This window comes from Cavia porcellus, unplaced genomic scaffold (genome assembly GCF_034190915.1).
Source record: "Cavia porcellus strain 051 isolate PalLab524CR breed Dunkin Hartley unplaced genomic scaffold, mCavPor4.1 scaffold_9, whole genome shotgun sequence".
NCBI lineage: Eukaryota > Metazoa > Chordata > Mammalia > Rodentia > Caviidae > Cavia > Cavia porcellus.
In genome coordinates this window covers 40,662,524-40,950,881 of record NW_026947492.1, presented here as the reverse complement: position 1 = coordinate 40,950,881, position 288,358 = coordinate 40,662,524, and the positions used below count along the sequence as shown (strand labels likewise).

The following is a 288,358-nucleotide window of genomic DNA, read 5'->3' as shown; positions in this document are numbered from 1 at the left end:
TTGTTCCCAGACTACGTTTATGTGGCTGCCTGAAAAAGAAGTGCCATGCCCCCTTCCAATCTCCCCCACCTCCACCTCCACAGAAGTGACTAATTCCTTAGGGGTTTCTTAAAGTTTTAACTATTGAAGGACCCAGATTTGCAGATTATTCTGGGTCTCAGGATAGTGTCTGTTAGAGCAAATCGTTTTCCTAGCCCCAGAAGGAAAGATGAATTGAATGCACTCAAAAGGCACACTGTTTATGCCAACACCACCCGTTATTTCCCTTTTCCTTTATTCCCTTTGTTCTGCTCACATCCATACTCTGAAACCAAGCCAAAATACAAGTGATGGTGCCTGAATCCCTCCCTGCAGCATGCTCTGAATAAGCAGCCCTGCTTGCTCTTGTTTGGGAGCGTTCCTTTATTTCCACCCCTGGTAGCAGCATCTAGTTAATCCCTCCCCTCATCCCCGGAGCCCTCCATCAGAAACCACTTTTGGTGGTGCTTTGCCACAAATGAATGGAATAGAAAAACAGAAGGAGGAGGGCTTCCTGGGGAGGTGGGACTGAGGGGAGCTTTGAGATGCTGGTGAGATAGCAGCATGGGGATCTTGATGACAGTTGAGCTGCAGTGCAGGAGAAAGGGCTAGGCCAGAGATTGGGCCCACTCTTCCTAGAAGTGTTATTTGGTGCTGAGGAACTTAGTAATCCTCTAAGGGAAATGTGAAGAGAAAAATGAAAAGCATATGGGGAGTCCCCTTACTTACTTGCAGCTGGTAAAGATATATGGAAAGAAACCAAGAGTAAAAAGGCAGGTAGAAAGATGTCTTTCAAGAAACACAAAAACAAATTCTGGTTCCCTGGTGAGCAGCTGTGGATCGGGCAAGCTGAGGCCGCTCCAGGGAAATAGACCACCCAGCGTCTTCCGAGATCCAAGATCTGCACCATGGTGGAACTTAGGGTGTTGAGAAACAAAGCAACCCACTCACCTCCCTAGTAAGCCGCAGTGAGCCTACTGGTACATGGGCTGAGAATCCCATCCCCTGTCCCCATTAGCAAATGGGAGCCAGAGGTCTGAGCATCTCTTGGGAAGTTGACATGCAATACAGCAAATAAGAAAGATTTCTTTCCACCATCTCTTTGAAGGCAAATATTGTTATCACTGTTTTGCTTTGTTCTGATTAACTGTATTGCTCTATTCAATATTCTGTTTTTGATAAGTTCTATAATAATCTGTATTTCATTTTATTTTGCTATACCTGATTGAAAGAAAAACTATTGTGAAGATAATGAGACATACTATGGTACCTACTATTATTATCCTGGTAACCTGCTGTGATATTCTATACCAATTTCACTGCACTATCTCAATTGGCTTTGTTCTGTCTTATTCTGTTGTATTTTACTACCTTCAAAATAATAAACAAAATTTTAAAAATTCTGTGTTGCCATCCACATATCAATCACAGAGATAATTTGGTCCATGAACTTAATTCTTTTCATGATTCTGGTGGCAAACCCAATTGGACAAAAACCAAATCAAGCTCTCCCATAAGGTCAACATTGCACCAACATTTAATTTGATTCAGTTCTTGTCTAGCTCCCTTGCAACCATGAATTGTGGAAAGAATTGAGTTCATGAACCAAAGCACCACTGTAATTTAAATTAATAAATAGTATTTTTTATTAATGCATGTTGTTGGTATGTAAGATTACATTTATGAGGGGCTGGGGATTTAGCTCAGCAGCATAAGCGCCTGCCTTGCAAGCAGGCAGTCGTGAGTTCGATCCCCGATACCGATAAAAAAGAAAAAGACCAAAAAAAAATTACATTTATGATAGGGAGTTGGTACATGTACAAAACTCATCTTAATTCTTTCTCATTCTCTTCCTGTTCTCTCCCTTTCTGCTCCTTGCAAGTTAAATAGTTACTGAGTTCTTATACTATAAGTAAAATATGTGGATACTGGATATTGGGCTGGTACTGGAGATTGAAACACTGATATATAAACAATAGCCAGGCTTTGTATAAATCCACAGCTAGGCCAGGCAGGTACTCCATTATCTATAGCAAATAGTCCAGGAAGCCAAAGAATAATCCCTATAATAATTGATACAAAATGGTCATCAATTGATCAATAACTGCAGGCTGACATATTTTAAACTCCTGCACCCAAACTAACACCAATTTAGAAAAGCCAAATCTGGAATGTCCAGCCTCAGCAAGCCCACTTCTAGTTTCCCCTGCCAACAGCCTCCATTAAGAACAAACTAGAAGCCTTCCCTATCCTGTCTTCCACTCTGAAGCTCTACCAAAATGCAAGAAATAGTCCATAATTCCCTCATTAGAGCATGCCGTTAATGGAGTCTTTGCTCCTTCTCATTTGAATTATCTTCTGTTTTTCTCTACAAGGTATAATAATGAATGAGAAAAGCATGATTTCTGTCCTATGGACAATGACACTGTAATGTGTAATCCAGCAAAAATCTAAGTAAACAAAAATTATAAAGACTATAAGATGATTGTTAAAAAACACAGGAAACTCAGTGGGTTAAAGAGGCAGCTAGAGTAAGTGAGATAGATATATTAAAGAAGTAAATAAATCGAGGGATTATTTTGAAGTGGAGGAGTGTGTTTGCAGGACAAATGGAAGATGTTAGTGGAGATGAAGTTAAAGGAAGACAGAAAAATAAGTTCAGGGGCACGTGATCCAGGGCTGAGCACAAAGATCAGTGGATATGGGATACATTTTCCATTGAAACAGGAGGAGAAGAAACAAAATGCTGAAAAACCAATTTCAGAATTAAGTTGTTTGAAACATAAACTCTTGATTTAGTTAACATCAGGGCTGGGAGTTTAGAGTGCAAAACTGTGTCCAGTAGAGCATTTTGGCTGTAATTAGAGTCCTGGGCATCTCACAGCCACAGCCATCTCCAAGCTCATGTCCCAGACAGCCTGTTTATCCCTAGCCATATGGCAAGTATAAACTTTCCAGAGGACTAAAATCCCCTCAAAGATGAGACTTAAAAGCTGAGACACAGTTATTTTCAGGGTCAGGATATATTATAAATAGAGAGACTAAAAGTTGGCACTAGAAGTGAAAAAGGAAACAAAACTTAAATCATTTCAGCCTTTTCTGAACTCTGCATCTGTCTACAGAAAGAGCTCTGGATCCTACAACAGCCACTGACTGTGACGCTGATGGGCTCAGGGCTCCAGGCCGCTTCACTGCTTACCAGGCTGTGATTATGCCACTCAAAGGCAGCTCTGGGAGGAGAAGCAATTTCCCCTGGGGTGGAATCTGGGCTTTAGGAAACGAAGCCAGAACAAAGAAGCAAGCTGAAGGGACCCATTTCTCACTAATAGCTAGGTGTAGTTTATCCTCTGTGGATATAAGTCATGTGGTTACTCACACCCACTCCCTACCACTCTCCAGGAGCATCAAAATAGCCACCGCAAAACATTAAACACTGTAGGTCCTTATGGTTTCATTACTCAGTAATTACCCAGTTCTTAAGCCATTTCCTAGCTCAGGAAGGCTCAGGGGTTAGAAGATAGACTGCTTCCCAGCATATTTTTAATTTACCAGTTTTAATCGTATTTTTCATCTGATATATTGCATGCAACATGAATGATTATCTAGAGAACAGAGCTCTGAAAGAACACAGAGAAGTTGGATCTGATGAAGTAAAAAAATGGCAGTAGGTGCCAGGCAAAGGGACTCATGGCTACACGAAAGAAGAGGAAGGCTGGGAAGGAAAGACTCTTTCCACCTATCCTTAACACCAGCAGCAAGGAATATTTCTAAACTTCACTGAAACTGCACTAATATTTTCAGAGCACTGCTGAAGGAAGTGGTGTAGCCAATAACAATTTTCCATTCTGCATCTTGTCATGGATTCTAGATCCTGAGTCTACTACAGTTTACTGAGGGTCTCCTGTGTCCTCAGTTCTATACTTGGAATTTCCATACATGACATTTTTTTTCCATCTGTATAATCACTGTCTTAGTTACTTTTTACTCATCTCTGAGACAAAATACCTGAAGCCCAAAGTTGGGAAAGGAAAGGTTTGTTTCTTACAGTTTTTGGAGGTTTCAGTCCACACACAGTTGGCTCCAAGGCAGGCGGGAATGGCTGGGCCTCAGTTCATGGCAGCTGCAAACAGCAAGCAGGAACCAGCAAGAGAGCAAGACACATCTTCTTCCTGCCATTACATCACATCGTGCTCCACCCCTATGTGGGTGGAGCACTGACACCATCAATCCAAGCACTAGACAATGAACCAATCACAAATGCACAAACTCATGAGGCCTGGGGGCCACAGACATAAACCATGACAATCACCCTGTGTTTTAAGAAACACATCAATTCCAGTGCATATTTTTCTGAGCCCCATGTTTCTTTCATAGGCCAGGTGAGGATAGAAAATGAGATAAGAGGGGAAGAACAAACCAGAATGAGATTCGGGTCAGATTTACTCACTAGTATAATCCATGTGGTAAGCGCCTTCTTCTTTACTGTTTCAACTGATGCCTCTAATCACATACTAGAAGAAAAACAGGTAAGACATGTGTGTGAGGCAGCAGAGTGTGTGTGTTGAGGGTGGGGCGCACATCTTACTATTTCCCCAACTAGACCACTGTTCCAAGGACATGTCCTCAGCATCTGCAGCCTACAATGACTTAGTTTCCTCTGCCTAGTGGATAAGCTCTGGTAGACACTTTAGTCTTGTTTTCTCACCTTCCTATACTGGATTCTGACAGAATTTATGCCCATCCTTACTGCCGAAGGCCACTTGAGGTCAGAACAGAGTGATGGAACAAAATTGAATGCTTCACCCTTGATGCTGCTTTTGTTTTCTGAATAATAGAATAAAGCCTTATTGCCTGAATCTTCAAGATACGCAAATCCATGCAGGTTCCCACAGGAAAAACAAGAAGCCTTCCTGTGAGCCAATCAGAGTGCAGGTTGGGAGACAAGGACCCCTCCACCCCGCCCCAAACAACTGGCTAATTCAGAGGAACACAGGATGAATTGTTAGCCACTAAGGTATGAAAACAACTTGATACTTATATTGTCTGATTGACTTTGCAGGTCTAAAGCCAGTAGGGTGAGCATCTATTAAGAAGATAATATGCAAGAAGCAAATATAAGTGATTTCCTTCTGTCTTGTTTTTGAAATCCAATATTGTTCTCACTGTTTTGTTTTGTCCTGCTTTACTGCTTTGTTTTATTCAATGTTCTGTCTTGATTGCTTTTATTCTGCTCTATTTCATTTGATTTTATTATGTCTGATGATAGGGGCAGGATTCTGAAAATAACAAGAGGTATTATAGTAACCACTGTTGATTACCTATTATTCTATTTTGAAGTTCTGTATCACTTCCACTGTTGTGTTTTTATTGGCTTTATTCTGTTTTGTTCTGTTTAGTTTTATTCTCTTTAAAATCAAATTTTAAAAAAGATATGCCAATCCTTAACTTCCTTTTCCATTCTTCTCTTCATCTTCTCATTTTAAGGTCTCAAATATCTCAATTTGATCTTCGCCTCAGAAGACTATCTTTTATACACTTATTGGAATTAAAGTGCTATTGCTTTAGGCATATTATGACTGTGGATGGCTTCTTCTCCCTCAGAAAAACTGGTTTTATCATCTCCGACTCTGCCAGGAATTATGGAGTAATGAGGAGGACCTTTGGGACAGTCAACTACTAGGAGGGAAGGAGGAAGGGGGTGAGTTTTCTACTCCGAGGTACCCATGATGCCTGTTAATGGTTTAGTTCTAAAATATCTCTAAGGTGTCTCATGTGTTTGAAAGGTGATTGCATTGAGAGCACACTACACCTATCAGTGGACTAGCCCCAACCCCTGGAAACGTTAGTTAACAGTTAAACACCCTAATCAACTAGTTTTAATCTACTCCTGCCCTGAAAAAAAGAGAATCCCTGGCAGGATTGAAGCTGCTCCTTTGAATTTGCAATTCAATATGATTAATCATTTCCGAGCTATGGTAAAAGAGGAAATCTAACCTCTACCTTTAGATTTACACTCTAATGTTTACTCAGCTATTTTACCTATTTATGTTAATTAACTACTAACTTTTCTCTACAAATCATAAAGACATTGGCATACTGTGTCTTTTATTTGGTGCATAAGCTGGAATAATAGGAACTGCGCTTAGTTTACTGACCCAAATAGAACTAGAACAACCAGGAGCACTACTACTAGGTGACAATCAAATTTATAATGTAGTTGTAACTGCCCATGCATTTGTTATACTTTTCTTTACAGTTATGCCCATTATAATTGGTGGCTTTGGAAACTGATTAGTCCCACTAATAACTGTTGCATCAGATCTAGCTTTTCCTGGATAAACACCATGAGCTTCGGACTCCTTCTTCTATCATTTCTTCTTCTACTTTCATCATCAATAGTTGAAGCAGGAGCAGGGACTAGATAAACACTTTATCCCCTTTAGCTAGAAATCTAGCATATGCAGGAGCTTCTGTAGACTTCTCTATATTTTCTCTTCACCTAACAGGAGTATTTTCAGTTCTAGGAGCAATTAATTTTATTACAACAATTATCAATATAACCCTCCCACAATAACACAGTATCAAACCCCATTATTTGTTTGATCTGTACTAACTGCAACCATTCTCCTACTCCTATCTCTACCTGTCCTAGCTGCCAATATCACAATACTACCTACAGACTGAAACTTAAATACAGCCTTTTTTGGTCGTGCCAGAAGGGAAAACCTTTCTTATTTCAATCTTACTTCAACACTTATTCTGGTTCTTTGGTCATCCAGAAGTTTATATTCTTATTTTACCTGGATTTGGCATAATCTCACATATCATCACATATTATTCTGGTAAAAAAAAGAACCCTTTGGTTACATGGGTATAGTATAAGCTATAATATCAACTGGCTTCTTAGGATTTATTGTATGAACCGATTACTTATCTACTCTAGGCACAGATGTGGATACGCGAGCATACTTCACATCCACTACAATAATCATTGCAGTCCCCACTAAAGCAAAGGTATTTAGCTGTCTAGCAACATTACACAGAGGAAATATGAAATGATCCCCCCGCAATGTTATGAGATAATAACTGAATGTGCTACTACAAAGTGGGGCATCGTCAGAAAAGGTAGGTCCCTGGGTAGGGGTGTGAGTGGCATGAATGGGCATATTCTTTTCCTTGGTGTTCTCTCTCTTTCTCTCTCTCTCTCTCTCTCTCTCTCTCTCTCTCTCTTTCTCTCTCTCTCTCTCTCTTCACAGCCATGTGTTCCACAATGCTATTTCTGCCTTGAAGTTAATCAACTATGGATTAAGCCCTCTGAAACCATGAGCCAAAATAAACCTGTCTTCTAAGTTGAGAATGTTGAATATTTTGTCCCAACAACAGGAAAGTAACTAACACAGTTCTCCCATCCCCTCCTCCCCAGTGGTATCTGAAATAAAACACATTTTAGCACCATTAAGATCCATTTCCTTCTTCAGACTTTTCTATCTCCAATATGGGCAATATGAGAGGTTCAAATTCCTTCTTTTGCCCTATTTCTTAGAAAACAGTAACCCATCTTATATGATTGATTTGGGGAGCACACTGTATGTAGCTTTCTGTGTTTGGGCCTCAGTTGGAGGTGGGGGCAAAAAATGAGGCAGCTGCCAGTCACTGATCAGTTTCTTACCATTCTGGGACAATTACTGTAAAGGCTGTGGCTGAGCTTCTTGGCCTGGCTGCAGCAGAGCTGTTTTAACAAATGGTCAGACCACTGTCTATTTATATTTAGTCCCTCTGGGCTTAAACACTGTGCTTGGTCTGCCCTACTTACAGCTATCCAGGGGCTGCCTGCAGGAAACAGACTTTGTGTCCCCAGTTCTTAAACCTCCTATGGAAGACTTGATCATCAACTCTGTGTTACTTATGATTGCCATGTCTGATTTGTGCTGCTGCAATAGAATACTTGAGGTTGAATAATTTATAATAAACAGAAATTTGTTGGCTCATAGTTTTGGAGGCTGGGAAGTTTAATATCAAAGTGTCAAACACCTGGCAAGAAGCTTCTCACTGTGTGAGGTGAGTGGGCAAGAGAACACAAGAAGGGTAAAGGCAAAAGGGAGTGAGAGTAAAAGTGGACTGAACTCCCCCTATGATGAGGAACCTACTTCCTTGATAAGGGTATTTATCCATTCACTCTGCCCTCATGCCCCAATTACTCTCATTGGGCCCCACTTCCCAATACTGCTATATTAAGGATTAAGTTTGCATAACATGTCTTTGGGGATCATATTCAAACCATAGCACAGGGTAAAAAATTACTCCAAAAGTTCATGATTTAAAACATGCATTATCAAACCTTTTCTGTAGACCAGAAATATGAGCAGTTTAGTTGTCATCTGGCTCAGGGCCACTGATAAGGATGCAGGTTTTTCTGCAGTCATCTCCAGGATCCCCTGGGAAGGGTTCTGTTATGGCTTGTGTCCAGATGTCCCCAGCCACCAAAGCCTCATGCAGTCATACATATGGCTTTTTCAGAAATAGCTGGATCTAGAGAGGGTGATGCTGGAATTGATTCATGGTACAATGCTAGGATCAAGGGCACTAGGCTTAAGGGTGTGAGTTCTGCCTCCCCCTAAGTATCCTGGATAAGGTAGAAGGAATAAAAGGAGCTATCATGGTTCCTTGTTGCTTTGCTAATTTCTGCTCACCATGAACTCTTTCTCCTCTGTGCTGTCTGTCTGTCATGCCACTCTGTCTTGGAGCCAGCTGATTTTGGACTGAAATCTCTAGAAACTGTGAACTAAATAAGCCTTTCCTCCCTTAACTTATAGGTGTTGGGTATTTTGTCTCAGCAAGGAGAAAGGTAACTAATACAAGCTCACACATAGTTATTCTGCTTATGTGATTATTGTTAAGATTCAGTTTCTAATAGGAGAGGGCCCAGATGAAACAAAAAGCCTAAGAAAGAAGAAACATAGCTGCTAGTACAAGCTCAAATCATCTTGAGCAAGTATGTTTTCTTGCTGTAGCCAATGCCAGCAGACATCAGACTCCAGCTTCTTATGCCTTTCCATATGACACAGAACAGTGACTCTCCAATCAGTTTCCAAGCCCTTCATCTTTGGAGCAGGGTTGTGTAGTGGATCAGCTAATTGTCAGTTTGTAACACCCAGCCAAACTGAGTCAGCATGATGCTGGGTGTTAAAAGCCCACCTGAGGACTGTTGCCATCAGCATGAAAAAAGAACTGGAAGGGGAGATGGGGTGCTGTTGATTCTCTAGGAAAAACTTGTCATGCTGTTTTCCTCAACTCAGTTGTTCTCATCACTGGAGGACCTAGGGACCTTGGTGTTGCTGATGGTGGCTGTGGTTCTCTTTAGGGGAGCTCTGATCCTTACCTTGAGCATCACTTCCTGACTCCAGTGCAGATATCACAGATTGCTGGCACAGATCCTTCATCCTGATATAGACTTTCTAGCCATCACTACTGACCTTTGGGCCTTCCCAGTGCAGGTCCTTGATACAGACTTGCATGAGACATTACTGTAGGCTCTAGGTCTTCAGGTGGACTCAAGCAGGACATTGCTGTGGGATCCAGGCCCTCAGCTAGATTTTTTGGGTGTCTATTGTGTGGACAGATCTCCCATATTCTTTGGCATTTGACTATTGGAGTAAATATTATAAAATAATCCTATAAATTATGTGTCCTGTATTAAATCTTTTCCCTTGTAAACCTGACTACAACAGATTGCATCATTAGTACTTTTGTTATGAGGCTTTCAACTTCTTGGACTGAGTAACTATTGGTTTCCCTGGCTCTCCAGCTTGCATACCGCCATTGGGGAACTATGCAGTCTCTGTGTAAGCCAATCTTACAATCCCTTTTATAATTATACATATATTTTATTGGTTCTGTTCCACTGGAGAACCCTGGCTAATACAGTAAGAGACTATTAAAGAAAGTGATTATTGTAAGAGGGAGAAGAGACTATTTTAATAGAAAGAAAGGGAATATTGCAATAGGTACAACACAAGATCAGTAAGAGAGAGGAACATAAAAGGCTAGAGAGAATTCACTGTGGGGACCAGGAGTGAAGGGGCAGCCTGAGAATATTAGTTCAGAGAATACTTATCCTGATACTCTCTTATTTTCCAGAAAGGATCCTTAAGTGAGACTGTCCTGTCTTATACCTGAGCTTGGAAAAGTCTCAAGGGCTTAGAAGGAGAGAATTTTTCAAAAAGTCTTGATGGAATATTTCATTTCCTTTGATTAGTGGAGACAAAGCAGTTCAGTAATCATTTATGAAGCCAAGCATGGGAAGTTGAAGAGTCTCTGTCTGTCCTCCTCCTACGTAACCAAAAGGGCCATCCAGGAGTTTCATCTAAGTCACATAGGGAAGGGTGGTTCTTTGCAGTAAAATATTTCTAAAACACGAATAGTAATTTCTTAATATTCTCTATTTTCTAGGATCTGGTAAAATTCAACAGTATCACTTCCACTACCATCCATCCCTACTTCTGGCTTGTGGCTACTCCACAGAAGTCACTGTCTTATTTTGCTTTAGACTCCAGGTTTTTTTATACTGTGGACTGCCACAGGCAGGATGAAGAAGATGATAATAAGGATAGAAATTGTTGAGTATTTATATGTGTCCGAGTTGTATTAAATGCTTTATCTTAACTTACTTCTATGCCTACTGGGCTAGTGAACCCATACTCAGGACTCAGCAGCCAGAGTTCTGTGGAGTCCTGTGGGCAGTGCTTGGTTGAATTATTCACATGCATCACCGTGTTATTATTTGCCTCAATCTGTTTAGACTGCTATGCTAAAATACCTTAGACTGGATAATTTACAAGTAATAAAGTTTATTTTATCAATTCCAGAGGCTAGGAAGTCCATGATTAAGGTACCAGCAGATTCACTGCCTGGTGATGGCCACTCTCTGCTTCATAAGTGGCCATCTTCAGTCTTGCTGCACTTCGTGGGGCAGAAGGGGTAAGGCAGCTTCCCCAACCTCTTTTGTAAAGGTACTGCCCTACTCATGAAGAGTCCTCAAGACCTAAATGACCTATCTCTTAATACTGTTAGGTTCGCACTGTGACCTGTGCATCCAGCAGAGTCCTGAGAGAGAGCGAGGGAGGTTAAGAATATACCAAACACAGACTAAAAGGAAAACTGGACTGAGTGGGATCTGATCTCACTGATGGAAAGGAACCCAGTGTGGTCTGCGTCTTTTTTTATGCATATAGAAAAGGGGGAAACATGCAATTGTGTCAAAAGTACAAGGTCTCAGTGTTTTGCTGAGAACACAGAAAGTGAAACATCATCAGAGCTGTCTGTGTGGCAGCACCAAGGCCAGATATCTGCTGGACTGGCCTTGCTCTAGTCCTCAAACTTGTTTACATGCTTTGCCACAACATCAATACACATTAGCAAACACAGTGTCTCTCTTGCTCCTCCCCACAGCTCTTCACAGGTCAAGAGTATTGTCCCCAGCTTGTCCCCATGTCTCACTCAGCCATGACTCAGCAGCTCCCCACAGGTTCCAACATATGAACTGGAGGGACACCGATATTCAGAGCATAACGTTCATTCATAAATTATTTATAGATTGTGGACTGAACAATCCATCTACTGTTGCCAGTTCTTTCTCTTTTTTGTAAAAACAGAGAGTGGAAAAGTAAACATTATGTTGGATTAATAGAAACTTAAAGTAAGCTCTCCTCAGGCAACCACAGAAAACTTTTGGGGAAAAAACCATGAAAGTTTCATGTGTGTTTTAGAGAAGGGAACTTTCACAAAAATTTGAGAATGAGGCCAGCTCATTCTGGTATCATTCTTATTAGTGCATATTAACTATACAAGGCAATGAGTTTCCTTGTGGCATTGCATACATGTGTATAACATGTTTTGATCATATCTATCTACCTGATTACCCTCCTTCATACTAACGTGTCCTTGGTATTTCCTTCATCTTCTATAATAGTATTCTTTCTGCATTCATATTATATTTTCCTGCCTAGAGTCCACATGTGAGAGACAGTGTGATACTTCGGTTTGCGTCTGGCCTATTTCTTTTAACGTGATGATCTCCAGGTCTATCATTATAATAGTATCCTCTGCAACATTCTACCAATGCCAGCCCTCCCCTGATCGTACCACTAATACAACTTGCAGTCCATAACAAAAACAAGAAGCAATTAGGGAGACTTCTGATATTTAGCTGCCTGGGAGATTTCTCATCTCTCTTCTGCAGTTTTCTAGAATTTCTTGACAATAAATTACCTCCCTCACTTCTCAAATCATTTCTGACTTCCTGCTACCTAATTATACTTAAAATTCAGCTTATCCAACAGGAGAAACAATTTCCTATCAGGGAGACCATAAAACACTACCAATAAAGGGAAGTAAGGAGCATAACAAAGGAAGGTAATTGCATAAACAACATGAAGAGCTGTTTGGCCTTGAGGAAAATGTGACTCATTTGCTCTGAAAAATCATCTGTTAGGACACAGAACAGAGAAGAGAGTAAGCATATTCTAAATTCTTTTATTTTTTCAGGACAGTGCAAAGCTACTGTGCTCAGAAATAGACTTCCACAAAGATTAGCCTTTAGCTTCCACAACATCAACACACATTAGCAAACACAGTGTCTCTCTTGCTCCTCCCCACAGCTCTTGACAGGTCAAGAGTATTGTCCCCAGCTTGTGAATGAGGTTACCAAGTCTGGAAGCAGTTGCCTGGCTCAAGGTTACACAATCCATAAGTGGCAGAGCCTTTATTCAAACCAACTTGAGTTCAAAGAAGATACAAGGTGCCTGTGCACTTCTCTTTCCCAAGTGGCATGCATTTCTGAATGCGTGACTGTATTTAACAATTATCTGTGCAGCTCACGTAGTGCTTTATACATTATCAGCCTTCAGTAAGTGGTTAGAATTCTAGACCTATAGAAATTTCATATCAGATGAATTCAAATATATGCAGCCCATTCAATGGTGGTTCTAGTAAATTGCAGCTCTTTTGCACATGGATATAGGTAGCTGGATTTGGTTCCACAGTTGAAGCCAACCTCTCTGGAGTTCTCTCTAGGTTTGTGCTTTATTGTCTGAGGCAGTGTTGGCCAAGGCTTTAAGACAGTACCTGGCCCCGGACCAAGTGTGTTGATGCATGCTTGCAATCTCAGCACTCAGGAGGCTGAGGTAAGAGTATCATGAATTCAGAGTATGTCTGAACTATTTAGTGAGACCTTGTCTCAGAAAGAAAATTACTTGGTCTCAAACCTTCAATAAATAACACAGAGCTATCATAGACTGATCAGGCCAACAACTGCCAAATGAGTGGATGAGTGGATGAGTGGATGGTGAAGGCTTCAATAAAAGAGACAAGGGATATGATTTTAGGGCTCCAAGAGGATGAAAACCTTTTAACTGTATCTGAGATTCTCTGGGGGCTGAGATGAACAGTTTCTCTGGGTGATCCATATTTATTTGATTTTGAAACAAAGGAAGGAGACACTGAGGAAAGCAAGAACATAGCAGGACCTCAGGACTTTGTTCAAAGATTTTCCCATAGTAAATTATGCTAATTAAGAGAACTATCTTATATCCAGATTGACATTCACTGCAGGCATGAGACACCCGCAGCTAATCTCTGTTTAGTTAATTGGGGTTGGAGCCATACGTTCTTAGCTGTGGCTTTATCTTGTCCTTTGAAGCATCATGGGATCACAGGCCACCATAGCCTTCAAGTAGGGCCAGTGATTCATGGAGGTTCACTTACTATGAATCTGCTGCCCACCTCCAGGCACACACACTCACAAGTAAACACAGTCAATTGATTAATTTTAAATACTGCTCAGAGCTGCTTCATAGTGGTCTCCATCAGAGAAGAGCCCAGAAAGTATAAATGACTTGGCAAAGATCTTACAGGTAAGTAACTAGCTGAGCTTTGAAACAAAAGTTTGGCATAAACTATGGCTTTTTCTGCTCCTAACATATTTTCCTCCTGCAATCCAACTCTTCACCTAACCTGATAATTGATTTTAATGAGATTTGAGGACTCACCGCACAACGTGAAGAGGTTTCTTTCCAGCATAACCTGTATTGTTAGTGGTCATAATAGAGGAAATTACAGTTCCTGCATGGGGCAGAGTAAGAAGAGGTGATTCAGATCAGAGTTGCCAGAACCTCACATTGAGTGAAGTCACATAGGAAGATAGGGATTCACTTGGGATGTCTGTCTACTGAACTTCTTGTCAACCTTTTAAAACCCAGCTTGGCTGTAGTAAAAAGTTAATAGATTCTTGTCATGGCTCTCCTCAAACCCTTGCAATTTCCCAAGCAACTGAAGTGTTTACCTAATGAAGTGATTCTCTGTGGGTACCTAGATAGCAACTGTATGTTCTGAATGTTCTGAAGACAGAACATTCATGTCTTCAGCTGCTTTGAGCTTTGAGGAAAGAAGCATGAGTGCAGAGTATTCTAAGGAATTAAATTCTTCTTTGCTTTGAGTATTATAAATAAGAGTCGTGGGAAAGGGGCCTCTACGGAGTCACTGAAAGTACCCAGAAGAAAACTATCTAACAAATCAGAGAGGATGATTTTTCCCATAAAGTAACAACCCATATTTTTCCTCCCTCTCTTTAAGTCATCCCCAGTTGGAAATCCAAGTGAGAGTTAAGAGTGAAGAGCGTGATGAAAAAGTTATAGGAACAGTCAAGTCTACCTGGGATCTCTAGACTAAGAGGTTACACAGAGGTGTTAGCTAGGGCAGAGGTACACAAATTGAACTTATGAAAAAAGAACAAATCACTTATGAATATAAATCGATAAAAATTACAGCAAACTTCTCAACACAGACCAAAAAACTTGAAGTGTCTCAAAGCCTAAAAGAAAACAGCTTCCAACCCAGATGAATATGTCCTGGAAAACTGTCTTTCAAAATTGATAGAGAAATAAAATCTTTACATGACAAATAAATTCATATCCCTAAGAAACTTATGTCTTCCAAGCTAGTACTTCAAAAATTTCTAAAAGATACCCTAAAATAAAAAGGTAATGAAGTAAAAAATGTATAATAAAATGAATGCACCAGGCAGGGTAAGCCAATAGACAAAGGGGGGGAAAAGGAATCAGCAACAGCAAAATAATGCAATGACCAGGAATGGTAGTACCTTTAAGTAATAACTCTCAGTGTCAATGGCTTTCAATTTCACAGTCAAAGACAGATTGGTATGCTGGACCAAAAAGCAAGCCACAGCCGTATGTTGTATATAAGAAACATATTTAATCTAAAAAATAAGTTATAGAGTAAAAGCAAAGGATGAAAAACAATATTCCAAGCAACAGCAGCCCAAAATCAAGCAGGAGTAGCTAGCCCATTTTTCTTTTATTAAGGAGAAAAAGAAAAAAAAAACCAGAAATAGAGTACAAGTTATACAGAATTTCAGAAAAAATAAACAATAGGAAATCACTAGTTAATAGATTACATATTATCTTAGAAATAGTTGTTCAAGTTACAAAATTAAAGAATATAAAGTGGACTTTCAAACAGTGGGACTGGAAGCAGTTGTGTTCAATGATCCAACAAAACTCAGTAATATGGTTATCTATCTTATACACTTAAATATATATGCGGTTATATTCTTTAGAGCACTTTCTTTTCCTTTCTTTTGTACAATGACAATTACACATTTTGGGCTTTATTACTCCCACAGTTCTTACTACTTTTTTTTTTGAAGAGAGGAAAACCAAATGTGACATAACAGAACAGAGTCAGTCAAATCAAAAGGATGAACATAATAGATAATGTAAAAACAAATACTAGGTGATCAACAATGGTTACCATACTGCCTCTTGCTATCTTAAAAAGAATTGCCTATTTCATCAATTATAATAAAATTGAACAAAACAGTAAAGAATAAAACCAAAACATTGGAGACATTATAGGGCTTTAGAAGAAGATAATAGTCAACCAGAATGGGCGTCATAATGAATCTTACTGTCTTTACAGTTTTGCCTATACTTTCAAACTTGGTACTATCAAGCATAGCAGAATAGAGGGAAATCAGTCAAAGCAAAATGGTGAGGGCTACACAGGGTTTCAAATCAAGTTAATAGGAAATCAAAGTGGGTTACTATAATGTATCCTGCTTTTTTATTTTTCTCTTAATTAAAAAAAAAAGAAAAAAGTAAATAATTATAAAAAGGAGACTAAGATAAAAGAGGGCATAACAATGAAACAGCACAGGTCAAAGCATAACCATTTAAGCAAAATAGTGTTTCACCACAAGACATCCCGACATAAAAGTAGTTACCATAATGTCTCTTTCCTTGAAATCTTTGAGTATAACTTCGTATACCGTAGCACCAAACATATCGAGACAATGTAAAACCATTCAAGAGAATGACAGTATTACAGGGTATTTAGAACCAACTACCAGAAAATGAACAACAGTTTCTGTATAATCTCCTTGTCTATAAAAGTTTTTGCTTATATTATCACATATAATAAAATCCAATAAGATACAACCTGTTAAGACTGATGGAGACAGAAGAATAAAAGCTTGATGGGACTTCAAAGCAAGACGATACTAAATCAGTACTAGCTATTATGATGTCTTGTTTTTTCCAAAATAGCTGTTCCTACCATCCAATATTCTCTGCCTCATTTCTGTTGAGCTCTTTTTCTGTGGTTTGTTGTCAGTCTGTCTTCTTCATTTCGCTTTCTGCTCCATTCATTGTGGCCTCTCTGCCACTGTTTCTGAAGTCTTGGTATTTCCTTTTTTAGAATATCCTGCAGTATTCTCTGTAGAGTTGAATTGGTGGTTGCAAATTCCCCTAGTTCCTCTTTATCCTGGAAGCACCTTGTTTTTCCATCAATTTCTAGGGACAGTTGTGCAGGATATATCAATCTTGGCTGGAGGTTATTATCTTTCAAAGTTTGAATTATTTCCCCCCACACTCTTCGTGATTTGGTTTGTGCTGAGAAGTCTGCTGTAATTCTGATGGGTGTTCCCTTGTAAGTGATCTGTTTCTTGTCTCTGATGGCTTTTAGTATTCTGTTCTTATATTGGATTTCTGGAATTTTGATTATTATATGCCTGGGTGTAGGTCTGTTTGGGTTGTAGGTGGCTGGGGACCTGTATGCCTCATATATTTGAGTATCTTTACCTTTTGCTAAATTAGGGAAATTCTCTTGGATTATTTCTGTGAATAGCTTTTGTAGTCCATTTGTTTGTGTCCCTACTTCTTCTTTTATGTTCTTAATTCTTAGGTTGTAGATCCTCTTATCATCTTCTAGCCTTTGTATTATTGCTGTTTGTTTTCTTGTTATTTATAAGAAGTTTTTCATTTCATGCTCCCATATTACAAGTCTGCCCTCCAGTTCAGATAGTCTATCCTTAGTTTCTTTCAAGCTGTTATGCCAGCTTTCGATAGCGTTTTTAAGTTTCCTGGTAATCTCTTTGAACCTGCTTCATGTATTCTATATTTTCTCTATTTTCTCCATCAAACAATTCTCCCTTTTTTTCTGTTCTTCCATTCCACCATCTGTTTTTTCTTGGGTATTGCTTAGCATTTCTCTAACTATTCTACTTATATCTTGCTTTATTTCATTAAATACTTCATTTTTAAACTCGTCTATGAGGCTCTGGAGATATCGCTTTATGTCTATTGTTGCCGTGTCTGATATTGCATGTTTTCTGTCTTCCTTTGCATTTCCCTTTCCTGGATCAGTGTTCTCAGGATTGGGGATTGAGGACACTTTCTTGTTCCTTCCTCTTCCCATACTTTTTGTTCCTTCCATACAAACGAATGTAGGAGGCCCAATTTTTTTTCTCTTTTTTGGTTACAGTTTGTTTGAATTGCGCCGGCTAGGTGTTCCCGCCCACTGCAGTGTACTAGGGAGACACAGACCTGGGCAGCCTCTGCTGGGCCCGCCCCTCCACGTCAACCTACCGAAGGCTTCACCATTAGGGTGCACCTCCAGGTGCTGGGACCTGGTTTGGGCTAGCCTACTGGGTCTTAGTCAGCAGCCTCATGCAGGCCAGGCACTCCCCACCAATCCCGCTTGAGAGGGGAATATGTGACTGAAGTCACTGCAGTGCCCTGTTCTGGCAAGTCTGCCGGGTCCCAATACGTCCTTTGCTGGAGCCTCCTACTCTATTAAAGGGTCCCCGTTCTGCTCACTCACCGCAAATCGATGTAGGGCTCCCTGCTAGTCCCACTCTCAACTCCATCCACAGATTCCTGGTCTTAGAGCTTTTGCGTGTCTCTCTCCCTGCCCTGCAGATTTGGACGCAGCAGCAGCAGCAGCAGGAAATTCAAATCACGGCTTCCAGTGGCGCGGGTTCTAGCTTCTGTGCTGAGATTTTATCTGTTCCTGTTACAGCACCAGGATTGGATTTCCAGCTGGTTTCTCTTAGCTTAGTTCTTTCCTGGGTCAGCAGGGTGTATTTCCCCTTGGTTAGGACTGCTCGTACCGCAGCATTCCTGGATTCTAAGCAGGGTATCTCAGAGAGCCTCTGTAGCTGCTGCTATCTATCTGCTGTGTTCTTCCAAAAGTCTGCTATCCCATTTTTAAATAAACTGGATTTCAAACCAAAACTTATCAGAAGAGGCAAAGGAGGTCACTATGATAGAACAATTCAACACAAAAAGTAACAATCATAAATATATATGCATTGAATACTGGTGTGCCCAACTTCATAAAACAAAACTACCAGACATAAACAATCAGTTAAACGGGTATTAATTAAAGTGGGGAGCCTCAATACCTCGCTGTCACAAATAGACAAAACAAACAAACAAACAAAAAAAAAACAACTACAAAGAAATATCAGAGTGGAAACAAATCTTAGAATGGATGGACTTAACAGATTTCTACCCTAACAACAACAGAATACACATTTTTTTAACAGCACAGAGAACTTTCTCCAAAATAGACCATATAATAATTCATAAAGTATGCTTAAGTAAATACAAAAGAATGAAAATTATCCCACACAAATTGTCAGATTATAGTGTGATGAAACTAGATATCTACAGCAAAAGAAACCACAAAAATTATGTAAATACATGCAGATTAATCAGTATTATGCTTTTGAGTAATCAATAGATTATATAAGAAATCAAGTAAAAAATGAAGACAGTCCCTAGAATCAAACAATAATCCCAGTATAACATACCAGAATCTATAGTACATAAAGAACATGGTGCTAAGAGGAAAGATTAAAGCTTTGAAAGTCCACATCAGGAAAACAGAGCACAAATACATTACAACCTAGTAATGCACCACAAGGCCCAGAAAAGCAACAACAATCCATATCCAAAGCTAGCACAAAGAGTGAAATAGTAAACATCAGAGCAGAAATTAATGAAATTGAGATTAAAAGCACAATACAAAGAATCAATAAATTGAAGAACTGGTTCTTCAAAAGAATAAACAAAATATACAAACCACTAGCTGATTTGAACCAAAAGAAGGAAAAAACCCCAAATCAGTGCAATTAGAAATGGAAAATGTGAAACTGCAGCAAACATCTCAGAAAGCTAGATGTTCAGTAACTGCTTAACAAACCTGTATTCCACCAAGTACGGTGACACGCCTCTACAATCCCAGCACTAAGGAGGCCGAGCCAGGAGGATCAACACGAGTTCAAGGCAAGCCTGCACTTCACAGTGAGTTTATGACAATTCTGAACTTCATAGTGAGGTGGTGTCTCAAAGACATCAAATACAAACAAAAAACCCATACTCTAATAAACTGGAGAATCCAAATGAAGGATTAGACTCCTAGATACATATGAATTATCAAACCGAACAAAGAAGACATAAAAACCCCAAGTAACCCTAAAACAGGGAAAGGAATTAAGGCAGTAAAAAAGAAAATCTGTCTTAGTTACTTTCTCATTGCTGGGACATATCTGACATCTGCAACTTAAAGAAAGGGGCATTCATTTTAGTTCACAGTTTGTCTGTAGCCAGCTGTCTGCAGTCAGTTTATCTGTAGTCAGGCTTTAGTCTGTAGTCAGCTGACTCCAAAGCAAGGCACAGAGAAGTGACAGAGAAATGACAGGGAAGCACAGCAGAGTAGAACTGGTCAATAGCATGAGATAAAAATTTTCCAAACGGCAATATGTAATATAATATCAATAAAAATATTAACTACATTCCTCAAAAAGTCTAGAGAAAATCCTAAAGTTCATATAAAATCAGAAGAGACTCAAAATAGCAGAAACAAAACAATCCTTGGTAACAAGAGCAAAGCAAGAGGCATCACAAGTCCAGATTTCAAGTTACATGGCAAAGCTGGGGTCTGGTACTGACACAGAAACAAATACGGATCAGAGAAGAAGAACAGAGGGTGCAGAACCCCAGGCACTTTCAGCCATCTCAGTTTTGGCAAATAGCTCAAAAATACACATTGGACAAAAGATGGCCTCTCTTACAAATTGTTCTGGGAAAACTGGCCATCCATATGCAGAAGATTGGATGTAGACTCATGTCTCTCACCACGTACTAAACTAAAATCAAAATGGATCTAAGATCTAAACATAGAAATACTGGAAACCTTGCCAATTGCCAAAAGCTTAAAGAACTTCCAATTGTAACAGCCATAAATTTGGCCTGCCTTTTTTCTCCATTCTCATTTTCAACCTGTCTAGATCCCAATTATTGAACACAAAAAGACTGTGTACTGCATGGGAGTCATGGGGGTCTCAATCCATGTGAAGTTTCTGTAATTTGTGCCAAATATGAGGTTGATTGACTCATGAAGTGTCTCCTTCGTGTCTGATTCTCCTTGGAAGATGGATCTATGCTTGTATATTTATGAAAATCTTCTACAAACGGGCCACAAAAGACAACTAGAATTTCCTCTTTGTCCTGTGTAACCTGTCTCAACTTTTCATAACAGGTTCCCTAATGTATCTTTGTATTTCCATCATAAGAACAGTCATCATTTTAAATGACATGTTTAGTCCACCTCTATTATTATAGTCCCAGGTTGGTCCTGTTGGAGGGACAGTAACTTCTCCTCGATGATTCCCTTCTCTTTCTGAAGCATATTGTTCATCTGCATATCTCCCAGCCTCTGCTAAGATCCTTTGTTTTTTAACTGGGGTTGTAGTAGAAGACGCACCCCCACACCAGTCAGCATACCTCAGATTGTTAATGCCCAAGTAATCATTTGGGTTAGAATTCCTGTTACTTTTGTTTCTTAGGAAGGTTGATGTATAGCTGGTCATTGTGACACATATTATAAGAACCAATCAAAGAGAGCCAAGTACGCTACCTCTTACTTCCCTTTTGCAGTGCCATAAAAATCTCCCTCTCTGAGCCCTCAGGGCCTGATATTTTGGGGATGGTCCCAATCAGTGCCTGTTGACATCAAATAAATCTGCCTCCCAATCCTGGGTGTCATTTCCCTGTTTGTTCTTGTCGTTGCAGGGTGATACAGCAAGTGGCCAAATCAAGTCGCACAGCTCACCTTATGTGAGATCAGTGAAGAAGAACAAAGGATGCTGAAAGAACCTCAAGACCTTTCAGACATCTTAGTTTTGGCAAAAGGCTCAACAACACCACACACTGGGGGCTGGAGATTTACCTCAGCGGAATAAGCACCTGCGTGGCAAGTGCGAGATTGTGAGTTCAATACCTGGTTCCAAAGCACACGCACATGTGTGCGCACACACACACACACACACACACACACACACACGACAAAAAACACCCTCTTTTAAAAAACAGTCAAAAGTAAAACTCAAAGTTTAAAACCCATCTGTGAATCTACTGGGATTTTCTGAAAATCAGCCTAACCATTCTTTGCATTATGGATTTCTGTCACTGAAAAAGGAACCTGAGGGGGCTGGGGATTTAGCTCAGCGGCATAAGCGCCTGCCTTGCAAGCAGGCGGTCATGAGTTCGATCCCCGGTACCGATAAAAATGAAAAAGACAAAAAAAAAAAAAAAAAAAAAGAAAAAGGAACCTGAATTTGAGTAGTTCCCTCTACTCTTGGGACCTCTGTCAGAAGCAGAATGAACTGTGAGTTAGAAGAATAAAAAACTGTACTCCAAGTGTATCATGTGGGGATTGTTATTGTGGATTGATCATGTCTACAACCTCACAAAATAAGAGGATGGTGAAGGCTTAAAAGAGCAGAGCGGTATGATTTTAGGGCTCCAGAAGGATCCCTCTAGCACAATTCAAGATTCTCTGGGGGCTGAGACAAAGACCTTTCTGGGAAGCCCATATTATTTGGTTTTCAAACAAGGGAAAGGCTTCAAGTGGAAAATGTGGGAAACTGACCTTGGTGGTCAGCTCAAGGACTCCTCTAAGTAATACATTATGTTAGTTTAGGTGAACTGTCTTATCTCCAGATTGACCTTCAGTGCAGGAGATGCCTGCAGCTACAATCTTGTCTAGTTAATTGGGGTCAGAGCCAGGCATCCTCAGTTGTGGCCTTGTCCTCTGAAGCATCAAAGTATCACAGGTCACTATAGGCCTCAGCCAGGACTAGTGATTCATAGAGGTTCACTTACTGTGAATCTGCTGTACATCTTCAGACAAGGATCTTAAGCCTGGGATAAACTCACAAGTAATCTCAGAATGCCAATTTATCAATTTTAAAATCCTGATCAGAGCCACTTTGTAGTGGTGCTCATTAGATTAAAAATGAGGAGAACAAGGAACAGGCCTGGCAATATCGCATCTCTCTGGGGAGTTAGACTTTGATGGAGTTTCTGGGTCACTTGAATAGAATGGGTCTGATTTACTAGCCTGAGAATTATAAGGAAAAGGTTGAATACACATTCATCCCAGTGTGGTTGTTTTCATTAAGCTCATATCCCCCTGAGAGACAGGTGGAGGTCTGAGACCAGGATCACCAGTGATACCAGTCTCCCCTTTGGAGGCCTAAGTACCATGTCTCTTGGGGCTTTGCAGAACAATGGCTCCTAATATAGAACCATAAAACCCTGAACATAAGAAATTTCAGACCACTCTCCTTGCCTTTTTCAGAAAAGATCTAATTGAATAATTTAGACTGCCATTCTGTATCCTTCTCCCACTAGCTCCTAGTTCATACTGAACCCAAACAGTATTGCAATAAAAGATAACTTGAGCTTTTGTTTTGTTTTTTCAGATTGTCAGGATTGAATTGCTCTAACTTTTTAGGGTACAGTCTAATGGTGAAGTTAATGGGATCTGCAGGATGTTTCCCATGGCACTTCATGGGGCTATGAAGAGGAAGGGAAGAATAGTTCTGGGGTCCTCCTAAAGGTCCCCCCAATAAGGACAAAGATCCGTTCAGCCCTGGAGCATCCCCCACCATGAGACTCAGATTGTACTACCATGTACCTCTGCAACGTGAGTGGCACTGGCACCTTTCTTTTCTCAGACTTGTCATAGCTTGTTGCCCACGATGCCTCCTTAAAGACCAGTTTGGAACCCCTACTGGCTCCACTTAACTACCTGAGAGCAGCATCCCTCCAGCATCAAAACATTGATAATGTTTTTTAAAAAAAACTACAGTAATTATTTTTAAGGCAGTAGAGATAGAAATCTATTTTTCAGCATTTAAGAAAAAGAAAACTTAGTAAGTTCTAAGTGCAAGGATTGGGTCTGTTATCTATTGGCCAAATTGCTCCAGCTTGACTTCTCCATACTCACAGCTGGTTGAGTTGTTCCCTTTTTCTGATCAGTCCTCAGTCATGTTTCTAAATTACCTTAATTTCTGTTAGAAGAAACAGGGAGAGGATCTATCCAGATTTAGAAGTGAAGAAGGAGGTAGCATATATGTTCTCCAAAAGTAGAGGCCTTATCTATGGAGGGTGAGATTTCCCATGTCCATGAGGTTAGTTGAGAATACAGGGTAGAAAAACATGGTAGAAAGATGAATTGGAATGGCTCCCTGAGGTCTCAGAAAACAGGGCCCTCAGCCAGGTGTGGTGATGCAAGCCTGCAATAATCCCAGCACTCAGGAGGCTAAGGCTGGAGAACTGCCATGAGTTCAAGGCCAGCCTTGGCTACAAAACAAGTTCAGAATCAGTCTGGACTGCATAGTAAGATCCTATCTCAGACAAACAAAAAATAGAACAATTTTGTGCTAACATCATTTGGAGAATTTTTAAAGCCCTTATCTTGTATGCTGATTACCTTAAAGATAATAATGCTCAATGTATTAACTATTGTTATTCTATCCTTTTGTTATGAAATTTTGTTTTACTTTTCCTCTGTTAAAAAAATAAAAAGAACAGAACAAAAAAGAAAAGAGAAAAAAAAAAAGGCCACGAGCAAGTAATTCACTTAAGGTAGCCGGACATAAAAGGCCAGCTAGCAGAAAAGATGGAAGAAATTTGAGCACAAAAGAATGGGAGTTAGTTGGTTACTTTAGCAAGAGACCAAGTTAGCAATATCTGTTTACCCCTTACCCACCCTCAAAATGATTAAGAAGTCCAAATAAGGTATTAGGAAGAAAAATATGTGGGCGTGAAAGAGACATATTAAACAGTAGTTCACACACACATAGGACCTGTAAAAGGTTTTTTGGAAGAGCCTAAAATAAATATGACAAGATTAATGGCAGAAGCCCTGGAAGATCTTAACTGACTCATACCCACAATAAGTAACGAAAAATGAGAAAGAGAAGAAAAAAAAAGAGAAGCTTGATGCCAAAATTTTAATACTAGAGCCAAAAAATCAAGGGAGAAGCAAGCTAGCGTTATAGAAATAGCTCCAAGAGACGCCAGGAAACAAATATATAACAAGAGAAATAAAACAAAACCCTATTGTTAGGGTGGCCCTAGAAGCCAGGAGGATCATGACAGCTGAGAAGGGCTGAAGTGGCCATGTCAGAGGCCATGTGCTTCTCCTCCTGACTCCTACATGTTGGAAACCTTAGGAACTGTCCCTGGAGTCATGAGAAATTCCCTGAGTTCCCCAGCTTACTTAATCCCCTCCACTCTCCAGCCCCCTGCCTTTCCCTGATAACTAAGGTCAGAAAAAAGGTTAAAGGATTTGCCTCTCAACAGAGGAAAGTCTGAGTGGAAGATGAGGAACAAGAAGGGTATTAGAGCTTTCTTAGGGGAGAGGGGGAAAGAAAAAAAGTAAACCAATGTGTGGGCTCCTTACTGGTTTGAGTACATAGGTTCATGACCACTTGAATCTGCACAGCTTAGGACATGTTCCCAGACACCCAAAAAGGAGCATGGTGGCATCCGGTAGACTGAGCCTACACCCTGCAGTTTTGAGGGAGAGAAAAAGAAAGGGAGGGAGGGAGAGAGAGAGAAATAGTTTCTCCAAAGAGCCTTATCATTTGTTATCTTTAGGTTGTGCTTGCCAAGAAAGTATTACTGGCTTTGGGTTCCTGGAAAATTTTTACTTCGAGGCTCTTGGTGTCTTGAACTAAGAAATGCACAGGACACGTGGCAAAGGTTGTAAGGATTTACATTTATTAAGGGTGGAAAAGAAATATGGTCTGACAAGTGAGAGCAGGCCAGTGAATAGACTCACAGCAGCCATGAGAAATAATGGCAAGGCCTTTTGTATAAGAAATTATACAAAATTGCTTCTCCCTCATGCAAACAAGGCATTTGGGGTGGCTCTCCTATCAGAAACCCACTTGACCTGACATCAAATTAAACTGTATTATCAAAGGCCTGCTTATTCTCATACTAGATATAAATGAAGAATTGAAAATAGCACTTTCTAATTGGTTCTGCCAGAGTTTAGGAACAGCACAGTCATTCCAGATTCTGTGTTCTACGCATGTGCTCTGGGTCTGCATGACTGATTAGTCATGCCCACTTGGTGACTTTTTTACCCAGCCCTAATTTCCTACCTCAGGCCCACCCTCTTCTTGGAAGCTGCACTTTACATTTCAGCCTAATAAATCATTTTATTCCTCTTACTGAGGCATCTGGAAAAAGTTAAAAAAAATTTTCATGACAGCAGTGAACAAGCCTCCTCTGGGGATAGGGCAGATTTAAGTTCTCCACCTCTGCATTAGGAACCTCCTCGGATCTATCCTTCATCATTTCATTAAATGTGATAAATGTTCACACCAATATGAAATGCTTTGTTTTTGATCTTTATACCAGGAATCAAACTAATGACCTTGCTCTTGCCAGGAAGGCACTGTGCCCCTGACTATCCTCCTTGCTGAAATGTTTAAAATAGGGAAAATTAGGTTTTAGAAGAGTGGTAGTTAGCACAGGCTGGGACACAACTAAGCAACATGTCCCCATCAATCTCTAAGGGTCCTGGTCCTGCCCAGGGATGTTCAAACAACAGCCACAGTCAAAGTAGTAGCCTACACATCAGTTCAGACGGAAATCCACAAGCCAGATGCAAGTGTAGAGATTCCTCAAAATGTCTAAAAGTAGCCTTTGACCATGGACAAACTCATTATCTACTAATCCATATGGGTTACCTCTCAAGAGACGTAACAGCAAATTATGTGAAAAGACACGCACTTTAACATAGAGGATACAGCTCAGCATGAGTTGTGAAACATGCCCAGACAGCCCATTAGAAGGACTTGATTCTTGGACAAAAATAACAGACCCCTTTTCTCTATTCTTGGGGCCACTGGGAGTCTGGTCGCCAGCCCACTCTCACTGTGCAGCCCGTAGTTCTTCTCTACCTCCAATAAATGTACATTTACACTGCCTTTTCTATGTGTCTGGTCCAATTCTTTGTTTGGAACACAAGAACCTGGACCATGGGACCCACTAGTACTCTGGTAAACAACACTGCAGTAATGGTACTTCATAATTTTTCTATTAGTCTAAAACTATTTTAAAAGTTTATCTTTAAAAAAAGTCAGAGCCTGTCTAAGCTTTCATCTAGGTATCAGAAAAATTCTGATTAGAGAAAAAAAACTTTTTTATGTACTTCAAACATCTACTAATAAAAGTAAAAAATTTTTAAAAATTTGGTTAAACCATAAGATAATTCATCTAAAATTCAGGGACCCTAAATGTTAAATCATTTAACAGAATAATGCAGTACTTATATGATATTTCCACAGAACCTCTATGGAAAATTATTTCTGCCAAATTTGAGTCATAGGTCAAAATTACAAAACACATACAGAAATCAACTCGTAAAAGACAGTTAGCAGATATAACAAATAGGAAAATTTGAGCTCAAACTGAGGAATTAGACACAGAATGGTTAATCTGTTCAAAGGGACAAAGAGTGAAAGTTCCTATTATAAGGAGAGAGAAAAGACTAGACATTGGGAGTATGAGAAAATAATCATTTAAATTTTAAAAATGCAGTAAATAGTTGACTAGATTCTGCCGAGAAGTAGTGAGTTAAAAGAACTTTTCAGAAATGAAAAAAAGAAATAGAATGAAGGCTCATACAGAGTTCTAAACAAAATAAGACAAAAATATACACATAAATCATGGTAGAAGCTCAAGTTTCAGTGATAAACAGAAAAACATGGAGGACACTTATGTTAAGTGAAATAAGCCAGGAAAAGAAAAAAATACAACTTGATCTTATATGCGAGTTTTAAAGTTCTGAACTCAGCAGTAGACAGTAGAATGGCACTTTCCAGGGGCTGGTAATATGAGGAATGTGGTGAGAGGAACTGGGAGGTGTTGGTCAAAGAGTCCCTAAAAAGTTTCAGTTAGAGTGAAAAAGTTGCAAAATTCTATATACAGTATGGTGACTTCAGTTAATAATAATGCCCTATATACTTGAAAATTGCTAAAAGACTAGAGCTGAAATGTTTCATCACAAATAAATAATTACATGAGATGATTTAGGATTATTTAATCATTTCACAATGCAGCCATAGATCAAAACTTCATATTGGCCATCATTAATATGTATAATTTTTTATTTATCAGTTGTTCATCAAAACTTCATATTGGCCATCATTAATATGTATAATTTTTATTTATCAGTTGTTCATTAATTAGACTGGGAAATAAAATAAAACACTTCTTACAAAGGAAAGGCAAAAGCAGATGCTTCATACTAACAATAGATGCCAGAGACAATAGAATAATATCCTCATAGTGTGAAGGGACAATAACACTCTGCTGTTCTCCACAAAACTTGTTTTACTCAGTTTTCTATTACTATAACAAAATACCTGAGACTATAAACTTATATGAAGGTAAGGTTTATTTTGGCTTACAGTTTTGGAAGTTGCAGTCCATCGTCACTTGGCACCATGGATTTTGTGCCTATGGCTAGGTATGGTGGAGAAATGTGGTAGAGTGAAGCTGCATATCTTGTGCTGACTAAGAAGAAAAGAGAGAAAGAAAGAGAAGGGTCCAGGCCTCCAATACCCCATTCAAGGGCACACCTTCAATAACACAACTTTCTTCCACTTAGTCTCGTATCTTACAAGTCCCACCATCTCCCAAAAGTACTATGGACTGGACACCAAATCTTTAATACATGGGCCTTAATGGAGACATCCAAATCATAGTACAGCTGTCATTCCAGAGTGAGGGCATGATAAATCTTTAGCTTTTCAAACACTAAAAGAGATTACTTTCTATGAATCTTTGTTGTGGCAGATAAATCAGACTAGTTCATTTGATAATTATTTAAATTTCTTTCTTATAAGGTTTGCGTTTAAAAAATTCCTAGACTTTTTATAGTTAGTGATCTGCATATAAAATGTGTTCTAGAAAGACACACATAGAAATTTAGAAGGCAAAGTGAGCAATATGAAATAGAAGCCATTTAAAGGTCAGAGATGTCTTCCAGAGTACACTGAGTGGGAGGTATCTGGTTCACTTGTGGCAGCTGCAGCAGAGATTCTAAGTGTTTGATGATGGCCAACTGGGCTTTCTTCTAACACAGTCCCAGAGGATAATTGGCTGAATGAATTCTGCTTGTAAACATCCAAACCTATGGCCTAGTAACCCTGAAAATGTTGTACTGTTTCTCTGGTATCCTGTAATAAGTTTTTTTTAGACTTAGACTGGCTAGATTAGCTTCTGTTTTCTAGAACTCTGATGATGAAGAATTTTTTTCCATGAATGGTGACAGGTGTTATGACTTGTGTTTAGAAGCTCCCCCAAAGCCTCATGCAGTTATTGGTGGGTCTTTTTCAGGAATGGTTGGATTTATAGCATGTGATACTATAATTGATTCATGGTACAGTGCTAAGGTTAAGGGCACTAGAATTAGGGGTGTGAGTGCTACCTGTACTAGGTAGCCTAGATAAGATAATGGATAAAAAGAGCTGCAATCATCCCTTGCTTGCTTTTTTTTACCATGAACTGTTTTTCCTCTGCCACACCGCCCAGCCTTGAAGACATCTAACGATGATCTGAATCCTCTACAACCTTCAAGGTAAGTAAATCTTTCTCCCTTTAACTTTGGGTTTCTTGGGTATTTTGTTGTAGTAATAAGAGAAAAGTAACTCTGGCCATCATCAAAAGTACAGAATTTGGTACTAGAGAAGTGAGGTCATTTCTGTGACTATACCTGACCATGTGGTTCAGGAACATTTTGGACAGGTTTGTGAAAAGAGTTTGTAAAGTTTCAGAGATGCTGGCTGAAAAAGTAGAGCTGGGATGCCTAATGCTGTACTTGATGGAAGATTGATATCAGAGCTCAGAAGATCACAGTATTCATAGAAATGTTCCTAGTAAATATCAGGTTCAGATGAACTGTGCTAAGAAGGACTGCATTGGCTGTTGGATTCTAGACAACGTACATTATGGCTTGGAAGAAAGTTTGTCTGCATTTTGCTTGTGTGCAGAGACTTTGCCTGAGATTGAGATTAAAGGTGGTGGGCTATTAATCTGGCAGAAGATATTTCAAGACAATCTAATGTTGAGGTGGTTTATAGTAAGGTTGCTGTTGTGGGCATTTAGCCAGATATATGTTGAGAGTCAAGAGCAAACAGCCCATCAGAATGATTCAAAATGTTGTGAGTTTGGCTGGAATGGAATCCCCAGTGAGGTTGTGGCCTGCAATTATTGAACAGAGGAGAAATTGGTTGCGAAGAAGACTAGCAAGGAAAAGACAAGTGTTTCAAGAAGACAATAACAGAAAAGATTTCTTGAGGACATCACAAGAACCAATAGAACTTCAGCCTTTGTAGTCTTAGAGTTGCAAATGTAAAAGACCTTGCCTTGAGAAGAGAGCCCCATAGTACCATGTTCCAGGATTGCAGTGCCCTAAGGAAGTTGTTACTTGGGACATAGTTCATAGGCACTTGACCCCTACAAACAAGAGAGAAGGAAGCCTGGATACTGCTCCAGCTGCTCACACACCTTAGCATCATCCAAGTGGCCCTTGTTAGTGCGTGTAGAAAGTAGGAGTTTGGGGGTCAAGAAAGCTTCCACTCAGATTGCAGAAGAAAGCCTAGAAGGACCAGCAGTGTACCTGAGAGGGCAATGTGTGAAACTGTGTGTGCAAAGCCAAAAGTGTGGTGGAGACTCCAGAAATTTGGAGAAGCCAGGAATCTAGATCACCTAAGGAAAACTGCAAGGAAGGAGCAGAGCTGGCCCCAGAGGGAATCCATGGGATCTACAACCACTGCAGTGCCATTGGGGCAGAACCACCCAGGCCCTTTGGAGCTCATAACTTGTCACAGATTCTGGAAGTGGAATTTAACATTTGCTTTTCTGTGTTTTGGTCTTGCTTTTTTCTCATTCCTTGCTATTCCCATTTTTAGCTTTTGGAAAAGAAATGTCTGTCTCATGCCAATGAATGTTGAAAGAGCTTAGCTTTGTTTTCATTTGTACAAGGGCTTGCAGATAAGAATTTGCCTTAACTCGCAGAGGAGACTTTGGACTCAGAATTTTCAGCAGAGCTGAAACTGTTAGGACTTAGGCAATTCTTGGAGACGTACTAAATACTTTTTGTATAAAAGGACATGCATGAGTTTTGGGGGTACCAGAGGTCTAATTTTATGAGCTGTATTTAGACGTCCCTCCAAAGCCTCATGTGGTCATAGGTGAGGATTTTTACAGGTGGCTGTACCTAGAGCATGTGATGATGGATTGATTCATAGTATAATACTAAAATCAAAGACACTAGCATTAAGGGTGTGAGTACCAGCTTCCCTAAGAACCCTGGATAAGATACAAGATATAGAAAGAGCTGTGGTGGTCCCTCACTTGCTTTTATTACCTTCTGCCCTCTGTAACTGTTTCTCTACCCTGCCCTGAATTCAGCTGATAATGGACTGAAACCACCACAAACTGTGAGCTAAATAAATCTGTCCCCCTTTTAACTTTGGGTGTTGAGTATTTTGTCAGAGCAATAAGAGAAAAGTAACTAAGTGAGTAGACTGAAGACTTTTCAGGAAATGGGAATCTGGAATTAGTTATCTTCTCTCATGGGTTTGAGAGCAATAAAAATCTGGTAATCACTATAGGATGAGGTACATGTATTCCATAGCATAAGAGACTAAGCAAACATCATTTGACATTTCCACCAACCTTATGGGGGAGTCCAGTAATAAATGAGATTTTGGCTATGTCCCACTCATTGTGGATCGATAAGTCTATTTCTGTAATTAAACCCTGAATTCTTTTCTTTTTACTTTTTTATTTTAAAGAGAATAAAACCAAATAAAACAATATTAGAAACAATTAGAAACAATTCCTACTGTCTTGTATAGACAGTAAGAAATTCACAATAGTTACTATATAGTTTATTGTTACCCTGTAAATACTTGTTCAGACTACCAGCTTTAGGCCTGCAAAGTCAATCAAACAATATAAGCATTACATTATTTCTTTACTTGAGTTGCTATCATCTCATCCTGTGTTCCTCCATATCAACTGGTTCCTTGTTGGGGAGCCTCTTCTCTTCTGGCTCACATGTCAGCTGGCTCACAGTGGGACTTCCAAGTTCTCCTCTGGCTGGAAACTGCTGCCAGCTCACCTGGGGGTTTGGTTCTTGGTTCTCTCCCAGCCAGTGTGACTGCTTCTGGCTCACGGAAGAGCATGGCTTCATGGTTCTCCTCTGGCCAGTGACTACTGCTGCTTAAGCCCTGAGTGCTTAAGTGCAGAGTTGCAATACTTACAAGTGACTGAATTAGGGAACAGTTTTGATAGGGTAGTGTCAAGTGAAGTGCCTCCTCCCTGTGGAGATACTGAAAGCAACATTGTATACTAGAAAGAATCACTAAAGCTGGTATCAACATTAATTCTTGACAGGTACAGAGCTTGTGATCCCTCCTGATTCAGCTCACCAGTTTGACCTCAACCTAAAACAGATGGTCTCAGGTCATCTGAATAAGACTAGAAATCAGAAAAGACTCCAGTTTCTCCACAGAGGTCAACTGAGCAATTCTGATAACATAATGGCCCTCTCCAAAGATGTTTACGTTTTAATCACTAGAAGCTGTGAATATGTCCAGCTAAAGGAGAATTAAATTTATAGATGGATTTAAGGTTGCTGATCAGCTGACTTTAAAATAGAGATATAAACCTGGATTGTCTCGGGGTGGGATGGGGTGGGGGGTTGCAAAGCAGTCACAAAAGTCCTAAAGGTGAACTAAAAGTGAAGGGGAGGACAAAAGAAATAGAGGAAAGTGTGACTATAAAGAAACTCAGATGCAGTGCTGCTAGTTCTAAAGCTGAAGGACGGAGGGAAAGAGCCAGGGAATGTGGATGGCCTTGGGAGGCTGCAGAGGCCAGGAAACAGTTCTTACCCAGAGCTGATGGAAAGGAACACACCTTCTGTGTCAGACTTCTGATCACCTACTGTTCAGCAATTTTTGATTGTGATAATTTGTTATGGCAGTAATATAAAAATAATGCAAATACCTTCAATTTTTGGAGAGAAATTTATTTTCAATCCATTATCCTATATCCTGTCATATTACTATGAGTTTAGCGTACACACATTTCAGACATTTCCCAAAAGAAATGTGTTTCTATAACCTTTTCTCAGGAAACCATGAAAGATATGGTCTTTCAAAGTAAGAGGGTAATCCAAAAAAATAGGAAGATGGGGTTCTATAAAACTGAACTAATTCTAACCCTGGAAAAGATGGCAGAAAAGTCCTAAGAGAATAGCCACTTACAAGTGCGGCAACCTGCCCAGCACGGAGCCACACAGGGGTCAGGGGTGCAGGGTGCCATACAGGGATTGGCAGAACACATGATGGATGTGCCCATGTCAGAGTCTAAAACAGAGGAAAAAGTAAAGACTGTGATACAGAAAACTAAGAAATAAACAGGCAAGTTTTATTCCAGAAAAGCAAGGTTGTTTTGAAAAGGACAAATAATTGTCATGTCCTGGTTGTCGTGGCAGTGAACTCTATTTGCATGTTTTAAGAAACAGACGCAGATGTGACTTGATTGGAAAGGTGCAGGGAAGAAAAGCAAAGGCTTGGATCTTTAGGTCTCCATTTTTAATGATTTATTGTTTTAATTTGTTTATAGACTACAGGAATATAACATTGTCTTAATTACCATCCTCAGTTGTTAGCACTCTTAACATTGGCCCATGTATAAAACTCTTTTGGTTACTAGTTTGATTAGTTACTTACAATACATAATCAGCATCCATGATCTTACTGCCCAAAACAAAAGCTTAAACTTGGACAATTATATCTGACACTGTGGTCCCCACTTAGACTCACACAAACTTGTACTCTTCTCCCCTGCCTGTGATAACACATATGCTAAATCTCATGTTCATGACTCTTTTCCTTTCCTCATATTTTAGCTGAGCATCTAAAATTTGGACCAGTATGAATTCAGGATCCCTTCTGTACTAGAAACATGAGTAGAGGCAAAGCTGCTAAACTCAAGCTCTTCATTTCCATGAAGCAGCAAAGAGTTTATTTTCTCCAATGCGATTTATGAGACCTCAGAAAGCAGATGACTTGAGTATAATAAACCCTTTCCCATCCTCCTCGAAGTCCAAGAAGGTTTATATTTCTAATCCTATGGAGAAGTTATTGGAATTCTAGTGAGTTAATTCCAATCTACCACTTCCACTGCAACCTACAGTAAGAAGAAAGACACTGAGACATATATACAGTTGTGGGGAGCCAAGGGTTCTGAAGTCCAGCCAAGATGGTGGTCACTGGAACAAAGGCCTCAACCCAGAGCCCTTCCCAGGTGTTATTAATCTCCATGAGGGAGTGGCTCTGCTCGGGGATGAATGACAGTGAGAGTGGCAGGAAATATGTGACTGTCATGACTACTGTGAGCTGGGCTAGGTAAGAGGTCTTAGAGCACCTCTGCTATAAGCAGGGGGCAAGAAATGTGGAAAGAGCAATCTGCATAACATAACTGAGGTAGTATCTAATAATCTGGGGTCAGTGCTTCAGTTCTGATGTACAATCTTGTTTTGCCCTGGGAAGTCACAGTCTCTTTCTTGAGGCTCAGTCCCAACCAACAGCATGGAACACGGCTTTTCATCCTGCCTGGTTCAGCTGCGTATTTGGTGAGTCACTGGACAGGGTAACACTGACTGGTCACTTTGCTTCAAAGACTATACATCAGATCCTCAGCTAACCCAATTTACGTCACTTAAAGTCAATTGAAGGGACAAAGAAATAGCTAGCTCTGTACATATCAATACATGGAGATAGGGCCAAGTCTATCCAAAATGGAGATAGTTGCTCTTCATTTCAAGGAGAATCAAGAACAGTCGTCTGTGTGGTTCCCCACAACTGGGCCCATGATTTTCTAAGATTAAATTAAATATTACTGGTTTTTTGTTATGTTTTTATAAATGCAGTTAGCATTGCATTTATTTACTTATTTTTCCCCTCCACTAAGTGTCCCTTGAAATGAAAGAGAACTGGCAAGGAATGGGTATACAGAGATTCTGAAGGAAAATGCTAATGATCAGCCTTCACAGCAGCAGGAAGCTGGCAGCAAGCATTGGCCTTCTTCAGACTACAATGAAAGGAAAGGATATTTCCCCATGGATGTCTCAAGCACACCAGTCTTCTCAGATTCCTCCCTGGTCTCAGCTACCCTGAAGGGTTCTCATCACCAGAGGCTGTAGTGTCACATCACGAGAAGCTTGGGAACAATGAGGGTTTAGTTGATTTGTGCCTATGCCATCTGAGGATTTTGAAGCCCAGGCTGACTATAAGATGAATATTTGCCTTGACAACCTACCATGGCCAGTTACATAGGAACCAGCATGTGGGAGTAACTGGGAAGACTATTTGAAGACAGTTCTAAAGAGCACTGAAATCACAAGGCAGCCTCATGCTTCTGCCTGAACTGGATTCACTGACTACAGAGCCACAAGCCCCTATGGGACTCATCTAGTCAAGTGTTGTCCAAAATATGTAATTCATGTACTGGATTTTAGGAAGATAACAGGTTTTATCCAAAAAAACCCAAAAATCTCACAGTCAAAAAAAGTTGAAGAAGCTTGGATTTTTTTATAGTAAGAATCTTTTTTGCACACTTTCTCAGAATCTTTAAGAAGGTAAGATGTTTTTTTCAGTGGATTTAGATGGATGATTTTTAGCAAGGCTTCTAAGTCTGCTGAGCCTCAGTTTCCTCATCTAAAAAGCAGAAACAACAGTCCCCCGCCCCAGGACTGCTGTGAGGAAGAATGAGATAATGGGCTCAGAGGCATTTAGCACAGTGCTGCACACAGAGAGCGCCACTGGATCTTGTTCTTTTTGTCTCATTTGCCTTTCATTTTTCTTTCAGATTTTCCTCAAGGCTCAGCAAATCATTTCTATTTACAACAGCTTGTGAATTGTTTAAAACTGATTTTAACAGATGCTCTAGATGGCATCACCATCATTAGATATGCAGTGAAGACTCTCACCCAGCTTACATGCTGGAACCCAGGCCTGGTACAGCAGAAACCACCACACACTGCAAGTGACAAATGGCTCCAGTGGCAGCTTTGTTTCCTACTGAGGTGCCAAGGAATAGATGGAGCTCAGGGTTCAAATATGCAGCACAGATTCATCATTACAAATGAGGGGATGTGGCAGCAAATTCAGAGGGAAAGGCTCTGGATAAGGAATCGGAGGTCTCTCAGTTGGTTATTTACCCTCTTCATGCTTCAAATTCCTCATCTGAAATTCAGGCTCTACAAGCAGGTTCACTGGAAGAACGACAGTCTCTTTAATAAATGGTGCTGGAAAAACTGGCTCTCCATTTGCCGAAAACTAAAGCTAGACCCATGTCTATCACCATGTACTAAATTAAAATTTAAACGGGTCAAAGATCTGAATATTAAAAGAGAAACACTAAATCTATTGGAAGACAAATTGGGTAGAAACCTTGGAGACATAGGAGTAGGTAGAGAATTCATGAACAGGACTCAAACCGCACAGGAAATACTTCCCAGAATCAATAACTGGGACCACTTCTTATTAAAAAGTTTCTGCATGTCAAAAGAAATCTCTAGCATAGTGAAAAGAAAACCCACAAACTGGGAAAAGAATTTAGTGAACTCTCTCTCAGACAAGGGACTCTTGTCTAAAACATATAAAGAATTTAAAAAACTCAGACCCCCAAAATTCAAAGATCCAATCCAAAAATGGGCATCTGAGATGAATACACACTTCTCAGATGAAGAAATGCAAATGGCAAATAAATACATGAAAAAATGTTCATCATCATTGGTCATTAGAGAAATGCAAATTAAAACCACACTGAGATACCATCTCACTCCTGAAAGAATGGCCAGGATCAAGAAAACCAACAACAACAAATGCTGGAGAGGCTGTGGGGAAAAAGGAACTCTCCTACACTGTTGGTGGGAGTGTAGACTGGTGCAGCCTTTGTGGAGGTCAGTCTGGAGATTTCTCAAAAAGCTGGGATTGGAAGTCCCATTTATTCCAGCTATTCCACTTCTAGGCATATTCCCGAAGAACTGAAAGCTTCATACCACAGTGATATATGTGCACCTATGCTTATAGCAGCACAATTTGTAATCGCCAGATCTTGGAAACAACCCAAGTGTCCATCAACTGAGGAATGGATAAAAAAGTTGTGGTATTTCTATACAATGGAGTATTATTCAGCTATAAAGCAGGATCACATTGAGATATTTATCAATAAATGGGCGTAGCTTGAGACCATACTCATAAGTGAAATAAACCAATCCTGCATGTGTGAATACCGAATAGTCTCCCTAATGTAAGTAATGATTCAAATATATAAAAATATGTGGTAATCATGATTCCCCATTATGTGGCCTTGAAGCCTTATAAAGTTTTCACTTATTAATTAGAAAGGCTATATTCTGGGCTTCTTGATATGGAAATATTTGAAGCTATAGTATATGAAGTTTTATTCAAATATCTCAAGGAAAAAGACAGACACTATGGTAACTACTATTAAGTCGGGTTATTTGGTGGTGAAGCACTAGGTTGCTGAAATAGTCATGCTTTGACCTGTGTTGTTATATTGTTATGTCCTGTTTTATCTCAGTCTCTCCCTTATTCTTTAAAAAAAATATTTAGTTATTTCTTATGTTTGTTTTAATTAAGGGGAAAAATTAAAAAAATTAGCAGGATATATAATAGTAACTTTTTTTGATTTCTTATTAACTTGTTTTGAAGTCCTGTAATACTCCCACTATCTTGTTTTGACTGATTAGACTCTGTTCCATTCTGTATGATAGTATCAAGTTTGAGGGTATAGGCAACTACTTTGAAGGCAATAAGATTCACTAAGATGCCCATCCTGGTTTGACTATTGTCTCCTTTGGAAGTCCTGTAATGTTTACAATGCTTAAGTTTTATTGGTCTTGTTCTCTACTGTTTTGTTCAGCTTTATAATATCTAATGAGATAGACAATTCTTTTTAAGGAAACAAGAGGCATCGTTGATAACCATTGTTGATAACCTTGTACTCTGTTTTACATCATGTGCTATGTCTATCCTTGGTTTTGACTGACAGCTCTGTTTTGCCATATTTGACTTTATTCTCTCCCCCCCAAAAAAGTAATAAGAACTAAGGAGTAATAAAACAAAAAATGTGTAAATTTTGTTGTAAAAAAGAGAGGGAAAAAAAGAGCTCTAAAGGATACAACAGCAAGTGTGTTTAGGGGTGTTAAATAGCTGACTATATTAATGTTTTTGGTTGGATCATTGAACACAACTGTTTGCAGTCTCACTGTTTGAATGTCCACTTTGTATGGTTTGATACTGTGATTTGAGCAACTATCTCTAAGATGATAATATGTAATCTATTAACTGGTGATTTCTTATTTTTTTTTTTGTAGTTCTGTATTACTTGTACCCTTACACCGCTTTGTTTTGTTTTGTGTTTTTCTCTTTTTCCTTTTAAATAAAATTTTTTTTAAAAAATGAAATTCAGGCTCTAGTAGATGATCTCTGTGTCCCCTTAAAGTAATCCATTCCAATCTAACTTAAAAGTATCAATGGGATACCGTCACAAGTCCAACAGGCACAGTTCACACACACAAAAAAGATCTTTTATTGAGAATAGAACAATTAACAATGCATGTTTTAACAGAACATTGGAAAAACTTAGGTTTTACAAATTTCACATTTACAATTACACGTCATTTTTGCTCTGAGTTACACAGGGAGCATGGAGAAGGTGGCAGGTAAGTACCAGCTGCAGTCCCAGACCTAAAGGTTTCCACTGTGAGCGGGCAGTATTTGCAGACAAACTCATGGTAGAGAGAGAGACGCTTTCCCGATGAATCCCAGGTCAGGAAACACTTTCAGCATTCCTGCTGCCTGGGCTCACTTCTGGTTTATAGAGTTTCTAGGCAGTGTTAGGATGAAACTAGTATCTACTTCTTGACATCACAAAGACAACAAAGATAGGTACATAAGTCATTTGACCTCATTTTGGATTCCCTTTGGACTGAGAAAATGCTGTCCTATGAGAGTAATTTCTTTTAATTTATAGTTTTGTAGGTACTTTAAATTTATAGTTTTGTAGGTAATTTAATTTTTTTCCTATTTTTAAAATTTTCTAATAGCCTCTAATAGACTAGTGTAAGTGACTTCTATTGTTTATTAAAGAGAAACAAACTGTGTAGCCAAGTTCAGGTTCAGGTAACAGCAAAGAGGTCTAAGAATACTGTACAAACTCCTTCTCCCCCAAACCTCAGTTTCCTACTCAGCTACTCTGCTTTCAGGCATGCTTCAGCATGCTTTGCTTTGCTTTCCTGATCTCTCCAGGGCCAGAAGGGAAATAGCTCAGGATGACAGCAGCAACTGTTCTAGCTGGGGAATTAAGCTCCGATCTGCCTGGCACATCTGTCTCTCTAGGTACCACCGTGAGTCACTCAGGACCAGATGGAAGTGATGAAAACATTTGGTCTGTGGAATGAGATTTCTCTGGCAAGTGGGCCCTGAAGAAAAAAGGCTTCTTTAAGGATCCCATATATTTTGGAAGTGACACATGAATTGCTGAGGTGATGTTGATAGTGAGTCTTCTTCTGGGAATTGGTGTGAAAAAAATCTCATTCCTCAGACCAACAGTGTGGAGAAGTGACCTCTCTAGGCAGCTTGGCTGAATGTGAAACCTAAATACAATTATTTCCAGCCTTCTGGAAAGCCTGTTTCCTCATCTCCTGTGAAAGCAGAACAGTGTCCCACCTCATCTTGTTTTTGTGTAATTGCAGGAAAACAGCAGTTATACCTTGCAGCTGAGTCTTGTTTCCTGGATTGTCATGATAGCCTCCATCTGCAGGCAAGGACTTCAGCCAGACCCTGCCACCACAAACGCGCAGGTTCTGACTGTCTGGTGATACTCTTCATCCTCCGTTCTTCTCTCACCTCTTCCTTACTACTTATGGCAGACAATGTACCTTGGAGAAGGTTCAGAAGTACTCAGCTACACCTCTGTTTCTTGCTGATCATTATAATTTAAATGGAAAAGTGTAGGTTAGAACTTTAAAAAACAATGTGCACACACACGGAAAGAAGCTGCAAATCTATCCACAGGATGTTAAAAGAAGTTATCACAAGTCGATGAGACAAGGGGGTGATTTTAATTACTTTTTTTTGTGCTAACACCTTACCGAACAGTGAACCTGTTTTCAGCAGAATTTGCCCTTTTGGGTTGACCATACTCAAAGTGACTCAGTTTTCCTCTGTGAATGCTCAGTCAGTGGTAGGAAAAGCTGAAGACTGTCGTGCAGAAGCTGGAGGCAGTTGACTGTATCTACTCCCATTGGAATGGGGGTTGTGCTTGGTTGTCTTGCGCAAAGATTCAAGGTGCTGTAGTTCACGGCATCTCTTAACTAAGAGATACCGCTGATGCTTGTTGATAGGTGCTAACTTTTAGTTTTCACAGAAAATGAAGCTGGGAGGTTGGGCATTTCCCCAGGGAATCAAGAGTCCTACCACCTCTGCAGGGACTTGTCTGCAGCACTGTACGGATCCTGTGTTAGAGGACAGGTCATTTTCTGATCTCAGCCAGAGTCAGATCTCTCTGGCTGCCTCTTTGCAACCTTCTCTAACTCACTGCCACAATGGGCTCCACAGATGACAGGTCTGTCTTTCCAGACTGGAGTTGAGAGGAAGGAAAGAGCTTACTGGTTGGCACAGTCCTCTGGCCATTGCTCTTTCCTGTCCAAGCCACCCTGAAGGTAGGGGCTGGGGAGGGTGGCCTGTCCTCTGGAGGCTTGAGGGATCTTTGGCACATGCTCAGTAATGCCTTCAGCTCAACCCTGAAGTTCTCATTCAGCCAGCAGTAAATAAAAGGGTTGTAGCAGGTGCTACTCATAGCAAACCAGTGGAAGGCAAAGTAGAGAGCATTGTTAGTGTGGATGACCTTGCTGGACAGGAGGAGGACATAGCAGTTGAGAGGGAACCAGCAGAAGGCAAAGAGGACCACCACCAGCATCAGCATCTTAATGGTCTTCTTCTTCTTGCGCCGCAGGGCAAGGTACTGCTCTGTGGTCACATCGCCAATTGTGTTGCACAGCCACAGCTTCTTGGCCACACGGGTGTAGGCAACAGAGATGATCAGAAGAGGAAGGATATAAAGCAGGATGAAGGTAGCCAGGTCCAAGTACTTCCAAAAAAGGTCAGCAGGCTCAGGAAAGTCTGGTAGGCACAAGGAACGCACAATGTCCTCACTGAGGGGAGGCAGGAGGGAGAGAAACAGAGTGGGACAGGGAAGAAATATGTGTGTGGAAAAGATTCATCCCAGGAAGCAGTGGCCTCTCCCTCCCTTGGGCTCTGGGCGTATCTGTTTCGTACTGCACATTTGATGCTGCAGCCTAATAATCTGATCATACAAGTCTAGGAAAGATAAGGAAGACACTCAAACCTCTCTGCATCCTCTTGCTCTTGAATGGTTCCTGCCCACAGTAGAGATCCAATAGATATTTGTTGAATGAATATAACAGTAGTGAACAAATAAGACTCATCCTTGAGGCAATCTTAGACTTCCCCATGATACTAACTTCCTATCCCTTCAGCTACTTCTTCTTCTTCTTTTTATTTTTTTGTACCAGGGATTGAACTCATGACATCATGCTTGCCAGGCAGGCATTTATGCCACTGAGCTAAGTGTTTGGCCCCTTCAGCCACTTGTTAGTAAGGATCTATTTCATATGGGATGTACCTTGGTCTTCATGTATTGCTAACCATCACTACCAAAAGATGAGTGAAGACCCTTTGCTTCTGTTAGGAAAAAAAGGTGTTCCATGGGTACATGCAGACAGAGAGACTGGATGTTGGAGGCCTGGGTGTGTGTTTCCTTCCAACATCCTAGCATTCATGGAGGAGGTTTTTATAAGCTAGTTGACATCAGCCTGCAGAACCTGTTTCTCCTAACCCTGCTTTTGTCACAGGAGTATGTGCTGGAACACATCACATTGTGACCACAGCAGACCCTGGCAGTGTACTGCCCTACAGCCCCAGGGATCCCTCACCAGTCATAGTGCCAGTCCCCAACTCCAGCCCACGCAGCAAGAAGCAGCTGGCACCTGAAATCTTGCAGATTCTTAGAACTACTACCCTTCCCATAAATTTACCTAGAGACAGAAGTGCCCAGGAGTGCCTGGAGCAGATGATTGACTAACATGAAATGTGAAAGCTTGGTTCCTTTGTCCAAACTTTGTTTAGCAGATTGTTCCAAAGCCCCTGTGCTAGCCCAAAATCCAACCCTGGGTGGTCTCTGCCCCTCCTCATCCTGCCCTCCCCTCACCCATCAGTCCTGGGCTTGTAGTCTTAATAAACCACTTTCATGTATACCTGTGTTTATGGCAGGACTGGTTTGTAAAGAAGTCACCTAAAACAACTGTAAAATGTTTAAAATCACTCTACAATTCTTCCTTGCTTTCCTCATTCAGTAAATGCAGGTTTACGCTTGATACATAGAGAAAGTAACCCAGGTGCTGGAAACACTGAAGTAGCAAATCTAAAGTACAGCCAACTCTTTCTAAACTTACAGTCTAGAGCGATTCAGACATTAGTGATCTGGCCTGTTTAAAAGACAAGTGTTTGAATAAAGGAGATCCTCATTTTGTGAGAACACATGATAAAGAAACCTGAATGAGGAGTAGGGGAGGTGGAGAATCCTCCCTCCAGCACAAACATACCTATGCATTTTATTTCTAAGTCAGGTGAGAATTTAAACCGTGCTCATTTTGACTCCCATCTTAGTCTGTGCGAGCACATGCCCCCTGGTGGCAGAAGTCACCCTGTCCTTGCAGACAAACTGGAAAGAATGAGGAAACAGAAATTGTTGAGAAGAAAAGAGAAAAAGACCAGAAAAGTGCAGATACTGAGCATGAATTAGGGCTCAGCAGAATGGGAGAAGGGTAAGGGGACTGCGAGGCGGGTACTCATAACCCTGAGACTCATGGATCCACACAGCACTCCCGCCATCCTCTGCCAGGGTCCCGGTCAGCTGAGAAAAGGCGGGGATGGGGCAAGTTCCTCTGAGTCCCGGGCTCTTACAAATTCCTCTCACCTGTACTTGAAGGTAAACAATTTCTGGCAGATCGCATGAGGGAGTGAAAAGAATGCAGCCATGATCCAGATCACAGCGATGTAGATGACACCCTTTGTGATTGAGATCCGGGGTTTCAGTGGATGCATAATGACCTGGAAAATAAGCAAATTGCATCATTAGTTGAGGAAGACTGAAGCGAAAAAGAACCCAGATGACACGGCTCATTTGCACACAAGGCAGGTCATATTTATAAAGTTAAAATCCTTTCTGTTCATTGTTGAGCCCCAGGGTGCTAGGAGTCATGCCTCAGACACAGCCTGCCTCCAGGGTAGAAAAGAGGACAGGATGTCATCTGCATTCAGAGTCCTGGCCATTCACAGGCCTCTTGCTGCAGTGGGAGGGGCTGGGGGACTGCCTGTGTGGCTCCCACAGGCAAAGCGGGCTGAGGACAAGCTCATACTCAGCCCCCACCTCCTCGAGATCTCACCTTCCTGTAACTCCACAGCCCTGCGTCTCTGAAGAACTTGGAAAAAGTCTGAGGCCAGTGGACATGAAAAACAAACTCTCTGTTCACGTATCACGGAAAGCAGCATTGAGACGTATTTGGAAGCTCATAGTGCCATATTTGAAAGCTGTTGCTAAAATTGCATAGGACCCAGCTCTCCCATGCCTATAATAAAGCCAATGTTTCTGGCTTCAGACTGAAATGCATCTTGGAACTGTTACTGTATGTCAATCAGTTCTTCTGACAAGCTTAAATAAAGACCTGGGAATTTTAGAATATCTTCATTGTAAGATGAAAGTTATTACTTCTTGAAAGAAAGACAGAGAGAGAGAGAGAGAAAGGAAGGAAGGAAGGAAGGAAGGAAGGAAGGAAGGAAGGAAGGAAGGAAGAATTGGAGGGTAGGTGAGTCCAAGGTGTGAGAAAACAGTTTGTGCTACCTGCCTCAGGTGACATTCTGGATGTGTCCTCAGGATTGTTTCCTCCCAGGATTTTCAGTCTTATGGGAGGATGTGTGGAGACTTCAGAAGCTATTCAACACCTCTCCATTACACTCTTTGCCATCCCTGTCCTTCCTACTTTTTTTCTTCTTTTTTTTGTACCAGGGATTGAACTCATGACCTCACACTTACCAGGCAGGCACCTACACCACTGAGCTAAATTCCTAGCCCCATGCTTTCTACTTTTGTGCTCAAGCTGTGAGGGAAAGTGGCAGCCTAGGCCAGAGACCCCCAAACACTGCTCAGGAACTCCACTAGCTTTGGGTCCAGGCTCTACCTTTGAGTATATGTCACAATGACACAGTCAATGTGTACAACATCGATCAGCAGACCCACTCCTAGCTCCTTGGGTCTACTCTCTTTTTTTTGGGGGGGGGTCTACTCTCAATTAGCTGTGCTAAACTGAGTTAAGAGTAGGTTAGGTAAAACTAACTCAGAGCTCTTATTGAATTAGAGGAGATACAGAAAAAGCAAACTTTAATTTTCAGATCTTCACACTTTCCCCTACAGTACCTACAATATATATAGTTGAGTTTTACAAAAAAATTATTTTAGATCTAAAGCAATCACAAAGTTTATCTAGTCCAATAGTTTATCATATGCATGAATCACTTCAAAAATATTCTTATCAAGTTGTCATCCAAACTTATAGCTACAGGTGGCGATGAAGTTTGCTACCTCACAAGTAGTTTTGCATCTTTGGATATTTCTATTAGAAAATTACTCTTCATATTGAACAATACATTTGTGTCTGCATCTTTTAGTCTCCTATCCCTTGGTGCTTGTTGTACCTCTTGGTGCTACTCAGGATAAATCCCATCGCACTTTGTCCTAGTTGCCCCAGTGATACTGGTCTTACAAGTTCCTTTAAGTCTTCTCAGAGCAGTGTAATCTAGTGATCACTGCATGAGCTCGGAGTCAGACAGATCCTAATTACTAATTCTAACTTAATCACTCACAGTCATGTGATCTTGGGAAAGCCATGCGTGCACTTTTCTGACCTCTTCTCCTTGATTTAGCATAGTCTAAGTATAACATACAGGTAAGTTGAGAGCATGGGTAAAGCACCTCGCATGGAGCCACCCCCTTTCCAAGATGGTCACCCTTGGGTCCTCTTTGGGCTCCCACCACCATATCCACCCATGTGCTTCTGATGGCCTCCCCTCAGTACCACTATCCCCCTTGGTGCTTGGTCCTGCCATCTGGACATCCTGACGTTTTACTTCTCAAAAGTCTGGGACAGTGAACTGTCTTCAACTCAACAGCTTTATCTCTGACCTAAAATTATTTCCTGCACTCTTCATCTGTGATTTTCCAGGTTTGCTTCTCAAAAACAAGTCGGTCAACTTCTGAGCAGAAAAATGCCATCAGTGAGTCTTCATTCGGACAACCAATTGGAAATAGCTTTTTGCAACAAGCAGGACAAAGGGTTTCATATCCCCAAACTATGTGTTCATAACAATCAATAAGAATACAAGTGCACTCACTGAAAACTGGGCTAAGACACTATCTTGAGAGTGTTTCCCACAGACTCCATGAAAACAAGGCCAGAGGGGGAAAGAAAGTGTTGAGCACAGTTGTCTTCACCTGGTGGCGGTCCACAGCGATGGCTGTCAGTGTCAACGCTGAGACATGCAGGGAACAGTACTGGGCAAAGCGGCTTACGTGGCACATGCCTTTCCCGAACACCCACGTGCTGTTCACAAAACGGACCTGGAGACCAGCAAACAGAGGTTAGGACTTTTGACACCCACTTCCAACCCTCAGTGAAACACACCCTGACCATGCTTTTAAGACCATCAGGTGTCAGAAGAGATTCAGAGAGTCATGGGCTTTGTTTGGAGTCAGATCTCCTCACTGTAATAGTTTATTACTGTGCAACCTTAGACAATATATAACCACTCTGAACCTCAGCTTCCTTATTTGAAAAAATGAAATCACTTCAAATAGGCTTAGTATAAAGTCTGAAAAAGGTGAAAAAAAATCTGGTAAATTGTTAGAAGGCCATTACTACAAATCAGTAGTAGGCATTTTATGTGTAATAAAATTCCTTTTTGGCCCCAGATATTTCAGTCTATTGAGGAGACATATCTGAAAAATCACAATACACTGTATGGGCTGTGTAGGGAAGTCTAGGTTAAGCCAATATTGCAACTTTTAGTCTTGGAAGGAGATGCAGGGGTTTAGAGAGGTGTTTTGGTTTGGGTGTAGATCTCCCCCCAAAACCTCATGCAGTTTTAGATGTTTTTTGGTTTGTTTGTTTGTTTGTTTTTTTTTTTTTTTGAGGGAAGGAGGTAGCAGGATCTAGAGTATGTGATTCATAGTGCAATACTGGGGTTAAGGGTACTATAGCCACCCTAGGGTGGGTAGCCTGCATATAATATAAGGGACTAAGGGACCAAAAGGTTTCTCTCTCTCTCTCTCTCTCTCTCTCTCTCTCTCTCTCTCTCTCTCTCTCTCTGTTATTGCTGTCTTCACCAGCAAGAACTGTTGTTCCTCTGCAACGCAGCCAGCTGATTATGAACTGAAACCTCAATAAACTGTGAAATAAATAAACCTTTCCTCCCTTCACTTGTAGGTGTTGGGTATTATGTCTCAGCAATGAAAGAAAAGTAATTAAGAGAAGAGGTGTGGGTCAGAATGGAGAGAGCTGGGGCCCAGGAACCATGTTAATCCTCCTCTGCATCATCTTGCACTGTTTAGTATTTGAATGGTTATGAGTAATATGTCATGCTTGGGAGGCATAAGGCCTGATTCTGATCAAGGGCTTTCCAACCCAGGCTGAGAAGCACCCAGATAACTTGACTAAAAGAAGGAAAGTGGGCAATACCCTATGGAGGCCCAGACAGAGGACAATGGATCAGTGGATGGAGTGGGAGTTGGCAGGGGAAAGAGGGAAGATACAGAGAGAAACAAGGAAAGTCATCCCAATAGAAAGAGTATGATGCAGAGATCTACAGCCAAGTTTTTGCCAGTTACTTTGTCACCATAGGCAGGGCACATAAGCCCTCTGAGCCTCCCTATCTTCATCTGTAAAACAGGGTCACATTTCCACAGGGTTCTCATGAAAATCAGACAAGATAGAATACCTACTAAAGAAGTGACCCTGTAAACCGCCACTGTGACAACACAGGGTACATTTGAGAGAGGAACGGTTTGCGCATGTGGACACTGGAACAAAAAGCACTGATGCTACATCAGAAACCCCAGGGCCAGAGAAAGCCTAGCTAGGATCATGAACCAAGGACGTGGGATCACAGGCTTTACTTCTCCCGTGTGGGGGAGGTTCAGCGAGGAGTCAGTTAAGGGTTTTTTGAACAGTTCAGACATTAAAGAGTGAGGAGTTTTCAGCCATGCCTGCATCTCTCCTGACAATGATCAAATCCAAACCTCAAATAGATTTCAAACCTATTCCCTCTTCTTCAGTCTCAAGGCCATGGCCCTGTTACAGCCGCCTAGCAGCTTTCCCTCTTCTCCAGTTATGAGTTCTTGTAATTCAGCCTTCACACTGCTGGCAATGTGTTTCCTAACCAAAACATCAGATTGTTGCCAGCTTTCTTCTGAACATCATCCTGCTCTCAGATGCCTCAGGACCATCCGGGCCATGCAGACCCGGCCCTGGCCTCTCTGGCTGGCCCATCTTGTGCCTCCTTCACTTATGTGCCTCTGTCTCTATTTCAGCCAAACTGAGAAACAGAATGTTTCTTCAACACATTGTGAACTTGGAGACCTCCTTGCCTTTGTTTATAACCGCCCCTTGGCTACACTGAGCATTCATCTCAACCTGAGAAATTGCTATTCATTCAGGCCTCACTGAAATGCTAGGGTCTTTGCAAAGTCTCTTTTGACTCTGTCATGGGACTTGGGGAGTCAAAATAAAAGGCTTTCTCCTGCAGGTTCTACTATGTTCTACATATGTCTCTTGTTTGCTGTTTTTTCAGTGATCAGAACTGGATTTCATTTGCAGTGTGTGAAGTAGCTGGGAAGGGAGACCAGAGACATAGGGCACTGTTGCCAGACAGCTAAAGTAGATGTCTTAGCCCACTTCAGAGCCTGTGCTGAGCAAGGCTGAGGGATTAGAAGGCCATCCCCTGCACCCCTTCCCGCCATGGCCAGCACTTTGTAAACTCTAAAAAGAGTTTGGATTGGGCAGTTCCACGGGTCAGGTTCAAAGCCAAGCTTCTTTGACTCTTGCTGGGAGAATGGAGGAGTATGTGCTGAGTTTTCAGGACCTTGACATCCTCTCTTGTGAGAAATCCTCTGGAGCAGGGTTTTCAGCTATCAACTATAGCTAATTGAAACCCAATCTGTGGCCTCCTCAATCCTCTTGTGTCTGGGGCAGGTCCCCACAGGCTGACTCTGGGAAGAGGCACCGAGGCCATGCCTAGGGACCTTCTGGTTCTCACCCTGGGTGGCCTTGCCCCACCTCAGCACTGTCCATTCTCAGGTCAGAAATCAAAGAAGGAGCCAAGGACAGCCAGAAATCTTTCTCATGCATCAAGGGAGCAGAGCAGATATGATTTAGAAGCCTCTTTGTCCTTGGTTAGTGCCTAGACAATTCAGAGTGGCCCCCAGTAGGCTACATATAAGGTAGAAAGAGAATAGGAAAAATCCATGATCTAGAGCAATGGAAGCTGAACACGGGCCAGAAAGTCCTCCACTTCCATGAGTGTCTGCTGGACAGACCACTGCACCTGACTTAGGGAATGCAGTTTGCATCCCATTTCTGCCTGTTACTGGTCAGGCAGCCTTGGACAAGGGATTGAACCTCTCTGTGCCTTAGTTTCCTTATCTGCAGAATGTGATTAATGTTCTCATAAAAGAGAATGGAGAAAGAATGTAAGGGTACTTGGAAGATGTAAGGCTTAGAAAGACATCAACACAGGCAGGCAGATGGACTTGCAGGACTTTTCATTCTCTCTCTCTCTCTCTCTCTCTCTCTCTCTCTCTCTCTCTCTCTCTCTCTGTGTGTGTGTGTGTGTGTGTGTGTGTGTGTTGGGCAGAAAAACAGAGATGTAGAGACAAGAGGGAAATTCAGAATCTGCTTTTGTAGTAACTCAAATAACAATAAAGTCACTCAATACACTGGAAAATGTAACTCAGGTTATAGAAACATGCTGTACAACAGCGTTATGATTGCTCAATCACTATCCTCACAGTTCCAGTTCATGCATGAGTACTGCACTCCTGGGTCACAGAAGGACAGAAATGGCACCAGTAATGGGCAGCCAGGGGCTGGGGAGGAAGCCATCCACCACCAGTGTGCAGTGCCCTGGACCTGCCCCAGCTCTGCTGCCCAAGTCCACCACATTCTCGGTGCTCCCCAGCATTGACCTCATATATACAGCCTCATTGTCAAACCATAGAAGAGAAATGCAATGTAAATAAGCAGTCTGGGAAAAGGCACTTAGGCTCCCTAACTGATTAGCAGTTGTTTGCTATTTCAGTAGTAACACAAAGTGGCACCCGGTATGGGTGGGGAAAGGAATTTCATAGGCTGCACTTATGTGAGCTTTGGTGGCCTAATAATCTCTGCTAACATTTCAGAGCTATTGCTTGGTAATTGAAAAAGCCCATGTCCAGTGAGATTAACCAGCAGATAGTCAAGCACGCATAAGGGGCTGCAGATTCTCAAATCACTGACCCAGTGCCATAAGCGTGTAGAAGCTCTGGTTTTAAAAAGTAAGGTCAGTAAAGAAGGGTAAAGGCAGGGAAGGGATGAGGGATAGTACAGGGGCCGAGGGGCTGCCAAAAGAGTTACAAGAAGAAAAGGAGAAGAGAGGAGAGAAACAGGCATCAGACAGAGTAAGAAAAACAGGAGACAACTGAGGGATGAGAAATAGATGAATAACAGCAGAGAAAAGAGATTTCAGTGGGGATGGGAGATGGGGCAGGAGCACTCAGGCTGGGGAGGAGAGTACCGGAGTATTTGAGAGAGGACACAGCAGGCCTGGGCAGAGCCCTTACCAAAGTGAAGGGCGTGTTGAGCAGTGTGATCATGATGTCCGCCACCGCCAGGTTGACGATGAACAGGCTGGTGGCCGAGTGCATTCGCTGGTTCTTGAAGATGACATGACAGACCAGGACGTTGCCGAAGAGCGAGAAGATGATGATGAAGGAGTAAGCCACGATGAGCAGAGCTTTCACCGTGGGCTTCTGCGACTCCGCCCCGTAGCGCCTCCGACCCACGAAGTTCTGCCAGTCGGAGAAGGTGTAGTTGTTCCAGAAGAAGCGGGAGGCGTTGGGGACCCCCAGGGCCGCCTCCAGGCTCTGCTCCTCTGCCTGGCCCTCGGGGATCTCCGTGGCTCTCGCCGAGTGGAGGAGGAGGAGCAGCAAGCAGGGAGGGACCATTGTGCCGGGGCCCAGGCCCGGCAGCGCAAGGTCCCGAGGTCCGCGCCGGGCTCGGTGCGCACGGTCCGGCGCGGGGAGCGAGGCGCCCAGGCGGTCGCGCCTTGGCGTCCGGACCGCGGAGCCCCGCGTGCATTCACTCGCTCTCTTGCTCGCTCGGGATTCTTTCTGCACTTTTATAGCTCTGCTCCCACCCGGTGCTAGCGAGGGCCTTTGCCTATTGGGCAGCGCAGCGTCTCTTGGGGCGACGGTGACGCGCTGGGGCTGACAAGCCTGGCTGGGCGCCCCGTGCCAGGCTGCGCGGCTGCGGTGCCCACGTCCAGCCCACTCCCACTCCCACTCGGGCGGTGCCGCGCGGCTGCTTCTCAAGCACACATTCTCTCGGCTTCTGCTGAGCCTCGGCTAAAGGAAGCTTGTGGGCAAAAGCACCCAGGGAGGCGAGTTGCGAATAAGTGGGGCCAGCTACAACCCTAGCTCGGGCTGAGTGTACTCTGTCAGGGAGAAGGTTCAGCTCTGTTTGTTAGTACCTCAGCTGTAACACGGTGCAGTTTCAGGTTGAGGTGGATAAAGGCACCCTAGTGGATCCGGGAACAAGGCGAGCAATGAAATAGAGACGAAATTCGAGTTACTACTCTTTGACAGTCCCCAGGAACACGACGCGGGGAGATTTATTTTGCAAGGGAACTGTTTAGAATAGTTGTCCTGATGGATTGGAAGAATCAGAGAATATGAGGTTAGCTGTGCCCCCCCCCCTTGGGAGACAGTGAGTTCCCTGCCAAGAGGAGTGGGAAGTTGTACCTGTAGGGGGTGTTATGAGCCACGCTGCTTTTCAGACCCCACCTACTTCTCCAAGAAACCTTAAATTCGGTTCATTTGTCTTCACTCCTACTGTGAAGTCTGTCTCAGTCCCCATTCCCTTGCCATCCACTTGCCTGACCTTTTCGTTAAGACTTTGTGCTCTGGATTCGGAGTCTAAACCCACTTTGTAATTGTGAGATCTTGCACAAGTTCTGGCAGTGGTTTACCGCCTTCCTTTTCCCTTTCTCTAAGCAAGGTGTTTAGAGACCCCCGTGTAGTTCTCCCACCAGAAATTTGTTGACTACTTGTAGCTATACCCTTAACTCTCCATTCTGAGGTCCTAGTTAGACTCTAGTGTCTCATCTGTCTTGGCTGAGCAATGCCTTTGGGTTGATACCCAAATATAGAACTCAAGCTCAGGTTCTTTTGATGCTGTGCACTTGGTCCCAGGAAAAAGCCTGCACTTTTGCCCAACCTAAACTATGGAGAACAGTCCCCTATCTCACCGAAGTCCTCTTTCCTCTCTCAGCCTCAAATGGAAGCTCTAGACATCTCTCTGTTTGGGACATTTCTGGGAGCATTAGGCATCAGCTTTTGCATCCTCTTTGAACTCCAACTAGATAGGCCAAACTCTTGTTGATAAACAATCAGAAAGTGGCCTGATAAGTGCCACCATAGTAAAATACAAGGTGCACTATGCAGGTTGGAGAATCAGGAAAGTCTCATCAGAGTAATACCTCATCTCAGTCCTGACAGACAGCAGGAGACAGGTCACAGAGGAGAAGGAGGAAGAGGAGGTGGAGGAAGAGGAAGGGGGAAGAATACGGAGAACTCCACTGGAAAGGAGTCATGGTCTACTCACAGACATGCACATGAGCAGGTTATTATACAAAGTGAGTGAAGAGAGCTTGGAGAGTTTTACAGGGACCTAAAACTGAGGGCCTCATAGGTCATGCCAACAATTTGAACAATTTCCCAGGGACAACAGGAATGCATGGAAGGGTGTCAAGAAAAGACCGACACGATTAGGCTTGCATTTCAGGCAGAACAGCTTGGCATATCAGTGGAGAATGGAGAGACCATGGCTTGAAATAGGAATGAAAGTTGTTTAAGTGATCTAAGAGTAGAGGGGGGGGGACCTGAGCCAAGGTGCTGGCAGGAGAACAAGAAAGGGGGTCTGAGGTCGGAGGGCAGAATAAAAGACAATTATGAAATTTAGTTTGGTGTGTCAAACACAAAAGCATTAAAAGATCTTTGGATATCAATTTCTCCCAGAGCATTTAACCTTTCTCCCTAATTTATCTACAAGTTCAGAGAAATCCACTCTTATCTCCACTTTCTGACGTCACATTCACCCTCAAGCCACTGTGTCTGGAGAAGATGGTGAGTAGATGATCTTCAGTTCTTCTGATGGATGAGGCACTTCCCACAGGACTGTGTAACTGGAAGAGCAGATTATATGACTGACCCCAGAAGGCAAATACAATTCCTGTATTCGACTACAGGACCAAATCCATAACTCAAGAGCTTGAATAGACTTGTTCCATCAAGACCATCTCATACAGGCAAGGCTGGAATAGGATGACAGTTTAGAAAGCAGAATCCTATCAGTAGAATTTTGCCAGTCTCAAGAAAAAGCATCCCAGTAGAAGAGTTGCAGTGTGCATCAAGCACAAAGACCAAAGGTTGGCAGCACCTTTCCTAAAGTCTCTTCCAGGTACCCTAAGTGGTGCTGTGTACGGACATATTGTTAACCTGGGCCACCTAAACTAGTGACTTCAGTTTGATTGCTTACTCATCCTACCCACCCTGGAGATAGGAGAACTTTCATGCATGGTGCCTGAAACTTTCTCTTTGAAAGAAGGGCTGAGGTACTTTAGTTCTCAGCTTTTCTTTGAAGCACATCACAGGACAGATTCTAGTACATAGGTTTATTTAGGAAGAGAAGAAAAACATCAGTGAGGGAGGGGAGAAGTGAAAAAATGAAGGGAAGGTGGCCAATGAAGAGCTTGTTATCTAGCTGGCTGCCAGTGTGGGGGACTCCAGCTTCACTGCAGTTGAAACGCCAGTATCAAGCATGGACACCTGTTCTCCAAATAAGTGGGTGAGGACCCTGTGACATCTACACGTGGACCCCTGTTAGGCATCGGTTGAAGGCTTCTCCCAGAATGCATTAATTCTCTTGAGCTTTTGGCCTTCCAGCAGGCACTCACAATAAACACAAGAGGCTGAAGATGGCCCACAGCAAGTGCTATAAAGAGGAAGGGGTTTTGAAACTATCTAAGGGAAGCAGGAAACCTAGAATCACTTTCTTTTCTCTTCCCTATGGATTCAGCTCTGCATTCATGCCAGGCATCCTGAATCCCCAGCCCAGCACTGATGCCCCAGCTTATCCTGAACTTCTCAGACAATCCAGTCTTTAATGAAGCAAAAATAGCCACTCTAAGGCTAGGTTATTAGAAATTCTTTCCACAGATGCTGTGTATTATCATCGCTAAGCAATTACAAGAAGACACAACTGCTGCTGCAAAACGAACCAACTCCTTTTATACATTCTGAATAAAACCAAGTACACTACGTATAGTTAGTATGTGTTAAATAGTAATTAGATGTCTATATCTCCAATAAGATATTAAACATATCAAAGTACAGAGTTTAGTGTTGATTCATATATATATATATATATATATTTTTTTTTTTTTTTTTAAGACAGGGTCTCACTATGTAGCCTAGGCAAGCCTGAAACTTGTGGCAATCCTCTTACCTCAGCCTCCTGAGTGATGGGATTATAGGCATACAACACCTGACTTCTTAGATGTTTTTTTGTTGTTGTCTGTTTCATTTCATTGTATAGTCTTTTATGAGGTAGGGTTTCACTCTGTGGTTTAGGCTGGCCTTGAACTCACTTTGTATCCCAGGCTAGTCTCAAACTCACTGCAGTCCTCCAGCCTCAGCCTCCCAAGTGCTGGCATTGCAGGTATGCATCACCATGCCTGGCTTTTGAAGATGGTTTTGAAGAGAAAAAAAAAAAGACATTAAATCATTCCATAAATGTTTTAATAAAAATGAGACAAAGAATTATAGAATATACAGAGGCCTTCAAAAAAGATGTTTCTGATAAGCCTCATTACACCAATTTTTCTGATACCACAAACAATGCTCATTTAATTCACTATTGTTTTCTATAAAGGTTGTACTTGAATTAAAACCTCACCACACCCATAATTCCCTTTAGCATCAATCTCAATGATACAAGGGAAGAGAATGCCATCAGCACAGTGCAACTGAACATTAGACTGGAGTGCCTATGAGTGAATCAGCATTTGTTTGTTTGTTCATTTGTTTGTTTTAATTGCAGTCATGTCAGCATACTTGGATTAAAAGGAAACAAATATACCTGATAAGATATACTTAAATAAAAATGCAAAGTATATGGACAGGCTAAGCCAGGAATTGCTCTCCAAGTTCTGGTAGGTTGGACCCACAGAGTAAAAATAACTGAAAGGTATATTTAAGTCCAATTTATAGCTTGTGATCCCAAATCAAATTTTAAGTTGCTTGAATTTACTTCACACTTCTACATGGAAAGTTTTGTAAATGATGGCTTAGGTCTTAGGCTGTGCCAATCCATGTAAACCATAATGTTAGCTATACCATAGGATGTCTAGGTAGTTTCCAGTATGCCACCTGACATAACCTGGTCCTCTTGAATCAAATGATTCCCCCAAGTGATCCCAGCTACCTCCGTAAGTTTAACCATCCATCACTCATCAGTAACTCCAAGATCTGTAGCTCTATTTACTGCCTCTGCGGAAAGCACCAAAACCATGGTCCATATTCACTGTTTAAAGCTCTGGATCTGCATTATATATTCACCATTGACCAGATGTTCTCATCTGGAATAACGGCATATTTAAAGTTCAGCAAGCTCCAAACTAAGCTCATTATAGTCCATTCTATCCTCCTCCTTATATTTCTCTTCCTGTTTACTTGGGGTGAGAATCTTGGAGCCATCTCACACCTCACCAATTACATGGTGCTATTTATTTGAAGGTACTGTTTCTCACCCACTACCATCATCTCTGCCATTCCAGGACCAGAAAAACTGTTTTTTTTTTAAGACCCAGTTCAAAGGTCGCTTTCCTGTGAAGACACTGATCTTCTTGGCTGCCAGAATCCCTGGGCGAGCAAGGTTAGGTTCCTTCAATCTATTGTTTTAACAGTGTCCCTGTATGTGAACCATTCTCTGATACTGCACTTCCTTTTCATGGTTTCATTGCCTGCCACAGGACTGTCTTTTTCACTAAATTGTCATGTCCCCCAGGCCACAAATTACTTTAATGTTCCTCCTATGACCTAGCCCAGGATCCAGAAAGGGCACATGAGCACAATTGTGGTAGAGATCTGGAATCACAGACAATCCAGGATGTAAAATTTTCTCTGAATATTACTTTATTTATCTACTAGGATCCTGGGGTATATCTAATCATTTAAAATTACATAAGCTTCTTCCATCTTCTATATGTAAAACTTACCTTCTGTGAAAATAACTATTTTCTGGTTCTGTTGTTGATTATCCACTTAAAATGAACATTTTTTTCTTCAGAACAGGAGTAAAGACAGAGCTTCTCTAGTGGGTAGAGCCACGGGATTGATGTTTTGAAAGAGATTTTTCATAATTCTGTAAATTGAATCACATATCTTAGCACCAGCTCTAATTCTATGTGTTTGCTATTGAGCTATTTTTTTCCTTATTATCTCTGCTGTGTGCTTTCTTTCAAACCAAGTCCTTAGAATGTGAAAGAGGATAATTAACTGTGATGTTTAAACCACTGAGTAATAGAGCATCACAGAAGGAGAAATTATGGTTAAAGATTATATTTTTATTTTATTTATTTATTTTTAACAACAATACAAAGTAAAGCTTTTATTAAAGCTATTTCTAGAAAGCATCATCAGGTCTGCAACTGATTCCCAAAGGCTATAAACAGTAGCTGACATTGACACACTCTTAAAAAATGCTTTGAGGTTTGGGTTTTTTTTTAATTACTGCTTAAAGGTATCAATTTTAAACTTCTGAAAAAGTTTCCCTTTTTTATATCAGTTTTAAAATGACTTGTATAAATTGTGCTATAAGAAAGACAAATTTTAGCAATTAAAGTTGAAATTCTGCTTGCAGAATGGGACATGTTGTGGTGTTTGAAGCACGACAATCAAGCTGTCAGAGGAAAACTGTCCATAGTGCAGTACATATGTAGAATGGGAGTATAAAAGTCAGACCTTACCTACCAGTTAGAGTATTCCAAATGTTACTTAAGGACTTCATAAAAGCCTGAAGTCAAGGGTAGAGTAATAAAATCTAATTTAAATTGCATATGGGAAATGAACACTTCATTTATTCTATACCTAGAATTTTAATTGCTAAATAAAAATTCTATTTTCAGTTTTTAAAAAACCATCAGTATTTTTATTAGTGCATATTAGTTTCATTTTGGCATATTCATACTGAATATAACATACTTTGACCACCCCTAGCCCTCTTCCTTTCTTCCCCTCTCCCCCAACCCCCTCCTAGTCTCCCTTCAGTTTTCAGATCGTTTTTCTTTTTTCCTTTGCTTAGAGTCCTCATATAAGACAGAATATGTAATATTTGACTTTCTGAGTCTGCTTATTTCATTTAGCAAAATGGTTTCACCCATTTCTCGGCAAATGACATGACTTTATTCCTTATGGGTAAGTAATGTTCCATGATATATATAACATATATAAAAATATATACCACATCTTTATTCATTCATTTTTTGATGAATATCTAGGCTATTCTGTGAATTGTGCTGCAATAAACATGAATATATAGGTATCTCTATAGTATGCTTTTTTATTTTAAAGAGGATAAAACAGAATAAAACCAATCAAAGCAAACCAGTGTAAGATATACAGGCCTCAAAACATTATAAGATCAACAAGAGTTACATTAATGCCTTTTGATGTCCTCAAACTAGCTGCAGGTAACTTTGGACATAGTAAAAATCAAACAGAGCAGAATAGAATAGAAACAATAAAAACAAGACAATAAATGTATGCGTTTTTAAGGACTATACTGAAGTATAGTATAGCTGGACCAAATGGTAGCTCTATTTTGTTTTTTGAGCAACCTCTCTACTAATTTCCACAATGGCTATGTTTATATTTCCACTTACAGTGTAGAAGGTTCCCTTTCCTGTTCCTCAATCCTCACAAGAATTTATTGGTTTTTCCATTTTTTTTTTTTTTTCCTTTCTTTGAGACAGCATCTCACTGTGTAGGTCAGGCTGGCCTTGAACTCATTATGTGCCCTAAACCAGTCTTGAACTTGCAGTAATTCTCCTGCCTCAAACCTCCCAAGTACTGGGATTAAAGGAGAGTGCCACCATGCCCACTTTTGGATTGTATTTTTTGATGGTAGCATTCTGAGTGGGTGAGATGGAATCTCATGCAGTTTTAATTTGCATTTGCATTTAATGGCTAAAAATGTTGAGAATTTTTGCCATTTTTTTCATATGTATTGGCCTTTGGTTTTTGTTTTGTTTTTGAGAACTCACTGTTCATTTCTCCATCTATGGTTGAGCTTTTCTCATTTTGCTATTGTTTTTGATTTTTTTATAGTCCAGATATTAATCCTCTATCCAAAGAGTAATTAGCAAAGATCTCCCACTGTACAGTTATCTCTTTTACTCTGTTGGCTGTTTACTTGGTTGTACAGAAGCTTTTTATTGATTCCTGGTACTTTGTTTTTCTGTGGGTTTCTATTCAGGAAGTCTGCCTTCAGGCGTTTCCTTTATGTTCTCTTCTAGTCATTTCAGAGTTTCCAATCTCAGGTCTTGATCTATTTTAATTTTTGATTTTAGTGCATGGTGAGAGAAAGGGGTCTAGTTTCAATTCTCTGCATATAACTAGGTTTCCCAGTATCATTTATTAAACAGGCTCTTTTCTCTAAAGAAGCTCTGTACTTTTGACTCTTGGGTCAAGAATCAGATGGTTATAGTTTCATGGATTTGTTTCTTCGTTCTCTATTCTGTTACACTGCTCTATGTCTATTTCTGCATTGGTACAATGCTGTTTTTGTTACTATATCTTTGTCTTATATTTTGCACTATAATTCAGTCATTATAATCCTCCAGTGTTGGGAGCCGCCGACACCGGTCGCCTTACTTGGCGGACGTAGGGCCTGTGGGTGGGAGCGGAGCCTGAGCTAGATTGCCCCTCCCATCGAGTGAGTCAAAATGGCGCCTGCTTCCTGCCCCCTGATTGCCCTGGCAACGTAAATAACCCGCTCTGTAAGATAGTCTGCCTAGCAACAACTGATGTTAGCCAATCAGCCCGCATCGCGCGCTTTGAACTGATTGGCCACTGTCACCCTATAAAAGTGAATGCCTCTCCCGCCACGAGACAGGAAGCACAGAGAGAGATAGAGAAAGTCCACCGGCGAGAAAGGGCTGGTGGCAGAGAGGAGGCCTTGCGGGGCCCACGCGGAGACAAATAAAGGCAAGGTTGCACACCGCCAGACTTTGTCGTGTGTCTTTCCTGCCGGCCGGGAGCGACCTCGACATTTGGTGACCCGCACGGGGACTGATCAACCCCGAGACACAGCGGTGGTGTGCAACGCTCCAGCGTGGTGCTGCCGGACAGGTGAGTTGGGGATAAGCCTGGGCTCTGGGTGGCGCGCACCTACAGGGCTTTTAGACTCCCCTCAGGCTCACGCGTAGGTGACGGGTTCTTTAAGTCACACGCGGTGAGTAACAGCCCTTAGAGGTTGAGGATGGGTAATTTACCGAGCGCGGAGGCGCGGCCCTTGGTAAAGGCCCTTAGGAAGCTTTTAAAAGCTAGAGACCTCAGGGTAGGTCAAAAAACACTAGAACTATTCATAGCAGAGATAGATAGGGTGGCTCCCTGGTTTTTACCCACGGGGCATTTAAACCTGCCGTCATGGGAGAAGTTAGGCGGGGACCTCGCTTCGGCGGAATTGGAAGGGGATATTTCGCCGGCTATTCGCCCCCTGTGGGAAATGATACATGCGTGCCTTGACTCCTATGCCGAGTTGCGCCGCGAATTGTGTGCGTGCGCCGCTCGAAAAAAGCAGAGAGGAAAAAGGGCCCCCGAGCGCTCTCTGGCGGGGAGGAGATAGAGAGCCATCCGCTCCGCCCTGGAGCTCTTCTCCAGAAGCGGCTCCCCACCGAGAGGCCGCTACAGGGAACCCTCCCTTCTCTCAGCCGGCACAGGAAGTGACGCCCCATTCCACTCTGTCGCGACCGCCGTCCTATGACGTTGCGCTGCGGGGCGGACGGTATTTTCATGGGCGGCTACTCTGCCGAGCAGGCTGAGAAAAACGCCGGTTGAGGAAACGGGGGCTGGGGATTTAGCTTAGCGGCATAAGCGCCTGCCTTGTAAGCAGGCAATCGCGAGTTCGATCCCTGGCACCGATAAAAAAAAAAAAAAAAATGAAAAAGACCAAAAATAAAAAAAAATAAAAAATAAAAAATAAAAAACAAAAAGGGGGAGTAAGCCAAGGCCTGCCTCCAAAGGCGCGGTTATCTATGGCATGACAATGGATGGGCCCGGATCCGGTGGTTAGCTGGAACCGAGGCGCGGTTTGTGTTTTTCCGCAGGAACCGGGACGAGAACCACTGTTGGTCCCAGAGAGGTTGACGCGTGCGACTGAAGATCAGGCCTGTTCCACCAGAGGCCAACCGCAGACCCAACAATAAGATGAGCCCTAAAAGAACTGCAGGACAATCCCTTTTGGGGAGCCTGGAATGGCTTGCTCCCCTATATTTTACCATTGTTAGGTCCCCTGTGCTCCTTGCTTCTGTTCTTACTTGTAGGACCATTCTTGCTCCGATGGGTTACATCATTTATTAATGGGCGCCTTGCGGCGGCCCGGCGTCAAGTACGCCTGGTTGCCCGTGCGGCCCTGGCAGCAGCCCGTGATGGGCACAATGACCCCCAGGCCTACGCATGGCTCGCTCGACTGGCCTACGACCAGGTCTAGGTGTGGCGGGTCTTCCGCATTCCTTCCCTAATGACACCACACAGCAGGGTAGGTGAGTCAATGACGGGTAAGAGCGTGCCTCCCCAGCATGACTCGACCTAAGCCAGGCCCCATGGCGCACGAAAGCCGCTGGATTACTAGAATCTGCCCAGATCTAGATGCCTCTCCGAGGGGATCACACGGAGGGGCATGAGTGCATGCCTATGTGCATCCAGGTTCCGTCCAGTTCACTCCTGGCCCTGGAAAAAGGACGAGGGTCTCAAGGCCTTGGCAGACCCGGGGGCGGCCGACCAGGGTCCAAGCCAAGGGCCTACGGTGGGCCTCAACACAGGGCATAAGCCTCTGCACTCGATCCAGGGCGGGCTGCGATGCATACATTCATTCAAAGTAAATAAAATAGGGGGAGATGTTGGGAGCCGCCGACACCGGTCGCCTTACTTGGCGGACGTAGGGCCTGTGGGTGGGAGCGGAGCCTGAGCTAGATTGCCCCTCCCATCGAGTGAGTCAAAATGGCGCCTGCTTCCTGCCCCCTGATTGCCCTGGCAACGTAAACAACCCGCTCTGTAAGATAGTCTGCCTAGCAACAACTGATGTTAGCCAATCAGCCCGCATCGCGCGCTTTGAACTGATTGGCCACTGTCACCCTATAAAAGTGAATGCCTCTCCCGCCACGAGACAGGAAGCACAGAGAGAGATAGAGAAAGTCCACCGGCGAGAAAGGGCTGGTGGCAGAGAGGAGGCCTCGCGGGGCCCACGCGGAGACAAATAAAGGCAAGGTTGCACACCGCCAGACTTTGTCCTGTGTCTTTCCTGCCGGCCGGGAGCGACCTCGACACTCCAGCACCATTCTTTGCTCAGGATTGCTCTGACTATTCTCTTTTGTGCTACCATATGAATTTTAGGATTTTTTCCACTAGTTCTCTGAAAATATCATTGGAATCTTGTTGATTGTATTATATTGCATTGTACTGTATCATATTGTATCTGGCTAAATAAAAATTCACTTGTGGAAAGTTGCTGAAGCCCCAGCACATGTTCTTCCTAAGCTTTCCTTACCCAGCCTTTTATTATACCATGTAATTACTACTGACAATCTTTCCCTTTACACTGAGTTTCCTTAAAGGTAGGTACCCTGCTCTTTTCCTCTTTTAAGCCAAACTTAGCATGATGTCTGGGATAGAGCAGGCTAAATATTTAATGCAGTAACACATGAAAACATAGATTGCTAAAAGAAAAATTCCAACAGTCACAGAAATAAAGCTAATTTCACCCTCACTTCTTGACAATGGAAATAACATTTCTAAACACAAATACTGTGTTCTACAAACAGATACAGCAAATAAATTACAAAACCAATGATTCAGTTTTCTGCTAGACTTTCTTTAGTATAGCTGAATATTGCTACCCTTGTCAGATTGGTTTAGTGGGCTAATTATAGCAATAATCAATCTCTGACAATGACAATATTAAGAATTCTGTTATATTAGTGATCAACTGTCTTCTATCAACACATTTGTTTCTGAACATAAAAAATTACTTTTGGGTAGGGGTTTAGCTCAGTGGCGTAAGTGCCTGCTTGGCAAACTCAAAGTTGTAAGTTTGATCTCCAATACAAAAAAAAATTACTTTTGTTCTTGAGTATAAATGGCATTTATGACAAAACCGAAAACTACAAAGAAATTAAGAAAAGCAACATCTGCAGCTCTATTAACATTTTAGTGTTTTCTTTAAATTTCTTATATAATTGAAGTTTTATCAATTTTATGTTGTTTATATTATTGAAAGCATTTTTCCTGTTACTAAATTTTTCTCAAAAACATTGTCCTGAATGGCTACATAATATTTTATCTCATAGAATATCACAATATATTTGTCACTATAATAAATAATGCTTGGTGAAATCATCTTTTTACATAAATACAGTATTTTTAGACTTCATATGGAGTATCCACTATCTAGGTTCAATTCATTCCCTTGTGCTGGTCCAGACTGGTGGTTAGGATAGAGTCTAAAAAATAACATTAGGTAATGAGATGAAAATGGTTTAAGGCTTATAATTTAACTAGATTGCTCTACAGGAAGGATATGTCCATTTGTACTCTCACCAAAAGCATGAAAGCACCCCTTTCACTGCACCCTGATAAAAACATGGACATTTATTTGATTTTGTGAAACATATTGTAGAGAATTTATCCATGGACTCTAGGCTCTAAAAAGCTTACTCATCCAGAAGCGAATGATGAGATGCTCTGTCATTCAGACCTGGGCTTCCATCCCCCAGTCCTTCTAGCTATGTGATTTATGCTAATCGGTCCCTGAACATCTGCTTCCTATCTAGTGGATATAAGTATCTACCTTAAGGGGTTGGGGATATAGCTCAGTGGTATAAGTGACTGCCTCACAAGTATAAGCCCCTAAGTTCAATTCTCAGCACCAAATCCTACCTTAGAGGGGTTTGTGGTGATCAAATACAGTGATGTTTGCTTCAAGAGCTTAGCACACTCCAGGCCCATAAAAAGGGCTCAACAAATGGAGTATGTCTTTAGACTAACAGCTCTGTGAAGTCACGTGTATTTGTGGTTTTTGGTATTTGTGGTTTTTGGTATTTGTGCCGTGCCTGATTCACAGCTGTCACTCAGTATTGAAAAATAAAAAAATCTGTCTTGACTGTAAAAGTGATATGGCACCAAAAGTTTAATTTCAATACAACAAAGTCCTAGGCTTTTAAACTATTTGCTTGTCCAGTCTATAACTTTAAAATTCATGGTCTTTGGTTATTTAGCCAAATAATTTTAACATGAACACATTCCATGCCCTACATAGAGTAGATCATTTCTTAGATGAAATCTAAGAATTCATCCTAAAGGAACAAAGCAGCTATATACAAATATACATATGTATTCTTCATGCTGCTTAGTACTTTTTGAATTTTCTGAAACTTAGGAGGGAAAATCATGTGATTTGGGTAGAAAGAAGAAAAACTTCCTATGGGTAGTTCATATTAAGTAGGCTTCTAACAGATGGCCACATTAAACTAAATCAGAAGAGTCCCAGCAGAAGCCTACTCTATCATCTATTATAGATTGGTTTTGTTTGTTTTTTCCTTGAGGACAGGGTCTTGCTAAGTAGTTCAGGTTGGTCTTGAACTCACATACAGCCTAGGCTGGCCTCAAACTCAGCACAATCCTTGTCTTGGCCTTCCAAGTGCTGGGATTACAGGTGTTCAGCCACCACACCCAGTTCTAGTATAGATTTTTACCTAAACCATTTCCATTTGCAACATGATCCAGAATATGGTCAAAAGGTCACCTGTGATTACCACTCAGCATCTAATATGACTCCTGGTACCATATGAAATGTCTTTCTCAAAAAAAATAAATAAATAAAAATAAATCCCTCATGAGGTTTGCCCTGCCCAGGTCAGTCATCAGCATTAGACTTGACTTATAGCCTGTCCTGGGCCTTGCATTTCTGCTCAAGCATGCTCCGGATTTAAGGCTCATGAGTTCATCTGTAAGGACATTCCTCAGTTGATGGGAGGCAGTATGGTCGGGTGAAAAACATAGGATTTTAATTCAGACAGAATTACACTTAAATCTCAGATTTACTTACATGAAATTTTTTAATTTAATAGTTTAACAACTTATATAAAGTTTAATTCTTAGATTTAAATCTCAACTTTAACATTCACTAGCTGTGTGATCTCATGATTAAATCTTAATCATTCTCTATAAAAGGAATTGCTACGAGAAATAAATAATATACACAGCTGGGCCTTGCATAGGCCAGCAACACAACAATTTCTCCTTTCTTTTTAGCATCTACTGCATTTGGTAGGAAGAAAGGACCTGTGCAAATGTGAGATGACTGTGATAAAGACAGGTGGAAACAAGAAAAGAAAAGCCCCTCTTTCTTTGTTGGTGGCTCCGTGGACGGAGGGAAATGCGGGTGAAGATACCATGAGAATCAGAACTGCAAGCAAGCCTGGGTTAATTGTTTTGTAAATGCAGGCAGAATGTTAAGGAAAGAAGGAAAGAGTCAGGGATCCATAATCCCAGAACTCTGGGAGGCTGAGGCAGACAGATTGCAAGTTCAAGCCCAGCCTGGGCAATTTAAGCAGATCAAAGGCCAGTCCTGGGTACTGCAAAACAGACAAGCAGGGAGAGTCGGGAAGACAGCTCAGGCTTTACTCAGGTTGCAGGAAGGGAAAGGCAGTGTCTGGAGTCAAGAGAAACATTATTACACTCTACTGATGGAGCTGTGTCACAAATGGCAAAGGGCCATTAAGTCAAGTAAATGTGATAACATTTCAGGTAGAAAATGGAAATAGTCCAGCAAAAACAGAGTATGTTTCTAAATTCACATAGAAGCATTAGCTCTGGGAACCAGTATCAGTTTCTCTATCAAATAAAATGTATAGTTAAGCTTGGAAATAAGATCAAGGCTTAAATTAAATCAACTCCAGCCTACAATAGTTATGAACTGCAAGACTAAAACGAAATGTGGTATTTTTGTTAAAATCCTGTATTAGTTATAGTAACATAAAATTATAAAATTTGAAAATGTGAGAAGTCAAGAATTTTCATATCATTGAGGAATAAAAACAAAGTAGGATAATCTGTTCTATAAATAAAGATGTATTATTAAGCCACAGTGATTAATTCCAAATTCTGGAACAGAATGTTCAGAAACAGATTGTGCAGATTGGAACAGAGCTGGTGAAAGCATGGTCATTTCTATTAAGTGTTGGAGCAAGTTCATTATTATATGGAATAAAATGAATGAATGAAATGTGAACCCACAAAAATCCCAAGATCCACAAAAACCAATTCCTAGTTGTACAGTAGAGTTCAACTGGCAAACCTCTGGAAGGTAACATTGAAGAATCTTCGTGTTAGAATAGGGACTGATTTCTCAACCAGAACATAGAAACATTAAGAAGTCCAATTATAAAAAATTCACAAAGTTGTTCATTAACAGAACTTCTGTTCATAAGACACCATTTATAGAACAAAATAAAGTTCAGATGCAAAAAAAATTTTTGACTACATGGAAAACGAACTGTTTCACTGAAAAAAATTAAGCAAAATTAAAATACAAACAAACTAGAAAAATGTTTCACAATATGTTCCAAAGGTATTGTATTTCTTATGTAAATAGTTTTTTATAGTAAGGAAAAAAGGGATAAAAAATCATAGAAAAATGGACAAAACACACGAATAAGCAATTCATCAATAATGGATATTTTTTAAAAAGGTCCTTAAACTTATTTTTTACAAATTAATAGAAATGCAAAGTAAAATGATAGCATTTGTGTGGTAAAGAATTAAAGTCCAACAGCATGTTCTGATGGAAAAGCTATGGCAAAATAGGCAGCCTGAGACCTTCAATATTGTCACACCTCAAAATGTTCTCAGAGGACACACCTAAAAAACGAAAGTGCTAACACATAATTAGTACCACAGTAACTGTTTATAATTGTAAATCCTGAAACTACCGAATTGCACAAATATATGAGACTCACAGGAAAAACTGTGATGGAGATCACAAAGCTACAAAGAAGTGAGGAAGGTCTGTTAATGAAGTAATCGCTAGGACATGAGACAAGAATGAGACAAACAAGAAAAAAAAAAAGAAAATCAAGTTATATCATGTTCAAGCACAAATTCCCCATGATGAATACGATCATCATGTATAACCTAAAATGTACCAATAAACTTAATCTTCTGAATAAGAAAGGAGAAATTAAAATATACCCATCTGTGCTTACTTTGGCAAAAAGAAGTGTAGAAAGGACAGCAGGAGGGTGAGAGGGATAGGAAAGGGAGTAAGACTGTGAGGGCACATTTGAATTTTTAAGTGTTAGGAAGCATGTTAATAATGTTCTGCATACCTGAAAAATAACATTAGACCTTGCGCTACAGGGAAAGATGCTATGTAAAGGAGTTACGGGACAGCTGACAGAACTGGCACCCGGACTGCAGATGCACGCGCCGTGGTGATGGAACAGAATGTCTTTACTCCTCAGGGCCACCCACGCAGTAGGTTAGGGTTAGTGAGCAGGACTCTGAAACCTGCTCTCCAACAATCAGCACCTGGGAGGCAGTGGACTACAAGTTTGAGCCTAGCTTGGGCAATTTAATGAGATCCTGTCTCAAAACGAAACACAGAAAAAGGGCTGAGGATGTAGCTCAGTATGGAGGCCCTGTGTTCAATCCTCAGTACCATGTAAAAAAAACTTACATGTTTGCATTTGTATATGAACCTAAGTAAATATAAGACATAAATACAATGCACATAGGTGAAAAATATGATGATTATATAACTTAAAAAACTTGTACTACTAACAGATACGTTACCATTAATCCTTCTTACAACACTCACCCTCTCACTTTGAACATGCTTATCCCAGAGTTATTTATACTCTTGGTTTTTTCGTACCTGGAATTGAACGCAGGATCTTGTGCTTGCCAAGCAGGCGCTTGTGCCGCTGGGCTGTATCCCCAGCCCTACTGGACACTTTCTGAAGCAGTTCTGGAACTCCTTTTTCACATTGTTAGCTGCTCTTGTGGCTGCCCCAGTGTTACATCCTTTTAAAATGTCTACTGTTCACGGTCATTTTGACTTTGGGGAAGAGCCAGAAGTCGCATGGTACCAGATCCGGTAAGTAAGGTAGATGAAGACATGCTGTAATGTTTTTATGAAACTACCTTCCCCTTCCATGGCATTTGGCAGCAGCGCTCACCCTACTTCTGATCGTGCCCCATAAAGCCATTTACAAGCCAGGACCTCCAGAACTGGAAGTACAAAGCAGCAAGGATGATAGAATAAGTATGTTCAAAGCAGGGGGAGTATTTTGAGGTGCATTAATAGCAACAAGTCTTTCACTGTAATAAATTTTTAAAGTTTAACTATGATGAGCTAAGTTATTTCACTGTTTATAGTAAACATTTTTGTAGTCTTTTTTTTTTGGTGGTACCAGGGATCGAACTCACAACCTCATGCTTGCCAGGCAGGCACTTAGGTCACTGAGCTAAATTCCTTACCCCATATAGTATACATTTTAATCAACATGAATTCTTTCATATTTCCAGACTATAATAAGATCAAAAGAAATACAGCTGTGCCTGTGATTTTTGTCTCCAGTAAAATTTGTTCAAAGTTACATACATTACAGTATCATCAGTTCCAGTACATAATATGTAGGCAAGTTATATTTACAAACTTGTAGTAAAAAAAAAAATTGCTTTTTAAAAAAATATAAAGTAACATTTAAAATTTAGCCAGTGTGACCACAAATATTTTCTCACTAATGTTGGGCATATGTACACAAATCATCAGGACTGCACAGCAGCTGAGACAAAATAGTGTCACAACCGGCCCAGGAGCCAGCTCTTCTGGCTGGCTCACTACAACATGCAATCACCAGCCAAGAGCCCTTGAGAAATCACTGTACCACTTCTAACTTAAAGGCAGTCCAGATTCAATATGCTTTATTTTACCTAAAATGAAAATAACATTTAAGCCACACATTGCTGATGGTTTAACAAAAGGGTTAAAGAAGACGTGGAAAAATATGGATGCCCAGGTAAGTACCAACGTATTTACCTTGATATGAAGACTAGAATATTTAGTTACACAATATGAGGTTGTAACTCAGTATTTTTTACTAATCATGCCAAAAGTAATTGGAGAAATATGTACCTTAGTGTTTACAAACTACAAGTAAGGGAAAATTATAGGGAAACAGACATTTGATATGGAAGTTTGAAAACACAAATGCCTATTATTTTTATAATTTAAAAAGAGCTAAAAGCAGATCTAATGATCTATCATGGGATATACAAATATGCATGGCGATAGCAACCTATGTGAACTGAAAGCAAACTAAAATTCTAATATTTTACAACAAACATTAAGTTCAAAATTCTTAAAAGGAAATAAACAAATGATTCAGATACAGATACGGAAGCCCTCTGAATTCAAAAACCAAATTTTAATATGTACAACTTTCTTAATAATTTTACTGGTAGTTATCCTTAAAATGCCACAGAAAACTATAAGTTAAATGTCTGACAGATACAAAAAGGACATCAGATCACTCTGGGAGAAAGTTGCATTGAAGTATTTTACATTTCAAAGAAAAGTATACACTGGGAGCCTTTTTTTTTTTTTAGAAAAATCAAGTTTTCTAATAAAGAATTTCCCTTTTTATGAAAACATAAAACATTTTTCTTCCTAAACTTTTATTTATAAATTTTACCAAGTTTATAGTTCCTACAGTGACAAGCTGAACCAGGTGAAACACGTAAGGCCATACACATATAACTTTAGAAGGCTAAATATGGTACTGCTGCATAGATTTAGTATTACTGCAAAGATTCTAAATTTACTGCTACGCTATATACGCTTAACTTCTTCATTTCAAAACTGCAGCTGAATTCCTGTAACAGTACTTATAGGCGGAAGCACCACCTTGTGGCAGTCTAAGCAGCTGAGGGACAGAAGTCGGGACGCTCACCCACTCCCCAGGCTCCAGGGCGCCAGTGATAGTCCAGATTCTGACTCACACAATAGTTCTATGTACACTCACTTTCTAATTATCTGTTAAGCTGCATGACCTCTCGTAGTAAGTTCACAATCTTATGAAAACAATGTTTTACATGTCTCTGAATTAAAGGTCATCTGCGCAGGTGCCCGGCTTTTCTAAGCGGTCTTACTTCCTACGGCTGCCTAGAATTGCATGTGCATAATAGGGAACAAGACACTAGGAAGAGATTTATTCTTTGGTAAACATGGGAGAATTCCTTACAAATGTTTTCCTCAGTACATTTTCATCATTTTTTTCTCACGGCTTCAAAAGCAATCATAAGTGCTCAGGAATCATCTGAAAGACTTCTACACACCGATATCAACAGCTCTAAACTTTGTCACATAAAAACAAACAACAGATTTTGATGCCTCAGTAGAGAAAATCAAGATGTGTCACAATGAACTATGCAACAATATTCAACCAAGAAGGCTTTTCCCATTTTATTCACCATATTTCTAGGGCTTGACGCACACAAACTATTCATAAAAGGAATTAGTTGTAGAGATTCATTCCACTATAGCTGCATGAAATTGCTTTCCTCAGCAGTTCACTGCATCATGTTCAGATCTTCTCACATCCTACAGAGACTTTTTAAAGAGAAAAGGCCTCACTCCTTTTTCCCAGGAAGCCGTAAGGGTACTTCAGTGACCGTGCCTTCACTGTTACACTCACCCAGGAACATGCTAGCAACAGCCACCAGCAGATGTTCCCCACAGCTCAGACCAAGCTGGGGTGCTGTAGGCAGAGAGCTTCGGTGGGCTCACCTAGAAAATTTTACTTTTTACTTTCAAGAAATTCAGAATCTCTAGAAAATTATCAAAACTATGAAGGGGTTAATTTTGTTTTTGAGACAGTCTGACAATGTAGCTCAGGGTGGTTTCAAACACATGAGCTCCTGCCCTAGCCTCTAGAGTGCTGGAATTACAAGCATGTGCTACCACCACACCCAGCAAGGTTAAATTTTATAAGGTCTTTCCTTCTTCAAGTTTGGCTAATGCAACACTGAGATAATAACACAGTCTTTTATCATGAAGTAGAAATGGATTACAATGGATTTATTTTACTTTCTAATCAAGGACAGTCTTCAAAAAAATTCTTACTGAGTGAAATATATTTGTCAGAAAAATATTTTAAATCCTCAGATAATAATAACCAGATTAAAAAATAAAGAGAATCAATACTATGTTTATATCATTAAAACAGGTAAATTAACTTAATAGAGTCATGTGAGTGATGTTCAGGAAATAATACTTTTTTGAGGGGTACTAGGGATTGAACTCATGACCATGCGCTTGCAAGCAGGTGCCTATGCCGCTGAGCTAAATCCCCAGGCCCCAGGAAATAATACTTAAAACATAAACCTTTATACATTAGCTTCTGTTAAATAACTCTTCTTCAGATTCTTCAGTTAAGAGCAATAGTTAAAAAATCCTCAACTGTAAACTCATCTTGCAAAAATGCTCCAGTTTTTCCTGTATCTTAGAAATTTGGAAGTTTCATGTAACACATTATCTTCTATTTATTCTTAAAGAATTAGTGTTCATGAAAGGATCATCATCGTCGTCCTGAAATGACACAAAAATTTTAAGTCAGTGGCTGTTCCATCCTTCCCTGAGGGAAGACAGACACGCCTAGAGCAAAACAGTACCAGCCAGAGTCACTGTCTCTTTTCACCTGAGTAGATTTCATTTTTGTTTCCTTTATAAACATGAAATGTATTAGTGAGCATTAAAAATAAAACTTTCTTTGGTGATGTATGTGTGTATATACATCTACAATTGCAGAATACATATTTCCTCAGTTATTCACCTTAACCAATGCAAATGAGGTATTTTAAGACAAGAAAAAAAATGTAACCTGCATCTTTTTTGGTTTGTGAATATCAGTAACTTTTTTTCATTTACAATTTATTACAAGTGACTGCTGTCCTGGAAATTAAGTCAGAATATAATGAAGCCAGCTTGTGCAGAGCTAACTCAAAAATTGCTGTAATTCTTAGTTTCCATCATGTATTTAATGCCTGCAATAGACAGCTATTCTCAAACTGATGCAAGAAATCACTTAGTGAAGGAATCTTTCAAACATTTTTTTTGGAAACAGCTTAAGGAACTATTTCAAAAGTTCCCAAGGATGTAGATAATATGCATAGTAAGAATAAAGAGGAATATGAAATGTTAACCGAGAAGTTAAATACCAGGAATGAAATCAACTAATAAACCTCAGCTAAGCCCAAGTTACATAAATTGTAATTAAATATTCAGAAGGTAGAAACAAATTTATAAATTTCAGACTTATGTTTCCATTAAGACATTAACAAAAGAAATTATTTCTTGATGTCAGACCTTAGTGGTGGTATTAACAAATTAAAAAGTTAGCTCATGAGATAGATGTCTTGAGAAACACAAACTGACTTTCATAAAAAAGAAAAAAAACTGATTTTCATGATTGATTTTCTTCTAATATAATGTTAAGAATCAAAGGCAGAAACTTATTACAGATAAATCCAAAATGAAGTATAGGAGAGAATCTGGTAACAGTTCTCCTTTCCAGTTAAATATGAACTACAGTCAGCTTTTAACCACATTCTTTGAAGCCTGACTTGTGGCCAGCCCTCTCAAGCTGTTTTAAAATTATATAAAAGCCAGAGAGTAACAAATATGGAGATAGATCTGCAAATGGGAAGCAGACCAAGAGATGGAGAAAGGCCAGGGAAAGGGGATGAAAAAAGAATTAAGATGTGTATATAAATGTACCAACTTCTCACAAGGAATGGAATCTTTATACCACAAACATGTACTAATAAAAAAATAAAAATTGAAAAAAATCAGAGCTGAGACAAAAGGCACATGACAGCAGCAATCGATACTCTAAGGGAAGGAGGGAAATCACAGGCTGGGCTGTGGGTGAACCTTGAAGACATACTGCGAAATGGAATAGGCCAGTAACAAAAGATGAACACTGTGTGATCCCACTGTGTGATATGAAGTACCTGGGATAAATTTATTTATAGAAAGTAGAATATTGTATAGGAATGGCTAGGATATAGAGAATGGGGAGCTTGGTTAACCCAATTATGCCAGATTGCAATTAAAAAAATTTTTTTTTGCCTGAAATTCTTGTATGCTATCTAGAAAAATTCAAACAACAAGAATTTGAAGAGAAAAAAAATCTGTTGTGTTTCCACTGTTATGGTCATTTAAAAATGGAATACTAGACATTTAATGATTAAGGGGTATACAGTTTCAGTTTTGTAAGATGAAAAAGGTTGAAAGATCTGTTTTACAAAAATGTGAATATATATTTAACACTACTGAACTGTATACTTCACAGTTGAGATGGATTTTTAAAAATTGTTTAGATGGTACGTTTTATGTTATGTGCTTTTACTATAATTTAAAAACCTTTTAAATGAAAAATAAATAAATGAAAAGGTGACACACCTAAGAGAAGTACTTTCAAGCAATTTAACAAAAACTTGCAAAAGCCCTTCCAATAGCAGTCATGGAGGAAAGCGAAAGGATTCTTCAGTCCTGTAGCTTTAATTCATTTTAATTGAAACAGAGGCAAGAGCAAGTCCTAACTATACCTCTTCCTGTTCCTCTTCATTAAAGTTAGAGGATATTTTAGTTTATGATGAGTTTTTCCCAGACAGCATTTCGATCAATGTCCAAGTACTTCTGTGACATGAAAATCACCACCATGTACCATCTTATATATGAAACGTGTGATAGAGTTGGTCCTTAATAAGCATTCTACTAAAGTAACATTAAAGCTCTTACATTATTATCACCATCATCTCTTCAAATATAAGTAGCAAAAGCTAAGAAAATGACTTCCATCTGTTAACTGGCAAATTACATAAAAGCTGAGTGAACACCATGTTTTAACAAACTGCGTAATTATACTGCTGAGCACTCACAGTGTTACTTTTTGATTTCTAACATTATAGTTGAAAAGAAGGCTACTTTTTAAAAAATAACTTTTAGCAGCTAGCTAGCAGCCTCTAATTTAAAATTTAAAAACAGTTTAAAAGCTAACATTATTATTTTATTACCTCTTCTGATTCAAAATCAACCCCCTTAGCTATTTGGCTCTGGGGCGTGTGCTTGCTGGACGATGTACTTGACCACCTGAGGAGGTGAAAAGGGAGAGCCAAGACAATGACTAGAACATCCACCAAAAACACATTTCTAGATAATACTCCTCCATCTACATCAGAGACAATAAAAACTTAATGGCACGTGAAAGACCTCCGGAACCAAGGTTTGGATTACAGCTTTTCCATTTACTATCTATGAGGCTTTAAACAAGCTATTTAAATTCTCTGTGGCTCAAATGCATCTGTAAAATGGGGATAATAATTTTTAAAACAGATCCAGTGTGTTAATATGCTTACAACAATATCTGCTAAATATCACATGGATTTTTACTTATTGTTACTAGTTTTTATTACATATTAAGATTTATCTACTATCTCCCACTTTTGAAAACTGTGGCAACATTAAAATGTTTTAAATTCAAATCTGTTCTTTCCATAACAGGATAAAATGATTTGAGGAAAGGAGCCACCACTTGCTAGAAATCTTTCTTCTACCATAGTCCACGGTCTAAAGGACCATGACCACTCATAATTAAGGGTCTGCATCACAGGATTTCACATATAATTATATACTGGTTCAATCATACTTTAATGATTCCAGTGCATTCAACTCTTTGTCACAATTTAAGTAGCCTAAAGGTAGTGATTGTATTAAAACATTCATTATGTTTTCCATCAAATCTAATCTATTGCTTGCTTTAATTATTGCTATTATTGCTTTAATAAAGTATTAACAAGTTACTGATTATTTTAAGTAGATATTTTCAATAAATGAGCTTTAGCTAAGCAATGTTCACTCAAAATGTTCATATATAAAAGAAAGTAGTAATACTGAGTCAAGTCAAGCTTAATAGCATCAGGCAACAAACAAAAAGGATCAAAATATATAAGTATTCTGAATGCAGAATAAGTCTACGCAGCATCATATATAATTAAGAATATAAAATATGGTAATAAAAACAGTTGAAATCAAATTAATAACAAAATACAAAGTTATTTTCCATTTATTGAGGAAACTAAGTCTTTGGTCAAGAAAATCTCTGTGTAGTAAATACAAAAATAAATAAAAACTAAGTTATTTAAAATTCTCTCCCTAGTCCTGGGGTATAAACCAGGCTCTCGCCCACGTTAGGCACACTACCACTGAGCTACAGCCCCAACATCTTATCAAATGCCGAGATGGAGGCACACTAAGTTGGCCAAGCTGGCTTTGAATTTGTGATTCTCCTGTGTTAAGGCTTTGAGTAGCTGGAATTTCAGGCACACAATTTAAAGTTATTTAAATTTTCAATAAAAATGCTTATAATAACGCTGTATCAGGTTTATGAACTAGGCCTCATCTAGTTTTTTCATTTCTCTACAAACTTTAATATTTTTTTGAAAGTAATTCAAAAATCATATGAAAAGGGTGTAGTTATAAAATTCTGATTAAGTGCCATCTTTTCTTTAAGGAAGTCTCTGACCTACCTTTGATCTGTCTTTGAAGGGGTAGGAAAAAGGTCTTCTTCCTCATCTGATTCATCTACCTCAATCGTCTAAGGAGAGAAGGAAACAAAACAACAAATGGTTTTTTTGAGAATGGAACACCTGAATAAAAAATGAATTAAATAACTGAATTTTAAGGTAGCTTTTTTTTCCTCCCACACACAGAAATGACACAGAAAGAGCCAGGAACCACAAAAGCAGCAACCATTAACATGAAAACCTATCTGACTTCTGTCTGGTGTCCTTACTCGTAAGCAGTGTTGTCTACTATGGGTCTTAGCTCACTTCTCTCCTGGCCATTTTAGAAGCCTGGGCCCTGAAGAACACTTAGATCGGTGAGTGACTCACACAGGCTTGCGTACACCTGTGTCCTTGATTTTCTTCTTGGGTTCTGATGAGGAATTAAATCTTCAATGTTCTAAGGTATAAGGTATCAGACCATGTGGAAGCACTAGATAGATTTCCGTTACCGTTAGCCCTCTTAAATACCATTTGTAGGTGTTAAGATCCAACAAAGATATTTCTGATTTTTTCATTCTATCATGCAATCACTAACCATTCCTCTACACTGTGTTATTTTGACACCTGACTCACACACGTGCTATGTCTTTACCTGACGTGTAGATGTGGATGAAGCCAAGAATAGTACCTAAGGCCAAGGACGCAACTAAACATCCTGCAACACAGCAGACATTCCTGCATAAAAAAGGGCCATCTGATCGAGAAGGCTAACAGGCCTGCTACTGAGAAACTCTGATATGGGAGGAAGAGTACTGGCTTGGAGTTAAGATGCAAGGAGTCTGAAAGTGGGGTAATAGATTCCTGAAATCTGAAGAACAACAGAAGGACTGTGCTAAATCTAGAGCAAAATGCAAAGATCCTTCAGCCATTTATTCTGCCTTGAGTCTACTGATACAGGCTCTAGTATGCAATGAACTTGTCTTCAATATTAGCACTCCATGCTATTTTGGGATCAGCATTTTTATTCCTAAAAATATTACTGTATGTAAATGCTTAACAGGTTTCTAAGAGTGTGGACCATTATTATTAGAAAGAGAAATTTTTAAAAACCCCTAGACTCCCTTATTGTAGATAAGTGGAATCAGCTCTACTGTTCCATACATTTTCTTCTTTGACTTACTTTGTAGGTCAAAAAATTCATAATTCATAACACAGGAAACAAAGATTATTAAAACAGAACCCATAAAACTTCCTTACCTCTGAATAATTCTTAGTAGCAACATTGCGGGAGGGCTGTTGTCTTGAAGATTTAAAAGCTAGAATATAAAACAAAATATACGTTATGTAATTCTTCAAACAGAAAAATCTGTACTCTTTTAGCTGTAGGTTTTTCAAGTCCTGCCTGCAAAAATCCATGATGATCAATTATAAAACCATCTGTATTTTTTTAAATCAGAAGGGACACGGAATTACATGTTCACTCAGGATCCAGCTGTCATTCTCATGCTTTCCTAGCTTATTCAAATACAGCAACAAGCAGTATTTATAAACAGACCCACACTTCAAATATTGTATTATAAAATACTCTAGGGATAAAATGTGATCCCCTGGCCGACGGAAACACAAGTTCATGAAAGTAAGCTTCCTAATCCCTTACTTTTTTTGTAATTAATGATAGGTTTTCAGTGGCTACATTAGGAGCTTTCTCATTTTCTTCTACTTTGGCGGCCAACATATTCAGTCCCTAAAAAGTATACAATGGATAATTCTATACAATAGCTTATCTTTTCTACAGGATAAAACTTCCCTTTGAATCCTGACTTTTTTTTGCTTTGTAAAATTTAGCTCTTTACACATGTGATCAAAACCTAATTTTATTTATTTATTTGCAAAGCCATCTTATTTCAAAGAGAAAAAAAATAAGACAAAATTTCAAAACATGTCAATCAGGAGGCAACAATGGTATACACATTGGACATTGTCATCCCCAAATTATTACCCAGAGCACAAGACACCTGCACTCAATTGTCCAAACAATACCAGCACAAATCTTTCTCTTCAATGAACTCAGAGAAATCAGTAGCATATCTTAACTATTTTTATATACATACATATATTTATTCATATATTGTTTCTTTCAGCTTCTCACACCAGTGAGACAAGATGATATTTATACAGATGTCTGGTTTATTTCACTTATGAGTATGGTCTCAAATTGTATCCATTTACCTATAAAAATCTCCAGTTTACCCTTCTTCATAGCTGAGTAGTACTCCCTTACATAAAAATACCACATCTTCTTTTATCCATTCCTCAGTCAATGAGCATTTAGGCTGTTTTCAAGATCTAACCATTACAAAGTGCACTGTTATAAACATGGGTGCATATATATCACTGTGGTATATTTTTAATTCTTTGATGTTTTTATTCCCCAGAAGGGGAACAGCTGGGTCAAATGGAAACTCTAGTCTTAGTTTTTTGAGGCATCTCCACACTCATTTCCACAGGTTGCACCAGTTTACATTCTCACCAACAGTAGACAAGGGTTCCTTTTTCCCCACACCCCATTCAGCATTTGTTTTTGGTTGATTTTTTGATAATTTGATATTGCCAAAGACAAGGTGGCTTAGTGTGTCTGGAGTTGTTTCCGCATCTTCTAATATATTCCACTGATCATCAGGTCTGTTTGTTGCTAGTACCACACTGTTTTTATAACAGTAGTTTTATAATATAATTTTAAGCCAGGGACTGTGATGCCCCCTGTCTTGTCTTTGTTGCACAGACTTGCCTTTACTATTCTAGGTCTCTTCTGGTTCCAGATGAATTTTAGGATTGTAAAACCTAAATTTTAAATATCTTATTAAGTTTATTTTCTTATAAGCCTTGCCAGTTTGTTAATATCAAATGTAGTTCCCCAAGACAATCCCAACCTAAACAAGGCAAAGAAGGAAAGAAGATTAGAAAAACCAAATACTCAAAGAAGCCTTCTCCTAGGTAGAAAAACCTAAGAAATCTTTCTATCTCACCTACATTAATTCCCTCACGTTTAAAATAACTTTGTGAAGGGGCCAGGCATATACTGTACTCTGTGGCACTGTATCTGCCCAGTAAGCACAAGGTCCTGAGCTCACTTCCTGGTACCAAAACAAAACAAAAAACTAAAGTAAGTGAGAAATAACTTATGAAATAATTAACTATCAGAAAAATAAACACTATGTTTTGTCAGGGAGGTAACACATTGTGATGGCTAAAGTCTGGCTTTGAAGTTACTCATTTTGATTTCCTTCCATTTGGGTAACTACAGTCAAATTCCTCGGTTTCTTTAAACCCTAAACCTTAAACCTTTCTTTAAACCTTCCCTCACCAACCTAAATAGCATTAGTACTTTAGGCAGACAATTGTGGAATGGCAAAGGAGGTACTTAAAGGAAACTGCTCTGGCCGGTGCCCACCAGGCAACAGGCATTCACACACAGGCGGCTGTTAGTGGCAGGAAACACAGCAGCAGCAGTGGAACTCTTGGTGGTAAATTACACGTAAAGGCAAGGGGCACAGAGATGTCTTTTATTTGTTGCACACGAACTTCAATGGGAAAATCTGGGTTGTCAACTCTTATTTACAACCGCTGTTGGATAAAAGGGTAATTTCCATCTTTGTCAACAAAATTTTAGTAGGACAATAAATCTCCGTAATCCATGGAGGCTGTTACAATTTTGCCTTTATTTATCTCTTCACTCTTCCTAAAGTGAGTATCTAGAAGTTACAGCCTTACAGTCCCAATATGACAAATACAATTAGTACTCCTTGATTATTATGTTAGACTTCAAAAGCACCAAATCTTAACTTGGAAAAAAAGTCTCATGTGTTCATATCAAAAAGTAGTTTTTTAAAGGCCCATGTTGGAAGTAACCGATTAAATCAGCAAAAACCCTTAGATCAAATCAGTTAGATGAAGACAAATTTAGACCAATGACATGGGTGTAACAACAGCATGGGAGGAACCATCCAGATCCTGAAGCTGTGGGGAATATCAGATTTTATTCCTATATCCAAAGCAAAGGCAGGCTGATACTGGAAGAAGTACCAGCAAATATCTAAGGGGGACACTGTGTATACGTAGGCTTTAAGGTTCAGGGTACAATTTTAAGGAATCTCAAAATATCTGGATAAAAAGTTTGAGTTGAAGGTGGGAGGGGCAATGAGCACAAGTGGGTACACAGAGCCGGGGTCAGAGGACTACAGGGTGGCCTTAGCCTCACATTAAAGTTTTTATCACCCTTGCTTCTAATGCCGAGTTCATAGTTTGTACCAGGCAGTTTAATGTCTCTCTCAGGTCACTGTCAGGTCACTCCTAACAAAATGGAACATTCATCTTGGGCATGGGATATAGCTTTTCAGGTAGTGCTTGCCAAGCACCTGTGAGGTCATGGGTTCATCTCCAGCATCACCAAACAAACAACTATATCCTATTTACCTTCACAAATTTATTGTAAAATCTCCACTAATACAAAAGTAGCTTATACTAGCTTCTACTGAGCTTCCATAGGTGCTATTCAGAGTATTGTATATACTTAAGTTTATTTAAAATAAATGTTTTGAACTAGTACTATATTGTTAATTTTATATTAACAGATCTAAGGCTTCATGAATAACCACACTTTATTCTTACTGAAAGCCTAACATTATTGATTCTGTACTAGGTAACTCTCATGCATTTTCTTAACAATCCTCCACACAACTCAAGGAGGCAGAAGAAACCATTGCATCATTTCACAGGTGATAACACTGAAAGTTATAGAAGACAGAAAGTTTAAAGTGAGGAGTTAGGATTCAAAGCAAGGTCTTAACTTTACAACCACTCTCTTAAACCTTTATGCTATGCAATCTCTAAATGATTTTCATCCAGTCATTCCCAGGGATTTAATGAGCTTTACTGGCACTATGCCAGGCACAGGGGACACAATGATGAACAAGAATAATTCAGTCCCCGTTCTCACAGCACTTAGCATGTGAGGGCACCAGACTGCAATGAACCCAGCCTGACTCTAGAGCCAGTTCTTAATCCCAATGTTATGCTGCACAGCGCACCACAATAAGGCTTTAGGGTATAGAGGGCCTTTCCCAGATCTTGTCTTGGTCTGGAAAGTTTATATTTGCAATCCCATGGGGAAGTTACTGGAATTCTAGCAAGTTAATTCTCATCTACTACTTCCATTGCAGCCAAGGAAAAAATAAAGACACTAAGACATATATACAGTTGTGGGGAGCCAAGGGGTCCTAAATCCAGCCAAGATGGTGGTTCACGGGAACAAAGGCCTTGACCCAGACCCAACACAGGTTTTATTAATCTGCCATGAGGATGAGTGACTGTGAAAATGGCAGGAAATATGTGAGTTCTGTGAATGAGGCTAGGTAGGAGGCCTGAGATCGCCTCTGCAATATGCAGGGGGAAAGAAATGCAGAGAGAATAATCTGTGTAACAACTGAGGTAGTATCTAATATTTTGGGGTCAGTGCTTCAGCTCTGATGTACAATCTTTTCTGCCTTAGGAAGTCATAGGCTCTCATCTTGAGGCGCTCCATCCTGCCTGGCATAATTATGTTTTTCAGAAGTCACTGGGTGAGAAAACAGCGACATCAGTTCCTCAGCCAGCCCAATTTACACTGCTTAAAGCCAATGGAAAGGACAAAGAAATGGCCATACAGTAGGCTAGACTCCAATTCACTAAAACTGAATCATCATATTAATTTGGTTTACTGAGATAGTCCCTTCTGCAGATGAATATTATTACTGATGAATATTATTACTGATGAATATTATTACTGAAAAATTTTAGTCAGGCTAACTTATAAAGCACAGTAACTGGAATATTGAAATATTGGTGCTTGTATTTCTACACAAAAGGCAATTTTATTCCACACCATCAATAGGTTAATAGCAGTAGTCATTAAAGGAGGCTTCTGAATGCGTCACTGCATAGTGGCTCTGAAAGAACTGATTCCAGAAAACTAAAATTATTTTCTAAACCCCTATAATGCAGAGTCCTCCACACAAAAGGACACAGCCACACATGAGTTTCAGTTTATAAACAAGGATAAGATAAAAAAAAATAAGATTCAATGAACTGTTCATTGAGGCTAAGTGACTCAGATAAACCCTTCTGCTGAAAATAACCCAAATAGTAAGAAAAAAAATTTTCCAATAGCATTTGAAGAGCTGATCTCATCATAAGGAATTATTGGACCAAAGCTGAAGAAAAGTTAAGAACCAGAAAAGCAAGCATTCCCTTCCCCTAAAGACACCTATCACTCAGGGACAATGTTAACACTGGCTGTGAGAAGCTTAGAGGAGAAGGGAGAGAGCTGCCTGCCCAAGGTTGAAGTGCCATCCATTTCTTCCCTACTATAGTGGAGACCCTCACTGTTTAAGAGAGACACAGCGACAAGATTTCACAAACACATGCTACTGGACCTTCTGATTATACTACATCTATAGTTTAAAGTGATTTAAGACTTGAAGTGCCCTAGAAGCCTTGAATTCGGCTTCACTCAATACCTCAAGATGATTCCTTTAAGTTTCTAAAAAAAAACAAATAGCAAAGCATGCAAGAAAATAAGTCATGGCGAATGAAAACCGATAGAACCAAAAATCAGAAACAAGGAGGAAAGAGGACAAAGACATCCTGACATTAGGTTATTTATTAGGCACAAAACATGAAACAAGTATGCACATACAAAAAATTAGACATGGGCTAAAACCATCACCAGAGAACTTCTGAAAACTATTAGAAATAAAAGACTGCTAGAAGTGGTTACATATGCCTGTAACCCCAACACTTGGAAGGATAAGGAAGGAGGATTACAAAGAGCTTGAGGCCAGGCTGGGATACATAGCAAGACCCTCTCTCAAACCGTTCCTACAAAAAAGAAGACATTCAAAATTCAAAGGATAGTTTTTAGAATAGATGAATACTGATTAGGTATAATTATTCAGAATATACCACAGGAAAAGAAAACAAGGTATGAGAGAAATTAAGTCCTGGGAAAATAAAATAAAAAGACAGCATATTAATTTAACCAAAGACCCAGAGGGACGGTAAAATAGTAAAGGGGAGATAATATCTGAAAGGATAACAATGAAGACTATTATATAAATAACAAAAAACACACTGATTTATGAAGCCAAATAAATGCTAAGAAGGTTTAAAAAAAGAATTCCATATGTAGATTTATGTTAGCAAAACCACAAACCACCAAAGACAGCAAACTGAGGGGAAATAAGATTACTTAAGAAAAGTTGCCAGCTTAACTAATAGCTGATGTCTAAACAACAATGAGAAAAGAAGGTTCATTTTAAGTGATTAATTCTACCATTTGGTGTCAAGGAATATGTCACAGAAAATAAACCAGGAAGAGGAAAGGCATGTATGTTGAGCTAAGGTAAACACAATTAATTACAACCTATAACCCTAATACTTGCAGACCAAACAACTTTTAGTGGTTAACATGGAATTACCATATATTTTATTCACTTACTATGTTACTCTTTTTCTCATTTTTTATAGCACATTTCATAAATTCCTACTACAACATTTGCCAGGCTTTTTGTTCCATTTATCATGTCAGAATCAAAGTATGGAATGTATTACCATTTCCAATTTACATGTGAAGTAACTTAGGACAGTAATGACTTGTCCAAAACTGTAAAGGTTTTTCCTTGTTGAACTCAGCCTGGGTCTTCTACAACACACCATGCTGCCTTTTTTGTCTGTTTCTACCCTTCTTTGCTTTATGCTCCACTTGTCTGAATGGAATCTTTTTAAAAATGTTCCTCTCTAAAACAGAAAAGTCAGTGCCTCCCAAGAATCAGCCACACTGGGACTGGAGGACCCAACAAGAAGCCAATGCAGCCAGCCTTTCTGGGAAGCTGTACAAGTTCTAGGAAGAAAAAAAGCCACGTGAGGCAGCATTTCCTGTGAGCCCAGGAGCCCACAGACCGAGAATCAAACACTGTCCCATCGTCCGGTGTCCATCACCCCTCCACTCCTGCCACTGTAAGCAACCAGAGACTTAAGAGGACAGGCTGAGTTGATAGCAACCAAGGTACATAAAGCAACTACATGCTTGTATTGTTTGGTTGATTCTGCAGGCCTGGGGCCAGCAGTCTGAGTATCTCTAGGGAGGATGACAGTATGCAATATAGCAAATATGGGGGATTTCCTTCTATCTTGTCTTTGAAATCCAATGTTGTTCTGTTTTGCTTTGTTCTGGTTGTTTTGCTTTATTCAACACTTTGCTTTGATTGGTTTTATTCTGTTTTGGTTCTGGTTTGATTTTGCTATACCTGATGGAATAGACAGCTATTGTGAAGATAACAAGATATACTATGGCAGCTATTATTTTCCTAGTATCCTGCTTTGAAGTTCTGTACAAATTTTGCTGCTCTGTGTTGACTGGCTTTGTTCTGTTTTGTTTTGTTGGATTTAACTATCTTTAAAAAAAAAGCTCCTCTCTAAAATGTAATAAAGACAAGTTTCTGAAGTCAAAAGCTAAGGATCTTAGGGGATTTTCTGAAGTGCTGAATAATATTTGAATATAAAGATAGCAATAGAATTTCTGGCAAGAAGGTACTTTTTGAGCCTTAAGCAATCTGATGTTTGTGTCCTTTCTCTAATGTCAGGTGTCACTCAAGAAAGGTCAAACATTTCCTTTAAGGGACTGACAACACTTCCTTCTAAGGCAGCTTATTATTACATTTTTATACTAATTAGACAACTCTGTGTAACAGATTCCTCTACTACAAACAAGCAAGTAGGTTTCTAATCTTATCCTGCTCTGGAAACTATGAGGGATGATCAAAATATATGGTGAATGTTTAAAATTTTTAAAATAAATTTATCACAGTGAAAGGCACACTACCATTAATCCCCTCAAAATATGCCCCCCCATACATTCATACACCCCTATTCCACCATTCTTGTCACTTTCTAAAGCAGTTCTAGAAGTCCTCTTTCTGAGTGCCTTTATGATGTACAACCAAATACAGTGAGTGTTGCTACCAAGTATCATATAGCGGAAAGGCAGGCTCATGAAAACATTATGGTGTGTCCCCACCAACCTTACTCAATAAAGCTGGCACCATCTGACCTCTGGCTCTTCCCCAAAATCAAAATCACCATGAAAGGTAAGCATTTTCAATCAAATCTGGACATCCAGGCAGCTACAAGGGCACAAATAAAGATACTGAAGAGGACTTTCAGAACTGCTCCAGAAAGTGTAAGAACAACAGAATGTGCACTGAAAGTGGATGTGGACTAATGACAATGTCTTTTATTATAACATTGTTTTAAATTTAAACATACATGTATTTTTAGACCATACTTCATAATACCATGGTCAACAACTGGTTCTGGAGTCCAGGAAATACAGGATCAATCCAAATTCTAGTACTGACTAGTTATGAGACCTTGGGTGAGTTTCCCATTTTTTAAATCCCTCAATTCCCAATTCTGTAAAACAGAGATAACATAAATACCTACTGCACAGAGCTTTGTAGAGATATTTCATAAAAATTAGCTACTATTGATACTATCAGTGGTTTTATCAAGCAGGACAAACTAGCTTAGCTCAGTTCCCTTATTCACAAAATGAGGATATACGCAAACTTCTGAAATCTTCCGAATTTATCCTATCAGGTAATTATCTAAAATCAGTGTTTTGGGCATTTCCCACCCACCCCATTTGATCTCACTGCTTCATTTTTCTATACAGTCATTAACCCTGTGTCATAGGTAAAAGTAACTATATTTGTCTCAAAAAATAAAAAAACCATTAAAACTTACTAACTCTTGAACAGTTCTGATCATGACACAAATCTTATAATGTATCCCCTGAGCTTAACTGTTAAGACCACAAATCAATGTGGGGCACAAATGAATTTCTTCAGTCGTCCTACATCAGAATTTACAAGTAACAGCCAAGCAGTCATTTGCAGTTTGTACTCACCATCTAAGATAGACATATTTCTGCATGTTGACCCAGTGGTCCTTGAGCTCCTGCTTCGAGTAGAAGTATTCACATCAGTGCCTGCTAGTAGGATAATAAGCAGTTACTATACAATCCCACCAGGAGCCTGGGATTTTTTGTTTTTGTTTTTTAACATTGAACCTAAACGGGAGCTAGACAAAATTAAGTCAAAACAGTCTGCAACAGGCATTATAATAAGAACACCCAGTTTGGTCAATTTTTATACTCTTTTTTTCAGGCTACATCTGGTTCATATTTGTCTAATTAAAATTTAAGAAAAAATCTTGTGAACATAAGGATAACAAAAATAATCATCATTAGAAAATGGAAATTTCTTCTCCTGGAGACTTTAAACTAAAACACTATTCATTTTATCAGCTTAAAACTCATAAGGATAATTATTCAATGAAAACAAATAAAAATTTATAATGTATATCAGGAAGCGACTCTAAGATCATTTTCTATTGTTCATCAAATTAAATACAGTGATGACGACTAACGCTAATGACTGCCTTTAGAAGAGAAATTGTTTTGAGTTTTCTTTTTTAAATAAACTCATGAAGACCATTTTATAAGCATATATTTTACCTTATAACAGTAACAAGTCATTTTTATAAACTGGAGAAGATGTTAGATATTTTCTTTAACAATTCATATGTATCTATTATTACTTCACACTTATGAAAATGTGACAATAAAAGAACCCAAAAGGTAGGATAAGAGAAACATAATGAAATATTTAAAAAACACAGGTTAGGAACAATTAAAACTCCATGTTGCAAGTGGCCACTGAAAATTCATTTGAGTTAAAGGCCCATGTTAGAATTATATTAAAGACTTTGTGCAGTATAAAAATAAAATTTTAAAAAACTGTGTTTTAGAAACCAAAATTCATAGCTCAGTTTTGATTACAAGACACAATCCTTTATTTTCAACCTAACTTTCGGGTGGAAAGTATGCCAAAGACAGTACACAGCGCTGACCTCTGCCTCTCTGAGACCCTCCTCGGGAGACGGAGCTTTGTCCTCGGCCTCCTCTTTGCCCTCGACCTCGGCCTCGGCCTCGGCCTCTCCCTCTGCTGGGTCCTGCCGAGATGCTGTCATCAGAGTCATCTGCCATTTGTTCAGCAAGATCCATGCCCATGAGGTCATCAGCACTGAAGGCAGAAGCAGAGTCCTCCGACTGGGCTCTGAGTGCTCGGGCTCTGGTCATAGCCTGCACATAGAGGTGGAGGTAAAGTACTCATCAGTGGACAATTCAGCTCCCTAACAAGAGTTAGCTTAGCCATTTAGATGAACATTTAACACTGTCTGACCATCTGCATCCTTACTGCTCACTAATCATGCCATAAAAATATAAAGAACTACCCTACTAATCAGATCCAGACTTATTACAAGTCAGATCAATTTACATTACCTGTAAAACAACATATTTTAAGCAGGTTTATGAACAAAACTGAATTTGACAGAATCAAAAAATCATGGATCTGGTGGAAAAATTGACAATCATCCTTAGTTCAATCCTTAGTTTGTAAGACGCTCATTATTTGAGCTACTTTTTAGATTGGGCTCTTAATAAACAAGGAAAACTTAGAAACAACAGCTATTTACCTCTGGGTGGTGAAATTTTAAGGTGCTTTTGTTTCCTTTATTAGTCTTGAATATTATAAATTTTATACAGTGTGCCTTTCAGAAATTCTTTTACATAATTAGAAAAAAATGAATCATCTTTTAAATATATACACTTATATAAAAAGAACAAAAGCCCTGAGAAATAGTAACTCTTAGAACTAAGAAATACAGCTTTTTAATTTGACTAAGAAAATCTAAAAGAAGGAAGTTTGAGACAATCAAATACTCTAACTTATTAAAAGTAGAATAAAAGCAATTCTGCTGATTCCTTAAAACAATCTAAATGTAACAAAGATAATAAAAACACTTAAAATACATTTTTAACTGGACACAGTCAAATACAACTGGAAGCAGCTATAGTTCCAAGCCCCAAACATGCAATCTATGGAGAACAGTAAATGAATGTAATGAATATTTGACCTAGCTTAGAGGGAAAACTAAAAAGAGTTTTAGGAAGGTTAGAGGTCTCACATTCATGTACACATACATTCCAAGATACCATACACTGACCTTTCTTGCTAGGAAAGGCAAGTTTTAGGTCTTAGCATAGATGACCAGAGCTAAAGTCTGTGATACCATAAAGAGAGGACAGGTAGAGCTAAGTGAGGAGATGGGAACGGGGAGGTCAGGCAGATGTGGGAGTGAAGTGCAAGTGAGGAAGAGTGACGTAATTAATTCAGTATTCAAGAAGTCAGAAAAAATAGACTTGTAATACAATCTAGGTAACCTGAAAAACAAACAACTTAAATGGATCCAAGGATATAAAGATAACATCAATAGCTAATAATAAATGAAAAAATTGAGGAAATTGTTAAAAGAATGACACCTCCCAGAAAGAGAGTTTGCAGGTAAATGTTACATTTTCAAAGAACAGATCATTCACTACTATTTTACAACTGCACTGTACAAAGAAGGAAAGCTTCCAAATGCTTCTTACAAAGTTAGCATGACACGATACTGACAAAGACTGCATGCACCAAAAGAAAATTAGTGTCCTACCAATATGATAGCAACAAAGAGTATACAGGAGCATACGGAAAGATGAGTAAGAGGAATATACCACTTCCAGGGAGTTTACAAAGTGACAGGATGGGCCAATAATTGGATACAGATTGTAATTCATTATATTAATAAAGGGAGAAAAATCCACATTTATCTGCTTAGATGCCAAAAAAGGCACTGAACTTTTCAGCCATTCCTTATTTAAACAAATGAACTTCAGGAACAGGTGGATGCCTTTTTTATATGGCAAAAACCCTAAACATGTTACAGTAGTATGTGTATATGTGTGCAATGAGAAAGAGACAACACAAGTGTTTTTAAGTGGATGTTTCTACAAATCAATTAGGTGAAGATCACGGTCTGTTATGGTTTGTTTGGATATCCTCCCGAAGTCTCATGTGGTGATGGGGGGTGGCTGCTTTGAAGGCAGCTGAATCTAGCATTTGTGACGGGTTCACTGTCTAGTGCTGGGATTGGCAGTGTGAGTGCGGCACCCACCCAGGGGCAGGTAACAGCACACAATGTAAGGGAGGGAAAGAGGTGTGATTTCCCTTTTTGCCCTAGTTTGCTCTTGTTGCTTGCAGCAACAATGAAAGGTTGCCTCTGCCACTCTACCTGGAGCCAGCTGAGATGAACTAAAATCTCTGAAAACTGTAAGCTACATAAATCCTTCCTTCCTTCATTTTGAGTGTCAGATGTTTTGTCTCAGCAATGAGAGAGAAGTATCCAACACACCCACTATTGAAGAAATGAATACGTTTCACATAAATAGCATAAATATACAAACTGTTCAGATTAATTAGTTTATGAAGGAAGTATGAATTAACGGCAGCAATGAGAAATAATCTCCCCTGGATTTCTAAAGATCAAAAGATGTAGTAATATTTATGAAAGCAAGAAATATGGGGAAATGGTCACAAATATTAGTTACAAAATAAATTGGTATGATGTCTTTGAAGTAACAAGACAGAATCTGATAAAATTTAAAATTCATAGGTCCTATTATGCTTAATTCTTGGAGTGAATTATTTTCAAATTTAACATCTTTATTTTTATTTCAACCATTACATTCAAATAACATTTTAATTCTATCTTTTCTATGAAACAGATTTTGGAGTTTACTGAACTCTAGCATGTTTTCATTATCTCAAACTTAAACCCTATACTCATTCAACAATAACTTTCCACTGCCCACTCCCCCAGGCCCAGGTAACCACTACTCTTTCTGTCTGAATTTAAGTACCTCATGTAAGTAGAAGAAATCATATAATATTTGACTGTTTGCATACAAGTTTCTTTCACTCAACATAATGTTTTGAAGTTTCGTCTATGTTGCAGCATGTATTAAGAGTTCAGTTCTTTTTAATGACGTACTAATATTCTCTTGAAAGCAGATACCACATTTTGTTAATCCAGTCATTGGTTCAGACATTCAGATTGTTTCTAACTTTCAGTTATTAAGAATCATGTGGCTGTGAACACTGGTGTATAATATCTATTGGAAATCCTTGCTTTCAGTTCTTTTGGTTATATCCTTGGTGGGGAACTGCTATATTATATGGTAATTCTATGCTCAATTTTCATAGGAACCACCACACTGTTTTACAAAATTAGCTACACTATTTTTCATCCTATCAGCAATGTACATGGATTTCAGCTATTTCATAATTTCCCCATATTTGTTATTTTCTGTGTGTTTAACAGTCATCCTACTGGTTGTGAAGTGGTACCTCACTATGGTTTCAATTTGCATTTCTCTACCAATCAGTGATGTTGAATTCATCTCTCCAGGTGTTGATTGGCTAAGTTCAATAAAATTTTAACATTCTACATCACACTGAAAAATGAATGTGTCCCCCACCTTTTGTGTTGGAAACTTACCCCTTAGGTCAAGTTAATGACATCAAGAGGTGAGATCTTCTGAAGGTGATGGGGTCATGACACTTCTGCCCTCATGAACTGATGGGTTATGAAGCAGTGGGCTTTTTATATAAACAAGCTCTCTCTTGCAAAGCATTACCACATGACACCCTCCCCACCACATCATGACCCAGCAGGAAAGATTCTCAACAGAAATGTTCCTCAGATGCTGTTTGACTTTCCAGCTACCAGTAGTGTGAGCTAAATTAATGCCTATTCTTCATAAATTACCTAGTCTCAGGCACTTTATCACAGAAACACAGGATGGATTGATATCTAGGAATCCCTTATTACCTACAAAAGTCTTCCAGCTAGAAATCTAAATTCATCATTCTTTGCTCTGAAAGACTCATATGAAATGTCATATATTTTCCTACTTTCTTTATATAAAATATTAACTTTTTATTGCTAGTGCTGGAAATTGAACCCACAGCCCCACATAAGAGCTCTACCACTAAGTTATACCTTCAGCCCCTACTCTTATCCTTTTAAAAGATTAATAAAAAACTGGAAGTCTGTGGCTTCAAATTCAAAGGATCCACCACAGAGAAATTTCTGCAATCTGTAAAATTAATAAAGTTAACCAAGATTAAGCCAGATGATTCAAAAACTAGGACCCATTTCTAGCACACATTTTTGCCATTTGGCAAACTTTTCTGTTTTAAGTGCACCTTATAAGATGAATACAAATGTAATAAATATGGTAGGGACCCCTGTATTTGTTTCTTCCCCTTAAGTTCCAAAAACAAGTCTATAAACAGCTTGGCTGGGAGTTATGGCACTTGCCTATAATCCCCAGGATCAAAAAGAAATCAATAAATAATTTCTTTAGACACATGTTTTTCACTTAAAAAACTGAGAATATCTTGTGGATCATAGCTCGTTCATATTCATGTTTCTAACTAAAAGCAGAATGTCAATCTACAGTTATAAAAATACCTTCTGACTGAAAATAATCAAGACAAAAACCCAAGAGTAAATAATTTATGTAACAAATGCTAAATACTAGATAGCAATCATAAAACATTAAAGACCACCAGAAAACAAGAAAGAATATTTCAACCAAGATAGAGGCCCAAAACTTAAGTAAATGCTTCCTAACTTGCTCTTAACACGCAGAGACAAGTGATGACAGTGTCCAAGTTAATTTCAACATTTTAGAATGAGCCTGGAAACTCTACTCATTTATTGTAATACTTATAACCAAACCATCTTTTAATTAAAAAGGGCTATTTTTGTAAATAACCCCTCCTAACAAATGCTTTAGACGAGAGCAAAATCAAAATACAATGACAAGAATACCTATAGGCTCAACTGCTTTAAATCAAAGGCAGTTTTCCTCAGCCAATCCCTGCTTGCTCCTATTCAGAACTGTGGACTGACTCCTACATAAAACGCTAGTTATTCTAATTTAACTATCCCTATGAGCACAGGAATTTACAGCAGAAAAATTACCTCTCGAACTTCATCATCTTCTTCATTGATATTTTTTTGTCTGCTTTCTCTGAAACGGCGTACCTAAATCATAACAAAGTGCAAATGTTACTCATCCCAGTTACATAAATACAAAATAGTGTACTATGATTAAGAAATGCTTGTTGGCACAACATGAAACTTGGAAATTTAACTATAGTTCATCTCATAAAAAAATCACTAAAGAAATTATGTTTTTCCCAGTTATATTAAAATATCAGAAATGTGTTGTAAAAAAATATTGGCTCTAAGCAAAATTACATTACCTGCTGCCAAAATGTTCTATGCCACTGAAAAATAGTTTGTCAGACTGCAAAGGAAAAACAATCCTAATATCCTATGGGCACTGTACTTCAGTAAAATAGTTAAAAGTAAGTATCTCTCCTCTGTAAGGTTGCAAATATTTATTATATTGCTCAAATCACTCTCATATACTTGGTTGCAACATACCCACGAGGCTCTCTACAATGGTATCTGCAGTGAGTGAGCCTCTAAAGATCTACTTTTATCAAGTTAACTACTGAACATGGACTAACCACGGCTCTGGAACCAAGAAGAACACTACAGACTTCTCTTTTAATGTTTTCTGCTCACAGGGCTCTGACAATGTAGTCATAGTTATTTATGTAATTTGTTTAATATTCTACCAGCAACTACTACGTACAAGGTGCTACTATCAGAAATGGGAATACAAAAGTAGTCAAAAACTGACCTTGTAAAGCTTACAATCTAGTGAGAATCCAGGAGGGAAGCTAGCCAATGCCTAAAGTTGTAGGCTTAGGAAGCTCATGACTAGATGTCCCACAGATCTCAATACCAGCCGATAGTCTTCTTGCTGTGCTTTTCTACCATCTTCCTTAAAATAAAATCCTTAAGTGACTGTGTTTCCAGGAATCGTATGAGTCCTTTCAAATATCTAATCTTTGCAAAAGGTAAGTGCTCAGAGAAAAGTAAAGTGGGAAAAGGGATAAGAACTGTTAGGGAGAAGTTACAGCTTAATAGGATTACCAAAATAAGCCTCACTGAGTTTATATAAAAGTAAAGATTTTAAGAAGTGGAAAATGAACCAGACAAGTACACAGGAAAAATAATTTACACACAGGAAAAAAATATGTGCAAAAGCACTGGGGAAAAGCATGACTGGTACGTTTAAAAAACCACCAAGGTCAGTGGGGCTGGAGCAGACATGAAGGCAAAGAAACAAGAAAAAGCTGGAAAGGATATCAGTATGGAGCACTGAAAGGCAAGAGTGAATGGATCTGAAATGCCGGGATCACTGGACAGCTGAACTGAAGACTACACTGGACAGAGGACAGGTAGAAGGACAAGAGCAGGGAGATTCATTTGGAGGCTACTGAAAAAACCCAGATGAGAAATAAACATGCCTTGGAGCAGAGATGAAGGTGTTAAGCGGCAGCCAGATACTATACACACTAATAGAGGAGCCCGAAAGACACTAGACAGTCAGGACCAGGCACAGAATAACAGAAGGCAAGGATGAATTCAAGGTTTCTGGTTAGAGCAATGGAAAAAAAGTTAGTTCAATAGGGGCAGAGCAGGCCCGAAGGCAGAGTGTGAGCCTCAGTCATGCAACCTGGAACTGTTTGAGATGTCTATTAAATATGCCTAGCAGGCTGTTAGCAAAGGAAGCCTGCAGCTGAGAGGAGAGGCTGCCCACACAGGAAACTGGATGAGATTACAAGAAGCGCTGCCTAGATGAAGGAGATGTCCAAAGATGGAGTCTGGGGCACTCCAGTTTAACAGGTTGCAGAGATGAAGGAAGGAAGGAAGAATAGAGTAAGACTATAGCACCAATAAGGCAGGAAAGAGCCTAAGAGTGGAGGCTGAGATGCCAATGAAAACAATGTCTTGAGACTGACGGTGGACAGCAATAGACGTGACTGTTAATCTTGATGAGAGCAGCTTCACTGGAAGGACAGAGCCAAAAGCCCGCATGGACAGGCTCAAGAGAAAAACAGGAGACGAATTATGAAAAACAGGAGCAAATACTGGAAATGCTGGAGCAATTCTGCTATATACAAAGGATAAACAGCCATAGCTACAGGGAAATGTAGAGCTGTATTTGCTTTTTGAATGGAATTATCAGTGCTTGCTATGATGAAGGAAGTGACACACAGAAATAAAATTTTGAAAAGATGACATAGCATGTCACAGTGTTCCAGGCGGTATAAAGCAAACCAAAAGTGCTGCCATTCACACACAAGAAACAAGGCACTGAGAAGGTACTGTGTGTCAGGCAGTAGTGTATGGACTTTCCATGGACCAATTCTTTTAATCTTTGCAACACCACTGAAGGATGTTCTGTTGTCTCCATTTTACAGATGAGAAAACTGAGGTAGAGAGAGGTAAGAGAATGCACTGATGAATACATAACAAAGATTTTGATTTTGAATACAAGTGATCTGGTCCAGAGCACATACTCTCAGCTGCCACGCTACCTACATACATGCAAACGTGGGCGCGCACACACACGCACACATACTAACAGTTCAGGAGGCAGTGTCACTACAGGTAGGGGTGGTTATGTTTTATTTCTGGTACTTAATTGAGAAATGCACTGTAATAAAAATTAACAAACCCCACATCTCCAGAGTCACAGAGCAAATTGTGGAGTGTGGATCATCTGTCTTGACTTGGCATTGAATACCACTTAATTAATACCAGAAAGCTTTAAAAGAACCATGTTAAACAAGTGCACTAAAATGAAAGCCAAGGCAATGCATTTTTAAGGTAGTATTATTTTGTTTTTGCTTGGAAAATACAGAAAGTGATCCCTTATACTTAAACACAACTGTTGATAGTGTGTTTACACTCTAGCATTATTTATGTGCACAAACTCAGGCATACAAAAAGTAAGTGGTATCATATGCCTTTAGAATTGTTTTCCCACTTCACATTTAACTAGAAATATTTTTTCATGTTCTTCAAAAATGTAATTTTAGGGACCAGAGATAAAGCTCAGTGGCATGGTGGCTGCCTGATAAGCGCAAAGTCCCGAGTTTGATTTCTGGTTCTCAAAAAAATGTAATTTTAATGTCTATAAAGAATTCTATATAGTATACGTGTCAACATTTAATGTTAAAGCATTTCCAATTATTTCCCACTGTAACACTGTGCCTCCATACACAAACCTCTATACTATTTTCTTAGGAAAATTTCCCAGGGGCAATTAAGAATAAATCTTCTTAAGCCTCTGTCAAATTGCTTTTCAATAAAGCTATTAGACATAATTCTCTTAGGGACAATGTACTGCAATTTTTCCCAAATCATTAGCTATCTGAATGTTCAATTATCCTTGGCTATGCAGTATTCATATATTTATTAGCCATTTACATTTCCTCTGTGAACCACTTATTCATATCCTCTGCTCATTATTCTATTGAAATATTTAACAGTTTTTAAAAATTTATAAGAGATCTTTAATACTACATTAAGCATATTAAACCTTTTGTGTTCATATATATTTTTCCACATCAGTATCTTTTAATTGTGCTTTTTGATAATCTGACAGGCAAACATTTAAACTTTTTTGTGGTCAAATTCCTCTGTAATCTATGTATTGCTTTCATGCTAGAGAGAATATATGTTCTAGATAAATTTCAAAAGCCAAATCAAAATTGACTGAAAAGTGAAATGTGCAAGAATTTTCATCTTACAAAATTCATTTTAAAGCACTCTCAGGATTACACAGGAAGATGGTTTCTATGGGGAAAAAACTAACATTTAACCAGGTGTGGTGGTGCATGCCTAAAATCCCAGCACTCCGGAGGCTGAGACAAAGAGGAGCACTGTAAGTTCAAGGCCAGCCTGGACTACATAGTTAAACCCCATCTCAAAAAGACAAAACAAAACATAAAACCCCAATATTTATTCAGTAATTGAGCTGATTAAGCCTAATTATGTCAAATTCATTGGTTTGGAAGACTCCTAGGCTAAGATTAGTAAAGCACACTTCTGGGGGCATCTGCATGCGTCACTGAGGTGTGACCTTGGATATTAAATACAGTCCCTGGCCTCCTTCTCTCTGGCATTATTTCCCTGTTCCACTTCCAAGATAAGCATTTTTGCTCCACCAAGCTTTTTACTATGATGCTTTTGCCTTGGAGCCAGTCATCCATGGACTGAATTCTCTGAAACCATGATCCAAGTAAAACCCTTCTGCTTTAAATTGTGGCTGTGGGGTACTGTGCCTCACAACTATATATAAGACTCCATTCTAGCTATTTTCTAATTTAATTCTAATTTTTTCAGACGAAGAAACTGAACAAATCACAGAAGTTAAATAACAATGGGGAGGTGTTGAGATATTCCCAAGAACAGACTGTCCAAAACAGACTTACACACCCAAATTAGTCACTCACCTCTTCATCGATTTTATCTTCCAAGGCATCAATATGACGTTCTTTAAGAAATCTCTGTGTTTTTTCCAACTGGTATTTCACTAATTCCTCAATGGCATCTTTCTCTTCTTTGTCTACAAATTCTTGTACTGCCTCACCCATCCCTCTTTCTGTTAGCAGTGAGAGCTGAACATTCTATAAAAGAGATGCAAACCATTAGAGGTAGAAATAGTATCTACTCCTTATAAAATAATTAGATAAGAGCAAGAAAAATTATGCAATGAAGTTATCAGAGAGAAACATAAAGAAGTTAACCAGTTCTGTAGGGGGCAAGGGAACCAAATTGCCTCACACTAATTAAGCCTGCTGCTAAAAATTAAAGATCAGAAAAAACAAAGTTAGGGAAACCTTTTTGGACCCTTTGGGAGCCCTTATGTCCCTCTCTCAAACAGCTTTCTTTTTCTCAGTAGGTATATTTTGCTCTTAACCTCCATTGTTCCTGAAATTCATACTTCGATTTTATAGAACATGAACTTGGACTAGACATCTAGTAGGTTGGAGTTTCTTCCCCTATATCATTCCTATTAAGTTTCCATTTTGAAGTTTAAAACCGTCTCCTAGGAAGGAAGTGCAGAGGGCATTGAAGCCTGGAAGGACAGCAGAGAGAGGCCCAGGGTCTCCCACAGCCACTTGGGATGTGCATTAGAATCAGTTGTCTGGGGCTGGGAAATAAGCTGACTTAGCATACTGGAAGCCCGGCAGCACCAACACACAAGAGGAGTGTGTTGGTCAGCTGGCCAGCTTGCAAAAAGCTACATGCCCATTCCACATCCAAGTGTGATGAGACCCCTGCTACTCAGAGCAAGGAAAGGGCTTGCCCAAAGAATCCCAGACAAGCAGTTCTATACTTCCAAAGGCCCACAGTGCTAAGGAGGAGTGAGATAAGCAACTTCTCCAAATGTCCTCCTGGTGCACAGAACCAACACTCTCTCCCATCCCTACACTTTCCTCAGCCCACAAGAAGTGACAGAATATACAGACACTGACACAAGGGGGCCTGGATGGAGCACAGTTACCTTTCCATAAGAAAGGGGACACAGCAATGAAGATGGCTGGAAGTGATAAAAAAAAAAATGTGATCTGCATTATCTCTGTTTTACCCCCTCCACAGCTCCTATACTCTACTATAAAAGGCCCTTGTCCACCCGTATAGGGGAAGATGGTGATTTGAGGCAAATAGGCCTCTCCATCTCCTTTGGAGCTTTTGCTGAATAAATCCTTTTCTCCTTTTACCAAAAAAACGAAAAAGCAAAGGTGAATCAAGAAAAGGGAGGGGAATCAAAACAGGTGTTGCAAGACCTGAATGGCTGGGACATCCTAGAAACAGCTGCTCCTGATTAATGAGTTCAGGTTAAACCATTATATTGGTAGGCAAGATATTTTCCCCTTAAAGACATCCAAGTCTTAACCTCTGGGACCTGTGAATACGTCACATAATGAAGGGGAATTACAAAGGGACCTCAAGGCTTCTCATCAGCTGACTATAAAATAGTGGGATTACCAGGGATACTTCAGGTAAATCCAGCAAAGGGAAATAGCAAGGCAGGAGGAGGGAGCCAGCGGAGATGGGTGTGGGAAAATGGGCACACACACAACACTGTTGGCTTTGAAGATGGAAAAAGGGGACCCAAAGCCAAGAAATGTAGGCACCACTACAGACTGGAAAAGGTAAGGAAATGGATTCTCCCTCAGAGTTTCCAGAAAAGAACATAGCTGTGCTGATAACTCCATTTCAGTCCAGTGAGACCTGGGCCAGATTTCTAACCTAGAAAACTGCAAGCTATTTGTGTTGTTTTAAATAAGCACAACCACAGAAACTTAAAAGTGACACAGACCCTCGACAGTTTGTGGCTGTATTTGTAATTCTGAATTTATATTCAAATAATCAAATTAAAACTTTTAAATAGAAATTTTTAAAAAGAGGGTAACAACAATAACAGTCATGCTAATAATAAAACATTAACATTAAATGGGCACTAAATCTGCATTATTATTATTAATATTATTATTCTGGATTTTGAAATTATGTAGCCCAGGCTGTCTAAATTCTCAGCAATCCTGCCTCAGCCTCCCAAGTACAAGGGTTACAGGCAAGTGCCACTACTCCCAGCCTAATTTTTGTTGATGTACAGTAACTACAAATGAATATAACTAAATAACACCCTACTTACTTCATAGAAACATTGACAGTTAGCAATTACTCATGCCCTGAGTTAGAATCTGCTATTAAAACACAGCCATTATTCAAAACATAAACTGTAACACATAAACTGTAAGACATTACCTTCTCTGCAGTTTGAAAATATTGTTTTACAAGGTCCTCTACCCTGAGAGTTGCTCCTTCTGAAGGTTTTGTGAAAAGCTTCCCAAAGTTAATTTCTTCTCCTAGAAAAAAGAAATTCATTTTAAACAACAACAAAAATCCAGCTTCTCTTACGTGAAATCAGCCAACCTCACCCAGTTTGCTGTCACTAGAGGAAGAATAGCAGTATGCCAACCCCAGCTTCCTCCACATTACTTTCAGGGGAAAAAAAAGCCACCTTTGTTACAAGTCATTCTCTCCCACTGTCAGTATGCCCTTCCCACACACCAGGGAGGGTGTCTCTCGGGGGTCCCTAGGACCTTTTCAGGGCCTATGCCTATCATGGATTAATTAATGGTCAGCTTGCATGGGTATGCCCAGATGAACTGAGTCAGTGTGGTTATGAGTGTGAAGATACATCTGATTGCTGCCAGAAAGGCACAGAAGGTGAACAGGAGGGGAAGAGCACATGCTGTTGATTCTACTGAAGCTTGCCACAGTTGGCTTTCCTGATACAACTCTGCTGTTCTTGGAGGAGCAGCTCAGATCCTCACCATGGCCAGGGTATGGGTGCAGTTCTCTTCCAGGGAATTTTGCCCTTTTCCTTGAGCCTCATTTCCTGATTCCAGCACAGATCCTTCACCCCACTGGTACAGACTTTCTAGCTTCCACTATGGCTTTGGGCCTTTCTGGTGCAGATCCTTGATGCAGACTGGCATGAGACATGGCCATAGGCTCTAGTCTCCGGCTGGAATTGTTGGAGACACTGTGACAGAATCCAGGACCATGGCTGGATTCTTTAGGTCTCTAGCTTGTGGAAAGATCTCTTGTACTCCTATGTATTTGACTTTTTGGGTGAATATCATAAAATAATCCCATAAACTATGTGTCCTGTATTAAATCTATTCCTTCGCAAACCATTGACTAGTACAATGCCAGGTCAAAACAACTTCCATGATACTACTAAAATGATTTTGCCTTTTTTACTGTATGGACGTTCACACCAATGATACGGAAGTGACTGGAAATAAAACTGCCAGTTCCTTGGACTGAGTCAGGGTGATGGCACTGAGCTTCACAGAAGTCAACACCATACAGTCACAGTTCAAAACAGTCAAAGGCTACTTAAAAATGTCCCCAAAGAAGCAATAGACAGCATGACTGAATTAGATCTCAGCAACCCGAGCACCACCTTTTCCACATTCTGTAAACAAAGGAAATACATATAAAGCACTTTTGCTGTACTCTTAAAACAGGATGATCCTCCCTGCCAAAAACCAGAAGGATGAAACAAAAAGAATATCACACTAGAGGAAGTCAGGAAACACTGGATGTAGGACTTGCTCTGCTGAAATCCCGTCTGTGGTAAATGGATGTTAAGTGTCCAGCAAGTATGAGAATCTGTACCAAAATACAATAATGAAGCTAAGTATAGTAGTGTACTCCTATAATCCCAGCACTTGGGAGGCTGAGTCAGGAGAATCACTGCAAGTTTGAGGTCAGCCTGAACTTAGTGAGTTAAAGATCAGCCTGAACTACATAGTGAATTCTGTCTGAAAAAAAAACAAACAAAATGGACAATGATAAAGAAAAAGAGCTTCCCTGTCTCCCTCCCTATGAGAAAAATGATGATAATACAAGGTGGTAAGTACAGAGGATATGACAGACAAAGAAAGCAATTCTTCTCCAAGAAGGCTGAACATCATCCGGAGGTATCAAATAAGTGTCATTTGAGTCAAGAATTGAAGAAAGAACAAGATTCACTAAGCAAAACAGGGAAAAAGCATTTCTACCAGAAAAAGTATGGAGAACAGCCTAGAAGGTAAAGAGGCACAAAGTTCAATGTCTTTGTCAAATGAACAAAAGTCTTATACGAATTTCAAGCAGGAGTTAATACTTTCTAAATAAGATTAGTACATTTTAGGGGCTGGGGATTTAGCTCAGCAGCATAAGTGCCTGCCTTGCAAGCAGGCAGTCGTGAGTTCGATCCCCAGTACCGATAAAAAAGAAAAAGACAAAAAAAAAAAAAAAATTAGTACATTTTTAATTTGCCCAGCACTGTGTGAAGAACATTAACACAAAGTACACCACCTAGGCCTCACAATAATCCTGAGGCCAGCAGTTAATATTATTTTATAGATAATGCTAAACAGCAAAGGTTATTAATGTCCACAGTGTTAAACATGGAATTAAGTGGCAAAGTTGACCAAAACAACAGAGTAGGCAGAAAACAGTCTAATAAGACACACAAAACTGTTTCCACTGAGCAGTGTAAGCTGAAACTGAAAAAGGACTGCTAGAAGAAAATTTACCAGCAACAAAACTGAAGGAAATACACATACTGAAGTTTTCTTTTTCTATTGGTACCAGGGATTGAATTCAGGGTCCCACGCCTGCTAGGGAAGCACTGAACCAACGATCTAATCTTCATACTTTTTTTTTTTTTTTGAGAGTCTTACTATGTTGCCCAGACTGGCCTGGCCTAGAACTTACGATCTTCCTGACTCTTCTGCATAGTTCTCTTCTGAATAGTACACTCGTGTTTCAAAAAGTTGAAAAGAGTACACAATAAAAGAAAACCATTCACAAGAAACCAATAATTATATCTCAGCTAATAAAACCAGGTGACTTACTTATAAACAAGAGCTATATGTTTCTATGAAAATTCTCTTAGTTAATAGCCTAATAGTAAGAGCCTCTATATTTAACATAATTGATATTTTTTATGAAAAAAATTCATTCAATGACCTTGTTTTATCAGTTAGAAAAGAATAATTCATTTTTATAAAAATTTTAATTAGAAATTAACTATCTGGATCATCAGAAATATCAAACTACAGAAAACTTCAAAAACTTTTCTAAACCATTGTACACTCTCAAATTAAAATACTTCATAATGCAAAATGTAAAAGTATATTCTCTGAATATTAATGACATACAGTAATCTATTATTAGTCAGCAGCACTATTTTAAAAAACTGTCTCTTGGGCTGGGGATTTAGCTCAGTGGCATAAGTGCCTGCCTTGTAAGCAGGCAGTCGTGAGTTCAACCCCTGGTACCGATAAAAAGGAAAAAGACAAAAAAAAAAAAAAGAAAAAAAGAAAAAAACTGTTTCTTAAACTATGTTTCACCAGTTTAAAAACTACCGAATTTTTAGAAGACAAAACACTCAAATATATCCCAACTATCATTTCTTGTCTATATTACAGCATACTAAAATGTTTTCTGATGTTACTCAATATTTCTTTTACCAAAGATCGACTTACACATACCATGTAAAAGCATTCATTAACTTGTAAAAAGAACTAGCTTACCTTTCTTTTCCTTTAGTTCTCTATGCCTGAAAAAATGGATAATGTCTTTTGGATTAGCTACCCGATCCACGAATTTCTGGCTGAAACGATGAATGTTGAAAGGTTCAAAGCCCCCACTGTAGTCTACCTGGAAATACACAATAAACTATGAAGGGCAGGGAAGAACAATCTGCCAAATTTTAGGCAACAGACTCATTCTTTGATATTTATAGTGTTTATGTTCAATACTTTTAAATTTATAAATTAATTTTCTACCATACATTTTAAGGATTATGATGATGTTGTATCATTTATCCTACTGAGAAAATAATGGTTGGGAAGTTTATAAACTTAAGCAAAATATTTTGTTCAAAGGAATCAAGTCACAACAAGAATTTTTAGAATATTAGAATGATTTCATGTCTTAGGACAATAATAACAGTCTAGGTACCTACAAAGAATACCATCTGAAAAAGATGTGGGGTTTCCAAACAAACTTCTAAACTTTGAAAACAAGAGGACAACACCTAACAAAATACAACCCCAGACTCAGAGGAACTGGCTCACTGGCATATTGTCCCAGGGCCACGCCTTGCGGTTAGACAAGGACAAATGCTAGGAGCAAATAGGGAGGACAGAATCAAGTCTGGTAACCCGGTCAGATTACCTTTGCAACACAGTATCTGGTTGGAAGTAACAATTTCATTCAAGGCAGGCTCTTCTCTAGTGGTAAGCAGACTTTTCCAAAGAGAAATACCACCTTTCCTTCAAGGACAGACAATCATTTTCCTATATTAGTGGATCTCAAAGCATGCTCTGAGACCAACATGGTATCAGCCTGTGCAGGAGATCCCTTCCTTGACTCTACTCTACCACATGTGACATCAGACTCGACACTCTTTAATTGCTAAGCTTTCTCTCTATTCCATTTATCTATCTGACAATTGTTTTGTATGTCTCCTAATTCCTCTGCTTATGAGCTCAGGAAGTTCAGTGATTTATCTGTATTATAGCATCCAACATCTGTTGGATGGTACACAGTAGGTACACAGTAAGGTACAGAAGGTACACAGTAAGATTTATTCAATGAATTAATGACTTAATTAGGGTCCTCTGGTTTTTACAAGGCATTTTTTTTTTTTTGTACAGAGGATGGAACTCATGACCTCGCACTTGTCAGGCAGCCATGTATGCCGCTGAGCTAAATCCCCAACTACAAGGCATTTTTGTAATGCTATTTACATGATATATTTGTTCTTTTGTTTCACAAATGAATTAAAAATTTACTGTGTTGAAGAAAAGGTATGCCAAATTGTTACCTAAGTGTGGTCAATTCTAATAGTATCAGGCAGATGTAGAACAAAAACATGGGATCTTTGTTCCAATGAAGAGGATCATGTGGTTTCCCCTAAAACACCCACCTGTGCCAGGTGTGGTGGTGTACTCCTGCAATCCCAGAACTCAGGAAGCTGAGGCAGGAGAATTGTTGCAAATTTGAGACCAATCTGGGCTGCAAAGTGAGCCCCCGGCCAGCGGAACTATATAGCAAAGAAGTTGTCTCAAAAAGACAAAAACCAACCAACAAACAAAACACCCACCTTTGTATCATCCTGAATATCTCCATAGCTGCCATGCTATAAAAGAGAAAGTACTAAATACTAAAGATACATACGGGATCTTTCCAAAATGCCTCCAACTACAGCAGCATTTTGTAATTTCTGCCCTAAGAGTTACAAAACTCACTCAATGAACGAACTATTGGGAATCTTCAATATTCTAGGCACTCTGCTAAGGATCAGGGATATAACCATAAATAATGCACAACACAGATTTTCAAACAATTCACCAGCTGATGACAAAGAAAAATATAAATAAAAAATTGCAAGTACAGAGTCAGCGGTTGAGTAAATTAAGTGCAGAGTAGAAGCACTAACTCTGCAGAGGCCCTTGGGCTTCTTTGGGAGGAAGGGTTTTAGTGGATGCCAAAGGAAAACAAAGAAAGGAAAAAGGAAGTGTATGGCACACTGCAGGGGCAGCATGGAAAGGGTTCAAATGAAATAATTCCACCTGGCATAGGGACAAGGAAGTTTAGTACAGTATGACTGGAGTTCAGGTGTGCTTAGGAGGAAAAAGACCAGGTACCATAGAGGCTGTGTCATCCTAAAAAGCTCTGATTTGTTCCTGTTAGTGCCAGTAAGTCACTGAGCTGTTTTCAGCAGGACAGACCCCCAAGATGGTGTTTTACAACACTGGCATTACTGTGGAGAAAAAGCCACTAGTGAGGTGAGGGGAACAGGGGACAGAGCCTAAAAGAAAGTCACAGTCAGCTAGTTAGCTACAGTACAGGAGGTGACAAGGGCTGCTCAGCTACAGCAATGGCAGCAGGAGAGAGAAAGGGACTGGATTACTTCCTGTGCCCCAGACATTAGCTCACCTGGATCTCAAAATGTACAAAATACAAACCAATGGACAAATTGCTCGAGGTTACACCATTAGTGGTAGGGCCAAAATTAAACCCAGATAATGAGAAAGACAGAGTAAGAGTAGAAGCAAAAAAGCACAGTATCAAATAAGCCTTTTGCTATTACTACTTTTTTCACAATGGTAAAAGTAAGTGGGTAACCTAAATAAGTAAATTGCATATGGTAAGTTAGGAGAATTTATTATGAAAAAGAAAAAGGAGAAGGTAAGTAACACCCACAGAATCAAGGGGAAGGACTGGCCCTGCAACCTTTTTTTTAAAAAAAAAAAAAAAAAAAAGATAGAAACAATACAGAATTTAAAAAAAAAAAAACCCATGGTAGGAAATGAACACTAGTTAATATAATGCACACTGTTATTTTACAAGTAGTTCAAGTTACAAGATTTAGGCATGAAAAAATGATCAATCAAACAATGAAAGCACAAACTGTTCTTTTTGATGAACTTACAGAGGCCAGTAGTACAGTTATCTTGCATATATATACATACACACATATATATGCATACCTATATACATATAATCTTTTCCCTTCTTGTTTTTCTCCTTTCCAGATCCCAGTTGTTCTTTCCTTTTGAGCATTTCTTTCCTTTCATTTTCACAATATCTATTGTGCATTGTGGATCTTATTACTTTTTTTTTTTTAACACTAGGGAGACAATATGACATTTAACCATGAGCATTTGATTTATTTCACTTATAAGCACAGCCTGCAACCTTCTTGAGTACAAGTCCCCAGTGAGCCAGTATCCAAACTGACCTCAGAGAGCTAGAAGTGTCTGATATGTTTAAGAAACTACAAGAAGGGGAAGCTGCCTCCTGTGGAATAGGAAGGGAGAGTAAAGATGACATCAAAGTCCTCAACCAATCTCTTATAAAAAATGACCGAAACATGAATACCAAAATTAAACTGCAATTAAATCAAATCCTTACAAATATATTGTTTTATCTCCAATAGTAATACTCATATTACTATAATCAAGTGCCTTACTACTCTTTGAATAATCCACATAACCTGTACATTGCTATACTTTGAAAATTAATCCTTTTATTTTATGTAAGCAGGACTTACTCTCAGTCGTATAAGAGGCTTCTCTGGCTGTCGAGAATTTCCCAAACGTTCTCGTTCAGCATTTTCAAGCATTTCTTCAATCTCAAAAAACCCAAAAAATAAACAAACAGATTTTTAAAGAGCATTAAATTTAGTTTAAGTTGGCTAAAGAATAGCTTATACTCTTATCCTATGGATTTTCCTGAACTACATGGTCATCTTTATTTCTTAGGTCATTTACATTTTTTTTAAGTTACCTTCTTGTAATATTCCCACTAATAATGTTTTTCCTTTGTTCTTAATGATTTTTCATTCTCTAAAGTGATTATTTTAGAAGAAAATTTAAAACACTGTTTTTGCTCCAATTTTCTATTCACATTTCTTTTTTTTTTTTTTTTTTTGTCTTTTTCATTTTTATCGGTACCGGGGTTCTATTCACATTTCAATAAAACTTTCCTGAACTTAAAAACAGATATTGTACAGAACATATAAGAATCTATAAACAAAAGGTCTTTGGTTATATATTTTGGAAGAATTCAGGCTAAAAGAAAACTCAAATTGATGCAATAAGGAATGAAAAAGGTGAAATCACTACAGACCCTGTGAAAATACAGAAGCTCATCAACACCTATTTTGAAAACCTCTTCTCTCACAGGCCTGATAACATAGATGAAATGGACAGATTCCTAAAAACATACGAACTACCAAAGCTGGGTCAAGAAGATGTAAATCTACTGAATAACCCAATTTCAATTAATGAAACTGAAAATGTAAGTAAATCCTTACCAACAAGGAAAAGCCAAGATCCAGATGGATTCACTGTGGAATTCTACAAGAAATTCAAAGAAGATTTAATGCTGACACCCCGCAAACTCTTCAATGAAATTGAAAGGGAAACAATTCTCCCTAACTCATTTCTGGTAGCAAACATTACTCTAGTACCAAAACCTGAGAAAGACCCAACCAAGAAAAAGAACTATAGGCCAATCTCCCTCATGAACACAGATGCAAAATTTCTCAATAAAATTTTGGCAAACAGAATGCAGCAAATCATCAAGAAGATTATACACCATGACCAAGTGGGATTCATCCCAGGAATGCAAGGATGGTTCAACATACATAAATCAATAAATGTAATCCACCATATCAATAGAGCCAAAAATAAGAACCACATGATCATTTCTATAGATGCAGAAAAAGCTTCTGATATGGTCCAACACTTATTCATGATAAAAATCTTACAGAAAATTGGAATAGATGGTCTTTATCTCAATACGATAAAAGCCATCTATGACAAACCAACAGCCAGCATCATATTAAATGGCCAAAACTGAAAGCCTTTACCCTAAAATCAGGAACAAGACAAGGATATCCATTATCACCACTCCTATTCAATATAGTGCTGGAAATACTAGCCAGAGCAATTAGACAAGAGAGAGAAATAAAAGGAGTAAGGATAGGAAAAGAAGAAGTTAAATTATCATTATTTGCAGATGATACTCTACATAGAAGACCCCCAAAACTCCACTGAAAGACTCCTTAGTAAATAAATTTAGTAATGTAACTGGATACAAAGTCAACACTCAAAAATCAATAGTGTTCCTGTACACTAAAAAACAGAACCACCAAAAGAGAAATAAGAGAAGACACACCCTTTACAACAGCATCCAACAAAATGAAATACTTAAAAATTAAACTAATAAAAGAAGTAAAAGATCTATTTGGGGAAAGTTATAATGCCCTAAAAAAGAAATCAAAGAAGACCTCAGAAAATGGAAAGACATCCCTTGTTCAGGGATAGGAAGAACAAACATTGTGAAAACGGCCATTCTCCCAAAATTGTTGTACAGATTTAATGCAATTTGAATCAAAATACCATTAGAATACCTCACAGATCTATAGAAATCACTCCTAAAATTCCTCTGGAACCTGAAGAAACCTAGAATAGCAAAAGCGATTCTAAGTAACAAAGGCAAGGCAGGAAGCATCACAATCCCTGACTTGAAGTTATAAAGCTACGGTAATAAAAATCAGCATGGTACTGGAATAAAAACATACCTGAAGATCAATGGAACAGATTAGAAGATACAACTATAACTACCAACACACTCAGCTGCCTTATCATTGATAAAGGGGCCAAACACATCCACTGAAAGAAAGACAGTCTCTTTAATAAATGGTGCTGGAAAAACTGGCTCTCCATATGACAAAAATTAAAACTAGACCCATGCCTATCACCACGTACTAAACTAAAATCTAAATGGATCAAAGATCTAAATATTAAAACAGAAATACTAAATCTGTTGGAAGACAAAGTAGGTAGAAACTTGAAGACATAGGGGTAAGTAGAGAATTCATGAACAGGAATCAAACCGCATGCAAAATACTTCACAGAATCAATAACTGGGATCATGTCCTATTAAAGAGTTTTTGCATGTCAGAAATCTCCAGCGGGGGCTGGAGATTCAGCTCAGCGGCATAAACACCTGCCTTGCAATCAGGCAGTCGTGAGTTCGATCCCCGGTACCGATAAAAATGAAAAAGACAAAAAAAAAAAAAAATCTCCAGCATAGTGAAAAGAAAACCAACAAACTGGGAAAAAAAATCTTAGTGAACTGTTCCTCAGACAAAGGACTTCTGTCTAGAACATATAAAGGATTTTTAAAAAATCAGATCCCCAAAATTCAAAGATTCATTCCAAAAATGGGCATCTGAGATGAATACAGTTCTCAGATGAAGAAATACAAACAGTAAATAAATACATGAAAAATGTTCATCATCATTACTCATTAGAGAAATGCAAATTAAAACACCGAGATTCCATCTTACTCCAGAAAGAATGGCCAGGATCAAGAAAACTACCAACAACAAATCCTGAAGAGGCTGTGGGGAAAAAGGAACTCTCCTGCATTGTTGGTGGGAGTACAGACTGGTGCAACCACTGTGGAGATCAGTTTGGAGATTCCTCACAAAGCTGGGATTGGAAGGCCCATTTGATCCAGCTATTCCACTTTTGGGCACATTCCCAGAAGTGAAAACATCACACCACAGTGATATATGTGCACCCATGTTTATAGCAGCACAATTTGTAATAGCCAAATCTTGGAAACAACCTAAATGCCTATCAACTGAGGAATGGATGAAACACATGTGGTATTTTTATAAAATGGAGTACTACTCAGCTATAAAGAATGATCACATTGAAATATTTATAAGTAAATGGATGCAACTCAAGATCATATTCTTAAGTGAAATAAATCAAACTCACATGTTTAAATACCGTAGTCTCCGTAGTACAAGAAATGGTAAGAGTACTTAAGATACAAAAAACTCAATAAATATAGTAAAAGGATAACAATCTGCTTGAAGGGACAAAATCATATCTCAGGGAAAATGAGGAAAGAGAAAAAGGAAGGGGAAAAATATCTAAAATGATATAAACACGCTTAGGATAGCTAAGATGACTGTACCACAAATTCTGTAAGTTTCTGGAACAAAATAGTTAACATTCATAGGACTGGAACAATGGTGCCTATTATTGTGTGGTGATCTGACGAACTCCTGAAGATCATTATGTAAAATAACAACCCTAGTTATGCTCCTACCACCTTGTTTTGAAGGCCTGTATCATCATTGTTTTTGGCTCTTTACTATTATTGTTTGTCTTTTTTGTCTCATGTTTTTCCAGGAATGTGTTTTGTTTTGTTTTGTTTTTTCCTCTAATACACAAAGGATAGGTATACATGTAGAAACTCATACATGTGTAGAACTTCTCCTAAACAGTTTATGAGAATCGATTATATAATGCATGATGAAGTGAACAGCTACTTTGAAGAAAAAGAGACACTATGGTACCCAGTGCTAATTCCATAGTGTCATGCTGTGAAATCCAGCAGTACTATTATTCTTTCTTCAGGGTGATTTTAGTCTGTTTTGTATTGTTTAATTTCAACATACATGAAGGTATGGACAGCTACTTTGAAGAGAACGGGAAACACTATGGCAGCCATTGTTGATTCCCTATTGTCTGATTTTGAAGGCTTAAAATGCCTTCATCATTCTGTTCTGAACAGTTTAATACTACTTTGTTTTGTATGAATTGATTGTGTTTGAAGATATGGACAACTATTTAGAAGAAAATAAGAGACAATATGATAGAGTGATGACCTCCTCTTGTCTTGCTTTAAAATCTGTATCTCTTACAATGTTTTCTTCTGATCTGCTTTGTTGTGTTTTGTTTAGTTTTACCCTCTTTAAAATAAAAATTTTTTAAAAAGTAATAAAATTTAAAAAAATGTAATGCAGAAAAGGGTAAGAACTGAATAAATGTCAGCAATTAATGTTGTAATGGTATTCAACTATGTATTAGTAAACACATTAACTAAATTCACTAGAGGCACCAGAGTTTCTACAGAGGTTCAGGGGTAGCAGTTTATATGGAGAGGTACAGGGCTTAGGCTAAAGGCACAGAGTACAAAGTACCTATTTTATTTAAGATGGATTTCAGAGTAAAATGGATGCTAAGTATCACAATATGCTCCCAACCCCAATCAATGTCACTATCTGTTTTCCATAAGTAAAACAAAGCAATTAATAAAACAGGATAATGAAAAGATTGTGCTGTTTTTTAAAAGAAAGGAACTGGGATACAAGTTTTTTTCCTATACCTTGTATTCCTCTATTTCAATGACTATTAAAACAAACAAAAAAAATCTTTGATACAAACTTGTTCCCTAAACAACATATATTTTACTATTCATTTCACAAGAATGTAATAAACAGAGTAAAGTCTTCCCTATATTATTTAATTGAAAGAAATTAGTTTCTTGACCAAAGTAGATTTCACTGACTTAAAAGATTACCTTCTCCACACAGAAGCTCTGGATGACTTGGGTTACTTTGGGATTATCTGGGTTAAAAATTTTTGGATGACTAGCCAGAACAACATCTTCCATAAAAAACTGTCTCACTGTTTGAAGAGGAATTTTGTGCATATTCATTTTCCTCCCTTTAATACGCAGCAAGCCAACATGTCTAAAAAAATGGGAAAAAATTTGAAAGCTTAATCAGGATATAAGTTTCTTGAGGAAATGTACAAATAAAAGCTATGCTTCTTCTAAATGTAGTTCTACAAGATATTTCACACCCTTAAAAATAAATATTTTGGGCAGTTTAATCTTAATCTCATGGTAGGAAAACATTCTTTCTCAGGATAACATTCATTCATCTACCATATTTGATATCTAAACAAATAAACTGTCTTCTAATGGAAAACAGACCTAACAAGTATAATAAATGTTATCAAAATAAAACCAACGATCACACATCCCATTACCATATTCTTTAAAACTATTATTACTATTATTATTATTTTCTTTTTTGAGACAAGCTGTCACTAGCTAGTTCAGGCTGGCCTTGAATTCACCATGTAGCCCTGGCTGGCCACAAACTTGAAGTGATCCTGCCTCAGTCTTCTGAGTGCTAGGATTACGAGTGCGAGCCACCAAGCCCAGCTTTAAAACTGTTATTATAGTAATCACGACTTGAATAGATTCAAAAGGTAAAATCCATTATAATATTGACTTTAATGGCTCTAAAATTCTTTATAGAAATATATCATTTTGCCATAGAAATAAAAGAAATTAGATATACTACACCAGTATTGGCAAACCAAAGACACATGTGCCACAGTGGGCTGCTTACTATCACTGAAAGCTCTAAAAGGTTTGCCATCATTGTATCATAATATTACATTTGTAACACAGCAAAATCAAAATTAATCAATTTTCTCGTTAATACTGCTCTGTGAAGTTAGTAATCATCTATATAGCACCTAATCTGAAATTTGGTAAATAAAAACATTAGTTTTGAATCTGCTTGATGAACAGCAAAATCATTAACATAAAGTGCATGCTCTCTTGCTGAAAATGGATTACAATCTAGGAAAACAACAAAACTACATGAAATGACCACCCTTCAAAAATAAATCTGTTTATTTTGCCAGTATCCCAAACCTAGGGAAAAGCTGGCAGATTATTAAAGGAACGAATTCTTAAAAACGTATTTGCATATGAACCATTACTTACTTCTTCACAGCTTCTCCTGGGGAAAGAGAAGTAACCACTGAGCTCCCAGGCTGTGATACGTAAAAAAGTTGTTGTTCATTTTTGGTTGGAGCTATTTTACACTCATGCTCATGGCCCCAGATAACAAGATCAATAAAGTCGTCCAAAAAGTGTTCTGGAATGAAGTTAGTATTTCCATGTTTACTCCTACACCGAGATTTGAAAAAACAAGTCACATTAACTCACAGCAATATAGAAAAATGCCACATTAAATAAAAAGTCTACACAGATCTTTCTCCATTCACTGATGATATATCCTTCTTTAAGAAATTGCCTAAGGGACTGGAAATGCAAAGATAACCAGTATCTAATTCATGACCACCACGAATTTACAGACTTTCAGGACACAGTCAAGTAGCAACCCTAGGAGCAAAGGTGGTTGACTGTACATTTCAAGGAAGATCACAAAAAGCTTTACTGGGGAAGAACCCACCTTTGTTCAAATCGGAGGCACATGAGCTGTCAAATCATAAAGACCACAATCCACTCCTACTATCCACCCCCAAAGATAGAAAATAAAAGTGAGTTAAATCTGAGCTTTGTGGTATAAAAAAAAATTTTAATACACCTAGTCACTTGAAATAGATGTCTTCTAATTATACAAACATAATAGGAGTAAAAATGTCAATTCAAAATGAGTAAAGAACTTTCAATTATTAAATATCACATGAACAAATAATTTGCAAACTGTAGTCTTATACTTAGGAAGGTTATCACCCAGTAAAAAAGATAGGAACAGTTTTTCTTATTAACCAATATTATTTGGTGAAAGTATTTGAATATGTATGTCACTCTAGCATTCACTGATCCAAACCAATATTCATTCATCTCATCAATATTTAATGAGCGTCTACTATGTATCAAATGCTTCAAGCAGGTAACAGTGTGAACAAAGTTCTTGCTCTTGTCAGGAAATCAAGCAACAGTACCACGTGGGTGGGTGGGTGTGTGATAAAACTTGGCAGATAATGACAGGTGATATAAACAAAAGGAAAAGCAACAGAAAAGGATGTTACTCTATTTATGGGTTAGTCAGGAAAGGTCTCTGCAGGAGTAACATGAGCAAGAACTGCAATGAGGGGTCAGGACGCAACAGAAGAGAGTCCTCTGCATGGGGAGCGCTGACGACAGCAAAGGTACTGAAGCACAAAAGTGGTCCACAGGATCACGATGGTGCACAGGCTAAAGGTGGGTTAAGTTTCTTAGTATGAGATAAGAAGGTTTTCTGATTTAAAAATGCTTGTGGGCCATGCATGGTGGCACACGCCTGTAATCGCACCACTCAGGAGACTGGAGCAGGAGGATCGCTGCAAGTTCAAGGCCAGCCTGGGGTACAACATGTGTTCAAGGCCAGCCTGAACTTCATAGTGAAATCCTCTCAAAAAAGACCAAAATTACACATACATACATACATATATAAAATGCTCTGGTACATAGGTAAATTAAAAAACAAAAGTTTTCATATGGCTATGACAACTGATTGTTGCTAATTGTATGGTGTATTAAATGTATTTATGCCTTCAACATATACAGGTCTTTTAAAATGTAAAACTGGGATTGTTTATGATAGGCATCTGTCTTTCTCTTGTGTTCCAGATATTTGTGATAACAGGTTCATATCAAGCCAACATGAGTTCACCAATCAATATTTTTAACAAAACTTACATGATATACATGCTACGTATGAGCCACTGCACTTAGAAATATTTAGACATTAAGTTATCCAAAAAATGTCACACATTTCAATGACATCCCACTAAACGACAACAAATTAGGTAGAGTTCCTTGGATATTATACAGAGATAATTAACTAAAAAGCCTATTCTATGCCAATATGGAGATTTAAGTATGTTACTAATTGTCATCATGATTGGCCATGCTAAGATACCGTGTAAGACTTTTGATCTCAATTTTCTCTGTAAAACTATATAACTGTCATCTGTTAACATTCTATAGGGATTCAACCCAGACTTGGTTAAAAAAAAAAAAAAAATAACAGTTCTTGAGCTATACTTCATATTTCTAGGTATATAATTTTCAGATAAAATTATTATAATTGCGCTAACTGCTCCTATTGCAATGCTGACTCATTAATCTTTTCTGGATATTCAACAACTAGGGCTTGGAGTCCAAAAACTGGAAAGATAGATCTATAAGAGGCCAGCCAATATTTTGGCCCAAGCCCTTAGAGGTCAACGAGAACCCAGGTGTCATCCTACAACTCTGGTAGCTTTTACAGAAAGCAACTTGGTAAAACAAAGGCTGTGACTCATCCACGTGGCTGACACTGACATAAGAACTGAGAGCACCATAGACGGCTCCAAGGCAAATCCTGAGGAGACTTGACTTTGACAGATACCGAGAGGTTAAATTTCATTAATTCAGGTCTCAATTTAACTTGGTCATTCAAAAACTATAACCAAGAGACATTTAGAACGATGTCATAAAAATAAGTTAAATATAGGAAGAGACTTCAATTATAAACCTTTTCTGGCAGTTTCCAGTTATGCCAATAGTTAACTACTACTATGGGTCATTAATAATAAATTTTGATTAAATGTACAAAAGCTCAATAAAACCTTCAAATTCTTTAGGTAAGACAAAACTAGAGACTTATGACAAAAATATCAGACTCCATTTATAGAGAAATCTAAGAGACAATGGATTACAATCACTATTCCAGTCCCATAACAATTTCTAGACTTGGCTCTTTCTCAAACCTGCTTTTCCATTTTAGCTCATGCTTGATTAAACATGCTCTAATTTCTCAAATTTTTTTTATTTTTGCCTAGAAGCTGCCAAAGTCCAAGTGATCATAAAAATAATACCAACAATAAATATTCCTCTATCCAAGTCCACTAGATCAACTTCCTGTAAGAGTTCCTAACTGGCACAGCGGATTTATAAGGCCCATTGGATTAGCTCTCTGGAGGGGGTCTCTAACTGCTGTCTCTCTTTACATCCACTCTTGTTAGCATGAAGCAGTGAAGATGAAAATACACTGTCTCCCATAACTACAGTTGGGGATAGCTCTTCAGAAGAATAAAATATTACAGGCAGTTAAGTTAGTTGCAGTCACTGCAGGCAGTTAAACAGGGATAGGCCTACAATCAAATATGGGTGAGCCTTCAGCACAAAAAGATAATAATGGCTAAAACCACCTTCACTTAGATCAGGCTATAAAACAATTCATTAAAAAAAAAATTGCTGGGCATGGTGGCACATGCCTGTAATCCCAGCACTTGGGAGGCTGAGGCAAGGGAATCGTTGCAAGTTTGAGACCAGCCTGGGCCACAGAGTGAGTTCAAGGCCAGCCTGAATTGCAGAGCAAGACCCTGTCTCAAAAAGATATTAAAAAAACATTAAAAAAAAAAAAAAAAACATTAAATAAACAAAAAGGGGCTTCTTCAAACAGAGGAGGTTATATCATAGCCTCCTCTTCTCAAATACAGGATATGGGTTTTTCTTCTGCACAAATGACTGAATTACAGGCCTTGCAAGACAATTCACGCAATCCTATTAACCTCTTCTTCAACAGTGCTTGTGTTTGCAGTACAGTGCACCACACTAACACTGCCACTCTACATACCGGCCAAAAATATCCTTTTCATTTATTTCATACTCTCCAAACTGTCATTTGGTCTGTCCCTCCCCCTTGATTTATTAGCATTTATGTTCTCAATTCTACCTGCCGAGGTCTTTCACTAAAGACAGTGCTGTGATAGACGGAGTGCTGGTCAACATGAACCTTACTCCCTCAGACATCATTCAACAGGCTTCTGCCACCCCTGCCTCCTTTCATCAACATGCATTTGCCCTGCGCACACCAGTAACAAACTCAATGAGTTTGGTTGGGTTTATGTTTTAGTAGATGTTTCCTCAGGATTTATTTTTGCTTCTGCCTGCACTAGTGAGGTGGTGCTCATTGTTTAGATGGTTTTTGTTCTATCTCCAAGATGACATTTATGGTAGGAGTGCGGCTGCAGGAGTGAAATTCCTTCAGCTGCAGTCTCTATTTACTTAATTAGTGTTGGAGCCAAGGTGTCTTCAGCTGTGGCCTTATCTTGCCCTTTGAGGTATCTCTGGCCTCACAGGCCACTGCAGGCCTCAGCCAGGACCAGTGATTCATAGAGGTTCACTTACTACGAATCAGCTCCCGTTGCCAGGCAAGGGGCTGAGCCCTAGGACAGACTCACAGATAAACATAGAAAGCCAATTAGTAAAATTTAAATCCTGCTCAGAGCTGCTTTGTATGTAGTGGTCTCCAACACTGTGTATAATGTTACAGGACATTATACGTCTTTTGTACTCTGTTTCACAAAAATATCTCCAAAATGATTAATGGTGTTTGGCCGCTAGTCTCTTCCCCATTACTGGGTCTAGTTATAGTCTCAAAGAAATTCATATGTATGCACTAAAAAATATTAGTCCAGAGTCTATGTCTACAATTCTTATGTTCTTTTGATAGGAGCCATTGATTTCATACAAGATTATCATTACAATTTCAGTTGCAACAACTGTAATATTACTTAGTACATTACTAGCTTACTAAAGGATAAAGATATTTTAATAATGTGTGGCCCATTACTCTTGTTACGATTCCTACTAGTATTTGTGGACCATGGTACTATGATGGAGGTCCACAAGTCCTCAAAGAGATTCATAAGCAACTGACTCACCCTAAGAGAATGGTGGGGCTTGTAACTCCGGGAATTATTCTTTTAGTCACCCTTCTTGCCACTACTGTGGTCTTATCTGAAGCCCCTAGCCCAGAGTGTACAAATTACACATTTTGTCAATTATCTGGCAAAAAATACACCATATGACTTAGAGACCTAGGAAAATACACATTTAAAATCAGAAGTACAAGTCAATGCCCTTGAAGCAACTGTTTTAAATGTAAGTAATAAAGTTAAAGCCCTTTAATAGTGTCAGGGATTATAATGCCATGACAAATTTAGCCACATATGTGTGACTTCTCAGTCATAAAATGAAACTCAATGGTGTTGAGAAAAGATGGTGGCACACTTACTTCATCATAATAATGTAAGTTTGTACTTACACTCCATCAACAAATTATGGCTCTTCAACATGACCAAGTTAGTGTTCACATGCCAGATCAGGTAGCTAAGTCTGTATCTGACCTGCTAAATGGATTTAATAATTTTAATCTCACATGCCGTGGAGTCATCATAGCATTGAGCATCATTATAATTATTATATTAATAATTTGCTTACTAATCCCTCTCCAAAAATGTCTGAAGACAAATCTTCACCCTTGCCTTAAAGCAATATCCTCAAAAGCTTCAACTACAAAACAGAAAAGAGGGAGACGTTGGGAGCAAAGCTGCCTGTACCTCAGGTACCTAGGACAAGGTCACTGCTTCTCTTGGGTTTGGCAGGGCCCCATGAGAAGCGTGCATAGATCAGGGAGTTGTACATAGTAACTTGACCTTCAATGAGATAACACAGACAGGTTTCTCATTTCCCATGAAGCCACCAACATATGTTGTTCTGCTAACCGATTAGGTTTCTTCCTCTCTCAGATCCTACCCTCCCCTTAAATTCTCCATGAACTTATTTATACGCGAATTATATAAATGCACTGCAGATGCTGGGCAGTTTCTTTCTCCCATCAAGAGAGAGGGCTCCACCTGACCCCAGCTTTCTGTATATTGATTCCTTTCTTCTTAATCCCCCACCATTCTTTCTGCAAAGTCTTAAGAGCTGCATGGGACACGGCAGGGTACTTTATGCTAGAGAAGTATTCACCATAATCAAATGATGGCTAACCCATCAGCAGTGAGACAGATCAACATCACATGTTTACTTGTTCCTCATACTAATTGTTATGGCTTATATCTAATGTTCCCCCAAAGCCTCATGCTCTATTAGGTGGAGTTTTTCAGAGCTGTCTGGATTTAGGGGGATACTGAGATTAAGAATGTATGGCACTAAATTAACCCACTGATTGGGTAAGTATGGTTCCAAATGTCAACAGAAAAGCTAACCATGAGAGTGGGTAGCAGTACCCAAAAGGCTTCTGGATGAGGTAAAAGGGAAAGACATACAGCAGGCTTCCACTACTGCTTGATGCTACTTTCTGCCTACCCTGCTACTACTGTTTCCCTCTTCAGTGCCACTGTGCCATGCCACCCTGCCTTGCATCAGCCACCAATGGACAACAAACTGTTTTTAAAATAAGCCTTTAAAATAAGCCTTTCCTTCTCTAACTTGTGAGTGTCAAGTATTTTGTCACAGCAATGATGAAGATAAGACACCAATGCTGCCTTTCACCTTTCATTTTGGCTTAAATTCTTTAAATTACTTAAAAGCTTTCCTTTCAACTAATCTTTATTTTGGCATAATACAAAGTTTAGCTAAACTGGAAAGCCTTCCAGAAGAGAGAATAACTCACAAGTGTGTGAAATTACATGGAGGTAACACACATCTCTTCCTTTGAAACTCTGCTATTTACTCAAGAACATGTATAAGGCAATGCAAGTCGGCCTCCTGAAGTCCTTCTCTCACCTAGCACCTAACACAAATCTGTATTCAACAAATGCAGTAGTCTGTATTCAATAAAAAATAAATGGTTTGTCTTGGTACCAGGGATCAAACTCACGACAGCGCACTTGCAAGGCAGGTGCTTATGCTGCTAAGCTAAATCCCCAGCCCTTCATAAGTTTGATAAAAAAATTATACAATCAGTCCCCAAGTCCCTTGGAGGCTTCCTTAACAATTTCCCAGGCCTCTCTCTTCTCTATCAGTTTCACTGCTATCACTGTTGACACCTCACATTTTTTACTATAGCAGTCATATAATAAATCTTAGTTTCCTCAGTCTCTTCACTCAACCCTGTATCCTACCACCAGACTGAACTTACAACTACCAACAAAAGTAAGTTCATCTTGTTGTATTTTCATATTCTGGAAAGACACTCCCACATATATGTACCAAAAGAAATATGTAAGAAAAGTTCCTAAATGTGTAAGAAAGCCAAAAACTGGAAATAACGATGTTCACTGACAAAGAGGAAAAATGTAACTGACATTTTTACATCAGTAAAAATGAATTACATTTCTAAGCCTCCAAATGGATCTCAGTAACATAATGCTGAAAATAAGTTGCCTGTAAAACATACAACATGATTACACTAAAACTAAATAAAATCAATTGTGAATATGTGATTTAAAAATGCTGAAAAGCAACAAATTGAGTAATTCAAACCTGAGACTAATGCTCCCCCCAAAGTATGAGGAACCAGATGAGATCAAGCAAGACGATAGGACACTGTGATGGCTAAGCCTTTGCTGAATTTAGGGATATTCATTTTGTGGTTATTTTTATTTCTCATTCATATTTTACAAATATTCCTTTATAGATAATAACATATGCTGAACCAATTTAAAAATAAAATGACACAAAGCAAATCTGTTTGCCTGATCCCACACTGACAAACTTGTAGGAGTAAGAGTATTCTGCTAAAGCAACTGAGCTGGAACCTCCATTACTAACCCAAGTTTTCAGAGAATACCTTTACCTGTTCTGATGAATCACAAATAAGTTAAACCAAGAGTTCTCATCTTCTTTTGGTCTCAACATTGTTACTTTTTTATTGACAAACATTCGATAGAGCCTTTCATCTGGAATGGACCCTGAAGTGGACATTACATTATTTTAAAATTATTTTCTTACTTTGGTTAAAGAATTTTCACTTCTAAATTATGTTTCTAAAATATTTTACTTTATGAATTCTACAATAATTAATGTGATGACATTTATAAACCTATGTGCCAGGTTCTAACACAACAGCAGTGAGTTGCATTCAAAAGACATTCTCCACTTCAGGCATATATACCTTTAATTTCAGGAACATGTGGAACAAAAAGTAAGGTTTCCACGCTTAAATTTCTATGAAAACTTCTAGTAATTTTGTTTTTCACTACCCCTTTACTGAACATTACAAGTTCATATGCTTTTGACCCTTTAAGACATGAATTATAACATGCACAGATATACATATTAAAAAAGGTGACAAATGTACTTTGAAGCACGTTATTATTATATAGTTTTTAATGCATTTTAATATTCATTTACTCTCAAACACTTCTTCCCAAATACATCAGTTTGCGTTTAGCTAGTGGAAACTAACAAAAACAAATAAACTAAAATAAATAATAACAATTTCTAAACATGAAAAAAGGAGAAAAGGTCAGGATTCCAAGATGAAGAATAACAGTGAAGAGTTGGAGAGGGTACAGATGAGGTTGCTGCCTTATAAACTGATACAGATCCCAGAAATCCAACCATGTACAATTTGGATGAGGAATACACTGCTGAGGTGGAATGCAGATCACATAACTGGAGCCAAGGAAAGGGTGAAAAGCTGGGGGCATCGAAAGCTGACCTACTTAGGTGCTAAAGCACGAAGGCCACTAAAACTTGGAAGGCAGGTGTGGGGAAGAGGGTAAAAGTTTGGGAGAAAGGCAAAGGTAGTTTAGGCAGATGGCATAAACCCTGAATAGGAGATTGTTTGGTGGCATAAAAGAAAAGTGGTGGGGAATAGGGAGAACAGTGATCTTCCTTCTTGCCCCAAAGACCATAGGTAAGAGAACTTTAGGGACAAAGTAACCTCAGAATCCAGGTGGGCTCATCATCCTGAGGAAAGGAAGGAATTTATTGATTACAAAGAATTCTAGAATTCATAGCATTTATAGTGAAGGGTTGGTATTTGGGATGGAGACAGACTCCAGTGAAGGAAAGCAGACCAGGATGAAAGGAGACTGCGAGAAAATGGATAGAAGATGTATAGCCTGTGGTAGTAACTGGGGCGTGTAATGGGATCTGGCCTTAATCTGAATCTAAGAGGAGAAACTATTTTCTGGAGGAATGACCTCTAACATTGCAATGATTAAACCTTATTAATAGCTTTGAAAAACAACAAAAGCATTCTTGCTCTATCACTTGTAGAATCAGACAAAGACAAAAAGGCATAATAAAAGACTTGAAATATATTATTTCTAAATCATGTGACACTAAGGGAGAAGGTGGTACAGGAAGAGTGATGGGATAATGAAAACAGTATGTCATGTGCATGTATAAATCTGCCAAAATTAAACCCATTAATCTGCATAATCAATATGCACTAATAAAAATGTGGGAAAAATAAATGTACACATACATCATTTCTAGCTCATTTTATAGCTCAAGGATACTTGAGCTATAAAATATACAAAATAATGAATGCTTCTAAAAATAGCCCTCAGTCTTTCATTCACACAGAATAAAGCTTAGCAAATAAGCTTTTACCTACAGAACACAAAATGAAGTTAGTGAGGCTGATATGGCGAATTTCTGATTATTAGAGATGGACAACTCTGGTCTAGCACTGTCTAATAGATGTGTGTGAGCTACTAATGCATGTCAAACATGACATTTTAAACAGCCATATAAACACAAGCAAAAAGACAAAGTTCATTAACTTATTTAATCTAATGTATTAATATGTTTTGTACATTCCCTTAGTTCTTGAAATCCTGTGTGAACTTTACAGGGAGAGCACACTGTAATTCAGACTAGCCACACTTCAAGTGCTCCATACTTACCTGAGGGCAGTGGTTACTGTCCTGGAAAGCAACACATTAGACCTCTGAAACACTGCTAAGATACCAAAGCATAGTTTTAATGAAGAATTATTCTAAAGTAAAATTTTACAGAACTATTCTGTAATTCTTTAAGAATTATTCTCTAACTCTAATATTTAAGATTCTATATCTGAGCTTAAAAGAAAGGAAAATTTTCACCAAAACTATTAAAAACAAGAATGCATTAACATTTACCGTTTCTTATCAATACTAAAAAGTTTTTACCAAACATTCCATCATCTTTTAGTCACTAATGAAGTAACCCGACTTAGTGCACTTATTTCCAAAGGATTACAAAGTTGTCTCCAAAATTTAATTTCTCAATAAATGTTTTAATTAACTAACATATATATAAAAAAAAAAAAAACCATCTTACCTAAACCATAGAGAGCAACTTTTGTGCTTCCTTTTTGAAGCAAAACTGGACTAATATCTATCTTCTCAACTGACATTGAACGTCCAAAGTGATTTATAAATCCAGCACAACTTAAAATATCCAGGGCACACAGTGCATCTGCCTATGCAAGATATCAACAAAGAATATTCATGTGTATATAAAATAAGTGATCTACACGAATGTCATACTACATATTAAAAGCCTAATCCATATACTACTAAATGCTTCAAACTAGGAGTAGTTCAGATTTTGGAATTTTTTAGATTTTAGTGGGTACAGACTTTGCCAGCTGAGCATCTCAAATTTAAACATCCAAATCCAAAACTTTTTAGCCAGCAAATTTCAGATTTTGGAGCAACTAAATCCCTTATTCTTGGATTAGGCATGTTCAATATCCACAATTACTAAAATTTAGACTAGAAAAGTATCTTCTCAAAACAAAATTCTGTATGTAGGTATTTGTTACTTTCTTCTATTACAAATTAGCTACATCAACAAGAATCACATGCTAAATGCGAAGTTGGCCATTAAAATATAAAAATTGGCTGTGAAATACAAGCTTTGTAATATTCAGTGGACCTCTTAAAAACTAGAGAAAGAAGATTACACATAACTAGTGACTTATATTTGACAGGATAAAAAGATACTTTGAGTTTAGGACCACCAATCTTACATCCTTATCAGAGGCAATAAAATAATCTAATGTAGATTTAAAGTTGCTCATAAAACAATCATTTCCTGTGAGATCATAAGCAATATCAAAGTACTGGTAACTATGGAGTACTATGAAAATGTTACTTCTCATTATGCACTGTTAAACTCAGCTCTAATGATACAAAACAGTGATAGTGAACCTTTTAGAGCTTGCTAAGACCCAAAAGCCCACTGTGGTACACGAGCCATAGGTTCACCACCACTGATGTAAAACCACAACTCATTTAGCAATTCTTATTTTACTTATTTTTTAAAATCCAAAAAGCAGCATAAACTTATTAATGGTAAAAGTGATTCTGCCCTCTTTACTCAATTTGACTACAAACTGCTGGGAAAACTGGTGGTCTCCACAGACAAACTAAATTGGACATTTCTAAACCTGAAACTACAACGAAACACTAATTACCCCAGTGGGATCATCATGATTGCCATGAATACTAAACACTGGAATAGAAATGTTGAGATTGCCATCTTGGTAGTTCACCCATGGAAACCTTTAAAAAAAAAAAAGAAAAGAAAAGTTAAAAGTTTCAAAATAGGACAAAACTGATTTCCAAAGTCTGCTCAGACACAATAACACAATTACAGGCAAACAATGTGACCCAAATTAGCAAACAACTACTGGTTTAGAGCTTTAGAACATAAAATAGGCAACAACTCATTTCAAGAGTTGGGGAGATAGCTCAGTGGCCTAAGTGGCTGCCTGGCATATGCAAGGTCATGAGTTAAATTTCCAGTACCAAAGAAACAAAACAAAACAAAAAACTCATTTCAGTTAAAATTTGAAAATATTTGAAGTACTACATTTTACAAAACACAACAATAACTGGTGCTTATAAATTGTATGAAAGAGTGGTACTGGTTGTTAGTGGGAAGACTTCCAAATTTACGCATTTTTTGAGACAGTCTTGCTATGCAGCTCACACTGCCCTTGAACTCACTATGTCACCCAGGCTGGCCCCAAACTCACAGCAATTCTGTTGGCCCAGCCTCCCAAGTGGTACCTCCACCATGCCTGGTGCTGAAGCCTTTTCCAGGTTTTCATTTGTAAGAGGAAAAAGGGAAAAAACATATACAATATACCCTGGAATCTAATGATCCAGAATAATAATTTCAGTTGTATCGGATGTGCAATTCAGTCTCCTGCCCACGCCTGCTTTCAGCTTTCCAGATTTTCTAGGGCAAATAATGTTAGCAATTACTTTTTTGTTTGTTCTGATATTTTGTTAGTACACATTAACAGTACATAATGATTACATCTTGGAAGTTGGTATATGTACACAACATGTCCTAATTCTTTTTTCATCTCCTATTCCTCCCTTCCCTCTCGTTTTCCTCCATCTCTTGATCCTCTTTCTCCATTAGAGACATCTATCTCCCTACTTCTATTTTATTTTACTTTGCCCTTTAAGTGATACCTTGGTTCACAAATAATTCTTTCCATAGTTCTGGTCGCAAACTGAATTGGTTGCGAAACAAATTAAATAGGTTCAATGTTTACCTTATGGGAAAATTTGACTCTGCTTGTTCAATTCAGTTTATGACCAGAATTGTGGAAAGAGTTAAGTTCATGAATCAAGGTACTACATGCAATATGTAAGCTGCTTTGCCTGATCTATGTCACATAACATTATATTCTCAACATACATCCCATTTTCCTACAAATGACTCACTTATCCTTCTTTATAGTATAGTAGAAATTCCACTGTATGTAAACATCACATTTGCTTTATATATTTATCTGCTGATGGACATACAAGCCACTACCAAAATTTAGCTACCATGAATTGTGCTGCTATGGATATGCATGTGTCACCATAATATGATATCTCTAACTTTTGGGGGAAGATACGTAAAAGGACAATAGCTGGGTGAAATCAAACTTTCAGTTTTTTGAGGAACTGCCATACATAATTTCCACAGAGGTTATCCTAGTTTACATCCTTACCAACAGCACTGAAGTGTTCCTTACCCTACAGCCTTGCCACAAATTTTTATTATTTTATTTCTTAATGGTGGCCTTTCTTTCTGGGGTAAGACAGAATCTCCGTACTGCTCTAATTTGAATTTCTCTAATTGCCAGGGTTGCTGAATATTTTTTTCATGTATTCACTGGCCATTTGTACTTCTCATTTCACTTGTCCATTTTTTGATTCAGTCTTGTAAGTTTAATTTTTTATGCTTTATGCTAGATATTAGTCCTCTGATTGAGGAATACCTGGAAAAAAAATTTTTGCCATTCTGACTCTCCCCTCTGTTGATTGTTTCTTGTGCTGTGCAGAAGCTTTTTAATCTGATATAATCCCATCTGTTGATTTCTTGGTACTTTCTGCGCAACAATAATGCTGTTCAGAAAGCTCTGCCTATAACTTAAGAGTTTTAGCTATTTTATCTTCTAATAGACTTAGTGTTTCTGTTTTAACATTTAGATCTCTGATCCATTTTGATTTTAGTTTAGTACAGTAAGAAATATAGGCCTAGAGTCAATTTTCTGCAAGTGGATAGCCAGTTTCTCCAGCAGCTTTATTAAAAAGTTACTTTTCCTCCAGTATGTTTTTGGTCCCAGTTAACATTAACAATTTCTATTGCATTTTTTAAAAAATAATCTACTTACATAAGTTCTTGAATATATTTTACTTCTTGCATAAATGTTAGCATAGATTAGATTTCTAACCCCCTGCTTTTATCACTTTACATAGTTTAGAATCATCTCATAGCAATACTAAATACAAAGAGCTTTTTTTTGCTTTTCGTTAGCTGGCAAAGCACTCCACTGTATGGCTTACAGTATTGCGGTTACACAGTTTTCTAACAGTAGATATTACTTTTTCCAGTTTTTTGTTTTACAAACAATACTACAGTGAGTAATCTGGCACAAGGGTTGCCTTTATGAGAAGGTATCTGCAGGAAAATACCTAGAAGAGAATTCTGGATAAAAGAATTTGTGCATTTTTCATTGTGATAACTACTGCCAATTTCTCTCCATACACTGTTCAAATTCACATATAATATAATGACAATGTATCAGAAAGACAGTTTCCTCAACTTCACCAACATGGGGTATTACCATGTTTTAAAATCTGTGCTAGTGGTTCTCACAATAAGGTTCATTATGACACCCATTCTGGTTGACTATTATCTTCTTTTAAAGTCCTGTAATGTCTCCAATGCTTTGGTTTTATTCTTTACTGTTTTGTTCAATTTTATTATAACTGACAATTCTTCTTAAAATAGCAAGAGGCAGTATGGTAACCATTGTTGATCACCTTGTATTTTGTTTTTACATTATCTATTATGTCCATCCTTTTGATTTGACTGACTCTGTTCTGATATGTCGCATTTGGTTTTACTTTCTTCAAAAAAAGTAATAAGAACTGTGGGAGTAATAAAACCCAAAATGTGTAATTGTCATTGTACAAAAGAAAAGAAAGTGCTCTAAAGATTATAACTGCATATATGTTTAAGTGTATAAGATTGATAACCATATTACTGAGTTTTGTTGGATCATTGAACAAAACTGTTTGCACTTTCACTGTTTGAAAGTCCACTTTATATGCTTTAATTTTGTAACTTGAACAATTATTTCTAAGATGAGAATATGTAATCTATTAACTAGTGATTTCTTACTGTTTATTTTTTAAATTTTGTATTACTTGTACCCTTTTTCTGTTTTTTTCTTTTTCTCCTTAAATAAAAAAAAAATACTAAAAAAAAAAAAGAATTATTTGAGCATCTTTTAAGAAATACCACTGCTCGGGGGCTGGGGATTTAGCTCAGTGGCATAAGCGCCTGCCTTGCAAGCAGGCAGTTGTGAGTTCGATCCCTGGTACCGATAAAAACAAACAAAAAGACAAAGGAAAAAAAAAAAAAGAAATACCACTGCTCATGACATATTGAAAGAGACATATCAGTTGGCATGGATACCAGGATTAGTACTTTATAGGCTTCTTAGGAACTGTAAGAAGCACTCAGGACTGAGAATCACTGATCTATGCCAACCCTACAGAAGAAAAATATTTCAGTATAGATTCATATTATATTTTACTCATGAACAACACAGAGCTTTTTAAAAAATATGTTGAAATGACATTTTCTTTTCTGCAAACTGTGTCCATACTCCATCCCTATTTTTGTAGTAGATTTTTTTCATTTGAAAGATTTACTTATGGAAAATTAGACCTTAACTTGGACAAGTTGCAAGTGACTAGATGAACTATAATTTTTAACTTTGCCTTGTGCAATTTTTGTTGGTTAGAAATTTATTTTTACAAAGATGTATCAATCTTTTCTTTTATGGTTTTAAGGCTTTGTATCACATTTTAAAAATCCTTTCTACATCTTAAAAGTTTTTAAAGCATCTAATAGTTTTTTCAGTATAGTCACTAAATAATCCATTTTTTTCTCAGGATGTGAGATTGAGATACTACCTTCATAAAATACTAAATTCTTGGGGCTGGGGATTTAGCTCAGCAGCATAAGCGCCTGCCTTGCAAACAGGCAGTCATGAGTTCGATCCCCAGTACCGATAAAAAGGAAAAAGACAAAAAAAAAAAAAAAAAAAAAAAAAAAACTAAATTCTTACATATACTTGAGGTTATTTCTGGAGATTCTGTTCTCCTTTATTTGCCTATTAATTTGTAAGTCAATTACCCTTTTTAATTGTAGCACTGTAATATATTCCTCCTCTAATTCCAATTTATACAAAAAAGAAAGACACAATGAAAGACATTCTACAAAATTCCCAAGTAATATGCTTCAAAAGTATCAGTGTCATGAAGACAAGAAAAGACAAGCTGGGAGTGGTGGCATATGTCTGTAATCCCAGAACTCAGGAGGGTGAGGCAGCAGAATCCATATTTAGTTCAAGGCCAGCCTGGGCTATACAGTAAGTTCAAGGCCAGCCTGAACTACACAGTGAGACCCTGTCTGAAAAAACAAGACAGAGACTCTAACACATGCTAAGGGACTAAAGTAATGCTTAAATGTAAAGTGATATCCTATATAGTATTTAAGAAAAAAACATCATGGTAGCTGTACCATTCAGGGTTCTAGGGGAATATCATAAATTTCAAAAGGACAAATATTAAAAGAAAAAGTGATACATCTGGCTATATGAAAATTAAACATTTTGGTCAAAGATTACATAAAGTCAAAAGACAATCTACAGATAAGAAAATACTCATGCCTAATGAAAGTTTAGTATGTAGACTATATAAGCAACTGATATAAATCAGGTAGGAAAAGAAAAAACCCAACAGACGATATTAAGAATATAAAAACCTAAAATATTCAATCCCAATGCTTACACAATGACATATAAAATTATTCAAACTGCATTTACTATGAAAATAGTTTATAGTTAAGATGAAATGGCTAATTGGTAATGTGTTTATCTGTATCACACAGAAAGCATACATAAGTTTTACCACTGAAGTAATAAATATACTTACTTACTAAAACCAAAGTTGACTGACTGATCGCTGATAATTTCAAACTGTACTGGACGATCACCCATACAATATTTTCTAAGTAACTCTAGACAAGTATGTAATGTTTTTCTCGAGGGCTTATTTTCATGGAAAAGATCACCACCTAACAAAATGAAATCCACCTAATCAATAGAAAATGGTGTAACAATTAGTAGATTTTACAGGTAAAAAAATTTTTTAAACTATAGATGAAAGAAAAAAATTTCACAAAAGATACTATTGTATATGACAATTTAAGATCTTATGTTTTATTTCTTGAAAGGGGCTTCAAAACTAGTAACTAATCTTATTCCAATTTAGGTTCCTAACCCCTGTTCAACAAAGTCGCTTTTAAATTACATGTACTGAGTAAAGATTTCCAAGGCAATTGTACTCTTTCATTAAAATTTTCAAGGTCAAACACAAGCCTCATACTTTAACAGAACAAAGAAATATCAATTGAACCCAAGTCATTCATTCAATTATAGAATCCCTACACACAACGGTAGCTAAGGAAATAGCAATCTAAAAAGCAGATGACATCCTTGCCCTCATTCAGCATTTTGTATCACTCTCAAGAAGGGGACCTCACAATAGAAAACACAATTCAGTAAATTATTTCAGGGCTATGTAATAAAATAATGCTAGGGAAGATATCTTCACAAAGCTAAAATTTGAACTAATAAGTCAATCCTACCATGAGCACAGTGCTCCAAGAAAACCAGACATATGAAAGTTCCAGAAGAGAAGATGCCAGTGTAGACAGAGCCTGTAAACCAGGCAGAGTGAAGATGCAGTCTCCTGACAGGAGCCAGATCCAGTTAGCTTTGCAGTTTGACTTTTATTCTATATTCAAAGGAAAGTCATTTGCAATATTTTAAGCAGCACAGTGACAGACCTGATTAAGGATTTCAAAAGTTCCCTTTGGCTGCTATGCTGAGTGGATACAGGGAGAAAGAATGAAGTAGAAAGAGCAGTGGAAGGCAACTGCACTTCAGGTAAACCACAGTTTGCTGCTAAGTTTACAGGTGTGAAGACACAGGGGAATGAGGAAGTGCCATTTCTTTTCAGGAGGAAGAACTACAGAAGAAGGCCTTACAGAAAAATGAACAGAAACTGCAGAAGTCAAGGTTATTAATTTGCAAGTCACCAGCATTTATTTATTCTCCAACCCTTTCCTGGGCTCTAAACTGATATTCGACTGGCTGCTAGAATAATTCCCTAAAAGTTCCACTGAAATTTCCAATTCTAAATTCAACTTCCCACACAAATAATTCTTATCTAATTCTACTATTAGTGCCACCATCCATCCAGATTCAACACACTTCAGCCACTGTCATTCCTTTTCCCTCATCTTCACCCTATAACCTAATCCAAATCCCACCTTTGTATTATCTCTTGCATTCATTTCCTCGTTTTCATGCCTAATAATTACTTTTTGAAAAGCCTCAGAACAATCTTCAGTAACAATTCATTCTGTAACACCATTCTGTCAGAAGGCTGCCTACCAATTCAGTTATGACCTCCTCCGCCTGGGATTTGAAGCCCTCCTCGAAGCAACTCAAACCCTCACTTCCAGTCATTTGGCATGCTTTCTCACTCATGGCCTATAGATGAATCAGAGACTCACTGGTCACCTAACCCACCTCATACTGTCTCACGTCTGTGCTCTTACCCCTGCTTCACCAGAATGTATATTTTCTATGCTCTTCAAGCATCAAATCTACTCTTTCCTCAAAGCCCAGGTTTAATGTCACCTCCTTTTTAAGCTCATCTTGCAATTCTCAGTTAATTGTGATCTCTTCCTCCTCTAAACTCCCAGGAAATGCTGTTTATAATTTTCTTATAGTTCTTATCACTGACTTTCCATATGGTTATCTGTTCTTGGAAAGCAGAAATTATGACAATAAGTTTTTCATTTCAGAGAGAAATTGACTATGTACTCATTAAGCATCCCATGAGTATTTGTAAATTATAAGCCTATTTACACCAAAGTAGCACCTATTTGAAATAAGGACACAACACATACAAAATCTGCTTTGAGTTTTTAGTACACTGATACTTAAACAGGCAGTGTGAGCATATGAGTGTATAAAATAAACTGAACTTCAGGGGAAAGAGCCTATTGACAAAGGAAATAGAGTTAAAAAAAAAAAAATCACACAAATGTAACCCACTCACTTCATTTTCCTGGGCAAGTCTTAAAATTTCATCAAATGTGACAAATGTATCATTTCCTCTCACTGCATCTTTCTCCATAAATCCAAGATGAATATCAGTTGCAACTAAGATTTTAAATGTATTTTCATCATCTCTGCATAAAAAAAGAAAAACATTGGAATGCATTAAAGGATTTTCAAGGAAAAGAGAACTAAGGACAAAATAAATAACAGCATTATATGTAGAGTAAAATCATTTTCCAATCCTTAAACTTGCTTTGAAATTTTGAAGTATTAAACAGATGTCTAAAATCACAGGACCGGGGATTTAGCGAAGTGGCATAAGCGCACAATCATGAGTTCGATCCTCAGTACCAAAAGAAAAAAAAAAAAAAAATCAATCAATCAATCACAGTTTCCTTAGCCACTACACTAATTCAACACAAAGCAAATACATTTTAAAGGGTTCTGTAACTGCTTTGGAAATATATAACCTTGTTACAACCAGTTTTATATAGTCTCTTATAACCCAGACCTTAAACTTGTTTGTTCTCTTATTCTGTTCCACCATAAAAACCCAAAAAGCTTTGATCCTTATTTCTAAACTTGGCTTACCTGATTTTGCACATTTCTAGAAAAATCAAATTTAAGGGGCTGGGGATTTAGCTCAGCGGCATAAGCGCCTGCCTTGCCAGCAGGCAGTTGTGAGTTCGATCCCCAGTACCCATGAAAGGGAAAAAGACAAAAAAAAAAAAAAAAAAAAAATTTAAAAAGTCTCTAAAGTTACGTCAATTTTATAGTTTATGCTAGTAATTTACATGAAGACCTCTGAAAACACTTTACTCTCTACATAGTCATTTTTTCATTAATAAATTTGGTGAAGTAAAATAAAATTTTTTTGCAATTTAAATGAAATTTGGTAAAGGTACTTTCATATGAAGCAGCAATATAATAGTTATTAACATTTTTTAACTTAATATAACTTTTAATTTTCTTTCCCCAGAGACAGAGTATCATTATATAGCACAGGCTGGCCTTGAACTTGCTGTGATCCTCCTGCTTCAGCTCCCAATTACTGGGATTATAGGTGTACACCACCACAGCAGATTCAATTCTTTAAAATACTTTTGCATATATGATCTCACCTCCGAAAAATGAATAGGGCAAATACAGAGAAATTAGGTGAAATGCCCAACTAGTAACAGAAACAGAAGTAAATGTTACAGTGAAAACTCGGGCTATTTCTGTTCAACCAGAAAAGAGTTCAAAAAAAAATTTTTTTTTATGTATCTCCAAATTCCAAAACTTTATGAACTAAAAAATTTAGCAAGATTTTTCTTCAGAAACTTCAAAAATAATATACACAAAGTTGTGATCACTATACACAAACTTTTCAGATTAGATTACTACATTCTTCTATAGTAATGTGTCAAGTATTTTCACAAAAATTCTCTCATTTAACCCTCAAAATTAATTTGCGAAAGACATTTTTATTTCAATTACACAACAGAAGAAACAGACAAGGCCTAGGGAACTAGTGACTTGCCCAAGGTCTCGGCAAGTTTTCACCAGTCTTGAAACCAAGTAAAAATTGCAATTCAAAGTTTTTTCCATTTAACTTTTATAGTCCTTGTATTTACATTCATTGTATCAGTTTATTTTTAATTCATCAATAATAGAGCAATTTATTCTAAAAATCTGTTTAAGTAGAACCACATTGACTAATAGAATTTAATCATGAAAATTTAAGGATATTTACAGCTTCAAAATTTTAAAACAAAGTCTAAGAAGATAAGCTTACGTACTGTACCAAATAAATTACTGCAAGACTCCAAACTATAGCATAGTATTATCTTTTGGATAATAAACAAACATTATAATAGAGACTTTAAAACACTCCAAATATTCCTGTTGATGAGTAAGACTTCCTGTGCAAAGGTAAATTTATTTACTGTTTATTAAGTTTCCTTTTAAGGTGTTCATAGCTGATAAAAGCAAAAGTAACAACGGATTCCAAAAGTCACAGGCTTACAGTGCATCTGCGGGACTCATTTTGATCGCCAGTACAGCTCCTCTGAGACCAGGTTTCTGTGCAAAAACCCTTGGGTGTCGTGTTCAAGTGTCAGAAAAATCACTCGATTCCAAATTCTAGCAAATTGTAAAATAAGAAAAAAAAAATTTTTCAAGAGTTGTACGTATTTAACCAACATGAGTTAGGCTGCATAGGTTACAGCCTTTTTAAATACGCTGACTTGCAATTTTGTAAAGTTCTAAGTATCTACTATACTTTTTTTTAATGAGCTAAAAATAGAAAATCATATCTCCAGTGCCACTCCACTTTCACCATTACGGTTAACGTATCTATTTTCTTTTCTCTTGCTCTTACCAAAAATAAATATACATTAAATAAATGGATAGAAAGGGTCACACAGATTCTAGTTCAGCACAGCGTTTAAATTGCATGCATAGGGCATTCTAAAGACGGGAGACAACCTCCTATTTCCTGCTCAAACAGATTTTGAGCAGGAAAGGCATAGGCTTGTTTTTGGAAGACAAGTACCCCCTATATAAAACTAGAATAAACAACCAAACACGTGGCCTACTGAGCTTTGAGCGCCAACAGGACAAGTGGTCAGTTTTGGAACCAGCAGCAGCAACCGCCCAAACCCCTTTCAAATTCCAGACTCCTGCGTTGAGTCCAAGACTGCAGGCCCCAGCCGCGGGACTCTGAAGCCAGAACGTGAGCCCTCTAGACTCCTCCCAGAGAAGGGCTTCGGCCTCAGAATCTGCGAAACTTGGAGGAGTGTAAGACTCCCAAATTATCCCACACCCGGACTCTTCAAAGCTTCACCTGCGTAACCGCGGCTGTCTCCTACCCTGCAAAGGGAGCGGGATTGGCTACAAAACCCAGCGGCTTGCCCTGAGAGCCCGCGGGGCCTTAAACCTAAACTGGGCGCGGGAAAATAGTGTTTCTCGCGATATCTCATGACGACAAGAGGCCAGAAGTCTTTCTCGGTTCTCATTGGCTGCTGAATACGGTTAAGGCGGCGGGGGCAACGGCAGCGAGGCTCCGCCGCTGTTAAGAAACCAATCCTGAGAAGCCGAGGAATAGACCCGGAAGCGAGATTTGCGACCGTGATTTTCCGCTGTACGGTGGGTATCTTGTCTCTCTCTCGGACCAGGCTTTTCCCGGTATACTCAATTCGATTAAGAACTGATCGTGTAGAGGTGGTCGCCTTTCGACCCAGCCCTCGCCCTGGAGGTCTGGCAGCGTGGTTGATACTGGGTAGGACCGAGGCGGCTTTCTCGCCCTTGGCTGTTTGGAAGGCCGCAAGAGCGATTCCTTGGCCTGTGAGTGACCAGCCTCAGCCAGAGTTGGACTGGCGACCTTCTCACTCCCACTTCCCAGACCCTTTGTTCCCTACTTCTCTTTATTTTCGCCCTTGGATCCCGATTAGTACAATAGAAATAAATGTGGAACATTTTAATTTTAAGATACAGCCGTTCGGTTCCATTGACTAGTTCTTGGTTTGTGGCAGATGGTTTTAAACTAGACCTCAGCGCGTTCACCTGTAAAATGGGCTTATTGTCCCATCGATCACAAAACTATTTTTGAGACACTGGCAGAAATCGGATCTCTCTCAAAATGGAAGGTACTTTTTGAGTTAAAACATTCTACTTCCTGATGAGTTTTCATTAAGTAAGAATCTTGTTGTATATTACACTCTGAATCAAAAGATGCTTCTGGATTTGACTTTTTAAATATACCAAGAAAATTTTATACGTAATTTATTGTATCTTGAACTGTAAATTCAGAATTTATATAAAGAGTTATCAAAATGAAAGGCATATTGGGGAGGACAGAATCTGCCATAATGTCACCATATTTTAATAAAAAATGAGCCTTAGACTATTTATTGGCATCTGAGTTTTTAATAAATTGATGTATGATCACTTTTGTGTTGCTAGGTTCACGAAATAGTTTGAGAATAAAGGGAAAAGGGGAAAAATCCAAGAGAATTAATGAAACAAAAAGCAATTCTTATTGGGTGTCTCAAAAGACTGAAAAACTAGATAGGCCTTCTTTAAGTGAGCTTTATAGTTTGCAATAAAGTTACAGGCCCAGAGAACTGAATATGAATGGTAGATTTAAATTTGAGTTGTCAAATTTACTAGTAATAAAATTACTCTTGTCACTAGTAATAAAATTTAATAACACATTAAGATTGTATACTATTAGACTCGTGCAATTAAGTAGGACAAACAGTATCTTAAGGATGTAACAAACTCTGGGTCATCTCAGAATTCAGTCCAGGCAAAAATCAAGAAATAGGTCTTTAATTAAATTTAATGCTGCAAATATTTCTTACTGCCTGCTATATGCAAGTGGGACCTAAATATAAATTAAATCTGGTTCCTGTGCTTAAATTTATAATCTTCCAAGATGCTAAAACTGAAACAAAATTGATGAAACAAGACAAATTGTAGCATCAAAAACAAAAAAACACCTAGTGAATGAGAGAATCAAATTAAAGGAGGTCAAAGAGAGTAAGAATAAAACAGAGAACATCTGAAAATAATTTTAAAAGACTGGTAAGATTTCAACAAACAGAGGCTGAGAAGTGGTGTTTTTAGAAAATTATTCTTATTTTAATTAAGGCGCATATGTTGGGTAACTCATACTAGTTTATAAAAATATGGCACATGGGGCTGGGGATTTAGCTCAGTGGCATAAGCGCCTGCCTTGCAAGCAGGAAGTCATGAGTTCGATCCCCGGTACCGATTTAAAAAAAAAAAAAAAAAAATATGGCACAAGGCAAGTGTGGACTACAAACAAGTCTTAAAAAAATAAAATAATGTGCAGCCTAGTAGAATAAACCTCACTTGCTTCTTTAGTCTTTTGAGATGGTTGACCCATAATCCCCTTATATACTCATAGTGTCTGTTTGTAGGCCAGTCATAGTACTTAGAGTGCTGTCTTCACCGTCACCTGCACTACACAGCAAGATGCTTAAGGTACAGACTGGGTCTGTTCATTATTAAATCCCAGGACACAATCATTCGATTCATATTTGTTGAGTGCAGTGAATGACAGCCAAGATTCAGTTTAAAGCAGAGCAAACTAAAAACTACAGTTGTCTGCCAATGAATAAGATTGCTTTTTAAAGCATTAAGTTATCCCAGGCTTGAAATCATTGAAATAGAATAGGATAATAATGACAGGTGTTGTGATAAAGGTAGTAGATTAGTAAGAGATTGAACAGATATCCTTTTAGGGCAGTGATGGTAAACCTTTTAGAAACAGTGCCCAAACTGCAAACCAAAACCCACTTACTTATCACAATGTGTGATCGCTGCTTAAATCTGAATACTAAGGTTATTGTTTAGAAAAAGCAACTCCGTTAATGTCTTTTGTCTTAAAAGAAAAACAGTAATATGCATGTCATCGGTTTGCCACCATCGTTTTAGGGTTATTTCATCTCTAAGAATCCTTTAATGTTGTTTTTTAGGAACTAGAATTCTTTGTTTCTGATCTATGTTTATAAAAATCTTTAATGTACCTGTATTTGTTGTCTGAGTTATATTTTAAAATCTTCAAGCATTCATCGTTCTTAATATCATAATACCTAAACCAATATTTTCAAATATTGTATTCAAAATAATAGTTATAGGCATTGACTTACTAGAGGAAAACAACGAAACATAGGATGTGCTTGACCATTAAAGATCAAAGACTCCTGAACTCTGTCAGCTCTAACATTTAGTATATTTGATGGATATCATGAAAAATTCTCAATTTTTCTGCATGTTTATGAAACTGTTCTCTATGTTATTGCTAAAAGTTTTTCTAATTTTGTGTTTTTTCAGATCTTGATCAATAAAATCGACATAACTCATCTCAACAAAGATTACACTCTTAGTAACTGGAATGCTTTTTATGTAGAACAGTTGTAAAAATGGAAAAAGAAAAAGTAAATGATGATGGAAAAGTAGATCTAGAGAATTCCTCAGACTTTTCTGAACATTTTAACCAACTTGAATTGTTGGAAACACATGGACACCTTATTCCCACTGGCACTCAAAGCCTCTGGGGAGGCAATTCTGATGAAGACGAGGAAGAGCTATATGAAAAAAATGAAGAATGGTATCAATTGCAAGAAAAAAAAATGGAAAAAGATCCAAGCAAACTGCTTCTTTGGGCTGCTGAAAAGAATCGGGTAAAAAGAAAAAGGGAGGGAACCATAATGTGGTAGGAAAAACAGTGGGTCAGGAGCCAAAATACTTGCTCCTGAATCAGATCTGTGCCATCTATATCTCTGGGCAAATTCCACAGTTTTGGGGCCTCTAGTTTCTTTTCTGTTTAAATAGCTATATCTGATTATTTTATACAGAATTGTGAGAATCAAATGAAGCAATATACATGAAAGTACATACTAAATTATAAACGTCAATAGTTGGAGATTTGAGAGTAACTGTAAAGATAGCAAACAATCGTTTATACAGTAAAATCATTTATATTAGGGTCATCCTACAGGTAAGTAATTAGGATGAAATTACCATATATTAAATAACAACTAGGAGCCTTACTGCATTGTTTTATTTAATCCTCAAGAATAATACTAATTTGGGGCTGGGGATTTAGCTCAGCGGCATAAGTACCTGCCTTGCAAGCAGGCGTTCATGAGTTCGATCCCCAGTACCGATAAAAATGAAGAAGACAAAAAAAAAAAAAAAAAGAATAATATTAATTTGCCTTGAATCATTCAAATAGAATTAACACTAAAAACTTACTGTTTCCACTTGGCTACTTTCACGTCATTTTCCCAAGTTCCCATATCTCTGTTGTTATACTGTACAAATAACTAGTCTTGTATTTTTCAACTCAGGAGAGGCCCATAGAGAAAACTCAAAATTGTTTTCATGTTTCTAAGGTTATGTTCAGAAACAATTGGGCCCTTTAATCCATGGCTTCTTATCATTTTACTATTCTGTCAAAAGAAATTTCAGATTCTATGTATATTGGTATGATAATCCTATAATTAATTTTATTTTCTTTACAGGTAAAATACATTAAATACAATTATAACATGTATTATTCATATAGAACCAAAACTGCAATAAGCCTCAACTGGACCATGAATAAATGTATCGTTTGATATTCAGAGAATCACATTCTTAGAAGTAACTGAATATAGTTAACACTAACTTGTTCGTTACTAAATCAGTTTCCCCACCCCACCCCCAATAAAGTAACTTACTTTCATTTTAAAATCATCCACCAGGACGGGGAATATAGCTTAGTGGTACAGTGAATGCTGGCAAGTGTGCAATCATGAGTTTGATTTCTGGTACCAAAAAAATAAAAATAAAATCACTAACAAATTTTTATTTAACTTACATATAAAGCTACTGGGAAATGGGGTAGAAAAAAAGGAATTCAGATGTATTATATAAATGAACCAGTTTGCCACTATAAATATGTACTGCAAACATGTACTAGTAAAAAAAAAAAAAAATGAAAAAACCTGTTGGATAGCTTGAGTTTCTTTATTGTTTTGCTTTTAAGATGGGTTTTTATAAGACTTCTTTTTTTTTTTTTTCTCCTCTCAGCTTACTACAGTTCGGAGACTACTTTCTGAAAAGGCCACTCATGTGAACACCAGGGACGAAGATGAGTATACTCCCCTTCATCGAGCAGCCTACAGTGGACACTTAGATATTGTCCGGGAGCTGGTCGCACAGGGGGCAGATGTTCATGCGGTGACTGTGGATGGCTGGACACCTTTGCACAGTGCTTGTAAGTGGAATAATACCAGAGTGGCTTCTTTCTTACTTCAGCATGATGCAGATATCAATGCTCAAACAAAAGGCCTCTTAACCCCTTTGCATCTTGCTGCTGGGAACAGAGACAGCAAAGATACTCTGGAGCTCCTCCTGATGAACCGTTACATCAAACCAAATCTGAAGAACAACTTGGAAGAAACTGCATTTGATATTGCCAGGAGGACAAGTATCTATCACTACCTCTTTGAAATTGTGGAAGGCTGTACAAATTCTTCACCTCAGTCTTAATGGTTCTAATAATTTTCTTAAGTTTCTAAGTACCAGTGCCTCCTTTGTGTGATATAAAATATTGCCATAACAACAAAATCGACATCAAATGTCTTACTATAGACACTCAGTGGTACGCATTATGTTCTTCAAGTGAATTGCCTGACCTTGATGTCAAAATGTATTTGAGAGTTGCTTGGATGTATCTTTAATGATTTTGGTGGAGTTTGTGATTTTTTATCAGAAGTAATTTTAACTTACACTTAAAAACTTAACACGGGTAATACAGAAACTAAAGATATTTTTGGTGCTGATCCAAGAGAAATGTATTTTTAAATATCCCCAAACCTGAATCTTTGTTGAGTATTTAATATACTGACACATATTTTTGTAAGGTGAGGTAACTCAATTTAATTTAAAAGTCTCAGGCTGGGGATGTAGCTTAGCAGCACAGTGCCTGCCTGGTAAGCACGAGACCCTGAGTTCAGTTCCCAGTGCCCCAAAACAAACAAACAAAAAACCAAGGTCTAAATACACTGGTGCAGTTCAGCTGTCTTCTCTACATTATCATAGCCAATTGCTTTCCTTCAAAATCAGAAAAATAAATATATTAGTGACTTGAATCTTTATACATTAAAAAGTTTTTTAAAAACCTCAGATCTTTATTTTTGAAAATACAATTTTTAGGAAAGCTGCTGTTTAATCTATGAATGTTATATACTGCCTCCCTTTCCACAATCACGTAATTCTGTGAATAACCCTACCTCACACTGGTCATTCTACATGATCTACTCTTACAGTGAGTCGATATGATCTTTCAGACATATACACAACTATACCTTAGTCCAGAAGATTTTAACCTACTTGCCTCCAACTAGTTTTTTCTGCCTATCCTGCGGGATCGGGCACTGCTCAAATCTGTTGAGTTCACAGAATATGTTGATTTTCCAAGGTCCTCATGTTAAATAAGCCATTTCAAAGGCAAGATGATAAGAGATAAGGAACTCTTAAGACTGAAGGGATGATTATTATATAGGGACTAGAACTACCAAGTGGCTCAGCTTTCTTTAAAAACCGTGGTGTGGATAGTGACAAAAATCATAAAAATAAATATTCAAGAAAAATAAAGTACAAGTTTTGACAATAAAAAAAGTCATGAATCCTTTTCTTGTGTATAATTTTTTTTTTTTTTTTTTTTTTTTTTTTTGGTACCAGGGATCGAACTCACAACTTTGTGCTTACAAAGCAGGCACTTTGCCACTGAGCTAGATCCTCAGCCTCAATCTGTGTATAATTTTGTTAGCATATTTATTCAAATGGCATGCCTTTAGAATCTACTCTCTCAGTGTCTCCAGCACAGTTTTCCACTGAATATTAAACCCTTCTGTGACTGTTCCCAGGGGGTCTTCTTTTAACGTCTTAGCACTGGAACTAGAACTCACACCTGAGGGAACGGAAACTAGACAAAGTTCATTGTTCTTTGCATTGCTTCCCCACCCCACCCTTACTGGAGATTCAGCCCGGGGCCTTTGCACTGTGATATCCCCAGTACTTTTTTATTTTGAGGCAAGGTTTTACTAAATCCAGGCTTACGCTGGATGTGTAATCCTTATGCCTCAGCTTCCCAGTGTGGTAGGATTATACATGTCCACCACCAACCCAGTCTGTTAGTATATTTAAATTTTTTACTAGTACATGTTTGCTGTAGATAATCATTGCACTTCAACACATCTTAATTCTTTTTTACACCCTTCCCATCCTTCCCTGTTCCCTCCAACAAGAATTTCCATTTGAAAAAGCTCTACACTAGGGCTGTATTTCCATATTTTCTTTGATTTTTTTTTTTTTTTAAATTCTTCATCCTAGCAGGGTGTGGTGGCCCACACCTGTAATCCCAGCACTCAGGAGGCTGAGGCAGGAGGATTGTTGCAAGTTTGAGACCAGCCTGGGCTGTACTATGAGCTCAAGACCAGCCTGAACTGCATAATGAGACCCTGTCTCAAACAAAATAAATCCTTCATCCTTTTATTACCTCCCCTGCCTTCATTTCTTATTCCCCCTCCCTTTTGTAAAAGATTTCCCTACATCGTATTATATATCTTTATTTTGTTCTGTGTATTTTTTAAATGACTACCTAAGTTTGTCTCTTGAGCCAACCCATATGATTCAAGTACCTTAGGCTAAATAATAATGTTATTTGGTCAAATATATATGGCAGTTTCTTGGTTAAGACAAAATTCGATCATCCCAGAAAATTTTAAAATAATAAATGAACTGAATCATTGTGACATTATTTTGTAATCTATGACTAGAATATACTTCAGTTTTAAGAGTACCAACATCTCATGTACAGGTTTTGACAGAATATGAAAGGTTACTTTCTGTTTAATCTGGCCTGAGTGATATGAAATGGTAGGTAAGCTGAAAGTGATGATAGAATAGGACCCTGTCTTCCCAGGAGATTGCTGAATGTGGCAGATTGGTTTTCTGCGAGTCACAGGGCCTGTGGTTCTATTCTTAATTTGAGTAGGTCATACTCATGATTTTTATATAAAGTTTCTATTTAATTATGAGGCCTATCTTTATCACTTTCTCATTACTGGGATACAACACTGAACACCCACAATTTAAAGGTAGAGAGGTTAATTTTGGCTCACATTTCTGCTCCAAGGCTGAAAGACATGGTGGAAAAGATTGCCAGAGAAAAACTGCTCACATCATGGCAGCCAGGAAACAGATAGCAAAGTGGGGACATGAAAAGGGATATGCACCCTTATAAGTCATCCCCCCACCTACCCACCTCTTGAGTAGACTGAATATCCTAACATCACATTTAGTATAGCACCTCTGTGATTCAGTCACCTTTCAGAAGCCTCACAAAGTGCTTCGGGTAGACATCTAGATATAAATCATAACAGAACCAAAGAAGCCTCCTTACTTTTGCTTAGAAGTTGACGTTTGACTGACTAGTCTTGTTTTCAGGACTCGGTGTGCAATTAAAACTGCATATAAAGAAATCCCTCCTCCAAGTTGCCAACAAAATATATAGCATGGGTATTGTTTGTACCCTTTATACTTTCATTTATATTTACAGGACTCCTGTATCCATAGAAGGCATTCACTAATGGTGCTTTTCACATATTGGTAACTTCCAGTTTATGCAATCTAAATAGCTAATAGCTTGCAAATAAAATTTTCTCTTAATAAGCCGGGCATGGTAGCTCACACCTGTAATCCCAGCACTCGGGAGGCTGAGGCGGGAGAATCATTGCATATTTGAGACCGGCCTGGACTACAAAGTGAGCTCAAGGCCAGCCTGAACTACATAGGGAGACCCCATCTCAAAAAGGACAAAAAAAAAAAAAAATTAATAATAGAAAAGTTACCCAAAGACTTTAAGATTACATTTTTTAATAACTAATGGCTTAATTTTTATTTACTTACATACTTGAGGAAGAAGTAACTTGTTATTGTTGGAGGTCAACATAACTTACAGACTTATAGTTGAGGTGGGAGAATCATTGCATATTTGAGACCAGCCTGGGCTACAAAGTGAGCTCAAAGCCAGCCTGAACTACATAGGGAGACTCCATCTCAAAAAGGACAAAAAAAAAAAAAAAATAGTAGAAAAGTTACTCAAAGACTTTAAGATTACATTTTTTAATAACTAATGGCTTAATTTTTATTTACTTACATACTTGAGGAAGAAGTGACTTGTTATTGTTGGAGGTCAACATAACTTACAGACTTATAGTCAAATCAGTTGGTTTTGCCTTTGTAAATCTCAAATATATTTCTCCAGGCAGCCTGCTGGCCCACAACCTACCATAATGATGGGACACAGAGTCTTTGCAGTAGGGCTATAAGGAATTCATTCATTTCTATGTGTTCCCATCTGTTATGACACTCACAACTGCTGTTTGATGATCACAAGACACCAAGGCAATGTCTCAAGAAATGTCCCACACCACAATGAAATCTGGATCAACTCTATTCCTGATTAACATATATACCATCTTTACCCTACCTGAAATGACCCTAGAAATTTATGAAGCTGCCTAAAATATGATTATCAAATCCATCATGCTTTGCTGTAGTTAATCATGCATGGGATGCTCTAATTCTCTTATAAGATTATAGGTAGCCATGAAACTTGACAATAAGAAAGACTGTAGAAATTAACTAAAATCATCAAATAGAAACTAAGGAACTTTTAGTTGCCACATTAAACAAAATGGGTGAATAGTATGTTAAAAGGATATGTTTAACTCAGTATGTCTGAAATATTCATTTCAACATAAGATACTTGTATCTCATAGCTTGTATCATATGGCTTGTATCTAGATGTACCTCCACAGCCTCATGTGGTCATAGGTAAAGTTTTCAGCAGTGGTTGGATCTACAGTGTGTGATGCTGGGATTAAGGATTTGATGCTGGTATTGATTCACTAATGCAATGTTGGGATTCAAGATGGGTAGCCTGTATAGAATATAGGGGACAGAAAGAGGGCCGCCATTGTCACTACTTGTCTTTTGCTGCTTGCTGCTTTCTCCTGCCATGAACTGTTTCTCCTTTATGATGCCCCTCTATCATGGTACCCTGTTTTGGAGCCAGCTGATTATGGACTGAAACCTCCACAACTGTGAGCTCCAAAAGGAAAGAAAGCTCAAACACTATGCAAAACAATTTTGGACTATAATAAGGAAATGAGATTCTAACAAATTTATTTCCAGAGTGGATCCAAGGCCTTAAATGACTTATTGCTCTTTCTATGTGGAGCTTTCTGATGCCTAGTAAATGAGTTTTTCTACATTCATACCTATTTTTTCCTTTTTCAAAATGTGGTCTCATTAATAATAAAAGGAATAAAAATAAAATATTCATTTTTGGTTCATTGTTGTATTCATTTGAAACTCAGGTACATACAGTAGCCTTCACTATGAATTTAATGATATGGTCAAATCCTCCAATATCTCTCATTGTAGTCAGATTTATAAGCCACCTGCACAAGGCCCTGGCACCATACTTTAGGGGTGCACACTGGCTAACTGCAGGTCCTAGAGGTTCCAAGCTCTGCCCAACCCTGCACAAAGCCTTGGTGCCATACTTGGGGGGCATGCCTTGGCTAAAACCCAGGTCCCAGAGGATTCAATCTCTACCCAGCCCAGCATCCCATCACAATTCATTGGGGGAGTACCCTGCCAGCCTCACAGGTTCCAGAGGAACCAAGCCTTGCACAGTCCAGAGCAGAGCCCCAGAGCTATCCACTGGGGGAGTGCCCAAGCCAATCTGATAAGTCTTAGAGGAGCACAGCCCTGCCAAGCCAAGCACAGCACCCAGGCATCATCCATAGAGCATGCCTGGGAGAAGCAGAGGTCTAGAAGAACTCTGCCAAGACACCTTCTATCATTAAGGAGGAAGCACCAGCGTACTGAGGAAGACCAGAAGCCCCACCTGACATTTTTTCTGTCACCCCAAGAACTTCTTTTCAGAAGAACCAAGAAAAATGACAAAACGAAAGAGCAAAAGCAGTCTCAATCCTTTAGCTCACTGAAACCAAGCCCAGACGACACTGACATGGAAGACATTGAAAAGTAAGGAAACAGCTCCATGAAGCTATAGGGGAAATCTGATCCGAAGTAATCTCTTAGGTAAAAAAAGAAATGACAAACATGAAAGAAATGACTATATCTAAAGATGTATATACAAAGTAAAGGAATATGAGAAAATGATGAAAACCTTGAATGAACAATATAGAAAAGAATTAGAATACATAAAACAGATTCAAAGAGATAGTCAAGAAGTTTAAAATTCCACTGAAATTTGGCAAAACTGCTTGAATAAAGCTAAAGATAGATTCTCGGACCTTGAAGAGAGGATGAAAGCTAATGATCATGAAAGGGAAGATCTCTTAAAAATAACAAGGGACCAGGAAACAACAATCCAACAGCTGCAAGATAATACAAAGAGAAACAATATAAGGATGATAAATGTCAGTGAAAAAGTAGGAGTCAACACACATGACATAAAAAGACTATTTACAGAAATAACAGCAGAAAATCTTCCAAGCATGGGGAAAGAACCTGAAATACAGACAAGTGAGGCATATAGAAATCCAATTAGCCATAACCAAAATAAATCTTCACTGAGACATAATAATTAAGATCTCAGAAATTCAGCATAAGGACAAAATACTAAAAACTTGTCACAGAAAAAGAAACATCACCTATGAAGGAATCATGGCAGACTTCTCAACACAAATCATCAAGCCAAGAAGAGCTTGGAGTGAAGTATTTCAAGTTCTGAAAGAAAACTATTTCCAACCCAGATTGATGTACCATACAAAACTCTCTCTCAAAATCAATGGAGAAATAAGATACTTCTATGACAAAGGACACCAGAAGAAATTCATGAACACCAACCTAAAAAGGGATAAAGATGATCACAATTCCAAGAACAACACAAAAAAAACCACCAAGCAGGGCAAGCCTTAGAGAGAAAAAGTACAGAACTAACAACAAAATGATACTATAACAAAGATAAGTCAGTATATATCAGTTATACCCATCAATGTAAATGGTCTCAATTCATCAATCAAAAGAAACAGACTAGCAGAGTGAATTAAGAAACAACATACAACCATATGCTGTACACAAGAAACCCATCTAACCCAAAAGGAAATTCATAAACTGAAAGTCAAAGGATGGAAAACAATACTCCATGTGACAGAAACCCAGAAAAAAATCAGGTATAGCTATTCTATTTGCAAACAATGTGAACTTCAAACCAAGAATGATCAAAAGAGATAAAGAAGTTCACTACATACTTGTTAGGGGAAAACTTCAAGAGGAAGACAAAACAATCATAAGTATATATGCACCAAATATGGGAGAGCCAACTATATAAGATGAATCTTAATAGACATGCAAAATCAAATAAGCAATAACATAATTATAATGGGGGAATTTAACACCCCATTGTCACAGACAAATCAGCTAAAAAAGAATCAGCAAAGAACTGACAGAACTGTATCAAACTTGTGAACAAATGGACTTAGTAGATGTGTGCAGAGTGTTCCACCCAACAACATCAGAATACACATTCTTCTCAGCTGCACATGGGTAATTCTCTAAAATAGACCATACACTAGCCCACAAAATATGCTTAAGTAAATGCAAAGAAATTAAAATTATTCCATCTGTATTATGTGACCATGGTGCAATATTGGAAACTAATAACAAATGAAACTACAAAATCTGCATAAACATATGGAAATTAAATAACAATCCCCTGAGCAACCAGTAGGTCTCAGGAAAAAATTAAAGAAGAAATTATACAACATCTACAATCAAATGAAAATGCAAATATGGCTTACTGAAACTTGTGGGACCCAATGCAAGCAGTCCTAAGACGGAAATTTATAGTGGTGAATTCTCACATCAGGGAAATGCAATAAGCACAAATAAACAACCGAATGCTGCACCTCAAACTTCTAGAAAAAGAAGAGCAAATCAAGTCCAAAGCTCAAAGTGGGGAGGAAATTATAAAGATGAAATCAGAAATTAATGTAATTCAGACTAAGAAAACAATAGAAAGAATTAATGGATCTAAGAGTTGATTCTTTCAAAGATTAAATGAAATTGATAAACCCTAGCCAACTTATCAAAGAGAGGAAAGAAAAACTCAGATTCACATAATAAGAAACAAAAAGGCTAAGGGCAGGGGCTTTAGCTCCGTGGCACAAGTGCTTTGCAGCAAGCATGAATTCAATCCCAGGTACCCCCCCCCCAAAAAAAGAAAGAAATGAAAAGGGTGATATCACTACAGATATTGTGGAAATTCAGATGATTATCAACACTTTCTTTAAAAATCTATACTCTCATAGGATGGAAAACACAGAAGAAATGGACAGATTCCTGGAAACGTATGAATTACCAATACTGGATCAAGAAGATATAAAAATCCTGAATGACCTAATATCAGTTAATGAAATTGAAAATGTAATTAAAAACTTTCCAACAAAGACAATCCCAGGTCCTGATGGATTCATAGATGAATTCTGCAAGAAGTTTAGAGATGATTTAACACCAATATTCCTCAAAATCTTTAACGAAACTGAAAGGGAAACAATTCTCCCTAAATCATTCCTAGAGGCAAGTATTACCCTTACACCAAAATCGGAGAAAGACCCAACCAAAAAAGAGAAATATAGATCATTCTTTCTAACGAACATAGATGTAAAAATCCTCAATTAAATAATAACAAACAATGCAGCAAATCATCAAGAAGATTGTACACCATGCCCAAGTGGAATTCATTCCATGAATGTGGGTGGGGATGGTTCAACAGATACATGTCAATAAATGTAATACATCATGTTAACAAAGCTAAAGAAAAAAATCAGATGATCATCTCAATAAATGCAAAAAAGACTTTTGATAAAATCCAATACACATTCATGGTAAAAAAAAAAAAAGACCCAGGAGAAAATCAAATAGATGATCTTTACCTCAATCTGATAAAAACCATTAATGACAAATCAACAGCCAACATCATACTTAAAATCCCAGGCAATAAGGCTTTTGGGAGAAGCAGTTTCTCCATCAGCTGACAAAACAAGAAATAAAATAATCACCCCTGAATTAAGTCCACTTGACAGTATTCAGTAAGTTTGAAAAGATGTCTCATTACTATGTAAGAGACATATGTAAAAGACATGTTCGGTTGGCTTTTAAAATAATTTAGATTGGGACTGTTAGAATCTAGATTAGGCTATCAAAAGTATTTTTTTAAAAGTATTATATCATTTACTTCTCTGAAGAAAAAAACAATAGCACTGAATATCAGTTTGAGATTTTTTTATAAATCCATAGAATTAAACACAATATGTAAAACTTAACCCACCAAAATTCTTTAAATACCACTAAATAATATTAAATTTATATATTAGCTTGATAACATATTAACGTTTTAGTTCTTTAATACAGATGCCATGATTTTATGTTGAATACATTTTAAAATCCTTTGTGAAAAAGTATTTAGGTTTGAGTTTGGGCTCCATCTAGTGGACATATTCTATTTCATTTCACTTCATTGAAATTTAAAAAGTAAAACACCATCGGGTTTCTATTGTTTCTTTTCAGTTTGGGGGAGGTAAATGAGCAGAAACTACAATTCATTGCCCAAATAGTATATTTCATATTTTTTATCAATAATTTATTCCCAAGAGAATTTTCAGTGGTATCTAATTGAAAATGCACATATAATGGTTAGAAATTTAAACATCAAAAGCCATTTAGAAGGAAATAGACTACCTAAATTAATATAATTACTACAGTTGATAAGTTATCTCCAAGTTTTTAATATTGGAGAAGGTGAAAACGGTAATTTTATGGTTGTTACTTGATCAAATAAGTCACACTTTTATGAGCAAAAGTGTTCAATTTATTTTTTCTAACTAAAATATACATAATTTTGTAGAGGTATACTATATATGCAGTGAAATTTAGAAAGTATGACTAAAAAGTAAGTATACTGACATAACTACTGTTGGGTACCACTAAGTATAAATTGACATGGAATCTGTCCAAGGCCCTCCTTGCCGTGCCTTGAGGCCTAGATATACTGTATCCTCTTAGTCAGTGAGGTCCACAGAGCAGGAAGTCTGACAAGAACTCCAGGAAATGCACCACATCCATCCTCCTGCACAGGCTAAATAAAATGGTGGCTACCTGGAGATTTTAGGGCCTTTGTTTCCAGAGAACGCTGATAGTCTCAGAGCCCTCTAGCTGTTTCTAGATTCTTTATTGTAAATGCTAAATTACTGTATTAGCCTAACAAATAAGTAGTAGTTGTCTGTGGGCAAAGAGACAGACAGAATCTCCCGCACTTAGTTAAAAGTCTTGTAGAACCATTTGATACTATAAAATCATGCACATTTGACTTTCATAACAGTAGCGCCACTACATAATTCTTTTGGGGTGGGGCAGTGGTTACCAGGAATTGAATTTAGGGCCTCTCACTTCCAAGCGACACAACTCTTTTTTAATGAGTGCACAAGGAAAAACAAAAGCAGTTTCATGCTCCAAATAAAAAAAAAAAGATTCTCTTTCTTAACTCTTCAAATCCAGCTTTTCTGAATTTGATGCCCTTCCCTGTAAAGACAGTTACTGATGTGCAAGAGTCTGACTCACAGCCATCCTAGGCAGACCGGATACCATTTTAAGCCTCTTCCACACCTTTATGCTTTTCTATCTGCTAAAAATGTATAACCGTGGTTTAAAAAGATCCAGTTACCATGGCCACATCCCAAACTCCCATCGTTCTTCAGCGGGCTAGTGACAGGCAACCACCACTCTCTGTGCTTTCTCAAACCTCATGTCTGGCAAGCAGCTACAGCTCCTTTTCACTGAACTCTCCCCCTTTAAAGTCTCGTTGTGATTTTTTTCCTTTCACTCCCTACTTTGTGATCATGACTTTCTGAAAGACTCAATAGCCTGTACCAGAGTTACTGGTCTGGCCTAAGTGCCGGGGTCCCTTTCAGGTTTCTTCTGAAATAAACCTGTCCTGTTGCGCTTGTACCTTGGTTTTTTCCTAACAATATTTCATCTTCCCAGATGTTGGAGGCAGGGACTGTAGCTCACACTCCAGTTGCATTACTTCCTATTATGTGGCCTTAGGCATTTGCTTTTCTGAACTTCGTTTCCCCATCGGGCATCTGAAAAGCTTCTGTTAAAGAGCTGGTGTGAGTAAAACTAGGAATTAATGCTAGGTCCCGTGCTTTAGTCAACCCGGAACTGCACTTCCAGAATTTAAGCGCCTTTAGTACGCGGGAGGGGAGGTCGCACCAGAGCCTTCGGAAGTAGAGCGGCAGCAGCCTCTGTCGCCATAACAACCAGAGACGACTCGCGTTGCCGGGCAGCTTGCTCTGAGCTGAGAAGGCTCGGCGGCCTCCAGACGCCCAGACTCCGCAGCATGTGGCAGCAGGAAGCGCCGGTGGTAACGGCGGCTGCGGAGCCAGAGGCTGGCCGCGACGGGGAGCAGCTTCGGCAGCCAGCCGGGCTTGGGGGTAGAGCGCTCGGGGAACCCGGCAGCGCCCCCCAGGAACCTCGCGGACAGTGTGAGTTGCGTGCTCTGCAAGGTGGGAGGTGGGCGGGGGAGAAAGGTTTAACCGAAGCTAAGAGACTCGGAGGAAACTGCCAAAGCCGCATAGGTTTGGGCAGCGAGAAAGGAGGAGCTGCTTTGGAGAAAGAGAGGTGAAGGTGAGGGCACTGTGGCAGAAAGCTCCCTGAGCCCTGCTTTACAGATGGCGTCTAAGTCCGGCATCACTTTGATTTAATGGGTGGGTAGTGACATTAGTCTGGATAGTATATAAATATAGATATAAACATAGATATATCCATATATGACACACATTCACATGTATATAATATATATGTATGTGTGTATGTGTATGACTACAAATGCACATGGAAACATGAAGATCATTTTGCCAATTTCCTCATTTTATGTATGTATGTATGTATTGGGTACCCGTGATCAAACATACCACCTCGAACTTGCCAGGCAGCCGCTAAGCTAAATCCCCAGCCCAAATTCCTTCATTTTATAGATCAGGAAATTGAAGTACAGATCAGAAGAAAGGAAATAATTTTCAAACTCATTCAACCAGAGCTTAGAAGAATACTTAAAACACTCCAACTCTTATTTCTTAGGTTTTGTGGGTACTGTGTTGTGTTGTGTTTGGTTTGGTTTTGAGACCACGTCTTGCCTTGTTGTCCCTGTTGGCCTTAAACTCACAGCAATCCTCCTACCTCAGCCTCCTGCCTGCTGGGATTCTTAGATTCTTACATTCATAGATCATTATCTGATTCTTTTAGGATTTCACAATTAGGGGTCATATTTTAACTTACTGTCATTTCCTCCTTGCCTTGCTCAGCATATAGACACAGTATTCAAATATTGACCATATCAGATATGGTTAAAACTTGAATCTTGGCCAGGTTACCACACTCATTCACACTGTTTTTTGAATTTACAGGTGTTTCATGGTGGTCTCCGGCCACAGGTCTTCAACAGGGGCTAAGGAATGATGGTGAGCATAATAGGACCAAAAAGGGATGCAAGCAGCTTTAGCTCTCCAACAGCACCTCCTTGATTGCATCTCTGGGGAGCAAGTGTTGGTTTTCCAGGTTCCCTGGGCTCTGGACAGCCCCAGGAGAGAGTGATGGGCTGAAGTCCTTAGTACTTAGGATGCAGCAGATCACATAGCTTTCTCTCCTGAGATCTCATCAAAAAGTAGTCACAGAATCAGTACTTCTCAGAGAAAGGGGTCTCTTCCTTCAGCATCAGCCACACTGTGACCTACCGTGCTTATTATTAACAGCACACAGATCTAAAGGTATTTTGGTCTTGTGGTTCTAGGAGTAAAGGATGAACTTAATCATTCGGTCACTAATTCAACACATATTGAGTCGGTACTACATGCCAAACATTGTAAGCTGGGGATTTAGCTCAGCGGCATAAGAGCCTGCCTGGCATGTGGTGAGGTCATGAGTTCGATCTCCAGTACCAAAAAAAAAAAAAAAAAAAATTGGGACAAGTTGCAGGGAAAGGAGTAGTGAGCTAGTGCAGGTATCCAAACTCTCTGGTTTACACAGTCAGGCTAGTATATTTTGTCCCACAGAAGGAAAAGCTGACTAATAGAGGTCTTTTCACATATAAGTATCCTAGTATTACATAAAGGTTATTTGAACACCAGATTTATTACAAAACTTAACGTCATTTGTAGTGCTTGCTCTCACCATTCTGGCTGACCTCTACACTGTCCCGTAGTTAAACTCCTGAACCTAGTATTCCAGGTCTGATCTGATTATGTAGCATGGTGGAACTATAATTCTCTTGATCAGAACACTGTAATTCTATTAAGTAGAGCCACAATAACACTTGCTATTTAACAGACATTATATTAACATATCAGAAAAATGCAGTTTATGATAATTCTGAGTCTTCTCCCTTTCTGGAGCTCTGGTCTCCTGAATAGATTTGATTCAGGCTTTTTCACTCCTTACATATTTGATGTATTTGATCCCAAATATAAACTATTATATTTATCTCTACCAGTACCATCCTATGGATGTTTGCACTTTCTTCCAGGTATAGAAGTAGCACTTGAGGGCTGATTCTGCAATTTAATTATTCACCTATGTTTATGTCATTCTCATAACTGGTGAGTTTGTTGGTAGTTCCTTTATTCAAATCAGCAAATTAGGTGGTGATTTACAGGACCAAGTAGTCTGTAGAAGCCCTTCATCTGTTGAATAGCATTTTTGTCATGGCCGTTCGGCCACCTAAAGATCTAGTTTACCAAATGCCTTGTTAAAATGTAAATACACTGTGGCTTCTCCAAATTTAGTAGTTTAGTAACTGTGAGGTGTGAGAGTCGGGTGGATGTGGCCTCTTAGTTTTATGACTTCAGGAAGTCATTTGCTTAACAATACTGAGCATTACGTTTTTGGAACACCCATGCAGTGCAACATAATAAAATGTATTCTCTTCAACTTTTTGTTCCTTGAATTTTTCTAGGTAACATATATGAATTTCATGCCAAAAGTAAAAAAGTTTCAAAAATAGGTTTAACTATAGTATAGGAATAATTATTCTTGCCCACAGGTAATTGTGATATACATGTATCACAATTGGAATAATACATGTAAGGATACCTAAGGCATGATATCCCTAAATAAACTATAGCAATTATTCTCAACAAAGAAAGCCTGCCTGAAATAATGTTGTTCTAGAAGAAAGTCTAGAATACCATTATTTACCAGTCCCTCTTAACACCTAATGATTACTATCTCCCATTATTTACATACACAAGCCATTTGCTAACCATGTACTCCAAATGTTGGTGAAGATCAATATCAAGCTGAGATAGTTTATAGATTTTCTTCCTCCCCTCCCTGCCTCCTTCTTTCTTTTCTTCTTATTCCAAGTAGAGGATGTTTGCCCATACTAGGCCCTTACTATTTGCTCAATTTTCATAGTTCCTTATATCACTCTTAGTGAGTTCCTCGGTCTGTTTTCTTAGCAGCACAGCTGAAATATGTCTGGAGGCCTGAACTTAGAGCAGGCAACTTTCCTCTCTGTTGTCTCATTATAGACTTTGCTTCTCACCAGCCATGTTTGTGAAATTCTGGCTGAAGATTATGACTCTACAGAAAAAGTTTAAAGCAGAGTTAGGTTCAAGTAATGCCGACATTTATCTCTTTATGTGACTCTCGACTTTTACAAAACAAGAGTGAGATTCTAAAAGTATCTAATTCTACTTGTCTGTGTCTGAGGACGTGTTTGAGTCCTCATGACTAGGTGTATTTCATGACCAGGAATGAACCAGGGCCACTGTTAGGGGCATGTCTTTGCTTGTGTTAAGTCCCCTCAAAGCCTCATGCAGTCATAGGTTGGTCTTTTTCAGAGGTGGCTGGATCTAGAGTATGTGATGCTGGAATTGACTCGGTGCAATGCTGGACTCAAGGGCACTAGGACTAAGGGCATGAATGCTACCCTCCCTAAGTAGCCTGGATAGACTATAACGAATAGAAAGGGCTGTGGCTGTCCCATTGCTTTTGCTACTTTCTACACACGGAGAACTGTTTCTGCTCTGTCATGCCTGTCTGCCCTGCCATCCTGGCTTGGAGCCAACTGCTTATGGACTGAAACCTCTACAAACTGTGAGCTAAATAAACCATTGCCTCTTTAATTTTGGGTGTCATGTATTTTGTCTGCCTAATGAAAAAAGTAACTAAGACAAGGGCAGCAGGACTCTTGACTCTTTTTTTTTATTGGTACCGGGGATTGAACTCATAACTGCCTGCTTGCAAGGCAAGTGCTTATGCCACTGAGTTAAATCCCCAGCCCCTAGAACTCTTTGACTCCTTTGAGAGAGTCTACACTCAGGTCTAATGGATTCACTTGTGTCTTTTTATTGGTTGGTCTGGAAAAGATGAGATACTTGCTGTCCCTTGTGAGTTTGAAACCAAAGTTTAAATAACTCAAGTATTTGTTTTTCCACGATTCCTTGAATTGGATACTGAGACTGGAACCACTGGTTCTCTGACATTCACGAGGCTGAACTGGTAGACAGGTGCACAAAATAATCTTTACTGACAGCTTTATCTAACCTAACAGTGCTTAGCTCCACCCAAACACACATTCACTGAACATCTGTTGTTATGCCAAGCTCTATTACAGGGCTCTAATACATCGAAATACAACCTCCCCATTCTTTATAGTGCTTATGGTCTTGTAAAAAAAGACAGATGTTAAATTAACAGGTACAAAGAAATGTATGTCAATGAAACCAAGATGAGTGCAAATTACAGTAAAGGAGAGCAAAGAAAAAAGCAGGGCATTATGAGGAAAGGATATTTGTTGATTGTGGAGTCAAGGAGCTAGTTTCCCTGAGAAACTAACATTAAAGCTAAGGCACCAATTTTGAGTAGAAGTTATACAGGCAAAGAAAAAAATCAGGGGAAAGTCAGGCTGACAAGATGGTGTGTACAAAGGTGGGAACAGACAAAGAGCCTTGTGGCCAGAACCCAGAAAGCTACAGAAAGGGAGACAGTGAGAGCAGGCAGGCAGGGCCAAGGAGCACAGAGCCCTCTTGCTCCTCTGGAGCTCTGTCCTCCAAGATGAGCAGAAGGAATATAAAACAATAATTATTTTTAAAAAAGAAATTAAAAAGAAAAGAAACATAGCTAAGATCTTTAAAACAAATAATTTAGTCCTTGCGTGTACAAGTAATAAGGGCTAATTTAGAGGCTAGGAAGAAGTTGGAAGTCCATAAGTCATTCACTATTATAATTTGGGTTTCTTCTTTAAAATAACAGATAATAATGTCGAAGTCATTCTCTATTCTGTGACTGAATTGCAAGCTCTTTGCTCAAACTTTTCGTACTCAGTGTTTGTCCTCAGCCCTGAGACACATGCCTGGAACAGAGTAGGGCTTTAATAAAGATTTATAAACTATGACTAAATGAGTAAAAGTGTTTTTCTCTTGAAGCTAGTGAGAAAATTCCGTATATTTTTTTCATTACTACCTAAATGAGGTACCTGAAATTTACCCAACAGTTCAGGAACTACATGAAAGTGTGAAATCCCCCAAAGAACCAGAACTTACAATGGAATATCTGTCCCAGATAGCATCTGCAAGGTAGATTGTGTATGTGTATGGAATGATGCGTCTTCCACAAGTTATTCATGTAGGTCTAATGGCTAGAAGATTGGTCAGGATTTATAATAAGCAACCAGTTTTTTAATTTACAGGGAAGAAATTTTTATACTGTGAGCCACATAAGAGAATTAAGGAAGTTTTGGAAGAAGAGCTTTATATCAAGAGAGATGAATGCCACATTAAAAATTCACCTCCAGGTAATCTCAGTGATGAAGTATATTTGTGAAATAAATATGGACTTGCCTAGTAGCCATGATATGTGAAATAAATATGGACTTGCCATGATAGCATGGTTATTTCATTTATTACAAAACTATGCCTATCAAAAGAAAAAATGAGTTAATGGGTTCTTGGGAAATTCTTGAATTTCTCTATTTTGCCTATGTTCAAATATACTTTTATATTTAGAAAAGTGAACTAAATATCAGTTTGTACTTTGCTGTGTGTCCTATTTTTCATGGCATTATTTCTATTTAATTACAAGTTTAAAATGTTCCCATTTGCTTGTAGAACACAGTGACATCTTAGCTTATCAATATAGGCATGGCTAATAACAGTGGTTTCCAAATTTCAGATTGTATCAGAACTACTCAGGAGCTTATTAAAAGCAGCTTGTTGGCCCCATCCCTAAGACATCTGATTTGGTAGGTTTAGGGTAGGGCTCAAGATGTTTTATGTTTTTGCCAAGTAAAATTTGATGCCGCTGCTTCAGAGAACACACTTTGCCAACTACTGACCTAGAAAAATCAAGTTACTTAAACATTATCAAATCATTCAGATATTTCATCCCGCAAACACAAAGTATGTACATTTTATTGGTTATATAATTTGGGCACTGGCTGCTCTCAGTAGGGGTTCATGTGAGAGCAGATATGTTCTGGGAGTCCCAGAATCCCACCGATGCATTTTTGAAACTGCTAATGCGCTTATTTTCATGATTCTTTCCTAGTAGTTAGTAGGTGCATATTTCACACTCTTTAATTCAACAGGTTTTTATTGAAATGCTCTTAGGTACCAGAAATTGCTAGCAGAAATGAAATAATTAAAACAGAACTGCTAGCCAGATATGGAGATGCACGCCTGTAATCCTGGCACTTGGAGAACTGAGTCGGGTGGGTTGCCATGAGTTTGAAGCCAAACTGAGCTACAAAGTGAGTTCAAAGCCTGCCTGAACTGCACAATGAGACTCTGTCAAAAGAAAGAAGGAAAGAAAGAAAAAGGAAGGAAAGAAGGAAGGAAGAAGGCGAGCTTACATATGCTATTTCCTAGGGTTAAAACTGTTTTTATAAGTGTATACTAATACAGTACTATATACTAGTACGTTGCATTGTTCTTACTGGATATGTTTGATTATGAGACAGTTTAAGGGAATAGGAAATGAAGACTTATTTTTCTAGGAAATTTTTAAAAAGTAGAGACTGGACTGCATTCTTATATCATCCACCAGAGGGCAACATAAATATTTGGGGAGAGGGGAGCCTTGAGTATGAGTCCTCAAAGGACTATGAGAAAGAATTTACAAAGAAGATGAGAACTAGTATAGTTTTATATCATGCAGTCTGAGGTAGGAACTGATAAGTTTTTCGGCACAGCTCAAAAGATAGAAAATAAAAAGTAAAAGTGGCTTTTTATTTTAAGGATGTGGAGAGAAACTCCATGACCACTGGGATCTGCTTTCTCTGCTGGACACATGGTGTGGGGGCCATACATATAGCTTTGGTCTGGAGTGGTGCCTAAGGGGCATTACAGGTAGCCCATTGGAACTTATTTTGCGCCACAGGTAAATTGCCTAGGGCAGGAAAGATGACCTCAAGATAAAGCCCCTTGGTTCCGCCTCCCAGCCTCCTACAGCTGCAGCATCCCACTCAGGGCAAAATCCTTTCAGGAACAAAGTTTAAGAAAGAGCTGTCAATTGTACTAAATGTTGCAGATCTCAGGCCAGCAAAGGTCAGAACAAAATCCACTGGTCTCAGCATATTGTGTCACTAGACACCAAAATAAATAGAAAGTCAATGGGATTTGAGGTCAGACCAGAATTTAAAATCTGGTTCTGCCACTTACTGTAAAAGCATAACCTTGGACAAATTTAAAAACTTCTCCAAAATCTCAAGATACTCATTCTAAAATGGTGGCCATAATACCTACATTACATAGCTTTTATAAAGGTTTATGATAAGCAAGATAAAGTCACTATCCTCAAGTTGTTTTCATTCTAGTGAGAGAGTCAATAAGGGGGTGTACAAATAAATGTGCCACTTCAGGTAGTGGTCAAAAAAAAGCAGAAAAAAACAAGTTGTAGAAAAGAAGAGAAAGTAACTTAAGAAAGAGGTGGCTTCTATTCTAACCTGGTGCCATGTGACGGCCTCTCTGAGATGAGGCCTGTGAAATGGAACCTGAATAGAGGAGGAGAATGACATTCAGTGAAGGCGAAAGTCCTGAGGTGGGACTTGGCATGTTCCAGAGTATCAAGAAAGCCTACGTGACAAAACCAGACCAGAAAAGTATAGAAGGTGAGTGCAGAGAGGTGACTAGGTGATATGAAAGTAAAATTTAGTTTAAGAATTATAAGAAACCACTGGAGAATATTGAGCATGGAGGCGAGATTGGTGATTTATTTTGTAAACAGTGTTTGTGGTTTCTGTGGATGGAACGGAGAAAGGGGGCACAGTAAAAGCTATCACAGGTGCCAGGGCTGGGCCTGTGAGAGATGGTGCAGGCTGGGCTCCTGACACAGCTGTGAGACTTGGGCTGTATTCCAAATGTAGGTTCCACTGGGTTTGGTGGTGGACAGCAAATGGAGTGTGAGGATTTGAGTTTACCGGCTAAGTGAAAAGGGGTGCTGTTTCTTGATATGGAGAAGATACGTTATGAGTGGGTCTTTTTAAGTTTGGGGTACAGAATTAGAGCTAGTTCTGGACATGTTAAGTTTGAGAGGCCTGACAGACATCCAAATGTCGAGTCAATCAGGCTTTTGGGATTTAAAGGAGAGAATAGAGTCTAGAAATATATATTTGGGGAGTCTTTAGTACCATAGAAGTAGATATGGTCACTTAAGGTGAGAATGTAAATAAAGTGCCCAGGTTCTCCAACTTTTAAAGGTCAGAAAGAGAGACAGTAAAGAGGATGTGAAGAAACTGGTCAAAGAGGTAGGAACAAAACCAGACAAGTGTAGCATGGCACCTTAGAGACCAGGTTGTGGAAGTGTTTTCAGAGAGGAAGAGTAAACAGTTGTATCAGATGGTACAAAGACATGAGTATAATGGATGGGCTGTTGGCTTTGACATTCAAGAGAAAAATTATTTGCAATCAGGAAAAGAACAGTTTCCTTGAACTCATGGGAACAAAAACCTAATTGGAAAAGGATACATAGAGAGGGAAAGATAATGAATCAAACATACTCTTTTTTTTTTTGTCTTTTTTCCTTTTTATCAGTACCGGGCATCAAACTCACGACTGCCTGCTTGCAAGGCAGGCGCTTATGCCGCTGAGCTAAATCCCCAGCCCCTCAAACATACTCTTAATGTCTATAGATAGTTGCTGTAGGAACCACTCAAGTCCCTAAAAGTTTTATACAGAATTCAGGGTGTATATTAGAAAGTGTATCTTCCTAGAAGAGGAGCCACACCTGTCATCAGATATTTAAAGGTGAGGTATGACACCATAAACCCTGATCCAGAAAGTCTAGTGACTGGCTCAGGGTCACCAATACTGAGAGTTTACTGGAACCTTCTCTGGCTACTGGTTCCTGTGTTCTGGCTATGAATATGAGGCATCTAGCCTGCACATGTGGGCTCAGTCAGGTGCATTAAATGCTTGGGTGAGAGGTAATACTGGATATTTGAATACAGGCTATCTTTATGGAAATTTATTGTGTTTACTGAGGGGAAAACATTTGAAATTGTTTTATTAGCTAACAGCATAGGGTTCTCTATGTCTACTATTTTTCTGGTTCAGCTTCAGTACAGCCTCTAGTTTCAAACCTGAAATAAAACAGGTTTCTGAGGTTTACTCATTTCTATTAGATAAGGATTCAGAACCTGGTCTGCAAGAAAAGATTCTCAGATTCTCAACATCAACAAAGAGAGGAGAGGAGAGGAGAGGAGAGGAGAGGAGAGGAGAGGAGAGGAGAGGAGAGGAGAGGAGAGGAGACAGAGAGACAGAGAGACAGAGACAAAGAGAGACAGAGAGAGGAGACACAGAGACAGAGTTTTTTAAAATCATATATTCCATCAGATGAAAATGGAATTGGGGGGCAGACATGATGACACACACCTGTATTCTTAGAGCTGGGCAGGCAGGAGAATTGCTGCCCTTGAAAGAGGAAGAAACTGATCATAATAGATCACTTCAGCTACTCCATTCCCAAGTGAGGATGGAGAGGCAACTACTGACCTTCAGTTTGGTGAGTGAGCTCATTGACTGTACCTTTATTTTATTTATTTATTTTTATTTAAAGAGAAAAAAGAAAGGACATAAAAAACAAAGCAGTAAAAGGGTACAAGTAATACAGAATTTCAAGAAAAAAATATACAGTAAGAAATCACTAGTTAATAGGTTACATATTGTCTTCCTAGAAACAGTTGTCCAAATTATAAAATTAAAGCATATAATGTGGACATTCATACAGTTATATCAGAGACAGTTCCATTCAATGATCCAACAAAAGCTCAGTAATATGGTTTTCCATCCTACACACTCAAACATACCTGTGGTTATATCCCTTAGTCCACCTTCCTTTCCTCTCTTCTTACACTAACAATTACACTTTTTGGGTTTTATTACCCCCACAGTTCTTATTACTTTTTTGGAAGAGAATAAAACGAAACGTGACTAAACAAAACAGAGTCAGTTAGAACAGAAGGGTGGGCATAGTACATGATGCAAAAATAGAATACCAGGTGATCAAAAGTGGTTACCATTGTGCCTCTTGCTATTTTTAAATTGAGTTGCCTATATCATCAGGTATAATAGAATTAATCAAAATACTACAGAACAAGACCAATAAAACCTACGCTGGAGACCTTACAGGACTTCAAAAAAAAAGATAATAGTCAAACCAAAATGGTATCATAGTATATCTTACTGCCTTCAAAGTGTTGCCTATACCCTCAACATTGACACTATCAAACAAAATAGAATATAGAATAATCAGACAGAACAAGATGGGGAGAGCAATACTGGGGTTCAAATCAGGTTAATAGGAAAACAAAAAAGTTACTATAATATGTCCTGCTATTTTTAATTTAGTTTTCCCTTAATTAAAAAAATGAGAGAAAATAGATTAATTTAAAAAAGGGGGGGGGAGGTTGAGATAAAAGAGGACATTGTAACAGAACAACACAGGTCAGAACCGAACAATTTAAGCATCATTGTGTTTCACCACCAGATAATCTAACATAATAGTAGTTGCCACAGTGCCTCTTTCCTTGAATTATTTGAGTGTAACTTCGTATGCTACAGCATCAAGCATATCAAGACAATGTGAAGCCATTCAAGAGAATGAAAGAATTACAGGGTATTTAGAACCAGCTAATAGAAAATGAACAACGGTTTCTATATTATCTCTTTGCCTATAAAAAATTTTGTTTATACTATTGCATATAGTGAAATATAGTAAGATACAACATGTTAAAACCAGTGGAAACAGTTGTACCATAGCTTGATGGGACTTCAAAACAAGATGATATTAAATCAGCACTAGCTTTTATGCTGTGTTGTTTTCTTCAAAATAGCTATTCGTACTATCACAGATACTAAAATCGAACAACCCAGGTTAAAATCATTGCAATTAATGAGTGAAAACATTATATGGCTTCAAACCAATATGATTGGGAATCATGATTACAACATACTTTTATGTATTCTTATCATTTCTTACACTAGGAAAACTATTCTGTATTTATACATGTGAGTTTGATTTATTTTACTTATGAGTATGGTCTCAAGTTGCGTCCATTTATTTATAAATGTCTCAATGTGATCGTTCTTGATAGTTGAGTAGTACTCCATTTTATAAAAATACCACAACTTTTTTTATCCATTCTTCAGTTGATGGACACTTAGGTTGTCTCCAAGATCTGGCTATTACAAATTGTGCTGCTATAAACATGGGTGCACATGACTGTACCTTTAGAAGTAGAAACTGAGTTCATGCTTGGACAGTAAAATCATTGCCCCTGTAAGATATATAGCAGTCATTTATTGAGTACAAAGCACTTCGTATCCATCTCTTCCATGTCCTACAATAATCCTTCAAAGTAGATATTATTATCCCCATTTTGAAAATAAGTAAACAGACATCCTGGCGTGAAATACCTTACTCAGAGTTACACACTTAGAAGTCATAGACGTGAGACAAAAACCCTCTCCTCTCTGAACCCAAAGAGTTTGCTTCTTGTTCTAACTTTTGAAGAGAGATCAAGTGTCAGTGACAATGACAATGATAGTAGGTAATCCTGGATCCATGCGGAGTCTTCAGCATTAAAATCTGCAGGTTCAGAAATCAGAAAAGTAACTTAGAGCAATTAACATGAATTCACTGACTTACTTGACTTGTATTGTGATTTTCTGTGCAGAAATTTACAAAATGTTTGCTGAGTCTCAAAACATAAGTAAGTGATTTTAAGGTGTGAGACACAACCCAGTACAAATCATTAGTAAGATTTCTTAAATAGTATCAGGATGCAAAAACCTATAATTTGCTATGTAGCAATGTGTGGACATCATTTTCCAAGCAATTTGCTATGTGTTTTAAATGCAGGATTTAGTGAGTTTTTGCTTATTTCAAGAAGGATTGAGTAGAATTGGCTTGTCGCTTCTAGAAGATTCTTGAATATGTTGTATGAAGTAATAGAGAATTTTTGATTTTCTTTTCTGTGGAACATTTCCATTTACTGCAAGAATTAAGTCATAATCCATAGGGTTGGCTGAATAAATTCTGTATATTAAATTTTTATTTATCTTGCATCCTTTGTCATGTTAAATGTGTAGCTATACTGGCTTTTGTGTATTTGTTTAACTGCAAATATATAAAAACACCTTAGAGGCTTAATTGTATGGGGGAATAAATAAATGTATGAAATGAAATAAAAGATTAAATAAATGACAAAGATCTTGCTTGGAGTGCTTTGATGAATTAAACAAAACTCCACCCCAATAACTGAAAAATATATTCATCAAATAAACATTCAAGAAACACTTTGTGCTAAAAAGGAGAATACACTAATAATCATCATCTTGCTTTTGAAAATATTGACAGTGGCCCTGGAAAGAATTTGGAGCATTAAAAAGAATCTCCCTGTGGGTGGTGGAAAGCCAGGACTACTGAACAGAAACAGTTTACTGCCGCAAGCCAAGTACTATTCGAGGCACGGAGGACTGAGAAGTAAGAACCTGATGCCCCTAAGTTCTACAGACACTCCTGAGGGTATTTTGCAGTTTTGTTTAAAGGTTGCAGTCAAAACGCAAACTCCCCTAGACTGCTTTCACTTAAGTGACTTTTTGTTTAACTACATTATGTCACTATGGAAGTCAAACAACTAACTGAAGTGTTCCCAGAACACACGTAATACCAGCACTCCTGACATTTTCTTTACTTGTCTGCAAAAGACTTTCTAGCTCATGGCCAGCCTGTGTGTGTATGTACAGACAGGAGGATCTTACATTCCTTTTCTTCTAGATGGATGATCTTTGTTTACAGCGAAATGACGAAAAGCATACGAGGGAGTTAAGAATAAGGCAAGGCCTTGCTTGGGTCCCTTATTTCTCCAAAATATTGCTCCTCAGCAGACATATATCTTGGAACAAAACATTGCTCTTTTCTTATTGTCATAGCAAGTGTCTTCCAGGGTCATTTGTAGCAGGATATATGGAAAGAAGTCTAGACATAGAATCACAGTATCCAAATAATGTAGAAATATGCAGCTGGGTACATGAGGTCCCAAAATCTATCTACTAGCAGTGATAACTCTAAATGAAAAGAAAGGAGTCAAAGCTAAATGTGTATACTTTCAACTAAGACATAAATTAAAATGGCAAACAATAAGTACTGCTTATTGTAGATTCTTAATATGTATAGCAATATTCAATATTCTATTTCATTTTTACAATAATATGAAACAAGCATGACTTACTTTATAGTTAAGGAAAACAAAGTACAGAAAGTCTGAATAATTTAGCCAGCACCAATGAACTAGTGAGTAGGAGGAGTATGGGGATTTGAACCCAGACAGCCTGTTTCCAGAGTCTGCAGTTTTAACTGTGAGGCATAGCTGCATCCCTGAGCTAAATAGCACCTGGGATCTGGGGTGTGTGTTGGACCTTAAGAGAAATGAGAACCCTGAAAAAGTGTCACTAAGGATAAGGCATGGACCTATGGGATGTGAGGTCAGTGGCAGGAAAATATAGTCACTGAGAAACTGAGAAAGTTAAAAACCAAACCAAAACTTATTACTAAGTTTAGGTAGCAAACAGGAACCAGTTATGGAGACTTAAGTAATAATAAAGTAGTCCACTTACCATGAGGCAAGAATGGCAGTAAATGTTTTATGGAGTTATGTAAGCCATATGATCATTTGAGATGAGGATTATAATCTTCATTTTTCAAGTAAGAGAACTGAGAAATAGAGATGTTACATTGCCTAAAATCTCGTATCTAGCAGGTAATGGAGTTAAAACTATAAACCCTTTGACCTAAAGTTATGACCTTAACCATGTGGCAGCCAGACAGTATAGTAACTGGGCAGTATGGTTGAACAGGCACAGATGCCAGTGCTCTGGGGCTGGGGGATCAGGGTTGGGAACTAGGAGGCACCCATGCTCATAATCCACAAAGATCTCATTTTTCTGGAGTAATGGTTGATTTGACCCAAATCTGGGCCACTTTCCTACTGAGGGGATGTTCACCTGAATTTTCATCACATTTTGTGAGATCTCATTTACAGTGAGTATATTCGTCATTCCAAGAAAACTCACAAAACTATTTAAAGATGGATCATTTTCTAAATTCATATTATAAGACTGACTGAAGCATAAAGTACTTTTATTGAAGATATGAGCATCCAGTAAGTTATCCAGTTCATCAGTTGGGATTATATGCTAAATGAATAAGCTTGATTTTGACTATGAGTGCATTTTTTTCACCCAGACAGTTCAGGAGAGACTAGTTGCTGGCTCCCCATTATGGCTAACCCATCCAGACTAAATTGCTAGCATACAATAGAGTCATACCCCATGCCATACCTTAATGGTGATCACATTATAATATATGTGTTTGATGTAGCCTCACTTCTGTAGGTTACCAGGTAGATTTTTGCCATATAATATCAACTGCTACTATTTGCTATATAATCACAACTTGTCAATTTATATGAATCAGACCTATGACTAAAAATTATGACACTTCTCATTATCAATGAAAAAAGAAAGATACTATGCACAAGATATATTAGAGGAGCAAAATCCATAGCTAATTTTAAAAAATTGTTCATAGGAATTCATGCACTATCAAAAGGTGCATGTCTCTTCCTCATCATGAAGGTAGGGATGATGTCTCTTCCTCATCATTTTCTGGCACTTAGCATGGTGCCTGCAACAGTGGATGCTCAATTCCATTTTTTATGAAAAGAACCAGTGAATGAGTGAGCTAGAAAATATTTGCTGAATTCAGTTTTATGGTCAAGATCTTTTTGCTGCTAACCGACACATACTTTCCTCTTCTCAAAAGTAGATTTCTGTATCTATTAAACAGAATACAAACACTGGGGAGGCGGAACCTACTATATTCAGTGTGTACATTATGAAAAGTTGTATATATTTCATATATATCTTGGCATCTTGGAATTAATAGTTTGAGATGTTTTCTGTGAATTATAATATTTCCAGAGATTTCTCCCATAAAGTAACTCTCAGGAGGATAATTTCATTGAAACATTTGTTTATATATTCTTTTTTTTTTTTACTCTAGGATAAGATGAATAGAATGTCTGACTGAGAAGGAACCTCTTTCTCTTAGTGTTTGAAGAACACTGAAGAAACTCAAGCTTGTTTCTAAATTTTAGATGTGTAGGGAAAAAGTACATTAATCTGAAAAATCTATAAATTAACCCAAAGTAATGAAAGATGATTGGTAAAGTGTTCTAAGTGCTCATGAATAATGCACAATTGTAATAAATTGAGCTTCTAGTTCAGCCTATTTTAATGAATTGGTGGTGAAGCAGAGACAAGCGTCTTTTCTTCAGGCATTGTAATTCTTAACCCTTTACTACAATATAATGCGCTAATCCATCTAAAAACAGAAATAAATGCAGGTATATATAGTGCTTAGTAATGACATAGATGAAAAAACTCTCAGAAAGTCATTTTTATACCAGCTCATGCTTTCTGTAGAGTTTGTTTACTAATATAGAGGAGCCAGGAAATTTATAAAGATATGTTTATTGCATTTTAATAATAATTTTAGGTTAAAAAGAGATTTAAAAGTATAAAATAAAAACCTTGCTTTTCAAAGTAATATATATGCATTATAGAAAATTGGAAAATAAAGAAATATAAATGCAAAACATCCCTTATTTGTAAACTAATTTCTAGAAACAACCATGACAACATGTAAATATATTTTTTCTATGCAGATTTTACTTTGCCTATTTAAAATCATACTGTACAATGTATATAGTTATTATCCCTTTTAATATAATATGTAATTTCCCATTTTTAATTGCACAAAAATTGTTTATATATTTGTACTAAATGTTTATTATATTTTCTGGATATTTGGGTTTTCCCAATTTCTCATTTAATATATCCCTTGTGATTCATTCATACCCCTTCTCCCTACATACACACTTAAAAAGTTCTTTTGTTTATCCCAGCAAGATACATAGTACATGTACAATCACAGCTACTTAAGACACTGAGGGAGAAGGATTGCAAGTTTGTTTTTAAAAAAATTTTTTTAAAGAAAGACCAAAACAGGAAATGGGTAGAAATAATACATACATTCAGAGAAAAAATAAACAGTAAGAAATCACTAGTTGATGTTTACATACTGTACTCTTACAAATAGTTGTTCAAGATACAAAAGTGTAACATATAAAGTGGGAATTCAAACAGTGAGACTGCGAACCATTCTGTTCAACGACCCAACAAAAACTTAGTAATATGGCTATCAATCCTATACACTTAAACATACATGCAGTTATCCACATCTTCATTTATGTTGCGATTAAACAAACTAAAGCAGGCTAAAGTCATTCTGAACAAAGAATAGTAGTATTGCTGGATTTCACATCATGACATTCCGGGATCAGCACTGGGTACTGTAGTGTCTTCTCTTTTTAAATTTTATTTAAAGAAAGACTAAACAAAATAGAAAATTGGTAGAAATAATACATACTTTCAAAGAAAAAAATAAACAGTAAGAAATAAGTAGTTGATGATTACAGATTGTCCTCTTACAAATACTTATTCAAGATACTAAAGTGGAGCATATAAAGTGGGGATTCAAACAGTGAGATTGTAACCAGTTCTGTTCAACTATGCAACAAAAACTTAGAAATATGGTTATTAATCCTACTTAAACATACATGCAATTATCCCTATGTTCAATTATGTTGAGATTGAACAAACCCAAGCAGGCTAATATCACTCTGAACAAAGAATACTATTGCTGGGTTTCACATTGTGACACTCCAGGATCAGCACTGGGTACATTAGTGTCTCTTTTTCTTCAAAGTATCTGTTAATTTTATCATGTGTCATAAGATCAGTTCTCATAAACTGTTTATAGATTCTACACATGCTTAAGTCTTAACATATATTTCTATCCTTTCTATATTAGAGGGAGAAACAAAACAAAGCAAGACAAAACAAAACATATTCCTATAAACACATGAAATGAAAAAGACATATAAGACTGTTATATAAGGAGTTCTACCATAGTTCCTGTGTTGTCTCTTGTTATCGTCAATAGAATTGGCTATATCATCAGACATAGTATAATTGAATATATCAGTACACAACAGTATTAATAAAAACACAACTTTGTATATTGTATAAAAGTTCAAAAACAGGCAGTTATCAAACCAGAATGTCTATTGTAAAGTCTTGTCATCTTCAGTGTAGTTGCCTTTACTCTCAGACTTGATACTGTCAATCATATCAGTTTTGAATAAAATCTGTCAATACTAAACAGCAATCTAACAAACCAGATTTAACAAAGATCAGTCATGATAAAACAAGTCATACAGGACTCCAGATTAAGTTAATAGGAAATTAAAGATGATTACTGTGCTATATCCTGATGTTTTTGGGATAGCTGTCTGTTCCCTCAAATCTAATGCAAGTAAACAAACTGGGATAGAATAAAATCTATCAAAAAAAGAATAAAATCTATCTAAGTAGAGTGGTGCAAGTAATGTGGGTTTTAAATCCTGATACACTATTAACAATATCTTCTGCCATCTTTTTAAAGACTCTCCCTCCCCTTTCACTTCCCCAGGGTACATTGTACATTTTTGGGTCTCACCAAGACCCTTGATTTTAAATTGGGAGGCGCAAACCTGCTCTTTATCTAAGTGTTTCCAAACCTTCTGTCTCTTGGACTTGATCTCTAATTGTATTCCTTCACCTAGTAAAGCTTGTCTTTCCAACCTATCCACAAATAGTGGTCTAGTTGCCCCTATTACTCTCTAGTTTCTGTCACATAGAGCATTATTTTCTCATATTTGATTTTCAGTACATGTACTCTTTTTCATGTTAATTATATTTCCTATAAATAGCATCTCAGTGGACCCTGCCTTCTGATCTACTCCATGTGTGGTTCTTTTTGTTTAATTTAGTGTATCAAGGCCATCTATATTAGAGATTATAACCAACCTTCTCTGCCTCATTTCTGTAATGCTTTTTTTTGCCATCAATTGTCTGCTTGTCTTCTTCATTCTGTATTCTGCTCCATTTATTGAGGCTTCTCTGCCACTGTTCCTGGAATCCTAGTAATTTTCTCTCTTTCTCTAGAATGACCTGCAGTATTCTCTGTAGAGTTGGATTGGTGGTTGCGAATTTCCCACGTTCCTCTTTGTCTTGGAAGCATCTTGTTTCTCCATTCATTTCTGGAGGCAGTTTAGCAGGGTATATCAATCTGGGTTGGAAGTTATTTTCTTTCAGGGCTTGGAATTTTTCACTCCAGGCTCTTCTTGACTTGATGGTTTGTGTAGAAAAGTCTGCCATGATTCTGATGAGCCTTCCTTTATAGGTTATCTGTTTCTTGTCTCTAACAGCTTTTAATATTCTGTTTTTATTGAATTTCTGGGATCTTGATTATTGTATGCCTGGGTGTAACTCTGTTTTAGTTGTAGGTGGCTGGAGTTCTGTATGCCTAATATATCAGAATATCATTTCCTTTTCTTATGTTTGGAAAAATTTCCTTAATTATTTCTGTGAATAGCTTTTGTAGTTCCTTTGTTTGTACCCCTGCTTCTTCATTCACATTCTTTATTCTCAAGTTAAAGATCCTCTTGTCATCTTCTAGCCTTTGTATTGTTACTGCTTGTTTCCTTGTGATTTTTAAAAAGTTTTTCCTTTCATATTCTCACATTGCAAAACTGTCCTCCAGTTTGGATAATCTATCCTTAGTTTCTTTCAAGTTGATTTGCCATCTTTCCATAAAGCTTTTAATTTCCTGGTGATCTCTTTGAATCTGCTCCATGTATTCTATATTTTTTTATATTCTTCATCAAATGGTTCTCTCCTTTGTTTCAGTTCCTTTCTTCCATCTGTGTCTGCTTGAGGAGTGCTTAGCATCTTCTTATATCTTGCTTTAATTGGCTAAATATTTCACTTTTGAGGTCCTGAAGATATCTCTTTATGTCCACTGGTGCTGTGTCTGATATTGCATGTTTGCTATTCTCATTCTCCTTTGTATTTACCTGTCCTGGGTTGATGTTCTCAGGGTTGGGACCTGGAGACTTTTTGTTGTTGCTTTCTCTTCCCATCTTTTTTGTTTCTTTCAGGAGGCCCTACTTTCTTTCTTTGTTGATTACAATTCTTCTGAGCATGCTGACTAGGTGACCCTTCCCACTTCAGTGTGCTAGTGAGTTGCAAACAGGGGCAGCATATGTTGGCCCCTTCCCTTCAGATCAGTCAAGCTGCCGAGGCCTACACTATATTACTGTGTGCTGCCTCCCCTCTGGGTCAGTCAAACTTCTGAGGCCTTCTGCATTAGGGTACACTGCCACCATAGGGAATTGATTTCAGATAACCTATTGGGTCTCAGCCAGGTCCCATGACCCAGGCCTAGTTCACTCTACCAATCCTGTTCGGGAAGGGAACAACTGACTGAAGTCACTGCTGCCCCTTGTACTTGCCAGTCCTGCCCAGTCCCATAATGTCATCTGCCAGAGCCCCCCTTTCTGTGGAATGGCTCCACTCCTGTCACTCACCACAGGCTGATGCAGGCTCCCCACCAGCTCAGCTGTCCATTCAGCTGGCTGACTCTCGACTTTAGTGTGACTGTGCCTCCAGTGAGTTGAAGTCGTGAGACCTCGGATGGCTTGGCAAGTCTCCCACTGCAGCAGGAGCACTGAACCTTTAGCTGTTCCAATAATAACACTGGGACTGTACGTTCAATTGGTTCTTCTCACCTTAGTTTCTTCTTGGGATGAGAGAATTCACCCCCTTCTGTTTGGGGTTCCTCACACTGTATTATGTTAATTGTAAGTTGACTATCTCAGGGAGCTTCAGTAGCCAGCTGTTATCTGCCATCTTTTCGGATTGCAAGTTTGAACCCAACCTGGCAATTAAGAGCCTGTGTAAAAGTCAGAAGAAAAGGCCTGGAGTGTAACTCAGTGGAGGGCTCAAACACACACACACACACACACACACACACACACACACACACACATAATATTTCTTCTAGTATTGAATAGTATTCTGATCACTTTTCTTTGTAGGGTAAATTCATCTTAATACCTCTTCATTCTCAAGTTCATTACTATTTTTGATGTAATAAATCAAGTATAGTCAACAAGGATTTGTTGACTGGGTATGTCCTGCCCCTGCTTAAAAATATTTACCCTGTGAAACAGTCAATAATCTCGTGAGTCAAACTTTTCCAAGCTTAATATAAAAATTTCCATTTGGTTAATGAACACTAGATGAGCTTCTATGCCTAAGACAGCTCCACCTACCACCATGTTTATGGAACTGTTTTTACCATTGGCTGTTTCAAAATAATATTTGCCAATGGCTAAAACTGAGGGGTTACATCTTCACTTAATCATAAAACATTAAAACTACCTTGAGTTATGGCAAAGTATTTAGTATTCTTACAAATCTAAAAATCTTTAACTTCTAAAAACTCTCAACATTGGCTTTTTACATGTGTAGTAAGATGCCACACAAAGAGGGCAATGCAGGGGAATACTGACTTTCACCCATCCCATTTGAAATATCCTGTTCCTAGCTGGGTTCCCAGTGTGACTTTGTAAACATGCTCAAGGATTTCCTTTCTCACTTCCACTTTACCTTTGCCAGTAAACAAGCTCCCACCCTCTTCACTGTTTATTTTGAACTTTACTGCCTGAGCTCTGAATCGTCCCTTTCTGACCAGCCTCTAAGACTAACAAGGACCGAGCTCATGTCACTGTGCCCTTGCTTGTATTTCTTTCTTATTCTACTCTCGGTTTCTGGCTTTTTGCAGCTCATTACTGTACTGCAATGCCCTGTTGCATATTTTCTCAAGTGGATATATGTGCAGGGTTTTGGGGGCCAGCATTATTTATAATAATAAGTTTAGAAGCCCACCTAAATGCCCAGTGTAAGGGATGGTTTAAAAGTTATACTATGGTGCAATATTTTGCTTTGTCTTTCAATTCAATCAACTTTTAAAATTTCTAAAAGGCATTTTTTTAGATGAAACTTCTAAAACCAGAATTAAAAGGACACTTCTTTAAAAATAACAAAAAATAGCAATCCTAAATCAACATTTTCATACACAGTAATGAAATATACTAAAAGCATTCTGAAACCAAAAATAAAACAAAGATATTTTATTTCCAAAGGTGTCTGCAAACCATTTGCTTTCATTCTTCATTGTGTACACCTCCTGACTCCGGATCCTAAGGCTTTCTTCCGTTTCTGCTAGAGATACTTACTGGTAATACAGGGTATATACCTCTTGCTTAATTTGGCCAATAGTCATCACAAAAGCATCTGTGAGCCACATAGATTGAAGATTAAAAGTAGAAAAAAAATGAGGAAACTGTTTCTTTACAGTTATATCAGGTGAGGCAACTTTTTTAAAACAATTTTTTAGTTGTATTTTTAAGACTGATTTATCTTATCACATCCCTTGTCTCACAACTGCAATGTTTACAAGATGGAAATTATATGAGGAGGTTTTTGCTTTTGTTTTAATAAAAATACATGTTTCACGTATTTTATAGCTCACATTTTTCACTCAGCCATCCATTATGACCTTTTGCCTGTGTAACATCTGCTTGTCTAAACTGTCAAATTTTAATGGATATTTCCACCTTTCCATATCCATATAATAAAAAGAAAGCTTTTGGAGTTTCTTCATAGGTTTGTATTCTGGAAGGAATAAACCACAAGAACTTTGAATGAAAATAGGGTAATCAAATTCAGAGTCAATGCTGTCCATTTTAAGAATGCCAACCGCCTGATTTCCCAGAATGTTCCAGCCAGATTTATACCTGTCTAGACAAACATACACACATAAACACAGGGGTGGAGGGGAACTAGAGGGTGACATGGATGATGCTGCAGGGACATTATGCTAAGTGAAACAAGCCCAGCCACAGAGAGACAAAAGCTGCCTGATTCCTTTATATGAAGAATTTAAAATAGCTGACTAAATACATAGAAACAGAGAGAGGGATGGTGGCTGTCAGGAGCTCTGAGGGAGCAGTAGGAAAGGGGAGTTTCTAATCAACAGGACCAAAATTTTGGGGATATAGGATTTATATGTTCTGCATACCTGGTGAGCTTTGTGCCTATAAATAGCAATATTGTATTGCACACTAAAAAATCTGTTTCAAGGGTAAATCTCATGTTAAAGTTCTTACTATAATAAAATAAAATGTTAAAGCAAGAGATTGAAATGCTGATTAAACTTCTGTGTCCACGAACAGATTTTATTAACTGTGGTTTCCCATATTAGTGGTATGTTTCACAATGGAGAGGCTCCTTTGTTTTTTTCTGGCTCAATTATAGTTCTTGCTTGGAGCATGTGCATAGGCTGAAGAGCTTTCTTCTAGTTGTAATTCCACACTTCTCCTCCATAAGTAAAGCAGAGAAAGTAGAAACTATTGGGTGTACAATTCATATCTATCTTCCTTCCACAAGCGAAACATACTGCCCTTTAACGTCACATTTTTTTCCTGACAGTCTGCAAAACCTTGCCGAATAAATGGTAAAGGAAAATGAGAAGGTTGCAAAGATAGGCGCTAAAAGACACTTGCTCTGACAGTGACCCTTGATCAATACAGAGTAACAAAGGATACAGTGGTAAGGCAATCCAGGAAATGTCACACCAACAGGCAGGTGGGCCAGGTTATTGAAGGGTAAACAGGCTCGCAGTAACTGGATGACAACCTTTGAACTCGGGCCTGCAATTGTTTTACAATATAATTTAATTTCATGTGGTGAGTATGCTAGCTGACAAGTCCTAGAGGGCAGGGTTATTCATCTGTTTGCTTAGTTACATACTCCGTGCGCCTAGTATTTAACTAGCAAAATTTATAGCTTTTGTAGGTTGTAAAACCAAACAATAGCTAACCCTAGCATAACTCTGCAAATATTAATAAAGAAAAGTCTCAGTGCTGCTTGGCTAGGAAATACTTTAGAAATAGCTCTGCAAGCCTGATAACAACAAAGGGGTCAGGCTGTAATATGTAAAAGTAAAGAAATGCTAAAGAATTTTATCTTTTAAAGGAGCACAACAAATTTTAGGACCATTATGTCAAATCTTAGCTATCCATCAGTATTTCCCAAACTACAAATTGGAAAATGGAAGCCAGGAGAGCTTTCTCCATAGGGGAAGGATGCTGTAGAAGAGAGCAATGGTGGGTTTTCCAATGAGTGCACAGGCTATTTCTACATTCTTCAAGGAAGAATTATTGCTATTTCCCTGCCACTTTGGATGATCTAAGAAATCCAGTCTGAACAGTGAGCTCAATCAAGAAAGAAGCTTTCTTTTAATGTATGCTCAATGGTGCTACCAGGACAGAGGCAGGTCTTACAATGCAGTTAGACAGCCAGGATAATGAGTCAAGGTCTACGTCCTCTCTCTTCCTCTCTCTCTTCCTCTTTTCCCTCTCCCTCTCCATTTTACTCTCTTGCCTTCTTCCTCTCTTTTCTTTTCTTTGCCTTTCCTTCTCATGCTCTCTTTTTTCCCCTCTCTTTTTCTCTCCCCCTCTTAGAAAAACCAGCAGTGTGTAAAATTCCACTAAGCAACAAAGATCACATACACACCAAAGGTCATTTTGGGTGTGGTTGAAAATAATATTATTCATCATTACTAATGTGATTTCACCCTTATAGATTGTTCAAGACTTCTGGGCTGTGTTTACTTGGCCACGGAAAACTGAACTTGGAACTGCAATATTTGGCTGTCCCACTCCTTTGAATTTTTTTTATCTCTATTTTCCAACAATTTTACCAACGATCTCTGTTTTACCAACAATCATTTACATGTCCCTAATTTTGTTCACTTTGCTCCAAAAAGTATTTCTTAGTACTTGCAAGTCCCCCAGTCCCTTTCTAGAGGAAGGATCTACAGGAAGGGGTGTGATAGAACCTAGTCAGATTTGCTGTTCTAGTCTGATTGGCTGCTTGGGAGAGATTTATTGGTTAAGGCTGAATTACCTGACTTGTAGGGAAAGCATATCTTCTTTCCTTTTTTTTTTTTTTTTTTTTTTTGAAGTATGCCCTGGGTTCATGTGAGAAACAGGGTCCAACAGAGGGAGAGAGAAGAAAATCAAGAACTGATCTTTCAGACACAGAGATGCCTGCCTTTCTGCTGGTGGCTTTGAATTTAGGTATAGCCAAACTCTGATGCGGGGCATGTGTCTGGGTTTGTGTGAGTTTCTGAGATGGTACAGAACTTCGGCTCACTCATTTGACTAAAGATGAGTAAACTGGGATGCAGGAATGGGGTGATGCTGATAAACCTGACTTAAATATGGAGAGGCCAAGGTGACACTTGTCATTTTTACCCTATATCTGGGTATAGTATTAATCTTAGTCATCTTTTATAGCTCAAAGTCCTTATTACCACCCTGAGTGCAGAAATTAAATTACTTCACCAGTGCCCTATGAAATATAAAATTAATAGGAATATTCTGTCATTTATCTTTTAATCTATTTTATAAACATTCTCTAGGCATGTGCCAGGTGCTTACTGTGATATGTGGATATTTATCTCAATCTCAGAATAATTTTCTTTTAAATCTCACATTCCATAACTTTTTCATGTGACTGAGAATAATCCATTTTAGAAAAAGTCAGTTTATTTTTTTAAAAAAGAAGAGTTAAACCCTTGAAATATTTAAAATATCATGCAAATATCTCTGACTTTAACCAAATCTCACCATGTACATTTTCTTGATCATCCAAACTTCATTGATTGCTTGTTTCTTCAAGTAAATGTACAGGAAGAACATGAGCACACAAAGTGTAAAACCCTAAAGAAAATATAATGAGTTCTCTGACTAACTGTTGCTTCTTAGCCTTTTGGCTAAGATCAAGTGTAGTATCAGACTGACTGACTGTGACAGTTTCTTTCAGGGTCAGTAAATTATTTCATTTGAGTACAAAAAGAGCTTATAGATTTGTGTTAGAGTTTTTGTTTTGTTTTTACTTTAAGGATTTAGTAGTGACTTGGACAATAAATTATACATTGCTGTTATCTCGTACAATTTCTAATAATTTTTAAACTATTCTTACCATACTTATTTGCCCAATTATACAGTTAAAAAATTGTGCCTGACAAAGGAAACAATCATTACCTCCTTGCTTTTCAAACCATATCTGTTCACTGGCTTCTCACCATTTCTCACTAAATACACAATAAGAGGGACTTTGAACCACCTTTATCTCTTCTCGAGGGAAAAAAAATGAAAAGTATATACTTAACAGGTCAGGGTTCAGTCACAGAAATCTCAAGTCCAACTAATAATGAAGCCTCCTTGGAGGTAGCCTGGCTCTCACAAAATTCAAGCTGACAGAGATTTGTTCTGGCTGGAAATCGAGATAATCAGAACAAACCAACTCACTGTCTGATGAGCAGTGTAGTGTAAGCTTAAGATGACCCCAGTATGCTAGCAAGTGAACCATTTCCCTGGGGAAAAACAAAGAGTAAATTTGAATTTTCGGTACCAGAGTTGGCTGGGTTCTTGTGCTCACAAAATTCTGCCTTATGTCAGGGTTTCAAACCGTGTGGATCACCCTGGCACATTGCGAACTGATTGTTTATTCTCCTTGACAAATTGAGCCCTGTGTTACGGAGATTTTGTACTGCTGGAGCAGCCCTCAGAATACAAAAACCTTTCTTTACACCTGCCCTTGCTTTATTCTTAAACTGAAAGCAAAAAGTCTGTGCAACGTTTTTCAGAAACCGAGGAGACTTCAAATGCACAAATCAATCATTTATTGATATTAAATTAGAATGAATCATGGAATGTCTATATTTCTAAGTGATTCAGAATTCATTTAATCCAACCTCTTCATCTCAAAAATCGTGACAATTCCTTTTGTGTGGGTAATAGATATATTGTTGCCTGCCCCACATCCTCTGCCTATTCTTTAAACACCAACACCTCACTTTTTCCTTTGCAGGTCTACCTTCCGTCCATTTTTGTCCCATGAGGATTAGATGGGGCCGATGTTACCTTTGGCTCCAGAGGAACATCTGAAAAGAGGTCACATCTCTAGACCATATCGATTGCTTGAAGAATGAGCTCCTGGTGCAGGGTGGGCCCAAAAGAACAACTTTGATGAAGAGCTTGATACCATAAGAGTTCTATTGTGATTTTTTTCCTCTTTTGGAGACAGAGTCTCACTATGTAGTACAGGCTGGTTTCATATTCCCTATGTGGACTAGCCTCCCCTTGAATTTACAATCTTCCTAGCTCTCCCTCACAAGCACTAAGATTACAGATGTGCCACACCATGCTTGGAAGTTACAGGGAATCCTAAATTCACAGTAAGTCATTTATACAGCCAAGATCTCTTTATACCTAGCCACTTTCTTTAGGGGAACAGATATTGACAGTTTCAGTAATACATTAAAAGCATTCATTTATCCAATGAGTATTCATTAAGGTGTTGCATACTGCTATTAGATGCTTTATTCAGGGCTATGGATGGAGTCATGAATAAAAGAGCTACAATCCCTGACCTCTAATAGTCTGAAACATGTATATGTTTGAAAGCACTCAGGAGGGCCATGTAAACTACACTAGATGTGAGCATGTGAGTGTCCAGTAAGGCTCCCTAGAGAATGTTACTAGTCTGCTACATACCCCTGGATTTATTCTTTAATGTACTTCCTCATCCTCAAGGCTTCAGCTTCTTTTCATTTTACATCTGAATTATTGTTGTTTCCCAACTGAACAATATACCCCCACTCTTATTTTGGTTTTACCCAACTTACCTTCAACTGATGACAGATTTTTTTTCTTAGAAATTTTTTACTGCAGTTGTATAGTATACACACAGAAAAATACACATATAAGCATATAGTTTAATGAATTTTCTTAACAAATCACACCCATTAACCAGCACCTACCATAATAAACATGATCAGCATGTCAGAAGCCCTCCTCCTGTCCCCAGCATAACACCATTTCACACATGATAAAAATTAAATTTTATTTAAAGATATGAATCTCATCATATTGCCCTCTTGCCTTATTAAACCTTCCAAAGACACTGTACGACTTTCAGGATAAAATTCCATTTCCTTAGCCAACCTATACCCTAGTAATTCCTAATTTACCGTCCTGGCTTTTGTAGCACTGTTCCTTCTGTTAAGATGAGCAACTTAGTCTACTTCCTCTCCCATTTTAATTATTCCTAATCATTTCAGAGGCTACCTTCCTCGTCTTTCATGATCCCTTCTCTTCTGTCTTTTTCTCCCTTTATAGATTTTTGAATGTCAAAATAATTTTCATTTGTTCCCCAATTTATTCAGTGAATAAAGGAGAACATCTGAAATTTTTACCCTGCCAGAACTCCTTTCCTTCTCTTTTTCCCCATGCTGACTCTTTTTCAGAAAGACTCACTGTATAGAGACTAAATCACTATGTAGGATCTTCAGTTAGTACCTGGTAGGGAAACTGGGACTGGATTCCATCAATTCAGGCACATTCTTCTTCCCAGTTTCCCCGTCCTGACACCAACATGGGACTTAAGTAGGGGCAGTCTGTGGTCCTGAATCATAACAAGACATAAGCAGTCTAATAGGCATTGATATTCATGAGAGCTAAGGCATTTTCCAAGTAAAAAGTTGATTTCATTGGAACATCTGGAGGATTTAAAGGAAAATTAGGAGTACAGAGGAAAGCAGGCAAAACAGCAGGTCAACTTATATCAAATGCCTACCTACCATGTCCAGACAATCTTTGGCTTTAGCTCTGATGACTTACTTAATTGGAGTAGGAGAGGAATAAATGTGCAGGGTTTTTGTATTGCATAAAAAAGGAAAGCCAATACATGTTTTTGCTTTTATAAAAAATTAAAAATAGAGTTGAAATTCTCTGAAATATCTAGTTTTTAATTTAAAATCTGAATTTCTACTTGTCAAATCAAAACAAAACAAACAAGAGACATTATAAAGGGTTTTATGTGTAGAAAAAGTTACTACTTGATGGGCACAGTCAGAAAACTTAATTTGCTTCTGTGCACTACTAGGTAGAGCTACCAAAACTTTTAAAGAAGTGTTTATACTCTGTTATTTTTTGTTGTTGTTGTTCGGTACTGGGAATCATGATCTTTTGTTTGCCAGGCAGGTGCTGTGCCACTGAGCTATATCCCTGGCCCCTACACTTGAATACATATAGAAGTATATATGTGTGTGTGTGTGTGTGTGTGTGTGTGTGTGTGTGTGTGTGTGTATATATATAAAGATAGACAAAATATTCTGAAATTTTCACCATAAAGAAGTGATAAATGTTTGAGTTTACCCTGATTTGAGCATTACATAATCTATACATGATATATACATAACCTATACATATAAAAACACCACAGGGCACCAAAATATGTACAATTTTTATGATCTGTTAGAAATTTAAAAATAAATATAAGTAAATAAAAAATAAACTGAAATGATAAACCTAAATTTATTTTCTGTATCAGGTCAAAAACATTTGGGATGGTTCCCTTCCCAGCTCTATTTCTCCCCCACCTTCTGTCATTTGTATCATACTCTAGGCAGGGATTCCAGGAAGCACAGCCCTGAACTCAGATTTTTCTCAACACTCCTCTCCTTGGATCTGTAGCCCTGCCCCAGCCTATTTAGAATGGAAAGTGAGTAACATGTGACTTTAGATGTAGTCATCTAATTGCAGCCTCACTGATAAACCTGAAAAGGGCCTAAAATTAATAGGGACGTTCATTCACTCATCTTCTTAAACAGGCAGTAAGTTCCTTGAAGGTAAGGGCCTGGGGGCCATTTGAAACTTTAGTTTGTGAGTTCTCAGTTTCACTCTGCACCCAGCATGTTTGTGAATTCTCAGGCTTAAAATCAAGACCGTTATCAGCAGTCACAAATGCTGGGTGCAGAGTGAGGAAGGAACGTGTTGGGTTGCTTAGTTTCTGGTTACTCTCATTCCGTTGGCCTCCTCAGTTGGAGGTCCAACACAGGTAAAGAGATTGATTGGTCTCATCGCACTGAAAAGTAAGTTTCACACAATGCACAGCCTCTGTGGGCCCAGGTGCGAGGGCTGACTCCACGGCTGGCAGCTTTCCGCAGACCATGAGGTCATGACTACCGGACTTCAGCTGGACCGCTGGATCTCTCTCTCGGTCTCTTTCTCGCTCTCTGGGTCTCGGTCTCAGGCGGTCTGTCTCTGTCTCACTTTCTTTCTCCCCGCGCTTCCTCCTTGCCTCCGGCGGGCGTCGCCTACCGGTAGGTGGCCTCGCGGAAGGAAGCGAATTCCGATCTCCGTCCCGCTGAGCCGCTCGGACCGTCCCCGAGAGCCTTTCTGTCCTTGCCTGCGTGGTCCCAGCTTTTGGAGGGTCTCAAGCCCCCGCTCGTGCCCAGAAACCGACCGGGTCCTAACTCTGGAATCCAAGTGTTCAGGCTGCTGTGAGCGAGAGCCGGACCGCCGCGGGGAGGCAGGTCCAGGCGCAAGGCCGGGACGGTGGGCGCGCGGAAACGATCAGGACCCACCGAGGCAGGATCCCGAGCTGCGGATGAGGCGTCCGTGGGGCGCAGTCGGGGAGCCTCGGAGCACTGGCTGGGGTGGAGAATGGGCGGCGGCGCAGCAGGAAACTCTCGGGGCCAGGCCCGCCGGGCAGGAAGCACCGTGGAGAGGAGGGTCAGGGCGGCGCCCGGTCGGGCTGCCCGGCCCTCTCACCTCGCCCTGGCAGCGGGCTCCGCCTGCGGTCCGGGAGGGGGGGAGCCGGGCCGGCCGGCCAGTGGATTCCGGGACCGCCCCCTCCTGCACCCAGGCCAGCTGCGACCGGCTAAGACGGCCGGAGCCCCCGCAGCAGCATGAGAACCGATGCGGGCCTTCCCCGCCAGCGGACGCTCGGCGAGCGGCGGCGGCTGCTGTGCCCATGCGCTCCATGGAGGCGCAGTGGAGACTGGTGGCCGGCGGGCGGCGCAGAGGCCGAGGGCTGCCCCGGAACGCGTCCACGCTGGCTGCCGCTGGGCTGATGTGCACGGCGCTGGCCGCCTACGCCTGCTGGGGACAGTTGCCGTCACTGCCTTGGTCGTCCCCGACCCCAGCAGGCCGGTCGGTGGGCGTGCTGCTGTGGTGGGAGCCCTTCGGGGGGCGCGGCAGGGCCTCGAGACCGCCCCCCGACTGCTGGCTGCGCTTCAACATCAGCGGCTGCCGGCTCCTCACCGACCGCACGGCCTACGGAGAGGCGCAAGCTGTGCTTTTCCACCACCGCGACCTCGTGTGGGGACCCCCTGACTGGCCTCCGCCCTGGGGCGCCCAGGTGAGCTCGGCGGAGGACCTGCAGCTGCGCATGTTGGACGATCCGGAGGAGGCGGCGATCTCTGGACCGCGGCCCCCTGGCCAGCGCTGGGTGTGGATGAACTTCGAGTCGCCCACCCACTCTCCGGGGCTGCGGGCCTTAGCAGGGAACCTCTTCAACTGGACGCTGTCGTACCGCGCTGATTCTGATATCTTCGTGCCTTACGGTTACCTTTATCCCAGGAGACACCCTGGTGATCAGCCGAGGGGCCTAGTCCCACCTCTAGCCCGGAAAAGGGGACTGGTGGCCTGGGTGGTGAGCCACTGGGATGAGCGCCAGGCCAGGGTCCACTATTACCATCAGCTGAGCCAGCACCTGCCGGTCGATGTGTTTGGCCGGAGCGGGCCTGGGCGGCCGGTACCTAATAGCGGGCTCCTGCACACAGTGGCCCGCTACAAGTTCTACCTAGCTTTCGAGAACTCGCAACACCTGGATTACATTACTGAAAAGCTCTGGCGCAATGCATTGCTGGCCGGAGCAGTGCCGGTGGTTTTGGGCCCAGACCGTGCCAACTATGAACGTTTTGTGCCCCGTAACTCCTTCATCCACGTGGATGACTTCCCTAGTGCCTCCTCCCTGGCCGCCTACCTGCTTTTCCTAGATCGCAACCCGGCTGTCTACCGCCGTTACTTCCACTGGCGCCGGAGGTATGCGGTGCACATCACCTCCTTCTGGGACGAGCCCTGGTGTCGGGCCTGCCAGGCAGTGCAGACTGCTGGGGATCAACCCAAGAGTATTCGCAATTTGGCCAACTGGTTTGAGCGGTGAAGCCACCAATGTGACCATTTTGATTCTCTATTGGGCATCTCCTTGACTGCCACCAATTCTTGGGATTGAGTTCCCCAGTCGCCTTATTTTTGCTCTCTGGGATTAAGGTGGTTTGTCAATTAATATTAATTAGCAGAAGGATGGGATAGAAAAGGTCCTTGGTTCTCATGACTAGCAGCTATGCTCCATCAGTTGTAGATGGGCATCTGGGTGAAGAAAGGGCCCTTCTTTACCTGGTACAGATGTGAAGCTTATCTATAAGAAGAAATTCAATTCTATTGAATTTCCTCCTCTGCCACGGGCCATATTTGTAGCCTACACAGGGTCCAAATCTCATACACCCTGCTCCCAGCACATTTGCCTGGACCAAGCTGAAGTGAACCCCTGGTGTTTAGAAAGAGTGCTGGTTTGAGATAGTGGAAGGACTGCATCCCCAAGAGGGTCTTTTTCTTTGCTGGTCAGATTCCTTAAAGCCTCCTGCCCTGGGAAAGGTGAGGAGTGCAATTTATGAAGCCACAGACTTTCTTAACAAGAACTGTTTGTTTTGCACCCTATGAATGGAAACAAGTGCTGAAGAAGAGAATTAAGATGAATATATGGGTGCACCTCTCTTTATACAAGAAATATATTCTTGAAAAGCTGCATCTAAATCACATTCCAAACTCAGAGTCCTAAGGGAGTTCAGTGTTTAATGGAACCCTATGGACAATCCCTTTTTAATGTGAATAATCATCTCCTAATTTATTTCTTCTGTCTTTATATTTACCTATAGCCTGGATTTAAAAAACATTAAAAGTACAAATGTGAAAATAAAGCACAAGCAACCTTCTTCTCCCCCTCTTCCCAGCAGAGCAGTATGTTTACAAAAAGGAGAGGAGCAAGCTACAGTGTCACTTTCTACAAAATTATTTATTTCATGTCTTACTGGACCCAGAACTTCAACTGGAATGTCAGCTCTTCAGCAGTGTTGGCTTTACCTGTGCAGAACAGTGCAGGAGATGGTACTGCGTCATGGAGTCATGCAAAAGGAAAAAAGTTTGATGGTGTCAGCGAGGGGTAGTTTTTGTTTCTGTCAGTTTTGAAATGTTTAGATCCTAAGGAATGAAACTAAAACTAGTGCCTACAATTAGCTTACTCTGTCCTTTATTAAAGGCTAACTCTGCAGGGCTCATTTGGTTCCAGGAGTTTCCCCTGCTAGTGGTGAGCTGGAGAGCAGATCCTCACATTCCTCATGTCCTTGAGACTGTGCTGCAGAATCAAGCTTGGAAATGATATGCATTGTCTTTATAGGTTGTTGAGTGACTAGCATGTTCAACAGCGGATGACTGATTACACACTCCTGAACATTAGGCTTAGGGCCCTGAGCAAGATATAAAAATGTGTAACACAACGTCTCTCTCTTTAACAAACCACCACTGCCAAAAGTGAATGGTGACTTTGATAAAATAGTTGGCACAACCAATTTGATGAAAGTGGCATTTTCAGTGATATAGACCATAAATCAGTGATTGAAAAGCCATTTGATGAAAAGCCTGAAATGATCAGAGTTCTCCCCTCTGTCAAAGTAAGGGCCCTCAGTGACTAGTATTAATCATAAAGACCTCGTGACCAATCAGGGTCCAAGATTAATTAGTTTTATATAGAGTGAAATAAAAAGTAATTTTGAATTTGATTAGTATAATTAGTTGAGTCATAGAAAGCAAATTTTACCTCCATGCACATTTGTTGTGTACATACTTGAAAAGCTCACTTAAAACTAGGTGCTTCAATTCTCTCAGTTTAGGAAATAAGTGAATATGTCTAACTGTGGGTTCCCAGCTGAATATTTATATATCCCTACATCTGCATATAATATATTTTATCACATTAAATAATGTCATTTTACCTCTATGATATATCATACTTTTTATGTGTGATATATATCATCAAACATTATGTTTACTACAAATGCAATATTCCTTCTTGCAGTGATTTCAGGGTGCCATCATCCAATTTTATGTCTGAAATGAAATCTAAACGGTGCCAGAATAAATCTGAAATAAAAAGGAAGGTGCCTTGTATTGTGTATTTCAAGTAAGTCCTTAAAGCCATATTTCAATAATCATAATTACTATTTAGATTAAACTTGAATTTTCAGAGTGGAAAGAAGGGCCCTTTAAAGAAAATTTTGTTGTAAATTGTAAGATGAATATCTATTGCCAATGTTCTTCTAGTGTTTAGTCCACTTAAATCTAGCCATGTATTTATTAACTGTGTAGTGCAAGATACAATGCATATGAGTATAGTCTGGAGTCATAACCTGAGTATGTGGCTTTGCCACTTTATGCTCCTGTGGCCTTAATCACGCAAATTGTTTATAAACTCTCTTGAGTTTTAGCTTCCTTCTTTATAATGCATGAATGTCCCTACAAAATCAAGATCAAATGTGGTGGTGTATACCAAGGTGCTTTGTAATGTAAAGCCATTACAAGATGCTCTAAATTGCCATGGCTCTAGACCGGAGCTTCAGAAACATTTTCTGTGCAGGGTCAGAAAATAAATATGTCAGTTTCACTGTTCAACTCTGCTGTTGGAGTGAAAAAGCAACCACAGATGATACATAAACAAATGAGTGACTGAATTTGACCCATAGTTTGCTAACTCTACTGTAGACTCTTGGCGATGTAAGGAATTTGGGAAACTAGCTTTACATTTTTTTAAAAATGTATCCTGATGTACATTTCTTAGAAGGGATTTAAGGATTGAAATTTAAAAATTTTGGAGGCAAATACTCCCAGGTCCTAGATCAGCTTTGCATCACTTCCTAGTTGTTTGATCTTGGAGAAATTATTTGAGCTTTCTGTATTTTGATAGTCTCATTTTCTTTGTCCTTTTTTATTGGTACCGGGGATCAAACTCATGACTGCCTGCTTGCAAAGCAGGTGTTTATGCCACTGAGCTAAATCCCCAGCCCCATAGTCTCATTTTCAATTGAAGGTACACATATATAATTTATGAGATATTGAAAGGATGAGATAAGACACTTAAATTACTTAGTGTGACGCCTGGCATATGGGAACACTACAGTAAGTAGTGCTGTGATTTTCCCAGTGCCTTTTATAGAGGGAGCAGCCGAGGTCCATACCACTGAAGGATTTGCCTGAGGTTACAGTGGTAGTGGCTGAACCAGCTGTGCTGTGCAAATCACAACCCCTTTGAGTTTCTGTCACTGTAAGTGCAAAATGAAGGAGTTGGAGGAAATAAACTCTAGGGACATTCTAGTTCCACTAGCTGTCTCGTAATTGGCACCCTAGGACTTACTGAGCTAATTTGCTTCCCACTGTGCAACCCTTACAGTCTGGAGTTCATACACAAGAGCAGTAACTGACAGAAAAGTAGACATCATAGAGTAAGAATCTGACTATGTATATATTATTCACACATATCACATACCCTAGATATCAAGGAAGAAAGCTAAATCTTTGGTAATTTGGTGAATAATTGTATGGCATAAATTTCAAGTCAATCTTGATGTGTTTCGGGGACTCCTTTATGCTAATACTCTTAACAAAACAAAGTCTTTATGTACACAGGCTCAGATTATTTTGACAAAGTGATTAAAATAATGAGACAGAAAATGGCTCCTTGTTTATACTCCAAGTATGGCTCCAGTGTATACCCCATGTACTGATACGTTCTATATCCCATGGGACCTGTCTTGGTGGAGGCTGTCTCTGAACTATATTGGTTCTAGTTACCAAATTGAAATGTGATGGCCTTGCCTCTTGTGAGTTGCACCAGGTCCAATTGAGTTCCCCTTCTTGTTTTTTTGCCTGGCTTTTTTACTCTAACCTGGTGATTTATCTCCAAGGGCATAAGTATTATAGCCATTTCTCTCAGTTTGGTTTATTTTGCTAAGTGCTGTGATGCCCACTATGTACTGTCTTTGGCTCCACCAAAGTAAAAAATGCTGTTTAGGAAAGGGGTGGAATAAAAACTAAGAACATCATATGAGACAGAGAGCAAAGGAGGCAAGATTTCTTTACAGCAGATGCTGGAATTGTTGAAAGGGAAAAATAGAGTCATATTTGGTGGCAACTGTAATCCCAACGCTCACGAGGCTGAAGCAATAGTATCATGAGTTTGTGGCCAGCCTGGGCTACATAGTAAGACGGTATGAAAAAAAAAATATGGGTTTGGGATTGGAATAAAAATTGGAATAAACACTAAAGACATTCTTCTTCTGATCTGCCCTCCTCTTGCATTCCCCTCTGCTATATGCTCATATAAGTACAGACTTCCAAAAATTAGCATGGCCAGCTGAGAATAAGAGTAGGATGGGCAAGAAAAGAAGATTCTTTGAATTTAAAAAGTGCATTTTAAAATGGAGCAGGTGGTGAGTTAGGATGGGGAGTGAGGAGAAAGGGAAAAGGAGATAGGGAGCCAACAAGCACATCTCTGAGGAGAATTTGAGAAGATTAGTTAAAGGAAGAAAGGAGGAGACATGAAAATAGGGGGGCGATAAGATCACAGGGCAACAGAAGAGGTAGGATAAAGGAGGGACATACCCACAACTAACGAGGAAGCAGTGTAAAACGCACCATTCTGTGCCACTTTGCTGAGAAGAAATCTTTGCTCCAGTTTAGAGCACAGCACCTGCCTGCCAGTGGAGGGTGAATCAGGAGTCTGAGCTCTTTGACAGGGGGGGACCAGAACTCAACAAGGAGTAGACCGATGTTCTAGAAGAAACATGAAACTGTACTGTGGTTCATTGCAATAGATTGTTGAACTATTGTAAGTACTTCCTATTTCATTTTAGGAAAAAATCATACTCATTGCCTGTGTAATTCCTTATCAGCATACTGTAATATCTGCATTTGAAGAAGTCGATATTGATATATCCGTAATTACAAATTATTTTTCGGGAAAAAGGGGAAAATATGTAAGAACTGTGTTCATTTAATGTATAATTATTTATTTCCTGTAAAATCTTATAAAACTACTTCAATTAAGGATTTAAAAATCCATTTTTGAGGTCATTGAATTATCATTTTTAAAAATTACTGAAAAAATTACTGAATCACACCTAATATACTGAAAAAGATAATGCCCTGTTAGATCATGAATGCTAAACATTTTGTTCCGAATTATCTTTCAGAAGAAAAGCAACAGACTATTCAACAAATATTTGTTGAGTGTGTCCTATTTACAGGCACTGTGCTAAGATTAGGGGATCTAAATAAACTAAGGTAAGAACTCTGCACTCAAAAAGTTGGTCTTTTAGTCAAGGAAACTGATGTGTAGGCCAATAACATATGATAGGTGTTATCAACATATGAGAAGTGTTGTCATAATACAGGAATCACAGGAATAAGTATTGGTTCATATGTAGAATCACAGACTTTGGGCAAACTCATAGTAAAAGCTTAGAGCCATCAGAGAATTACAAGTCAGGAATGATTTTCCTTCATCACCATGAAGCTTTCTTTTACATTATTTCAGAAAAATACAAGGAATGCATGCAGCCTCTGGTCTCAGCACTGCCTACCTGATGGTTTTCACCAATCCTACAGTTAAAAATAAATGTCATTATTAAGGATCACCTTCAAAATGACTAATCTCTATAGGGATTTTGCTCTCCTAGCAACCAAGAACACCTGCTGTTACCCTGTGATTTTTCTTGTTCTCATAAGGTTAAGTAAACATTTTAGAAGGCTCTATCCCATTAGCAGAAATGTCCACCCACAGCTATCTTGATGATCACACAGTTTATGCTTTTAGTTGTTCGGTACGTTAAGGTTTATTGAGTGTTCTTTGGAAGGTACAAGTCTATGGCTTTTAAATAAGATTCTTATCAAAGCTGTAGTTCACTAATAATTGCTTTTTTATGAAGCTCCTATTATATATGGATACTTTATAATCTATATTTTCCTGTTTCTCATTCTTCAGTTAAAAGTGGTATGGTTCACTCCCTTGATCCCTGCCTCTTTTTATCCATGCTATCAGGTAATCTGCCTGCCTGGAGTTTGGTCTGCAGTTGGTGACACATTTCTAATGGCTAAAAATATGCAGAGTACAGGCAGAAACTTTTGAGATTAGATTATACAAAGGTTGCCTTTTCTGTTCTTTTTTTTTTTTTTTCCTGTGCCCTCTTGTTTCTCTTTTTTGTTTCCTCCTCTTCCATCACTTTCCTTTTTTCCTTTCTGGAACATAGCATAAAGAGTCTGTATGTTAGTGGTTCTTAAAAGTGATATTAACCAACTTTCCTTCTAACTCTGAGTTTAAGGACAGCTGTATGAGAAATTGGATCCTTGCGGAAAGTTCGTTTATTTAAACTTATCTCTTGGACTGTGCCACTTGACCTTATTACCTCAGCTTTTTGATGCTCTAAGAAAGAAGCTTTATCTCTGCTTTTAGCTGCTACTCTCCACATTCTTTTTTGTTTTTCAAAAATCTGAAAGTGTTGTCCTCTTACTGGACGTACCAAGAAGAAAAGATACTCTGGTTCAGGATACCCGTAAGCAGGAAACTGAAAGGCCAACGTGTCAAAAGCTTTGAGCGGCACCCTCCTAGATTTCAAGTCAGTACTGCTATTTTTTGTGTGTGTCAGTACACTGGAAGTTTAGCATTCACTGTCCAACACAAATAAGCAGGCAAATCTCTTTGAGTGAAATAATGCCGTTCATCTACTGAAAGAGGAGGTTGGGTGTAGTATTAACATCACTCCTTCATAGTAACATAGCCAGCTTTGCATTTTGATTTTCAATTAGTGAAGCAAACCAATGAGATTAACTTTAGGATTTCTCTTTATTTCCACTTGGGCATATAACTATTTGAGTTTGCAGGGCTCTAGAAACACTTTGCTTGAAATATTTTCCAGGTTTCACTTTTAAACGAGCATCTATTTATTATAGGCTATATGCAAACAGAAAACCCTCAGTACTTTGGATACCATTGAACAAATTTCTAATAAAAAATATTTTGTTTCTTCTTATGTTTTTATGTATTTATCCTTTTCATGAATCTTAACAGATACTTTCCTCCCCATGCCAAAATTAGTGTCTTGATTTACATATATTCCTTGCTTTACTTGCAAGCATTTTATTTTGCTATCTTTCCTGTAGTATGACTAATAGAATTCTATACTTATTTTGTAACAGATAATGTGCTCCCACCCCAGCCAGTATACTTCAGTTTCTTAGTTGCCCAGGTAATAGTTTCTGTTCCAGGTCTGGTTGCTTCTGATCCCTAGACACTGTGATGCATAGCTGGTCACTGTGATACGCATTGTATAAAATAATCCTCAACTGACAAGCCATTCTTCTTCTGTACTTTCTCCTTGCTTATCCAATATGAGCCCTATACTACCAGTGATAAGGGCCTGATATTTTGGGAATTCTCCTGATCAGTACCCATCTATGTAAAATAAATCTCTAAATTCTGGGTGTCATTTCAGTGTTTCTGCTTGCTGTTGCAATTTCATAAAAATAATTTAAAGTATTTTAGAGCACTTTTGGAAATTAGTGATATTCTTTTTGATTCCTTTTTAAAATGTTATTAAAATCCTTTATTTTATAGTAATTCTATAAGCATGTATGATATATGCTATTGACCACATTATTTACATATCAACTTGCCAACCTTGCCATCCTGCTTAAAATTTCATTCATACCTTTTTTGAGTTATAAATGTACCATCACACTTCTTGTACTAAGTATAACATCTAGGGCATAGTTTTGTTTTGTTTTTGAAATAGGGTCTTACTATGCAGCTCAGGCTGGATTTGAGCTTACTTTGTAGGCTAGGCTTCAATGTGCCATGATCCTCCTGCCTCAGCCTCTGGAATGCTTGGGGTTACCACCACACCCCACTAGGGCATAAGTTTTAAGCCGTGAACAAGCCAAACTAAAGACCCAAGATTCAAGTTTATTTTTGTGTATCACCATTCAGGAGAGAAAACAATTTTGCTTCACTTTAAGTATTCTGCTTTCTAACTACCAAAATTGTCAAATCATAAAAACAAGATTAAAATTAGAATAAATACTGGAATAAAAATTCTTTATGGAAAAGAGTGAAGCGATAGGACACTGTAAACCAGAAGCGAAAAGCTGAAAGGAATTTGCTCACAGTCTTCAAGAATTTCCTGTCATTCAACAAATATTTTGTCAGGTACTAACCACTGTTCTGAAGGTCACTGGGGGATATAGCAGTAAATATGCAGACAAAGCTCAAGTCTTTATGGTACAGCCATATGGAAGGAAGGGAAAATAAACTACTAGCCAAAGAATTTTCTATAAGGACTTTTCACTCTGACATCCAGTGTCCTTTATCTTTGCTCAAATAAGAGCACAAGGATTTTCACTGTGGGGTAGAAAAGATCTTTTTACCAGGAGAGTACCTGGAGGCAGGGGGGAGGGGTTGTCAGGGAAAGCTCAGAGAAGGTGAATCCTGTTGAACATGCTCTGTGGCCTCCCAAGCCAAGGAATTTCCTACTCGTGTGATCCCACTTCACACAGCATCTCCTGTGAGTGAAATGCTATGATCCCCACTCTAAACTAAATTGAGAGGTCTAGTTTCTTGCTTAAGGTCACGCAGCTCATCACTGCAGAGCTAAGGGTTGACCCCATGTCTCTTGGACTCTAAGGCTACTTATTTCTCCTGTACACTGCTCTGAACTCAAGTAGGTAAAATATCATTATTATAAATCTTTAAACTTCTGTATAGGATTCTTTAGGCAGTTTTTGGCCTAAAAGTAAGGAGATAGGCCATTTTAGTGGTTTTCAAATCTCTCTCTTTTTTAAAATTCTTCAGCAACATAATCTAATTTTCACAAAAAATTTCATGTGGAACCTTAATATATAAAGTGAATTAGAACAATAAATTCCTGTGAGAACTGGGGGCTCTTTTTAGGGTCCCTGACTCTCTTTGTGTACTCTCTAAGCACTTGACCCTGCAGGAACTAAACCTCATTTCATCCACACATCTATCTCTTAGTTCAATGAATATAGGTGAAAATAAGTGCAGCGGTGATTCTTTGGATCCACTCAAATTTGAGAAATTTCTGCTATGAGCTGCATTTGAGAAGGTCAACCTTGACCATCAAATCTGACATTGGGGCATTTTGGGAGCATGGGTTATTTGAAGCATGAATTTAGTAAGAGAGTAAGACACATGGAGGGGCTTACTGTTTTCCTAAAGTTAACTGCCCTGAACTCTAGATCTTAAGCCAGTTTGTTCCTGACCTTGGTAACGCTCCTTTATGTTATTGGGTGGCCAATGAACTACACTCTTCCATCCCAAGCACTAGAATTGAGACAATCAAACAACCCCATGGAGTCCTTAGTACAGTCATAAGTTTGGAGCACTCCTTGGAGGAACAAAATGAGAGCCAATATTGACAGAGTACTTTTTTTTAAAAAATATTCTGGAAAGCCCTAGCAGAGGCTGAAAAAGGATATTAAAGCAAACTGTGCAATAATGGGGACATACTGGCTTGCAGAGGTGGAGGAACCTTATTCATTAATGAGATATTTTCCTTCCCAGTGTGAGTTTAGGTAATACTCTCCACTCCTTGACTCCACTCTCCACCCTCAGTTCGGCCTGTCCTTAGGAAAGGTACATGAACTCTTCTAACAGGTTCCAGAATTAAATAACATAAGTGGTTGTGCCCACAGTACACACAGAAGGGCCTTATAGTCCAGACTCTGTGTCCGTTTTGCTATTGATATTAGAGGGCCAGTATTCTCTTGCTCTCCAAATTCTGCACCCTTCCATGGGCACTGGGAGTCAGTGGCCCTCCCTGACTTTCTTGCTGTCACTCATGAGTATGTTTACACATCACATCACACGATTTGGGGAAATACAAATAGCACTGAGTACAGGACCAGCTTGTCCAATGAGCATAAGTGGCACAGTTCAGAGGACCTACAATCTTTTCTAGGGGCCCACGAAAATGTTTTAATAACTTCACTTCCAGTCAAAAGAGAAACAATTTGGTAGAAGAAAATGCTTTAATCTATATGAATAATATAATAGCACTTAAGTTGTAAGATAAAAGTAAACACATTATTCTCTCTTTTTTGGTTGAAGAAGTTTTTATGCCAAGGAAAGTCAAATCCTGGGGTCACTGGAGGAGAGGGCTTGCTGGAGCAGATGGGTTTTCTTAAAGAAAGAGAGTACGTGAGCAAAGGGCAAACCTGCTGGCCAAGAAACCAGGGAGGAAGGGGAAGCTCTCCTTTGCAACCAGTTTCCTTTTATTTCATCTTCTGTTCAGACCTAATCTTAAATCTTTATAGAGCACTATGGGACAAGAAAGCAAATAATGCATTCTTACCTTGACAAGGAAGCAAAGATGTATATTGGGGAGATTTCAACACAGTGGCTAAGCAGCTAATATCTAATGCTTAATAGGAATTTTTCTGCCTATGGATATTTCAGTAATGTAGTTTTCACAATTTTTTGAAAAGACTGTTCATGTTACAGATTAGAGAAACTAAAGAGGCATGACAATTCAGCACAATGCATTCTCCTGACCTAACTATATTCTAGATCAAAAAATATTTTAAAAATTTATGTTTTGCTTCCAAGATATTTTAAGACTGCAAAACTTTAGCTATGGACTATAGCTGTTAGAAATTAGAATTTTTAACCATGTTAAATCTGATGTAACTGTGCCATGGTTTTTATAAAGATATGGAAAAGTGTTCTGGAGGGAAATGAGACAGGATCTTGCTATGTAGCCCAGGCTGGCTTTAAATTGACAGTGATCCTTCTACCTTAGCCTCCTAAGACCTGGAACTGCAAGAGGGTACCACCAAGCGTGGCTAATACGTTTGTTCTGAGCAATTCCCACTAACATATTTGGCAGTCAAAAAGCATGATGTCTAAAACTTCCTTGTAAATAGATCAGAGAAAATACACACATATAATAGAAAATAAGGCAAATATGGCAACATGTTACTTGTTGAATACTGATGAAATATATGTAGATGTTTTGTGAGCTATTGCAACTTTTCTATAAATGTGATTTATTTCAAAATAAGTGAAAAAGATGATATTGTTTAAATTAATCTAGTAGTACTGCTGAAATAGAGTCCAAGGACAATAATAACATTGATGGCCTAACTCTACAGGCATTGAACCATCTAACTTGTGCCTTGCGAGTTAATTTTATATTAGCCAGAACCAAGGATATTGAACTAATTAGCTGATCTGAACATGTTGGCTCTTGTAAGTTATTATTTATTGGATTCTCCTAATTTAAAAAAAGTTTAAATTAATAGACAACATCAAATACCCCAAAAAATAATTTTTTTAACAGTTGACTTGTGAGATGAGTTAGGCGTATCTTTGGGTTGTGCCTTTCTTCATTGATATTGACCCATCACGATGCATTAACTCCCTAGCACTGGGAGGCTTGTTCCTGCGTTAAATAGCCGAGTGGACTTGAGGCTGGGTCCTTGCGCTGCAGCAGCAGATACTTTGGGACACAGCTAAGGATAAACGGTGCAGGTGCACCTACACCTGTAGGTGCAGGCTGAGGTGCTCTCCGGTTTCCCTGTGTGCCTGTGATTGCCACAGCAGTGGCTGGCGTTCAAAGGTGGACAGGAAAATCTAAAGGGTGACACAAACATATCAATGTTTAGCAGTGTTATAAGCCAACACATGCCCATGAAGTCATTTGAAGGATGACATATGAGGAAATTGTATTTATTACATAATTTTGTGAATAAAATTAATTGGAAAATGTCAAAGAACAAAAACTGTCCCTCTGGATTGTATAAATAATTAAAAGAAATAAAAAACACAAAGAATAGAAATGGAAGGCATAGACTGGAGCTATGTACTCACAAGAATTAGTCATTTGCCAGTGGTGGCTTGACAAACCATCAGAGACAGTTGAATTGTTTTAATTGATGTTAAGGAAAATTGGTTCAGTATATAGAGATAAAGTTGTAGCCTTACCTCACATCAATTACATGTGTTTGCATGTGTGAAATCCTAATAAATAAAAGATATTTAATGTGAAAAATAAATGTACAAAGTTAATAAAAGAAAATGTCACTTAATATCCTGTCTTTATAAAATTAGGGCAGGGAAAATTTTCTTTTATCAAGGCCTCATAAGAACAAAGACTAACAGTTTAAAAACTGCTAAATTTGACTACATTAAGATTTGAGTTAGATAAAACACTTCACTGTGAAAATTAAAAAGTGTTAGACTGAAGTAGATGTTTGTAATTACATTAAAAAAGAAAAAAAAGAAAAAGTTTTTTCCAGATCACAAAGTTGAGAAATAGCTTTAGACACGGGCAACCAGATGTAAGTGGGCAATCAATACAACAGAAAACTCCAAAACTACACACATCTGATAGTTTTATCTACGTGCAAGCAAACTGAACAGTTTTACCCTAACTACCTTACCCACATAGAACTGCAAAAACTAAAAGTTAGTTAATAACAAATTTGAGGGGTAAGGCTTCGTGGAAAGGAAGTCTGTGGCCGGCCCCGCCCCGCCCCACCCCGCCCCACGTGCTCTAGCGTCCCTGCCCCCACCCCCACCCCAAACCCTTCCTTGGCCCCCACAGCACCCAGGCCCTCTTCCAGCTGCTTTCTGAGGCTGGGTGCCCACCGGGCACAGCTCCACCATCTGTTTGCCGAGGAAGATACCCTAGTCTAGACTCTGCGGCTCTAGAGGCCACTGTGGGCTGCTTGCAAACATGAGTGGACGCGCCCGAGTGAGGGCACGAGGCTTGGCCCGCAGCCCTGATGCCCAGAGAGAGCAGCACACCCAGGCCTTGCCCCTGGGGCGCAGAATGGTAAGCTGTTTTATTTTCTCTCCTTCTGCCTCCACCCAGGACGGGGCCTTCCTCTGCGTCCTTCCTCTGTCCTCTCCTTAAAGCTGTCTGCCTCCCCTTTGACTCTTTGGGGGCTTTCGCATGTTTGGTTTCCAAGGGATCCTGCAGTGCATGGAAGTAAATATATTGGCCCGCGAAGAGAACTGCAGATTTAGTGCGAGTGTGCCATTTATTCCACTTTCCACCTCCTGAGTTGTCATTACTCGATTTGGTTTTAAGTTGCTTGGGAAAAAGTTGGTGTACTTTCATACCACTCCAGGGCATATCATCTAATAACAATCATTGAGGCTAATTGGCATAGGAAATTGAGTACTGTACCGCACAGATGCGGTTTGGATCCAGCCATTGTTACTTGAGCAGCCACTATGGGCAGGGCTCCCCGATGGACTTAGGCTACAGATGACTTGACCCACAGATAAGTAACTTTTGGTTTGTGTTACAAATACATGCTCAGTGTTTGCAGCCAGTTTTTAGACTTAGAAACCGGCCTTCTCTTGACTTCATTTTTAGCAGGCCACTCCATAGTAACTTCTTCAACAAAGAAGCAGACATACTAAGAGTTCTCTTCCCACCTGTTTTGTGGACTAATTTTGGTCTAGTTTATTCAGGAGAGTCATCCTTTGGGGCTGGTGTTTCCTGTCCTCTGGGCTGTATTTATTTTCATGCCCATGGGCCATGAAGAAATAAAACCCACACACACCTGTGCTACTTTTCTCAGATGAGCTCCCTGAGCACAAGGATCTATCTCATTTTTGCCTCTTCACATTTACTAAAAGTAGTTGGGTGGGTGTGGAAAATTATAGCTCATCCTTCTTTTGTCTGGAATGGACACTCTCTTCTTGTCTCACCAGGCTTTTACCTAGTAACTCTTTCTTTCCCTAGATCATGCTTGTCTAATGACTTGTGTGTGATATTGTTCTTGCTGTGTGATAACCTTTTGGCTTGTGACTTACCTTAAATCTGAGCAGAACATTTTTGTCCCATTTTAGCACACACCAGTTGACCTTAGTGACAGTGAAGCATCTGGTAGCAGCAGCGTGGAGGAAACAAACAGGATTCTGCAGCATTGTAAGTACAACTCTGTCCTCCTGAGTCCCAGGCAGCCTCCCTGCCGTCACCAAGCCTGACAACAGCAGGCTGGCTTCTTGAGCACCCCATTCTCCTCTGTTTGAGTGAGTCCCCTCATCGTGTTCCTTTGGGACTCCTGCATTTCCTGATAGCTTGGTAGGTGGGAATCCACAGGGTCAGTGAAGCCAGTTTTCTGATTCTTTGTTTATTGAAGAGTTTTGAAAATGTATTCCAGAAATCTTTACAAGTGTCAGTGCTATCTCCTTGTAGGTATGGTAGAAATGTGACAAAAAAGCTCTAGCTGTCTTCTTCCCTCCCCACCTGGGACAGACACCATCATGTGATTGTATAGGTCTCTTCCCTGTAAAGCCACATGTATCTGAGGACACTCACCTGTCACCGTACACAGTGACAGTATGAGGTGCCATATCTGATGGAATATTAGTTTGCTTGGGTTGCCTTTACAAAGTAGCACAGAAAAAGTGGCTTAAACAGCAAGAATTTATTTTCTCATAATTTAGAGATCTGAGATTAAGGGGTTGCCAGGGCTAGTTCCTCTTGGGGCCTCTTTTATTGTCTTGTAGTTAGCTCCCCTTTCCCTGGACTCACGATGTTTTCTTTGTGCATTCTGTGTCCTATTTGTCACCTTATGAAACCAGTCATACTGCTCAGAAGCCACCTCAGCGATCTCACTTTAACCTAGTAACCGCTATGCAGACTCAGCTGTAAATACAGTTACTTGGTGAAGAGTGAGGGATGGGTCTTCAGCTTTCACTCTTTGGGGTGGAGATGTAATTCAGCCCATAACCCTGGGTGAAACCTGTTAGCTATGTCCCTTAAGCTGACCATGAAATGTAGCAATTGATTTCTATTAAATGTGTAATCTCTCAGAGGTTAGCTTCTCCCAAGCTTGGAGAGCCTGGTAACATAACCATCACATGTCCGACTCTGCTGCTGCTCATGGAAGAGTTTCAAGCCCTGTTCATGTGCTCTCCCTGTCACACTACTGAGTGTGTGCAAGAGTACAGACTTGCCCTGAGAGGTAGCGTGCTGGGCCCAGCACTCTACCACACTCAAACGGTATCCCAGCTCTGGGAATGTCTTTCCAAATCTGCTGTGTATTCTTGTGAACACCAAATGATGAACACCCCTTATTCTGTGATTGAAATTTTTTTTATTGCTTCAAATCATGGCAAAAAAATATATAACAAAACTTTTTAAATATACAGCCTGGGAATATTAAGTGCATTCATGTTATTGTACAGAACTGTTTTTGTCTTGGAAAACTGAAACCCTACATTCATTATATAATAAGTCCTAGGCTCCTCTCCCCCAGCCCCTCACAGCCAATACTCCATGATAACTGGAAGTTTTAGAGACATCCAATATCTTTTGAAACCAAGATTAGTGAATTTGCCTTCCTCATCTTGTTCAGACCAGTTCTATACTATGTTGTTTGGTGTGAATTCTCTGTATGTGAAGTCATGAACAACTATTTGGAAAACAAGAGACAATACAATAGATAGTTAAGATCTCTGTCTTGCTTTGAAATTTGTGTCTCTTACATTGCTTTCTTATGTTCTGTTTTGTTGTGTTTAATGTTACTCTCTTTAAAATAAAAAAAAATCAGTGAATGGTATGGACAGTCTGGTAAGGGTTTTAATTTAAATTTAATTTAACTCAGTTTTTAAAAATTAAATGAACTTTGTAATTTTCTTGAGAAACTCATATTCCTCTAGCTTTAGGAAGGGTGCAGGCAGAACTTTGGAGCAGGTGGCAGTGCCATTTGGGGGAACTTCACACAGTAAGTGTATCACAGGGTGGGTCAAGAGTCCCAGAGAATACTGTTATTTATACTATTTTGGAGTACTATCCTTCATTTTGATGTTTTAAAATTATCTTCAGGGAGGTGAAGGAGATGTAAAAAGAAGTAAGATGTGTAATGTTATGTATACTGACTCCTCATGATGAATGTAATCATTATATATTGCAAATGTACTGATAAAAATAAAAATTATAAAAGAAAATTATCAGTACTTGAAGGTAAGAGACAATTATCTTCAGACTGCCAAAGACACAGTCAAAAACCTGATTTCTTACACTCATTTAAACAGAAGACACTTTCGGGAATTTAATTTCATATTTTCTAGAAGCTAACAATGATAAGCTTCAAAGGTAAAACACTGGCTTTCAAGCTTCTGGGTACCATAAAAAGTGACTACAGTGTCCTGGGAAGTTTCTTTTCTCTCCACTAGGAAAAGTGATGGATTTAGTTTCTGTTGTAGTTAGGATTGTACACAGAGAACAATTAGAATCAGGACATGGAGTTTATAATGTTATTTATGATGGTCACCGGGAGTTAACACAAGAAAATGCAGGAAATCTATCCACAGCCCTGAAGACATAGAATAGCCAAGGGCCTGAATCCCACAGCAATGTCCCACAAAAGTCCAGATGAAGACCCTGCCTCCCATGAGTCCAACTGGAGGTCCAGAGCCCACGAGAAGGACTCATGCCAGTCTCTTTTATGGATCCATGCCGGGAAGGCCCAAAGGTCAGGGGTGGAAGCCAGAAAGTCTATGCCAGTGGAGTGAAGGAGCTATGCTGGTAGGATGAGGGTTCTACGCTGGAGCCAAGAAGTCACACTCACAAGAAAGACCAGGGCTGTCCTGAAAAGCACCACAGTGATCCTCAGTGACATGGAGTCCCTGAGTTCCTCTGATGACAAGCACAGTTGAGTTCTTGCCAGGAAGCTAGCGTGACAAGTTCATCCTGGAGACCAAGCAGCACACGTCTTCCTTTCCGGAGCCAGGAAGCAGTGCTCAACGTGAGGACCAGAGCTCCTCCAGGAGAACCAACGGCTCAAACAGCAACTTGTAGGAGAACCCACAATGCCTCAATGCCTCAATGCAACAATGCATTAACACCTTCCTTCTTCTCCACCTCTCTATTTATGCTGGCAACTTTCCTCAGGTGGAGCATCTACGCTCAGTGCCATGCGGATGCAATCCAGCTGGCATTAAGTTGACCACCAGTTCTTAATTCATAACAGCTTCTGTCTTTAGAAATCAGTGTGGACAGTTCAAGCCTGAGGCTTTCAGGGTGTTGCCCAAGAACGAAATGAGTGAGAGCAGTCCCCTATAAATAGCAGCGGAGTGGGTATAGGGAGTTGGCGCTTTCTCCTGAGCTAAGAAGAGAAATTTTGCATTATCAGTGTTAGGACTATCTCAAGATCTCTATTTCTTAACAGTCCATGCTTTCTCCACTTTTTCAGTTTGTAGGCTAACGACTGCTGTGTAATCATGAATGAATGTTTTCACCAACACGGAACTTTAATTAGAAGTATAAGCACCTGAGTTGTGCTTGTGGATGCATTTTTATTTTTGATACAATGGTTAGAATATTGTTAGTATGAAAAATGAGATATTATTGTGTTTTCCTCATATCTTAGGTAACAAGGGTGTATCTTCTGGTGATGTTGAAAGTACCATTGTAGAAAAAGGTGTGAAAATAAGACGGGACTATATGGACTTGAATATCTGTACCAGGGAGAAATTGGCACATGTGAGAGACTGCAAAACAGGTACCCACTCTGCATGTTACTTAGTCTTTTAATGTTACCAAGGAATTAGAATTGCTAGTTCTAAACACATTCCTATACTCAGTTAATAGATATTCAACATGTGTTTATGTTCAAGTCATTGTCTAGAGGCTTGGGATATTTTAGCCTTAATTGCATCTTTTAATAGAAATAATGAGTTATTTAAAGCTACATTTTACTCCTTTAAAAAAAAAAACAGGGTCTCACTATGTAGTTCAGGCTGGCCTTGAACTCCTGCATTGCCCAGACTTACTTCTGTCCTCCTGCCTCAGCCTCCCAAATGCTGAGATTATAGCTGTGTACTTCTGTGCCCTGCTTACATCTCACTTTTGCAAAAGCTTTTCCCAGTTTTGTCCTGTAGGTGTTCAGGATGTGAATAAAATTTCTGTAGAGGGAAAGAATTCCTAGAAGCACATATGGCTTCCATGTGCCTGCAGAAAGAAGCCCCAGGCTCTGTCTGTTTTCGTGCAGGAAATACACAGTTCCTCTGTTCCACCTTTTCCTTCCATCATATGTGGGACTTGCACAGCTGTCTGACCAATGATGGAACTGTTCCAGAATTTTCAGACATACAGTTAACTTTTGCTTAACTGGATTTTCCAGGTGTTTGGGGTTGTGTTTGTGGCAGGAACTGGGCAGTTTCTTTGTAATCTAAAAGTGGCATGATACAGTATCTGAGACCATTATTACAGCTGATGTGAGTTAGAATCAAAACTAGAAGGAGATTTGGGAGGAGTCTAAGGTAGTTGAACGCAAATGCTTTTCTCCTCCTAAGGTCAAGAATGTCAGTGCCGGCTCTTGTGCTCTTCTGAAGCCAGTTTCACACACAATCCCACTTTACTCTCCTGATGGCACTATCCAGGCTACAAGTTTTAGAGATTATCTGGTGTCATTGATCAAATCCTCCATTTATAGGAAATGCTATGCATATGTAAATGAACTTTAAATGATGTGATTAGTATTAATGTGGGGGTTTTTTGGTGAAAAATATTTTTTTACTTGTCTTTCTTAGGTTCCAGTGGAATACCTGTGAAGCTGGTTACCAATCTCTTTAATTTAGGTTTGCCTCAGGACTGGCAACTCTATCAGTACCATGTAACATATATTCCAGATTTAGCATCCAGAAGGCTGAGGATTGCTTTGCTTTATAATCACAGAAAATTTGCTAACCATGCAAAAGCATTCGATGGTACTGTCCTTTTTCTCTCACAAAAACTAGAAGAAAAGGTATTTCATGGTTATTTTTAACAATATATATATATATGTGTGTGTACATATACATGTATACTTGTACATATGTATTTTAAAAGACTGGCTTTTTTTGAGAATTGGAATGACTGTTTCATTCACTTCTTTCTTATCCTTTGCTTGAGAATTAAGGGTTCATCATTACTTGATTTCCTAATTAAGGTGGTCCTATTTAAAAATAGGAGCTCTATAATCCCTTGAAATAAGGATCCTTTTTAGATTTTTTTTCTTTGAAATAAAAGAAGCCTGTAAGAGATATCAGTTGGACTATGGCTTCAGGACTTTGAATTTATTCAGTTTTTTTTTTTTTTTTTGCTCCTGCAAAATAGTGCCTGTATGTACAAATAATTTCACATTTCGCTGTGTCTGGCACTCTCGTATTTTGACTTGCTCCATCATATGAAATATGAGTTACTGGTATCAGTTCTAAGAGTATTTTTAAAATGTGACCATTGGAAATGGCAGTTGCATGTTTCATATTTCCATATTTATGCTTTTTACACCTTTAATTTTCAACCCTAAAATAAAAATATTAGTATTACTGTTATCGTGTACTTTATTCTAAGCCAAAATTTCCGTAAGAAAAAGGAACCAGTTTCTACCCAAAACATTAAAACAAAGCATGGGATTCAAGTTTTATTCTTTTAGTCTACAGGAAACTTAATCCTTTAACTCAATATTTCCGGCAAAATGATACCAGTACAATAGATCTAAATTTAAATTTCTAGGCTTAACTAAACCTTTGAGCATTTCCTCAAGAAAAGATTTTCTGAGCATTTTTGCCATCTTTGTCTTTTTATGAGACCTTGCAGTATATAGAACTTAAGTGAAGATTTTATGTGGATGTGGAACTTTAAAATTATGTCATATGGTAAATCTAATAGCTTAGAAAACCTGTAAAGTTAGAAGCATTTTTACTCACTATAAAGTTCTGGCTGGTTCTTTAGTACTTTGTTCAACTATGGCTAGATGTGGATACCATGCTGATGTACTCTCACACTTCACTGAGGTATTTCAACTGTATCGTTATCATAAAATCTTTTTTTTATAATTTGTAGTCATAGTTCAGAGACTTAGATATGTTAAAATTACTTTGTACTACTCTTGCAGAATGTAGTTTACTTCAGCTGTACCTCACCAAAATGGAGGAATGTGACCCTGCAGGTGCTAGGAATGGGTCACTACTACTCATTTCTCATTCAGAATGAGCATGTAATTTGTTTCAAACCCAATTCCGTTGCTGAGGGTGGAGTCTAATGACACGGGCAACAAAATAAACTACAAAAGCATAGCATGTAACAAATCAGACTTGCTGATTTTATTCTGAGACCAAGGTGGTACTCGGTTTAAACAGAAGTGTCCTCATATTTCTTATCAACATGTGACTTGTCACCTAGTTACAGTGAAGAAGAACGTGTCCTAACAATGATAGGGGTGTTCTCACTTTTTTCTAGCCTCAATATTGACTTAGCTCTGTACCCTTACCATTCCTCTGTCCATTTCCGAGGGGGCTTACGATAGTTGAAAGAGCCTCATCACTGATTTACTCCCTAATAATGGGGCTCTGGAAGCCCTGTTCAGCCACCTGGCCTTTTGCTATCTTCTAGACACCATCCGTGCATCCATAACTAGCTGGGGCGGCCATTGTTTACACCTACTTGCCACCCCCATGTGCTTAAGGAGGCTTACTGAGTACTCTGCAGGGTGTTACCCCATGGTAGAAACAGAGTTCTTCTAAAAAACTTTCAATATATTACCAAAGTTGTAAATAAATGTATTATAAGGTAGGATGAAATAAGTACCTTATGAATTAGTATTCTTATTCTGCTGACATTTAATGAGCACCTACTAAGTGCGGGCACTTTGCTTAGTTGTTTTCCAGATTAACCCCAGCGAATCTGTCTTGACATGAGCAGTTCTATACCTGTGTCCCACGGGCAGCTGCTACTCCATTGCTGCTGTGTTGCCTGCCAGCCTGTATTTGTTGACCTCTTGTTTTGCCAGGTTCTTTAGCATGATCTCATTTACTCCTCTCATCACTCCTGGCGCCTCAGAAAAGTTAATTATCTTGCTCAAGGTCAACATATAGAGCTTCATGAAAGGCAACGTCATTCCTGGCAGGATACTTCAGTGAGCGCTGAAAGTTAGTTTCTTAGAGAAGATTTGGATCAGTTAAATGGTCGACGGGAGGAAAAGATTCCTAAGCAGAAGGGCAAAGGCACAGTGATAGGAATTGAAGGCTGTACTTTAGAAACTTTTGGTCCTTTGGGTTTAACTAAGAAGAGATGGAAGTTGTGTTCCCAGAACAAGAGAGGATTTTAATTGTCCTGCTAAGGAAAAGAACATGTGCTACATGGACCACAGAAGCCTTCATGAGACATAGGAGCTGTGCTGGCTACAGTTACTCTTATCAAGTTCTATTGAAAGTTTACGTAAAGAGGTGGAGAGGTAAAGTACCAATGGAATAGACTGGGCAGGATAGCAGAAGAAAATCTGAAGAAAGACACAGAGCGTTGCTACTTACACAGCCTTTCAGTGTCTGAGCTATGGACGAGGGTATTCCATGCCTTAACCCATTTAGGCTCCATGGTCCTGCCATGTAAATTCAGTTCACTCCCACGTTAGGATTCGGAAAAGCATTAAAGCTTTTGAAGGAGTTGAAGTAACTTGCTGTAGATCACACTGGTCATAAAAGGGAAGAGATCGGGGTTTCTGATTCTAAATTGTATGCCCTTAAACACTATGATGAACAGCGGTATTGGAACAGCTTAAAATAGAGATATCATTTGCATAGATATCATTTGCATACTGACACTTGTCAGTTGATTACATCATGGGTATAGGAGAGAAATGAAAGTTCACTCTGAGGTTCATAACCTGGAGACTGGTGGGTGTGGGTCCAGATCAGATGTAGGAAGTCAAGAAGCAGTTGGTATTTGCTTAAGGAAGCAGGGTGTCGAGGAGTTTGATCTTGGGTAGCTGCTGGGAAACACAGTTCCTGCTACTGTCTCCCTTTAACTCCTTGTTGCAACATCCTTTTGTTCTTTGTCCCCTAGTCTTATGTTTAGAGGTTCTTGCAGTGATCTGAGATCTGTGTACCCCTCCTGCCTATCAGACTTTCCTTGATGGTGATGAGCTCTTCCTCATCATCTGTTCTGATTTTGTACAACTTTATCTTTGGCAAGAAATCATCTCAGTTCAGTATTTTATCCTTTGTGAAAGATTCTGTTTCTTTTTGTTTACATGTAGTGATGGGTTCTAGCCATAGGAGCCTCCTGGTTCAACCTAAAAATGGTTAAACTACATTGTAGCTATAGAAAGTAGGCACAGAATCTATAAAGTGCTTGCTAATTAGCTGACTTCTAATTTGTTACCTTTTTAAAAAATCCCTGATCACTCATTGATATTTACTGACTGAGTTTTGAGTTTTTAAAAACTCTCTTCTCTTAATTTTTTTTTTATTTTATGGTAAAGAGGTCAAACAAAATTTCTTAACAAAATAAAGAGTAACAATAATTAATATATTGCATGTTGTTATCTTTAAAGTTGCTCAGGGTGCAAGATGTGGACATAAAAATTTCTCCAGTCGATAGTACAAACCTTCCTTTTTAGCCCTTTTTTTTTTTTTTGGTCTTTTTCATTTTTATCGGTACCAGGGATCGAACTCACGACTGCCTGCTTGCAAGGCAGGCACTTGTGCCGCTGAGCTAAATCCCCAGCCCCCAACCTTCATTTTTAATGAACTAGGAGACATTAATAGTCTAACTGACTTGCATTTTTTCCCTTTTACCTACTATCTTCTCCCCTTTCATCCATCCTGGTTTCTTTTTCCTTTTGAACAATTTGTTCCCATTTCACAATACTTGTGATACATTTTAGACCTTATTTATTCTTTCAGTTTCTCATATAAAGAAGATAATATGATACTTACATGAGCTCTTTTATTTAAAAAACACTGAGTCTGGTCTGATTCAGGACACTTTCATTACACAGTCTTGTGTAAACATCATTCAGATTATAAGAGGCCTAAGGATTTCTCTAGACCATTTACAAATTTTTAAAATCAGATTTCCTATCTGTTTTAATTTCTACCGCTTTGTTCCCTTCTCTTGTCTTTGCCTTCTTTCTTCTTTACCCTCACCCATCTCCTTGGCTTTTGTGTTCTCATCTGCCCTTCTGCTTTATGAATAAGCTAATGAGAGGCTGTCACAGGAGTCCCTGAGCTTGGAAGGGGTTACAGGCTTCTGGGCATCTGTGAATCCCCTGAAAATGGGTATTATGTATTCTTGTGGTGTCACATATGTGAGATATTGTTGAGAGAATGTAACTTTTCTCAGACTCAAAGTAATTTGTGACCCATCTTCCTCCTACCTTTTTCCCACAAAAGGGCAAGATATACTGTTCTGGAATTCTCTTAGGGTCAAGAATTTTCAACCAGAGTCTAGCTTTGATTCTCCTTCAAGAGTTGCAGAGTAGGGAGATGTGTTCTTATTTTAGGATTAGCAAGACACAGGAAAAGACCTCCTCCAAATAACAGGATGATTAGATTCTTAGTCATATACTAACACCTGCAGTTTTGTTAATGCATATTACATCAGGATGATTTTATAATACAATAGCTGTATTATGGACACTTGAGCATAACCTGTAGAATGTATTTTAAGTACCTTTCTTCCCAGGTCACAGAATTGTCAGCTGAAACTCAAAGAGGTGAGACTGTAAAGATGACTGTTACTCTAACCAGGGAGCTACCATCAAGTTCCCCCACGTGCATCCAAGTCTTCAACATCATCTTCAGAAAGTAAGGAGCTTTAAATGGGAATTTAGTGTGAGCTCATGGTACCTTGCAGGATAGAACGTGGGTATTAAAATGATCAACCGCTCTGTAGGCAGTGTGCCAGCAGCTGTGCCATTTAGGACAATTTTTCATGAACTTTCATGTCCTTGGACAGTGATGTGTAGCACAATCTATCGTGGCCTCTGCTTGGCACAAGCTGTCTTTATCTGGTGTGATCCAGACTGAGATAAAGAATTGAGTGGGAAGGCTGTTGTCATCTTGCTGGGAGCAGGGGAGGGTGTCCTTTTCCTTTCCTTTGTTTCTTTCTACAACCCCCAGACTTAAACACTGGCTGGGTTTGATTGTGTCACCTGCAGGATTTGCTCTTCTGGATGGTTGGTTTGGGGTGGAGAAGGTCACTGCCAGCTGGTTTCTACCATGGCTCTACCTTCAGGCCCTTCCCTTGTCACATGCACATGGCGGACAGAAGGCAGGCTTAGATTCCTAAGCTCCTCCATGATCTCCATGGCCAAGGATTGCGTTTTCCAGTCATCTTGGATATAGGGTGGAATTTGGTCAAATGCAGCCTCCCTGGTCGCTTGCTGGACCTAGTAAACAAAATTTTAAAGATGAGGCCTGAAAATCAACATTTTTAGCAAGCTTTTTAGTTGACAAGTAGATATGCTAAAGTACGTGAACCATTTCTACAAGCTGCTGATGTGGCTCATCAAGATGAGCTACTCACAAGCCTCAGATGCCAGCCCTTTGCTAAGGGCAGCCTCTGGAGGGCATGAGATGGGAAAGTTTGGGGTTTTGCTGGATAGTAAAGGCACAAAGGAACTTCCCACAAACAGGCACTGTTTTCTAGTTCTAATCAGATGTCTTGTCCAGTCTCTTTCAATTCTATCTTGGCCTCAGTTCGTTTTGGCCTAACAGCTCTAGAAGTCAGTCTGCCTCATGCCTTCTGAGAGGGACTGTTTTGAAAGCCTGAGGCTTTTTTTTTGTACCAGGAATTGAACTCACTCACGACTTTGGGCTTGCAAGGCAGGCACTTATGCCACTGAGCTGAATCCCCGGCAGAGGGGACTGTTTTAAACCAACTGACCTTTAGAGAGTACTTTCTGTGGAAGAAGCTTTTTCACTTGTGTCTTATCTTACCGTAGTGCCCTAAAGCACATACTGTTAAGTCCCCATTTTACAGGAGGTAAAGAGGCTCATAGCTGACTCACACTCAGGACTTCCTGGTTCCCCCTGCGCTCACAGCCTCCCACTGGTGATGTCTCCAGTCCTGGAGATAACAGATTTAGTTGATGAAGAAGCTGTCACAATTACTGGGGAGCACCTGGGGAGCTTGAGCAGCTTCATCAGAAGTAGCATTCTTCTCTCCAAATGGGGAAGAGGCCATTTCAGACATGGCTTGCCTGCCCTTTATAGGACAACCAGAATGTCACGTTGTAGTTGGTGTTTGACCACATATGTATCACTGCAGCCAATCCCAGACAGACAAAGGTAATTTCAATGGTATCATTCTTAAATTGTTAAGTGATAGTGCTTGTGTATACTCAGATGTATTTAGTATCTACATATTCCAGTGCTGTAAGAAGAAAGAATTCTGCACTTACTGTGTATTTTTATATTCAACATGGGTACAAACTTAGAGTTATACTGTAACTGAGTAATTTTTATCAAAGATTGAAAATGATATACTTTCAGGATCTTAAAAATGTTGTCTATGTACCAAATTGGACGGAACTTCTATAAGCCTTCAGAGCCAGTGGAAATTCCCCAGCACAAGTAGGTTTATATGTATTTTCTGTTTCTCTGAAATGGTTATTTGTGGACAGTGTAATTTATGATGCAATATTATGCCATTATGCCTCCTATGAGAGTCTCTGAGATAGGAAATAAAATGGAGTTTTATAAATTATGAGTTTTTAATAGAACGGTGAATGTGAAAACAGAAGACTTTTCTTATATTAGTGTACAAGATCATTGTCATAAATTCTACACTGAATTCAGAAACTGAATTTTCTATGTCTAGGAAGTAGTACTAAAAGAGAAAAGCCATTACAGCATATTGTTAGTGCTTTTGTTGAAAGGAAATCAGCACAGCCAGGGTGGTTGACATGAAATCACAGGATGAGCAGAGGTCAGAGAAGCCACCTAGACCTTCCTCGAGAATGGTAGAACTGTTCTGAAAACCTGCAGTGTATCCACCCTGGGCCAGGAACTCAATGCTGCTGGGAAAGTGTTCAGCTCTACGTTGAACTGGTTGGTGTGCAGTGTGCCAAAATATTATGTTCAAGTGAAAGAGAGGCAACTGGTAACTCAAATACAGAAACACAGACAGAGAAGTGCAGGAGGGATAGAAAATTAGGGTGCAGTGTGAGGCCTTCTGTCTAGTGGAAGGAAAATGACAGGGTTGCCGTGTGTTTATTTAGTGAGTCAGAGTGGTCTCCGTGTGGTATCTTTCATCCTGTCAAGTGCCTCTGCTTAGATAAGAAATTCTCACAGGTCTAGGGTTGTTCTGAACTGCTGAAAGTCCCCACAGGAAATGCTTGTTCTGAAGGTTGGCCTAGAATCACAGTGAATTAAAGCCACAAAGTAATTTTCAGAATATTTGTCTATTTTTTTCATGTCACTTCCATAGCTTCTTACAGACTTTGCGTACCAGGTAGAAAGGAACTGTAGCTTGGGCTCCAGTTTCACATGTATATCTGTAAATAGTGTCACTTCTTGCTTTCCTTACAAAATCTGTCCTCAGCCTTCACCTTTGAGTTGGCATTCTTTTCCAAACCAGATGTTTCCACATGGGAACAGATCACCATAAACATAGTAATATGTGTGTGTGTGTGTGTGTGTGTGTGTGTGTATTATCTGTGGTTCTCTTTCAGGGCACTTTTGTCTCCCAGGGCACAGTTGGCAATGTCTAGAGACATATTTGGTTGTCACAGGTTGGGGGATGCTCCTGGCCTCTGTGTGTAGGGGTCAGGATGTTGCTAAGCACCCAGCAATGCAGAGAATAGCCCCTAACAAAAAATTGCCTCAGCCCAAAGGATTATCCAAATGTCAATAGTGCCAGTGCTGAGAAATTTTGCTTTATGGTACTAAGTGGTATCTACAGACATGTTTAAAGACATTCCAGCTGAAAGTAACTAAAGTTTTAAAATCAGAAACTGGAAGAAATCAAACGAAAGAAGAAATGATCAGACCTGGTGAATTAAAATGAGAAATCACCATTGAAAAAAAAAGTTCATTGTTTTTTGGGGTGTTAATTTTTCTTGTTATTTTTATTTCTTTTGAAAGATTATCCCTTTGGCCTGGGTTTGCTATTTCTGTATCACACTTTGAAAGCAGTCTTCTCTTTGGTGCTGATGTGAGTTATAAAGTCCTCCGGAATGAGACTGTTTTGGAATTCATGACTGACCTCTGCTACAAAATTGGCATCTCCTGCTTCATCCAAACATGTGAGCAACAGCTGATAGGACTTGTTGTTCTTACAAGGTAAAAGTCTTCATAGAAATAAATTTTCTCAGGAGCATGATTCATCTGTGGTGTTTGGGAACAGGAATTGCACTGGAGCATGGGTCTGATCATTTGCTGATGTGTTTAGTAGACCTGACTGTTGTCAACAGTCTCAAGGCCAGACTTCCTTGTGTGGCACCCTGCACTGATGTAGGCTGACATGGTTCCAGATTACCCCTTGCTGTATCCCCATCCCCTGTTCTAACCCGTAACAGCCTGTACCTTCCTGCTTCAGGGCCTCTGTCTGGGTCCCACACCCCAAATTCTGCCTTTCAAATCTCAACCTCCACATAACCCAGCTATAACCTTTCTGAGCCTTGACTGCCCACAAGGTGTGCACTATTACCTTCTGTCCCTCTGCCCATTCTCTTGGCATTGTAGGTAGACTCACCTCTTCACAGTCACGTTACTACATTTTTTAGTGCTATACGACAGAACCTGAGGTCCATGCCTCAATTCTGTATGATACAAAGTTTTTTAGATTAAGAATGTATTTTTATTTATTTGCAAACCTTTAGGTTTATTTATACATAATCTACACTCAACACACATTGAATTGAATTAAACTCGGACAGATTCAGTGACTCCCTGAGTACTAAGTTTGTTATATAGTGCTGCTAATCCAAAAAGTTTTCTTTCTAGCTTATACAGTCAAGAAGTGGTACTGGTTGAGTTCCACAGTACCTGGAAAGATACCTCCTTCTTTTTGTATCATGATCTTGATAGATTAGATTATTGTGCTCTTTCACAGACACCTTGCAAGGTCTTGAGAGCTCTGGAGAAAACTGCTTCAGAGTTTTCTGTCCTCATGCTGGGGCACTTCATAGTTCATTCCAGGCTATGCAGTGCTGAGGGGAGAAGGCACTAGAGTGATCTTAGCTGAATCGTCCTGTGGTTTGCTATGGACCAACCCTAGATGAGGATTTAAGCATGATGTCACACTACCTGGTTGATCAGCCTACTTTGATGATTTTTTTTTGTCACAAAAATAGCTGAAAAAAAAAATCTGAGAGGCCCCAGAAGCTAATAAGACAGTTTCGAGCAATGTTTTGGCATTTGAATATTTACTAATGACTTACTTCAAATTACCATGTCTATCAATGAGAAAAAAATGACTTTCTTGTGAGTTTTTCTGAAATATGATCCTCCTAAAGACGGAGAATTATCTTCTCAGATAAGAGTTTTAAAAAAGACTATTTTTGTGTTATTGTTTTCTATATTTCTGACATTCCAGATTGCATCTTATATTTTGAATTTAAAATATGAAGTAGAGGCTGGGGATTTAGCTCAGCGGCATAAGCACCTGCCTTGCAAGCAGGCGGTCATGAATTCGATCCCCGGTACCAATAAAAAAATAAATAAATAAAAGTATGAAGTATTTATTTAACTGAGATGATTTAGAAAACTTTTCTAAAAAGGTTTCTTGAACTCACTAGGTACAATAACAAAACCTATCGCATTGATGACATTGACTGGTCTGTGAAACCGACACATACCTTTTGGAGGCGGGATGGTTCCGAGATCACTTACGTAGATTATTATAAACAGGTAAGAACTTTATTTCCTCCTTTCCTCTTGGCTCAAGAAAGTCTCTCTGCTCCTTTCTTTTTTTTTTTTTTTTTATCGGTACCAGGGATCAAACACTCGACCGCCTGCTCTCTGTTCCTTTCTAATCCACCAAGTTCCCCAAAGTGTCAGGTCAAGTCTGCCTCCCATGTACTTCTCTGATTTACTGCTTTTTTCTGTCCCCACCCTGGCTCAGACCCCCCCCCCATCTCCTGCTGTCCATATAATCTTCTGTAAGTGCACATTTGATCGTGTCACTTTCAAACTTAAAACATTGCCACGGCTGTGTGCTGTAGTAGGGACCAAATACAGGTTCCTTACCCAAGCTTCCACGGCCACATACTTTTCCAGCCCCGTGTTTATTCAGTCTTGTCCCTTTCCCGTTCTGTGCTGTCCTGGCCTTTTGTGATTCCTTTACTCAGTTTCTCCCCTATGGGTTTTCACACCCTCTACTTCCTCTTCCTGGGTCCCTTTTTACAGCTTGACAAACCTAACACCAAATCAGTACTGAGCCATCAACTCTCAAGGGAGCCCCTGGCACTGTTCCTGGGCTCCCTGCCCTAGACCAGCTGAATTAGGTCATCTCAGGCAGGATGTGAATGGTTTGGCCTTCTTCCTAAAGTGTGGGCTCTCTGGGGGAAAACCTCCAGCTTTTTATTTCTGGATATGCAGGATTAACATAGTAGATATAATAGATGATCAAGAAATACTTACTGCTGTAATAGTAGATAGTCAAGATTGCTGGGATTTCCTGTTGGTCTTGGAAGTGTTATTTTCATTAGCACAGGTCTCCCACCTCCACCTTCCAAATTTCGTGCCTTTCATGGGCATCTTTTCTTATGTAATCATTTAGGTCTCTAAAATCTCACAGATGTATTAAAAAACAGAAGCAGAAACTCTGATCTTTTACACCTTCGGGAAAAGCTCTCTTTTTATCTGTAGCCAACTTTGGGAAGTTGTCTAGACTAGTTCCAAGCCCCTCTTCAGTTCTTCCTTCTGAAAACACTAGTAAGTCTGGTATCCAGCTCTGTTGCTATGGAAACAGCTCTACAAAGGCCGCTCATCTTGAGCGACTTCCTGTGGCATTTTTTTCCTTATGGGTGATTATTTTTAAGTGACAGATAAATGTACATCTTTATGACATACAGTGTAATGTTGGCACACTTGTACATTGTGCCTTACATGTTAAATGAAATAAACCAAGCATAGAAAGTCAGATACTTCATGATTTCACTCATATGTGGAATCTGAAACAGCTGAGCTCATAGAAGTAGAAAACAGAAAAACTATTACCAAAGGCCAGGGAGGACCGAGAAAGAGATCTTTTAGTGAGTTCAAAGTCTTAGGAGAAATAAATGTGGTTGTTCTACTCAGCAGAGTAATTATAGCGAAAACCATTTCATGAACATTTGACGCTGTGACCGCTCCTTGCTCCTCCATGCCCGAGCTTCTCCCTGCCTCCCTTCACTACTGGGTCACATCGTTTGTGGTTCTCCACAAAGTTTCAGGTTGTTCTGACTCAGCTTTCTGTGATTATTTTCCTTACTCCTTCCCCTTTAAAAGGAGCTATTATATACCATGGTTCTCAAACAGGCTCTTTTGTGTTTTGAGGCTGCTCCAATATTTTTGCCTTGCCCTCATTCTCAAATTACACATTCATCTTATTCCCTCAGACCAAAGAATTCAAACTGAACTTACAATCTTTGCCATTCATGTTTCCCCTTAGAAATTCGGTGTCTCAGGTAACCATTTTATTTTCTTCCTCTTCACTGTCATCTCTCCATTCAGTTGTCACCAGGATAAGTTCTGCCCCTTTAATGCTTGAAATCTCTGGAAAGCACACCTACCTTTCCAGCCTGTTCCGGTGCAGGGGTGCAGAACCCCTCATAGCATCCTCCGGGGGGTAGATATTGCAGTCACCCTTATGGTGCCCTTGCTCCAGCTCTTCTCACAATGGCACACCATTTCCACTGCCGCTGGAGAGATCCTTCAGAAGTACTGCTTGGAAATGTGGTTTAGGACATAAGCTGAACTAAGAAAGTCCTGAATGTGGCTGTGTCACTTGGGCAGATCACTACGGTAGTAGACTGATGAGTGACCTACCAAATCTCACCATTCCTGCTTGCCTTCATTGTGTAATGTTACCATTGAACAAGATAATGGTGCACGCAGAGCCCTTCGCCCAATGCTGGTACATTTTGGCCCAAGGCAGACAGTGGAGCCTTTTCCTTCCCCTGGCATCACAGTTTGACACCATCCTAACCCTTTAGCCTCTTCTCTCTTGGCATCCCACCATACAGCCATGTTGCCATCACCCCTGCCCACTCACTAGACACTCGCTGGTCCCCAGTGTTTGTGCATGTTTGCTAGACCTCATGGCTATATGTAAAGCCTTTCTCCACCACTGGTCAAATGGTAGCTTCAAGGTCAAGTATCACCTCTTTTGTGCTGTCTTCGCTGACTTTGCTTTTTTTCACACACGTTCTTCTTTGTGTACCTGTAGCATGAATCACATTGGTTCTAGAATTTATTTTCTAGAACAGGAATCTAAATGCATAGTGGCTAGCAAAGCATCTTGTGCATTTAATGTGTTCTGTGTTTTCTTATTAAATTCACAGTTTGTTAAACATTTGGGTTTCTTTCCTGCATGATTTAAAATAGTTCTTGTTTGAACAGATATATTTTAGGACTTGTGATTTCCCAAACAGGAACTCATAGTAAAAAACCCACTTACTTTTTTTGTGGTGAGCTGTGGTGCATATACAATCATAATAGGAAGGAAGTGAAACAAAATTGTGTTAACTTTTAGAATGTTCTTCTCTTTGTCCCCGGAAAGGAACACTAATTATTATCTAGCTTTCAAAGTAGAAGACATTATTTTAACCTGAAAAGTATTTTAAATTCTTAGAAAGTTGGGGCAAGGGAGAAGATAAATTTTACCTGCAGATAGCAGCTTTGAGAGTGGACTTCTTTGCCAAGCTCCATTTAAATACAAGACCCTTTTCCTGAAATTTACCCAGTTTTGCTTGAGCTGTTTCCTGGGACTTTCCTACTTCAACATTTTTATCAAGGCCCTTTGTTGGACTCTACCTTCCTGATTTACCAGCCAAGGGACCCAGTACTCAGTGGTATAACCAGCAGAGAGAAGGGGTAAATCCTTGCTGTGCTGGTTTCCAGTTATGGAGCCTTGGGAAGGTTTAACTTCTCACCAGTGTTTTCTCATCTTTGAAGGGGATAATGATAATGCCTGTGTTCTGTATTTGTTAATATTAAATGAAGGGCTGGAGGTTTAGCTCAGCAGCATAAGCACCTGCCTTGCAAGCAGACAGTCATGAGTTCGATCCCCAGTACCGATAAGGAAAAAGACATATATATATATTAAATGAAGAGGCAACCCATTTGGGACCTTCTCCTCTCTCTCAGAAGATATTCCTATTCCCTATTCCTATTCCTATTCCTATTCCTATTCCTATTCCTATTTCTATTCCTATTCCCCACTCCTTTTCCCCAATAAATCTTCCTGCTTTTTAAGGGAAAAAAAAGATTATGTGAAGAAAAGCATGTGCTTCGTATAGCATTGTTTATGTTTCTATGCTTTGTAGGTAATGTTATGAGTGCAGTCAAGGACTGTGCCCTTTTTATCTTTGTATTCATTGCAGTTCCTGGAACATAGCAAGCCACGTGTCCTGAATTAATAAAGTCTTGTGTAAAAGCTGTTTGGATTAAGGCTTTGCCAAGTCTTTTATTCACAGCTTTGGTTGCATTTACCACTTTAAAAATGTTTCCTAAGTTACTTTTACTTTAATGAACTAAAGTCTTTAATGGAATAGAGAAAGTTGGCTTCATACTCTCTTAATTATTTTGTTGATGTCAGGATTGTGCAACACCTAGACATTTGGTAAATTTTAATTGCAGTGGTTCGGTCATTAGTGTGGAGTACATTTTATAGGAAATGAGTGTTAGTTGGACCCTGTGCCGTTGGAAATGAAGTTTTGGTAAAGTATGAACATTGAAATTCAAGTTTAGGAAAGAAAAGGGAGTTAGCAATGACCAAGGATTCTGTAAATTACATACCATGCTACTGGTTTAACTAGGATACCTCTGAGATACTGTTCTCCTCATAACATGGGGGAGGGAAGGGGGAGAACTTCCCCAGTTCACAGTTCAATAAATGCAAGTGCTTGGAATCTGGTTCATGTCTTTCAGACTTAGCTTCTTGCCCGTAACTTACCATCCTGAATGTCAAAGTAAGTCATGTCCTTTAAGGAAAATCTGAGGTCAGCTCAGTATAACTCTTACTTCCAACTTGTGTGTAGACCGTTTCAAATTGAGCATGTTTCGAACCACTTAAACATGGAACAGTGTACTTCAGTCATTGGTAGTGGAAATGCTGACTTCGAGTCAGCCCCTGGGGGAGGTCCCTCGACAGGGATAGAACCTGCCACAGCTGTTATGAATCTGTGTGAAACACAGGGAAAGCAGGGGAATACTTTAAAATGGTGTTGCATGATAAGAGATATCGTAATTAAAATAGTGAAGTTGGTACCCAGATTTAGAAAATGAGTCCTGGAAAAAAAGTTAAAAGGAGTAGGAAACCTTGGGATTTCTCCCTCCACTGAGGAGGTTTGGTTATACAGTGTGTTCATTTTGGGGTTTGTTTATTGCTAAATATTCTCATCCTGTAGTGTTTCCACATTAACTGTTTCCTCATTAATCTTGCATTTTATAGCAGTATAATATTACTTTATCTGACCTAAATCAGCCTGTGCTTGTTAGTCTATTGAAAAGCAAAAGAAATGACAACATTGAGCCTAAGATTATCCACCTGATACCAGAGCTCTGCTTTCTTACAGGTAATGTTTGTGTTCTATAACCCTGTCAGGCTCCTGCTTAGGAATGCCTGAGGCTCAGGCATTGTCTGAACTTCATTAGTTTAACAAATGCCAGAACGTTGATTTAGTTCATGGAGGATGGGTTCTTTAGTAATTTATTCAGATATAAAGACAATAGGGAGGATAGAGAGCCCTTTACTGCATATATTCGCTTGTTAGTTTGATGTAAATAAAATAAACCTCTAAATATTGTTCTAAAGCCAAGTCACTTTTTGTAATTTTTAAAATTCACTAGCATAAGAAATTACTTTGATTTTTGTAAGGTATATTGTTAAACTGATGTTAAAATGATCCAGTTTCTTTTTTATCTGAGCTCCCAGAAGGTTATCCTCATTGTATAGTAAAATCTGAATAATTTTTTTATGGTAATATTTATTTGACTAGTTGGGTATGACAAGAAAGGACTTTTTCCTTTTTATATATTGTGTGAGTGAGTTGTGATATACAATACATATTTTTGTGCATAATGAAAATTTAATAGGATATAATCTCTGGAGAGAGGTGTACTAATATCTAGTGGTTTTTTCTGCATTGTCCAGCATAGCAGTCCCTAGTTACATGAGTTTATTAAACACTCAGAATGTGAGGATAACCCCATTGAGAAACTGGAGGGAGATATACCAACCAAATTTCAAAAACTTAGTATTTAAAAAAAGAAACTACCTGAATAACTGGTTTTAATATTGATTACATTCAATATATTGACTATGGACTGAGCTATAGAGGAGAGACTATGTAGGGTTAAACAATTCATATACTATTTCAAATAATGTTTCTTTTTGGCTTTCTTTTACACATGGCTACTAGAAAACTTTCAGTGACGTATGTCACTTGCATTTCTGTTAGTGCTATCCATATGGTGAATCTGACTCTGTTTAAATGGAAAAAGTTCAGCTATGCTTGAGAGGGGCTGGGGTTCCAGCTTGATCACTTTCCCACATTGTTTTTCTTTGCATTTCATAGGCCTATCTGGGCCGGCAGCCTCTGATTACCAGCTGATGAAAGCTGTGGCCGAAGAAATGCGCCTCAGTCCTCTGAGCCGGCAGCAGCAGCTGGCCAGGCTGGCGGATGACATCCAGAGGTATGGGCGAGTTCTGCTGAGACTGCATGTGCTCCAAGGCAGGCCTACGGCTGAGTGCATAGGATTAAAGGATCTATGTCATACCACATTCCTGATGAAATGTTTAATCTTGTTGACCCAGAATAAGGCCGCTGTGAACTGAAACATAAATGTCTGGAGCCCCGGGATCCATCAAGAATAGTATGTTGAGGAGTAGTGGTCGGAGGCCAAGCTGATAGGATGTATATCTCCCTTCAGCTACACAGCTCTGCTTTCACCTCAATTGAAGTTGGGGTACATGTCTGAGTATAGTAGATAAAGGTTACATTTAAGCACTCCCCCTCCCCACCACCACCACAGTCGGGCAAACAAAGACAAATACAGCAAAAACCTCTCTAGGCTATATTCAAGGTCAGGAGTACTCAGATCATGATGCAGTGGCCTTAGCAGGCAGAACTTTAGTAAAAGCCCCTGCTATATGTTCTGTAAGCTTGACTTGTCCTTTTGTGACAGTGTTCCTACTCTCTGTTATGACAGTTTGCTGAAACCTGTTCTGGGACATGAGCTTCTTCTGGTTTTCATTTCTGATTCCCTAAAACAGTGCTGTCTCAGACTGTAGCTCCATGTGGCTACTGGGCATTTAAAGTGGGGCTAATGACATCATGAACTGACAATATTTTAGATATATTAGGTTAAGTAATATATATTTTTCAATAATTTATTTGTTACTTTTTAATGTGACTTTTAGATGGGCTGGGGTTACACTGCATATTTGTTTTCCCATATAGTTGAAGCTTTTCCATTTAAAATAAATCAGATTCACCATCTGTATTGCACTACTAGAAAATTTAAAATTGTGTCTGTGGCTTGCTTTTTGTTTCTGCTGGACTACATTGTTGTAAAATGACCATTTTCCTTTTAAAAATTTTTTCAAGTGGTAGCTCATGAAAATGGAAATTTATATAAGTAAAATAAAAGAGAATTCAGTAACTAAATTCAGTTCACTAAATAAATGGATCATAACTAAATGAATGTTGTATGTTTTTCAGATATTTGCAATTGAATACAACTCCATTTTTAAAAGGAAAATGGCATTGTCCTATACATGCCTTGTAACTTGTTTTTATTTAAAGGGTTTTCTTGAACATTCCTATATGATAAATGTCTACCTCTTGACATGCTACAGGCTTCATAGTTTCCATTTTATGGATATACTTCTTCCTATTTGTTTCTGGACATTCTTCTGACTTGCACCTCCTTAAGAGGAGATTCTGGCTTGTCCCCTTATATTGAGCTATGGATTAATGTATTGATGCAGCCACCTGCCACTTTTCAGTAGTGCTGGTAACCTCTTTTCCTGACCATTGATAGTCTCACCCATCTCATCTGGGGAAGACAGTAACTGAAACAAAAGCACTAAGTGAAATGATTCACTGTAACCAGACAAGGCACATAATCTTGGTAAGATGGAAATAATGAGCTGTTACGCAGTGATAGTGGTAAGAGAGTTGAGTTTCCTAAAGAAGGAGGCAGAGCTTTAACACGGATTCAAAAGGTTGGATCTCATCTGTGTCCTGCAAGTTTCTGGCTTTGTGCTGGATACTGTGTAGGACAGGAGACAAATCAGTATGGCTGCCTCTCTCATGGAGCTTACAGTGCAGTAGAAATCAAATCATGTTATAATCCCATGAGAGAAAACAAAGTATGATTAACTCTTATTAAGTTGCAAACTTGAAGTTCTACACAAATGTAAAAGACTTGTTATGCTAAGACTAATATTCTCTTCATGGTCTTCTAACTCCTGTGTATACGCTTGAACCCATAGTAGTGTAAAGCCTTGCATTTCCTTCCTTTGTTATCTTCCATCCACTTCCAGACCAGTGTATTCAAGTGTTCCCAGAGGACATCTCCAATTCAGAGGGTCCAAAGTGTCTCCATATTAGCAAGGTTGTTACTAGAACAATAATACCTTTGTTGGGCATGGCGGCACATGCCTATAATCATGGCACTTAGTGGGAGGAGGTAGAACGATCAGCTGGGCTACCTGAGGAGGTCATGGCCAGCTTGGACTACACAGTAAGACACTGCCTCAGAAACCAAAAAACCTGTATGTGTGTGTGTGCATGCGTGTATGTATGTATATGTATATTGCACATTTATTGAGCATATGTGTGAGGCACTGTGGTAAGTACTTTTCATGTATTCTCATATTTAACATTTATATAAGCTCAGTGAGATAGTTATTTTTATTATCCTTACATTTTTCCAGTAAGGAAGCCAAGATTTTAAAAGATTTAATAGTTTGCTCAAGTTCATATGTTACTACATGGGCCTGGGAAATGAACCTAGTTCTGCCTGGTGCCTGGCTTAAAGGCTTGGTTTTCTAACAACGCACCCCAGTGGAAGCTTTTTCCACATTCTGCTTCTCCCAAAATGGGCACAGTTGTTCCCCCATTCTTTTAGTCAGGAAAACAACAACAACAACAACAAAGAGTTAGTAGAAATAGAAGCCAGGAATCCTGAAGATAGAATCAGCCAGTAAATAATTCAGCGAGTGATAATTTTATTTCTAGTGATTAAAACTCTTTAGAAAATAATCATCTTAATGACTTAAAACAATTCCATTAACAGAAACAAGGATACTCGTTTTGAACTGGAGACCTGGGGACTGTACCTTGGAAGCCAGATGTCTCTGACTGGACGGGTTGTGCCTTCAGAAAAAATATTAATGCAAGAACATGTAGTAAGTATTATGATTTTATTTCCACTTGAAGTGATTTACATGAATCCACATTTGATTATTTACCAGAATGCTGGGAGGATTCATTATTCACTTGGTTCCTCCAGGGCCATGTCCTCGCCTTCCCTTTGTCATATCAGTGTGAATTGGCCTGCATGGATTTACTGGCAGCCAGTGGATATGATTTAGATCTGTTAGACAGCAATAATTCAAACCACTGCAATTAAAACACGCCCACTTATATCGGCTGTTGGACTCTACTTGCATGACTTTAATAAAAAAGCTACAGTTACCTGAGAAAATTTGTTAAGCTAGTGACAGTTAATTTGAACAAACTGTTTTGTGATGTCAGAGTTGATTTTCTAGTTGTTCTCTCAGTTTTATCTGTTGATCTTTCAAAGTCAAGTGCTGGCCATTTGGCATAAGATTGAAGAAATTCACAATGAACCCATATCCAGACATAGCCTGGACAGAGGCAGGCCAAAACCGGAAGAGACAGCTGCCAGGCTCCAGTTGAAGAGATGAACCTACTTTAGGCAAAAATTGTGTGTTATTTCTCTATTTTTCCCAGTTTTTGAGGCCAGGTACATTTCATTTTTTTAAAGTGCTCCCTTTGTTATCATAAAACAATATGTCTAAAATACAGTGGTGCCTCGATTCACAAACTTAATTCATACTTCCCCATAAGGTCACCATTGAACCTAACCATTGAATGTGATTCAGTTGTCAATTTCAGTTTGTGACAAGAAATGTGAAAAGAATTAAGTTCCTGAACTCTGGCATCACTGTAATATAACTGAGTAGCGAATGTGTCATGTTAGCGAAACAGAAGTTTTGTAGTTTTTTTAATCATTCTTTCTGATAATCTACTAAAATTACCAAAACACTAGAGAAGCTGAGGAGAATATTAATTTTCAAAACAAACTTCATTAAGTACTATAGTGTAGGCCCCCACTGTGGTCCTGGTCGTGGTCAGTAATGAGAAGTTTAGTTTCAGATGCACACTCTTGAAGCATTTAAAATGATCTGTCAGGCATGGTGGTATACGGTTGTAATCCTAGCACTTGGGAGGCTGGGGCAGGAGGATTGCCACAGGTTCAAGACCAGCCTGGGCTACTTAATGAGTTCACGGCCAGCCTGAACTACATAGTAAGAAATTGTTTCCAAAAACAACACCAAAAAAATCCACCTCATTATCTCTATATGAAGTCATACTTAAGAAAGTTTATCAATTTTATGTATTTTTTTCTCTTTTGCATGTTTTGGTGTAGAAATAAATCTCCTTAGGACAGTCATGGTGAACCTTTTAGAGCTTTCAGTAATACAAACAGCCCCACCAACACCATGAGTGCCTTAGGTTACCATCAGTATTTTAGGAGAAAGGCATAAAATGGAAAAGCCTGCCACCTAGAGGTAGTGATCAGCTAGGAGTGTCTATATCATCATCATCATCTCCTTCATCCCCAATTCAAAAAGGTTCCTAAGCACATGTCCTGGTCTCTTTTCATCTCCTAGATGAATCCAGGCAGTGTTGCAAGCAAGAGGGCTATGGTTCTCTTCACAGTGGCTGGAGTGTGCTGGAAAAAAGCTCTGTCCCAATGGAACCATTCACAGAGGGCCAGCCCTCCCCTTTTATTTTCATGCTGAGGTTGCTTGGTTTCAGTGCAGCCACCTGGGACAAGGAATCATGAAGATGGCTGATGGCTGGAAGGCAGAGTGATTGGTGAAAAGTGCCCTGGTAGTAACGCTAGGCTACCAGCATTCTAATGCTGTCACTTGTCAACCTGGTTCCTAACTTTTCGGAGCCACAGCTTTGAAGGGGCTTGGAATGTTTCCTAAACATGAATGCTTGTATGCATCACCTGAGAAGCTCGTTAACATGCAGATTTTGATTTATTGGATCTGTGGCAGGGCCCAGGACACTACATTTCGGACAGGCTCCCTGCAGAGCTCATGCTGCTGGTCCATAGGACAACATGCGGAGTGAGCAGCAAGAGGTTAGATTAGAGTGTACTTCCATGTAATTCTCACAGTGGATATTCCCGGTTACTGACACTGAAAACATTTTCATTTACAGTGAACCCTTGACTTGCGAACTCAGGTGTTCCAGTTGACATTTGCGGCTTTCAGGAAGGGGGGTGAAATGGAAGGTGGTTATTATTTGGAAGGAGAGTCATCTTCCATAAGAACAGCAGGAATCTGGCTCTCAGGTGTCCCTTTTTGTGGGAGATTCTGTAGCCCACTAGGACCTGCTGTGGCTCACTAGATCTCGATCTTTTCAGAATTAAAAGCCAAGCTGAAGTTGTCTGTTTGGTCTTTTCTTTAACACTTTTCTTTTCAGTTGTGAAAAATGCTTTTTCATTATACCTTCCTTCCTTAGCCGCTTTTCTGGCCTTTTCGGGCCGTTTTGATAGCAGTAATCACAGCAATTATACTGAGCACTGACTGATACCATGTCCACAAACACATACATCTGGGCTCAGACTGATGCTCATGTATGCTCTACATGCTTTTCTAGCATCACGAGTTTTGTTTACAGCTGCACAGTCAGCCAGCATTTAGGTCGTAACTCAGAGACTGGATATAATTAAACCTACAACTCGGATTGTAATCCCCGTTGTTTGTATGGGAGGCCAGTCATAACTTGAGAGTCCACTGTATCTCAAGACCTTGGATGTAAGCAGAATGCTGGGCACCAGTCTAAAATCCCCCCACTTCAGTTCGTGGAACTTGTTTTTCCTACTCTTCTGAAATCTGCCAAGGAGTGAGAGGACAGCTTGCATCCTGACCTCGTTGCTCCTCATGTAGCTACTCCTGGCATAATATATCATTTGATCTTCCCTGTAGGGCTTTTTGAGATTAGTAATGTGACCTAGAGTATCAGTAATCATAATTTTCTGTTTGCCTAAAGTAAGGTTGCCAAAAGTAAGGTAACTAAAGTGGACATCCTGAGCCATTTAGATGAAAAGGATGTAGAATTTTAGACCTGGAAGTGAACCTCAGATATCGTTGAATCAGGCACCATTTTTCACACATAGCAGAGACCTATGAGGACTTACAAGAAATTCTGTCTCTGAGGCTAAGCAGACGTAGAATAGTTCTCAGATGCCTGCACTCCATGGAAGCAAATGTACTCTGTTCAGATGAGCAAGTGCTTGCATCTGTGTTTATAGACTGTGAATAGCAAACTGCCTTAAATCATTCTGTTGTAACAAACATTGGCCATCTGCACACTATCCTTGTTTTAATTGCTTGCTGAATAAATATGTTCATGATCTTTTTCTCAGTGTCAACCTATGTCTGCTGCTGACTGGTCCAAGGATATACGAACTTGCAAGATTTTAAATGCGGAGTCTTTGAATAAATGGTTGATTGTATGTAGTAACAGAGCTGAAAATTTGATTGAGGGCTTTCTGAGTTGCTTGAGAAGAGTTGGAAGTTCCATGGGATTTAATGTGGACTACCCAAAAATGTGAGAATACACTGAATTTTAAAACATATAATTTGGGTTGGTTAGAGGAAAGAAAATAATGGCTGTCTTACCTACAAGAGCTTCGTCTCAGTAATTTCTTCTAATATAAAGTGCTAAAGATAACTATAAATAGTTTTGTAAGAAAACTTTTATAAAGCTAAAATATATTTTCTGTTCATTTGTGTAAGACTTCTTCTAGTTGTCCACTATCTTAGTACGCTTTCAGTATCAGGTATAAAACTGTAGAGTCTATACATAGCCTTCGGAACTATTTTCCTTTGATCAGTTATTGCTAAAACTTAACAGCCAAAAAATGAACAAATAAAGGTTGTATTTCCTGACTTTATAGATTTTATGCTTTAAACTTTAAAAAAAAATCTAAAATAAGTTTTTCTGATTTTGTTACTATAGCAAGATCGATCATTTGGATTGCTAATAAAACCAAGGTCATTTGTTTATTCTTTGCACATTTACTATCTACTGCATGCTTAGCCAGTTGCTAGGGATGTTAAAGACGTTACTTCAGTAAAGGTTACATGCCTATATAATCATGCCCAAAACTGTAGTATTTTGCTTTAGAAAAGCTATAAGCTGGTTGTTCCTTATTTTCTTGAGTTTTCTGTGTTTAGAAAGAACCACAGTTACTTCCTTTTCTTTGAGGAAGTACAGATGTAATAATTGGCAAGTTATTCTTTGGGAATATTGGGAAGTTATTCTTTAAACACACAGTTACTAATTAATTACCTCAGCAGTATAAGTGTTGTTGAAAATCATATCTGGTCCCAAAGTCTTAGTTTACTCTATGATTTAGAATTCTCTTATCAAATCTGTTAACAGATTGCTTGATTCAAGTTTCCTCTGCTCTAGTTTCTCTCAACTCACAAGCTAATAAAGCAGGAAAAAAATATGAAAGAAGCCATAGACTGCAGACACTAGGCTGGCGTCACAGGTGTATTTCCTCATGAATGTCGTGAATGAGCCAGGGCCTGAGTTCTGGGCTTGGACTCTTTTCTTTGAAAGCCCACATTTTACGTGTTCTTTTTCTTTCCTAGGAAGTGTCCATTTACCACTTAAAGTTATTTGTATAGCTTCTCTCACCTAAGACAGTACCTAGTGATTTTAGGAGAAATGAATAATAAGAATGGCTTGAGTTGGAGTGCAAGTTTGAATTGAAAGTCAGAAATGTTGAGTTGTTGAAATGGTACTATGGGCCATTTTTGCAGCTCTGCTGGAAACAGCCATAGGGCTTAGTGGTTCTGCCACTCGGTGAGCAAATTTTACAAGGCCACTGGTCTCACGGAGGCAGTCCAATCATACACAGAAGCTGAATGCACATGAAGAAGCTAGATTTGTACATGCCTGTATGTGGGAATAATTTCTTTAGCCTCTGGCTCCTAATAAAATGTTACATACCCGATAAATACTTGCTGACTGATTGACTGACTAAGGCTAGATGTTCCAGGATCCACATAAGCCATCATCGTGAAGGTGAAAAACAAAAACAAGAAAAAGAAAAACTTTCCCCCTGAAATATGTAGATTAGCGGAATATCTTGGCTTTATTGACTTTATGATTCCTGAAGTTTTAAAAAATTTTCATAGTCATTGTAAGAGAAATCTTAATTCTGCTTTAATTGGAACCATTTCATACTCATGATGTTTTAAGATTTGTGGTTCCAGAAGTTCATTTTTGACCATTTGAACAGAAATAGTAATTGAAGGGATTCTATACAATTGAGAAAATTTTATTTTCCATCAAATGATTTGTACATTAATAAAAATTATTAAATGTTTTTGGCATATCTTGTAGTAGAAGAAACAATTTTAAACTCAAAAAAGTTACAGTTTTTCTCTTTTCTTAAAATTTCAAAGCTGTTATGAAAATCCATTTGTATGATTTCTAATACAATGTGATTATGTACTACTAAGAAGGGAATTAATTTTTTTATGTAGCACAAAAGTACAAGAAAATACAGCTGCATACCTTCGAGCAATCCAGCAACACGCTGATCTTGACGTTCAGTTGGTAAGTATTTTTGATGTACAGTTTTTATTTGTTCTTTATGTCAGTAGTAAAAAACACATTTTTACTACTGCAGATTCCTATGTATTGCACCCAAAGCATTGCAGAAAGAATTAACGTCAGTATTTTCATTGGTGTTTTATTTTCCAATTTGTAACAGTTTTTACATATTTCTTGTTAGTCCTGTATCAGCTTCTTGGATGTCTGCGTAGTTTCCATCTTGTTGGGGGTCATCTTTTCTTAAGATTTGACCGAAATTGGTGCTTGCCTCATCCCATATGTGTTAGGGTAGCTGTGTTCTCTCGAGTACCTTAGGAAATTTTCTGAAGGGCCTAGGCCTTGGTCAGCTATGACCCCAGATTCCACTTGCCTCTTTCTATGTGTTTCATGTAACGCTGCCATTTCCTCCTGCACCTCACCGTCCTGTGAGGCGTCTGCAGTTGCCCCAACGATGTGTGTGCTTGTGTAAGTGTGCATGCATGCATCCCCCCTCCCCCAAAGCATGGTTATGTCACATTAGAACATTCCAGACAAACCCTTAAAATGGCCCAGGCATCCCATTTTCTGGAAGTACTCTTCTACTAAGCTCTCCTTCCCCAAATTACAGTACTTTTCCTGCCCCTTCAGTTTTCTCTTCTTGCCTCCCTCACGGCCTCAGCCCAGCACTCAGTGCTCTTGTTTAGATCACATGCTAACTAGTTTATCAGTCTGGGATTCTTTTTCAGTCACATACAAAAAATGCCCAAAGGATGTTATATTAGAGAATTCTCACCTTAAAAGCACTTACTTTTTATATAAAGTTCAACTTTCAGAATAGTTGTAAAAGTAGTATGAAGAATCCTCATGTAATCTTACCAGGTACCTAATTATTGACATTTGGTTATAGTTATTTTGGTTTTTTTGTTGTGGTGGTGGTTTTTTTTTTTTTTTTTTTTTTTTTTTTTTTTTTTTTGTACCATGGATTAAACTAACAACCATGTGCTTGCAAAGCAGGTGCTTATGCCGCTGAGTGAAATCCCCAACCCGGTTTTGGTTATTTTGTCATTTCCAATTTTTTTTCATGAACCGTTTGGCAGTAAGTTACATGATCCACTATTATTCTTGAATGTTTTAGTGTATATTTTGTACAGACAAAGTCACTGTCTTACAGAACCTAAAGACAACCAACCAGCCTTAGGAAAAAGAGCAAGTATGTGGGGAATTTGAGGAGACAAACAGAATCAATTCAGGGGGGAAATGAGGGAGGAGAAGTGAAGGAGAGATGGATAGGATTAGAGCAAATGACTGACGAAAAGACATTTTAAATGACAGTGATTAATTTGTCTGTGGTTTAAAAGCAATTTAAGAGAAATATAAGGATATTAATATTTGCTTCTTGGACCCTAGAGGCAAAAGATGTTTGGAGAATCCATATATTCATTTTTTTCAAACATTAATAAGCTGGTTGTATATTCTGCTTTTTTTTTCTCTTCAGGTGATGTGCATCTTGCCTTCTAATCAGAAGAACCTTTATGATTCTATTAAAAAATACTTGAATTCAGACTGCCCAGTCCCAAGCCAGTGTGTGCTTACACGGACCTTGAGTAAACAGGGGATGATGATGAGCGTTGCCACCAAGATTGCCATGCAGATGACTTGTAAACTCGGAGGCGAGCTGTGGGCTGTGGAGATACCTGTGAGGGCTCTGTCACAGTTCTTCCTTTTCATGACCAACCAATCAATTTTTAAATCAAAGTAGGAGATAATATCACCCAGTGCCAAAATTACAGTACCCCCATTATCCTTGGGATGTTAGTTTTAGGCATGCCCCGTCCCCAACTTGGGATACCAAAATCTGCAGATGCTTAAGTATCTTATTTAAAATGGTGTGATATTTGCTTTAACCTATACACATCCTCCAATATACTTTAAATCTTTTTTGCTGATAGTACTTAATGTAAATGCAGAACCCTTGGATATAGAGGAAGAACTGTATTTGGTTTGTTTATTGAGCTCTTGGGTTTTGTTGTTACACAAGCCTCTGCAGAGATTTTCTTAAGGCAGTTAAGGCACAGCCTCTTTCCTCAGGGAGCTTCAGTTCAGCTGCTAACTTAGAAGATTTCGTGAAAGAGAATCTAGTATGTCTTATTTTGGGGAGGGGGACAGAGGTCTTGAGTTGAGTCCTCCCAACAGCTGTTTGGAATCTACATTCTGTGGCCTTTTATGTTGACCTGTTTCAACAAACAGCTGCCTCTGAGAGGAGCTCTGCATCCTTCCCCCAACCCCCGGCACTTGAGACATCCGCACAGTCTGAGCTCAACCTCCTAGGTGTGGTGGACGGAGAAATCCTCTTCACATTCCGAAACTGGCCACTGTGGGAGGAAGTGTGCAGGATGAGGAGTGGGTGAATGTGCTTGTTCCTCTCCACACTTATAGCCCGGGTGATCGAACTGGTTAGCACAGCTCCTCCCACCCTGGGTGCAAAGCCAAGTCAGGATTCCCTAGCAACCTGAGGAACAGGAGTGGAATTCCTCTTCAGATTCCTTCAGCCAGAGGCAAGGGGTGGATTGACCACTTTCTCTAAATCTCATAGTCACAGGTGCCTCTTGCTCACCCCCAGAAAAAGTGACAGTTATTTTGGATTATAGTGGGTCTCTTCAGGGAAGTATCTGTCACAGTCTTCCCTTCACCTGTAACTGGTTTTTACTTTAGCAATCTGTGTCGCCTGGATCTTGCTGTCCCTGACACAAAATTTTCATAGTCTACTGACTGGAGACAGTATTTTTTTTTAAATATAATATTCACCATTGTGTGGGGAGGAGATCCGTTATCCTACTATCATCATTTGTTTAATTTTATAGTTAAAGTCCCTGATGGTGGTCGGTATTGATACCTGTAAAGACACATTCAGCAAGCAAGTGGTGGTTGGATTTGTAGCCAGTGTTAACCCCAGAATCACCAGGTACTTTTGAAATTATCCTAATATATTCTTTAGTTTATTGTTAATTGTAGTTCAACTAAAGAACATATCAACAAGGAATAATTTGTATTTTTCACTCACATTCTAAATGCTGGCATTTATGGTCATAAATTATACTTAAAAATGTGAGTAACAGTGTAGTCAATCACATTTTTAAAGTTTAATTTCATTTTATTTTAAAGAGAATAAAACCAAGCAAAACAAAACAATAAAGCCAATCAAAACAAATCAGTATAAGTGACAGGACTTCAAAACAATACAAAATCAACAATGGTTACCACGCCTCTTGTTATCTTCAGATTAGCTGCAGATACCTTCAGACATAGTAAGAACCAAACAAAACAGAACCAGTAAAAACAAACAGTGAATGCAATAAAGGACTTCAAAACTAGACAATAGTAAATCCAGATGGCATCCATAATATATTTTGCTATCTCTGAAATAGCTGCTCCTGCCATCAGATGTAACAGAATCAAACAAAACAGAATAAAACCCAACAAAACAATGAAAGTGATACAGGGCTTCAAAACAAGATAATAGAAGATTAATAATGGCTGCCACCTTCAGAAGGAGATCCCCATAGATGCTACCCTGTGTACTGTTATCCTCTGAATAGATGAGCAGACCACTGGCCCTAGACCTGCAGTCAGTGAAACACCAAAACACCACAAGCATCAAATTGCATTTTACCTCAGTAGCTATCATCTCAGCCTATATTTCTCGGATCAGTTGATTGCTTATGGAGGCGCAGAGGGGATCATTTTTGTTTCCCAGCCTGTGCACCAGAAGGGGTTGAGGTCTGGCTCCCCCCATTACCCCCACCGATGACCAGTGATGGTGCTGGTTTTCAGGGAGAGCTTGCTTCTTGGTGACTTCTGGTTCTCTTCCCCTGTACGTCCATGAATGGTGCTGACTTGTGGGGAAAGGCTGGGGTCTGGCTGTTTCCTGGCAACAGCAGTCAACTCATGGCACTGGTTTGCAGTGAAGGCTTGCTTCTTGATGTCAATCATATTTTCAAGTATAATTTATGACCATAAATGCTGATGTTTAGAATCCAGGTTTTTTTTTTTTTAATGTTTTTGAGACAGAGTCTCAATATGTAGTTTAGGCTGAACTTGAACTCAGCTCAGGCTGGCCTTGAACTCAAAACAATCCTTCTGCCTCAGCCTCATAAGTGTTGGAATTACTGGCGTGCTCCACCATGCCCAGCATATTACTGATTTTAAAAATTAGTTCTGACAAGTTTTTTGGTGGACTCTGTTTTTTTTCCATGTTGTCTGCAAACAGAGACAATTTCCTTTCCCATTTGGGGGTCCTTTATTTACCTTGCCTGATCACTCTGGCTTAGACTCAAGGTACTTCACTGAATGAAACTGGTAATGTGACGCTGAGCTGTATACAATGGATGTGTGTTCTAAGGGAGGGCAGTATTTTGAGGGGGATTAATGGCAATGCGTGTTTTAGTGTAATAAATTTGTTTTTATATAGACATTCAGTATAGTGTCTGATTCTACTGCCTCTGATCTTTATAATGTGCTGATTTATTTGGTTTGATACTGTTTTTGAGGACTTTTATATAGTTTCTTCAGGGATATGGAAATATTTTCTTAAACTGTCCTTGTGTGCCTTTTATATCAGGACGTTGACCTGATAAAACACATTTAGAAATACTACTTTCTCTTCAGATTCTTGGAAAAGTTTGAGGATTGGTACCATTTCTTCTGTAAATGTTTGGTAGAATTACCAGTGATAACATTAGATTTTGGGTTTTTCTTTGTTAGGATACTTATTATTATTAATTTAGTCTCCTTTCTCTGAATTGAAGTGTTCAGATTTTCAAGTTTTTGTTGTAACTCAGTCTTAGTAGATTCGGTGTTTCTAGGTATTTCCTTGTTTCTTATGAATTATCCAATTTGTTGACATATAATTGTGCGTGGTTGCATGCATGATCCTTTTAATTTATGTGGTATTAGTTGTTAATACCTCCAACTTTATTTATGCAGATATTCTCTTTTTTATTAGTAAAAGCTAACTCAAGGCTTGCAGCTTACCTTTTAAAAAAATAAAAAGCTGGGGGCTGGGAATTTAGCTCAACAGCATAAGCACCTGCCTTGCAAGCAGGCAGTTGTGAGTTTGATCCCTGGTACCGATAAAAACGAGAAAGACAAAAAAATGAAAAATAAAAAGCCATTCTGTTCGTCTTTTTAATTTTTTTTAGACTCATTTCTGCTCTGACTTTTATTACTTTCATTCTTTCACTAACTTTGGGTTGGGTTTTTATTTGTTTTTGTTTTCTTAAGGCATAAAGTTAAATCGTTAGTGTTTATTCGTCATGTAGGCTTTTATCACTACAAATTTGTTTTAGAACTGCTTTGGTGCATTACATAAGTTTTAATATGTTTTTCCATTTTCATTTTTCTCAGAATACATTTTTATTTCATTTTTAATTCTTTGATACATTGGTTTTTCAGGAATGTGGTGTTTAATTTTCACATATTTGTGAATTTTCAGGTTTTCCACATTGATTCCTAGTTTCATATTTCTGTGGTTGGAAAAGATGCACATATGATTTCTGTCTTTAAGACTTTCTTTGATTTGTTCTGAAGAGTCCTTCATGTGCATTTGAGAATAATACACATTCAGCTGCTATTTGCCAAACTATTTTGCACATCTGTAGGATCCATTTTTGCATGTCTGTAGGATCCAGTCATTCAGATCCAATATTTTCGTACTGATTTTCCATCAGGATGACAGCCTTTGGTAAAAGAGGGATATTGATGTCCCTTATTGCTACTGCATTGCTGTTTATTTCTCTTCTAAGATTTGGTCATATTGTTTGTCAATGTTAGGTACTATAATGCATATGTATTTCAGTTGGTTCATCCTGATGATGAATGAACCTCTCTATCATTATATGACTTCCCATGTGTTTTGTGAGTTCTCTGAGAAAATCTTGTATTGTTTGATATAAGCAGAATTATCTCTGTTCTCTTCGTTTCATTTGTGTGGAATGTTTCTTTTTCCATCCCTTAATTTGCAGTCTGTGGTGTCCTAAAAGTTGAAGTGAGTCTCTTACAGGCATTATTTAATTGAGTATTTAAAAATGCATTTAGCTACTTCTTTAGTTGGAGAATTTAATCTAGTTAGGTTTCAAATAGCTATTGATGGGTAAAGAGACTTACTGCCATTTTGTTGTTCTCTGGTTGCTTTGTAAATGTTTTGTTCTTTTATTCTTTTGGTGATTTCCTTTGTAATTTGATTTTCTTTTAATTTTAAAATTTTAATTTTATTAATATTTTATACTGCCTTCATCTTAGTCCCCTTCTATTTTGCATAGATCTATCTCCCTCTGGCCTGTTATCTCTTTTTTTTTTTTTTTTTTTTTTTTTTTTTGGTCTTTCTCGTTTTTATCGGTACCAGGGATCGAACTCGACTGCCTGCTTGCAAGGCAGGCACTTACACCGCTGAGCTACATCCCCAGCCCCTGGCCTGTTATCTCTTACTTCATTTTTTATTTACAGTTTGGGTTTCTCATATAAGAGAAATCATGTTGACTGTCTGTAGTGATATGCTTTGATTCCTTTTTCTTTTGTGTAGTGAATAGGTTTTTGCTTTGTGTTTGCCGTATGGTTTACGTAAAGTATCTTACAGTTACTAAAGCTGCCAACAACTTAGCTTTCATTGTAGACAAAAGCACTTTACTTTTATTTCCTTCCTCCATATCTTTAGTTTTGGTGTAACAATTTACATTTCCTTTGTATTGTGTGTCCACTAGTAAATTATTGTAGCTATAGTTACTTTTGGTACTTTTGTCTTCCAACCATATACCCTTCAGTGAATCTCTTCTTAGAATTGTAACATCTTGTGTAGATTTCTGGACTCCCAGAGAGGCACTGTCCTTTATAGGTAATGTTAAAATGAGTACTTCTGTATGTTGGGGATGCATCAGGGGGATAATGGTAGACACCTCCTGTTCTGCTATCCTCTGGTATCACCCAGGACTACCAGTTTCTGAGCAATATTCCTAATTTTGTTACTTCTGTTATATTTACTTAGAGAAGTATAATATTCACAGTCTGTCATGTTCTTCATGCTTTTCAGATGCTTTTAATTATTGTTATCAAGAGAACTTCTGAAATCTAGATAAGTTAATCATGTTAAAATATTAAATCTGAAAAGCACCTATAGAAATGGAAATTTCATGCTTGAGAAATCTATGAAAGTTTTAGAAGCAGAAGAACATATAATGGCCTGTGTTCTAATATATAGCATGTACTGTGCTAAGCATTTTACATTTATTATCTAATTTAATTTTTACCATAATCCTCAGTGGTATAATTGCTTTACTGTCTTATTAAAAATCTCCTTGATATGTTTGAGAAAACTGAGGCTTAGATTCATATGGTAGAGCTAGATAGTGAGGACACTTCCCAGGATTTGAACCTAATGCCCAAACTATATCTTAATTTCATGTAACAGTAAATGTATCCCAGAGAGAGGTACTTTTGAATGTCACATAGCATATTTTGTGATTACATAGCATATAGAAAATTATGAACATTAATTTTTAGTTATATATGTCTTAATATTGATGCATTTCTTTATTCATAATACATATTTATTATAACATTAGTATATAATATAGTATAAATCTTGAAATTGAACTTTATTTTTGACTTTTTCTGATTTTAGGTGGTTTTCCCGCTGCATACTTCAGAAAGCAGCAACTGATCTTGCAGACTGCTTAAAAGTCTTCATGACAGGTACTAAAAATATAGCAGGATGGGTGGGCTCTAAAAATATTGTTCCTTCAGACCCAAAATTCATGTGCTTGAAGCAGACCAGTACGCAGAAGCGAATTCCCTCAGCCGGTCACTGTCACCCAGTGGAGATTCCTAAAGCTGTGTGCTGATTCACACAGGCCTGCTGTCAGATTGTATAGCACTTGCATTTGTTTGTATGTGATCAGTGGAAAGCCAGAGGGAGCAAAGTATGTGACCTTTGGTGGCCCTGCAAGGAGTTTGACTGTCACAAGAACTTCACCTGGAGGAACTGGGATTGTAGGAGAGGAATGTTAGCCTGGACCTAGGAGACAAGCCTTTGGCCCTGAGATGAGGGTACTAGTGGACAAAGTGTGGCCATGCAGGAAAAGCTGAGAAAGATTGGAAACAGCACCCTCTTCCCGGAGGATGCAGCAGGTGTAGGGTTTCCGCTTCTCGCCAGCCCTGACCAAGGTCCCACTTTGCTGTTGTTCCCTAGTAGTGTGACATAGGCAGCTTTTGTCCTCTCAGAGTCTGCGTTTTCCAATCTGTAAACTTTGGAAAATTATAAGTTTTATTTTTAAAAAGTGAGATACTTTATGGTAGGAATGGTCTTTTAGACACATGAATGTATTATACCAAACTAAAATCATCTTTCTGCACAACATATTTCTGAAGCAAACTGTGATATATATGAAAAGAATCATTACATCCTATCATTTCACCTTCAAAACTTAATAAATTTCTTTTAGTAGTTGTTACTAAAAATTTCTCTTGTATGGGAAGTTACTGCCTGATTTCTGTGCTTAGGCAATTTCTAGTTAAGAGTGGGTAGAAATGTTTTCAGAATTCATACCATCAGTGGGAATTAGAATCAAATTTAGTGAGTCAGTGTGAACAGCTGGCCAAGTCATGCTCTTTATGTTTTCATATTTATTCTCATTAAGGAAGAAAAGGATATAAACTAACCTAGTTGAGAGGATTTATAGGCTTAAAAAGAATAAATTAGTATTAATTTGGTTTAGGCATTGGTCTCCTGAATGAATAAAATTTTAATTTGTTTCTTAAATATTAAAATATGAATACAGAGATACATTAAAATTAAGAATACATTATGCTGTAGAAACTATTATGATTTCTCAAATAGCATAGGTGAAGAAATGCCCCTAAGGTATCTATTTTTATATTATTGCAAATGTAACCCAAATTAGGCATTTCCCTATTGTACTATATCTAAAATAGTAGTTATTTAAATATTAAAATACAGTGCTACTTCAGTTTACAAATTTAGTTTATTTTACAGTTTTGGGGAAGATGAGAAAGTTGTGTGTTTGTGTGGGAAAGTTGGCTGTGGTCTTGTTCGTCACCCAGTGGGAAGTTAACAGAAGCAAAATTTTGCTCAATGCTTTTGTTTGCAAATCGAATTGTTTGCAAACAGAAGTGTTCTTGAACTGAGGTATTACTGGATATAGGATTGTTAATTTTTGTTAGCATTGGACCATAATTTTTTTTCCCTAACACTAAATTCTGCAGGAGCACTCAAAGAGTGGTACAAGCACAACCACGATTTGCCGGCCCGGATAATTGTGTATCGTGACGGCATAGGGGATGGGCAGCTGAAAACAGTTGTTGAATATGAAGTCCCACAGCTGCTTAGCAGTGTGGCAGAATCTGGATCAAAAACCAGGTAGGATGTTACTGTTCTTCCTCTAACACTTCAGATAAAGGCGTATTCTGCTGCACCTGTTCAACACAGGTATGCAGATAAAATATCTTTTTTGTTATCCAGTTATTTTTGCTGTGTTTATGCACCTAGATTTTTCTTGGTCTAACATCAAGAGTCTGGTAGTGTAAGCTTTCTGGGGCCCAGTGGGTCACCTAAAGGAAGCCACCTTTCTAAATTAAAACTAAACATGTGTATTGTAAGACGAAGAGGTGACTTGAGGAATAATAGGAACTAAAGTTCTTGCTGTGATACTCAGAAATAAGTCTGAGAGAATGATTTGCTAATTGGAAAAAATCTCCTTGGATAATTCTGGAAAATCTTTCCTTGAATTGCAGTTAAAGATTATTGTCCTAATGGCCATTCCCTGGCCCCCTTTAAGTGATATAAACTAAGCAAATGACTTGACATAGTACACTTCTGCAAGAAATGAGAGCAATCCCTAATTTTAAAAAACTGTATGTCTCTCTAGGGTAGGAAGTATAATGAGTGATTTTTATTTTAAGTTTTTCTAATGGATTTCTATATTTTATTTTTAAAAGTACCAAAATAAACCAGAAAGCTTACTGGATTGGTTTTAGCTCTCTCTCTTCTTTCTCTGGTTCTAAGCTCCAGATTGTCAGTGATTGTGGTCAAGAAGAAGTGTATGCCACGGTTCTTCACAGAAAGGAACCACACTGTACAGAATGCCCCCCTCGGCACTGTCGTGGACTCTGAAGCCACGCGTCCTGAATGGCAAGTGCCACTGGCAAAGCAGGTTTAGTCATTGCATGTTGTTTAAGCCGGCCTTATTCTCTGTGACTTCTTCCCCACATCTATTCCATTTTTCCCCTCAGGTATGACTTTTACTTGATCACCCAGGTTGCCTTTCGGGGAGCTGTTAGTCCCACCCACTATAACGTCATCTATGATGACAACGGTCTGAAGCCCGACCACATGCAGCGACTAACATTCAAACTGTGCCATATGTACTACAACTGGCAGGTGAGGGAAATCTGTTTACTGATGTAAAAGTGACAGGATGAGTCAGGAAGACGGCAAGCTTCAGTTCAGACTGGGCCACTTAGCGTCTCAAAATAAGAATTTTAAAAAGGGCTGGAGATGCGGCTTAGTGTGAAGGTCCTAGTACTGGAAAAAAAAGATTCTCACTTTGGAAGTTGTCCCTCAGCTCACTCATGAATCCTGAATTACCTAACTTTGCACAATGGGAGGAACTCAGGCTGCCATAGAGACAAAACAGCAATAGCCATTGCAACAGGTCAATGCTCATTGTTTCTAGAGGACTGTATTAGGTGTATTATCCTAGACACGCCTGGCAGGAAATCAGGGTTTTGTTAATTTCATGTTCCAAATGAAGAAATTGAAGGCAATACAAATGTGCCTGGTGGAAAGGTGTTAACAGGCACTTGTCTGTCGTGTGTTTCTGTGCGTTGGGCTAGATCTACTCTCAGAGCCTTGTCAAGGCCAAATTCAAGGAATGAGGTGAGGTCTTAGGAAGCCAAGATGAGACCAAGTGAGATGCTCCCAGCTCCCAAGCTGGCACTTTACCCCATGTTGCTGGTGAGTTTCAATTCCCAATGACCAAGGTTGCCCTTTGAGTTTATGGTTTTCCTAGAACACATTCTATCATATGTGTAACAATAGACGAAAATGTTCGTGAAGAAAAAATGACTTTGAGGAAGTTATCCTCTTACTTATTATCATTGCTTTTCCTGTTTCAGGGCTTAATCAGTATCCCAGCGCCATGTCAGTATGCACACAAGCTGACTTATCTGGTAGCACAGAGCATTCATAAGGAGCCAAATCTGAAATTAGCGAATTACCTCTTCTACCTGTGAAGACATGAGCCATTGGCATCAGGAGATGAAGAATCAAAGTAGTTACTGTAATAGACTTTGTCCAAAACTGCCAAAAGATCAAGACTGTGATTGAGGAGAGGGGATTGAGTTTAGTTTTAACATCAGGGAAAACAAAAATAAAAACAAACCTGAATACATTTTTATCTGAAATAGTTTAAAAGAAATGTATCTTATTTTATCTTTAAAAAGTTATATGCGTGGAGTAAATTCGAATTGTGGGATATAGAATCAAAATATACAAACACCTAAAAAAGCCCCACAAAGTTAAAAGTCTTCTAAGAAAATAAGTGTTTGTGTGATGTGTTGATGGTGTAGAGTCTGATCCCCCCACAGAAGTTTTACAGAGGTTTTCTTAAGTGTTACAGTTTTTGATAGTTTAAATAAGTGTTAGAAATAAAGAAATTTCAGAGCATCAAAAATGTGTTGTGTGTGGGTGATTTATTTTTTTTTGTGTGTGTGGCACCAGACTAAACCCAAGGCCTTCACACTGAACTTTGTCTCCAGTCCATCCTCTCCCCTTTTTGGAGACAGAATCTTACTGAATTAAGTTACCCAGGTTGATTTGAATTTGGGATGCTTCTGCCTCTGCTTTCTAGAGTGCTGATATTGCAAGTATGTGCCATTTTGCCTGGCTCAACTGTGTATTTATTGTTATTTGAATTTTAAACTGGTATTGCATGAGTCTCATTATTTAATGACCACATTGCCATCGATCTTTGAGTTATATTTCTGAAACTGAAATTATGTGTGGTTCTGGTGTTGGGGTTTTACTTTATTTCATAGAAACCACTCTCAGTGATGACTTTGCCTGCTTGGAGAAAGCAGAGTCCATTTGAAAAGAACTTTGATAGGGCCCAGCTGAGGGCATCTGTGCCCACAGGTCCAGCCCTGCCCTTGGCGTTGTGGCTGCACCCTGTCTGTGCTTCTGGTAGTCTCTCCACTTCTGCTCTGTGGAGGAGGCTCCTCTTGTGGGCTTTCCCTCCCTTTCTTGCATTTTCACGTTCTCCCTCGTTAATGCCCTACTATTGGCATTGCAAGTATGCTGTCATTTTTCTCATTGAAGAAAGAAACCATTGCCTTCTCTAGTTCCCAGCCAGTTTGTTTGCTCTTTGCAGAGTGTGTCTCAAGAGAATGGTCTGTGTCTGATGTATCCATCCCTTACTCTAACTAGAACTTTGCCCTCAACAAGTGCATCCAGGGTCACCAGTGACCTCCACTTTGCTGTCACTTCACAGTCATGATCTTGCCTATGACAGCATCGGGCCCATTCAGTCTTTCCCTGCATCGGTGACCCTGTTCACTTGGTGGATAACTGTCTCTCTCACTTTCACTTTACTGCCTTGATTGCTCTTTCTTTGCTGGCTTTTCCTCCCATTTGTACCATATCTATACCGGAATTCCCCAAGATTGAGAGTTTGGATACATGCAAAAGATATTTTTATGAAGGAAAGGTAAGAGTTCCAAATCCTGTCTGCAGGGAAGTTGTATAACAGGCTGCCATGAGGGACGAGGGACGAGCAGCCAACCACAGGAGGGACAGCAATGCAGGCTGCACTGGAATTGGTCTTTCCCTGTGTGAGAGTTTGCCCAGGCCCGATAGAAATGCGTGCAGTATGGATCCTTCTAGTAATAGTAACAATGCACATTTTGGGGCAAAAAGAGAGGTAATGGATTTCAGGCACAGTGCCAAACACTTTATATTTAGTATTCATAGCAACTTTATGAAATAGGCAGTAATGACCATTTTACAGATTAGACAACTAAGGTATAGATACCAGGCAAGTCACGAGTTCATGAGATTAATATGTTTTGGAGCTAGAATTTATCTCCCTGTTTGTATGACAGCAAAACCTGTAAGATGAACCATAAAGCTCCACAGCAGGAAAAGAAGGTATTAAGATTTAAAGCTTTTCTTCCAGAGTTCTTTTTTTTTTTTAATCATTTTTTTCTTTTTGTGGTACTGGAGTTTGAACTGATGGCTTTTACACGAGCTACATCCTCAGTCATATATATTTTATATATATATATATTCCTTTTTTAAGTTTTGAGGCAGGTTGTTGTTAAATTTCCCAGGCTAGGTTTGCTATCCTCCTGCCTCAGCCTCCTGGAGTGCTGAAATTACAAGCGTGCATCACCATGCTTGTCTTCTCTCAGTATTATTTTGTAAGGAAGTGCCTAAATGAAGTTGGTGTTACATAGCAAGTCTTTGGAAGAAAGAGCCTGTACCCACGGGGGAGGAGTTTTTCCCTTCATTACTGCCTAAAGTGTAAAGGCGACATAATATCCCACTACTTAGTCTATTTGTATAAATCTACACACAGCATTTCTATTAGGCAAAATAGAGACGTTTGTAGATTCTCACTCTTACCTACTGTCTAGGTAACTTACCATTTTTGCCCACTAGGGGGCGCATAAGGACTGCCCTACAAGCAGAGACTTTCATCTGCATTGTGTGGCATAATAAATAGTGGAAAAATAAACTTCAAGTGAACATTAGATTAGGAAATCTTCATTGGAACTCAAGCTCCAGCATATTTGGCTTTTATCTGTAGCAGTTTTCGCTCCCTGACACTGTTACTCAGTCTATAATAGGAGAAGGATTTGGACTAGACCAGTGGTACTCAACTTTAGAAACACATAAAACTCCTCACATTAAGACAGATGCATGGGCCACCCTCAGGAAATAGTCATTTAGTTAATCTAGAATGAAGCCCAGTCACCCTTTAAGAATGTTGTTAAAGTTCTCCATGTGGTTCTGATATTAACCCCAGAGAAACCAGTGGTCTAAGCTCTCTTGCTATGGGATTGCCACCTATTACCTACCTTAATATTTCTCTCATTAAAACAGCCAAAGACAAAGAAGAGAGCATATTTGTACCTATGAGACTTTGGGCTATCTACTTAATCACTCTGAGCCTCAGGGTGTCTACTTGGAAAACTAACAACGTCCATTGTAGAGGAGTAGAATTGTCAAACCTAAGTATCTAGCTTTGATAAAAAGTACTATATTAGGCCTGATGAGAAGAAAGAAAATATTGTAATTTAGTTGACAAATACTAATGGGTACAGGGTGATTCAGTGTTGGAAATTATGACAAACTGTATACCAAAAGATATTTTGAAATATGCTAATAAAATATAACATTCAATATACATCAACAGTAAATATATTTATCAAAAATACATTTATCATGATGAACTAAAAGCTTTCGTGGCAGGACTTTATCATAACCACCAGAATCTAAGAGATTTGTGGTAAAGTGGTATGACATTGAGATTTTTAGAAACAATGATGACACTCAGAAGATTTAGCTTCCTTCAAAATTGCCTATGTTTTGACAACAAAAAGACTTGCTAAGAAAGAAAAATTCCAAAAACCAGGCTGCTATTCACTCATTTGTTGAAAGCTTTGTTTTGAACTGCCAAGCAATTTGTATACTGTCGGGATACATGACAGTTGATGAGCAACTTGCATAATTTCATGGTTGTTGAAGCTTTTGGCAATATATGCCAAGTAAACCTTCCAACTATGGTATGCAAATGTATGCCCGGGCAGATACAAAGACATTTTACACCTTAAATTTAGAAATTTATCCTGGAACTCAGCCAGTAGGTCTTACTCATGCTGTAATAAACTACATGACTTTGGGGGCTGGGGACTTAGCTCAGCAGCATAAGCACCTGCCTGGTAAGCATGAGGTCCTGAGTTCGACCTCTGGTACAAAAAAAAAAAATCTTAAAACTATATGACTTTGTAAACAGACTTGTTGCATGAATTTCAAAAGGTAACCCTAATGTCTCATTAGACAACTGGTTCACTGGTTATCTGTTGATGTTTTGCTAAATGAACAACAGTTGACTAGCACAGGAATTATTCAAAAGAACAAAGCCAAGATTTTGCAATAGAGAAATATATAGTACAATCTTTTGGATTTTAGAAAAACATAACATTGGCCTCCTATCTGAAGAAAAAAAGTAGTATTGATACTGTCAACATTATACCATGATGATAAGATTCACAGCAAACCCAGGCATGATGACGCATGCCTACAGTCCCAGAACTCAAGGGTCAGAGGCAGGAGGGTCCTTTGAGTTCAAGTTCAACCTATACTACATAGTGAGTTCAAGGAGAGCCTAGACTACAAAGAGAGACCCTGTCTCAAAAACAAAAAAACGACTGATAGTGAATCCTTAACACACGTGAAGCTAGAAAAAGGCACATTTTATAATAAGACAAACAGTGGGTGGAATAGATGTTTTTGACAAGTTATGTACCAACTATGATGTCACTCAAAACACAAAGCATGGCACAATGGTTGTGTTTTACTCGATCCTAAACATGTCAGGCATAAATAGTTTCACAGTTTACAAAGAAAATAGCAAGCACAAAATATCACAGAGAAGTTTCTAGAGGATTGGAACTGAAATTGATAAATGATCAATTACAACAAAGAAGAACAGTAAGTATGTGTCAGCCCAAAGAACTCCTCGAGAGAATTCTGGAGCAGACGGGTGAACAGACAGGTGAAACATCAGAAGAACCTCTTAAGAAAACAGCAAGACCAGCAGGACCAAGGAAGGACTCATCAGGAATGCTCTTACACTCTGGGATGAGGTGAGAGCCACATCCCATTTGTACGACAATGTACTCACTTAAATACATACACTAGCAACTATGTATGTATGACCTGTGCATGAGAATTGGTCAGAGCGCTCCCCTATGTAGCACAGCTGAGGTTAAATTCCTAGCCCTTCCTGGGTTCTCTTTTGTGAGTTTCTCTCTGTGCTTATCAGAACATGAGCTGAACAATCTGCCCTGGAACATTATCTGCCTCCTTTAGGGCTTTTGATTACCCAGTTTTCTGCTTTCAGCATTTGCTCAAAGCAGCTCTTTTACAACCATTTCTAGGAAAGCTTTTATATGATACAGCTAGACCGTGGCTCTAATTTGGTCTCTGTGTGCCTGACCCTGCTTTCTCTGCAGCCATTGAGTTACTTCTGTGGGATTAGCATTCTTCTAAGTGCAGGAATAGTTTTAAACTCCTTTTGACAAAAGTTGCTTCTAGCTGAAAAAGAGTCCCTGGTGTATACAGTCCCAGCACTACTGGTGGGACACCACTAGCCATGACACTTGCTGCTCCTTGTACTGCTAACCAAGGGACTTTTCTGCTAAAACATGTATCCAGTGATGTGGGGTACATATATAATGATCCCTGATGACAATGCTTGATGACGCTCAGTAGACCCCTCCAGGGACCCCAGTCGTCCTCTCTCTACAAGGACACCACCAGTGTCCTTCAGATTTGATCTGTCATGACTCCAACCTGCTTGTCAAGATGGACCCTCCAAGCCCAGATTAGATACATTGCTCCTTCTTACTTTTCCTCCTTTAGACATAGCCTATTTCTCTTCCTTCATAAATCTTATAAGACTCATAGCTCACTGCCATGGAATCAATACCTTATCTTAAAAAACACTGCAGTCACTGGCAGCAAGAAGAAGAGAAGAGGAAGAGGAAAACTTTTAGGAAAAACTCGGCTCAAAGACAGAGTAGGTGTGGAATTGTGTCTGGCTTGACACAAAACCCAAGTCCAAGCCTTCACAGTGGGACTTGCCTCCTCTCTTCACGGATGTAAGGCGCTCAGGGGAAGGATGCAGAGTCTACTTTGGCAGGAAGAACCCTCGCTCCGTTTTCACCTGACACTTTTCGCTTGGCTCACTCTCCTATTGGACAGAATCCGCCAAGCCATAGGCAACAGCGTGCCCTGGCTAACTTCTCTGGAAACCATAAAGGGTGGGAAGCGTGAAATTTGGGTGTTAGGTCTCATAAGTCTTCTAGTAACCAACCCAATGGTAAAAGAGTACTAATACATGACATTCATATAATTATGTTATACCTCCCAAATTGTTTTAGAATCCACTTATCTCCTGGTTCTTTGGTCAACTCTGGAAACTAAGCAATTATTATCAACCATTTTCCAGATAAGAAAATTAAGACTCTGAGAAATTAAGCTAAAAACTCAGAGCCAAAGTTATTAGCCAGGAAACTGTTAGTGAAGAGAGCATTCCAGATGCCGGAAATGGTTTGTCATCTTTGTAGAATAGAAATTGTCCTTGAGTCACAGAATTTCGCACTGGTAGCTATGTAAGAAGCAGGGTGTCGGTGGGAGAGAGTAGGAATGGGATAAGGGAGACAAACCAGGATTACTGTAGTAGTTCAAGGGAATGAATAATGGAGTGTAGACTACAGGGAGAAGATGGGTTCTGAGCTAACTGGATGTGGTGGTGCTAAGGGAAAGACCAAAGACTTCTGTTTTTCCACAGCTGTTCATCATCTTCAGGATAGTCTTCATCTATTTGCTTTCCTTCTTACAAAGAGAAATCCAGATCCTTCCTCAGAGCTGCTGGGACACACAGAAAGCCCTGCCAGGCCTCAGCACAGAAAAGCTCTTTGCATAGCCCATTGCTATGGATGCATGCAGCAGTGGAAAGCCGGCATAAGGTTTCACCTCAGTGCTCACCATGGCAGTTAGATTCTGAGGAAGAAACGGAACTTCCCGGGTGGGAAAAAACAGTAGCTCATAAAACTACACCGAAGTGTCAATGTTGTGTTACCTGAAATGTTTAAACCACTGCCTTGATGTTAAGCCCGCTGGTTTGACCATAGTCCCTGAAACCAAGACTGCTTTTCTTAACAATGATAAGAAAATTACTTAAAATTTTTTGTTAAAATTTCTCCTCAAAATGCTAGAGGAGGGAGAATTTTCAGGTAAACAGAGTCAGGACACCCTGAGAGTGAGACCAGGCAGAAAGAAGCGGGGTAGCATTTAGTTTGTGCCTATTAAACACTAGTGGCACAGGAAATGTGGGCTGTGGACTATGAGCTGACTTAGATGCTGCTTCCCTCATTTACCAGCATCACTTTGAGTGTCCGAATCACCTTTTGTGTATCACAGATGGCCATGGAAACTGATTTAAAGAAAAACCCCTCTGTTTCACAAGGTATATTCAAAGTAAGGCCTAGCATAGCCCTGGCGCAGAGGACTCAGTGTTGTCAGTGTGCTTGTAATTCAAGTGCAAAATGGTCTTTGGTATTTTTGACTCTGGTAATAAAAGGAAAACTTTTCACTCCCATTAGCGAAACAGAATCATTTCAATTTGAAATAAGTGGCTTTTAAAACAAGTAATTTGATCTCCAAAAATCAAGAAATATTTATTAAGAACTATCTGCTGCTCATTTTGCAAGGTGATATGGGAGAATTACAGGGCTAAAGGAGGCAAACTTAGAGACCAGACCGTGAGACACAAAGCAGAGACCCAAGCAGAAGTTCATGGAGCCTGGGTTGAATAAACTTTAAGGGAGGATGGGATTAGTGGAAATTCCCATAAGCACTCGGCCAGGGTGTCAGGGTAGGAACAATGACTAGCAGGGTATAAATGATGTTTCATTCTTCCCATGTTTAAATGCAACCTTTAAGGGCTAGTTCAGGAAAAATAAGGAAGAGCATTTTTTTTTCAGGCGTCATTTTGAAATGGGTCAGAATAAAATATAACAGCTTCAGGATGTGTGAGGTTACTGCTCTGACATTTGTCATTGGTCTCATTTCCGAAATTAGTAACTCAGTGAGTTTTCATCAAAATCTGCTTTAAAAATAGTTTGCAAAGAAACTCAGCCAGAATAGACTTGCCTCAAGATATATGAGGGCTCTACCAATTTTTAATTCAATGCAAAGTCCCCGGCATTTTCTGAGCAACTACTCTGTGCTGGTCTTATTAGGGTACAAAGCTGTCGTTGAAGATTTGATGGAGTAGTGGTGGGGACGGGCGTGGGAACAAACAAATTGTAAAATCACATGTAGAGGATAATGGTGGAGATGCGTTCTTGGCTCAGAGGAGGTCTGAGAGTGTATGTCAGGGAGAGGGTAGAAATGTCTGAAGGTGAACAGTAGGAATTCAAAAGGAGGAGGAGAGAACATGAGAGGATGAAAGGGCATTCAGGGAATTATAGGCTGCTGGAAACAGAACAAGCCTTCCTCACGCAGCTCAGGGAAGAACTCCACCTTCTGCCTTTCAGGCTTTCTAATTTCAGAGCTTGGGCAAGTTCTGTCCCTGATACCTTTGCACCACTGTCCAATGAATCCACTTTTAGCTCATTCTGATCCTTGGTCAGAAACAGATAGATATACTGTAGGTTCTTGCTCTTAATTTATATTTGAATGAGGATAAATTCTATGGCTTTTGTTGAGAAGAAGATATTTAAAGAGTAAGACAGTTTGAGTCCCCAGACAGGAAGACTGATTATGTTCAGCTATGAAAGGCCTTTCACTCCCATCAACTTCAAAATCTTGACTCAGTGAGGTTGGTTATTAGTCACTTATGTAGTTGAAAACTTACAAACCTACTGGTTTTAATGCTGCTAGATTAGTTATATTTCTTTTCAATTATGATTTCCTTTTCTAGGGTTCAGTAAATAATTGGCAAATATCAGGATGAACTGGCAGATCTTAATATTTGTCAGAAATTGGGCTTCAGTGATGTATGTGCAACCATGTTCATAGCCGCACAATTTGTAATAGCCAGATCTTGGAAACAACCTAAGTATCCATCAATTGAGGAACGGATAAAAAAGATGTATTTTTATACAATGGAGTACTACTCAACTATAAAGAATGATTACATTGAGATATTTATAAATAAATGGACACAACTTGAGACCATATTCATAAGCAAAATAAATCAAACTGACATGTATAAATACTGTATAGTGTCCTTAGTGTAAGAAATGGTAAGAGTACATAAGATTTTATGGTAATTGTGATATCTCATTACATTACTTTGAAGCCTTATAATGTTTTTATTCATTAGTTGGAATGGTTTTATTCTTCTTTGTTTTATTTTAGTATCAGTGATGGTATGAACAGCTATTTTGAAGAAAACAAGACATTATGACAGCCATTGCTGATTTAATAACATCTTGCTTTGAAGTCCTACCATGTTTTTGTTCTTCTGTTTCCATAGGTCCTATCATGTTGTATCTTACTCGATTTTAATATGTGTGATAACATAAACAAATTTTTTATGGAAAATGAGATAATATAGTAACCATTGTTCGTTTTCTGTTATTTTGTTCCGAAAGCCTTGTAATACTTTCATTCTCTTGAATGGTTTTATACTATTTTATTATGTTTGATATTATTGTATGTGAAGGTATCATTAACTATTTCAAAGAAAGTGACATTATGGTAGTTACTGTTGGTAGCTGGTTGTCTTGTGAAGTACTGTGTTGCTTACATTGTTCTGTTCTGATCTGCTTTGTTCTATCCTCTTTTGTCTTAATGTCTTTAAAATAAAATATTTTCAATAAAAGAAATTGGGCTTCAGTTATGATCTTTTTCTTCCTTTCAGATACAATATTCTGAAAAAGTGTGTGTGTTATTTTTTCCCTTCCTCCAGCCATTTTTTAGAAAACTGTATCTACCTGGAAAAACACAAATTGTCCTCCCATTCTTCCCATGATTCAGCCCCAGGTCCTCAGAAGAGACTGGGTGTTTGTCACGGTTACTTGCCTAAGTGAATTTCCAGGCCAAATATTTTGTCCTTTGCTCTCCTGCCTAAAGGCAAAGGGACAAAGAGACTTCTACAAGGCAGTCTGGCAATTTTATTACTTGATATAATTATGGAATGTTCTGGGAACTGGAAGACCTGTAATCAAGGTCACATTTCCATATGATGTTAAGTAAAAACCAAATATTAAAATTCTAGAGGACGATGCCTTGTAAAACCCCAAATCTCAGCAAGTGCAGCAGTGTCTAAGTATTGGCCGTGGGCAATGTGAGCAGCCTGCCACGGTCTCGAGAGAAGCCCATCCTTTTGACTAATTTAAGAGAATCTGAGCATGCATGAAATTTGGCAGGAAAAATGTAGGCTAAGAATGAAGGAAATGACCTTCAGTAGGAGGTCCAGAGAGTCTTTTAAAAGTATCTATTAGGCCAAGGAAGGTGCACATTTGTGAGCAAATGGCAGCAAGAGCAGGCTGACAAAAGTACTTTGCCTTTCTCTGGAACTAAAGGGTCCCCGTACGTGGGGCCAGGCCTCTAAGTAGGTGCACACGTGACCTCAAAACTGCACATGCGTGCATCCCAAGAACCTCGTTCTGGAGGGAATTATCTCAATCTGGTTATATTCTCTGAACCTCCTAGACAGTGCTTCTGGAGGCCTGATTTCCCCTGTGGAATGAGGAAGGAACTTCAAAATGCTCACTCTAATCTGGCATTCAAACCTTGTGAGACCCAGGGGTCCCTGAAGATGGGTGGGTGGCAGAGGGCATCATCACAGCTCTTACTACTGCAGACCAAGTCACAGACTTGGAGAGACTGCTACCAGTACTCAGAACGCTAGAGGAATTACTGAAGTCCTAGTGGAGGAGGTAAAAGAAATCCCTCATCAATTTCCAGGGTTTTAGGAGAAAGCAAGAAGGACATGGTAGAGAGAGCATAGGCTGATGAGATTTGAAACTAGGATATTTTTCAAGTCTATAATTGAAGATTATTTGCACAATGTAAAAAAACAGAAAGAGATATTGAATATGTCAAACAGAGGGTTTGGAAATGATTCCAACAGCCTTTAGTCTCCTGGTTTTCTTTCCTGATCATCTTACATGCTGTTCTGCAACTGACACCCTTAAAATAAAAATACGGCCTTACCGCTTCCTACAGAAAGCCATTCCAGAAGCTCTAGTCATTTCCACGCAGGGAAACCACACCCTTTAACATATATATGGGTCTCACTGTTATGATCCCTGCCTCCTTCTCCAGCCTCAGCTCCTTCCTCTTTACCGACGGCCTCACACCCACCCTGACATTTTTACTCTTTGCTCTGGTCTTACTGAACAATTTGCTTGCTAAAAGCCCTTCTTTAAGGCTGTATGTTTGTATCTGTTATTCTCTTGGTCTAGAATATATTTTTTAGTAATCATATTAAATTGAAGCATCTTCCAGGGTAACTCATTCAAACAGAGTTAGCTCTTCTGCCTCCTCCTTGGCTGCTAGCTACTCCTTGGAGTAACTGTCCCCCCTGGAGCTGACCCTTCCTAGTGTCTGCAAATTTAAATTCCACAAAGTTGAATATTATCAAGCAAGTGAAACATCCATGGCATATGAAAATTTGCTAACTTTGCTGAGACTTCTATTTGGATTACGTATGCTGGGAGTCATATTTCTAGGTGATAGCCATGAACTAGTGAGGAAACCTAGTAAATCACTAGGATTTGCCTGTCAAATATAATTTGTTCTGCATAGTTAGGTGGGCAGCAATACCGTGGAGGGATGAAAATCCTGTTTTACCCTTACTAATCCTGCTCTATAACCAATACTGTATAGTTATCTTCTCATTTTACCCTCACAGGATTCTTATGAATGCTCATTAAAATTCCCATTTTACATGTTAGGAAACTGAGATTTATGAGAAGTACTTTATCCACATTTCCAAAGTTGGCAAGTAATTTTAAGGGTCAAATCTAGGTTCTGAACCAACAAACTATGATCACCAACTATGACAGTGAAGACAGAAATCAACTAGCACCAGTAATTTTTGAAGTTGGTGAAAAGGGATAAACACTATGAAGAAATTATAAAAGTGTAGTTTGTATAAATTAAACAGTGAAGAATATCACATTAGACAATTTGCCAGAACTCTTGGTGGTCTCATGAAAAATGTTCGGAACTCAGGTCTTTAGGCCCAGCCTTAAATGTTAAGAATTACTCTCCTGTGGCCTCCACATTGTGGTCATCGCTTCTGACTTTCATAAAATCACCCTATTTTCCTTTCTTCACCCTTGTCACTGACCTCCAACTACCCCCCCCCCCACCATGGTCTACTTGGTACCAAGGATCGAACTCACAACTGCGCGCTTGCAAGGCCGGCACTTATGCCACTGAGCTAAATCCCTGGCCCTAAAGCAACTTTCAAAACAACTCAGGTCTTGCTGCTTTGTTCAAAACCTTCCATACTTCTTCCCAGACTAGAAGCCAGTGTCCTTCCATTTGTTTATAAGGCCCTACACAATCCTCACCTCTCCCTATTCTACAGGCTACTAACATATTTTATATAACTGATGTATTTGGTAGGCTTATCACCTCCCCTGCCTTCCACCAGAGAGCAGGCGTTTTGCTCTCTGGTTTGTTCCAAAACTCTCACCTGAGGTATGAGTGGAGACACAGTGATCAGAAATTATTGGCCTAACATTGCAGTGGGTCTCATGAACTCTGGTTCTCTGACTATGTGTGATTCTGAGACTCTGTCACCTGCATGAGGAACACCCTCATGGAAGAGATTGAAGTGTGAATTCATACAAGAAATGAACTAAGAGGACCATAAGTACCACAGGTGTTTGTTTGTGTTTCTGGTTTCACAAATGGAAACTTCATTCTTAATGAAATCTTTCTTTCAAGTGTGACATTTTTCTAAATTGGCCAGAGCAAACAACCACCCTATACTAAATATCAAGAAGTCAGTAATTACCTGGGCACCCAGGGGACCAGGATTAGGTTGTGGTGAGGGTGGATACTGCTTGTCATTCACCAGGTCTGTTGATACAGAATGGGCTCAGTTAATCAAAGTTCTGAATAAAAATCCTCAAGCTTTCCTCTCAGAAAAACCCAATTTTGTTTTAGAGGGCTTTAGGGTTGACGACAACAGGAGTAAGCTTTGCTTTACACAGTAAGTACATTCTAACAGGTTGCATGTCAACATTTCAGAAATCCACTGGGATACTCTGCCGGAGGAAAGCTTTTACTTTAACAGGACCCTGAGAGGTGGTACTAGGCTAGGGGTAGATTCTAATGTCCGGAGGTATTATGGATTAAGAACTGGTGATCAACTTAACACCAGCTGGATTATATTAGCATGGCACTGAGCATAGATGCTCCACCTGAGGAAAGTTGCCAGCATAAATAGAGAAGTGGAGGAGAAGGAGGGCATTAATGCATTATTGCGTTGAGGCATTGAGGCATTGTGGGTTCTCCTACGAGTTGCTGTTTGAGCCATTGGTTCTTCTGGAGAAGCTCTGGTCCTCACATTGAGCATTGCTTCCTGGCCCTGGAGAGGAAGATGTGTGCTGCTTGGTCTCCAGGATGAACTTGTCACAGTGGCTTCCTTGCATGTAGTCCACTGTGCTTATTGTTGTCGGAGGAGCTCGGCGCCTCCGTGTCGCTGAGGATGGCTGCGGTGCTTTTCAGGACAGCCTGGTCTTTGTTGTGAGTGTGACTTTGTGGCTCCATCATAGAACCGTCATCCTACCAGCACAGCTCCTTTACCCCGCTGGCATAGACTTCCTGGCTTCCACCGCTGACCTTTGGGCCTTCCCAACACTGATCCGTAAAAGAGACTGGCATGAGTCCTTCTCGTGGACTTTGGACCTCCAGTTGGACTTATGGGAAGCACTGTCATGAGCTCTGGGTCTTCACCTGGACTCATGTGGGACATTGTTGTGGGATTCAGGCCCTTGACTAAATATTCTATGTCTTTAGTGTTGCGGATAGATTTCCTGCAGTTTCTTGTGTTAACGCTGGGTGACCAGCATAAAACAATATTATAAACTCCATGTCCTGATTCTAATTGTTCTCTGCACAACCCCTGACTACAACAGGAGGGATGTGAAAGACATGGCTGATTCATTTCCAAGGGAGCCTCCTCATTCCCGCAGTAAAATGGGTTCATAATATCTAGTACAGTGTTCTTGAGAAGATTATCTGAGATTATATATAATAAATTTAAAGCCACCTGATCTATGGCACTGAGTATGGCAGCTTTAGCAACTGAATACAGACTGTTCTCCCACAGGCTCATGTCAGCCAGGCCTGGTTATTGTGATGGGAGCTGTGGCTGATTTTTCCAAGTCTGATCTGTGAACTGCTGAGTCCACAAAACTGGTAAGAGAGCAAACTCTGAAGCAAGCACTCAGGGGTGAAAGTGCCACCCATGTATGTTCCTGGGTGAGTGGGGTTATACCTTCCATTCATAAAATAACTGGTTGTTGGTGACCTACTCTCACAGAAACAAAAGATTTCTGGCTTCTTCCCCTAACTTTTTAGGTTTTGATTTTCTTCTCTCATCTCTCTTCCACTTTCTGGGTGGTATAAAAAGAGAAATTTACTGGATTTCGTTTGCTTTATGATACTACATTTTTATTAGTGGAAAAAAGTTAAACATACTTATTTCTATCTTAAAAGACACACACTATTAGAAAAAAGTCAGATCACATCCGTAAATGTCTAGTGCAGTGGTCCACATCTTAGCTGCCCATTGTCATTATCTGAGGCCCTTAAAAACCTTGTCTCTTGAGCCTGATGCTAATGAAGCTGACTTCATTGACAGAAAGTGAGGCCTGGGTTTTGCTGCTTGTTAAAAGACCTCAGATGATTCTAACGTGGCCAGGATGGAAAATGGGAGAGCTGGTCCTACTCTCATTTTATAGGAGAGGTGTTGAGGTCAAAGGAGGCTAAAGACTTCCACAGAAGCAAACATCTCAGCTCCCTGGCCTGCATGTGCTGTCCCTGTCCCCATGGCCTCCTGTCTCTCCTTCCTCATGTGGGTAATTCTGGTTTCTTATCAGAGCTTAACTCAGGGCTTCATTCCTCTTTAGGGCCTTTTCCAACCCCTTCAGCCCCAGCCTCCCAGTCCAAGCCACCGACTACCCTCTACCCCTCCTCTCCACAGTCGCTCTCCGTATCACACACACTGATTTATTAGCATTCTCTCTACTAGACTGGAAGCTACTTTGGGATGAGAAGTGACCAAGTGGAGGAAAAGGAGGAATTCATTTCAAAGCTCAACAAAGGAGGGCTACAAATTACTTGTAGTGTCCTAAGTTCGTGTATGATTCTCACTGAAAAATTCATCTCTGATCATTGTTCATTTCTTTGGCCCTTTTGCTTGCAAGTACTTGGTAATATTTACTAAATTATTTGCAGGTTATGAAGGGAATTCTCACTTGTGGTTAGAAATTTTGGAAACATTCATAATTACAGTGTATTAGCTTTCTGTTGTATATGACAAAATACCTGGAATAAATCATCTCAAGAAGGAAAGATTTATTCTGGCCTAAGGTTTCAGAGGTATTGGTCTGTGGTTAGCTGGTTCCATTGCCTTAAGACCTGTGGTGAGGTGGAGCCTCATGGTGGGAGCATATGACAGAGCATAGCTAACTCCCAACAGCCAGGAAGCAAAGAGAGAGAGGGAAGCACTGGGATGTAAGTGTCCACTTTGAGCCTAGGAATATCACTGACTACCTGATTTCCTTCCACTAGACTCCACCTCATAAAGGCTCTACCATCCCCCAATAGTGCCACCAGCTAATAACAAAACCTTTAGAATACAGTTCTTAACATGTCTGATCTGAACCATAACACATGGCTAGAATAAAATTCCCGTAGGATTGTCCCATGGTTGATGTGAATCCTCTGATCAAGCGCTCCCAATTCCCAAACAGCAATCATATGCTGCTGTCTGTACACACTTGTTCCAGTGGGCTGTCAAACTCAGTGGCTTTATTTTATTTGTAAGGTGTACTTTATAACTGATATTTTGTTTTCACAGACCCATAAAGTATTATTATTCCAACACCAGTGAAGAGAGCTTTTTCCGTTCCTTAGTTTGTAAGTACCAGTACTGAGACTAATTCAAAGCCCAGGCCTATATTGCCAAGCCCTGAAGGTCTTCGAGGTTTGAAAGAGCAGCTGACACTGACAGTCTCCATGAAACATATTGTTAAATAAGAGTAAGCAGTGCTATCATGGGTAGCTGCATAGACTTTGTACAATCACCTCAGGAGACCCCGTTCACACCACAGTTCACACAAACAGCTACTCCAGACGTGCAGTGCCATGGGCTCAGAACCAGACATCTGCACTGAGCCCAGCACTGTGCCCTTAGGGTGACCCTGGAATTCCTATAATTTGTGGCCCAGCATCAAGGGTTAAATTGCTTGAGGTGGGCAGTGGAACCACCAGGGAATTGAATCATGGAATGGAAATATCACAAGTGTACAAGCTTCTGAAATGAGAGAGGTGAGGCAGAACGGAAAATGAGAGGGAGAGACATGGGAGTGCGTGATGCAGAGCAAGTCAGGCCATGCACTCTTCTTGTGGAAAAGTGCTTTCTCCAATGGCTAAGCAGGAGGCCTTGTTGGCAGGTTGGCTGCAGAATGAGGAGACACCAGGGTGATCGCTCCTGAGCCTGCCAACTTGCTGCCCATGGCTACACGGCCAAGGCAAGGGATGCTTTGGGAACCTCCAAGGCAGCTCCCAGCACTGTGGGAATGAACAAAACTGACAGGGCGCTCTTTCCAGCAGTGGAGGGGTAAGGGTGCCTCACAGAAACTCAGGGCAAGGAACAAAGGTCTCCCTCACAGCGCACCCACACTGCTAAGAGGAAGGGCCGTGAGGGTGCTGAGATGGAAGACAGTGAAAGCAACCTGTAAAAGAGGCAAGATGCTGAGAGATAACAAGCTGGTTATTTCTGTGGCATTTGCAAAGCTTTTCATATAAGTTTTCTCATTACGTCCCTCACAACCACTCTGTGAGGGTTTTTTTTTTTTTTTATCACTGCCATCTTATTGACAAGGAAGCTGAGACTCAGTGAGATACCTTGAGATACCTTCCTACCCTGAGATACCTTCCAGTCAGCTCTCATCAAGTGCCACAGATGTGCCCTGAGCTCCACATGCAGCAGGGTTCCTGAGCTCCCTTCACAGGGGAAAGACTCACAGGGGGAAGATGTTCCAGGACAGCCACGGAGAAAATGCCAGGGAGAAGCCTAGGAAATGGATTGGCTGGGACGCTCAGCAGATTGGCCTGTCTTTGGCCTTTCAGGGGCCTCTTGGTCTTTCAAGACCTCGATCTGCTCTCTCTTTGGAGTTTTCACCCTTGGTTCCCTCTTATTTCTGGCACTCCCAACTCTTCTCAACTTAGTCATTATGAATTGATGTTCTGCTGTGTTTCCCTGGAAGATCCTCCTGGTTCTTTGCCTGGCTAGCTCCAGGAAGCTTGTTATGATGCCTCAACCTGGATGCCCTGGTCTGAGATCCTATAGATTCCTTTCATACATTTCTCTCAAAGAGGTGAAAAATTGGCTATTTCACTACTCCTGAAGTGTCTCCCTCCAATAGAGATCCCCAATCAGATCACTTCATTCCTGTACTCAAATCCTAGGTCCAGCCATGGTCATGGCTCACCTGGACACAGACTAACCTTGCTACGGTGCCCCTGCTGCTCAAACTGCACATGGCCTCCCAAAGGAGGTTCTAGGTTTGTAAGTGACAACATATCGTTCTATTGCTTAAAAACTCAACTACAGACAGACAGATTCCAACTTCTTCCCATGAGTCAGTGCCATTTGTGGACCAGGGGTAGAGAGAACAAAGCCACACCAGTAAGCAAGCCCTGTCTAGGAACCAGTGCCATGCATGGGCCACCACCGGACAGTAATAGAGAGATCCCAGCCCCTTCTGGGGCACAGGCTGGCAAACAAGAAGTACCAAACCTTTCCCCCACCACCTGCCCCGTAAGTGACTAGCTTCTCTGGAGAAATTGTGATTGCATGCCTGTGGTGCTTGGTGTTTCACTAGCCTTGCAGGTCTATGGCGTGGTCTAATCATAGGTGCATAGGTGGTACGATGTGACATCTAGAGGGGATCTTCTGAGGGCTGCAGCCATTGTTGGTTCCCTATGGTCTTATTTTGGAAGTCCTATATCATTTCCATTGTTTTGTTGGGTTTTGTTTGATTATGTTAAATTCGATGGCAAGAGCAGCTATTAAGATGTATTATGGCAGCAATTTTGGATTTACTATAGGCTCGTTTTGAAGTCCTTTGTTATATTTTTTTTGTTTTTGTTCCTATTCTATTCTGTTCTGTTTGATTTTTACTATGTCCAAAGTTATCCACAGCTATTTTGAAGACATCAAAAGGCATTATGGTAACCATTGTTGATTTTGTAATGTTTTTAAAGTCCTGTATCTTTTACACTGGTTTGATTGGTTTTATTCTGTTTTATCCTCTTTAAAATTAAAAACAAACTCAACTGCAGGTTTTGGCAAGCTGGCACATTGCAGGCCTGCCACATGTTTTATAAACGAAGTTTTATTGGAACAGAATCACCCATTTGTTTATGTGCAATCCCTGGCTGCTGTTTCTGTACACATATTAGCAGATGGAGTTTTTGTTATACAGAGGCTGTTTGATCTGCAAAACCTGAAGTATATTTACTATCTGTCTTTCTGCAGAAAGTTTACTGACTCCTGTTCTCGTGGCTTCCCATCTGTTTGATCGTCTGTTGCTCCATAGCAAACCACCCAAAATTCTCACGTCTTTTACTTTTTTCTACCTCTGTCTCTTCATTTGAACTTCCCTGAGCATGTAGGTGCTATAGAATGAATGTTTATATCTCCACGCCCTGCCCCCAGAATTCAGTGTTGAAATTCTAACCCCTCAGTGTGATGTTAGTAAGTGGGACAGCTTTAGAAAAAGATTCAGTCATGGAGCCCTCATGATTGGGAGAAACTCCTATTCACCTTTGCCTCTTTGGTTATCTGTGAACCAGGAAGCAAATCCTCACCAGCCATTATCCTTACTATCTTAAGGTTGAATTCCACGGATTTCGGGCACTTTTGTTGGTCTTGAGACCTTCCCGAGTTGTTTGGATCTGTGCCAAGGTCTCAGGATGCCAGGATGAGCTTGAGACATATACCTCTCACTAAGGTCAGAGATGGGGGCCTCCAGCCTTACACAGGGAGAATTCAGTGCTTCATGGTAAGCAATTGTGCCCAGCCAACACTTGTTGAGTGAATAAACACTGGGGACAACCCAGCCTCATGACAATCCGAAGTTCTCCATGCTGACCCCAGCTGTGAGGTCCCAGGTGTGGGTTCCTGCCCCCTTCTCTCTGACACTAGGCATGTGCACCTCTCTTCCTTGCACTAGAAGCCGGAGCCAATGAGCTCTGCTTCTGGACATGTTAGAGGGGGACACCCATGTGTACACACATTCTATCAAAAGAAGAAAATGGGCCGGAAGAGCATTCTAAACTCCTATTCCATAAGAACAGTTTTTTTCTCCTTCAAAAAATTTACTTACTAAGGTATAAGGCAGAAGGAACCTGGGGACTCCATTTGAAATAAAATTCTTCTCTCAAATTACCATATTTCAAATTGAATCCCCCTCCTCATCAGCCTCTCCCCGGTTGCTCATTTTGTGTGAAGCTACAGTAAGAAAACGTGAATTCCACTGATTAAAAGGAGCCTGTGATGGCCCTGCCACCAGCCAGTTCTGAAAAGACACATCCAGTTAAAACAGACATCCAGATGACACTGAAACTTCCCAGCCGGGCATCTCATCTGCTCAGCACTTTCTCCCCCATGACAGCTTACCTGTGGCACTGAGGCTGTTTACTTGCTTCTTCCTCCCCTGATGTGAAATTTAGATCAGTAACTACATAATCCACAAAACAGCCCAGACTGCCTCTCTCCCTCGTCCACTCAGGAGCTGTAGACTTGAGCATAACCAGCCCCAAGCACTTCCCCCAGCAGACTTCTGCACTCTGGGTGAGAACACACAGAGTGGTTGCTGGGATCTAGGATGACAGAGGGGATTGATTTTGTGACTCAAGAACAAAATCCAGCCAAACTCTCAGCCTAGAGGGCCTGTCCCATGTGACCTTAAACTGTATGCCCTGTGCTTCAAGTCAACTGTGTGGTCTGAGGAGAGCCACTGGCCCTCTCTGAGCCCAGTTTTCATGTGCAAAGGGACAGCTGGCTGGGTCTCTACAGAGAAGAAACCGCTCTTCTCTGCTTCCCTGCGCCCTGGAGGCAGGTGCTCTGGGGACCCAAGTCCCTCCTCTAATCAGCAGAGTGAGTCTCGGTCTATGTGTTTCTGCAGATGTCTTGTGAGAATGACCAGATCCCAGCAAGATGGAGAGACGCCACTTAGCCAAACCCGGAGCGGAGTGGGAGTTGGCTTCCTTTCGAAGCACTGTGCTTGCCATAGAGACAGCAATATTTTCTCAAAAAGAAAAGTAAATTCTATGCTGGAAAGGTGAGAGGCAGAGCAGGCTGACTGGAGGGAAATGCTCCCCTATACTGCTTCTGTCTCAGACAGGCCTGCCCTGCTCAAGACTTCTGACATTTACCTGAAGAAAAACCTTTCATCCTGAATTTTTTCATGGAGGAAAACAGAAAAAAATATACTTGGTAAGAGCCATCTTGTTTTTCTCTGACAGACCATCTGGCCAGAACTCCAGCACTGACAGGGCGTATGAGGACACTCGAGGGTGAACTGGGATCATTTATTCTCTGTGTGGTCACTCTGAGCTGCAGGGACATAGAGCTGGCAGGTTCTCTTAACATCACCCATCCTAATTCCCTAGTCTGCAATCAGAAAACCAAGACCCAGGCAGGGAAGGGCTTGCCTCATTAGTGCAGCTAGTTCCTGATACTAGTAGGTGGGCCAGGAATTCTCCATTATCTTATGATCTTATTTTAGTTTATGTCTTCCATGATTGGGAATGAATTCCCCTCAATTCCAGATAATTATGGAGCATCTGCCTTGTTCCAGGAATTCCAGTGAGCACTAGGGATAGAGAAGTGTGTGAGCTACAGATTCTGACCTCAAGAAGTGTCATAGAGGAAATGCTGTCACGGAGAAAGAAATCCAGATCAACATGATAAGCCCGGGCTGACCCCCTTGCTGAGCTCCTGGAACACCTGTAATGGAACTAACTGCAGTGAATTATGAGTGACTTCCACTTGATACAGAGACCGTGGACAACAAGAGTAGATAAGTTAAGACTTCTTAATTTATGTGTCTATGTTACAAAAGCCAGTATGTAACACATAGATAGTACTTGATAAACATTTTGAATATGTACTTGCTTATGCCTCAGTTGCTTCATCTATAAATAATTTTATTTTCTAGCTCTAGTGAATTAACATATTAGAATAACCTCAATAAGCAAGGCATGATGGCACATACCCATAATCCCAGCACTTGGGAGGCTGAAGCATGAATATCACTACAAATTCAAGGCCAGCCTGGACCTCACAGGGAAATGTTATTTCAAAACAATAAAAACCCCAAAAAACAAAATAAAAGAGTAACTGCAATATTTAGAACTATAATTCTGTGATACAAAAGTCAGTATATTTAGAACTATAAGTTTAGAGCTAAAAATCATGTGTGTTGTTATGGCTTATATCTACATGTACCCCCAAAGCCTCATGCATTTGTGGGGTGGGGAATTTGGGGAGTGACTGGATCCAGTGATACTAGATTAGTCTATTGATTGCTTTAGCATAGTTCTGGATATGGCTGAGTGGATTTGCTAAAGTCAAAAGACCTACTGTGGGTGTGAGTGGCACCAACCAATAAGCTTGTAGCTTAGATGGAATAAAAAGGGAAAATAGAAGGAAGGTACTGCTTCCTGCCTGCCGCACTGTGAACTGTCTCCTCTGTGATGCTCCTCTGCCATGCCACCCTGCTTTGAAGCCAACCACCTATGGACTCAAACCTCTACAAACTAAACATCCTATTTTAACTTGTGGGTGTCAGGTATTTTGTTCCAGCAATGAGAAAATTGCCTAAGATGTGTATACATTCATATATGTATGCTTAGATAAATATACACATTCTTATAGTATATGCACAAAATTTTAATGGCATTGGCAAGAAAAAGTCAGTGAGGGATCCAGTTGTCAAAATCCTGAAGAAAAAGAAAATAGGGAGGTTAGCCCAACATTTGGAGCTGTTTCCCCCTCAGTGTATTTTCTGGCTTTTAGGTAGAAGCTAAGAGAGCAAAAAGCTGAAAAGCAAGTGGTGGCTATGGAGCTAAGAATCTGAGTAGAGCTTTCCACAGTCACACACATTCAGGAGTGGAGGGACAGTGACAAACACAGGAAGGGCAAGGCCCAGCAGCACAGCTGAACTGGAAATGGGCCAGCTGCTGCCCAGACTAAAGCATGGCTTTGAGTCAGCTCAAGTCCAGGATCGATGAACCTGATCTCCCTCTGTCCTGACTGCTTTCAGAGGCAGAAGTGCTTTCTTTCTGGAGAAAGGTAACAATATCCAGCGTCTTGAAATAACCTCTGCCATTTTTCCAACACAATTAATGCCATGCAGTCCCAAATAATCAAAAATACCAGGAATCAAGCACAAAGGATCAAACAGAGACAGGTCTTTTGCAAACGGAAGTTGGGGGAGGGGATCCAGGGGGTGAAAAAGGAATTAAGATGCATCATGTATGTACCAGCTCCCCACATTGATCATAAACATTATGCACTACAAGCATGTCCTAATAAAAACAAAATTGAAAAAAATTAAATGATCAAAACCAAGAAAAACAAAGACAAAAGAAACAGACCAAGGAGATCCTATTATTGGAATTATCAGACACAGACTTTATTATTTATTTATTAAAGCAGCTGTAAAAATAGTAATAAATGAGCTAATGCATTTTTAATGCTTATAATATGTGGTACATAGTAAGATTAATATAAGAGTTCATTAGCTATAAAAGAAATGTTTTGCAGTCCTGAGGGTTCTGTTAGGGGGAAATTTCAATCATTCATTCAGCAGACACCTACTGGGTCATGTTAAAGTACTTTTACTTTAACAGTACTTTTACTTTAAAGTACTACATGTTAAAGTACTTTTTAGGTACTATGAATACAAATAAGGTGAAGGTCCTGACTCACAGTTGAATAAAGGCAGAAAATTCTCAACATAGGAGGATCCTACGAAGTTGTTGAAAAGAAAAGAGGGAGAGGAAGAAGAAACACAGTGAATGGGCCAGTGGATTAATACAGAGGGAAATAATTTAGGGAAATAATAAATAATAATTTAGTGATCAGGAAGATGGCTCCTTGGAATCTGCTCCCTCTCAATGCATTTGGGTGCTGCTCAGGATTGACTTCCATTTCTGTGGCAGCTGTGGAAATAAACAGTTCCCAGTTTAATGTACAGAAGCAAAGGCTCAGAGAGGTAAGGGGATTGCCTTGGGTCAAAGGAGAGTTGTTATTATGTGAGGACAGCCTCCTGACTGTGTCCAGAACTGTTTTCTCTTGTCCAATAAGGTACTATTTCAGAATATGCAACTCCTGGCTGAGGTGAGGGAAAGTCACAGATGGTGAGAATTTCCCCAGTAGTTCTTGTATACTTCTTAATACTGTGAGTCTATATTCCCTTTTCTACAACTCAACTTCCCAAATGCTGGAGAACTGAATGTTCTCAGCTGAGCTGCAGATGAGAGGATGCCTGCCTGTGTCCCTTTCTAGACAGGAATCCTTGCAGGACATTGATGGCAGCATGTCTATGTCCTAGGAACTTCTGGTTAGCTCTCTCCAGCTTCATGGAATGTTCCCACAGGCAGGTGGTCCCAGCACCCACATTCCCGGGCCCCTGGAACTTTCCCCATTAGCTTGCTGTGTAGAGGAATAGGCAGTAATAAATGAAGATTTATGGTTCTTGGGACCTGGAGACCTCCCTTCTCTTGGGACCTTGGGACCTCCCTTCTCTCCTGCCCCATCTGATTGTCTCTGCAGCCTGCGCTCTGCTTGATCTTGGCTTCTTCACCTGGTGGTGGAAGTAGAGGGAACTTGGCCAAGAGAGCCAAGTTCTACAGGGATGATAGGACAGCTCATCACAGCTCCATGGCCCCACCTGGCTTGGATAAGAGCAACATCCCCCAGTCTGGCATTTGTGAAAAGTTAAGTCTATTTTGGGGAGATGCCTGCTGTGCTGTATTTATGAAGGCATGAGGCAATCTCCCTGCCTGGGACCAATGCCAAAACCTTTAGGTGCTAAACAGTCAAGCCAAGCTGGTAGAGGCTCTCCTGTGATAGCAGGTGGGACCAACTCCAAAGAGGGAGAATGGAAAGGGAAAGTCATCCTGGTTCTGTTTGTCTATTTATGTGATTGTAAAACAACATGGAGGAACATGAGAAATGTCATGGGCGGTCACACATGTGACCCAGTTGCCTCTTTCTCTCTCTGACGTTCATTGCTAGGAACATGCTAGGTATGAAGTCACCTCTCAAATCTGCAGTGTTTTCCCATACAGCCTAGTTTTCCTGCACAAGGTATTAATGAATGAACAAGAAAAGGGCTAGGAGACGATGCCTGGTTTTGTGTCCCAGCCCCACTGCATGCCAGCTGTGTGACACAGACCTTAACCTCTCTTCATTTCAATCTCCACCCTATAAAAAGAGGTTGAGAATACCTGCTCTGATAAGCCCATAAAATTATTTTGAAAAGCAAAAGAACTGAATGTGTATGAAAGTGTTTGATAAAGTGTTTCTGTAGTTTGGATACTGAAAGCTTCTCAAAGGCCTACATGTTAAAGTACTGTCCAGGCTCAGAAATATTCTGCCCTGACTAATGTCACAAGCAAAGCCAGGATGCCGCACAGATCTTCTGATTCATTCTTCCTCCAAGGCCCAGTCACACACAGCAGGATGGCCTTAGGATCATATTTTAAAAACCACTACCCTAGATCAATTTTCCTACTCTGAGAGGTAGAACTGAGGTCTAAAAGAGGACACGGGAATGATCTGAAAATGTGAAACTAACAGCAAAGCTGGAACCTGAATTAAATTCTCTCTGCTCTTCAGATTGGTAAACCTGGACGCCATTTTCAGCATCTCCTCCTCACAAGCCATTTCCTATCCACATTATTACAAATCCAGTGGGTTCTGCCTATGTCATACTTGTCATTTCTCTCTGTCTCCTTCTGTCACTGTGTTGGCTTAGGTCCTATGCAGTCCTCTAACTATTCGTACCATTTACTTATAAAACCCAGCATTTATCTTGCATGCCATAGCTAGCGTTGTCTCATGCAGACCTAGTCATGACCTTCCATTATGAAAACCTTCTGATGGTTCCCAGTGTCCCAGAAATAAATTGAAAAAGTAAACTTGATGTCCGTCTTGCATGATTCCTCTTCCCCAACTTCTTCCTCACTGTTCTCCAACCAAACACAAAAGGGGATTTTACCAGCCTGCTTGTCCCTCATCCAACCCCGTTCCTTTCACACATCTCACTCTGCTCTGGAATCTCCCGTGTCGGTCCTGATGTCTGAGGGCTAGGTCTTTCCCTCACTAGTCTTTTGGGTTGATGGATCGGGTGCACATTTACCTGGATTTTATTATCATGTCAGACTCTTGTGATGCCTCTGGAAGCCCTGTGGGTTGATCTCACAGCACCCGCATCCACAAGCTTGACTACCTCCTACTCTATGGAATACTACAGTCCTTGGGTTACCAATCTGGATCTGATTACTTCAGCTCCCACTTATCTGGAGGAACTATCCAAAGGAAAGAATGGATTTCCATGCCTTCTTTCTCCCTGCTCTGGTACCCAGAGCCCTAACCTCATATTGTGGTTTTTAGACATGTCTTCCTGAAGCTCTCATCACTCCACACCTACCCTCTTTGAAATAGTCCATGCTCCAAAATAGGCTCACTTTTACCTTCCCTACCCCTTGTTCAAATTTTCCCTCCTTAAGAGTGTTGCTGACAGGGAGGGAAAGTGAAGATTTAAGTCTCTGCAGGCATGGAGTTTGGGGCCTGTGTAGCCCCAGCAATGAAAGCTTTCCCTTCCCAGAATCAGTGCTCAGAGGGAGCGGAAAGTGTGTGAGACACATTTCCAAGCAAGTCTTCACTATATCCCAAGACCCAGAAATGCTCAACTTCAATTGAAGATCAACAATCAACCCACTTTTTCATTTCTGCTTTTTCCAATGCCCATGCCCAAACTAGGATTGAAAATGCAGCCCTCCTGATAAGAACTAGTGATAGAGCAAATCCCAGCTACAAATTTGTCCTACACTTACAACAGGCAATTCACCTAGTTTCATTGTATGTGTTATTTGCAACATCTTTGTAAGTCAGGCAAAGCAGGTTAGTATCCGCCATTCTGTATCCTAGGAAACTAAGTGCAAAAATGTGGAAATACTTGTTCAAGATCACAGAACTGGATTCAATGCCAGGTTTCTTGAACAGAAAACTGTATTTCTATCCCTTGTAGATTAGGATAATGTAATTCACCATGGGCTTTACCTCCTTCACTTCTTCATTTCCTTCCTGTCTTCTTTTTATTTATTGGAATGGTAGGTTCAGTCCAAAGGGATGAGAACTGGGTTTGCTAGAGACAGACCCCATAAAGAGTTTTGAGGCTCTAGGGTAGGAAGTTGGGGGACAGGCCCATGCATCTTTCAAAAGGACATAAGTTCTATATGAATAAACAGGCACAGGGGAGGGGAGGGAGTAACCATCACCTGTGAAGGAGAATGAGCTTCAGTTTGCCAGTTTACCATAGACTATTCAAATTCAATGTGAAAAGCTCCTAGGGGAAAGACAGGAAGCCCTCTGGAGGCCATTGTGAAGAGCTGCCTGTCAGCCTGGTGTTGGAGAATAGGCTGAGAGACTGAGAGGGCCCTAAACCTGTCCCCATGACAGTGGGTGAAGCTCCTTGGCCCTCTTTCATGCAGAAGAGATGGAGCAGGTATGTGTAGACAGATTTCAACATGTCATAGACAGCTCTTAAAAGTGAGCCCCAACACACCAAAATGGAGAAGGGTTCTAAGCAACAGCTCCACCGCCAGCACCACTGCCTTTCAGAACTCACTCCGTATCCTATCCCCTCTCCCACCCTGACTGTCACCCCGCCCCACACAGCTCTCTGCTTTTATGTTCACTCAGTTCTGAGGGGATTCAGAGATATCAGTAGTCACTAACGAGCTCACTTCACAGCTCTGTCCTTGGTTCCATTTCCTGTAAAATGAAGGACTCATAATACTTCCCCTACAGGACTGCTGTGGTGAAGAAATGAGCTCATCCAAGTGAAAGTATTTTGCAAATTCTGATCTATGATTATGCCGATGACTATTACCATATTTATAAATTCATTGCCTGAGGGGTCAGGAGAGCCAAGAAACAAATCCAGATGGAGACTGGAAATAATTTGTGGGAAATAATCCACAGTGGTCAGGGGAATGTTGTAATTAAAATGTCCCTCACTGACATTTAGGGCTAGACAGTGAAGAGAGCTGCATTACTCCCAGAGAGATATGCAAACAGTATCTCCATGGCCTTTCTGGAGAAAGAGAGATATAATAGAAGCTTCACTGTAATTAGTTCCCTGCACACTTCCAACAGCAGCTGACGAGAAAAGTCAAATCAGTGCTCTCCACCCTGGAAGGTTCACTTTCCTAGGAAGAACACCTGCACTCCCAGCTGACACTACCTGCTTCTGGTTTGGCTGCTGACAGAAGCAATAAATGTCTAGGAAAAGCTTTTGTTGCTCAACCTCTCATCATGGGGCTCACAAAAGGGAAGAGGCTGAGAAATGGCTTACACCCTGAGGTTCCACTCACAAGACTGGGTCCACTGTAAGGGGACCTAGAAATATCAATTAATTCTGTAACGTATGGGGCCATTTTTATGAGCTATAATAGTCTGAGTGGGATTACGAACCAATTCAAAGCACTCTAAAATTCAGACCCAAGCACAATCTCCTAGAATAGGTTAACAACAAGATTTGAAGATCTAAAATAAGATGAAGTTGGATTCCAATTCTACCTCATCTATTTGCAAGTTGTGGAACCAACAGCAGCTTCGGCTTCTTCTCCTCCTCCTCCTCCTCGTCCTCCTCCTTTTACTTCTCCTTTTCTTTCTTCTTCTTCTTCTTGTTCTATCACCGAGAAGCAAAACTTAGTAGTGCCACATAAAGTTGTGAGAAGTGAGATAAGCAACACGCCAAGCATGTAAAAGGTACAGTGTGCCGTAAATTATTGTGGTTCTGAATTGATCCACCCTGAAGCCTACACTGTGGAAGGCATAGGTACAAGACTGTGATTATTGTATTTGTCATAAGGGAATTAGTCTGATTGCCCAAGCTAGAAACTTAGGCGTCATCCTTGAAACCTCCCTCTCTCTCATTCACCAAGACCAAACCAACCAGGTATAGCTCCCAAATATCTTTTATATCTATTCCTTTTAAAGACCTATGTACCCACTCAAGATTTCATCACATGCTGCCTTTTTGCAATATTAGCCTTTCTGTCAGTGAGTTTATTTGTCAAAGATATGCACACCTGATAATGAGAGCTCATCATATGGGATGGCCAGTGTTTTAAAAGAAATGGCATAGTGTGGTCCTGGGCAGCCATGTCCTAGGTGAGGGTACCATTTTAAACGGCCTGTTACGATTGCTCACTGTGGCTTGAGAATGGCACAAGAGGTCCTTCTTTCACAATCTGGTTCCTCCTGTCTTCCTCCAGCTTAGTTTTTCCCGGAATACTTTACACAATGACCAGAACAGAATCACTTGACAATTACTGGATAAGCCAAGCTCTCTCTTTGTATCTGCTTTTCTTTTTGCCTTTAATACCTTTCATCATCTTCACATGGACAAATCCACTAGCTTTTTGGGCTCAACGGAAGTGTCTTTCTCTTGGGGAAATTCACTCTGGATTCACTTACACTCTACTTCAAGGATAGATTAGATGCCCCTCTACTAAGCAACTTTTAAATCTTTCAGAGAATTTGCACACTTAGTTGCCATCAGTTCCTTACATATCAGGCTTCCTCTATAAGTGGTGAATCCCTCAAGGACAAGGACTAAATCTTTATAACTCTTCATGTGCCTACACTCACAGTGGTGCCTGGTATTCAAAGAGGTGCTACCAACACATTTCAAGTTGATATGTGAAGAACACATCAGCTTTTCTGAATCTGCTGCAAAGGTCTTGAGGTCTCCGGAGTTCTGCTGAATTTGGGAACTACAGGTCAGATGGCAATAGTGATCAACTGTGAGGTCACAGGCTACATTATTTCTCCAAGGCAACTGAATGGAAGCCCATACTGATTGGAGGTCACAGTGCAGTCTTTGAAAAGCTCAGTCTATTTCTGATCTGCCCTATTCTATGGCATAACTCTTGAAATGGCAACTAAAACCTAGCTGTTTCTGTTTCCTTCCTGCTCAGCAAGGTGATATTGTTGAAGATCTGGTTAAATCCTCAGCCTCTTTCTGACGCTTTCTGGTTGGCTTATCGGCAGGACTCCATGCTACTCATACATAAACAAAAGCTTGGAAAATTATCTCATAATAGCACACATTCCTCTTTGTGCCCTTTTCTCTCTTGATACTGCTGTTCCCAACTCTCCTGGTAGTACTGAGTTTTATTTATTTCAAAAGCTCTACTTAGCCATCACTTTCTGATTGGTGGCTGTCATGGTTTGTGTTTGTGTCCCCCAGGCCTCATGAGTTTGCTTTGTTCATTTGTGATAGTTCATTGTATAGTGCTTGGATTGATGGTGTCAGTGGTCCACCCACATAGGGGTGGAGCCAGGATGTGATGTAATGGCAGGAAGAAGGTATGTTTCTCTCTTTGCTGGTTTGAGTTTACTGTTGGCGGCTGCCATGAACTGCAGCCCAGCCATGCCTGCTTGTCTTGGAGCCAACTGAGTGTGGACTGAAACCTCCAAAAACTGTAAGAAATAAACGTTTCCTTTCCCAACTTGGGCATCAGATATTTTGTCTCAGCGACCAGTAAAAAGTAACTAAGACAGTGGCTTAGTCTCTTGCCCTAACCTGATTGTGAGCTGGCAAATCTCTTAGCATTGCTGCTGGGAGTTTAGCTTTCAACACACGAATGTTAAGTGGCCCATTTAAACCCCAGTGTCCCCTTTCAAGCCCTTATATTACACTCCTAGGGCTGTTGTAACAAAGTGACGTAGACTGGTGACTTTAAAAAAAGACATTTATTGTCTCACGGCTCTGGAGGCTAGAAGTCCACTATCGAAGAGTTGGCAGGGCTGACTCAGTGTGTGTTGAGGAAGAATCTGCTGCAGACCTCTCTCCTGCCTGCTTGTCGTTCACTGATAATCTCAGCATTCCGTGCTTGTTGCAGCATCACCCTAACATCTGTCTTTGTCCTCACACTGCACTCTCCTTCTGTATTATGTTTTCCTCCATGTGGTGCCTCTTTATTGCAACACTAGTCACATCTGATTAGAACCTCCCTAGTGAATCCACTGTGCCTTAATTCTGTGAAGAATCTACTGCCAAAAAAAATGTGATGTTCTGATGTAAAGAGATGACGACTCCAGTATATCTTTGCTGAGAGACACAAGTCGTCTTGTTATAGCCTTTCTTTCACTCTTCACCACGAAGGGCTGTGGAAACTGGATTTCAGCGGAATTCCCAAGGTGACACTATGTGGCGTGTTCAGGGAAAGAACACACGCAAGCAATAAACATGTGCCATGTCCAGGAACCAAATAATCCCAATGAACATAAACCCTATATACCACAATGTTGCAGGCAGTGGAGTTAGTTAGAAATATTATAGGCTGTCAGATAGGGCTAGGTCCTTGAAGAAACCAGTCCAGAAGCCCAGATACCTTGCAACTATGGAGGCGATACCTCCTGTTGTGGGCCAAGACTCAAGATAAAAGATCAAACAAATGCATCCATATCCTAAGGGCTGATATTCTAAATAGCTCCCTATGACCCTGAGGAAGCCAGGAGTCACATTCCAACCCCCTAGGGAAGAGTCACTGCTTTCTAAGTGACTTGCTTCCCCGTTTGTCCCCAGTTGAATCCATTTTACCTGAACTATTATTAATCTTACTGGCTAACTATAGTTCTGTTCCACCTTATGCCCATCTGCCTTGAGTTCCCAGTTTTCCACACCTTAAACCCATCTCACCCCCATGATTTTACTCTATCAAAGTCCCTGGAGAGTCCTTGGCAACCCGCTCAGGACCCCTTCTGTCTCTCTTCAGACAGAAGCTTTCTTTCTCTCAATAAATATATTCTACTCTTAAACTCCATTGTTCCTAAAATTCATTCTTCGATTTTAGAAAACACAAACTCATACCAGACACAGTAGGTTGGGAGTCTCATTCCCCTATATCAATAATATGAACTAAGACAAACAATATCAACAAACATGAAAAAGGGGGAAGGGGAACTGAGGTGGGGAAGGAAGAGGAAGGACATTTTAAAAAACAAACAAGCTGTAGCCTGTACACATATATGTAACCACTTTCTGAGACAATTGTAAACTGCATGAATTGCAAACATGCACTAATAAAATAAAAAAATTATTTTTAAAAATAGCTCTGTTCTAGACTAGATTTAGAATTTTCTCTTTCACCGGGGTTTTAGTCTATCCCCAGCTGACACCTGGGCTGCCTCTGAAGGATCCCATCCTAATGACATCCCTTCTGCTGACACTTGTCTTTAGCAGCAGCTCCGGCTCAGCCTGTCCTCACACTGTCACAGATGCGGTGTCGTGGCTGATCCACTGCTCTCTGATCTCTCACACCATTTTGCTTTGGTTCACTGTTCGGTAGGGCAGAAATCTACTATCGAAGAGTTGGAAGGGCTGATTCCCACAGTGACCTCCCTTCTGTTCTTCAGATCTGTGATGCTTTCTTCGGTTTTAGCCCCCTGGACTTGCCGGTCCCTCTGCCTGGCGCATTCTGCAGGGCTGGCTTCCTTCCATCATCTGAGATTCCATTACCTGTTCATCAGGATTAACAGTACCTGTTCATCAGAAATTTCCATCTCTGCATCCTGTTTCCTTCCTTCCCAGCACTGAGCACCACCCACATTTATCTTGTCATTTATTGAAGACTTTTTCTCCTGTTTTTCTCATCAGATTGTTACATAAGAAACTTGTCTGTATCTTTTCCTATAATATCCAAGTGTCTAGTAGATGGTTAATAAATTGTTAATGAGGGTTGGATTCAAGTATAAAGAAACTGGCTCAGAATTGTTCAGTAATTTGCACGGGATCACACAGCTTTCAGTGGTGGGATGGTGAGACCAGCTTGGCTCACACCAAAGTGGGTACTCTTTTTTTTTTTTCCCCACTATTCCTCTTTGCCTTTTTTGTCTCTTACTCCTGGAACAGCTCAACCATTTTTCCTTATTAAGGATCCTCATTTTATGGGCCTGATTGTGAAGAACTAATTCTTTTCCTTTTTCCCTTGACACAGAGGAAGGAAACCTCAGCTGCTACTGCACACTTTTTGGGAGCCTTTTGATGCTCCTTTTGCGCTAAGCTGGGGTCTTTCTTTCCAAAGCCCAAGATGCTTCGCAGGCAGCCCCACAGCATCTCTTCTTCCTCACTTTAGAGGCCTCTCATTCTGCCCATGCAGCAAACCATCACTGAACACTGCTCTGTGCCAGGTCTGTTCTGGGAGCTTTGGTGCCGTTCCTGCTTCTCTCAGCGAGGCTATCACTTCACGTTTCCACTTTACCTCTTTTTTTGTTTGCTTGTTTGTTTCCCTAAACATAAATCAAAAGCCTTTCTTTTATTAGTTCTTTTCCTTCTGTATCTCTGGTTAGAGCTCTGCACATATCTGCCTGGCCCTGGCCCTTGGGAAAGGGAGAAACAGCTCATTCTCATTCAGAACAAGCATTAACATATCAAAAATTGGTTTATATTGTGCTTACTCCCATCCAGCACAGAATAGGAGGCTCAAATCCATTTAGATTTTGAGGCAAACAGTTTCATGCATTAAATATCCACGTAAGGTGCCTAACCCCTTGGCAAAATCTGCCCAACCTTCTGCAAACTCCAACCCAAAAGCCCTGAGGTCTAGGACAGACTTGTGTGGCCTTACTTTGTCTCAGATGTGAGACCAGGACAAATCTAAAATTAGCCACACCTCCCAGTGCTAAAACTCAGCTGGAGCCGCAGCAGCTTTGGGACTGGCTACTTTTAGAAACCATTCTTTTGGGGCTTAGCGCTGCATAACAGACACAGGTGATAGAAACTGGGTCTGGAGAGAAGAGCCAGGTCAAATTCAGAAGCTGGATTCAGAATGCTGGACCCAGGAACTAGACTGCAAATCTAGGCTGATATTATGGCCATGTCAGTCAAGAACGAGCAGCTCAAGGCCCGGCCAGAGCTGTCCATAACACAGATAGCAGTGCTGATGTACAGTGGGAGTGCAGAGAGTGGGGGGAGCTGGTGCCTGTCAGGTACACACACCAACCAGCTTGCTTTAGGGATGGCATCTCATTGAGTTTCATCGATAGGTTCTGTTACTTTGCCCCTGACACAGAATGTCAGGGAAATTTAGCTATTTAGCTAACATCACACAGCCAGTGAAAGGCAAAGCAGAAATCCAACCCATAGCTACTTAACATAAGGCCCTGCATTTTTCTCTCTCTTAACCCCAGGAGCAGCAGGAAGGGAGATTTTAAATTCATCCAAAACCCATAAGAGTGAATCCTCAAGCCCTTCATCAATAGTTTCTACCCCGGTTCTATCCTAATGATTACTGAAGTCCTTGAGAAAAGTTACCAGTGCTTGGACATTATTCTTCAAAATTTTTAAATTGTTCTGGACTGGAATCTAAGCATATATATTTGACAATCTTTCTGGAGAGTCTATTGGACAGTTTGGATCAAAAACCAAGCTCTACTCTGGGGCAAGTAGGAAAGATAGGGTGGTCATAAATGTTTAGACCTAAGTCCCACACCAGACGGGCAGGATACCTGGCCAGTGATGATACATTTCCACAGAAGTTTCTCTGGTGAAAAGCAGTCTTCTCAAATTCCAAAACTAAGTAAGGAATTAAAACAGCGCTCTCACAAAACAGGGTAGAGGTCTGACGTAGATTTAGCACTGTGCAAAGCAGAAATATTTGGAGAGCGGAGAAGAATCAGTATCACCTGCTATTTCAGTGTGGTGCTGTGCCCATTCTTCCAACCTCTTTTTGAGCCTCTTTACAAAGAGAGGAACCCCCTTTCTGTGACTGGCAGGGTTCCTTCCACGTGAATCAGATCTTGTAATATCTGTCTCAAAACACTTAGCTTACAACTTCTATGAACTTCAGCCCTGAAGTGTGTCTATTAGGTGGCTTTTGATTTCTAATCATTTGAAGTTTAATTATTTCAAGTCTTACCTTCCACAACTTCTTGGCATAATGGGACAGTGGCATGTGGGCAATAGACAATTGTATCTCCAAAATCTCTGACATCCTATTTCATCTTTAGGTCCTCTTAATTATATACTGGTACCACACACACACACACACACACACACACACACACAAACACACACACACACACAGGTAACAAGTAGAAAACGAACATTAAAGTGAAAATTCAAATCAAACCATATCAAAATCATATTAAATTTTAAAGGATTGCATATGCCAAATAAAAGGCAAATATTTTAGTGGACTTTACACCAAGACTTAACTGTCTGCTGTCCATAAGAAATGCATTTCAGATATAAAGTCACCATTAGTTTGAAAAAGTAAATAGATAGAAAAACAATAATATGTGAACTGTAAGCATAAGAAGACAGGAATGGTTATATAAGATAATATGAGATGGGCTGGGATTTAGCTCAGCAGCATAAGTGCCTGCCTTGCGAGTGCAGGCTCATGAGTTCAATCCCTGGTACAAAAAAAAGGATAATATCAGATAAAGTAGACTTTGGGACAGAATATAAAAACAAAGCACATTTCATGATGATAGAAAAAACTCAGTACATCCAGAAGAAATAATTATAAAATGTATGTAGTCAGATTCAAAATAAATGAGGCAGAACTTCATAGAATACAAAAAATGAACAAGTCCAAAACCACAGATGATATTTTAGCACTGTGGTCTCAGCAATTGACAGAACAATTGAACAAAAATCCAATGACAACAGATGATCTGCGTGATAATAATATGATGGGTTGAATTATATCCACCTAAAAAGGTATTTTGGAATTGTAATTTCTCCTATTTTAGGATATGACCTTACTGAAAATAGGGATTTTACAGAGGTAAACAAATTAAAATGATATCATTAGGATGAGACTCTAATTCAATTTCTATAAAGAGGAAATTTGGACACAGACATGAGCTAGGGGAAGGACGACAGTGTGGGAAAGAAAATGAGGTGGGGACACACAGGGGACAAGCCATGTAAGAAACAGAGACTGGACCGGTGCAGCTTAAACCAACGAGGGCCAGCAAGTTTCCATCATGACCAGAAGCTGGCAAGAGGCAAGGCAGGATTCTACCCAGAGTTCCAGTGGGCCCTGGTCTAGATGATACCTCAATTTCACACTGGGGCATTTTTCCATATGGAAACAAAGACATCTTTCTCTACTTGATATCATCCATAAAATTAATTTGTAATGGACCATATACGAAAATACAAAAGTCAAAACTAAAAAAATTTTAGAAGAGAACATAGCATATTTTCTTCACTTGGAGAAGGCAGAAAGCAAAAAGGCAGAATAAAAAAGATTTAAATTAAAATTAAAACGTTTGATCAGAAGCATCATTAAGAAAAACTCATAGGTAGCTAGGTACGGTGGCACATGCCTGTAATCCCAGCTCTCTGAGAAGCTGAGAAAGGAAGATTGCGAATTTGAATCCAGCCTGGGCAATTGAGTGACTTAGGGAGAACCTGTCTCAAAACAGTAACTTAAAAAGGAGTGGAGGTAGCTCAGTGTGAAGTAACTAGATTCAGTCTCCAGTATCTCAAAGCAGAAAAGAAAAGAAAAAGAAAATTTTAGGAAAACTACAAGGCAGAATAAAATTATTTCAAAACATATTAGACTAAGTACTGGTATCTAGGATATGCTAAGAGAATCCCAGGACACATGGCTGAGCAAATAAAAGTGCTCACTGAAGAATACATGTGAATGCTTTTATTTTATGAAATCCTAAAACAGATAAAACTAACATAGTGAAAAACATTAGAAGTTTGGTTGTCTCTAAGAGTGTTTAGACAGAAATTTGTCAGGAAAGGACATGAAGAAACTTTCCAGAGTGATGGGCATATTCTGAATCTTGAGTGGAGTTTGGATTGTACAGGTGGATACATTTTGAGGAACTCTGGGATGGTCCACTTAACATTTGTGCATTGTAGTGAGTACAAATTCTATCCAAAAAGAAATACAGAAATTATACATAAATACTGAACTTCAGTTGATAACACTGAAATATTTTGGAGGGATCTACTAATGTCTGCAACTTACTTTGAAAGGCAATAACAAAAATAATTAGGTGAGTAGCTAGGATAGATAGATGAATGATTGAAGAGTCAATACATAATAAAGTGACTACAGTAAAATGTTAATTGAAGAAACCAGGGGGAAATGAAATGAAAATATTGGAAAAGGTCTTGCCACTTTTTATGAAATTAATAACACAGCTACTCTAAGTACATGGGTGTTCACTGCATAAGTTTTCAGCTTTTCTCCAAGTTTGAAATTGTGTAATAGAATGTGGAGAACAAGGATAATTGAAGATAATTAGCAGGTTTGCCTATGAGATGGAGCCCTGGCCTTAGGGAAAGATAAGAATCTGGCTGATGCAGTGGAGAGTAGGACAAAGGAGTTCCTGGATTGAGAATTTGGTCTTTGCTCCATTTCAACTTTGTCAGTGAACCTGCAGGCTTAGACAAAGTAAAGGACTGAGTTCTTGCATTTCACAAAATGCAAGAATTTTTTCTGCTGGCTCCCATTGCCTCAGTGACAATATGGCGACTCTAAGAGCTCTCAGCAGATCTGTTCTATAACCTGGGATGGAAAGGGACTGTCTGACACCATTCTCTCTCTGTGAAACATACTGTGATGAACTGAATAAAACGATTTCTGCCTTTATCTGTCTTATTTTCTAATGAGACACCATGTCTGTTCTATTTCAATCATTTTTTACACTTCAGAAAGAAGCTTTAAAAGTGCTTTTTTTGGTAAGGCATTTGAATGTTTCTTACATTTTTGAATTTTGAAAATCTCCTTTCTAATGTTGGATTTGATACTGCTATCTGAACAGAAGGGGATAATTTATTGTTTTATTCTCTTTGAAGGGAAATGGTAGAAAAAGATCCCAAAGATTCAAAATAGCTCAGTCAGAAATTGAATACAAATCTAGTGACCTAGAGTTACCTTATACTTTCCTAAAGTAGAGGTACAGGATAAAGGGCAATCAGTTGTTAAACTTAACTCTCAGCTCCTCTTCAAAGAGAGATCACAGTCATTACCATTCCGCACTCCAGCACTCCAGCCAGAAATCTCGGCCAAAGTTTAGACCAAGGCCTTGTCAGTCATAGGAGGTACCTGGCCCACTAGGTGGCCTGACATGACTTGAATCTCATATTACAGATCCAGTTGCTTCACTCTCCTGCAACATGCAAGAGTGAAAAATTCTTAGTTAAGTATGTCTTTTCCCAAAGTTTTCTGGTAAACTGTGTGTGCGTATTTACCTGATATAAGAATATAAAAATTATGATGAATTGGGTGAGTGGTGCTCTATTCAGCAGAAAGAAAATGAAAATCAGTTGCCTTCATTAGGAAAGCTGTCAAGCTTTCTTTCTGATAGACCACTCCCTCCTTTGCTTAAATGAACATTGTTTCCACTATAAAGTGCAGATAGTCACTCATCTGTCACCTTTGGGTGCTTACAAATCCACCAGCTCTGAACACTTCTTAGCAAGATGATTATTTCCAGCGTGATAACGTCCCTCCCCCGACTGTATCTGTACCTTTGCTTCCTCTCCTTATCCCAACCTTCCCATGAGTTTTTACCTCACCGTTGTCTACACTGCTTTTCTCCCCTAGAGTGCTGTTTCTCAGAGTTGGGCTCTTGGGAGATAATGATATGACTCCAGGAAATAAGTGCATGGTTTTTCTCTCCCTGGTGCCAGTTAGGATGATTGGTGCTTTGGGACTGTGCGAGCCTCTTTGAAAACAACAGAGCCCGGCGGAATCCAGCAGTTCACCTTCTGAAGGCTGAGCGTGTCTGGGCAATGGCTGCATAATTTGGATGGAGTCATCACGGCTGAGGCAGAGTTGGCTCAGCCAGGGAGCACTCGTTGCTCTTTTAACTCCACGGCAGCGGAGATGAAGTCACGTTTCTTCTTTTAAAGCTGACAGATTTGTCCTGTGAGTCCCTGTCACTTCTGTTAGGACTTAGTGTTTTTTCTACTGCTGTTCTCCAGGACCTTCTCTCAGGTAAGGAAACTTTTATTTAGTGAGTTTTCATCTGCAGAAGCTTAAGTTGAGGAGACATTGGAGGGCATCCCTGGGTATATTTGGAGTGAGTCAAGAGATACTCAATCGGGTGGGGAGGATAATTGGTTCCATGGCAGCTGGTTCCCATATGGTGGAGTGGTGAGCCCCGGCCAGATTTAGATCTGAGCTGCAGTGATGGATGTAGAAATCTAAACTGGGCTTGGTTTGAGGGCTTCTTCCTATCTCTGTGTAAAGAGCTTATTGGTGAGGCAACTGTGAGGGTCTCCCTTGAGCTGGGGTCATCTTTACCTTCTTTGTCCTCTTAGTGACTGGTGTTGTGTTTGGACAGAACTTTTGAGAGTCTCATGATTGTAATTGATGTGCAGAAAAGCAGCAGCTCTCTGAAGAGCTTGATTTGTTCTTTAGCTGGCCTGATGGTTTCCTTCTTCCTCAGGCATGTAGCTGGAGACAAAGGGGCCCAGAAGCCTTGTCCTGACATGCAGGTCCTTTGTATAAACAGTGGCTGGGCTGTTGTGGTGGGGGTAGAAGTGTGCAAACACATCTTGATGTCTATCCATACAAGTTCTTCTAAGAAAAATAAGAATAATTTTTTCATGGGGGGGGCAGACCCTATGAGCTTAGAGACCACTGAGATCTCCCTGAAACATTTTCTGTGAATTACAAGTCACTGTCACTGATTGAATCATATAGCTCTTATTTGCTTTGGATGGCTCAATAAGAAACCTCTTGGTTTTAAGAGAAGCGACTACAGCATGATAAATAGCTTTTGCAGAGAGTTGAACCACTACCAAGTGAAAATGCTGAGAATTGCAGAGCCTCTTATTCTTTTTTTCAACATTGAACTCTGTCAGATCTAGTATTTGGCACAGTCTTGAAGGGAGGAAAATCTCTTTTAGATAAAAGATGTTGTATTTTAAATGCAATTGCATACTGGTTACCAGTGATTGGCTATACATTCTACTCGAACTCACCATGTCCATACTTCCTCACCTAGAATCTGCTTCCTTTTCTGGGTTCCCATCTCAGTTGAGAAGCACTGATTAGCCACGATAGATTTCTACGTTTCACCCCTGACCTTTTCCTCACATTTTTCACACCTAGTTTCGCACACATTAAGCAGATTCAAACTCTATATTATCTCTCAAATTTATCAGGCCCTCCTACTCCCATAAATATCATCTTAGTGTAAGTCCTTACTGTCCACCAGCAGGAATATTGAAACCTCCCATCAGGGCTTCTCTCTGGTCTTATCTTCCTTGCAGCAGCCACAGTAATGGTTCTAAAATGACCGATCAACACTTGCACCATCCAAGGAATCATCATCTGTTGATGTTCTCTTTGTAATGTCCTTCAAACCCTTTATAGCTGTCCATTCCACTGCTCCTACTTAGTCCAACCCAGTAACACCTTTTCTTTGCCTGAGTGATTGTAATAGCCTCCTTGCTGATCTCCAGGCTACCAGCTTCCCTCTTAACGATAAGATAATTTAAGATTCTCTTTCCAAGCTCTTAAAGGACAATTTCACTAGAGCAGAGCTTGAAACACATATTACCTTATCTGGGATTTAGAAATAGACCATTTACACTTATTTCAAGGGAAGAGGTGAAGGCAATGGGGAAGGATGGAGAACATAGGTTGTAATGGGAAGACAGCTTGAAGAATGGATACAGTTCACGTCCTGGAACCATGCAGATCTTCACTGGATCCCAGCTCCTCTACTTCTTGTGTGGCCTTGACCAAATGGCTAAATCTTCTTGAGACTCATTTTCCTTCACTGCGAAATGGAAATAATAATGTGTACTTCCCTAGGTGAAGAGGAGAGATAAGAATATCTGTGTGTTACTCTGAAACATGGCAACGAGGAGTTTTTAGTTCCTTTTCTTCTTTCTTTCCCTTGAAAGGCTCATAAGCTCTATTATATATCTTGTAAGTATTCATGTGGATGTATATATGATTAACTGCAGTTAGTACAATAGGAAAAAAAGAGTGGCAAAGAATTGCCTAAGAACTCTCTTGAGAAAGTTGCAGTTATTTAGAAAGATAAAGTCAACTGAAATAGTACAAAATATCTATGAAACAAGCAGTCTGTGACTGTAACTAATGGAGTACATGAGCAGGAAGGATCTGAGTGAGCAAGTTTCCAGATACCTGCAGAAAGAGTGTAAATAGACCTCTATTAAGCAATTTTAGATTTAGGCTCCTTGACAATTTAAAAATCATTGCCTTTCTGATACTGAATTGTTTCCTAAAAGACTTTATGTTTTTAGAGTGACACAGATTAGCATTTAAAGAGATGTTATTCATTCATTCATCAAGCACTGATTGAGTGCTGGGTCCTACATTATACAAATTCTGTGTTATTTTTCCCATGAGAGATCAAGGCTAATTCTCTTTCTCTTGAATCTGTGCTGAACTTACAGACTTGCTTAGCCAACAGAATGAGAAGAAAACGATACTTTAGGGCAACCAAGGCCGTGTTCTGAGAAAGAACTCCAACCAAAGATCACTTTGCCCTTTCGTGTTCTCTGGTCTGACACTACTAAAGAAGCAAATGCTTTAGTTTAAAGTCTTTATTTTTGCAGAATAACTATGAAGAACAACTTCACTGAATAAATAATTGTTTGGAATAAAAAGCATGGGAAAGAGTCTCAGTTACTTTGCTAATGAACTTTACCATTATTGAAAAATCAGTGGAAAACAGATGACTTACACATACATGCACACTTCTCAATCAACGGCCTCTGTTGTCTATCCTCTTAATTCTCCCCACGCGAAGTTCTACTGAAGAGCTATCTTGTCTCTCCTGTTGGCCTTTGATCTTCCTTTGGAATTTAGAGGCAACTGGAATACAGGAAACTTGAAGTTAAGGAACTTCCCTGAGGCCTGGTAAAATGTAGCAGAGAAAAAAGCAGCAAAAAGGATTGAAAACAAATTTTAGGGAAACCACAAGGATTCGTGGTGACAAGCATGAATTTTGAAACCAAATGAGCTAGGTTCTAATCTAGACTTTCACATTTTTTAGATGTCTGGTGTTGACTAGACATGTCTAGTCTCAGTTTCCTCATTGTTAAAATTCGGATAATAATGCCATTGCCTAAAGCTCTTTCTTTTTCTTTTTTTGTACAAACCTCTTGAGAAGATTAAGTGAAAAGAAAGTTGTAGAATGCTTAATGATTGCACATATTAGCTAACATACACACGTTACATAAGTAGCTGACACTGGCCACAGCGATAGTATGGAGGTCCTGTTGATAGTTGTTGTTATAATCCCAAAGTCACAGGCTACCTGGCAAATTCAAAGTTTCAGTTAGTCACTTGAGAAGTCTCAAGGCATGCCTTCAATAAATACTTATATCCAACTTGATAGGTACATTCAGAGTACCTATCCTGTGCTTTTCCAACTGCCCCCAAACTCTTGTAAAAGCATCACTGTGGAACACCGAGAATCTTGATTTCTATCCCTCATGCATCCTCTTCTTTGCTCCTAAGCCGAGCAGATTGCTGAGTAGTTATAAATTGATCTTTAGCAAATAGGTTTAATTAAATTCATGGTTAGTCTAGTCATGTGGGGTTTTTAAATAAAAAATCATGCAAACATTCTGATTATAAAGAATAGCCGGGCTGTGTATTTGTTCATTAAAAATATTTATTTATAGATTCTTGATTCCATGTCCACTTCACTCATTCTCCTACTGTTCACATTTTTATAACTATAGAATAATGTCAAAATCAGATAATTGATGTTGATACAACTCTCAGCCCTTATTTAGATTTTGCCAGTTACGTATGTAGTTGGTGTGTGTGACTCCATGCAACTTTTATCATATTAGCTTCCTGTAATTATAGTGATAACAAAAATATAAAATTATAATATAAACACGAGGATTCTTGCACTACTCCTTTCTACCCCTTCCTGTTTCTAGCCCTTGGGATGGTTAATCTGCCCTCAGTCTATATGTGTTATCTCAAAAGTGTTATGCAAATGGAATCGTATAGTATGTAACCTCTGATAGTGGGGTTTTCCACCCAGCATAATGTCTTTGAGGTCTTTCCAAGCAGTCGCATGTATCACTATTGGTTCTTTGCTGTCTGTGAGTAATATTGCATACTATGGATACACCACACTTTACTTAACCATTCCCTCATTTACCGCTGGAGGACTTTGGAGAGCCTCTTTCTTCTTTCTTTCTTTCTTTTTTTTTTTTTATTACACATAAAGCTGGCATGAGCATTCCTTAGCAAGTTTCTGCATGAATGTAAAAGCTTGCATTTCTCTAGATTGAATGCCCAATGGTGCTCCTTCTGGGTCTTACAGTAAGTCCATTTTCAATTTTAAAAGACACGGCCAAACTATTTTTCAAGTGAGTCTAACCTTTTATATTGCCACTATGAAGGTGTAAGTAATGAAATTTCTGTTTCCTTGCTAGCATTTGGTGTTATCAATTTTTATTTAGTCATCCTGATAGTAATATCATATTATGGTTTCAATTTTCATTTCCTAATAACCAATATTGTTGGACGACATCTCTTAATGTAGTAGTTATTTGCAAATTCTTTCAGTGAAATATATAGTCATGTATTTTCCCTATTTCCTAACTAGCAATTGTTAGTTATATATATTTTTAATTGTATAAAAAACATTTTCATAACCAATTAATAAGAGAATAGCAACACTTATTATATGGTGTATCATTATCTTCAATACAACACTAAACTAAAAGATTTTTTTTTTTTGTCTTTTTGAGACAATGTTTTACTATGCAGTTCAGGCTGTCCTTGAACTCACTGTGTAGCCCAGGCTGAACTTGAACTTGCAGCAATCCCTCTGCTTCAGCCTCCTGAGTGTTGGAATTACAGGCATGCACCACCATGCTCAGCCAAAAAGATTCTTAACAAAAAAAAACAGATAATAACACAAACTTTCTTTCCAATGAACTAAGATTAAATAGTAGTAGAAATGAAAAAGCAGCAATATATATTGAAATATTTTTCTTTTTCTTTAATTTTAAAGATATTAAAATCCAACAAAACAAAGCCAATCAAAACAAAGCAGCAAACTTAGTATAGTACTTCAAAGCAGGATACTAGGAAAACAATAATAGCTAACCTAGTGTATCTTGTTATCTTCACAATAATTGTTGTCATGATTTATGTCAGTGGACCCCAAACCTCATGCAATTATGGACTATATCAAATCTAGTGTTTGTGATTGGTTTGTCCTCTAGTGCTCAGATTGGTGATGTGAGTGTTTCACTCGTCCAGGGGTGGAGCCAGTGCATTGGTGGGAAGAAGATGTGTCTTTCGCTTTTGCTGTTTGCAGTGTCCATAAATAGCTGCCCCACCATGCCAGGCTGCCTTGAAGCCAGCTGAATATGGACTGAAATCTCCAAGAACTGTAAAAAATAAACCTTTCCTTCCATAACTTTGAGCGTCAGGTATTTTCTCTTAACAACGAGTAAAATGTAACTAAGACAGTTTTCAATTCTAAAAAGTATAGCAAAATTAAACCAAAAACAAAACAAAATAAAAGCAATCAAAACAGAAAGTTGAGTAAAGCAAAACAATCAGAACAAAGTGAAACAGTGAGAACAATATTGGATTTCAAAGACAAGATAGAAGGAAATCCCCCATATTTGCTCTATTGCATACTGTCATCCTCCCAAGAGATGCTCAAATCCCTGGCCCCAGCTCTGCAAAATCAACCTAACAGTATAAGCATTTAGTTGTTTCATATATGTTAGTTGCTAACAATTCAGCCTGTCCTCTGAACCCACCTGTTGCTTATGGGAGGGAGTGGTAGGTGTTTGATTCTCAGCCCAGGCTCCAGTAGGGTCATGAGAGGTGCTAACTTTTCTCTTCCTGGAACCCACATGGCTGTGTGACTTATCAGAAAGGCTGGCTAGTTGGCTTCTTGTTGGGCCCTCCCAGTCCCAGCATGGTTGATTCTTGGGAGGTGCTGACTTTATATAATGAAATATTTTTAAAACAATCGAATATATAATTTGGAGAAGTTTTTGAATTTCTCCCTATTTCCCATTTATTTCCTAGTTTACTCTCTCTCTCTCTCTCTCTCTCTCTCTCTCTATATATATATATATATATATATATACATAGTTTCTTACATAAGTATATGATATATTCTAGATATAGTATGCAATTATTATGGTTTGCAAATATTCCCCCATTTTGTAATCTTTCATAAACTGAAAGTGTTTAACTTCAGTTATGTCCAAATTATCAAATTTTCCATTTAGGGGCTGTGTTTCTAGTGCAAAGTGTAGGAATTTTTGTCTACCCTTAGTCCTGAAGATTTACTCCTTAAAAAAAATTTATAGTTTCACACATAATCAATCTTTAATTTTTGTGTGCTGTATCAGACTTAACATTTTGTCTATGTATGTCCAATGGATCTACCACCATTTGTTTAAAAGCTATCTCTCCTTCACTGAATTGTGTTGTATCTTTGTCAAAAACTGATTGCAGCTATTTGTATGATTGTGTCTCTGGGTTCTACACCCTTCTTCAGCTGATCTGTCCATACTAGTGGTGATAATGCACTGCCTTGGTTTAATAGTAGCTATATAATTAGCCATGTATCAGGTAGAGTTATTTCTTCCACTTTAGTGTTTTTTTAAAAATTGTCATGCCAGGCGTGGTGCCTCACCCCTGTAATCCTCGCACTAGGGAGGCTGAGGTGGGAGGATTGTTGCGAGTTCAAGACCAGCCTGGGCTACAAAGTGAGCTCAAAGCCAGCCTGAACTGCATAGCGAGACCCTGTCTCAAAAAAGACAAAAAAAAAAAAAAATTGGCTGGTCATTGAGCCTATGACTTTCCATATAAATCTTAGAATAAGCTTATCTACATTTATGAAAAACTTTCTAATACAGTAAGTTCACACATTTGAGTTGTGAGTTTTCACAGATACCAACAGACCTTGCATGAGGAATATTCATAGATACAGACAAATCATGGAAAAAGCTCACATGTCTGCTGGACTCTGTCACAATTATGCTGCTGTGTGATTACTGTGCAGTGCCATAGTGTACAATAGTACTGTGTTCAAGATATTCGGAAGTAAGCAGTGGTGATGTGGAGGGCACTGCTAGGAAGCACAAATAGTGTACATTGTACATTTGACTCAATTTGTCAGACTTACAGACAAATTTGACTTACAAACATTATCTGCAAATGGGACTCATTTGTAAGCGGAGGACTTACAGTATTTTGATAAGAATCCTGTTAAACATGTAGTTTAATTTGGAGATAATGATCTTTTTTTTTTGGTCTTTTTGAGACAAGTGTTTCACTATATAGTTCAGACTGGTCTTGAACTCACTTTGTAGCTCAAACTCACAGCAATCCTCCTGCCTTCGCCTCCTGAGTGCTGGGTTTATAGGCGTGTCCCACCATGCCTGGCAATGGCATCTTTACCATATTGAGGCATCTAATTTTTGAATGTGAGAACTTTCTGTAGCTATTTGGGTCTCCTTTCATTAGTCGTTTATAATTTTCAACATACAGTTTGTACATATGTTGTTAGATTTATACCTAAGTATTTGACTTGTGAGCTCTTGAAAATAGCATTGTACAATTAAATTTCTGTTTCCATATATAAATTGCTAATATATAGACATACAATTTATTTGTCAATATTAATTGTATATATTACTAATATTAATAAGTTAAATAACTTATTTATACAATTTATATGTTAATACTACATTTTACAATTGTGCTAAACTCACTTATAAGTTCTAGGAGAGCCTATAGATTTTTTTGGATTTTCTACATAAACCATCATGTCATCTGCAAATAGGTTTTGTTTTTCCTTTCTACTATATGTGACTTTTATTTCTGTTTCTTGCCTACAACTCTCTGAAATGTTAAGTAGGAGTGGTGAGCCTAGATATCCTTGTTTTCTTCCCAGCCTTACAAGAAAGCATTAATTATCTCACCATTAATTATGGTGTCAGTTGTAGATATTTTATAGATGTTCTTAATAAAGCTGAGAAAGTTTCTCTCTGTTCCTAGTTTGCTGAGAATTATTTCCGAATCTCCCATGTATGTTGATTTTTTTTTTTTTTTTTGATACTGGGAATCAAACTCATGACCTTGCACTTGCCAGGCAGGCATTTATGCTATTCTTGGCCCACTGTTGAATTTTGTTAAATTGTTTTCTGTCTTCATTGATATGATTGTGATTTTCATCTTTGGTCTGTTGATTGATTTTTCAAATATTGAAACAGTCATGCATATCTGGAATGAATCACACATGATCATAGAATACTTTTCTCTTGTAATTGCTGCATTCAATTTATTGACTTGTTAACCACTTTAACATCTCTGTTCATGAAAATCATTGATTTGTATTTATTGTCTGATTTCAATGCAAGGAATACTGGCTTTACAAAATGAGTTAGGAAATGATTCCTGCTCTTCTGATATTTGGAAAAGATTGTGCAAAATTGGAGTTAATTCTTTATATGCCTGGTAAAATTCTCTATTGAAATTATCTATCTCATCTTTGCTGAGTTTTTGAAGGCATTAGTCTTTCAAAGTTGTTGAATTTATCAGTGTGAAATTGTGCATATATTCCTAGATATTTTCTTAATGGCTACAATAGTAATGATCTTCTTTTTCATTACTGATATTAGTATGTTGTTATCTTTGTTAATCTGGCTAAAGGTATATTTAGCAATGTTAATTATTCTTCCTGTTAACCAGCTTATTATTTTATTGATTTTTCTGTATTACTTTTTGTTCCAGTTGTATTCATTCTTGTATTTATTTTCTCCTTCTGTTTTCCTTGAGTATATTTTCTTCTCTTCTTATATCTTAATCTAGAAACTTAGATTATTAACTTGTCTTTACAAATTTCCCTTTTACTCCTTCTGCGGCATCTCACAAATTCTGATGCTAGGTTTTTTAGTAATACTGTTTTATTTTAAAATTCCCTCTGAGATTTTTGATTCATTCATGACTTATTTGTTAATTTTCTTGTTTAAAGGTTTTCCAATTTGTGCTGTGTTGATTTTTAGTTTTACTCTGTATGGCCAAAGATATGCTCCATTTTATTTCAGTTCCTTAAAGTTTATCAACAGTTGTTTCATGACCCAGGGCTTGGCCTACTGTGATAAATACTCCATGGATGCTTCCAAGTGATATGTATTTTCCTGTTGTTAACCGAGTGTTGCATAAATCTTAGGTCTTGTTTGTTAATACTGTGTTCAATTCTGTTTATCCTTTCTATTTTGGTCTAGTAGTTTGTTCACTACTGAGAATGCTGAAACCTCCACTTCTAATTAAAGTTTATATATCTTTTCTCTAAGTTGTATCAATTTTTGCCTCATTTATTCAGAAGTTTTGCTGTTAGCATTCATGTCATTGAGGTAACTGTATACTGTAGACCAACTTTTTTATTACTATGGATTTTCTTCTTTGTTTCTGGTACTATAATTCCCTTTTCTTTCAAGTCAACCTGATGCTAATATAATTATTTTTTATTTAAAAATGAATGTTCATATGATGTATTTTAAAAATTTTTTTACTTTAGCCTGTCTCATGTTTGAAGTGAGTTTCTTGTATATTAACTATAAAAGGCTTGTGTTCTCTTTTGAAAGCCCTTCTTCCAATCTCAGTTTTTAAACTGCTATATTTAGACTTGAAAGGTAAGGCGATTCTTCACATTTCAGGGTTTTTGTTTTGTTTTGATACCGGAAATTGAACTCAGGACCTTGTACCTGCCAGGCGGGTGCTGTGCCAGTGAAACTATATCCCCAGCCATACATTTCAGCATTTGCGTGTTAGTCTTTATTCTTGTGTTAGTCTTTATTCTGTTTATTCGCTCTGTAACATTATTATAAATACATTAATTAATATGCATATGTACTATAAATATCGTACTCAATATTTCATCACTCATTTTCTCTGTTCTTATTTTTGATCTCTGAAGTTTTTTTAAAATTTTATTTTAAAGAGAGAGAACTAAACATAACAAGACAGAACAAAGCACATCAGAAGAAAACAATGTAAGTAACAGATTTCAAAGCAAGACAACAGGAGATCATCGCCGGCTGTCATACTGTCTCTTGTTTTCTTCCAAATAGTTTCCATATCTTCACACACAATAAATTCATACAAAACAAAATAGTATTAAACTGATCAGAACAGGATGATGAAGGCATTATAGGCCTTCAAAACCAGACAATCGGGGAATCAACAATGGCTGCCATGTCTCTCATTCTCTTCAAAATAGCTGTCCATACCTTCATGTGTGTTGAAATTAAACAATACAAAACAGACTAAAATCACTCTGAACAAAGAATAACAGTATTGTTGGATTTCACAACATGATGCTACAGAATCAGCACTGGATACCATAGTGTCTCTTTTTCTTCAAAGTTGCTGTTCACTTCATCATGCATTATATAATCAATTCTCATAAACTGTTTGGGAGAAGTTCTATGCATGCATGAGTCTTTATATGTATATCTATCCTTTCTGTATTAGAGGGAAAAACAAAACAAAACAAAACAAAACAAAACAAATTCCTAGAAAAACACAAAACAAAAAAAGACAACTAAACAACAATAGCAGAGAGCCCAAAATACTGACAATATAAGCCTTCAAAATAAGATGGTAGGAGCATCACTAGGGTGGTTATTTTACATAATGATCTTCAAGGGTTCATCAGATCACCATACAGTAATGTGCATAATTGTTCCAGTCCTATGAATATTAACTTTTTGTTCCAAGAACTTATAAAATTTGTAAGACACTTGAACATTTTAAATACTACATTTAAATTTGTTTATAATATTCTTGGCTATATTGCTTTGTATCATTTCTGTATCAATTGTTCTAGATACCATAATATACACATGCAATTTATCTCAGCCTGTTGATATTGACAGTTGAACTTTTTGAGTAAACAGTTGAAACCTTACTTTTATTTAGGTTCTCTTACCTCCTTCATTTTAAAAATATAATTGTCTCAGCTGTTTCCTTTACATGACTGAACACCACCTCAGCTGTAAAGTAAGTTTTGTTTCAGTCATCAAATAAGAACTAAGAAACTATGAAAAGGATAGTTTACAATACTTACTTCTATTTTTACCCACTCCATTGTTTTCCTTTCCTTTCTGAAGTTCTCAGCCTTCTGTTTGTTTTCTTTCTGCTCAAAGAATTTCCTGTAACCATTATTTAATGGTAGCTCTAGTGACGACAAATTTTCTCTTTTCTTTTGTCTAATAGTATATTTATTTCCCCTGCATTTCTGAGGGATGATTTCATAAGACACAAGACTTGTGGTTACTACTTTTTCCTCTTAGGAGCCTTGAAAAATATTGTGATAATTCATTTAGGTTTCTAAGAATTCAGATAAGAAATCTACCATCATTCAAATTGATGTTTGTCTACAGGTAAAGCACAATTTCAGCCTAGAGGTTTTAAAGGGTTTTTTTTGGTTTTGGCTTTTACAAGTCTAATTTGGACATATCTTGGTATGCAGTTTTTTGAGTTTATTTTTCCTGATACTCTTGGTTTCTTGAATCTGTAGGTTTGTACACTTCATCTAGCTAAGGGAGTTGTCAGCTATTAATTTTTCAAGACTATTTTAATCCCATGCTTTCTTCTCTTTTGGAACTGGTGATAGAAATCTCCTATCCTTGTTTTAATAGTTCTTCTCCAAGTAAATTTTACAAATTTTTCTTTACTAAGCCCATGTGATAAACTTCTCATTTGTTGTTGTTTACTTGAATCTTCTTTTGCATTTAGTTCTTCCTTCATAGCTTCTATTTCTTTGCTTGGATTTCATGTTATTTGTTTTAAGAAAGTTTGTTGCACCAGGTGTGGTGGCATATGCTTGTAATTCTAGCACTTGAGGGGAGGATGAGGCAGGAGGATGCTCAAGAGTTCATAGCCTGCCTGAACTACATAGCAAGATCCTGTCTCAAAAAAGAAAAGAAAAATAGAGAGAGAGAGAGAGAGAGAGAGAGAGACAGACAGACAGACAGACAGAGACAGAGAGACAGAGAGACAGAGACAGAGACAGACAGAGACAGAGAGACAGAGACAGAGAGGAAAGAAGGAAGGAAGGAAGGAAAATAAAGAAAAGAAAATGATTGAAACATTTTTAAAGGATTGTTTTAAAAGCCTTTTCAGATAATGACAACATCTAAGTCATCTAAAATTTGGCACCTGTCCAGTGTCTTTTCTGATTCTCTTGGTTCTTTGTATGATGAGTGATTCCCAGTTTTATCTTGGACTTTTGGGATACAATGCTAGGAGACACTTGCTTCTGCTTGTACCCTTTATTTTTAGTAGGCAATCCTTTTATTTGGGCTTAGCATGTAAGTGTGCCTGATTTCATGAGCTAAAACTCCAATGACAATTTGTTTTCACACTTCTGACAATGTCAGTGGGGTCCACCTTATTCTTGTGGTGTCCTCTGGGCTCCTGTTTTATCACTGCAGGTGACTCCTGGACTGTGACAGGTGAGGGGCAGCAATGGCTTCCCACTGACCATGTGATGTCTTGGATATGGGACAGGAATCCTCCTGCTGCTGATGCACATGGGTCCCACTATTGTTTGGGAAGTTGGGCAGGTATCTTGATGCTGACACTGAAGGCAAAACCCTTCCTTGCAGGTATGAGATAGGGACTGGTTAAGTCTGCTGTGATGCTACTGCTCACCACTGTCTAATTTCTGCTCTGATGGTGCGTGGGGCCCAGGGTATTAACTTCCTACTAGGGCTCTGCTGGATTCAACTTTTCTCTGCTTTTGCCAAGAAAGAGCAGACTCTTGTTTTTAAATTCTATTGTATTCGACTTCCGGGAGAACATGGCAGATAGATAGCAGCAGCTTTGGAGGCTCTCTGAGAAACCACACTTTAAATCCAGGAATGGTGCCGGGTGAGAAGTCCTAAGCAAGGGGAGATACACCCTGCTGACCCAGGAATGGACTAAACTAAGAGAAGCCAACTGGAAACACAATCCTGATGATATAACAGGAACAGATAAGGTCTCAGTGCAGAAGCTAGAGCCCGCGCCACTGGCAGCCACGATTTGAATTTCCTGCAGCCGCTGCTGCATCCCAATTGGCACGGCAAGAAGAGAGGCACAAAAGCTCTGAGAGTGGAAAGCAGTGAATGGAGTTGAGAGCGGGACTGGCTGGGAGCCCTGCATCGACCTGTGGTGAGTGAGCGAGATGGGGACACTTCCACAGAGTAGGAGGCTTCAGCAAAGGACATATTGGGACCAGGCAGATTAGCCGCGACAGGGGGCTTCAGTGTCCTTAGGCATATATTCCTTTCTCAAGCGGGATTGGTGGGGAGTGCCTGGCCTGGGTGACGCCACAGACTAAGACCCAGTAGCCTAGCCCAAACCAGGTCTCAGCCCCTGGAGGTGCACCCTAGCAGTGAAGCCTTTGGTAAGTTGAACTGAAGGGGTGGGCCCAACAGAGACTGCCCAGGTCTGTGTCTCCCTCGTACACTGAAGTGGGCGGGAACACCTAGCCAGTGCAATTCAAACAAACTGTAACAGACAAAGAAAGAAACTGGGACTCCTATATACACTTATATAGCAGTAACAAAAAATATGGGAAGAAGGAGCAACAAGAAAGGGTCCTTGGCCCCCAATCCTGAGAAACATGCAATAGCAGACACAGCACCAATAGACATAAAGCGATATCTCCAGAGCCTCGTGGATGACTTTACGAATGAAATTATTAATAACTTAAAGCAAGATATAAGTAGAATAGTTAGAGAAATACTAAGCACCACCCAAGAAAAAACAGATGGTAGAATGGAAGAACAGAAAAAAAGGGGAGAATTGTTTGATGGAGAAAATAGAGAAAACATAGAATACGTGAAGCAGGTTCAAAGAGATTACCAGGAAACTAAAAACTCTATCGAAAGCTGGCATAACAGCTTGAAAGAAACTAAGGATAGATTATCTGAACTGGAGGGCAGATTCATAATATGGGAGCATGAAATGAAAAACTTCTTAAAAATAACAAAAAAACCCCAGCAATAATACAAAGGCTACAAGAAGAGGATCTATAACTTAAGAATTAAGAACATAAAAGAAGAAGTAGGGACACAAACAAATGGACTACAAAAGCTATTCACAGAAATAATCCAAGAGAATTTCCCTAATTTAGCAAAAGGTAAAGATACTCAGATGTATGAGGCATACAGGACCCCAGCCACCTACCATCCAAACAGAGCTACACACAAGCATATAATAATCAAAATACCAGAAATCCAATATAAGAACAGAATAAGCCACAGAGACAAGAAACCGTCAGAGACAAGAAACAGATCACTTACAAGGGAACACCCATCAGAGTTACAGCAGACTTCTCGGCACAAACCATCAAATCACGAAGAGCGTGGGGGGAAATAATTCAAGCTTTGAAAGATAACAACCTCCAGCCAAGATTGATATATCCTGCACAACTGTCCCTGGAAATTGATGGAAAAACAAGGTACTTCCAGGATAAAGAGGAACTGGGAGAATTTGCAACCACCAATTCAATTCTACAAAGAATACTGCAAGATATTCTAAAAAAGGAAAATACCAAGATTCCAGAAATAATGGCAGAGAGGCCACAATGAATGGAGCAGAAAGCAAAATGAAGAAGACAAACTGACAACAAATGACAGAAAAAGATCTCAACAGAAATGAGGCAGAGAAGGTTGGATGGTAGGAACAGCTATTTTGGAGAAAACAAGACATAATAGCTAGTGCTGATTTAGTATCATCTTGTTTTGAAGACCCATCAAGCTTGTATTCTTCTGTCTCCATTGGTCTTAATAGGTTGTATCTGACTGGATTTTATTATATGTGATAATATAAGCAAAAACTTTTATAGACAAGGAGATTATACAGAAACCATGGTTCATTTTCTGTTAGCTGGTTCTAAATACCCTGTAATAATGTCATTCTCTTGAATGGTTGTATAGTGTCTTGATATGTTTGGTGCTACAGTATACGAAGTTATATTCAAAGATTTCAAGGAAAGAGTCACTATGGTAGCTACTTTAACGTCAGGATATCTTGAGATGAAACACTATTTTGCTTAAATGGTTATGTTTTGACCTGTGCTGTTCTGTTGTTATGCCCTCTTTTATCTCAATCCCCCTTTTTAAAAATTATTTACTTCTTTATTTTTATCTTTTTAATTAAGGGAAAAATAAATAAAAAATAGCAGGATACATTATAGTAACCTACTTTGATTTCCTATTAACTTGATTTGAAACTGATTTTTCCCCTATTCTGCTTTGCTAGATAGTACCAAGTTCGAAAGTATAGGCAACAACTGTGATGACAATAAGATCCATTATGACGCCCATTCTGGTTGACTATTATTTTCTTTTAAAGTCCTGTAAAGTCTCCAATGTTTGGTTGTATTCTCTACTGTTTTGTTCAATTTTATTATAACTGATGATATAGACAATTCTTCTTAAGATAGCAAGAGGGAGTATGGTAACCATTGTTGATCACCTTGTATTTTGTTTTTACATTATCTATTATGTCCATCCTTTTGATTTGACTGACTCTGTTCTGATATGTCGCATTTGATTTTACTCTCTTCCAAAAAAGTAATAAGAATTGTGGAAGTAATAAAACCCAAAATGTGTAATTGTCATTATACAAAAGAAAAGAAAAGAAAGTGCTCTAAAGATTATAACTGCATATATGTTTAAGTGTATAAGATTGATAACCATATTACTGAGTTTCTTTTGGATCATGGAACAAAACTGCATTCTCACTGTTTCCATGTCCACTTTATATGCTTCACTTTTGTAACTTGAACAACTATCTCTAAGATGAGAATATGTAATCTATTAACTCGTGATTTCTTACTGTTTATTTTTTAAATTTTGTATTACTTGTACCCTTTCTCTGTTTTTTTCTTTTTCTCCTTAAATAAAAAAAAATTCTATTGTATTCTATTGGTATTTGAGGGATACAGGTCTCTACATTCTAACCCAGGAATGTGAGAGACAAAGGAGAAATCTAGAAAATCGCCATGCTATCTCAAGTCTGAGTCTCCAAACCAGTTAGCATTTTTCTTTCCATCTTTCAGAGTCCTCTTACGTTTATGTTATTTCCAGAGTATTTGGTTATGTTTAGAAGAAAGGAAGAGGAAAAATGAGTCAATAACATCTCATCCAATAATAAATTTTTAGACTTAGATACTGTGAATATGCAGGCAAGATACTATGAATATGCTACAGGGTAAGCAATATGGGGAAGGATTTCTCATCATACTGGATATGAAAGCATAACAAAAATACAACAGCCAGAACACTGGCAGAGCTCTAGAGAGATTCATGAAAAGAATAAAGATTCATGGAAAAGGGGGGCTGGGGATTTACCTCAGCAGCATAAGCGCCTGCCTTGCAAGCAGGCAGTCATGAGTTTGATCCCTGGTACCAATAAAAAGAAAAAAGGACAAAAAAAAAAAAAGATTCATGGAAAAGAATAAAGAGAGTAAAGGATCTAGAAATAGACCCAACAAAAATGGCAATCTAGTATTTTCATGTAGGAATACTGGGAAGAATCACTGGCCTTGGGAAAGGAAAAATGCAGCTGAATCTCAGGTTCCAAATAAATTCTAGATGAATAAAACATGCATTAAAAATTAAAATAATTTTTAAATTGGTAATTTATTAAATAATGTTGAAGCTGGGTCTTCTATGTAAGGACTGTGTTATCTGCAAATAACAATAATTTGACTTCTTCCTTTTACATGTATATCACTTTTATTTCCTTCTCTTGTCTGGTTGTTCGGACTGTTTGGATGACTGTTAAACAGGAGTAGTGCTAGTGGACGTTTTTGTCTTGCTCCTGATTTTAAATGGAGAGTTTTAGTTTTCCCACATTTAATATAATCCTGGCTGTTAGTCTGTCACTAACAGCTTATCTCAAATTGAGAGGGTCCTTCTATGCCTTTTTTTGTAGTATTTTTTTTTTTCATGAACGGATATTGACTTTGGATTGGTGTCTTCTGCATCTATTGAGATAATCATGAAGATTTTGTCCTTACTTCTGTTTATATCATGGATTACATTTATTAATTTGTGTGTGTTGATTTGTGTATGTTGAACTATCATTGGGATGATACCTACTTGGTCATGATCTCTTGATATGTTATGTTGTGTTTGCTGGTATCTTGCTGAAGATTTTTGCGTCTATGTTCATTAAGGAGATTGGCCTGTAGTTCTATTTTTGTTGTTGTTGGAACTTGTCTGGTTTTAAAATTAGAGTAGTGTTAATCAAAGAGTATTGGCATTAGATGTTTCTTGAAGTTCATGTAAAATTTGGCAGTGAATTCATCAAGCCTTGGGTTTTTCTTGGTTGGTGGAATTTTTATTACTGCTTCAATTTCACTGTTAGTCATTGGGTTATTCAGGTTTTGTTTATTTGTTTGAGAGAAAGAGAAAGAGACAGAGAGAGAGAGAGAGAGAGAGAGAGAGAGGGAGAGAGGGAGAGGGAGAGAGAGAGAGAGAGACCTACTATGTAGCTCAGGTTAGTCTTGAACTTGTTGTGTAGTGCAGGCTGGCCTTGAGCTTCAAGGCTGCTAAGCCTCAGGCTTCTAAGCTGGGATTTTAGTCCTGCATCACCATGCTCAGGATTTTTGTATCTTCTTGTTTCAG

General features: G+C 39.0%; 6 protein-coding genes across 20 annotated transcripts in view; 4 read left to right on the top strand and 2 right to left on the bottom strand.

The window, feature by feature from the left end:
- Izumo1r (IZUMO1 receptor, JUNO) overlaps window positions 1–1,418 on the top strand; it is a 9,335-nt gene extending 7,917 nt beyond the window's left edge. For all 4 annotated transcript variants that reach the window (XM_063256226.1, XM_063256227.1, XM_023564589.2 and 1 more), the window contains one exon: window positions 1–1,418. This exon is cut by the window's left edge. The gene's annotated coding sequence lies outside the window, so the exon portion shown is untranslated.
- Window positions 1,419–38,360: 36,942 nt separating this feature from the next.
- Gpr83 (G protein-coupled receptor 83) lies at window positions 38,361–51,548 on the bottom strand. Its single transcript, XM_003468541.5, has 4 exons — window positions 49,806–51,548; window positions 45,426–45,551; window positions 42,855–42,988; window positions 38,361–41,010 (listed from the first exon to the last, which is right to left on the bottom strand). Exons 1-4 carry the CDS (start codon window positions 50,187–50,189, stop codon window positions 40,386–40,388), a joined length of 1,269 nt encoding a protein of 422 aa, XP_003468589.1. The 5' UTR covers window positions 50,190–51,548; the 3' UTR covers window positions 38,361–40,385.
- A 15,940-nt stretch (window positions 51,549–67,488) lies between these two features.
- On the bottom strand, window positions 67,489–131,256 carry Mre11 (MRE11 homolog, double strand break repair nuclease). Of its 5 annotated transcripts, none has more exons than XM_063256218.1 (20): window positions 131,108–131,256; window positions 130,289–130,404; window positions 128,279–128,411; window positions 126,080–126,240; window positions 121,036–121,123; window positions 119,895–120,036; window positions 117,415–117,529; window positions 109,833–110,018; window positions 108,609–108,780; window positions 103,768–103,848; window positions 100,238–100,364; window positions 96,906–97,006; window positions 94,583–94,756; window positions 90,183–90,245; window positions 85,158–85,389; window positions 84,154–84,237; window positions 75,408–75,466; window positions 74,172–74,239; window positions 72,660–72,735; window positions 67,489–70,170 (listed from the first exon to the last, which is right to left on the bottom strand). In XM_063256218.1, the coding sequence occupies exons 2-20, from the start codon at window positions 130,306–130,308 to the stop codon at window positions 70,114–70,116; spliced, it is 2,139 nt and encodes a 712-aa protein (XP_063112288.1). In that variant the 5' UTR covers window positions 130,309–130,404; window positions 131,108–131,256; the 3' UTR covers window positions 67,489–70,113. The 5 variants fall into 5 exon arrangements, with proteins under 5 accessions (XP_063112288.1, XP_063112290.1, XP_063112289.1 ...); XM_063256220.1 differs by having other exon boundaries at window positions 84,154–84,234; XM_063256219.1 differs by lacking the exon at window positions 131,108–131,256 and adding an exon at window positions 130,860–131,060.
- Window positions 131,257–131,286: 30 nt separating this feature from the next.
- Window positions 131,287–141,192, top strand: Ankrd49 (ankyrin repeat domain 49). Of its 3 annotated transcripts, none has more exons than XM_003468531.4 (3): window positions 131,287–131,409; window positions 134,125–134,474; window positions 135,868–141,192. In XM_003468531.4, the coding sequence occupies exons 2-3, from the start codon at window positions 134,214–134,216 to the stop codon at window positions 136,327–136,329; spliced, it is 723 nt and encodes a 240-aa protein (XP_003468579.3). In that variant the 5' UTR covers window positions 131,287–131,409; window positions 134,125–134,213; the 3' UTR covers window positions 136,330–141,192. The 3 variants fall into 3 exon arrangements, with proteins under 3 accessions (XP_003468579.3, XP_063112294.1, XP_063112293.1); XM_063256224.1 differs by lacking the exon at window positions 131,287–131,409 and adding an exon at window positions 131,420–131,607; XM_063256223.1 differs by lacking the exon at window positions 131,287–131,409 and adding an exon at window positions 131,420–131,909.
- Window positions 141,193–147,095: 5,903 nt separating this feature from the next.
- Piwil4 (piwi like RNA-mediated gene silencing 4) lies at window positions 147,096–233,061 on the top strand. 6 transcript variants are annotated; one of them, XM_063256215.1, is made up of 21 exons: window positions 147,403–147,428; window positions 152,633–152,737; window positions 192,360–192,438; window positions 195,890–196,021; window positions 197,052–197,266; window positions 201,967–202,088; window positions 203,778–203,858; window positions 205,371–205,568; window positions 207,026–207,137; window positions 211,885–212,008; window positions 213,011–213,128; window positions 215,739–215,850; window positions 219,135–219,319; window positions 221,272–221,344; window positions 222,816–223,016; window positions 224,182–224,282; window positions 228,993–229,063; window positions 230,594–230,747; window positions 231,393–231,518; window positions 231,620–231,767; window positions 232,505–233,061. In XM_063256215.1, exons 2-21 carry the CDS (start codon window positions 152,708–152,710, stop codon window positions 232,619–232,621), a joined length of 2,499 nt encoding a protein of 832 aa, XP_063112285.1. In that variant the 5' UTR covers window positions 147,403–147,428; window positions 152,633–152,707; the 3' UTR covers window positions 232,622–233,061. The 6 variants fall into 6 exon arrangements, with proteins under 6 accessions (XP_063112284.1, XP_013006592.2, XP_063112287.1 ...); XM_063256216.1 differs by lacking the exon at window positions 152,633–152,737 and having other exon boundaries at window positions 147,289–147,428; XM_013151135.3 differs by lacking the exons at window positions 147,403–147,428; window positions 152,633–152,737 and adding an exon at window positions 191,072–191,331.
- Fut4 (fucosyltransferase 4) lies at window positions 175,453–185,964 on the top strand. The gene has a single exon (XM_013151137.3). The coding sequence runs from the start codon at window positions 176,544–176,546 to the stop codon at window positions 178,533–178,535; it is 1,992 nt and encodes a 663-aa protein (XP_013006591.2). The 5' UTR covers window positions 175,453–176,543; the 3' UTR covers window positions 178,536–185,964.
- Window positions 233,062–288,358: the final 55,297 nt, after the last annotated feature.

Excerpts from the sequence above, each read along its gene's own strand:
- Gpr83 (XM_003468541.5), bottom strand. The coding sequence starts at position 50,189 with ATGGTCCCTCCCTGCTTGCTGCTCCTCCTCCTCCACTCGGCGAGAGCC. Across the intron at positions 45,552-49,805 it reads TCAACACGCCCTTCACTTTG|GTCCGTTTTGTGAACAGCAC; the intron begins GTAAGGGCTCTG and ends GCTGGTCTCCAG. Across the intron at positions 41,011-42,854 it reads TTGTTTACCTTCAAGTACAG|TGAGGACATTGTGCGTTCCT; the intron begins GTGAGAGGAATT and ends GCCTCCCCTCAG.
- Mre11 (XM_063256218.1), bottom strand. The coding sequence starts at position 130,308 with ATGAGTCCCGCAGATGCACT. Across the intron at positions 97,007-100,237 it reads AGAACTAAAGGAAAAGAAAG|GAGAAGAAATTAACTTTGGG; the intron begins GTAAGCTAGTTC and ends TCTTTTTTCTAG. Across the intron at positions 75,467-84,153 it reads AAATATGTCTATCTTAGATG|CTTTTAAATCTTCAAGACAA; the intron begins GTGAGTACAAAC and ends TTTATATTCTAG.
- Ankrd49 (XM_003468531.4), top strand. The coding sequence starts at position 134,214 with ATGGAAAAAGAAAAAGTAAATGATGATGGAAAAGTAGATCTAGAGAAT. Across the intron at positions 134,475-135,867 it reads GGGCTGCTGAAAAGAATCGG|CTTACTACAGTTCGGAGACT; the intron begins GTAAAAAGAAAA and ends TTCTCCTCTCAG.
- Fut4 (XM_013151137.3), top strand. The coding sequence starts at position 176,544 with ATGACTACCGGACTTCAGCTGGACCGCTGGATCTCTCTCTCGGTCTCT.
- Piwil4 (XM_013151135.3), top strand. The coding sequence starts at position 191,233 with ATGAGTGGACGCGCCCGAGTGAGGGCACGAGGCTTGGCCCGCAGCCCT. Across the intron at positions 215,851-219,134 it reads TATTAATGCAAGAACATGTA|TGTCAACCTATGTCTGCTGC; the intron begins GTAAGTATTATG and ends TCTTTTTCTCAG. Across the intron at positions 229,064-230,593 it reads CTTAAAAGTCTTCATGACAG|GAGCACTCAAAGAGTGGTAC; the intron begins GTACTAAAAATA and ends TAAATTCTGCAG.